Below are 280,220 nucleotides of genomic sequence, written 5' to 3'. Positions count from 1 at the left end.
TTCTATAAGACATTTTCCCCAGGACTTTGAGAGAAGGTGCCAATATGTCATCCAGTGCCATAGAATGTCACTCCTGAATTAGTTCTACTTTAAAAATTCTAAAACTTATGACTCAGAGAGGTGAAGGAACTTCTTGAGAATCAGATGTTTCACAGCTAACTCTCTGGCTCCTAACTTCTTTATGCTGCGGTTAGAGTAAATCTGTTTCATACATCTCTGTGCACAAAAATAAATATAGCCATTACCAACAAAGGACTAAGGATTTGTTTAAAATAAATTGAAGTCTTAACAGGATGTGAAAATTTTAACTTTCATGTTTTCCTCCCCCAAGTTAGTTGAACATTATGGTAAATGTACTTTTCTTAAGACATTTAGAATGGATTAGTTCAAAACATATTTTGTGTGAATAATAATTACCTTTAACATCTAGATATATTCAAAATATCTACCTGAATTTATGTTTTCCAGAATACTTTGCTTCACACACATACACAGATAAGAATAATCTTCAAGTGATTAGCTCATTAAAATCACCCCTTTAATATGATCTAAAACCAAAAATACTTTAAAGGGTTTCAGAAAGATCAATGAAAATTAATATATCTCTTTTCTATTAACACTGCTCCTTACTGCCAACACATCCTAGCATTAAATATTATTTTAAAAATGGACAGTTCTTTGCTAAAGGTCTGATAAGTGGCTGACCACTTAATTCCAGTGAAAATCTCATGAGTATATGTATTAGAATTAATGTTTCAGAGGTGAGAGCTAAATCTGGTTGCTATCCTTTTAAAATGCTTTATAAACAAATCATAGAGTTGTGTAGCTGTTATAAAAAAAGGTTATCATGGTCAGGAGGATTACTCATAGAATGTTGATTAGCAAAGGGCATATGGACACAGGACAAAATGTGAAATACTCCCAGGTAATCTGAGAGGGGAAATACGAGGAGGAATCTGTTTTTTGGTTTAGTTCTACTAGTTTATTCAATATTTACCTTGTCCCTGTTCAACAAACATTTAATTTGCATTTTACTAGAAATGCAAAATTAAATGTTTTCCTGTATCGAAAGAAACAAGAATAGGTGCTTATAAAATAATATAACTATAATTACTTATAAAATAAAATAATATAACCGCTGTGGTAGAACTACACATGCAGTATATGAACAATGAAGGTTTCCCACCTCACACTTTGGACTATGGGATTAGAAAAGGCTTCTTGGAGGAAGTTTGCTGAAGTGATTCTTAAAGGATGAGTAATTGTGAACCAGGTGTCGAACCTGCCAGGGCAGAGTGACTCAAAGCATAGACACTGTTGATGAAGAGTCAGGGGCTTTCGCTTTAGCTGTGAAAAAAGCTTTCTTTTCATCATGTTGACACAAACAGGGAATCAGAAGTAAAAACTTTTCTTTTGGTAAAAACATGTTGAATTTGAGACATTAGAACAAAATCCAATTAGAAAAGCCTAGCAAGTCATTTGAAATGAGAAAGGACAACTGCATTGGAAATAGATTTGGGCAGCAGAAATAGTCACCTTATTTTGTTCCCATCTCACTGGCTGTTCTTTCTCAATCCCTTTCTTGCCCTCTGCTACTTGTAAAATGTGTGTGTCTTCTGAGTTCCAAACTTTGCTTCTTTTCTTCTTACTTAGTAGCAGGTATGATTCTGTGGTCACTTTCATTGTGTAAACTTAGCTTTCTTTCTCAAGCTCAAATCATGGGACCTCACTATTTGGATATTTCATGGGAACCTCACACTTCCATAATAATTTTGTAGGGATATCAAACTCAGCATATTGACAAAAAAGCTTTCCCTCTGATATGGTTTGGCTGTGTCCCCCACCTAAATCTCATCTTGAATTTTAGCTCCCATAATTCCCACGTTTTGTGGGAGGGACCTGGTGGGAGATAATTGAATCATGGGGGCAGTGTCCCCCATACTGTTCTCATGGTAGTGAATAAGTCTCACGAGATCTGATGGTTTTATAATGGGTTTCCTCTTTTGCTTGGCTGTCATTCTCTCTTGTCTCCCTCCATGTAAGACATGCCTTTGCTTCTCTTTTGCCATGATTGTGAGGCCTCCCCAGCCATGTAGAACTGTGAGTCTACTAAATCTCTTTCCTTTATAAATTACCCAGTCTCAGGTTTGTCTTTATTAGCAGCATGAGAACAGATTAATATCTCCTCTCTTTACTTTCTCTCCAGTGCAAGCTTGCTGCTTTCTCATGTGCCCCACTCAGTCAATGGCAGCCTTGCGAACTTGGCCACTCACTTTAGGACCTGAGTGGCATCCTCTATTCCTTTTTCCATCCTCTCCATATCCAGTTACTTACCTCTCCTTCAGTACTCTGTGGCTCTATCCCAGATGACTCACACAACCTGCATAGCAGCAATCACATTATAGTTTATGGTTATTTCATCCATGTCTACTACTCCACCCATTTTTTTTCCTCAAAGCTGTTCCTTCTTTGGGAGCAGAGGCCATATGATATTCACAGTGAGCCCAACCCTCAGCATCCAGCACATATCAGATGATCAATTAAGACTTGTTGAAATAAGCCCACACACTGGAAGGGATTAATTCTAAGTGAAAAAGGAGTATTATAAGAAAAAGTGTTTGGAATATCCACTGTGGGTGAATTAGCAGAGGTTCTGGTAAGAAAATGTTGGTCTGTGGTATGTATGTGTACATGCATTTGCACACATACACTCACATGTCAGTTTGTGTACGTATGTTTTCCCTAACAACACTGCAGCCCAGAGCAGAATAAGGATGGCAGCTGGTAGGTGTAAGTCAGGGTTGTAGAGTGACCCAGATGACAGTTAAGAGGTGTAAGTATCCAGGAAAGATCAACTATTATTTTGATGTTTTTCTAGGTCCAGATTGATGACATCTTATGGAAATATCTATGTAAAACATCTATAAAGAGAACTGAACTAGGCACTGAGGACAATATCACACATACAAAGATGATAAACAAGATCTATAACAAAAGGCTGAAGGTGCTGGGAATATTTAACCTAGTAAAGAATAAAGTGGTCAGGTGCAGTGGCTCAAGCCTGTAATCCCAGCACTTCGGGAGGCCTAGGTGGTGAATCACCTGAGGTCAGGAGTTCAAGACCAGCCCAACCAACGTGGTGAAACCCCATCTCTACTAAATACAAAAAATCAGCTGAGCGTGACAGAGCATGTCTGTAATCCCAGCTACTTGGGAGGCTGAGGCAGGAGAATCGCTTGAACCTGGGAGGTGGAGGTTGCAGTGAGCCGAGGTGGTGCCAGTGCACGCCAGCCTGGGCAACAAGAGTGAAACTCCGTCTCAAAAAAAAGAATAAAGTGACAGTATCAGAAAAAGAATGTAAAAGTCCTAAAAATCGTTTCTGTAAGGAATATATTCCTATTGCTTCTTTAAGCAGAAACATGTTTAAGTTTCAGAGGAAAAGGTTTAGGTTAGAAACTGTAACTTTCCATTCCATAAAAAAAGCTTTATCAAAATAAAAGAAAAAAAAGAGGTGTAAGTATCCAGGATACTCCTGGAATTGAGTGTGGTCAGGAGGAAGACAGACAGGGTGAATGAAGCTGGAGGAGCTCAGGGCCCAGCTGAGAATAGACAGTTTGTTACATTGGCCATGGAGAAATGGGAGAGGATCGTCCTTCCCCTCAATCCTGGAGAAAGACCCATGGTCCTATTCCATGGAAGTCAAGGCATGGATGACAGCACCAACATTTGGAGTCAGGATCTTGAATTTCTTATGGACTCTCCAGTTAGATGGACCAAGAGACGCTTCCGCCTTAGGTGGTGAGAGAGGAGCGTTGGCCAACGTGGGGGTGGAGGAGGCCTCTAATAAGAGAGTGGGAAAAGTTATGTTGACTTTCCCAGTTAGAACTCACAGGATAATAAAGCCCAGCAGACTCCAAGCCCTGTTGTCTAGCACAGAGAAGCCAGCACGTCCTTAATGAACAGTCCCCTCATTCTGGGGGAGCAAAAATAGGCAGCCCTGAGATCACAGCCTCAGACGTCAACATCCCGAAAGAGTGAGAGTCCCAGTGCCGTGAGTCACAGTGTCTCACTGAGCTTTCCCCACATGTTCCTCCTTGTGAGTCAGTATACATGGACTGACTGCTTTGGATGCAAAGTCTCTGAGCCAAGCTGTTTTAAGGAAATTGTTAACATTGTTCATGAGGCAGAGGAGAATTAGGGAAAGACAATGACAGTTGCAAAATAGCATTTGGTGCAGTAGAGGAAACAAAATGGTCTATTCTTGGGAATCAGTAGGGTGTTGAACACATCTCATGCAATCTTTTTTGAACTAAGTCACAGTAGTTTAAAAATGTGATCAGAATATAATAATGCTGGATTGAGGCAATTATGAAACAGGCAACTGCCTGGGAAACCCCAGCAAGGCCTGGAGGCCCCAAAAGAAGGCCTCTCCCATTCACTGATTAATGTCGGCATTCCTTCAGCAGAAGGCTTCCTTGGAGTGCATATTACTGGGAGGGCAGAATGTTGATCCACTGTCAGTTATTTACATCTTAGTCTAGTGCCACAGGTTCACCAGGCATGCCCCACCTCGGAGCCTTGCACTTGCGGTTCCTTTTCCCTGGAAGTTTCTGCTCCAGAAATGTACAAGGTCTTTTCCGTCACTCTTCACTTTTCTCCCCTCAAATGTTACCTTCTCAGTAAGGACATTCCCTGACCAATGATTTTAAAATTGTAATTACCCTCCCCCCGCCCCCCGTGCCCAGAGCTCCCCATCCTCTTTTTCTCTTCTTTATTTTTCTTCTTGGTACATTGTAACCTAAAAGACTGTGTTTTAACTTATTTCTTATCTGTTGCCATTCCCTAGGATGTAAACTTTGTGAGGGCTGGGATTTTTCTCTGTGAACTGCCGTGTATCCTGCAAATAAAACAGTGCCTGGCCCAATGTAGGCTTTCGGTAAATCCCAGCTGAATGTGTAAATACATGAATAAGTGAAGAAATTTTCAAGGTTATTTTGGAATTGAGAGAGAGAGAGTGTAAAATGAGGGTAAAGGGGAAAAGGGGAAGAGAACATTGGATTCCTGGAAGGACATGAGGGACTGTCACCAAACTGGGGTGGGGGTGTGATGGGGGGCCTGGCTCACTGTGGATAAAATTGCTCTACCTCACAATTTCGTCAAGGGCGGGCATTGCTAAGACTGCCGGGACAGGGTGAAGTGGAGGAGTTCAGACGCCAGTGGAGAACACGGCTGTTCTTCCTCTGCTTTAAGGCTCCCTTCCTTGCAGGGGGAACCAGGGAAGAAAGCATCAACAACATGAAAAATCCTCCTTCTCTCTGGAAATGAACAAAATGTGCATTCACTACAGGAGTGCAACACTGGGGAAAGTTAATTTTATCTACTCATGACAAATCTATCATTTCGGTTTCACCCTAAGTTTTGTTTATGGAAGTTCTTGGAAAGATAAGGGAAATAGCAAAGAAAGAGAGCAGGGGAGTCCTCGGTTGCTAACAGCAGTCCTGGACTGGAATCCATCACCAGCATGACAGGGCTTGCAGGCTTTTAGGGCAGGCACAGCAGTACTTACCGAGTTTCAGAGGGAAACCATCACACTGACCCATTGTGACTAATGAGCTTAGGGAGATACACAGAAATAAATAAATTTTAAAAACCCCTCAGAAGACAGAAAAAACAAACAAAACTGGTTTTTGGCAATTATTCATTCGTAGATAGACAATGACAGTCTTATGTGCAATGAAAAAGTGAAATAGAAACAATGCAGTAGCTTTGGAGAGTGAACCTGGAAGTAAAATAGTGGGTTTAAAAATCTTTCCAAATGACCTAGAATGATAATTGTAAGCACTTTGGTTGAGAGATGCAGAATTTCAAAAGTACATGATTTTCATTCTAAAAAAACCCAAGAATTTAAAGTAATTAAATTATTTATTTTAATTTACTTTACAAAGTAGTCTTTTTGGTGGTGGCTTGAAAATTTCAGTCAACGTACTAATTTGTTAATAACATTCTGAAATTTGTGAAGGATTTCCTTTGTTAAAATGATTGGAGCGCATTTAAGGCTATTCAATAACGAACTTACCCACTTGTGTTCTGCTATTCTTCTCAGGTTGAGGAAAAACATGGGTTCCATCAGGGAAGGAGATGGGAGCCTTAGCCTTGATCACAGGGCTTCTCCGTCTGAGGGCGTGAGCTTGTGAATGTCATCTACTTTGGAGGACACACTTCATGAACTGTGCTGACTACAATTACAATATTGTTATTCTTGAATCCCAGGTTAGATACTGTGAATGGCAAATTACTTCTATCTAGTAACTTTACCTCCATAGCAAAAGTAATTGAAAACCCCATAACATGATAAATAATAATTTAATTAATTTTGGCATCTATATACACCCAGGGAACTGGAGAGTCAAAGCATTCTTTCAGATATTATAAGAGAAGAGAACCAAAATGTTGTCTCTGGTGTCTAGAATTTCAGGAATTTTTTTTTATTTTTTATTTTTTTTTTTTGAGACAGAGTCTCACCCTCTTGCCCAGGCTGGAGTGCAGTGGCATGATCTCGGCTCACTACAACCTCCGCCTCCTGGGTTCAAGCGATTCTCCTGCCTCAGCCTCCTGAGTATCTGGGATTACAGGCTCGTGACACCACACCTGGCTAATTTTTGTATTTTTAGTAGGTACGGGGTTTCACCATGTTGGTCAGGCTGGTCTCGAACTCCTGACCTCATGATCCACCCGCCTCGGCCTCCCAAAGTGCTGGGATTACAGGCGTGAGCCACCGCCCCTGGCTGAAAATGTTTGTTTTTAAACCCATTTTGTTCAAATTACATAGCTTTTTTTTTTCAGTAGACCTAGATTGAGTTACATCACCTCTTCTAATTCTCACTCCAAGTAGAGGTTTTATGAGACGGAGATGTGTTTAAAGATTAAGCAAACTGATTGAGCAAAAAAGTTTGATACAAAGAAGGCAATGGGAAAAAAATTGCTCTGGATAGTTTAGATATAATACTCACAATGACCCTTTTCAGCTTGTCTGAAGACAATTGTGGTTAAAATTAAAAAAAAAAGATTGTGTTCATTATGAACATTACTGTGTATCTTGAAAGCTGACCCCTTACTTAGCTAGGCAATTGTCTGCACATTTACTGTAACATCTTCCTCCTCCCAGTGGCTGAATCTTCAGCTGGAACAATATGTGAATGACATTATACCTTTGGAGAGAGTTACACCCATTTCATGCAGAATCAGCTACAATAAAGTTAAGTCAGTCCACAAAGACTGCTTGTGATTAATTCTCTTATGGGTATGAGAGAGGATGAAAGTGTATCATTGTACTTCTTTCTTAACTGTGGGATTACAACATGAATCTGAAGTAAATAGTTATGTTGATGACAACAGGTTAAGCAGAACAGTATTACAGAAAAGATTCAGAGTTGGATAATGTGAAATCCATGTAAAAGCTCATGTGAAGAATTGCTCTATGGTTCATAAAATTGCCATGGCTAGTTTTCATTGTTTGACACTACAGGAGAATTAGTCTACTGTATACCCCAGAATTTTCAATCATTGAAATCTTGAGTCTACAGAGTATGCTCAATGGGTCAGAATGTGAGGCCTGAGTCCCAGGTGTGATCATGTGTACAGAAATGGTCTAAATGGACAGATGTGAAATGTGTGATTGGAGGGATGCTGGACAGTGTGTGTTCTCAAGTTGCTTTACCTCCTAACCTATTGCTCAATGATAATGAAAATTCACTTTGTTTATGCAGTCAACAAATATTCTAAACATTAAAGACACACACTTCAGGGAGGAGTAACAAAGTGCTTTTTGTGATTTATACCTTACTGTGAATTAATTTCTCAAACAATTAAAAAACTTATCAACTAGTTATAGCCAGTTTTTAGAAGAAGCAGGTAGCAGTGAATATGAAGACATTAGGCATGTCATGTGCTAGAAATAAAGAAAAAACATGCAAAGGTAAAGACAGATTTCACTTCCTTCCATTTTATGATGGGTCAGCTTGGCATTTGCAAATAAGCTGATTTTCACTTGCCCAGCAGTGATAATGATCCATAAATCATATAGAAACTGAACATAAAAGTGTGGTCTTTTTTCATGCATTTTGTCACTATTCTAGTAACATTAAAATATATATCCAATGGAAGTGGGGTCAATTAGTGTCATTCTTTTCATGCTAGTTTTCAAGTAACTGGGGTTTTTTTTCCCCCCAAAGCCACGTGGATGTCCCATCTGGCTGGTAGAAATGACATAGTGAGTATTCTTTGGGGGAAGAAAGAAGCCATCCATCCTGCCCATGACCCTATTGCAACATGATAGAAACAACCTACATGACCCTGTCACAGTTAATATCCACCTGAACACAGGAATTCAAGTCTTCATTTAAAAGCCTAAATTCACTTTTCCAAGGAAGCTGAATTGAAAAATGGCAATCATCTGGTGATTCTGATCGGCTTGGGTATACAAGATAACAATTTGTTATGAACTGGCATGTCTTCATTGGACTGTCCATTCATCGGAATTTCCAGTGCTGAGAAGACTAGGGCAATCCTTGTGGCTAAGGCAAAAAATTAATAAAAAAGACATATTATGGTGGCAGTCTAGAGTAGCAGAAAGAGAATCAGCCTAGCCAATTCTTAACTCTGAAATTGATCCACGAGTTGCTTCTCAGCCTCAGTTTAAGCATCTATGTAAAAGGAGGGCTTTGGATCATACAATAGGGATATTTCGAGATTCTGTGGTTTCAGTAGTTTGTACGTCAGAACTCTTTGAGATGATTGAGTTCATTTTGAAGATTTAAAATACAGTAAAAAAAGAAAACAAATCTTTATGAGCATTTACTATGTTCAAAGCGCATTCTCTTAACTTTACAGAAACTCTGTGAAGTAGAAGCTATTATTATCTTCATAATAATAGTCCAGAGAGGTTCATAGAGATTAAGAAACTTGCCCCAAACCATAAAGTTAGTAAGTTGGGAAACGGGGATTTGAACTCAAGTATGTAGTTTGTCTTCAAAGCCTGAACTCAACCATTAATTTAAATGCACAAAAAAGACAAAACAGAAACCTTTTCAAGTTTAACTTTTGTTTTTTGTTTTGTTTTGTTTTCGTTTTTTTTTTTTTGAGATGGAGTCTCACTCTGTCGCCCTGGCTGGAGTGCAGTGGCACGATCTCGGCTCACTGCAAGCTCTGCCTCCTGGGTTCACGCCATTCTCCTGCCTCAGCCTCCTGAGTGGCTGGGACTACAGGCGCCCGCCACAACGTCCGGCTAATTTTTTGTATTTTTAGTAGAGACAGGGTTTCACCGTGTTAGCCAGGATGGTCTCGATCTCCTGACCTCGTGATCCGCCTGCCTCGGCCTCCCAAAGTGCTGGGGAATTACAGGCGTGAGCCACCGCGCCCTGCCTTAACTTTTGTTAATCATTAAAATATAATATAGTTATTTTGATTGATTAACAGATGGAATGAGATTTTTAAAAATTCTCTTAGCTCCTTCAGTAGTGATTTTTTTTTTTTTTGCAAACTTTAATAGGTTTTCTTAGCTTGACAACTCATTCTCTATATTCACGAACATCTCCTGACTTGTTCCTTCAGTGGAGATACCCTTTTCTAGCCAGAGTTGGCAAAAGTAGCAATAGCATGCATTGGCTTGTTTGAGAGGCCCTGGGTGAGCCTTTGTTGCATAAAGTAGGAGGTCTGTTATTGTCTTGGTAGCATATGCCTTCATTATAAGTTTGCCTCTTTGAAAGAATATTCAAAGACCAACACAAAAGAGAACATTTCCAGATCCAAGAGAGTGTATGTAGAAACAGTGGCAAGTTAGAAAATCAATTTAGGTATAAGATAGCAGCCACAAAATATGTTCTGAGGAAAAATTCATAGCAATTTATAACAGCTGAGAAAAAGAGGGAGGATGCGGGAAGGTAGATTTTGTCAGAACTTACTAGATTAAGGATTTATTGCATTTTTTTACTAATTAAATGTTGGGGATGTCAGACCTGGTTGAAAATAATTAAAAGTCTGGTTAAATAAGGCTTTTCCACCATAGCTTACCTAAAGAAATTTAGGTGCAAAATCTAGGTGATTATTATTATTTTCTAAAATAATAATGCTAGATAGCAGAATTCTTAAATGCAGAAACTTTGTGTCTGCAGCGCCCACTAAGCATTAGTGTCTGGTCCATAGATTTGATAATGGAAAGACCCTGCTTTAGCTATGCCAAGCCATGAGGTTACCTGAGGCAAGAATGTGGGTGTGTGTGTGTTTCATCTGAGTTAGGACCATATAAATCTTATTATCAGTAGAAGTCAGTTGGACATGAGAAGACATGACTGAAGTTAATCTCATATTTTGTGTTTAAATACTCATTTTTCACTTAGTAACAATGTCTCCTTGCAGGATTGAAAATCATGTCATTATGCCATTTGAATAAATACAGGATTACCTGATTCTTTACAGCTTTATAATCAAGAAAGTTCCTTGCAATCCTTCTTTTGATTATGAAAGAACATAAATACTTCTTCTGCCTTCTGGGGAAATGAGGACATACACATTGTTTCAATATCAATGTTTTGCTTATATTATCATCATTTGATTCTCTGTGTTGTCACATAAAATTCACTGTTTGCTAACTTAGTAATGATGAATTCTGCACACAGAAAACATCAGAGATGTTCTGAGGCATAAAATTGAAAATATAGTCATACCATGTTCCTCAGGAAAATCAAAGTAGAAATGAAACTGATTTCAAGGAGTAAAAAATTTGTAGTTGTTAAAATATGTTCTTTTCCACAAATCATGGAAACACTGAGCTGGAAGGACATGTTTAAGGTAATCATTTCATATCTGGATACATTTCATACAACCTTTTCTAAATAGTGTTTTATCAAAGTAATTCTTAGGGACTTGACTGAGAAAGAGATTCCAGTTAGTTTTTTTCAGTACTTACAACATCAGTTATAATTGTATAAAATTGCATTTTAATTTTATATTAAAATACAAAAATTGTAATTTAAATTTAGCTAAATACTTGTTTCTGCAATTTAGGCTTTTGGCTCATTCTTATTAGTTATTGGTTGTGGAAGAGACCTGGTCACTGGCCCCTGAAAGAAAAACCTCCACATGTACTTCAAAATAGCAGCATCATGTATTAGCATTCTCTCTCTCTCTTTCTCTCTCCCTCTGTCACTCTCTCTCTCTCCGTCACTCTCTCTCTCTCCCTCCCACACACACATATGCCTACATTATACTACTTATTTAATCTTTAAAATTACATCTAGATTTGTAATCCTTTTTATAATTTTCATTTTCTTTGTATTCTTTCTAATTTTTAATGTTCTACTCAAGTCTTAGACTGGAAGTGAACAGATTATTCTGAGAGTAATAGTTATTATTTCCAGACAACTATTGATAAACTTTCACATCTGTGTCACTTATTGTGCAAACTTGAGAAAGTTATTTTGCTTCTCTGAGTCTCTGTTTCCATGCCTGTAATCTAAGGATTACTCTAGAATTGAATTAGAGTATGTAGCTCTCTTGACTACTTGGTAACCCTCACCAATGTCTCTTTTCTTCTTGCTCTGATAACCACATCCATTTGTACTTGTTCTTCAGACATTACCCTCTTGAGTTTTAACTATATCTCTATTGTGTCTAAATTTTTTTGTTTTTTATTTGTAAAAATGAATCAAACTGTGGAAGAAAAAGAAAGTAAAGACACCAACCAGAGAACAGCCTGATGTCTTTGGCCAGGGAGGGAATCTTAGCATACTCTGGACAGCAAAGCAAGAGGAGTCTCAGCGATCATCGTGGAAAAGGTGTGGTTTCTGGCTTCTGGAATTTAAATGATTGTTTATCTTCTTGTCTTATCAATTATCCCCTTTACGTAAAACCATCTCAGACTATGTTACTGAACGCTGTGAAACCATATAATCTCTAATTCAGTATTCCTCTTTGTAGACCCAGAAGAAGATACGAGACAATGTGGAAATGCAAGAACAAGAAGGATTCTTAACTTTTACTTGTTTCTAAATTGTTAGTTGTATTGAAACTAGTCAGTTGAATGTGTCCCATTCACACTCTTACCTCACGTATGAAGGTCCTCAGGTTAAACTAAACCGATTTTGTCACTTTCGTTCCTTGAACTTTCTATGAATAGAAGAAGCTGGTAATATTTTTGGATTTTATCTACATGACTTTCATTTTCCTGGAATTGATTTGAAACATTTGAGTTAAGCCAACTACCATTCTTTACTCGATATTTGCTTTAATCCAGTTTCTTTTTCTCCCCATACTCCATGTCCAAGCCTCATTGTCCAGATTTAAGAAGGAGGAAGGTCAGCCAGAAGAAAGTTCTGAAGTGTTGGAGGGACTTATTCTGTGGCATCTTTTAAAAGGAGACATAAGGACTTTAGCATTTACAGAAAAACAGTTCCACTTCTGGGGCTGATGGCTTTCACCAGTGACATGGTACGCATTTTTCATCAGGCTAGATTGTAAACATTACCTTCTCTTTACTCCAACTTTTCTCCCCAAGTCATCTTAGAATGTCACAACTTTTGAATGTCACAACAGTGATCTCTCAGTTACCTGAGAGACAATTGCAACTTGCAAAATAAACAGTAAATGACTTAAAGCATCCAGTTAGTAAAGTCCCTCTGCCCTGGCCTCATCCAGCACTTTCTCCTGCACTATGTCCACCTGAAGTCATCCCGAATCTTGAGATACTTCCTTCCTGCCTGGAAGATGCAGAAAAGGAATCAGCTAGAAAAAATAGCTAAAATACTGATAAAAATACATATGTGAGTCATTTTATATCAGCGGTCCCCAACCCTGCCCCCACCCCCAAGAGTACCTGTCTGTGGCCTATTAGGAACCAGGCCGTAGCAGGAGGTGAGCTGCGGGCAAGTGAGCAATCCAGCTTGAGCTCCGCCTCCTGTCTGATCAGCAGTGGCATTAGTTTCTCACAGGAGCGTGAACCCTATTGCGAACTGCACATATGTGGGATCTAGGTTGCCTGCTCCTTATGATAATCTAATGCCTGATGATCTGAGGTAGAACGGTTTCATCCTGAAACCATCCCTGCCGCCGTCTGTGGAAAAATTGTCTTCCACAAAAGTGATTCCTGGTGCCAGAAGGGTTGGGGACTGCTGTTTTATAATCATATTTCTTAATAACTATTAATATAGAGAGTAGTTCAGCTTTTATTTATAAATGTATTGCCTGTTTTATTATAACAACATTATACTGTTTATGGTTTAATACATATGGTTCAAAATGTATAATACATCAAGTAGTACAGTTTTAAAATTTTATGCTTAAAACAAGTTTTGTGTAAAAAATGCAGGTACATTTTACATGGCAAATCAATTTTTAAGTCATCCTAAAGATTGATTTTTTTTTTTTGAAATTTAAAAACACATTTAATTTCAATTTCTCTCTTATATAACCTTTATTACTATAGCATGGTTTCCACTACAGTTTAACAATGCAGCAAAATTCCCATTTCATGGTAAATTGGGTTTTAAGCGGCAAGGTTAAAATGCTTTGAGGATCCTGAATACACCTTTGAACTTCAAATGAAGGTTATGGTTGTTAATTTAACCCTCATGCATAAGCGGAGGCACAAGTTAGCTGCATGTGCTCTAGACCGTAGAGCGAGCCACCGTTGAGAAGCAAAGGACAGCAGCAGGAAGAGCAATGGAACCTCCTCAGGACTTACCAGGCTGCTGCACAGGATCTAGCTTCTCCCACCTAAGATGGGCACATTGAAAGCCTTGTTGCAGCAGCACCCCCATCTGTGGAAGCACAGGCTGCCTGCACTTCTCCAGCTGCTCTAGCACCTGCCTTCCTGGTAGTCAGGGTACCAGGGAGAGGGAGGAGCACCAGGGTGGGGATATTTAGGGGACCTCTTTCCTTCAGGACCACACCCTTCTAGGTGAAAGCACAAACACTTGATTACTTTGCATTCCATCTGCAAAAACAAATTTAGGTTTTGAATATGGTGAAAAACGAAGAAAGGAAAATATAAAACTCTGTATTTTATATACAGTAAGGAATAATGGAGGCTGATAATGATCTCGTGATCAGCTAAGACAATGTCAGCAAGCAGGTGAGGTAGGGTGCTTTCTATGGGCAAAAGGGCGAATATCTTGAATGACCAGAAATGACTCGAAGAGCTGCATTACTATCATGGTAGAATGCATGAAGTAATACATCTAAACCTTTGCTAACCTAACATTATTACTCTCAAGCTTTATTATCCTCAAGGCTTAAATGGCTGTAGCTGTTTAATTTAAAAGCAAGGCTTAAAAAAATAGAGGTTACTCATAATTCCCTTTCCATATCCCTTTTTGACTTGAAAATTATTTCACCAACTACTTTTCTGAAATGCTGCTTATAATACATATTCACAGATTGCCCTATGTGTTATTCTAGTCATTGGCCCGTTTTGCTTATAAAAAAGGCCATGTTTTGTATTCCTACAAAATCTGCAGACATTGTTAACATAATACACGTCATTATACATCATATGTATGCTACATCTACTCACTGACATTTAAAAAATGAGCTATTTTCAAAGACTAACACAGGATATGTTACTGAGACATGTGTAGGAAGGAGCTCAGTGTAAAATATTTTCTTTGGATAGATCCCTTCAAAGGGATTAAAACACACAAAATATTATTTATACTAAACTTTCTTAAATGTTCTATGATATTTCTATTTCAAAATTCTCTTATTGTGAGAATATGTGAAATATAGATGTAGCAAATTCAACACATAAGCTTATACCCCTTAGCTTGAGTAAAAGACACATATATGGCCTCCCAGCACCAAGAAGATGGAAGAAACTCTACTGCAACTACTTCCCTTTTTCCAAGCAGCTCAAAATGCTTTAGCAAATACCTTGTGATTCTTACATCATTATCAATGATATAAGAAAAGACAACGGAGACAAGAACCAGCGCCCCTGCTTAATCCACTAAATCACATTGCATTTTAAAATGATAAACACCTTCTTTTGGCAGGGGAAAAATAGAAGCTTAAGAATGTTTAGGAAAATTTCCTGGCGAATATGATCTTAGGGTTTTGAAAAACTTTAAGATTTACTACAATTTGAATAGTACTTGAGAATTAGGAGTGACAACATATTGCTTTTGGGGTATGAACCCAAACATTTAATTTATAATCGTGATCAGTTTATGAGAGAAGCTAATAAGTGCCAAATTATTAGCCCAATACAGTGAGCTTTGCTATGCTATTTTGAATACTTTAGTTCAAAGATCCAGATTTGGTCAGTGTGGTATTCTAGCTCATTCTGGTCATATTAGACGGGAGCAAGGATCCTCTGTACAGAGCATAGTATGTGACCCTCGTAGCTGCGTTGGGCCAGCTAGGTTGCCAGGAACACTGGAAATGGGACAGATCACCCTTTCTGTCACTATCACATTTTGTGTGAGAAGTGGATCAAAGCCTGCAGTGGAAGGTTGCACGAGGGAACCAGAAGCCGAGTAAGTCTCCGTTACCAAATAGTTACCATGCTGCAGAGGGTCAGGGATGGAAACAGCTGGCTGGACAGACCCAGAGGCGGACAAAGCAGAAGCTCCTTGACTTCCTGACAAAGTCTGGCACTTAACAAATCCTGTCTGCTGGGCTTCTATGGGATGGCCACAGGATTCAATCCCATAACCGCTGTCTTTAGAGGGTGGCTGAACTTGTTTGCCTTCACCATCAACACCAAGGCTTATCTCTGCAAGTTTTTTAAATTTGGGTCCAAGTGAGTCCAAGAAGCTGTCATCCAGGTCATCAGCAATAAAACTGCAACAACCCACGGAGCCCACAGGAGAACCAGTGGCATCTGCGCCTTCATTATCATAGATCAACAAGCAGTCATTTGCTTCCTGGCCATCGTCTTCCTCCGCACAGGCAAATGCTTTCTAAGACAGAGAAAAAGTGGGAAAAAATGAATTTTAAGAAAGAGTCAGTTGAACAATATAATACTGTTTGTAGAACTCATTTGGATTATGAATGCCCAAACTAGGTAATCCATAGAAGTAAAGGACACTGTCTATTAACAATCTTGTTCAAAAAATTATCTGGTGTTTAGACAACAGTATGGTTGACATTACCTCAAAATTGAGCTAGAACCTTTGTCTAGATTCTACAAATCTTGTGGGAGCCTGACATGTGACTGTAACACACATCCCACCTAGAAATATCCCAAGAGTCCTCATCTCAAACAACCCCTCCCTTTCTCCCCTGCCCTGCAGTCTTTCTTCAAACACAATATCACTCTTTGTCTGCTTGGATACTAGGTCAGACCTTGGCACTTACCAGTATCGATACCAAAACTCAATGTGAGATCCATTCTAACCATGCCTCTCTGCCCACTAATCTTTGGTTATCAAATGAGAGGCAAGCATCCTACTTTTCAAAGTCTTCTTTGTTTTCATATCTATGTTCCTTTTCTGTTCTATGCTTCCTGACATGTCATTCCTCCCATCACTGATCTTCCATCCTATTCTTTTTGCCTCCCCTTTTTTGGGGGTCATTAATTCAGTGGTTCTTCAACTTTTTTAGACAGATAATGTGAATACTCTACCCCTCTCTCAGGAAAATATACACACAGGTATTTGGATATCCTTTATGATACAGGAAATACAAAATGAACTGCTTTGTATTCTTAAAGAAGATGCTAGAAATTCTCACATAAAAGAGATTTGCCCTCAATTGTTTGTTCAGTTGGAGGAATGAGATGCTACTTGCTATATGCTCTCATGTTGTGGTTATCTACTCATTCTTCTTTTATTATTAATTTGTTTATTTTAGAGACGAGGTCTCACTCTGTCACCCAGGCTGGAGTGCAGTGGTGCCATCATAGCTCACTGCAGCTTCTACCTCCTTGGTGCAAGCAATCCTCCCACCTCAGCCTCCCAAGTAGCTGGGACTCCAGGCATGTACCACTGTGCCTGGCTCCCATTCTTCTTTTGATCAGTGACCCGATTTTGACAGCTACCTTAGGTTATCTGTATTATTTTGGCAAAAAACAAACAAACCATTTTTTTCTTGCATTTTAACAAGCTGTAAATAAAAACTGCAAAACTGAAGTATATAATCAAATAAAAAGATCTCTAATGTAAATAAGATAATCAAGCCACAAAGTTTTTCACCAAATTACCTGAGAAAAGTAGGAGTCCAGAAAATTCATGCTTATTGCCCCATCAGCGTAGTCCTTATTGGTTCCTCCAGTGGAATGCCTTGTTCTCATGGTTCCAGACTGCCCTGAGGAACAGATGCCAACTCCAGTGGCTGCTCCGAATCCTGAAGCAGCTCCTGACACTGTCCCTGTTGCAAAGCCTGCAGCACCTCCAGATTCAGTGGCTGCTCCAAGCTTAGTGGTCATTTCCATTCCTGAAGTGCCTTCCACCGCTGTCCCTCTGGCATACGTATTTGTACAAACTTCTAAAAACAAGGGAGAACATTCTGTAATATCTTATGCTGTTATTTGTTGCATTTTTATAAAATGGGTCTTGGGTGTCTATAAGCAGTCACCATGTAAACAAGTAAGTGGGAGAAAATACAATTATATGACTAGAGGTGATAACATCCCACAATGTGTTATGTGAGAGTCACAAAGGAGGGCATATAAACGGGTGAAAAAGCTCTAAAAATATACTAATTTTAAAAGTGTACAAAGAAATAAGATTTTCAGTGACAACAGCCAGAAATAGAAGAGATAGGATATTTAGTACACAGCTATGGGAAGCTTCTAATGCAATGCTTGTTTGTTTTCACGAAAAAACATTATAGTTAAGCAGTCATATGAGCTCAGTATGGAAACCAAAGAGGAAACATACATAATGTAATCATGCAAATTAGCATGTCTTTGTACCTAAAGAGAATTTAACAAATCACGACTATTCAGCCTGTTACCTTTACATTATGCTTTCATGGAAAGCTACTTTTTTCTAGATAATTCTTTACATAGCTCTTGCTATGTAATTCTAATGGGAAAAGCAGGTGAGGATTGGAGCATCTGATAAAGGAAGACAGCTACATATTTGGGGAAATCTCATGCGGATTTTGCAGGATGGACACTTGAAAACAACCTATGGAATTAAGCAAAACTTTAATATTAGGCATTAAGTATTATTGTTCTTTTAGTTCACTGAGTAGTTGTGGCACTCAGATAATATTAATGCAATAGCCACTTGGTAAAACCAAAGAAATAAACAAATTCACCTGTATGACCTGTATGGCAACATAAGTGATCATGTCCTAGTATGACTGAATGCAGGAATTAGTAATTGAACTGAAATCAGGATACTGTTAGTTCTGGGGAAGAAAGAAGGGGAACAGGATCGAGGATGTGCACATGAGACTTTAACTGAAAATATGACTAATGTTTGGAAAAGACAAAGTTGGGTGGTGGATACATAGATGTTCGTTATATTTTCCCTTACATTTTTCTATATGTGTGAAGTCTTTCCTAATTAAAAAATTAGTAATTGATTGCCTGAGAACTACACGTCACTAAAGTTTGGAAAAAGTATAACAAATCTTTAGATATTGACAATGGTGGCATCAATGGATAAATTAACTTATTGAAGCCAGACATGTCAGGGAATTGACTAATACAAAAATATTAAAACAGCTTTTCTCCATTTCAGTGGTAACAGCTCCTGACATGTGCACACAGATGCAAATTATTAAGAAGATAATTTGAACACTTCTTATTTTTTAATATTTACCACTTAACTCACCATTGCTTTCAAACATTTTATGTCCACTTACCAGAACTTTCCATGAAATCGGCTCCATTGGCTGTTACAGGAGGCACACAAATATTTGTGATTTCCTGCAAACCATGTGAAAAATAAATTCATTTAAAAGTGAACCAGATTTCAGAGCAATATAGTGACATGTGGCCCTTTGCAAATTTGTAAATGATAACATTACAAGAAGTGCAAATTCTTGCAGCGATAACCATTTCTATGATTTGACATCTGAAGAGCTAAAATCCTAAAAGCCTCCATCTATTCAGCACTGACTCTGAAACTAAAGGTCAAGAAATCTCTTATTTTCATGTTCCTTTGCCTCTTTTCCTATCTCAATGTAAATCACACATTTTCTCTATGTAATTGAAATACATAATTTATGAACTGGATGCTTACCTTGTCTTCAGGATGGGCTCCTTCAATTCCCCACTGATGAATTGTTCCTTCTGAGCCATCAGGAACTGGGATAAAACCACCTGTCACTCCCCCAGTAGAACCTGCCCCACAGTCACAGGTCAACAGCAGAAGGGGGGCCACTAGTGAAAAACAAAACAAAACATCAGAACACTTGACTAATTTAGGAACTATTTAACGTGATAATTTTTCAGGAATGTTACAAAGAAAATACAGTATCTTAAATATTAGTAGAAAATTCCTAATGAAAACCAAAATTAGTTTCTACAAATGAAACTTGGTACAGTAAGCACACTAGAATTTCATGTGATTATGAAACTGAAGGAGACAGATCAGATCATTTCTTGTTGTTTTTTTTTGGTATATTGTCTTAAAATAGGCACTGATGTATGAATGAAAGTGGCTGTTTGGCTCCTCAATCCTTTTCCTTAATATATTTTTATGATTATTGCATTTATTTGCACATGTTGGGGCTATGTATATTGTGTCAGGTGAATACACAGATAAATATATGACCAGAATGGTCCAGATTTCAGGTGGGCACGATGGTGTTTTGGTAATCCAGTCTCTAATTATCTCTCAGTAAACAGTAATTAACCAGAAAACTCCCTCAGTAACTAGGGTGATAGCCTAATAAATGGCTATCAATGCATTCTTAATTGTAATTTAAGAATTTCTTAGTTGTGGCTTGAGCTTGGAGGGCTCTTCTGGCAGTGTAAATATCTTTCTGTGCACATCCTTGGCAATAAAGATTAATGTCATTCTCATGTGAACTGACCAAGAGTGACATACTTATTCTTGAAAGCAGGTGTTTCCCACACTTTGTTGTCAGTGGCCCCACTGCCACCTCTGCCCTGCCAAGGCCACCTGAATCCTAATGTTTCAACTCTCTTCACTTAGAGGCAGCTTAGTGAGGGGTTTAAGCATGCAGCCTCTGAAGTCAGATTCTAGGGTTTAAATTTCGGCTGTACCACTTAACAGCTATGTAATGTTGGGCATGTAATATCATCCTTCTTTGCTCAGTTAACTCATCCATAAAATGGGGGAATAAATAGTATCTACATCATAGGTTGTTGTGAGGATTGAATTAATATAGGTAAAGGCCCAACTCCTTAATACTATTTTTTTAGGGTTTAAGTTTCAACATATGAATTTCTTTGGGGGGACACACACATTCAGACCATAACAATTAATCTCCCAATCCTCTCCAGGGGCCACTGTAATGCACTGCACACTTGTCCTTTCTTTTCCAGTCTCATGTCACAGCTCTAAATCTGACCTTCATCATCTCTCTTGAACTTTTACAATGACCTTTTAAGTGTTCTTTCCTTTCTAATTTACACTGTTATACTGTACACACTGTTGCCAGGGTTGTCTTTCTAAAATACAAATATGATCATGTTAGTCTTTTATTCAAATGCTTTTAGCAGCTCCTCTTTCTCATAGGATAAAGTACAAACACCACAGCATGTGTATGTAGCCCTTTCAAATGAGTCCCAATGCATTCTCTGTTGCTCCTTCACTTTCCACAATTTCCCCACGCTTTAGCCTTCGAAGGCTGTGTGATTCCTAAAACAGAAAATACTAAGTGTTTTCTGGCCTTGGCTGATGCTGTCAATTTTTGGAAACGCCTTTTCCATTTTTTATACTGATTATATCCTAATCATTCTTCAAGGCTCAATTGAATGATTCCTCTATTCCGTGAAATGTTCTGTAATTACCCCTTTGTAGTAATTTCTATTACAGCTTTATCATGGTATTTTTCCCCTATAGTTAGACATGCATGAAAACCAAAATCAAGTTTCCTTTTCAGCTAGAAGCTAGCATAGTGATTCACATAGAGGTACTTAAAAATTTTTGGTTCTTGAACTTGATTAATACTATATTGAAAAACCAAACCTCTGAGTGTCAATTTCAGCTCTTAAACTAAATGGTGTATAATAACTTTAGAACAGTAAATGCTTTTGGAGAATAAGGAAGGGAAAAATATAGCATGTGTGGCAATTAGCTGTATCTATAGCAATTTATTTCTTTTTAAAAAAAGGGACCTGAAAAAATATTGGAAAACATTCATATCTGTTCAGTTGAAGTGATGGTTGTATGTGTAGTTGTCTACACATTTTCTCTACTTTTTGTGGTTTTAAAATTAATAATCACATAATTAATTTTAACTCTAAAACTGTGATTTTTATAATAAATTAAGAAAGTGTGAATTTAGCAAGGATTTCTCTTGTTTATACAAGAATTAGTCAGGAAGTTCTTTTAAATAGAGACCTCTTACAATCAAAATACTATTTGATTTATAAGATTTTGATTCAAATACAACTTTTCAGAAACCTATCTATTGAATAAATTTTACCTTTATTGGAAAAGGATACTTACGCATAGTTTTCTAAATGTGTTTAATAAACTTAGTTATATTAAATGTGAAGGTATTAAAGGGGATGCATATTCAGATGGCAATCTATTTTGAGGAAATGCTAGATGAAGCAATAACTTCTCAGAACCTATGCTATCTTAATAGCATATGATATTAATATTAATATCATATGCTATTGATTAATATTAGTGGGGGTTAATTAATTAATATTAATAGCATGTGGTGATATCTTAATAGCCTATGATACCCTATTTGTATTTCCCTAAGTTTATTTGACTAGTGTTCTCTTTTTATCTTAGAATCTCATGAGATGTAATGAATATAGAGAAAACATCTTAGAAAGTGCCACACTCTTGGATAAAGCCATAATTTTGACCATGAACATTACTAACAGTGTGTAGAAAGTCTTCATGATTTGCTTTTCTCTTGATTATCTTGTGCTGTCTTCTAAATGTCTGACATATATAACTTGTGTTGCTATATGAATATAGACTGTTAGCAAGCGACATGTTACACATTTCAGATTCTTTCTGAAAATGCCATTTCCCCCTATCTTTACCTATAAAACATCAGAGAATATTCTTTCCCCATTGCACAGACGAGCAGGGCAGCATGGAGGCCTTTGCAAATGAGGACACCTGGTCCAACAGAGAATGAAACATTGGCTACTCACACAGCAGCAGCAGGAGACCAAGGAGCAGCAGGCCGATGGCGGCAGGCCCCAGCCTCCCTGAGTGCGGCCTGCCATACCTGGTCCCAGGGCTTGTGGTTGGGTAAGAAGTTCCACAGATGCCCCTGTTGTCACACTGACAGACTTCCAGTGTCAAGCTGCCTGGCATCTCACACCGATTGTTCTGACTGTCTGTAAGTACCAGGGAGATGTGGTATACTCCAGGAGCTATCTGTTCCTGGGCTCTGAGGAGGGCCGAGGTAGCTGTAGAGAAAGAATCATGCAAATCAACAGTAGGACGAAGTGTCTTTTCAGTCTATTTTGTGTTGCTATAACAGAATATCACAGACTGGATAATTCATAAAGAAAACACATTTATTTCTCACAGTTTTGAAGGTTGGGAAGCTCAATATCAAGGTGTCAGAATCTGACAAAGGCCTTTGGACTTCATCATCCCACGGTGGAAGGTGGAAGGACAAGAGAGCATGAGAGCAGGTGGGGGCTGAACTCACCCTTATAACAACTCACTCTTACTGTAATGAACCCACTCCCATGGTAACACCATTAATCCATGCATGAGGACAGAGCCCTCATGACCTCATTTCCTCTTACAGGTCTCACCTCTCAACACTGTTGCAGTGGGGATTAAGTTTTCAACACATGAGCTTTGGAAGACCTATTCCAACCGTAGCAGTGTCTTACACTCTTACTACTTATTTTCATTAGCAGAGTTAGTTGCCACAAACAATAGGGTTGATAATAGAGTGAGGTTTGAGCAGTGACGAGGGCTATAATGGGTTCAAGTGGGTAAATCTGTCTACACCTGCCTCCTTGTCCTCTCTGTTGCAGGTAGGCCAATTATTCTCTCCCATGAAACTCAGTTCTACTCTGCTTTTCCCACTAAAGAAGATGGGCGACATCATTTAGAGTCAGGCACTCCTCTTCTGGGGCTTAACCACTCTCTTGTATGTCTGCACCAATCCTTGGACTTGTGTGGCCATTTGAGTGTTTGTGTTCCTGACTTTGTGTTCTTGTGTTTTACTTATCAAGACTTTCAACTTTGGCTGCTACTACCTCAAGTGCTCTTCCTGGTTCTTATCCCGTGAGCTGCAGGTCTATGATATGGGATTTCCTTGTGGTGATGGCCTATTGCCTATCTGAGTCCTGAGCATAGACTGTTTTCTATCTCCCATTGCTATGTTGCCTTTTTAAAGTGGATCCCACAACAGTTCTTGTAAGGTTCAGCATTGCATTTGTTGAATCTTTTTGATCCCACCATATCCTTTGACATTGTGCCTTGCCCACCTAGTCCAATCACTGTTGCCTTGCCCAGCCACACCTGGGCAGGTATGTCTTGTGACACATCCCGGCCCTCTCTAATCTTTCTTTGGCAGCCTCTTCATTGGCCACGTATCCAGTAAACTCATTTGGAGCAAAATGCTACATGCACAGTTTGGAGATAGATCTTTATGTCAGAAGTGTGAGGGCCCAAGGAAAGATGACCATGAAGATCAAGATCCCTTTGGTAACTCTGGCAGTGGCTGCTACTTAGGACTGAAGGACATGCTTTAACAGCATGTACATTCATGAAAGGAAGCAAGGCTGGTTCAGAAAGGAGCTAGGGAAAAATGAGTTTACTAAGGACTTGAAGTGGTCTCATCGTCACTATAAAATCCAGAAAGGATGGAGACTTTTAGGGAGTCTAATGTCTATTTCTATGACACTTCTGGAAAGCACAGACAATGTACAATGAGTATGATAAAGGTTGGGAAGGAGAAAGGATGAATTAGCTCCTCCCTGTTGGATAATGGGTTTGCAAATTTCAGTCCGCTATGCTCTCAAGGTTCCTGACTAGTGACAGTGTAAGCGGCACTCCCTGTGAGCCTTGAGCAGACTGACTTCTTCATGCTACATGTCTGCTCATAGACTGCTCCATCAGAACAAGTTTATGTATTTAGTATTTAGAAATCTAAACAGCTCTGTGATAAATAGATACCTGACTTTTTTTTTTTTAGATGGAGTTTTCACTCTTGTTGCCCAGGCTGGAGTGCAGTGGCAGGATCTTGGCTCACCACAACCTCCGCCTCCTGGGTTCAAGTGATTCTCCTGCCTCAGTCTCCTGAATAGCTGGGATTACAGGCATGCGCCAGCACACCTAGCTAATTTTTGTATTTTTAGTAGAAATGGGGTTTCACCATGTTGGCCAGGCTGGTGTCAAACTCCTGAACTCAGATGATCCTCCCACCCTGGCCTCCCAAAGTACTGGGATTACAGGCGTGAGCCACCGTGCCCCACCTAGATGCCTGACTCTAATCTTTTTTGGGTGCACTATGGAAGTAGAAATAAACAGATTTAAAATGTTAAAATATCAAATGTACCCTAAAAAGGATTCAAAATAAAATATGAAATGGTGCTAACAGTGTATCATTCCTTTTCTCTTCTGAAAAGAGAAGTAATTCACAAGGCTACAGCCACATCTTCATTGCAAAGAATTTTTCCAGTTACTTTTGGAAGGACCTGCTCTTAAATGATCTTCCTTATTCTTCTGGAAATACAAAGGAGCAGTTTGCATTTATAGAAGCAACTTTACTGTTACTCACCATTGAGGGTTGTGATACTCCATACGGCAGGCAACTTTACAGGTTGATCTTCCAGTGCAAATGTATAGGGGCCAGTGTATCTATTATTCAGTGTTCTAGCGGAGACAACCACGGAAGGTGAAGAACTGCAAACTGCATCTTTTTCGAGGACAGCTGTTGGACAATTGTCATTGAAATCGGGTACTCTAACATATACCGTGCCTGTAGAAGTTTTACCCGTGTATTCTGTAAGAACAATGTTTTAGAGTTAAAGAAATGTATAGAACAAAGTTGTACAAAAAAGGAGAATCTTTTACATTTCTCTTTTCTGTAGCCAACTTAGTGTGTCTTCTCGTGAAATACTATATTATCCTCAGAAGTAAAAATAGTCATCCTATTTCTGCATCTTGTAAAAAGCAAATTGAAATTTACCAAATAGGCTGATGTCTCTAACTATAATTAATTGAAAATTAATTTAATATGCTCGAACCCAAGACCGGTAAGATGATGAATTCACCAATTTCAAATAAAATCCGCACAAAAATAATAACTTTCTTAAATGTGTTGATTTCACTTGTAATCAATGTGTGAAAGGTTTTTGCTTCTAAAGCACACATTTTTTATTTGGAATAAAAAATTGTATATTTTTATTACTCAAAATGTTAAAGTTTATTAGAGAAAAATTTTAAATGCTGAAAATAAAAAATAATGAAATAAAAATCTGTCTGTGGGGGCATTATGTGTCATTTCTGTTGTTACCCTTACTACTTTTTTTCTTGTTTTCCCAAATGGCCATCTTTTTGATACTTATTTTTTTTGGGGGGGTTATCTTTTTTATTACCTTCAACATAAATTAATTTTATACTTGAGGAAACACATACACTCAATGAATATTATTTTAAAACATTCCAGAAGAGGAAATTGCACTGTTCAATGATAAAAGTACATGAGGTCTCTATAGGTACCTCACAAAAGCACCTGACGTACAAGTTGAGCTTCCCTGATGCGCTTTGTCTATGAATCCTTATCCATTCCCTCAAACCCAGGGATTTCTGTCGGTCAAAAAATTTCTGCTTCAACCACAGCAAACCATAGGGACCTAACACAGAATTCGCTGGTTCAAACTCCACTGAGAAGTTGAAACTCTTAGTTTTCTCTCCTGGATTCAGCTGCCTCAAACTTGAGGCCCAACACTCCTAAGATAATTCTCTCTCTCCAGTGGTAAAGATAATATGTTGAATAATCATAATCCTCTATGCATAAAGAAGCATCAATTACAATAACATTCCTCTGAAATGATTCAAATATTTTTCTTACCGTCTATGGCCAGAACCTCAGCTGTGATTGTTTTGTTAACTATGAAAGTAGAATCTCGGTTCATATTTTTGACAAATTTGATTTCAGCAGTTTTTGAATCAATCATTAGGTATCCACCATCGTTACGTCCCATGACATATCTGTTTCATAATATTAAAAAAAATAGTTTTCTTTCAAATGTGGAATGTTACATATTTAATGAAAATGACTCATTTTATATTTAGTATATTCATATTTAATATATGTTGACATTGAAATATGCTTTTATAAAAAGCAACAGAAAATTAACATAGCATAGATGAGCCATATTTCATAATTCTTTTTTTTTTTTTGAGACGGAATTTCGCTCTTGTTGCCCGGGCTGGAGAGCAATGGTGCCATCTCGGCTCACCACAACCTCTGCCTCCTGGGTTCAAATGATTCTCCTGCCTCAGCCTCCCGAGTAGCTGGGATTACAGGTGTGCACCACCACGGCTAATTTTGTATTTTTAGTAGAGATGGGGTTTCTTCATGTTGGTTAGGCTGGTCTCGAACTCCCAACCTCAAGTGATCCATCTGCCTCAGCCTCCCAAAATGCTGGGGTTACAGGTGTGAGCCACTGTGCCAGGCCCATATTTCATAATTCTTAAGCATATATTAGCAGAGTTTTCCAATTCTGCTGTGCACAATAAAATAAAATACCTGTGTTCTTGCTCTGTATAATATAGCAATTATTTTGCATGGTGCTGTTATATTTTAGGCATATATGTCTTTGTATGTGCTGTTTTATATGATAAAAACATGTTCTCATGGTGCACTTCTACTCCTTTGTAAGACTCAACTGTAAGTTTCCATGAGACATGTTCCCAATTTCTGTTGATAGGCTAAGGCATTCTTTCCTTGGTTTCCACTGTAACTTGTGCTTATGTTATCTTTGCTTCTAGTACAGTTAGATGATCACCTAATGATTTAGCTAAATGTTACTTTTTGAGTTACCCAGTTTCTTGTTTTTATCAATGTCATATCTCTATTCTTGGCACATAATAGTTTATGTGTTGTTGTGATAGCTTATAGATTAAAACCTCATCAAGAAATAGGATATAAATAAAAATAGTCTTACTTGACATTTGAGGCAGCTTTGTTAGTGTCCTCATCGATGGCTTGATATGTTCCCAGGATATAATCCACCAATTTTTTGCTACTTATGCCTTTTTGCACAGTAAATGTCTTGGAAGCAGGACGGAATGCAATTCCTTCTCTTACGTTTATTACCTGAATTGTGACTGGGGTTGACTGAACTCGGTATCGAGAGATTACTGATTGGTGAAATTCAGCTTTGTTTTTGACAGCAATACTAAGTTTCACGCTTTGTAGTTGTTCATAATCTAGAGCCTGGAGAAAAAATAAAATTAGAAGGCAGTTTCACAAAAATACACTCCCGCAAACCCAGTAGATGATGACAGCACACTATGCAAGATGCTGTGAATGAATTCTCTTGTTTTTAAATAGCAAAACAGCTTCAGAAATTATTATAATGTTGAGATAGAGAAAGCTTTAGGATTCTTAACTCATGAGACCTCAGTTTGGTACTAATAAGGGTACCTCTTTCAGACTAGAAAGACATCATCATAGTCTCTTTAGGCTATGAGGTGCAGTGGAAAGAACCCCAAGTTTGCTATGGTAACATGATTTGAATCCTGGTTCTGCTGCTTAATAGCTGTGTGACTCAGGGAACGATGTTTGTTTTCTCTGATCCTCAACTCTCCACTTCTGAAAAAAAAGCCTTACCTCATCAGGGTGTAGTGAGGACTGAACAAATCAAGCCCCCTAATACGTTCTTATAACTGGCAGTTATGGTCATTTGCAGAATCTTCACTGGATTTATGTACAATGGTATCTTTCCTGACTTTAAAAATTCTTAGGTGGGAAAGGCAAACTACTTCATAATCTTGGTTGGCAAATAGGCCCCTGCAAAGCAGTGAGTGGGTGGCCCAGCAACTCTTTGTAGACTCATTTTCAGAAGGTCTTGCATGATAGCCATTTGTTTGATCCCCTTATTGAGGTGGCCCAAATCAAGGCCTGAGGAATCCCAGGATAACTTTTCTTCATTCACTAGTAAATTTTTTTGAGAGTGATGAGATAAGAACATGCTCATATTGGTTACAACTTTATATCACTAAAAATGATTCAAGTAAGAGATCTGGATTTAAGTTTTAACTTTGCAATGACTGGCTTTGTGTGCTCAAGCATTTTCCAGTGAAGTGGAAGAGAAAGATATCTAAACACGGAAGTATAATACAAGGGGTAAGAGGCAAAAGAGATGATAGCGTCTATGTGTGAAAGCAAAGGAATAATTCTACTTAGGAGAGCTATGAAGGGTTTCTGAGAGGTATTCATCTAAGCTGAGTGTTGAAGGATGCCGGGAAATTATCCAGGCATAGGTGAAAGCAGTTGCAGGCTGAATACAGATGACAAATTGCGTTGTGAATTTCATCTTAAAGGGCTAGGAGCTAGCAACCCTGGCTGACTGTAGAGTCACCTGAGGAGTCTTAAGGACCCACTGCTGCCTGGGCTTCTCCAATAGTTCCTACACCCTTACTGTCAAGGGAAAGTTGCAGGTAACTTGAGTTGATAATTAGGGTTGAAGGCCAACTTCATAGCCAGTGTAGAGCCAGGGATGGTTTTAAAGAGAAGAGTAAGGGATCCAAATTGTTTTTAAGAAAAATGTGGTGGTGCACTGGTAAGAATGAGGAGAACAAAGTCAATGGAGACAAGAGGTAGGGATATCTATTAGGAGGGACTGCAATCGTCTAAGAGAAGAGAGGAAAAGCCAGGCCAGGGCACAGGCAGTAAGGAGGTAGAAGAGGGTCAGACTTCAAAGACAATTTCTAAGGCTGTATGCTGTGAGGAAATGTCACAATTCAGGGTAAGGCCCACGTTTCTAGTTTGGGAGACTGAATGACACCAATACACAAGATAGAGAATAGCTCACTCCCAGGCATTGGTGGGAGTTTATAACAAAACCCTTACAAGTGGGGATGGCTGTGGCACTTGTCCCAAAGAGTACAGTAACAAAGGACTGCATGTACAGCTTTCAGCAGCCCCCTTGTTAAAGGATTATATGGTCTGTCACTCAACTGGATTTAAGGTTTAAATAAGGACGCTCTCATGGAATCCAAAATGCTGTACCAAGGGCCAGATGCGATGGCTCATGCCTGTAATCCCAGTACTTTGGGAGGCCAAGGCGGGTGGATCACTTGAGATCAGGAGTTCGAGACCAGCCTGGTCAATATGGTGAAACCTTATTTCTACTAAAACTATAAAAATTAGCTGGGCATGATGTCACATGATGTGGACCCGGCTACTCAGGAGGCTGAGGTGGGATGATCATTGGGGCCTGGGAGGTGAAGGCTGCAGTGAGCCAAAATCACACCACTGCACTCTTGCCTAGATGACAGAGTGAGACCTTGTCTCAAAAAAAAAAAAAAAACCAAAAACACCACAACCACAACCACAACAACAAAAAACAAAAACCAACCAAACAAACAAAAAACCAAAGTGCTGTACCAAGGAAGGGGCCCAGATCACACTCTCAGATAAGGAGTCTGTCATAGCCAAGCATATTAAAAGCTTTACCCAATTATTTATCTTTCAGTTTGCAGATTTTGTTCATAAATTCCCATTTTGTAGGAAGAGTTGCCATTTATTCTCTATTGACTGTAGCTAATCCATTTAAAACCGATTGACGAATGGGCAAGACGTGATTCCATCCATTCTTATCTTGTCCTAACTTCAATCTGATTGTTGCAAATGAGATTAAGTCAAGAAATGTGTTTTGCTTCCTTGTGCTTAAAGTATGGACACCCATAATATATTACCATGTGCTTAAAGTATACATCATCACTCCCATAGCATGTTAGTGTGTTTGTGTTTACTATAGAAAGTTCAATAGCTTGGAATGAGTTCAAGATGTTAAGAGAGGTTGCCCTCAGGTAAAGCAGCTCTATGGGGATTACAAAAAGTTCAATCTACTTTTATGTGTTTTCTGTAATAAAGTGATATTAACAAATAAATACATTTTATCTGTAGAAATGATCATTTTGGTTAATACAGAATTTTTTTTACCAATGAAGGGAAGTCAGACCTTACCTTCACCACTTTCAGGATGCCTTCATTAGTTCTAGGATCAGTTTGTATTTCAAACCAATTTCCTTCGTTCCCAGAGGTAAAGAAATATACTGCAAGCCAATTATCTGTGTACTCTTCATCCAAATCTGTTACTTGAAATCGAAGTAATTCAGAACTTAAAATATTTTCTTCAATACTTGCTGAATACTGAAAAGGCGAGAAGCAGAATTAAAGACCTTATGACAGGTTTTACACGGAGGGATTATGTTTCTTCTAAATGGTAATCCTTATTTCTCAAATTATGTATTTCCTTCTTCTGATTACTGAATTCTTATATTTTTTAAAAAGCATATTTCTTTAAAGATAAGTGCAGAGAACTTAAATAAAAGCCAACAAACAGGCAAGTCCTGAATTAGGATTTCAAAGTATTAAATATATATCTAAATGATTCTTTAAGGAGCAATGGATGTACCTGAGAGTCTCTAAACATTGGGAAGTTATCGTTGACATCTTTCACTTTAATATTACATTCACATTGAGTTGATAGTCCTTCTCCATCTTTGTCTGCACCACTCACAACCAGACGATAGCTGCTAGCTTGCTAATTTTGGATAAAAAATAAAGAAAAATAATTAATCTCTAAGAATTATAAATGGAAACTACTTGATTCCTATGGGTAAGGAGGTAGAAATATTCAATTTTATGTAGAAGACATTTGTGGGACTCTGGATGGTTGGGTGGAGGTCTTTAAGGGGCTAGGGCAGGTTTTCTGTTTTGTGAGCTTCTTATGGCAGGACTGTACTCTACTGTAACCTTAGAGCAAAAATGGGCAATGAGTAGGGTGGGAGTAATAAGCTCACTTATGGAGCTTCTCTGTTAGTCTATTGGGAAAGCCATTTGTACAAAAATAATATGGAGTCTGACCGGGTAGCCTGTAGTAATGGAGATAGAAGGTGGTGGTGGTAGGTAATGAGGGGGATTGGAGAAGGAGATTCTTTAGTGCTCTGGAAGCAGGGATAAAATTAAGAGAAGTCAGGAGAAAAAGTGTGATATAAAAGAAGGCTTTATTCCAGACAGAAATTTCTCCCTTCATCTAAGACACTTGCTTCTCCTCCGTCACATGAGGAATTAGCTGCAGTTCAATCTTTGTCCATGTATGTCTATGTCAATGCCTTCTTTCATTGCCCCTATTTAACTTCCACTGGTATGTTCAGGGTACAACTGATTCTGCAGGTGCCCGGTACACATCTCACCTCACCAGAATCACACTTAAAAATGCAAACAATTTCCCTAGATTAGCCAAGTTAAGTACTGAGAACCTCTTTTCTTTTTTAATTTTCAGGTAAAATGGAGTCACCTCTCTTGGTTTTCTTATAATCAAACCCTTTAATCTTGAATGTTCCCCCAAGTGCTTTGCTGTACCTCTCGGTCAAGAGAATTGGTCAAAGTACGGACTTCCCCAGTGTTTCTGCTTAGGAGGAACATGGGTGTGCCTGCTGGTTCCTGAGAGACAATTTTGAAGGCAATTTTAGAATTCAAGTGGTTTGGTTCATCTGCATCTGTGGCATTTAGTATCATCACCAGTGAGTCTAGGAACACAGGAAAACGTTTATTAAAGAATATGTAACAATTAACATTATGTTTACTTTAAATATTCCAAACAAGTTCACATTGATGCTAATTTTTCAATATCCTAAAATCATCTGTATGTTCAAAAAATTGTATATCACTTGTGATACCTCTTTCTGTCTCTCCCAACCAGGTAGAACTGTGCTTCCTTCCATACAAACTCTTCGGTTCTCTCTAAGCCTTACGTTTGCTGAGATTGAGGCTATATTCTATCTCAATTTTCTCCCTTGATAGATTGTCATAATTCTCCCCTTTCCACAAATTATCCAAGTAATGTGAGTGTGTCTCTGTCCTTTATAACCTGAAAGAGCCCAGCTGATGCATCCAGGCTACCCAAGGCTGCCTGTTTAGCTTTGTGACTGCCAAATGCTCATATAAATTGTATATATAGAATAAGATACTATTGACCTGATAACCAGACTATAACTAGAAATACAGTGATAGTAAATAATTAGCTCAAATACACATTTTAGAAAGGAAGACCCAGATTTATCTTAATGAATTTTATTTTTCAAAACTACTGATTAAACTAAGAGCATAAATTAGTTTGTAAGAATGACATATTGTAGTGGGACTCATATTTGAAAGTAGATAAACTGAAAGTGGTAAGTACTGTAAAAGACTTACTTGAGGCACTATTTTCTTCAATTTCACCCATGAAAATTTGTTGTGAAAATACTGGAGGATTATCATTAATATCCAAAATTTTAACCGTTAGTATAAGTGGTTTCTCTACATCTAGTCCTTGGGCGTTTAGAGCCCGACATGTGATCTAGGAACAGAGGGAAAATGTGGAGTATTACTCTGCAATCAGTTTTCATACTATTAAAACTTGTAGAAATAAGGCCTCTGTTGGCATGGACATCACTTTTGTGCAAAGCAGAAATATTTCCCCAAAGGGTAGACAAAGCGGAAAAAGGTGCCTGCTCTGGGCAGACCAACTGGGCAAGTTCCTCCTTCCACCAGGCTAATGCTGTGTCATGGCAAACTGAAGCACTTGGCATGCTAGATTTCAGCCCTCACTCACGCACCCTCTGCTGTGTTCCCTCAGGCGAGGCTCTGTGGAGGGACTAATATTGTTATTTGCTGGTGGACTGATGCATGTACTGAACTCTCCTCTAAATTTACCAGTAGAAAAGTGTCACTTTCTAAAGCGATGGCATACAAGGAGAAGGGTAGCCCAATGTTGAGGACCCAAACTTACCAGGAAGCTTGGAGTTTCCTCCCGGTCAACTATAGCTGTTATGTTAATATCTCCAGTGTTTTTGTCAACAACAAAGATTCCAAAAGGCGGCTGATCGATTCCCACTCCAGAGATTCTGTAGGTGATTTTCTGGGTTGCTTGGTAATCTGAAGTAATCTACAGCCCCAAATACCAAAAACGTTGAGGTGACCATCACTCAAGCCTTTCCCTCTCCACCCCCACTTCCATAGTCTAAAGTCATCCGTTCATTCGATTCACTCTTTTTGACATTGTGCCATTTACTTTTTGCCTTGATAGATACTAGGAATATGAAATAAAATCAAACCGTTGTTTTTGACAACCAGCCTGAACCAATGATGTGCGCTAATCATTTTAGTGTTAGAATATTTGCTTAGACTGTGGCCACATGATAGTGTTAAAATGTTAAAAGAAAGTCAAAGACATTTAATATTGACAAGGCTACTCCTGAAGGCTCCCTCTTTACCTGACAACATTAAAAAACAAAAGATATTTATTTAGTTTAAATTGGGGGAAGTGGAGAGACAAAAAGGGAAAGAGATCGTATGGTAGGGTTAAAATATGTATTAAAATAATTTACTTTTTATTGTTGTAATTTTAAAGCTTTTTAACATGAAAAATGTGAAATATATATAAAGTTAGAACAGTATAACAGGCTGGGCGTGGTGGCTCACGCCTGTAATCCAAGCACTTTGGGAGGCCGAGGCGGGCAGATCATGAGGTCAGAAGTTCGAGATCAGCCTGGCCAATATGGTGAAACCCCGTCTCTACTAAAAATACAAAAACAATTAGCCAGGCATGGTGGCGCACGCCTGTAATCCCAGCTACTCAGGAGGCTGAGGCAGGAGAATTGCTTGAACCTGGGAGGAGGAGGTTGCAGTGAGCCGAGATCGTGCCACTGCACTCCAGCCTGGGAGGCAGAGTGACTCCATCTCAGAAAAAGAAAGAAAGAAAGAAAGAAAGAAAGAAAGAAAGAAAGAAAGAAAGAAAGAAAAAGAATAGTATAATAAACCTGATACATCCTATCACTGAGCTTCAACAGTTATCAATACATGACCAATCCAAATTTTGCTCCCAACCATTTCTCTGTCTTATACATGCATTATTTTTCCTATTTGTTTGCTAGACTCTGTATCCAAGTAAGCCTTCTATATTAAAATTGGTCAATATGTCTCAATTCTTTGTCTCAATTCTTTTTCATAACCCTAGAAGCTACCTTCCTTTCTCTCATTGTTATTATTATTGTACTATTTTGTTGAGAATACCAGTTCACTTGTTCTGTGGACTCCCCAGTCTTCATTTTGTTATTTGGAATTGCCGTATTATTTTAATTTACACCTTATACATTTATTCTAAAAACTCATACACTCCTGTCGATATAACTTACCTTGGCAATTGGGTTTCTTTTTGAGTTATCTTCTCCTTCTCTGCAGGGTTTGGCAAATTTCACCCATTCACGTTTTTGCCTTCTTTTAGCTTGTTGCATAGTCATCTCTTCTTCATCATATTGACCTTTAGTCTTATGTAAAAAGGGATTCCATTTGTTATGGAAATTAATGGCAATTTTTGCTTAGAATATTGATTACAGACACCTAGTTGAGGAACCCCCTATGTTTCAAGATCACTAAGACTGTTAGGTATCTAATTAGCTCTACCTGATACTTTGTCAAGCAAGTAATAAATGTTAAATAACTAAAATAATTACAAAGCTATGTGATTTTTAATATTAGCATTTAGTCGTATTTTATATTTTCTTTTTATACTCCACAGTATCTTACTGGGCCCATAGGGTTTGACCAGCTGATTTGTTTAAGATAAGAAGAAAAGAATGCATGAAATAAATGATAATAATGACATTTATGGATGACTAGTTTTAAAATATTGTTATCAGTTATTAGAATTTTAATTTTATATATTTTCACAATTAAATTATTGAATAATTTTAGAAATTAAATATTCATTTCTACTAAACACAATTTAATTTTTTAAACTAAACTATTATTTTAAGTACAAAAACCTTTTTCATACTTTACCTCTATTCGCAATTCTCCATGAACCAATATGACCACCTGCAGACATTTAAATAAAGTCGAATTAAATGTGAATTCTTCAAATAAGGAATTATATACAATGAATAATCCTGATTATTATATTCCATTGTTCATATTGTGATTTGTTTCTATTTCAAAAGAAGTAAGTTTCAAGAAGCAATAATCAAAGGGTAAGTTCCTACCAGGAAAAGGAATATTACTGTCAATATAAACACATTCCACCAGTTTTTTAATTGACTACAGAATTTTGATGATATAAAGAAGAACCTATTGGACTTTGCAAAAACTATGCCTAATAGTCAGTTGCAGCAACCACACAATTCTTACCTGGCTGCTTTATACACAGTTCCTGGAAGCTATGAAAGTCATTGCTTTGGGAAACATTGGTAAGCACCATTGTGAAATCCTTCAGAAAGGGGCCACAGGGGATTATTAAAAACCATCAGCCACCCAACTGATTTGTAGGAAGGCGATCCTGTATTAGTCCTCTACAATTACAGAACATTTTCTTTAATTGTACAAGTGAAAAGAATGGAATGGAACCAGTCTGGTTTAGAGAACAAAACGTAAAAGATGAGGATATGCTATTCCAATCACAAACCCTGTTTGCAGTGAGACATGGATCTGTTCATCTCTGCTCTATTACTTCAATTTAAATATTGAACTTAATTTTCAGAGTGGCCCCCCAAAATTAAATGATAGTAAAATGAAGCCATGTAGGCTAGGGTCTTCACCTTCTCAAGAGCATATGAGACGTTCATCTGTGTCATTTGTCATCTTCTGTTCTGCCTGGCATGCATTACCTCTTTCTACTCCACCCACTTAAATATTGCTCATCCTTTCAGATCCATCAAGTTCCAACAACCTCCATGAAATTGTCTTTACTGATGTCTCTTTTTCTGAGTTTGTACAACACATATTCTGTACCATGAAATTTAGCCCATGATGGTTTACCACAGTTTATTATTTCTTGTTTTATGTGCATGAAAGAATTTCTGTGCTAAGCCAGGAGTATTGTAAACTTTCCAGTTCAGTGCTATTAGGTTTTTTTTTTTTTTCTTGTAACCCTCACAGGTGCTTAACAAGTATTTGCTAATCCACTGATTATCTGATGAATCTGGTAGGAAAATAATGGTGGAAAATAAGTCAGAAGAAAAAAAAACTACAAGAGTAATAACAGTAGCTAATGTTTATTGTGTAGTTTTGGTATCAGCGGCTACTCCTAGAGCTTTATACTTACTGTCTTATGTAATACTTACAGCAGGCACCTGAAGGAGATTCTAGTATTATAATCCCTAGTATACAGATGAAGAATTGGAGACGCGAGGGAATGAATACTTTGCCCTAGCTAATGGCCATAATAGGATAGCGACCGCAGTAGCCTAACTCCAGAGCATGTACCTCACTACTACTAAATTCTTTTTTTTTTTTTTTTTTTTGAGACGGAGTTTCGCTCTTTTTGCCCTGGCTGGAGTGCAATTTTTGCCCTGGCTGGAGTGCAATAGTGCGATCTTGACTCAATGTAAGCTTCGTCTCCCGGGTTCAAGGGATTCTCTTGCCTTAGCCTCCCGAGTAACAGGGATTACAGGCATGGGCACACCACCACACCCGGCTAATTTTGTATCTTTAGCAGAGACGGAGTTTCACCACGTTGGCTAGGCTGGTCTCGAACTCCTGACCTCAGGTGATCCACCCGCCTTGGCCTCCCAAAGTGCTGGGATTACAGGTGTGAGCCAACTACTGCTAAATTCTAACCAAAGTTGTCATAAAGAGAAAAAAAAAAAAACTAACGGTACAAAGAAAATTATATGATAGTCAATTTAGATTTCTATTTGGCAAAAGACTATGGTTGCTCATGAAACAATGTAGATTTATTACATTGTTTATTTTCTAGGGTTATAATGAATAGACTAGTCCAAGTCTGAACCAAATGAGTAATTATGTCAGACATAAGATGTCAGGACTCTTCCCTTCTAGACATTCCAGCTGAAACCTTGATTCCAAAGAGTGTGTGTTCAAATTTGTCATGGAAAAGAACCATTACTTGTGGTTATAACATGTCTCAAAATTATTTTCCAACATTGTTGCTCTTTTTAAAGCAATACCTTGAGTTACTTGGTAGAAAAGACCAGAGCAATGTAGTAACTGCACAATTCCTTTCTCAGAGCATAAGAATGACTCAGCTACACGTGAGAGGAGGGATGGGCCAGGCAGGCTCCCCTTTACAGGAAAACTGGAGAGTCATCCCGAAAATATGAATCATGCTTGGACTAGCCCTACAGAGAATGATCCTTCTAATACACAATAAGGTAGAATTTCTGTCTTCCCGGGAAGTAGGTGATGGGAAACATTTCTGAATATTGCAATGATCTTCAGATTTTTAGAGGACAGCACAGCCTTACATTATTTAGAATAGTATTTTTTAAAAAAAAATTATTTTAGTTAATATTTATATGATGGCTACTTGTTTTAGTTAATTTGCTAATATAATAATTTTGGATATTTTAAAAACAATTTATGTGTTTTTATTTGTAAATCTATTTTTTCATTGACAAAATTGTATATATTTATCATGTACATGCTGCTTTGAGATATGTATAAACTGTGGAATGACTAAATCAAGCTAATAAATATTTACATAGTTTTCTGACGATTTGAATGAACTAAGTTGTCTCTTTTGGTGGCCTGGATTGGAAATACCAATGTGGAGAAAACCTCCCTTATCTTGAGAATTACTGTACTTTTCTTTCTTTTTGTTTTCTGGTTATTTTGTAAATTTTAATTATATGATTTTTAAAGCATTGATATAGCCTTAGTGCCTTGGTATAGATATGAATTACAAATATTATCAAAAGCAAATCTAATTATTAAATTTAAAAAATATATGAAATAAAGCAATTTGATACCCATATGCTCTATTAGTTAATAAAAATGTATATGGTTGTATCATTAAGGTTCCTATTGAATATGGTATGTACACAATAAATATAATCTGAGGATATGGGTAGCTAGATTAAACAAAAAGCAAGTATAATAGCACCTGCTCTTTACTTTAGTTTGGCCGAGATCTTGTTTGGGGTTACCTCATGCTTTAGTGTGGCAGGGGACAGAACATAAGACTATGGATTAGATGCAGGTAGCTCATCCCAGCCAGGCCTAGGGCCTGACTACACTTCTGATTTCTAGAATGGGGATTCTTGGGGAAATTTGTAGAATGAATTAGATAATTCAAATAAATCAGTCCAAATTTTAAACATGATTTTGTATTTATTAAATTTTTTTGGGAAAAATGTCATGAAATATACACAGGTAAGTAATATCATTCATATTAACATCTTTCATAATATCTCATAGCTTTCTATATATATTGAAATTTAAAATTTAAAAACTCTGAAACATTGTGATAAACTTTGTATTTATCAAAGCAAATTCCTTAATTGAACAAAGTTGATATATGTCTAATTACTTGGAAATTATTTAATTGTGAAGAATTCAATTTCCAATAACTGATTTTTAGAGTAAACTCAATTAATTTAGAAAGTTAAGCCTTGTATCATGACAGAATGCTAAGAAAAATAAATATCCCTGGATATTCTTAAATGCTCATTTGAAATGCTGTGTAGGCTGCAGTCAAGTATGATAATATAAAATTGGATACTGGATTCTGAATCACTGAATTTAAATCCAACTCCCAACCATGTACTAGCATATAACTTGGGAGCATTCCTTAATCTTTCAGTTTCTTCATCTGTACAATAGGAATAATAATTAATTTTACTTACCTTATAGGTTTGTTGTGAGGATTAAATTAATAGGTGTAAAGCACATAGGTGAGCCCAGCCCAAAGTAAGTTAGTTTTATTAAATTGCCATTTAATAAAATGTTAACCAATTCTGTCACCAAACTTCAAAAGAGGTATAAAAGAGCTTTTTTTTTTTTTTTTTTTTGAGACGGAGTCTCGCTCTGTCACAAGGCTGAAGTGCAGTAGTGCCATCTCGGCTCACTGCAACCTCTGCCTCCCGGATTCAAGCGATTCTCCTTCCTCAGCCTCCCGAGTAGCTGGAACTACAGGTGCGCACCACCAAGCCCAGCTAATTTTTGTATTTTTAGTAGAGATGAGGCTTCACCATGTTGGCCAGGATGGTCTCAATCTCTTGACCTCGTGATCTGCCTGCCTTGGCCTCCCAAAGTGCTGGGATTACAGGCATGAGCCACAACACCCAGCCTAAAAGAGCCATTTTTATATGAAGTGACCTGTAATTATTCACTGTCAAGGTGCATAAGATTGTTCTCTTTCTTGACCATGAGAAAGAGAAAAGAAACAGTACTCCACTGTACAATTGTGTAGGTTGCTCCTTGAATAATGCCAGGGCACTGCTCACGCTGTAGTTTATGTGACTGCACCTCCTGGAGTTGTGCAGTGTACAACCTAGCCAGCTGCACAGCAGCTCTCCAAGAAAAAGGTGTATATTAGACAGATTCAATTATTCATCTTGTGATTATGAGTAGTAACCAAATCGTCTATGTAATTTTCTTATGGTGAACTACCCAAAGCAAGGCCTCACCTTAGGCTACCAGCTTGACTCTTAACTGGACAGAAAGAGCCAAAGGCTAAAAGGTTTGTGAGAAACCTCATGAGCACTGAGTGTTCTAGTTCCAGATGAAAACCGGTTTCAGGTATGAAGCAAGAGGGAGCGCTAATTGGTAGAAGTAATTACATCTTTCCTGACTTCTGCCCAAGTAGGCAGGGCTGGAAGAACCACTTCGCAAGGTTATTCTGATTTTAGAATATTAACTTTTTGGGAGGTTCAGTAGGACATTTATTTTTATATATATTAGCAGTGCTGGAAACTGGGTCAATCAGGAGAAGAAGAGATAGCTTAGAGATTTTTCATTTTGTTAAACATTTGGGCCATTTAGCCTAGAATTCTTTTTCTAAAGATTTTCTTTTTAGATGTTTTATAGAAAACAAAGTGGTTGAAGATAGTTGTGCTGTATTTAGAACACTTGCTAACTCAAACTTGGTATTTAAACTACTTCTCTCTTTTTTTTCCTACCACCAACTTCTTTAAAAAAATTGTACTCTAAAAATCTTTAGATTTCAAACCTCTCTATTAATTTTTAGTGAGGAAAGCTTTACCTAATATAGTAACATAAAGTTATATAGCAAATTGTCCAAATGCTCATAGCAGTGTTGGATGACAAACTGTTTCGGATTTGGTGGACTACAAAACACAATGGTTTCCTCTGAAGATAAATTTTTTTTTCAAAAGATTAAATCTCTGAAGATAAGCATTTTCAACCATGAGTCCTTTCCTCAAAAACGTTTATTTTACATTGCATAAAATGGATCAAACAAGCACAAGAAACTGATAAATACTACATTTTTTTTCAAGAGTAGACAGTTATTCCCCATGCCTTCTCCTCCCAAATATAGCTTTTATTTTTTCCTGTCAATTTAAAAATTGATACGACAACTGTTTTTGATATACTTTTTAGCTCAAGACAAATGCAGGCCCTTTCTTGACTTACTAACACTGGTATCCATGGTTATTTAAGATAGTAAGACACAATATGAAGAAGTTATCAAGAATTACCCCATTACTAAAAATAGTACAAGTGATAAAAATTAGAGGGTTTACAAATCACTTCATCTTTCTCACAGCACTTTTTAATTGTTTTGCATGCATTGCTGCTTTATTCTCACTATGACCATTTTCATTAGGCAGGGGGTGGGGTGTGATTCTTATTTGACAGTTGAGGAAACAAAGCCTGTAGTGAGTCAGTGGCATAGCCAGAGATTTAAGTCTATGACTTTGCTATTATTTCTCACTGTTCTGGGCAACCCATGTATGGTCACTGGATGGTGGATTATTACAAAACCTTCAAACACATCTGCCAACTTTCAGAACCCACCCTGCAACAACAAAAGATGAGCATTCCCATTTGAGAATGCTTTAGAAAACATTGCTTTTCCCCCCCATGACCACATTATTTCAAAACTCTGGGTGGCTCCCCACTTGTAAAAGGTTTCCATGAGCCTTCACAAAATGCACTTTTCAATCTGACCCTCAGCTGCCTTTCCAATTCACGTCCAGATTCTCCAAAGCAAACTGTCATGCTAGTCAAATTGGTGTGTCCATTTCCTCTAGGCAAATCCTAACTGTGCCTGCCTTTGATTATACTCTTCTGACAACCCAAGAGATCTCCTTTTGGCCCGCCCATCTATACTTATCCCAAATCAGCTCAAATTTCACTGAATCCATAAAGATTTGATTGCCTCTCTCCTGACTGACACTGCCTTCTATCAATAGCATTAATAGTAGACCAGTACTGTCCAATAGAAAGATAAAAACCACAAATGCGAACCACATATAATTAAAAAATTTAGTCACATTTAAAACGTTTTTAAAAGGTGAAATGCATTTTAACAATACGTTTAACTTAATCTAATACATCCAAAATACTATCATTTCAACATGTAATCAACATAAAAAATTATTAATGACATATTTTACATTCTTTTGTTCATTCAAAGTCTTCTTCAAATTATGATGTATATTTTATATTAAATAGCACACCTCAACTCAGACCAACCACATTTCAAGTGGCTTAAAACCACATGTGGCTAGTGGCTACCATATTGGACAGAGTAGGTCTAGACCACTCAGTTGAACAATTATGTATGAAGTTATATTGTTGTTTAAACAGCATGTGTATGTAAAATTTTCTTGAGTGGAACCAAATACATGTCATTTCATAGTTTCCTTTATGACTAGAATTATAGCGACATTGTGCAGGGGTTTTTTAGTTTAGAGAAGGCTCATTAAATCATTCATTTATTCATTCTTCAAACAATTGCATGTCCACTCTAAGACAGATATAATAAGCATTGGGAATATAAAAATAAAAATTAGCCTCAATATAAGGATGTCACAGTCCCTCCAGAATCAGAGGGGTAATTGAGAGTGGCCTATATGTCAAAGCAGAAAAAAAAGAGCCCCCCTTAGCTTATGGTGGCCCAATCCTATGTCCTCATGGCAATACTATCCCGACAGCCCATGCTGCATGGCCCCTAACTTCCTGAGCTTTGCCATTGGCTTGGACATAGGGGTTATCAGACCACCTGGAGTTCAGCCCAGACATTTCCCATCTGGAAAGGTGGGAAAGTCATACAACTGTCACATTTCTCTTTAACAACATCCTCCTTTCAAATAAAATCAGGTACTGAACACAGTTACATTGTCGTAATAGAAATAGAATCTTAGAGGCTGGGTGCAGTGGCTCACATCTGCAATCCCAGCATTATGGGAGGCCGAGGTGGATGGATCCATTGAGGCTAGGAGTTTGAGACTAGACTGGTCAACATGGCAAAACCCCATCTCTACTAACAATACAAAAAAATTAGCTAGCTGTGGTGGTGCATGCCTGTAATCTCAGCTACTCAGGAGGCTGAGGCACGAGAATCACTTGAACCCCAGAGGCAGAAGTTGGAGATCGCACCACTGCACTCCAGCCTGGGCAACAGAGCCAGACCTTGTCTCAAAAACAAAAACAGAAACAAAAACAAAAATCTTAGGGAGAGCTAAGAAAGTCCTTTCTTGAGATCTATCTCCCTGTGACTTCTTGAAGTCCATTTATCTCAATTTTTTAGATGAAGAAATGAGGTAAATTGATGCCTAGGCCAACCCAGCTTATCATGGAAACCATACAAATTAGCATTAGGAATTGTTTTGACATTCATTTTTAAGGTATATTTAACTATTTTGATATCTGCGTGTAACAGATAATATTGTGACTTTTCTTTTTTTTTTTTTTTTGCTATAAGAACACAGTTAAGGAGTAAGTTAGTCTGTAACATCCAGGTTTTAAACAGTCTGTGACATTCCGTTTCTCTTTTAGATAATACTATGTACGACTTTCTCAATCAACAGAAGTATTACTCTTCTGAAAAAAATGGCTTTAAAATGTTGTATGTCTTTCCCCCCATCCCCAAAGGCTGACGTTTTCTTTTGGCACATAATAGCTAAACATAAATACTTACTTAATAATCCTCCCAACTTCTCTAGAGTCAAACACTGCTTTGATTTTAATTCTGCGATTTTTTACTTTTAAAAGCGTGTCAGGTATCAAGCCCAGGCGTGTAGAGTTCTTAGCTATATGCTAAGAGACATGTAGTCTTGGAAAATAGAAGTGGCTCCTGTGTTCTTGTTTGTGGGTTAGAAAAACTAGTAAAAGCATAACTTTAAAGAAAGTGAAAATGTTGTGGAAAATATAACCTGTGATTAAGATTACTTAATTCACTAACTAAAAAAAATTCTAAATGGTTTTTAAAACTCATTTCTTTCTGGTTTATTTTTCTATGTAAAATACAACATAAACAAAAAACAACAAAAGAAGGAAATTGGTAATCTTCACGATTTCATTTCAAAGTGTTGATTTCCACTGCACTCCTTTTAGAATTTATAATAAAGATTGTGCAATCAAATATAATATTCTTTAACAAGGGAGGAAGCAGGGAAGTTTGTGATTATTAGGAAAATCCAGGACTTACCATGAAGATGGCCAGAGCCCCTGTAGTTCTGGGGAAGAGCCCCATCATTGTCTGTGATTTCCCTGGTGAAAAAGTCCAAGTGAGCCGCTGCTTCTATCCTGCCAGCCGTCTGCAGATGATGTCTAAGAAAAGCCCTCTGCAGCGTCTCTGCTGCTTTCCAAAGGAGTCTACAGATGGTCTGTTATGCGGTCCCTCCCCACCCTAAACCAAGGGTAGGTCTCACCAGAAACGCTTGCATCACCTTTGCTCCCAGGTAAAAACTTAGCCACACCTCGATTCCTAAAGCAATGAAATCCTTTGTTGGAAGCTGAAAGAAAAGTTCACAGGCTAAAGACAAAGTTTAATAGGAAGGTACCAGATGAATAATAAATTAATCATGATGTGGAAGTGCAAAAGCTAGTCCGGACTACAGTTTGTCAGTGTTGATGTCTTATGGCTGAATCTAGTTGACTATGGTTACAATGAAAACCGAAAAGCAAAGCAAAACATACAAAATCCCCCAAAATCTAACTTGTAAAAGAGCATTTATTTTCAGCCTGAGTATGTGTGGGTAGATCTAAAGTTAAGCAAAATGTAGATGTTAAGCAATGATATATTTTATTGAAAGGCACTAAAAATATGAAGAAGAAAAACATCCCATTAAGCAACTATGAATGTAGGCTTTGAATAAAAAAAAAATAGAAATAAAATTGAACAGTTATATGGTGCCTTGAATATTTGAAATATATAAATAATGCGTTGCAAAATTACTCTGATAATACCCAAATGACATCTTTTATACTGTATTTCTTTTCATTTATAACTTTCAAAAAAGCCTAGATTGCCTAATAAGGTAGATTATCTTGGTGCTCTTTTCATTACTCAAGACATTTTCCCCAGTGTGGTGAACCTGCTTGCTGTTACATACTCGGAAGTGCTTAAATATTTCGACTCTAACCCAAGATAAAGCAGAGGGGAAAAATTACCAGCCCCATTTTAGCTACTTTGCTTATAACATTAGAATTTAAAGTACTTTTTACAGTTTCAGAAATATTGAAAGAAAGGTTTGGTAGAAGAGCAATTTTATCTTTGCAAGTATTACACATTAGGTTTTAGAAACCACTTAATCACAGTTTTTTTTTTGAATCGGGGTCTCGCTCTGTCGCTCAGACTGGAGAGCAGCGGCGCGATCTCGGCTCACTGCAACCTCTGCCTCCCGGGTTCAAGCAATTCTCCTGAATTGAGGAGGCTCTCTCCTGCCTCAGCCTCCCGAGTAGTACAGAAAATGAAATATTATTCTTATTTATTTATTTATTTATTTATTTATTTATTTACTTACTTACTTACTTACTTGAGACTGCGTCTCTTTGTGTTGCCCAGGCCGGAGTGCAATGGCGCGATCTCGGCTCACTGCAAGCTCCGCCTTCCGGGTTCAAGTGATTCTCCTGCCTCAGCTTCCCGAGTAGCTGAGATTACAGGCTCCCGCCAACTCGCCCGGCTAATTTTTGTAGTTTTAGTAGAGATGGGGTTTCACGTGTTAGTCAGGATGGTCTCGATCTCCTGACTTCGTGATCCTCCCGCCTCAGCTCCCAAAGTGCTGGGATTACAGGCATGAGCCACCGCGCCAGGCCAATCACAGAGTATTTTAAGCAGAAAGGACTGTCTAGTCTAGGAGTTAGAAAAAACATCTTGTGAACAAAATTTTGTTTTTGTTTCTTTTTAAATTGTGGTAAAATATACATAACATAAAATCTATCATTTTAACTATTTTTAAGTGTACAAATCAGTGGCATTAAATATATTCACATTGTTGTGCAACCATGACCATTACCACTCTTCATTTCCAGAAAAGTCTTGTTTTTGAAATAAAGACTTTGTAAATAAAGTTTTATTGGATCACAGCCATGCCCATTTGTTCATGCATTGTGAATGGCTGCTTTTGTGTTGTAACAACTGAGTTGATATGGATAGAGACTGTATGGCCACAAAGTCAAAAATATTTTCTTGTTCTTTACAGAAAAAAAGAAAAATTGCTCATCCCTGAGTTTTACCATATATCTTAAATGGATTTGTGACAAATCTGATGAGTGTTGATGCTAATAGAGAAATAATTAGAGAACCCTTAAAATCTGCTTCCACTAGGAAAGAAAATTTCAAAAGATCAAATTTGGTGTTCTCTGTAGAGTTCCCACTAAATTCTATATATCATATTTTATGCACTTTTTGACTAAAATCAAAAAGTGAACTACTACTGAATCCTTTCCAACATGGGAAAACTGAGACACAGGACAAGGTCTTTTCTGAGTTAGGAAGTAATTTCTCTGTGACTAGACTAGTTAACAAATAAATGTGATGAAATCTGAGCTGAGTACTATTGAATTTGTTAGTGATTTATATAATGTGGAATTCAGTGACCAAAATGTTGGTTACCTTTCTGAATTTAGTGTTTGAATTTGTTTAACAGTGGTGAGAGTTTGGGTTCATGTGGATGTATATGGATGCTTTTTTCTTATAATATAATGTGAGGAAATACATAAGCATGGACAAACCCCATAATATACTAGAACTTATTTTTTCAATGAGGGGATTATAGATGTATTTTTATTTTTTCTTCATTACATCTTTATATATTACATTTTCTGATTTTGTTTTTTAATGAGGATACATTGTTTTTATAATTAAAAAAGAAAGTTATTTGAAAAATAATGTGAAGAAAGCTAGACTTTATGAATAATAGCATTCTAAACTTGGAGGCAGGGAAGAAGAGACAAACAATACACTTTTAGTTTTTTCTTTCCCATCATTTAATATATTGCAACTCTTCAGGGTGTTATTGTGATGAAGGCAAAGGAGATTTTTAAAAATGATAGCCAATGAATTATATTTGTAAGCATACCTATTAAATTGCATTGTGGACTAAATTCTAGATATGATTCACTTTGTTATGATCTGCATTTTCTAAAACTCCAGTTTGTTAACAATTTTAATTAATTAGTGCTTAAAAAGGTAATGATCATTCCACTGTTAGCTTACCTGAACACAGGTTAAGGATTTCACTGGTAATTCAGTTTTGTATTTTGAAATACCATCTAGGGATTCCTGGTTAGGTAGTATATTAAGAGCAAATGCAGCCTTGATAGGAGCGTCATATGGCACATTGGTCTGATGCAGGCTGGTTCCATTTCTTGTCCCTGTACAGGATGATCGTAGAAAGCAATGACAAATCTCATCGTGCTGTCCGTAGGCATTTGGGGATCTCTCATCTTTCCAAGTGCCCTTGACAGCACTCTGTTAAGCCAACACTTCCTTTCCTTTGGAAGACTGGGGACCTCAGTACGGTAATAAAGCACCCTTGCATTGGGGCCACGTTTACACGGTGTTAGGAAGGTAATCTGCAGGTTAGTCCTGCTGGGACGTGCATTTGTGTAGAGCCTCTGGACTTAGAAGTTCTTTCTCTTTTCTTCTCATTTATGTTTGGAAAAGGAAAGAATAAAGAATTTTCCCGTGTTTTCCAGTGAGTGGTTATGTTATTATTCTCTAGAAAATGTCTTTGGAAACCGAAGCCCAACCTGAAACTGGATCTTACTCAAGAGGTTGAAATAAAGATAAGAATTATAACACTATCATAATCACTGAAAGGGATCTTCATTGTGTGTGTAGATTGTGCTTCAATTAATGTGCCATATTGAAAATACATGAGTTGGAAAGTGGGTACAACACATCACAGGTTGAAAAAGCTAAAGAAACCATTTCTGTCTTTGGTGGAAATTGTACCATATTATATTGTCATATAAGGAGTGAAGCAGTAAGAATGAATATTTATTCCAATGGGCAGTATCTTCAGAGGTTTCCATGATGTTTCTAGAACTCATTATCTACAGAACTTTTATTGCCTATTAAGTAGAGAATGTTAATTAACTTTGCTTTCACTGGCAAGCCTTCACTGGCTTTAGTTTGTTTTGACGGGAAGCATGTAATATATCTTATATCTGAGACGTTACTACTTTTTGGTATTTAATTATTCTTGAATATCCAGAAATTCATGAATTGAGATCATAGTTCCACATATCATGCGTTAACAAAATTATATATACATCTTGGGCCAGGCATGGTGGCTCACGCCTATAATCCCAGCACTTTGGGAGTCTGAGGCAGGTGGATCACCTGAGGTCAGGAGTTTGAGACCAGCCTGGCCAACATGGTGAAACCCCGTCTCTACTAAAAATACAAAAAAATTAGCCGGGCGTGGTGGCTCGAGCCTGTAATCCCAGGAGGGTAATCTTGGAAGGCTGAGGCAGGAGAATCTCTTGAACCCTGGAAGCGGAGGTTTCGGTGAGCCAAGAAAGCGCCACTGCACTCCAGCCTGGGTGACAGAGCGAGACTCCGCTTCAAGAAACAAAACAAAACAAAAAAACCCAAAGTTATACATATATCTTGAGATGGCTTGCAAAAATAATGATCTATCACTTTTTGTTACTCAAAGTAATGGAAATCGTACACCTCTTCCCTTAGGATCATCATATGAAAATATCCAGAAATGTAACAAAATGCAATAATTGTGCATCTGTAGAGAACAGTCTGCACTTGAATAATTGGTAAAAGGAGCTGTTAACCCAATTTCCTTTTAGATGGTATGTAATGTGGTTCACCATGCTTCTGTGATCCCTGGAATGATTTCTTTAAAAAGATTTGCAAAATTTTTATCATATGCTGATTTAAACCCAGACTTCAGAAGGGTAAATGTAGATGAACATAACTTTCTAAAAGTTTTACTTATGCTGTGGACCACAGTCAACCTCTTTTTGCTCTGAATTAGTCTGGTCAGGTAATTGCTTATTTGTGGTAGTATATTTGTAAGGTCATAAAAAGTGTGACGAAGGAGTTTTCCAAATGAACCTAATGCTCACTTTAACAAAATGTTTCTTTTAGGAAAATCTCTTCCTCAGTTTTTATTTGTCAGAGGTACAACTGACAAGGTTTGATTTACTTGCAAAATGTATTTCGAATCCACTTTAGTTCTCTTCTCTGAGCTTCCTCATTAGCTAAATTTTTAACATCTCTCATGTAGCCTGGGCAGTGGGCTTATAACTGAGCTTTTGCTTTTTTCTCACCTCTTGTCCAGTTTGTCCCTCACTTAGCACACTGAGTGCTATTTCTAAAAAGATCACGGCTTCCACTGTGCTTGGAACAGAATAGAAACTGCCTGTCATGTCGTATAGGGAACTGCCTGACCTATTCTCCATTATCCTCTCCCGGCATATTGCACACTCCTTTTCTCTCACAGGCACATTTTTAATTCTTCCAAAGCCCTAAGCTCTTTCTGCCTCAAGTCTTCACTCAGAACCTCCCCACCATTAAGTGGTAGCTAATGAGACCTTCTCAGAGATGTCTTTATTCCCAACACTTGGGCACCCTCATCCTCATTTTAAAAAATCATTTATCCCAATTTGTTTCCTGTATACTGCTTAGTATACATGGCATAATTTATTTCTTAGTTGGATTGCTTGTATTGCCTTTCTCCACTACATACAGTCCAAATTTTTCATAGATTGTCATCCATAAGACTATACCAATTTATGTTCCCACCGATAATGTAAGAGAATGCCTGTCCCTCCTCCTTGTCTGTCTCCCTCCCATAAAGTTTGTTATTGGTAAATCTTTTCTGCTACTTCTATGAGAAAAATAGCACTCATAAGAACACATACTTTAGCTCTATTTAGAAATTTAAATGTTATTTAAATATTCTAATAATTTATTAGAACATAAGAAATTAAAATAAGGTAAAGTATGACAATAGTATATCAATCTAAGACACTAGACTTAGAACTTAGAAAGTTCTGGATCTTGGTTAGACCCAGGGAACCTGGCATCCCTCCTGGACCTAACATTGTCCTAACTCTTCCATCATCTCAGGTGATAGGATGATATGATATGAAAAGATGAGAACCAGCTATGCAAAGTCAAATATTAATTTACTACACTCTGTGGTTCTGCTATGTCCCCTTCATTTGTATATTTTACATCTTCCTTTTGATGATAAACAGCACAATTCTCAGAAGTCCTCAAGTATTTTTAAGTAACATGGGAGAGTTGGCTTCTGTTTTTCTAGTAATCAAATTGTATTGGTCTTATTGTTGGTAATTTCTGAGGAGGGAGATTTTCTTTTTTATGAGTGTTTTAATTTAGATCTCCACCCATGGGAAGAAATAACATGTAGACAGCTCCACCGGCTTCTGAAACCACATGCCTGGAGCCCTGCCTGCTAATGGAAATGTATGAAGCAGCATCTGTGTTTCTTGCCATGCCGCAGACGCCAGTCTGTAGAAGAATGGAGTCTGAAAACAGCATGGAACATTAAGGAAAAATGACCTCCAAGGATTTTAGGAATGACTGCAGTTGAGAACTACTAGTTCTACGATGATGAGGAATGGAAATGCTTCTAAAAGAGGAGGCTGTCATTCTTTATTCTTCAGAGTCAGTGCATTTTTCTACCAAAGACTCATGTATTACTGGCTTTTTACCTAATGAGGCATCATAGACTGATACTTTTATAATTAGTAAGTTACAAGTTCGTTTGTCAAACCTGTAAAACTTGCACAACTTATTGTACTCTGTGTTTTAGTATTGGTGTTTTAAGAAGGAACTACAAAATCTCCTGAAAGATTAATTTTAGAGCGAACAGACATTTCAAGTGTCTTATTTTCTTTTTTTCTTGCATTTTTCGGGTGACAGAATAACGCTTTCATCTCAGGTGGATCTGTAGTGCTTAGGAAAGCACCAAACTTTTAGTTTACACACACGAATATTTTCTCTGCAGTTTTGGACGTGTTTAACCAGCCTTCCTTTGAATAAACACAATATTGTATTCACTGACATTAAGAAGATGATTAGAATCATTACTTACCTGCATTGTTAATAAATCTGTCTCATACATTAAAATGAGATGGCAGTCACGCCCTACTCTCCCCTTTGAGCTACGTATTCATCTCCCGAAACTGCTTGCTATTGCCACAGGCAGCTGTAAATTAACTTAATAATGCCGCACTGGACACCATAACCTGTAACCTATAGTAAGGGTGTCTAATCTTTTGGCTTCCCTGGGTCACATTGGAAGAAGTATTGTCTTGGGCTACATGTAAAATACACTAATACTAATAATAGCAGATGAGCTAAAAAGAAAATCTCATAATGTTTTAAGACAGTTTATGAATTTGTGTTGGGGCGCATTCAAAGCTGTCTTGGCCCACATGTGGCCCACGGGCTGCAAGTTGGACAAACTTATCCTATAGCTTAACAATGTATAGCCAATCATGAAGCAATATTATTTCTTTAAACCAGTGAGAATTTCTGACAAACAACTTTGTATCAGCCCATTTCTGGTCCCCATTTTTTGCCTTTACAAATCCACTTGTTGCTAACTGGAGTATATACTCAGGGCAACTTGAATCTATGCTCCTGGGTTGCAATCCTCCAGCTTAACTCAAATAAACTATCTACTTAAATTAAAAAAAAATCTGCCTTATAGAAAAATGCATTATTAGCCTATAGTTTTTTTCTTTATTGTTTCATATTAACATTTAACATTATTTCAACTCCTTTATTGAAACTTCTTAAGATTCCTATGGATTCATTCAGTCTGAATTCTAGCGTGTTTCTCAAAGCACAATCTTTGCAGCATAAATTGATGTTTTTGATCTGAGGCTGGCACAGCTGCAACATACCTGGCCTTTCTTCTGGAAGGTACGCCTGAAAGAGATTAAAGGTAGAGAAAACTCCACCTCTACTCTTCTTCATTAGCACAGCATGTCCATGAGTCAGTTTAGGCTTCCTTTTTGATGCATTAGACACTAGGCCAATTTTATGGATGTTTGTGCATGTTGCACAACTTGTGCAACATGGTGGCTTAATGTCAGTCTTCGATGTGAAGTCAGGATGGACAGATTCTCAAAACACCTCTTTATTTCTTTAAACTCGGAAGTGATGCAATTTCTGCTAAATTGGGTTGGTCAGCTTTCATTTGAAGGAAGTGCTTTGAGCTTATGAAATTTTATCTCCAGTTACTAAGTTTTGCTATACTGAAGCTCCTCAATATTCGTTATTTATTACTGTTTTTTGAGACAAGGTCTCACTCCTGTTGCCTAGGCTGGAGTGTAGTGGCATGATCATGGCTCACTGTGGCCTAGACTTTCTGGGCTCAGGTGATTAACCCACCTTAGCCTCCCAAGTAGCTGAAAATACAAGTGCACGCCACCACACCTGGCTAATTTTTTGTATTTTTATTTATTTATTTATTTATTTTTAGTAAAGATGCCATTTTGGCATGTTGCCCAGGCTGGTCTTGAACTCCTGGGCTCAGGCTATCCACCTATCTTGACCTCACAAAGTCCTGGGATTACAGGTATGAGCTACTGTGCTAGGCTGCTCCTCAATATTCAATTGATCTATTAAGGTTTTCCTTTTTGGGGCCTACATTTTGATAATTTACATTTTGCAGGAAATTATTTATATCTCAGTGTTTTCAAATTTATTATTACACATGTGCAGTTAGTACTTTTCTTAGAAATTTTAAAGTAAATTTTTATAGAATAAATATATAAATGAATAACTTTTCTTTATCCTAGTAATAAGGATCTAGAGAGTGAACTGAAAAAAAGAATCTATTCACAATCTCAGTTAAAGATTGTAAAATTCTTGAAAGTTACTTTCCTAAGAATCCACAAAAGAATATTAATGAAGGACATAAAATAGGATCAAAGAAAATAGAAAGACATTATTAGATTTCTGGATGAAAAGAATTACTATTACAAAATATCAATTACTAAAAAAATGCTTAATGCAATTCTCAGACTTTACCCATATTATAAGTGGGGAATAGAGGTGGGAGAGAATGAAAAAAATCTGGAAGTCTATATGAAAGAAAATATGTACCTAAAAGCTAATAAAAGAATAATTATGAAGAATATTGAAGGGTTTTGTCTTATCAGATATCAAAATTTACTATAAGGATACTATTATTCAAAAAGCAACTGTTAGATATAATTATAGTTTCTGAACTCACATTTCTATGTGGGAGGCTTCAGCTACAGGAAAGCTGACCTTGCTCCCCATCCCTCCTTCACTCCTGTTTTTGGATGCAGGAAGAAATCATCTGATTGGTGAGCTTGGGAGAAGAAACTAAACCTGTTTGGTTCAGCCCATTGTCCCCTTGCCCCCATGAACCCTCATCTAGGGTTTTCTCTCTTTTGAAGCCAGCCTGTTGACAAGACACATCTTGTGCTTATGCTAGCTATAAGCTCAAAGAGGCACCCTCCATCTTTCCGCCATGGTCGTGGGGGTTGTCTGTGACTGGGTGAGTAAATTCAATTCTGAGATGAGTATTAGGATGCTCATTGTGACTGCCTGTCTCAACCACATCACCCACATCTACTATGTTACAAATTATAACGCTTATATATATTTTTTGTCCCTTTTCTGTACCTTATTTCTCATTTGCATCAAATATGTTGGTTCCCTAACATTTAACAGATATGTCATTATGCTAGGAATAGATACATAGAATACATGAAGTATAATATTTTGCAGGTAATAAAAATAATTAATTAGAGATATACCAGGTGACTTAGAGGTATATGTACTGGGTATTGTTGAGTGAGAAGAGCATGATGTAGAATAGTGTACGTAGTATTGTGTGTGTGTGTGTACTATATATGACTGTAAATGATTATTTGAACATAGAAAAAACTGTGAAGGATCAAGACAGGCTATTAGAGTGGGTTTTTAATGCAAGAAAACACTACTATGATGTGTTTAGCTGAGGGGAGAGGTAACTAATCTATAAAGGAAATGGAAAAAGATTTCACTGAGAACTCTAGAATACGTATCCTAACACCACATTTATTCATCTATATCAAATTAAATACAGATTTAAAACATTAAAATTAAAAATAATGTTATCATTGATATGTTTATTTCCTTTCAAAGTATTAACTATTAAGATGAAAGAACATTTACTATTTGATGTTTAAACTATCTTGAAAAAGATGAACTTTACTATTTGATGTTTAAAACTATTTAGAAAAAGTGTTATATATATACATATGTAATTATTATTTTAGGGTTTTGTCTAGTAACAAAAATAGCATAAAAATACTGAGCTATTGGATTTCTCTGAGTCATGTGTTTTGCGCTAAATAAGAACAATGTGGTCTGAAAACACATGCATCAGCTCTGCTTGTGCTGCTGAAGGTATTGACAGAGTGATCACTTGTGTTCATTTATTTGTCATATGACTGATAGAGATGTGCGCTTGAATTAAAAGAGACAGGGGCAAAAATAGGGAAGAGCCTTATTTTTACTAGCAGTTTGAAATGAAATCCCCAAAGAGCATCATTCACTACTTTGGAAATAACATTCTTATTGCTGAAGATAGAGGGAGAGAATTGCTGTCCTGACAATGGGTGTCAATAAAAAAGTGACATTACTAGAGGCACTGTGATTCAATAGCAATTTCTAGGAGCGCAAAAAGTTTTAAAAAGTGATCCCAGCTGTACCACTGGAAACCCTGGCCCATAGCAGATGGGTAGCTCCTAGCAGGTGAGCGTGGAGGCTAGTTGTCTTCATCACCAAGCCCAAGCCAATGATCTGGGAGAGTCTTGTCAGCTGTGAGCCAGCATCTCTCTCTCCAATGGGTCTAATTCAAAAGGCTAACCAGGACAGGAAGTGGGGTCTCTAGGCAGTGACTTCAGGTGTGTGGCTGGATCATAAATCAAAGCAATCCTGAATTCACGCAAGCAATGCAGGAAAAAGCATGCAGCCCAAAATAGGAGGTCTCCTTTGGAAGGACTAGACTGCAAGCTCTCAGACAGCAGGGGTCAGGTCTCTCATTTGCCACTTCTCACCTGGTCCACTACTTGGCTCTCAACAGCTACTTGTTGAGTAAATAAGTGGAAGGATGAATCACTGGATGTGGGAGTACAGATGAAGGGAACTGAATTGTGATCCTTAGCTGGGCTCCAGATGGAGCCAGTCAGATAAAAGCTAGAAGCCAGGGGTCCCCATAATCCCCGTGAGGCTATAGTCTAAAGATCATTGAGCACCCAAACACATTTTTATTTCAAGTGAGCTAGGGAGATGATGTTTACTGAATACGCTTTATATACTTAATTGTGGTGCTAAGTATTTTTAAGAATATTATTTATTTAATTATTTAATTTCCCAAATACCCTGTAAGGAATAGATTATTAACTCATTTTACAGACAAGGCAACAAACATTCAGAAATGGTGAACCCAGTAATTTATTCAAAATCACCATACTGGTAAGTGGTGTAGGTGAATATTTGAACCAGATCTGTTTGACTTCAAAGTTTATACTTTTCCTGCAACGTCAGTGACTCTGAAAGGACATAACTATATAAGAGAACATTTCATAATTTGGCAGAGAGTGGCAGAGGATTTTAGTTTTTAGTTTTAGTTTTTAGTCTTTAGGTTTTAGTTTTAGTTTTTAGTCTTCATGTCTCCTTATTTGCAGACTGAAAACAAAGTAGTCTTATCTTCCACGACTTTGGTTTTTAAAAATTATGGTATTTATTGGAATTTCATATAACTACAGATTTGTATGTTTATCAAAAAGGGGTGTGGGTTTATAAAAGTTAAAAAATACTGTACTTGTGTATTTTGTGTTCATTCTCTTCTTAAACTATTTTAATCATTATTTTTGAAGTTGTATTTAAAAAATCAAGGAATTACAATATCTTAATATTTAACCATGAGTTACTTGTTTTTTTTTCAAAAAAAATTAAAGACAAATTTTTAAGAGAAGTTTTTAGATTCACAGTGAAAATGAGAGGAAGGCACAGAAGATTTCCCCTATACTCCCAACCCCCCACACATATATAGCCTCCCTGATGATCGACATCCCCCACCAGATTGGTGTATTTGTTACAGTAATGAATCTACACAGACACATCATAATCACCATAGTCCGTTGTTTCCATTAGGGAACACTTGGTATTACACATTTGGTGGATTTGGACAAATGTGTAATGACACATATACACCATTATAGTATCATACAGAGTATTTTCACTGCCATAAAAATGCTCTGTGCTCTGCCAATTTATTCCTCTATCTCTCTGTAACCCCTAGCAGCCACTGATCTTTACTGTCTCCATAGTTTTGTCTTTTCCATAATACCACATAGTTGGAATCATACAGAATGTAGCCTTTTCAGATTGGCTTCTTTCACTTAGTAGTATGCGTTTATAGTGCTTAGATGTCTTTTTATGGCTTGATAGTGCATTTCTTTTTAGTGATAAATAATATTCCATTGTCTGTATGTACCAGTTAACTTATCATTCACCTGCTGAAGAATATTTTGATTGCTTCTCAGTTGTTTTGCAATTATGAATTAAGCTGCCATAAACATCTATGTGCTGGTTTTCGTGTGGACATAAGTTTTCAACTTCTTTGAGTAGATACTAAGGAGTGTGATTGTTGGATCATATGATAAGAGTATGTTTAGTTTTTTAAGAAACTGCCAATTGTCTTCCAAAGAAATTGTACCATTTTACATTCGCATCGGAAATGAATAAGAGTTTCTGTTGTTCCACATCTTTGACAGCACTTGGTGTTGTCAGCATTTTGACTATTTTAATTGATACATAGTATTATCTCATTGTTGTTTTAATTTGCATCTCCCTGATGACATATCATGTGAAGCATACCTATTTGCTATTTTTGTATCTTCTTTGGTGAGCTGATTTTTAAATCAGGTTTTTTGTTTTCTTATTGCTAAATTTTAAGAGTTCTTTCTATATTTTAGATAACAGTCTTTTATCGAGATTTGTCTTTTACAAATATTTTCTTCCAGTCTGTGGTTTGTCTTCTCATTCTCTTGACATTGTCTTCGCAGAGCAGACATTTTTAATTTTAATGAAATCTAGCTTACCAATTATTTCCTTTATGGGTCATGCCTTTTGTGATCTAAAACATCATTGCCATATTCAAGGTTTTCTCCTTGCCATCTAGGTTTTCTCCTATGCTATCTTCTAGAAGTTTCATAGTTTGGCATTTTACATTTTAGATCTATGATCCATTTTAGTTAATTTGTGAAAGGTATAACATTTGGGTCTAGCAATAGCAAAGACTTGGAACCAATCCAAATGTCCATCAACGATAGACTGGATTAAGAAAATGTGGCACATATACACCATGGAATACTATGCAGCCATAAAAAAGGATGAGTTGATGTCCTTTGTAGGGACATGGATGATGCTAGAAACCATCATTCTGAGCAAACTATTGCAAGGACAGAAAACCAAACACCGCGTGTTCTCACTCATAGGTGGGAATTGAATAATGAGAACACTTGGAGACAGGGTGGGGAACATGACACACCGGGGCCTGTTGTGGGGTGGGGAGAGGGGGGAGGGATAGCATTAGGAGATATACCTAACGTAAATGACGAGTTAATGAGTGCAGCACACCAACATGGCACATGTATACATATGTAACAAACCTGCACGTTGTGCACATGTATCCTAGAACTTAAAGTATATAAAAAAAAAGGTTTGTGTCTAGATTCACCTCTCTGCATGTGGATGTCCAGTTCCAGCACTAGTTGATGAAAAGACTATCATTTCTCCATTGCATTGTTGTTGCTCTTTTCTCAAAGATCAGTTGACTATATTTATGTGGGTCTATTTCTGAGCTCTCTATTCTGTTCCACTGATTTAATTGGCTAGTCTTTAGCCAATATCACACTGTCTTGATTACTGAAGGTTCATAGCAAGTCCTGAAGTCAGGTAGTGCCAGTCCTCCAACTTTTTCCTTCTCTAATATTGTACTGGCTATTCTGGATCTTTTGCCTTTCTGCATAAACTTTATTTTGTTTGTTTGTATTTTTTTTTTGGAGATGTAGTCTCACTCTGTTGCCCAGGCTGGAGTGCAATGGCACAATCTTGGCTCACTGTAACCTCTGCCTCCTGGGTTCTAGCGATTCTCCTGCCTTAGCTTCCCAAGTAGTTGGAATTAGAGGCATGCACAACCACACCCAGCTAATTTTTTTTTTTTTTTTTTTTTGAGTAGAGATGGAGTTTCGCCATGTTGGCCAGGCTGGTCTTGAACTCCTGGCGTCAAGTGATCTGCCCACCTCAGCCTCCCAAAGTGCTGGGATTACATGTGTGAGCCACCGTGCCCGGGCCTTTCTACACAAACTTTCAAATCAGCTTGTTGATATCAACAAAATAACTTTCTGGGATTTTGATTGGGATTGCATTAAGTCTATAGGACATGTTGGGAAGAACTGACATCTTGACAATATTGAGCCTTCCTATCCATGGACTTGGAATAACTTTCCATTTTATTTAGTTCTTATTTGATTTCTTTCAAAGTTTTGTAGTATTCCTCACATATATCTTAAACATATTTTGTTAAATTTATACCTAAGTTCTGAATTTTGGAGGATGATAATATAAATGATATTGTGTTTTAAACCCCAAATTGTACTTGCTCATTGCTGGTATATGGGAAAGCAATTGAGTTTTTTATTTTAACTTGTATCCTGCAACCTTCCTGTAATTGCTTATTAGTTCCAGAAATTTTTTGGTTGATTCTTTCAGATTCTTTACATAGACAAAACAGTTTTTTTTTCTTCTCAATCTATATTCCTTTTATGTCATTGTCTTGTCTTATTGCATTAACTAGTGCAGTATGATGTTAAAAAGGAGTGGCAAGAGGAAACATTCTTGCCTTTTTTTCTGATCTTACTGAGAAAATCTTAGAGTTTCTTATTGAGTACGATGTTAGCTGTAGGTTTTTTGTAGACATTCTTTATCAAGTTGAGACAGTTTCCCTCTATTTTTAGTTTACTGAGATTTTTTAAAAAATCATGAATGTGTGTTGGATTCTTTTTTTTAGCCTGTTGATGTGATGGATTACATTAATTGACTTCTAAAGGTTGAACCAGTTTTGCATACTGGGATAAATCCCATTTGGTTTTGGTGTATATTTTAAAAAATACGTTGATGGATTTTATTTGCTAATTTTTTTTGAGGATTTTTGTATCTATGTTCATGAGAGAGATACTGGTCTGTAGTTTTCTTTTTTTTTGGTAATATTTTTGTCCAGTTTTGGTATAGGATAATGCTCGCCTCATAGAATGAGTTAGGAAGTATTCCTTCAGCTTCTGTCTTCTGATAGAGACTTTAGAGAATTGGTATAATTTATTCCTTAAATATTGATAGAATTCACCAGTGAATGCATCTGAGCCTGTTGCTTTCTGTTTGGAAAGGTTATCAATTATTTATTCAATTTCTTTAACAGATATAGGCCTATTCAGACAGTCTATTTCTTCTTGTGTTAGTTTTGGCAGATCGTGCCTTTCAAAGAGTAGGTTTATTTCATCTTGACTATCTAATTTGTGGGTATAGAGTCATTCATATTTTCTTGACTATGCATTTAATGTCCATGGGATCTGTAGTGATGCCCCTTTTTCATTTCTGATATTAGTAATTTGTGTCATCTCTCTTTTTTTCTTACTCAGACTAGCTAGAATTTTATTGATTTTTTGATCTTTTCAAAGCACCACCTTTTGGTTTCATTGATTTTTCTCTATTGTTTTCCTTGGTTTCAGTTTCATTGATTTCTGCTCTAAGTTTTGTTATTTCTTTTCTTCTGCTTACTTTGAATTTAATTTGCCTTTTTTTTGGTACTTTCCAATGGTGGAACTTAAATGGTTGATTTTAGATTTTTATTTTTTCTAGTGTATACATTTAATGCTATAAATTTTCCTCTAACCACTACTTTCTCTGCATCCCACAAATTTGATAAGTTGTGTTTTCATTTTCTTTTAGTTTAAAACATTTTAAAATTATCTTGAGATTTCTTCTTTGACCCATGTATTATTTAGAAGTGTCTTCATAATTTAAAAAAACCCTTTTTAGTGTTACAAAAGTAGTAAATATGCATTGCAGAAAGTTAGAACACCCAGTCCAAAAAGAAATTAAAGTCACCAAATTCTGACCACCAGAGAGTATTTTTAATAAAATCTTAAAGTACATGTCTTGTTTGTAAAATGGGATAAATTGCATCTTCTTTGCAAGAAGTATTTGGGAGAATTAAATAATTAAACAAGTGATGTTAAAAAAAATACTTAGCATAACATTTAAGTACATACAGCGTGCTCAATAAATATTAGTTCCCTTTCCTGATTGAAATTCTTCCAGTTACTTTTCTATTCACATTTATTTGTCTTTTTATACCAAGATAAGATTCTACTGTAAGTGCTATTTTGTTACTTGCTTTTTGCGTGAATGAGCTCTACCTTTTAGAGCTCATTAAATATTCATCTTCTTAATGTCTGTAAATATTCACCTTCTCTAATACTCAGTCCATATTCAAATTTCCTTAAATAAACAAAACATGATTTTTATAGTTCATTTGTCTAAATCAAGATCTGACTCAGAAACACAATTTTTTCCTCAAATTTCTTTTACTTTAGCAGTGTCCTTTTATTTAATTATTGTTTTTAATATCAACTTGTTGAAAAAAACTGAAGCAGTTATCCAACAAAATGTTCCACTTTTGTATTGGTCTTGAGATGTTGTTTAACTTGTTCCTCTATCCTCGGATTTCTAATCCCTTGTGTTTTACTTTTATATTTAAAGATTTGTCAAATTCTAATTAAATATTTTTGTCCAGAATGCATCCTAAATACTTCATATTGCATGTTATCAGAAGGCATCATAACATATGATTAACCCACTTGTTCCTTTTTTTTTTTTAAATAAGGTTGGATGGGGTCTTGCTATGTTGCCCAGGCTAATCTCAAACTCCTTGGCTCAAGCTTTCCTCCTGCCTTGGCCTCTTAAAGTGCTGGGATTTCAGGCATGAGCTACCATACCTGGCTTTTTTTTTTTTTTTTTTTGTCTGAATGCTGCTAATTAATTCAGGTTAAAATGGGAGTGAAGACCCCAAGGGAGATTCTAGTGATCTGAAGTGATGGTCTATTTAACCTGTGAAACAAGTTCCAAAATATTTCAACAGTTGCAAAAATACACCAAATATTAAAGATATTAAACTAGCTCATTGGTAATACCCTTCAAGGTCCAAAGACAAAGCAGCTTATCTGTGCAGCTGCCTTCAGTGGTACCCAATAGGTCCAGACTGTTACAGGTCTAGACGGGCTGAGAAATAAAGAACTGAAAGCTGGAGCAGCCCAATTTCCTCCTTTCATCTAAACTTACTCTCCACAAATAATGAGAGTAAGTTTAAGTAAGGGAAATTTAAGTAAGGGAAACATATGTTCAGGTTTGCATTTCAGATGTGTCTTTTCAGTGCCAGCACCAAACAGGCACTAAAAATACACACCTGGAATACAAACCTGAGCATGTATTTCCCTTACCTAAGTTTTTTCAATGTCTTCCCAAATACTGTAAGATAAACTTCCAGCTATTTTGAGTGACACGTGGTTTTCCAATGCTTGGTCAATGACATTTTCAGTCTAATTTCCTGTCCTTCCCTGGCATGACTTTATGTTCTTTATGTGTGTGACATACCAGACTGCTGGTGGTTGTCCCCCCACCACCGCTGGAACAGGACTCTCCCACCCCTTTCCTAGCTGCTTCCCTAGCGCTAAGCTCAGGATCTGTCTTCTCCGGGTACCCAGCTCTGAGCTCGCATACTAGCCTGTGCTCTGTGTCTGCATGCCCACAGCACCTGGGTAGTTTTCTTGAAGGTTATACGGAAAAGTTTGCTTAAAAGTTGATCTCTCTTGTTAGCCTATGATTCCCCCAAGGGTGGGATTCTCTTTGTACCCCCAGTGCCTAGTCTGTTCATAGCAGATAATGCATAAATATTTGTTGAGTTGAAGTGAACTCAGTGGATTAAAAGCCCGAGCAAAATATGAGCTAGAAATCGATCCTCTGAGGGTTACATAGAAGAATAGAGTTGGGGGGTCCTGGGAGGAAATCTAAGATCAGGGGCAGTGACATCAATTCAGACAGTAGTATATGGGCAAGTTTCAGTGTCTGAAACTTAAGGAATCAGAAGAGGCAGCTATTTAGTGCATCCAGCTCCAAACCAGGAAATGACTGTATTCTAGAAGGCGGACTCTCCCTCTGCTCTGCCTTGGGCTGGGTGGGAGGGGCTGGCTTCTAATCACCTTTCAGGGTGTGCCCTTCTTCCTGTCTTTCTGGACCCAGCCTACTCTTTCCCGGCTTTCTACTGTCTCTTGTTCCCTCATTTTTCCTTCCTGCTGTTTCATTTTTTTCCCTCTCTGCCTATCTATTCTTCTCTTTCTGTGTTTTTTCTATTACTTTCCTCCTTTGCCTGTTCACTCTTTCTCATTACCTCTGGGCAGAATGAGGATCTGAAGCTTATATCAATCTTTTTATCAGAGGAAAATTTTGTGTTTTGTATTTTCTCTTAAAAATATAAATGTCTCCAAATAACTTTTTCTCACTCTTAAAAAATCAGCTAATTAAATTGCTTGATGTTCATTTAGATTTAATTCAAATCCTCTGTGCACGAGCTTGAAGAAGAGCAAACTACTGTGTGTTGGGGGGAAACGTGACCCCCGCCTGATCCATCTATCATCCCCCTGATCCATCTATCATCTATCATCATCCATCGATCAGGGGGATGGATGTCCTGACTAAGATGTGAGCATCCCCTTCTCTTTCAGCTCATCAAGAAGGGCAGCACAGGGAAAGAGGTGAGGTTAACACAAAATCCCAAAGAATTCTGGAGTTCCTTTTAGAAAAGTTGTCCCTCAGGGAACAATTGTTCATTGCTGTCCAAGGGGCTTTGTCCAGTTTTCTCAGTTGACTACAAAACATTCTGGGTATTGCATACCTGTGGCTTTACTCACAAAGAGGATCCTTTAGGACTGATTTCTTCTTGAACAAAATGCCTGGAATCCTCAGGTCCCTCTCATTTAGGAAAGATATTTTATCCAACAGGGATTATCTTGCTAAATAGGAATAGGTGACAACTGGGCAATTTAACACCCAGAGATTATGTTGCCCAAGAAACTCACTTTTTGAAGGTGATGACCATGAAGTCCAGAGGGGTAGGGGACTGGTCTACCCTTGCATGGCCTGCCAGTGTTGAGGACAAAGTGCTAGTAGATAAGGGGCACATGTATCAACATCTACAAGATGCGGTCTAGTTTTATATTTCAAAAGTTGAAGATCAAAGCAAAGACAGTCAAAAGTGGGGTTTTCTAGGCTTCATTTAAATGAATGAAGAAATATAATGCACCTACAACCACAGCCTTCTTTCTATGTAGATAAACTGCCTCTCCTTAGTAAGGATTACAATGGGCCTAGAGTAGGTGAGGATCATTGAGTACTCATTTTTACAAATTCTTCTCCTGCAATCTAGGGATTTTATGACTTTCTTATTTTCCCAGTGCTTTTCTGGAAGAGGTGTTCTGTAGAAACGACCTACCCAGTGCTTATCTTCCTGTGACGTGAATAATATGGAGTGTACTGATGGTATCTCTCACATGCACAGCATTTTTTCTGCTCCAGGGGATACTGCCTTGTGTCTATTGCTCTAGTTTCCCTCTTCCTAGCACTAAAACCCTTCCTATATCTCTCTCAACTTACTCATAGAATTCAAGCATTTGAGAGCCTGAGGAAACTTAAAATAAACTAGTCTAGTGGCTTTCAAATTTCTTTTAACCACAACTCGTGGTCAAAAACATAGCTATGCCACCAACCAGTACACACACACATACACAGACACATGTACAGAAACGAAACAAATTTTTTAAGGCAATACTTACTCTTACTTTGTGTGATGTATTCTGATTTTTAAATATTTTATTTAATTTCATTAAAAATGTCTAGATAGGCATACTAAATTGACTTTATGACCCATCATTGGAGGTGTGACTAACAGTTTGAAAAACACAGATTTGGTCAAATTCTTTAATTTTATAAATAAGAAAAGAAATGAGGACAGATTTTATGTGTCTTATCCAAGAATTGGACCCAAATATGAATAGAATTCTCAATCCAGTCATGCAAAGCTGCAAGCATTGTTTGCAAGAAGCTGAAGCATCTAATATTTTACCCCTGAAAGGTTAAAAACATATCTCTTTATAATTTCTTTTTTTAAAAAGATAGATTTTTTCCCATAATCTACAGCTAATAGAAGAGATGATTTTGGTAAAAGTGTTAAGAAGTGACTGAAGAAGGATAACTCAACAAATATTCATTTTATAGGCATGTATTAGTGCCTAACATGTACTGAGCACAGTCTGACCTAGAGACATAAAGATAAATGAGATAATGGTATAATTTTGGATCAGGGTGTGCCAGCAGGCATAGAAAGAAAGGAACTAATTCGATTCATGCTGTGAAGGATTATACATGACTGATTGGTTATGCAAAATTGACAAATATTTAATGAATGCCCATTACGGTGATTGTATTTTCTAAAACTCTATTTAATGTAACAAGAATGTATACATAAGAGGACAACAGGTAGATGATTTTAAGTTAAGCCTGAGAGGGGTGGTGATAATAATTATGAACCTGCCCTGAAAATTCGGGAGGTATGGTTGCTATTAATCACGCACCCAACCCTTAGAGTCACCAATTGTTTCAAATTTCAGGACTCACGAGAAAGCATTTCCTTATTTTGACCAGATTTTCTTGTTGGCAAATTGATGGATGTTTTCTCTTTCAAGTAGTCACTGCTAATCTGTCTGCCTGTCATGGAGCTTAGTGGTTTCAACTTCAGATTTCATTTCTCAGCCTTTTTTCTTGTTAAGCTACATGCTTTTCTGTCTTAGCTAAGGATGCTTGACAAGTACTTTGCCAAAACATGCAGTGAAATGAACACACCCTCATCTTCAGAGAAAGAACACGCCTTTTTATTCCATGGAAACCATAATTCCCAAGCCAGTGAGATTATCTGTGGTCTTTTCTCTTTATCCCCTCCTTTTGCCCTTTAGGGGAGAGAAGAGTGTGGAGGGAGGAATCGGGGAAGCCCAGTGCCCTACTGATGCTCTGGACTTTGTTTTTGGAGGTAGCCTGTGATGCAGGGCAGAAAAGAGCTGATGCCTTGGAGAGAGACTGGGAGAGGCTGGAGTTAATAGAGGGTAGGTGTACTGTTCTGTCTTATTCTGCTAGCGAATTGCTCACTTTTTCAGATTCTCTGGCTTGCTTTCTCCTTGTAGAGAGCCTCTCGAGCCTTTTGAGCCTCCCCTCAGAAAATCTGAAAATTGAGGAAGGAAGACACTAACTTCCTAAATTAAAATAGATCAGTTACCTAGTTGATACCAAGTTACCTATGTGATAAATAATTTTTCTTTACTTTTTGTTTCTTTAGATAATTGTTTTTTTTTTACTGATACATTTTATGAAATTGGGGTGCGTGAAAAAGTGGTAAGGTTCTAGTTAACTTTTTTTTAGCGCTTGCTCTGTGGCTTGGTCCTCAAGTACTACTAGATTTCAGTAGTTGGTGGAGGCATTCTGAGTCTTTGGTAAAGGATTCTAATCATGCTGTGAAGATTATGCTGCTGTATGAATAGATAACAGCCATCAGAAAAAGTTAGTGACTCTTATTAGCTTGCGACATTTGTTTGGGGGAGTTTGCATCCAGCTTGTAACTGTTATGAAAGTGATTACTATATAAACGGAATGTTCCCTCACATGTCCAGGTCTTCCATCCTGTCCAAGGGATAAAACAAGACATTTTATCTGAGTTAAAATGTCAGTTGTCACAGTACCTTCTTTCTTGCCAACATCACAGTGCAGGTGAGGCAGAGCATATACATTCCCTAAATTAAGAGAGGCAAAGAGAGGGGTGGAAATAGAAACTATGGAAATAGAAAATAACAAGGAGCAGGCTAGTACATGAAATCCACAAATTGTGAAAGATTAGTCATAGTGTAATGTATTCTGGACAGTGTAAAAATCTTCAGTTGTTTGAAATTAGGAATGAAGATAAGTAATAAGTGCCATCTCAGGATAAGATCCACCATTATCATGTCAGATCATTTCCCCTTTGCTGGGAATATATATATTTTTCTTTTTTTCTTGTTCTCATTTGCACTGAAGGACTAAGCTGGGAATATTTTTTTCCTCTAAAATGTGTATTTAAATCTAAGGATACTTATTGATAGCTGTCTTCTGAGTTCTATCAATCAGCCCACAGGAAATACCTGGGAGATTCTGTTGTGGCATTGTGGTTCAGGTCTTCTCATGCCTATTTTCTTGGAGGAGAGAGTTCTTCAGGGTTCAAATTGTTAGATGTAATATGATTCTTTCTTAGAAAATTATGTCCTATAACTTTGGTTCTAGGACTATACTATATATAGATAGGGGCTGGACACATTGTAGATAGCAAAGCCTATATTGTCTTCAGTCCAAAAACCAAGTAAGTTTTATGGCCATCAAAAACAACTGGCACAACCTAACCCTTGATAGCAGAGGTTATCTATTTAAATATGCCTTTATAATGCTGGCATCCTTATAAACAAATGTAAGTTTCATAATGATATCTATTGGACTCACAGACTCAGAACTGGGAGGAAAACTAGAACTCCAGAGATATAAAAAAATTTATAGCTATGATTATTGTACTTTGGTGTATAAGGTGTCTTCACTAACATCAAGGACTGTCTTGTTAACAATGTGTTGTAATATACAGATTTTAAAATATGTGCATAGTCATTGACCCCAAAACTTCAATTCTAATGGAAATAATGTAAAGTGCATGTTAAGCTCTATGCACAAAGATATTAATCACACAATCACTTACAATATTAAAGGAGTAGAGGAAACCTCAGTGTCCTTTCATGGGATGAAATATCTCTTTAATTATTTTACAAAGAATATTAAGCGTAAAATGCAGGTACAGGCTTTTATATAGGATAATCTCAACTAAAAAAATAATGTATACAATGAATATGGGTATTAGAGAAAGACTAAATTTCAGTCACAGATTTGGGTTTCTAGGCCTTACCTATCAGTTGAAGGGTAGAGCTGTGTTAGCATTAGTTGAGGAGAATTATCATGGTGTTAGTTGTTGTCTCTGGGTAATGGGAAATTATTTTCATTTTATTTTATATTTTTACATTTTCTAAATTTTCTACAATGAGCACATGTTAATTTTATACTGGGAAAATAATCATCCTGCACTAAGAGCAAAAAAAAAAAAAAAAACCTTGACATCTTAACACTGAGTTTTTCTTTTCATTTCATTTCTATTCCTTATAAATGTAGAAGGCATATTTTTCTTGAGGTGGAGGACTATGTCTGAGTCAGCTCCTTCAGCACATAGTCCTACAGAGAGACCCTTAGAGTTTGCAGGGCATTTCCTGGGCTCCGTGCTTTTAGGTTACAGCGCCACCTTTGGGATACAGCCGGCATCACTCGTTACCACCATTTGCTGATGATGTGAAATGCACAATTATACTACGATTTTGTGATGTGGGCAGCTAATTATTCAGTTATCCCAAGGGTTAAGATGTGTAGATGGAACGCATGTTATTTCTTCACTGCCTTGGTTCACTGAAACAACTCCTTGCTGGTCTTCTCATCAACAGCTTCATTCTCCTCCTATGCATGCCAAGGCAAACTTCACGAGCGATTTCAAATTCACTGTTCTCCTTTAGGCATATTCAATGGTTCTCTTTCAGATTTAACTTTCAGATTAAAATGGAAATTCCTTAGCATGTCATTGATTTCCAGGTTTCTGACTCCTTCCTGTCTTGTGATGATCTGCCTTTATTCTTCAGCCTTACCAGCTGCTTCCAGCTGTCAGAGGAGCCAGTCTTTCTCCATCTTCTCTGTTTCTCTCCTTGTCTCCAATTCCATCCTATTGGCCTGGAATGCTCTTCTCATTTCTTCATCTGGCTGTTTCCTGTGGTTCCTTCCAGGCTTGGCTCAAAGTTCATTTCTTATGAGAAGCCTTTCCCAGCTCATTAATGCTAGGCCCCTCTTCTCTTCTCCCTTAACACTCATTCATACCCCCTTGTATAACTGTATCTCATACTGTATTTCAACCCTTTACTTCTTCCTGAATCTGACTGAGGTCCTTGATGGTAAGGACCCTAATTCACGTTTCTATACCTAGCCCTTAGCTCATATGCAAATAATGAAAATGCTCAAAAAACATTTAATGAATAAATGAATGAGCACTGGAATTGGTTCACGGTGATTTCCTTATAGTTTTTCTTTTCAATTTTCTTCAACTATAAAAGAAAGATCATAAGATGCATTAAATAAGAAAAAATTTGAGAAACAATTAGCCTAGTGCTAGACACATACTAGTAAATACTTGTTTTTTACTTTTTTTTTAAAATAATTCCTATCTAGTTTCATGTTCTCTACATATGGTGGCTCATGCCACACTGATATCAAAGTCATCACCCAGTCAGTGCCTCCTTGTTAAATACATAATGTGTATTTAACAAGACTTCCTAGTCAATCAATATTTATTCTGATCACATGCATGCATGGTGACTTTTGTGCCAACACCTCACCATCACTCACCACACAAACTTGCTGTCTCCCTATCAAACACACATTCAGCCTCTCTCTTACCTTTAACTCGGTAATCTTATCAATCTCAGAAAACCTTAGCTCTGTGAATTTCTAACGAAAGTATGGTCCTTTTTTGTTTCCCTCTCTCTTTTTTTTTCATTTTTTAAAAGTTGTATTTTAGAATCAGGGAGTACATGTGCAGGTTTGTTACAAAGGTATATTACGTGATGCTGAGGTTTAGGATATGACTGTCACCCAGGTAGTGAGCACAGTACCAGACAGGTAGTTTTTCAGTCCTTGTCCCACACCCACCTCCACTCTAGTAGGCCCTATGTCTATTTTTCCCATCTTTATGTCCATGGGAACCCAATGTTTAGCTCCCACTTATAACTGAGAACATGTGGTACTTGGATTTCTGTTTTTGCATTAGTTCCCTTAGGGTAATCACTCCAGCTGCATCCACCTTGCTGCAAAGGACATGATTTTCTTCCTTTTTATGGCTGCATAGTATTCCATGGTGTATATGTACCACATTCCCTTTATCCAGTCCATCACTGATGGGCACATGGGTTGATTCCATGTTTTTGCTATTGTGAATAGTGCTATGATGAATATATGGGTGCATGTGTCCTTTTGGTAGAGCAATTTATTTTCCTTTGGGTATATACTCAGTAATGGGATTGCTGGGTGGAATGGTAGTTCAATTCTTAGTTCTTTGACAAATCTCCTAACTACTCTCCACAGTAGCTGGAGGAATTTACATTCCCACAAACAGTGTATCAGTGTCCACTTTTCTATGCAGCCTTCCCAACATCTGTTATTTTTTGACTTTTTAACAAAAGCCATTCTGACTGGAGTGAGATGCTGTCTTATTATGGTTTTAATTTATATTTTGTGGTCCGCTTTTTAAGAAAAGTTTTCTTGATGCTTAGGGTCAATCTTTTATGCCAACAACAGTAAATACAGGTAGTCTTCAATTTTCATTTGTTCCCCTTTCATTTAACTCACTTTATCTACTTTATATATTGGCACCCTGACACTACCTTTCTTATGCACAGTTCAGCTAGTGAACAAACACTTTGTGCTAGCACATGCTACCTGCATGCCAACACTTCAGTAACCAGACAATACACATTGTTATCTGTAAAATGGATTTATATAATTTTATTTATAAAAATTTATATATAAATATATAAATGGATGTATATAATTTATATAAAATAATGTATATAATTGTTTGAATAGTTTTATTGACTTTTACCTTATTATTTTCAAAAATGATAAGACATCTCACAATCTTTTTTATTTATTTGCTTTCTTAATCCATAAAAGCATTGGCAAAATTGCTGCCAGTAATTCCTTCTCATTATCAACTGGGTTTCTTCAGCCTACTGTTATTTCAAGTAAGCTAAAATAGAATTTAAAGAAATTGTCTTTGCAAATTAATTTTCATGATCTGTATTTGATATTTAGTCTATGTTTAAAATATTGCAGCAATCATTCACATATTTCAAAATTTATGATAAAAGTCGAAAATTATTTCATATTTACTGATATTAAGTTGGCTTTCTGGAAGTGGGATTTTTCCATGTGACATGTAAGTTTAAAGTTTAGGATTCATTTATTTGGCTTTTATGTTGCTTTGGAAAATATGATTAAAATAAATAACTTTCGTCTGGTTCTTAATATTGAGAGCTTTATTTTGCTGCCTGTCATATAATTTTTTTTGTTACTGAATTTATACATAAGAAATAACTTCAAAAGAAAAGAAAAACTATTAATCAACTAAAGCCTATAATGAAAGCAATCTTATTATCAACGGCCTCTGTCAATGATCAGCAAATTTCCAGAAGATTTAACATTCTTCTAAATCATTTATCCTGTGTAAATGTCATAATGGAACAGGCAAAGTTACAAATTAATGCTGGAGTTTTGAAGATATCAAAGTTATTAATGTATAATTCAATTTAATTTTAATTAATTCTAAACATATCCTTCAAAAATTTTTTAACTTGAATGTATTAGAAGTGCCAAGATAATAATAATAATAAAAAAAGAGCCAATGGGTGGGGATTGCACCTGTCAGATAGTAAACACACTGAAAACAGTATACTACAGCTGTAACAATGGTCAGAATTATCAGCATACCCAATAATATATCAATCTAATAGAAGAGAGACTAGAAATGTATTTAAGTATATATGGTAATTTATAATATTGATTGATTAATTTATTCTTTTATTGTCAACTAATATTTACTGAATGCCAAATTCTGTATAATGATGAGTAATATCAAATAATTATAATTTTTATTAGCTTATTAAACATTAAAAAGCTGATAACATCAATTATTATTAGGTCTATGGCTAAGCAAGCCCTGTCAAGAACAGCTGGCAGAAATGTAAATGGACATTCTTGTTGACAGAAAAATTTGGGAAAATGCAATAAAAATTATTTGTCCATATGCTTTGATACGGCATCCCTCTTTAAAGAGTCTATCCTATACAAATATTTCAACTTCCATGTGTTTGTTCTTATATGTACATCTATATCATGCCTATATTAGGTATGTAAATATTCATTGTAGCATTATTTGTAATAGCAAAAACTGAAATCAACCTAATTTTCTGGTAATAAGAGAATGGTTAAAAAGGTGTGGTGCAAATTTATGAATATTATGCAGATTTTCGAATGAATGAGGTTGATAAACATGTGCTGACACAGCATGATGTTCATGGTAATGTGAGAAAATCAAGCTACAGAAAAGTATACTAGAAAAAATTCAATGACAAACCCTTGACACTAAATTCACATTCAAATAGGTCTGTTTGGCTAACTGTAGGAAAAGCAAATCTGCTGTCACTGCTTTAAAAACTGGCTGTGTTGGGTATCTGTGCTGGGTTGACAGTTACCAATTGTCAATTTTGCTCTACCATCACACATTTTTAAGGCCTTTGTGGAACTACATTTCCCAGCTTCACTTTCTCTGTAGCATTTTTAGAATTTAGTTTATCCACCTATACCACAATTTCTTTCAAAAAGCACGCGAAGTTATTTTCCGTGACTTTATTTTAGTACTCTTTCTGCAAAAGATCGATTTCTCCGGAAATGTGATTGTCCTGTTAGTTAATATGCTTGCATCTTCTCCTTAAGGGTGACATTGACACAAGCTTTTTGGAGATCATTCAGAAGGCTGCTATCTAGAGGTGACACTGTTGAACTGTAGACACTTACTTTTAGGTGCTTGAGAGAACTTGACTATATTTTTCACTTCTAAAATTAAATGAATGCGTACTATATACTAGACATTCCAACACCACAGATACAGGAAAGAGAAATGCATTGTCTGTATTCTTAAGGGGCTCACAGGCTAGCAGGCACAGGGAAGTAGTGTGGTAATTTCTGAAGGGAATAAAGGAGAGCTAGCTATAACAATAGTCAGAATTATCAGCATACCTAATCATATATCAACCTGATAGAAGAGAGACTAGTAGCAGCACCCCAGCAGGCTGGGGTGGTGGAAGAGATAACAAGAAATGTTTCTGAGAAGTGGCAATGCTTGAGGTGAGTAAGTAAGGAAAAGCTAAACAGATGAGGGGAGTGGAGAGGGCTCCAGATTAAGAAACTAGGGTGGAGCAGCGTGACAGAGGTATGAGAAAGCAGGCCCTGTTCTAGGAACTACAGTTAGTCCAAACACCTCACTTAAAGTGATCAAAACGGGAAGGGCATTCAATGTGCAAATACTTTGACTAACAAGTAGGATGATTAATTGGAGTCGCTTTAGAAACATCACGGACCTGCTCACCTCAGTGGTGACCTAAAGGATTTCCTAGGCTTGGAATGGTGACTTATCAGAAGATCATGACTTCCACAGAGACAAACACTAGGCTCTCCACCTCAGTGAACGAGCCACCTGGTGTCTCAACAGAACACAGACAGACTATCATGAGGATTCCTGAGGGCCGTCCCAGTGCCACCTCATAAAATTGGGCCTGCCCATTGGCCGGCACAAAAAAATTTCACTGGTTCTCCATTTCCTACCAAGTTAAATCCAACCTCCTAATTGGATTCAAGATCCTTCTACAGGCTGCCTCTCACATATCCTTCCAGAATTAAATAAAAGAATTTGGTGAATAGCAGTAAGAGTTTTGGAGTGAGTCCTGGGTTTGAATTTTAATTTTGCTACCCACTTAAGCTCTAACAAAAATGATTTCTGGCCGTGTGTGGTGATTTACGCCTGTAATCCCAGCACTTTGAGAGGCCGAGGCTGGCGGATCACTTGAGATCTGGACTTTCAGACCAGCCTGGTTTAGTAGAAACCCTGTCTCTACCAAAAATACAAAAATTAGCCGTGTGTGGTGGCACGCACCTGTAATCCCAACTACTCGTGAGGCTGAGACAGAAGAATCGCTCGAACCCCGGAGGTGGAGGTTGCAGTGAGCCGAGATCGCGCCACTGCACTCCAGCCTGGGACACAGAGGGAGACTCCATCTCGAAAAATAAAAGAGGATTTCTCTTAGCTTAGCTTTTGTGTCTTCATCTATGACATGGGTATAAATCATACCTCATAGTGTTATTTTGATATTTCAATAGGATAGTATATTTTGAGTAATTAATGCAGTAACCATCATCTTAAAATGGCTGACTATAAGATAATTTTAAAATTCTTATTTTGTTTCAGACATTTTTAAGTATGTTTAATTTGGCTACTTAATAGTCTTTGGATATAGCCTGTGTTTTAGCTTTTATATCTTTGTAATTTCCGTCAGACAAAATTCTACATCATCTTCAAGGATCCTTCCTCAATTCCCCTGATTGAAAATAATTATTCTTTCCTCATTCTACATAAATTGGTACTTCTGGCACAGAAACAATAGTAATAATTTTGTTGAATAGAGAATTGGTGAAAAAAAATTGTACAGGAAAATTTTCTTACCCTTTTCACAAGTACTGTTTTCACCTTTCTAAAATTTTAATTTGCTAGTTAAATGCTTGGTACTACTTTATTTTAAATTCATATCTTAAATCTCATGCCCCAAGATTGAATCCAGTGGGAAGAGATAATTTTCTTTTAAACTTTTATTTTTAAGTGCAGGGGTACATGTATATGTTTGTTATATGGGTAAGCTTGTGTCATGGGGATTTGTTGTACAGATTATTTTGTCACCCAAGTATTAAGCCTAGTACCTGTTAGTTATTTTTCCTGATCCTCTCCCTTCTCTCACTCTGCACCCTCCAAGAGGTCCCATTGTCTGTTGTTCCCCCTATGTATCCATGTGCTGTCATCATTTAGCTTCCATTTATAAGTGAGAACAAGTGGTATTTGGTTTTCTGTTCCTGCATGAGTTTGCTAAGGATAATAGCTTTCATCTCCATCCGTGTTCCTGCAAAAGACATGATGTCATTCTTTTTTATGGCTGCATAGTATTCCATGGTGATACTTAATTTTTTAATTGCAGCGTCTACAATAATTTATGGAGTTTATTAAATTTGTTATTTTATATGAGCATTTACTAATAAAATAATAATTCTATTGATAAATTTTATCATTAAAAAACAAATGAATTATTCTAAATTTTAATTTACAAGTGAATTCATGCCCCTGTACTGTGCACATAATAATAAAGATGATTATCAATAAAATGGGAAAAGATTTTCTGAATTTGTCTGTTTACATATGAAATACTACATTCACCAAAGAGAAAATAAAACATTGTTTTATCATATATATATTTTAAATAAATACATAAAAAATTATTACATTTAGTAATTAATACACCATGATCAGAAATAACTAGTTCAAAAGAAGAATTTTTTTAGAAAATAATTTTTTTCTTGAACAAGTTTATTAACTCTATGTTCTTAATGTTTTCCTTTCCCTTCACCTGTAAGACTTTCCCAAGATAACCCATTTATTCATGTAATGATGCTACCCCCTCAAGTAATTTCACAGGGCAGGAGATATGATTGAGACTATATGTTATATTTATTTATAAAATATAATTTCTTGAGCTTTTGGGTTCATTTTCAAACCTTAACATAAACACGATATCATTTTTACTTCTTAGACAAATTAATGCCCTGAGTCTTAAGCAGTAAAGAGAATATTGGTTTATGCTATTTTGTTTGAGATGACATTTAAAAAGTATGTCAATTTTGGAAGCTTGAGTTGCATCTGAATGATACTGATCACCTTGGAATGGTGGAAGAGTTCCTCCTTACTAACAATGTTGAGAGAAAATTATATTGTTCAGCTCTTATTTCCACAGATAGTATGGAGGAGGGCATCTATTAGAGGTAAATCTTTTCTTTGGAAGCAGCTTTAAGTCTTTGTGTATTGATAAAGAGAAGAAAAAGCTCACAGGAACATTATCTTATCCTTTTCACAAGTGGTGTTTTAACCTCCTTTTAAAATTGTAAGCAGGGCCAGGCATGGTGGCTCACGCCTGTAATCCCAGCACTTTGGGAGGCCGAGGTGGGTGGATTGATTGAGGCCAGAAGTTTGAGACCAGCCTGGCCAACATGGCAAAAATCCGCCTCTACTAAAAATACAAAAAATTTAGCTGGGCTTGGTGGCGCACGCCTATTGTTCCAGCTACTTGGGAGGCTGAGGCACAAGAATCGCTTGAATCTGGGAGGTGGAGGTTGCAGTGAGTCAAAATCATGCCACTGCACTCCAGCCTGGGCAACAGAGCAAGACTGTCTCAAAAAAAAAAAAAAAAAAAAAAGAGTAATCTATTAGTTAAATGTTTGGTATTATTCTTCATTTCTTAAATCTCATAGTGTTTTGACTATTTTATAATTCTTAGAACGATTGGCCTAATAGAATGCAAACTCTATTTTTGCAGGTCGATTTCCACTTTTTTGGTCAGTTTAAAATATAAAAAAAGACCCAAATTTAAAATAATCACTATATTCTAGAAGAGAAAACTTACTGAGTTCATTTTTACAATTTTTTAACATGTTTTAAATGTTAAATGATAACAGTAATTTAAAATACACTCAAAAAATTTCTCTGACGACAACATGTATTTCTATATACCAAGAGTATGATCCTACTTATCCATTTGTAGTTAAAAAAATTCAAACAGTATGGAGATTTTGCAAAGAACTAAAAATAGAACTACCATTCAACCCAGAAATCTCACCACTGGGCATCTACCCAAAAGAATAGAAATCATTATATAAAAAAGACACCTGTTTTTAAAATTTTTTATTTTGTTATTTTTCTTTTTCAACTTTTATTTTAGAATCAAGGAATACATGGGTAGGTTTGTTACAAAGCTATATCATATGATGCTGAGGTTTGAGGTATGACTGAACTCGTCACTCAGGTAGTGAGCATAGTACCCAATAGACAGTTTTTCAGCCCTTGCCCTTCTCCTTCTCTCCTTCCTCTAATAGCCCCAGTGTCTATTATTTCCATCTTTATGTCCATGTGAACCCAATGTTTTGCTCCCGCTTATAAGTGAGAACATAAGGTATTTGGTTTTCTGTTCCTGCATTAATTTGCTCAGCATAATGGCATTCAGCTGCATCCATGTTGCTGCAAAGGACGTGATTTCATTCTTCATTCTTCATTCTTTTTTATGGCTGCATAGTAGTCCATGGTGTATATGTACCACATTTGCTTTGTCCAGTCCACTGTTGATGGGCACCTGGATTGATTCCATGTTTTTGCTGTTGTGAATAGCACTGCAGTGAACACATGGGCACACGTGTCCTGTTGGTAGAACAGTTTATTTTTCTTTGGGTTTATACCCAGTAATGGGATTGCTAGGTCAAATGGCTATTCAACTCCCAGTTCCTTGAGAATTCTCCAAACTATTTTCCACAGTAGCTAGACTAATTTGCAATCCCACCAACACCGTATTAGTGTCCCCTTTTCTCTGCAGTCTCACCAACATGTTAGTTTTTGACTTAACAAAAGCCATCCAATGCAAACTTTAAGCGAGAAATATCCATGTCAGGATTTGCCACGGAACGGAGTGTGTGCCAGATGCTATGTGGCTGGTTGTTGCTTGAGTGTTTAATCACCATGAGACCAATGCTCCTTAGCTACCCCATGGATTTCATCAATTATAGAGTAGTAAAATTTACTAAAGTGAGAAATGGATGTAGCAACTGGCAGTACACATAATTTGGAAAATATTAGGAAATATGTAAATAACTTTCTAGCATTACAATGTTTTAGCTGGTCTGCGCTTACACTTTAAAACTTAATTTTTTGAGAGAGAGTTTTTCTTCCAATTAGGGAACAGCAAAGAGTATGCAACAGGCAGGTTTGGATCCTCTTCATATCTGGCGAAGTTATAGTATAAAAAAGCATACTGGCTAGCGTATCTGAACAATGGGTTCAAGGCTTTGTACCACAACTAGCTGGTTGTGGTCATTTAACCTCTCTATTTCTAGATTCGTTGTCTAGAAAATGAGAGAACTAGGTAAGAGGTTATCTGAGATGACTTAAATTCTACAATAGTTTTATTCATAAAGGAGCAAAAGATAGGCAAGAAACACTACAATTATTTCCTTTCAAAAGGATTAAGCCTTGAAAATAAGTTTATTTCATTTACATTATCTCAGTCACATTATTGCTGCTACTGTATACATATTTTACAGAATTAGGTAAAATTACCTGGCTAGAGTTTCTTTTTCTCAAGTCAGCTTTATGCCTACTAAAAGTAAGCAATGTGTTTCCATTTTATTTATTCAACATAAACAGTAGTGTTGCAAAGAGAAACACAACTTGGTAATGGACTTAAATAGTTGGTTAATTATTGTTGTTAGGAACTTAAAGCCATATCCCAGAGTTTTATTTTAAGTCTAGAAATGAATAGAAGCTCTATGAAGGCAGAAACCATGTCTGTCTTCTTTACCTGTATATTCACAGAGCCAAGACTAGCACTCAACACCTAGTTGCTTCTAAGTAAATATTGTTGAATATATGAATAACTACAGAGTGCTTTTGGAGAATATCTGGTTGCCAATTGAAAGCTCTATGATTCAGGTCAATGAAATTGGTTAAGCCATATTTCATGTATTTTTCTGACATAATTGGCAATAGTAGGGAAAAAATTCCCTGTAAGTGGGGAAAACTCTAATATTTCCCCAATAACTCTTTCTACTTTAGGATTGTCATTTTTTTTTGCTATTCTAGATTAATTTACAGTTAATCATATAAATCAATAAAGTTTAATAAAAATATATATTTTTCTTTGATGAACCATTTCCAGCGATGCTTTCAGTTGGCAAACTCTTTTCTTATTATATTAAGCATCCCCTATTGCTTAATAGTGCATAATATTGAAAAATATTTTGAAGAGACAAATGACTTCAGATATCTAAAGATATTGACAGATACTCTACGTTCCTTTTCAATTTCCTTTCAGAATGTACATTTCATTCAACTTTTCAATTAAAAATTTTAATATAAATATTTCCCTAACGAAAAATATGGCTGGTGGATGTAGACAGGGCTTCTTTTGTAACTTCCAAGAACAAGGCATCTTGGTTTACAAGATTGGTTCTACAGGCCTCAAGACCCATAGGATTCACAATATGAGTTATGTGCTATTCATTAGACAGTATCAAGGGATGCAATACATTTTCTGCACATTTTTTGACACATTATTTAAAATCAGAAAGAATTTTAAAAAGGCTTATCTAAAGTGCCTAGCCATATTCACCCTCAAAATGGTATAATCAAATAATGGCATTGACTTTAGAATATCTGAGTATTTGTTGACTATTAATATATATGGTACATTATATATTTTTGGTGGATGTATTGGTGATTACAAGGTGCAAGGTCTCCACATAGAATACTGACCATAAAGCACTTACTGTTGGGTGTAATGTATGTTACTGTATCGTGTTACTCTGTGTCGAGATGTCATTGGGGATGTGGAGCCAACGGTTTGGCTTATGGGAAGGTCTGGACTCATCATTTGCATCACTTGAATTTCTGGCCCTACTAAAATATTGCCGCTCATCACAGGTCCCATACAACCATCAGTCGTGCTACTATTGCTCATGTCAGGCACACCAGGACTAGCCAGTACTCTCTCAGCATAGATTACATTGTTGTAATCTGCTAACTCAGCAGGTACACAAATATTCCCTTGAATATCATAGACAGGTGCCATTACTGCTTCGGTTACTACAACATTGGGTGCAAGCTGAGGATCAAAAATAATTGTAGTGGGTTGCACACATTGATCAGCATTACCGTAAGTCTCAGTTACAATAATATCCCCATGGACCACGGGTTCAGATGCTGCCATTTCTTCTTGGAATTCAACTTCTGAGGGAGTCAATCCTGAAGACTCATTAACAAAGTAATTAGGTCCGAGCAAAGGGAGGTCAGTACTGATTGGTATACAAGCCTGGTGTGAAGGAAATGGTTCAATTTCTGTGTTTAAGCAGATCTCAGCAAGAGTCCTAAATTTTGGATCTAAAGTTTCCATGCAGCTTTCATCTAAGTCATCCACAATCCAACTGCAACAACCAATAGAGCCTACGGGAGACCCGACTCCCTCGTGGTCATAAATGAGCAAGCAGTCATTGGCTGGTCGACCTTCATCTTCATCTGCATAAGCATACGCTTTCTAAAATTAAAAGGAAATACAGACTTAGAAATTTCTTTTTCCCTAAAATAAGGAAGAATAACAGCAATCCCTCAGAGAGACTTCTGAGTTAAGTTGTTACGGAATAAACTGAATAATGGTATCAATCACTCATTAAAATAATTGATACTATCCATGCACATTCTGTGATAGCATTTGTAACTACCAATTTTAAGATATAGTTTACAATTGCAACAACATCTTCAGCAATTTTTTGGTAAAGAATAATGGTGAAATTCACGTATGAACAGATGGGGAATAAAGCAGGCCAACTGAAATATGAGATAAAATTCTAGTTCTATTTTAGTTCTTTTAAAATGTGTAATAAATTATTGTTAACTATAGTAATCCTGTTGTGCTACCAAATACTAGATCTTCTTCATTCTAACAGTATTTTTGCACCTATTAACCATCCCACTGTTTCCCCTCCCTACTACCCTTGTCAGCCTCTAGTAACCATCATTCTACTCTCTATCTCCATGAGTTTGGTTTTTCCTTTTAGCTTCCACAAATGAGTGAGAACATGTCAAGTTAGTCTTTCTGTGCCTGGCATATTTCACTTAACACAGTGTCCTCCAGTTCCATCCATGTTGCTGCAAAGTGACAAAATTTCATTTTTTATGGCTGAATAATATTCCATTGGGTATATGAATCACATTTTAGAAGTCCAATCATCTGTTGATGGACACAGGTTGATTCCATGTATTGGCTACGTGACTAGTGCTGCAGTAAACATGGGGGTGCATATATTTCTTTGATATACTGATTTCCTTTCTTTTGGATATATACCCAGCAGTGCTATTGCTGGACCCCTTTTCTTAGTGAAGGTCAGTTGGTGGATAAGTCACTGGACTGAGAATAGGAGAGCTATCTTCTAGGTCTTAATCTAGCACGAGTTGTGGTGATGCTGCGTTCCTGAGTTTTAACTCCTTTCGTTCCCAATTCTTTTTATTTTCTCATTTCTGTTGGAGGCTCCGGGAGAACATGAAGGACATCAAAAACAGAGGTCATAAATGCACCTTTTTTCCCCCTTGATGAGCATTTTCCTGCTTTGCTACTGCTACGGGAAACAAGGTGAGGAATCAAGGAAACAGAAGATAGAAAAATGGAAAAGGGAAGTGGAGAATGATGAGGGGTGTGGCCTTGTTCACAGTTATATACTAAGATGCGCTATGGCAGTTGAATATGAAATCCTGTGGCAAATTAGCATTTTGGGTTTTAAGGAGAAATGAAATATTTTTTATTCAGGTTTGGGATAGGGTTGAGAATAACAGCATATTTCCGAAGAGGCCTACTACCATTGTGAGTATTTTACTATTATTATTATTCAATCTCAAGACGATTTTATGTGTGACTGTGAGGGCATTACCTCCGAGAAGTAGCTGTCCAAGAAAGCCATGTTGATGTCTGCGTCGGCGTAGTCCCGCAGGGTTCCCATGGTAGAGCTCCTCTTCCTTGCGGCCCCTGAGGCTCCTGCGGCCCCTGCGGCCATGAGGCCAACGGCTGTCCCCATACCTGTGTTGAGCTCCACTCCCGATACACCTCCTTCCACCGTGCCCCCGGCTGCATAGGTGTTGGTGTAGATTTCTGAAAAGGGAGGATGTTGGTTTAACAGCGCTGGAGTTGCCTGCAGCGCGCATCTGCCTAAAACGCTGCCGCCGCCATCTGCGCTGCCACCACCACCCGGCAAGGCGTAGGCGCTAAAAAGCTGACAAAGAGCGATACAAGTTACACCGATACATCTCCAGGCTTGTTGACCAAATAAAAGTAAATTAATTACACAGAGGGAGTCAGTGGTGGGACGTGGCCTTCCCACATTTGCACAGACTTCGCCCTAGACTTAAAGGTGTAGAACTTGCCAAGAGAACTACAAGCAGGCGCCCGTTCCCGCCGTGGCTGCTGCGGGCTTGATCCAGCCGGGAGCCTTCCAAAGCAAGGCCAGCGGCGTGATTGCAGAAACTGAGCTCATAGTCCTCCTGCACTCCGGAACAGGATGGAGCTGGGCTCACAGGGATGTTCAGTCACCGAGTTTCTTTGCATACAAAGGGCCAAGCTTGGGATACTAAGGAACCATCAGAGAAAGCTCACGTGCACTGCAGAATTAAGCACCCTCTCTATTTGGTGCAATCATTGCCATATAGCTACGTAGTGTGTTCAGTATTGTTAGATATGCGTGGGGCTGGTAAGATAGGAGAGTTTACGACACTCTTTTGAGGCAAAAGCTTGTCTGAAGTTAAGAAAAGTTATTCAGTGTATTATTAGAGTACATTTGCTGCCTTTTCTTTAGCTCTTTAAAAAAAAAACAGCTTGTATTATAAATAATTACTACAGTAGCATGTACTCTGTGCCAGGCACTACTCTAACGTATATTTTGTGATATATGTATATATACACACTTATATATGTGTGTGTGTATATATATAGACACACATACACATGTATGTTATATATAATAAAATAATCTATACAATATATGTATGTATTATATATTACATATATAATATGTATGATTTACTCCTCACAGCAACACTTTAAAGTAGGTACTATCATAAGCTCAATTTTAAATATAAGGAAACTGAGTCCCAGTGAGGTTAAATGTCTTGACTAAGGACATATTACTACGGGTTGAGCATCCCAAATCCAATAATCAAGAATCCAAAATGCTCCTAAGTCTGAAACTTTTTGATCATCATGGCACAAAAAGTTTGAGCCAAACTCAAACTCATGGTCCTATGCATTTCAGATAAAAGATATGCAACCCTTAAGCAAGTGGCAGAGCTGGGAATCAAACCCAAGCATTCTGCTTCCAGAGTTTGCTCTTTTAACTGCTGTGGCATACTTCACTGTCTGTAGTTTCAGATAGAAAAAAAAAGTGGCTACTTCAAACAGGTCACATTCCCTCTAATTATACTGTCACCCAAAGAGATTGACAGACTTTTCCATAAGGTACTTTTACATGAAGTTGGTCTGGTTGAATAATTTTGAAAAATTTAAAAGGAAAAACAGATTTTGGTGTCTACTGACCAGAGGAATCCATCCGATCCTGGGTATTTGAGGCTGTCATGGGTGCACATATATTTGACACATCCTGAAAAGAAAAATAAACTTTTTAAAAACAAACGCTTTATGTTAAACATTTAAAAACTGATATCTGTTCATTTTTGTGCAGCATGTAATTGTTAAGACCTGCTCAATTTCCACTGAAAATCCACACTTCTCTGGAGAGTGACAGTCCACTTACTCTGTCCTCGGGATGGGCCCCTTCAATTCTCCAAGACTGCATCACTCCTTCTCCGCCCTCAGGCACAGGAGCAAATCTTGTTCCCAGGCCTTCTGGCTGTCTCTGTTTGCAGCAACACAGGAGCAGCAAGAGTGGAGCCACTGCCCAAGAAAGTGACAATGTCGAGTTAACACAAATTGCTCGGTTTAGGAAGTCACTGGATGAATCATTTTGGGGAGCATTTGGTGGCAGTATATTTAGAACAAAAATACAAATATATGTAAGAAAATCTCATTGTTTTCCTTTAGGGGATTGAGTATACATATCCAAGTTTATAAATACAACACCACCAAATCACATAGAACTTTAGCGCTAGATGGCAAGGAGTTTGCGATCAGGTAATTGAATTTCTTTGCTGACAGATTAGGAAAGTAAGGTCGTCTTTAGTCTAAGACTCTTGAGCTGGTTGGGGCAGATGCACACATACATGTAAGTTAAACGCATCATGAATATATGTTATCAAGAGGATTGAATACAGGATTCAGCTATAGGACCTGGAGATAGGACCTATCTTCAATCCTTATTACAGTTACACTTAAAATAGAAGTCAAATAATACTCACTAAATTTAATGGAGATATTTACAATTATTTTAAGACTTTGTTTATAGACTATAATGAAAAATTGAAGCTATCAAAAATGTTTAGCTATCCAAGTGTTTCTTAAGAGGAAATTTCCTATTTGTTACCCTAATAATCACCTCAATTCTATATTTTAATCCACAAATATAGACACTGCTTAAGTTTTCTAAGATTCTAGAATACACTCTGTTTAGTTCTTTGGGCCCACTCTAGTTGCTTTTCATACTTTCCTAATTCTCTAGCATGGCATGCATTTTACTAAGTGGGTTAATTAAAGATAAAGAATAGAAGGATAAATGCTTGAGGGGATGGATGCCCCATTCTCCAGGATGTGATTATTTCACATTGCATGCCTGTATCAAAGCAGCTAATGTACCCCATAAATATGTACACCTATTATGTACCCACAAAAATTAAAAATTAAAAACAGATACAAAAGAAAAGACTATCAAAGTTGCAAAATCAGCTTTAGTCTTATTACAACAATTAATTTGGCAATTTTGCCCTCTGCACTATGAACAGTGAAAGGTCAAGTTATACATTTCCATAGCATTTTCTGGAAAAGGACTAAAACTAGAATTGGTAGCCCCTAGGCCATTGTTCCGCCTATTCTATATTTCTGTGAATTTAAATGTGAGCTGGATCATGTACCATTGCAGGCATGAACTCTAACAAAGGCACTATCTAATAAATGAAATGAAGTGTTTTTAGCACATACCCAATACAATTACTGTATGTGTAATCTCATTTGGAGCTAACATCAAAAGCACCAATTTGAGGCCCTTTGGGAACATAGGTTTGGGCTCAGATCCCTCCCACTACCATCACACTGCCCCCTCTCTCCTAAAATAGACCATGGGCTTCTCCATTGAAAACAAGTGTCCATAGGGGTATTCCTCTCCTATTCTACAATCCATCAGTTGAACAACTCTCATGCTTTCTTTGACTGGGTCAGGAAAAAGTCTTGAAATTCTTAGTGCTAACCTTCTGGAAATGCAGCTGGCACTGGGTTTTTAGCCCTGAACTGCACATTAGTCTCACCAAAGGGCTTGAACATGCTGATGCTTGGTCTCATCTTGAGTATGACTCTAGTATGAGTAATTTTGGAAGACCTTTAACTAATTCTTATGTACCACTAGGGTTGAGAACCACTAACTCAAAGCTTACCTGAAACCACTACTCAATTGCTGTAGAGTTATATTCTGGGAAAATGTGTCTAATATCATTGTGAGAATCACTTATGATCTTTGCATAGCTTTGAAACCTCACAGATTATTTCAAAAAAGAAATCCTCACCAAAAGTCAGCTGTTATTTTTTATGCCTTGAAATGATTACATTTTAATTAGTGCTCATCCCTGAAAACATAGCAACAATACAGTTTGACAAATTTACTTCTCTTTAATTTTAGAACCCAGCTTTTGATCCCCATGAAACCTAAATATTACAAGGGCAACCTAAAATGTATGAAGTATTCTTCCTCTGAGGATCTATATGTTTAAAAAAACTCTATGGGGAAAGGAAGGCCCTTTTTGGGAAATTTTTGTTTGGTGATCTTTGCACTTCTGTGAACAGTCTTAGTTTAGGCACTCACCCAGAGCCCAGAGGCTAATTCTCTGTTCTAGTCTCTTCTACTTGCTTCCTACCGCAGGGTCACCTGCGCTCATCAGCCCTCATCAACTCTTCTGTGCCATTGTACTGAAGCCCAGAATGCCTGGTGTGTCATGAACATGCCTCCATGCTGGCTCCCAGACTCCCTTTTAGCCTCTCTGCTTCCTAGGTGTGCTATGCTCTTCCATATCTTGCTCCCTTTTGTTTGTGTGTGTGGTTTTTTTTTTTTTTTTTTTGTCTTTGATTACCTTTCAAATTTCCTTAGACATCATCCTCCTTTAAAAGAAATCCTCAGCAGGGTGCAGTGGCTCATGCCTGTAATCCCAGCACTTTGGGAGGCCAAGGCGGGTGGATCATGAGGTCAGGAGTTCGAGACCATCCTGGCTATCACGGTGAAACCCCGTCTCTACTAAAAGTACAAAAATTAGCCAGTCGTGGTGGTGGGCACCTGTAGTCCCAGCTACTCGGGAGGCTGAGGCAGGAGAATCATTTGAACCCGGGAGGCAGAAGTTGCAGTGAGCCGAGGTTGCGCCACTGCACTCCAGCCTGGGCGATAGAGCAAGATTCCATCTCAAAAAAAAAAAAAAAAAAAAAAAAAAAAAAAAAAGAAAAAGAAAAAGGAAAAGAAAAAGGAAAAGAAAAAGAAAAAGAAAAAAAAATCCTCAGCTTTTTCAGGCTCACCTCAAAATCCACTTTTCCAAAAAGATTGTCCTAACTTTTCCACATTGACTTAATTGCTTCTGCCTCTCTACTCGTAAAGCATTTTAAGGAAATTTCCATGATGGGATTTGTTTTGTGCTTTTAGGTAGTATATGTAGTGATTTGCATGTGTTTCCCATTTTTAGGACTGTCACTCACCCTAGGCTTTCTTAGTTATCAATGTGGATTAAGCGCATATACTTGTCAGTCCCATTGTTTATTTCTAAGGCACTCAAAAATTGCTAGAGATACCAAAAAGAAATGGCTCCATGAACCTAACCATCCCAGTGAGCCTCGTAACAGCCCTATTTTGAAGAACTATTGAAAAGAAGGATTTAACTGAGTACTTACAAAGCAGTAGCAGGATGCCCAGAACCATCATGCCAATCCCTGCTGGTCCAAGACCAACATTTGAAACTCCAGCTTGGTCTTCAGTGACAGGCCCATACGTGTCACCAGTTATGTCCTCTGTGTAGATGCCCGCGGCACCAGAGTCCAGGCACATGTGGTTGTCATCGCAATCACAGGCATATAACTGCACCATTTGTGCCAATTCACATGCTCTGTTATAGCTGTCCTTCACCAGGATTGGGATTTCATAGAATCCTGGAGATAAAACCTGCTTAGCCGTAAGGATTGCTGAGGTAGCTGAAATGGAAGAGAGGAAACAGAAAATAAATGGAAATTCCTTGGTGGGCTAGGGGGGTGGTTAACTCTCCCTAATACCAAACATTGACTTAAAACACTAGATTTTTCATGCTTTCTTAGTCATAAAGCACCTTGTACTTTTTTTCAACATTTATTTAATTTATTATTATTATTATTCTTGTTATTTTTGAGACACAGTCTCATTCCTATTGCCCAGGCTGGAGTGCAGTGGCACGAACATGACTCACTGCAGCCCTGGATTCCTAGGTTTAAGTGATTCTCCCACCTCAGTCTCCTGAGAAGCTGGGACTACAGGCGTGTGGCACCATGCCTGGCTAATATCTATACATTTAGTAGAGATGGGGTTTTGCCATATTGCCCAGGGTGGTCTTGAACTCCTGGGCTCCAGCAATCCACCTGCCTTGGCCTCTTAAAGTGCTTGGATTACAAACATGAGCCATTCTGCCTGGCCTTTTTTTCTTTTCTTTCTTTCTTTTTTTTTTTAACATTTATAACTAATTTTTAAATAAGTATTGCTTACTGCTGGATTGCTACTTCTACAATGCAGGCAAGGACCTTGCTGCATCTTTCCAGAGCAACAGTAATTGGCATATAATATACATTCAATACATATTTGCCCAATGAATAAATAATATTGAGCTGAAAGAAAATATTAGAAGTCTTCTATTTAGGATTACAGTTTACACAATACCCTCCTTAAGACTGATTATACATATCTTACTCAAAATTGTTGCCCTTTCATTTAAAATTGTTCAAAGTCTCCTAATTCTTTGTGCTATCATTGCCTATGAATTTTTATAAAACATATAGTCTAAAATATTCATTGGAATTTATTTATTAATACAAGGAGTGTTAAGAGATGATTAAATTTACAGCTAAACCATGAATAGTAACTGATTGATCCATAGCACACAATATTTTTTATTATGATGGTTTATTATCCTCAGTTAGCTAGATGGCAAGCCAGCTATGTCCACCAAAATCTAACCTGTGCACAAGGTAAAAATGAGATAAGACAATGCCACAGCACATTAAGTGAAGTTCATTCTGTTCTAAAACACCAGCAAGCATTGAAACAGGTCTCTAGGAATATCATCTCCAGTGTGGTTATATTTTTTATTGGCAAACCTGTAATAGCTATAATATTATACCTCCATGCAGAACATTCTTTCTTACATGTGTAATCATAATATCTAGGATCCGAATGAGGAAAAAAGTGGTTAGCAATTATTATTGTTTATGAATGGGCTATTGAGCTTTATAGGAGATGGTGAATTCAGAGTTGACTTGATATTAATGGAATTGCTTTAACATGATTAACTTTAAAAAATATTAAAGTGGTTTTGTTGAAAAGAGCTAAAGGTTTGATGGTAAAAACAAATTGCCTAATTTCTTACTTTGACCAAGTCTTTATTGGTGGTATTTTCTCCACCTTATTTTAGGGTTTCTCCATCCTGTAAATAGAGGGGCTTGGTGACCTTAAAGAGGTGGGAAGTATTTCCTCTCACCCTGGGCTCTGTAGTCTGATGGCCACCGACTAGCCCATGAGATTTTCCCTGTAGCCCCAAATGAATGTGAGATTGGGGAGCTATCTTAGCCCAAATGAGATCCTCTCATAGCATTTTCTTTTTTATTATGCACTTAACGTTTTAGGAAAAAGAACCCAAGGTAGATAAAATGTTATGTTATCTGAAATTTATTCTTAATTTTTATCGATGTCAGCCGTTCAATTGTATGTAGTTATAGTCAAGATACATACATATACAACTTCGTGATCTGTTTTTCACTTTACTTTCTTTGGTTTATGCATTCTTTTGTATCTACATACTTAGCATAATTCTAATTTTAATGGCTGTATATTAGCACATCTTAATAATATGTACTATAGTTTGTTTAATCATTCCTCTAATACTGAGCAATTTGGATTTAAATTTTTACCCTTAAAAATAAGTCTGAACTCATAGTTACTGTTAAAAACAATTTAATTGATTTTATGTGCTCCTAAGTGAGTAGTAAATGTTTAAATGTATCTATGGGATATATGAGTTTCAGAGACATTTATGTGATTTGTCTGAATTTATTCAGAATAGGGAATTGTGACATTCTTAATTGATGAGTTTGTTAAGGGTTCTGTTTATTTTAAACTAAATAAATATTGGTTTAGTGTTTTACCTACTCAAAATGAAGGGTAAACTGGTATTTATCTACTACTATTTGTAAATTAAATATTAATGAAACATTTTGACTCATTTCATTTCAGTTCAAAATTTTATCAAATATCCTCTGTGTACATGAAATATTTTTTTCATTTAATGTTAATATGGCAAGAACTGTGGAAACAGAAGTAGAATGTTTTATTAAGTGACTTGCCACATTTTTTGGTAATTGTTTTGCTTTTGGACTTAAAGTCCAAAAAGCAAGCTTACGTTTCACTTACCATTTGTTGATCTGACATCCCACATGTCAGCTGTTCCTGGTGGCTCATCAACAACACAGAAAGTAAACGGAGACCCATAAGAATGTTCATTAACAGAGATAAGGACTGATGGAGAGTCAATGCAGATGGTTCTTCTTTCAGGAAAAATGTTTGGACAATAATCATTGATATCAGGAACCTCAATACATATGGTTCCTGTAGCTGTTTTTCCAGAGCCATCTGAAAGAGTAAGTGTCATCGGTGTTGAGGTAAATGGTGTTAGGGAGAAAACTCTTTCTCATATCCCCTGATGATGCCATGGAACTTGTAGGAAACATATATGTGACTTGGGAGGCTTGACAGATTCCTGCCCGCTTCAGTGACCCAAAGTCACTCTTCCCTTTGTGTGCTACCTTCCAGCCACACTGCTTCTTTTGAGTTCTTTAAACAAGTTTCTTTTTTTACTCTGGACTCTGGCACATTCTTTTCACCCTTCCTAAAATGTTTTCCACCCTCATTTCATTTTGCTAATTCTGACACATCCTAAGGTGCAAAATCAAATGTTCTTCCTCAGAGAAGGTTTACTGCTTTCTAATCTCACCCTGTTCCCATAAATTAGACCCCCAGGTCAGTTATGGACCTCCATTCAGGATGCTCACTGAGTCCTGTGTTTGTAGAAATAACCACAGCTGAAATAAATACTTGTTTGTGTTTTTCTTCTGTGCTCACTGTTTATTTTAATTGCATCTGTTACATGCTATTTCTTTCTGAAATGGCGTTTCTGAAAACAAATATAAGTCTATTAGATTTTTCCCTAATCCACTTGAAACAAGTTTTTGGATAGTATAATTAATCAGAAAGGGCCAAAGACTAAAGATTAGGAGTCCAGGAGCTTTTTAGTCCACTTTTCTACTCTATGTTCTGTTACAGCGAATAAGAATTTTTTTGCTTGTTTTTAACTTGAAAAGAATCTTAGCTTTCTCACCTTTAAACTAGAACGTTGTCATCTCTGGGGTACCTTACTAGGTCCTTTTCTGAGAAAGCAATAAATTCCTTTTACAGATGTTTTCTGTGTGCCTAAGTAGTAGTCATTGAGGTAACTGAATGAGAATAAACTGAGAGCCTACCTATAGTCTATATGATTTTCTATAATATGTTTATATACCCTATTCAGCATTGGACTTGTTTTTACTAGATGAAAGATGTCGATTTCACTTAGCTTCTCATTAGAGAGGCATCAGATTATTCCACAGATTGTTTTATTTGTCATTCTTTGATCTTTGGTAGCTCTTCTATTACCTTGTGATCGGCAACCGAAGCTCAAGCTATTGCTTATAGTGTTTGCTTCCCAATAAAGTTTGCTCTGCATAGAGGTCTGTCTCTTCACCTGATGATGGTGTGTGCTGAAGCAAACTTATTCCAACCATTCAGATAGCTCTGTGCCAGTGCAGACACTCTGCTTAGGTGAATAAACAATCAGCTTTGTTTCTGGATTTCTCTTGGTACATTTTGACAACACTTTCTCTCTCTTTATTTGCTTGGAATGACTAATTATTTATTCTAGCATTTGAAGATTTTTCACATATGACCAATATGCAAACATAGGGTGCAATCAACATGGTTAGAATCCATTTTCAAATTAGATCTTCCAGAATACTGATAATAAATAAGACAATGTTATTTATAAAACTGACCGAAGCGTTAAAATTTACCCGCCACAGGATGAAGCCCAGGTTGTACGGATGACAGTTGGTTTGGTTTTATCATGGTTTCTTTTTGAATTTTGTGCTGCTTCTTTATCTTTATTTTTGTTTTGATACTGGAAAGGTCAGCTATAAACTCAATGCAAACCTACAGTATCTGTCTTACATTAGGCATGTATCTTGGACGCCTGTCTTTCCCCTTCCTTCGTGGTTCCTGACCTTTGTCTCTTGTTTTGTTCTATAGCAGCTGGTTTCCTAGGCCCTGCTTCATAGAATCATTAACTATTGATAAATAAACAAATCCTGTTGCTGCTCACCAAGAGGACTGCTTAACTGATTTACCCATGTGAGAAGTGGCTCGCTTACAAGTTAAGTCAGTGCATCTGTATTTATGACTTTTAATATGGATCTTATATTTGGAATAATCTGTGCTTTCTTGGTCCATAGCATCTTACTTTGGAAATATGTCTAATCAAGCAACACTCACACAAGCTTCTCAGTGTAGTTCAGTTTTAATGGCTCTACAATAATTGTATTCTTGGAGACATTGCCTTCCCACAAGGTGATCCCCAAATGAACTTTGTAGAGCATGTAGCCCTTACTTTAAGTAAACATTCCCAACATACCCTACAAGTGAGATTAGCCATACTCAAGAGACAAAGTCATAATCAGAAGATGAATTATATTTTAACTTTTATGCTGTAAGCCATATACAACTCATTTTTGGAAGTGGATGAAATAAACTATGGCTTAAGTGTAAATTATGATTTTAACTGACTTCAATTCTTGATTTAAGGTGTTTAGGGCTTTCTATAAGTCTTGCATACACCATTAAAAATGTATGAGTCACTCAAATATCAGCATTAGAATAACATAATATTTAATATAATAGTACTAGTTTTCTTAAAATACTGAAAATAAATTTTCTTACCATCTATAGCCAGGATCTCTGCTGTGTATATCCCATTGATAATATATTTTGACTTCTTATCAAATTCTCTAGAAAATTGTATCTCACCAGTTCTTGAATCAATTTTTAACCAGCTGCCTGCATCATGCCCTATGATATATCTGTTTTTAAATAAAAAAGTTCGTTATCATGCTTTTATGAAAGTTAGTACTTTTAAATCATGTAAGAGCTACAATGTGGCAAACTTTAATATTGTGTTTTTATGTTTTATAGTGATGATTGCCTTGGTTTATAAAAAGTATATATATATCAATAAAAATTCAATGATATATACATTAATATACAGGTCTGTAAGTTTTAAAATTTCATCATTTTTACTCTTCTGGCTCCTAGGATAATTGTTAATAAAATGTATGAGTTTATTTCAGCTCTATTTATTAAATCATAGCAATGTAAAACATCCTTTATTCATTTTCAGAAACACATATTGCTTATTTATTTTCGTATGTGGTATACTTAGGATTTTTTTTGTGGCTTTTCAACTATGTTGATTTCAGAGCACCTCACTGATAGCCTGTTGGGGGCTTGTGGTATCCTCTGTTCAGTGTGTCTATCTGGACCTTGTTACAGATGATAGATTTAAAGTGCTTGACCTCACTGGAAGAAGATCTGGTCTCTACCAGGCACAATTTCAAGTCTTCAGTTCCTTTATCTGAACTGCTTTTACCTCCACCCATCCTGGCAGACTTCACAGGTTTTTTTGCGTCTGTCAATTTGTTAACTGATTTAATAACTAAAACTGTGAACATCAAAGTAACTTATAAGTCAGTAGACTTCGTTTAAGAATATTGGGAAGAAGAAAAGGAGATAGAGAAGGGCAGGATATAGAGAAGACCTGTGTACTTCACTGTGGTTATTTCCAGAATATTTTACACTGTTCTAATTCACATATAATCTAGGTACCTAGTGCCCCAATACTATCTTTTTATTTCTCCTCTTCTGACTCTCCCTATGCCTATCAATTTTCTAAAACACTGTTTTTAGCTTCTATGATTGTGTTTTTTCTCTTAGATTAAGCAGAGGATTTAAATTAGTCTCTAAGTCACAGTAACACAGGTTTAAGAAAACAAGCAGTGACTCAACTTTTATGGTGTCTTATTGCCCACAATATGGCTTAATCGGCCCCGGTCCAGGGTAGAACAAACTGGCCACAAAAGATCAAAAAGACTTATGGAGTAATTTAGGAGGCTCTTTGATCTTACAATTACTCACTGGACACAATTACTTTTATAACTAGTTGGAGCCCTTACATTATTGAAGCCTCTAAAACACTTAAAATTCTAAGATTTCAAATGCTCTAATAGTCTTTTAAATCAAAGGAATAATAAAAGCAAAAAAGCCCTCCAAAAGTATTACAACCAACATATATTAGCACATGCTACATGAATTAACACTGGATAGAACCATAGAACATGAAGAAAATATTTGCAGTACCTGACATCTATTGCAGGGTTTCCTGTGTCCAAATCTATGGCTGTATATGTGCCAAGCACATAATTCAATAAGGAACTTCCTTTTATTCCTTCCCGCACACTAAAAGCCATAGCACTTGGATGAAATGCAGGTCCTTCTCTCACATTAACAACTTGAATTCTCACAGGGGTTGGGTGCATTCGGAATTGAGAAGCAACGGAGTAGTGAAAATCAGCTTGGTTTTTAACTCCGATACTAAGCTGAATATTAGGTGCTTGTTCATAATCCAGCATCTGAAATGAAAGAAAATAAAAAACTCTGAAACAGCAAAGAACTCTCTTTCGATAAAGTAAGAAGCCATGGTAAAGCAAACCACACACTAGGATAAGGTCCAGGAGATACGCTGTTTAGATTTTGAATTGAAAAAAATTTTACTTATTATTGCATTAGGTATATTAGATATGTTTTTCTGTTTATCTTTTAGCATGATCAGCTATGTAGATTATTTAAGCCTGTGATTTTAAATTGGAATAAAATTTTGGAGTTTTGGACTTTTTATACAAAAACGCTGAAATGAAAAATGATTATTTTCCAAATGAGGTGTTTATGAAAAAAAGCTTTAGAATAAAATAAAAACTGTTCACACTATTGAATGAATAAATAAATAGTACCCAGATTTCCTTTATAGAACTCACATCTGAGAATCTTTTGAAAGTATAATCAGCAGAATAAAGGTGCTAATATATATGATGTCACTGAACACGTAATTTTTTTTTAATGATGTACACAACTTACAAAGAATTTATGATGATTATAGTCGCCGGGTCTGGTGGACAGGAAGACTCCTTTATGGGGCATATTCAAATAAGTAACTGCCATGCCCAGAGAAAAGTCACCTTTGAAATGGGTATTCTGGATAAAAAATAGAATCTTTTGATCCAGAATGATTGATGTGGTGACATGAAAAGTCACAATGAAAAAGTAGTTGCAAAGAAAGAATTGCTGAACAATGTCTGCTTAGAAGGGTTCTGGAAGCTAAGCATCACTTGCAATGCATTTCCAACAGCAGAAGTCGAGATATCAGCAAGGCTTGCCATCAGCAGAACTCTGAGGTAAATCTCCGCTTCTCAGGGAAACTCCCTGACATCGTGAATGTTTCCTTAGGTTTTAGAGTTACATCTTTTTAGAAGAGCTGATAAGAAAAACATTCACAGAAATTTACTTGGGTTCTTCTTCGGAGATGGCTCAGCATGCTGTGCTTGAATTTCAGCCAAAACCCTTGAGGTTTGAGATTTTGATTCCTTTTGCACATCTGTTTACAGATCCACATAATACCTAGTCCACTGGTCCACGTAATAGACCACCCCACATGATACTTAGCACAGAACTGAATATAAATTATGTACTCAAAAATCACTTTTCAATTGGAAGAGATCTTTCTTCTACAAATCATTTTTTTATTTAATAGAATTCCATGCTATCTTCAAATAAATGAAAAATCGAGAACCTCAATTTTTTTTTTTTTGAGACAGGGTCTCATTCTGTCGCTCAGGCTGGAGTGCAGTGGCACAATCTCAGCTCATTGCAACCTCTGCCTCCTGGGTTCAAGCAATTCTCCTGCCTCAGCCTCCCAAGTAGCTGGGACTATAAGCATGCGCCACCACACCGGGCTAATTTTTGCATTTTTAGTAGAGACGGGGGTTTTGCCTGTTGGCCAGGCTGGTCTTGAACTCCTGACCTCGGGTGATCCACCTGCCTTGGCCTCTCAAAGAGCTGGGATTACAGGCATGAGCCCCTGTGCCCGGCCTGATAACCTCTATTCTGATAGAGAAATCTCATGTGCTTTTCTTATGTATATACACAAATGCACTTTTGCTTGTAAGAATATTAATAGTTCTCTCCCCATTGAACAGAGTGTGATGAAAATATACCAACATGTGTCTAAAGTTGTATAATTAAAGATCTTCACATAATCTAGGAACAGGAAATTGTTCTGGGGTCAACCTTTCCTCTTGGAGGAAAGCCAAATAGAGGAAAGGCATAAAATTGTTTACTCATTCTTTGCAAGTGGGGCCCTTTAGTCAGGATTTTCTGATTGTGTCCAGAGGTCAAGGATTGTAAAGAGCAATGGAAACAATGGTTTACTCTGGAGTCTCTTCATAAAGTAAAGGGAGAGGCTGGGGAAACTCAGTCTCTGCAGTTTAAGGAACAAATGAGGAATAACCGCTTAACAAGGTACACAGGCGTGTGTTAGAGTGGCTGGGGGTTTGACCTGCAGTGACCTGGAGTGAGGCTCTGGAAGGGCTCAGGATGAAGATAACACATCCAGAAATGTATTTGGCTTCTGGCAGGCTTTTGGCTGCTGTAAATTGTAGTATAGAAGCTAAGCTTAGATTCTCACATCCAATTTTTTTGTTCTAATTTAATATGACACTGCTAATTCTAGTGGGGACACTGATTCATTTTAGAATTAAGTATGAAAAAGGGAGAAAGTTAGAAGTCTCCATCCAAAAGAGAATGTGATAGCAGTTTTTCAACAGCAGGGGACTGGGGAAATGGTCAAATATCTGCCTGAGTGTGTATGTTCTGTTTCCAGGAAGGCTCATTTTCTGGTACAAATGTGTCTGGAAGAGAGAAGCAGGGCACACACAGCTGGGAAGGAGTTTATAGTGGTACACAGACTTGGAAGAAAAGTCTTGGCATGCTAGTTCTTTCCTAAAATCGGTTTTACTGGCCCCCAATTACGCAGTGAGACACGAAGGTGGCAGTTAAATATGACTTTGGGACCAGAAAGTTCCAGTTGGTTCTTGTCTTTGCCATTCACCACCTGGGTAAATTGAGACTAGCTATTTGTCTTCTTCAATTTTGTTTCACTTTCTCTAAAAATGGAATTACTGGCTGGGTGCGGTGGCTCACACATGTAATCCCAGCACTGTGCGAAGCTGAGGTGGGCAGATCACTTGAGGTCAGGAGTTTGAGACCAGCCTGGCCAGCAATGGTGAAACCCCGTCTCTACTGAAAATACAAACATTAGCCGGGTGTGGTGGCGCATGCCTGTAATCCCAGCTACTCCGGAGGCTGATGCATGAAATTGCTTGAACTTGGGAGGAGGAGTTGCAATGATCACACCACTGCACTCCAGCCTGAGTGACAGAGTGAGACTCTGTCTCAAAAAAAAAAAAAAAAAAAAAAAAAAAAAGCAATGACCCTATTTTCTTCCAAGAGTTGTGAGGATTAAATGAGATAATATATGTGAACCCTCTGGATACACCTTATAACAGAATAGTTGGTGTTTAGTAATTGCTTAATAAATGTTAGAATTATTATAAAAATAGAGAATCAATTTTTTTGTTAGAATTCCAATTGGGTAGCATTTTGCTTTGCTTTTTTCTCAGTGTTGAAGTCAAATATGTATATATATATACACACACACTTTTTTTATTGCTTGTGTTTTCATATACACTTATCAATAAATACCAAGGAGAGGCTGTTATTGACAGAGAGACTTTCATTTTTCTGAGATCTTTCTCTTGTTAAACTGTAAATTCCTTGAGAACAGGGACCATATCTTATTTGCCTTCATGTCCTTAACACATAGCAATTCTCAATAAATCCTTATTTTTCTTCTGAATTCCCCGGTCCGCGTTCAAGTGATTTTCATGCCTCAGCCCTCCCAAGTAACTGGAATTACAGGTGACCGCCCCACACCCATCTTTCGGTAGAGACTTGGTTTCACCCCGTTGTCCAGGCTGGTCTCGAACTCCTGGACTCAAGTGACCCTCCCGCCTTGGCCTCCCAAAGTGCTGGGATTACAGGCACGAGCCACCTTAAATCCTTTGAATTGAGTCTTTGTAATTTCCTCAGACTAAGAGAAGGGTTATATAAAGCTTAGTCAAAAGTCCAGTTTCCTCAAGGTTAAGGGGTATCCTGAATGAAAATGGAGAAGGTGTAAGAGGACATTAGTAACCTCATTCCAAATGTATCTGGAATGAGAGGCTGACCACCAGCTGTTGAAAATGTCAAACATGGGAAAATTACGCGTATGTTCTCTAAAATAGTTCTTTTGGCTAGGTAGTAACACAAACATCAAGGTTTAAAATTTCATTTTAATTAGCCTTTCTCTATTACTTTGGTATTTTTAAGCACATTTTTTCTTACTCTTTTTAAGAGATTTGGAAAGTTATCATTCAGAAAAAAATAGATAGGGCTTTGTATATACAGCATCCAAATTACCTTGACAAATTTTTCATGAAATTGATATTTCAATAGCTTTTTTTTTTTAGCAATTAAGTATATCTTTAAAAAAGTTGTTATCACAGAAGGCACGTTACATAAGTCAGATAGTACATTGCCTGCATTGTTAATTGTTTTCATATTTATAATTGTATGCAGAAGTTACGAATGATGCAATCAAGTCCAGTGACTTCTGTTTGGATGATATCTATGCCATTAGTTTCAGGTAAATAGTATCATCAATACTGTTCTCAAATTTTGTGAGTCTCTACTATCTTTCGGACACTGGACCAGGTGCTGGGGGTAGAAAGATATTTAGATCAGGTTCTTTATGCACAAAATTCTTCTGTTATTTTAGTAGGTTGGGAGACAGAACAAAATCGAAGAACAGTTACATATTATGAGATAATATACAAAGTTAGTCACTAAGATGGTAAGAACATAGGTAAGAATTGCATGTTATGTCTAGCTCTTGATTTTTAACCAGGATGCAAGGTTTAACAAATTCTGATCCCTGGAAGAAAAACTTGACTAAATATTCAGAATTTGATATGGTGGGAGGTGACCTCTTGTTCCTCTATTCCTCTTTGTATTGTATTTGGCAATGTCTCCTATACCCATTCCTTTTTTTTTTTTTTTTCCATTTTTACTGCCATTGCCTTAGATCAGATGCTTAGTACCTCAGAACTTAATTAATATCATAATAATTTTTCTAACTGTGGTCTTTTCAGAGTTGAACTCATGTTGTTAAGTTTCACTCTTGTTGCCGAGGCTGGAGTGCAATGGCACAATCTCAGCTCACTGCAACCTCCGCCTCCCGGGTTCAAGCGATTCTCCTGCCTCAGCCTCCCGAGTAGCTGGGATTACAGGCATGTGTCACCACACCTGGCTAATTTTGTATTTTTAGTAGAGATGGGGTTTCTCCATGTTGGTCAGGCTGGTCTCAAACTCCCGACCTCAGGTGGTCTGCCCGCCTTGGCCTCCCAAAGTGCTGGGATTACAGACGTGAGCCACTTTGCCAGGCCGGTGTTATTGTTATTTTAGAAAATATCCCAAAGCTTTCCTTGGTCTATAAGTAGGAATTGAAAAACTTTTGGTTAAGGGCCAGATAGTAAATGTTCTAGGTTTTAGGGGTCATATCATACAGAGTTTCTATCTCAAGTATTCATATCAGCCACTTGAGTGTGGAAACAGCCGCAGAAAATACGTAAATGAATGTATGTGGTTGTATTCCAATAAAACTATTTATGAAACAGGGGACAGGTGAGGACCTCTGGATCATAGTTTGCTGACCTCTGGCCCAAAGCAATGTTTTCCAAACAGAAAGTCCATGATATACTCTTTGAGTCCTTGTGTTCACTTAAGAAATTATAAAATTGTGTGTATTCATTTGGATGACAATCTTATATATAAATATTTTTCATAATTTTGGTGGCCAGCTCTTAAGTTAATATACCATATGATTTCAGTGTGTATGGTTGTGCTTTGGTGGTAAAGTAGTAATACTAAAATTGCTCAGATACTTGAGAAAGAAAAGCGAAAGACCCAATGAATAAATGATATGTTTGCTTCCAGAAGGCTAAATGGCTTCCTAATATGCTATCTGAAAAAACTTCACAGTAACTTGATGATATGGTTTGGATGTCTGTCACCCACAAATCTCATCTTTAAATGTGATTCCCAAAGTTGGAGGTGGGGCCTGGTGAGGGGTGATCGGGCAGATCCCTCACGAATGGTTTAGCACCATAGCCTTGGTGATAAATGAGTTTTTGCGAGATCTGGTTGTTTACAGGAGTCTAGGACCTCCCCCTTCTCTCTTCTGCTACTGCCCTTGTCATGTGATGCACTGGCTCCCCCTTTGCCTTCCACAATGATTGTAAGATTCCTGAGGCCCTCACTGGAAGGACATGTTGGCACTTTGCTTCCTGTATGGCCTGCAAAATGGTGATTCAACTGAACCTCTTTTTTTTTTTTTTTTTTTTTTTTGAGACGGAGTCTCGCTCTGGCTGGAGTGCAGTGGCGCGATCTCGGCTCACTGCAAGCTCCGCCTCCCGGGTTCACGCCATTCTCCTGCCTCAGCCTCCCGAGTAGCTGGGACTACAGGCGCCCGCTACCACGCCCGGCTAATTTTTTGTATTTTTAGTAGAGACGGGGTTTCACCGTGTTAGCCAGGATGGTCTCGATCTCCTGACCTCGTGATCCGCCCGCCTCGGCCTCCCAAAGTGCTGGGATTACAGGCGTGAGCCACCGCGCCCAGCCTGAACCTCTTTTCTTTATAAATTACCCAGTCTCAGCTATTACTTTATGGTAACACAAAAACAGCCTTATGTGCTTGAATAGAGAAAAATAGTAACAGAACTGAATAATCACACTGTAAATTCCACAATCACACTGTGTAGTAAGCTAAAAATATGTGTGTACATATATGTCTTAATATATATTTTCCTGGCTATAAGTGTTGTTTATGTTGTTAGCAGCAATTTCCTTTGTTAAAAAATAACAATTTCCCTCATTACAGTAATGTTAATCTGAATCTTACTGGTTTGTGGTTTTATTCGTTTCTAATTATAAATTTTTCAGTTTTATCATTGCCTGTGAATTAAAAGCAAGTAATTAAAGAAAAATTAATCTATAGAAAAAAATCAAAGCCGGTATTTCAGTATGCAAGGTTCTCAGCAGATTGATTCCAGCTTCACTTCTCTGATCTGACTTCTGATTACTTCCCTACTTGATGCCCCACTACAGCCCCACGGGGTTGCTCACCATGCCCTGAACATGCTTCATGTTTTCTCACTCGGTGTTTGTTTATTTTATTACCCACATTAGCAATCTTAGCTATAACATCTTGCTTAAGCTTATTTCCTGCATGAAATCTTTTCAGACAAATCTAGCTCAGAAGGATCTCACCATTTCTTATCTCTTTCATTATTTCATATTCCACTCCCTTGGCAATTAATTATGTTTTATATCATGACATCTGTATTATTTATTGCACTGTGAACTCCCATATATCATCTAATTTGGGGATGCTTACCTTATCTTCACAACTAGATATTGGACACTGTCAGAACAAAACAGTCTTCATATTTTTCTTGGTAATAAGTTTTGTGTTGCTAGCTAGGAGACTCAGACTGACATAGCAGTTACTTAGGACCCTTGATATAAACAATATTCAAAGTTATGAAGTACTTTTTTTGAAGGCAGATTCTGTCTCTAAGGTCATTTAAAACTTCTTTGGAATAAAATATTTTGGAAGAAAATATTGCAGATCCTTATACTGTACCTTGACAACTTTCAAAATGCCTTCATTGGTTTGTGGGTCTGTTTGAATATCGAACCAATTCCCATCATTTCCAGAGAGAATTAAATATTGAGCCAACCAATTATCAGTGCCTTCTTCATCAAGATCAATTGCTTGTAATCGTATCAGTTCCGAACTTAAACAATTCTCTTCAATACTGGCTGAGTACTAAAATGCAAGGATCAATTTTGTAGTCAATGAATTTTCAAAAGAAGAAACGTACTTAAAACACATTATTATTATTTAAAATACTAACAACAAACTATGTCGATGATTTTTGCACCATTATTAAATGCCCATAGTCCAATCAGGAGAATGATAATAAAATGATTATAAGATAATAAAACTGACATTCATGTGCTGTATGTAAAATCAAGGTCAAATTAGCACTTTGTTCCTTTCTCTTCTATTTATTTATTTATTTTTGCTTATTGTTAATTTTCTTTATTCTTTTCTTTTAGATAGAAGACCAGATTTTTTTCTGTAAAGGGCTGAATAGTAAATATATTAGATATTGTGGGCCAGAGAATTGGTGTTGCAACCCCTCACCTCTGCTGTTGCAGCACAAAGCCCCCATAGACAATATGTAAAGGCGTGAGGACAGCTATGCTCTCCAACAACACGTTTTTTGTTTTGTTTTTTTGTTTTTTTTTTAAACCGAAACAGACAGCAAGCCAGATTTGGCCCTGCTAGTTTGGATTTTATGCTTCTTTATGCTTAGAGATGAAAATGGAAGTTGAGACTGTCTGGGACTCTAGTAGAATTCATTCAGCAAATCATGAGGCATATACAAAAACATTAATGTTGCTATGTTATTCCCAGAGTTAGATCAACAGATTTCTGTGTTTCTGTGAATAGAGTATACAGAATAGATAGTTCGTTGCTTTCACAGAGAAGGCTTGTTTGGAGTAGTGAGTCAAAGACAAACATACAATTTGAAGGTATATTAGTATACATAAGAAATTCCAAAGTTTCTATAACAAAGTTGAGTATGTCCACACATAGGACAGAACCAGGCTCATGAGCCAGCATGAAAGCAAATTGATTATTGACACTTATGGAAAAAGGAAGATAAGAATACAAACTTACTGAAGTTTTCTCTAAGGTGGGGAAATTATCGTTGACGTCTAAAACCTTGATTCTACAGTCACATTCAGAAGACAGTCCATCTGCAGCTCCATCCCGATCTGAGCCTCTCACAACCAGGTTGTACATACTGTGTTGCTTAATCAAGATGAAAAAGAACGTAAGACTTAGGTTTTGTCTTGAATAGAATCCAATGCATTCAATGCCATTATTTCTCTACTCTTTTATTTACATATCCAATGAAATTTATATAATTGAGCTTTTAATTTTTATTAAAAATGGATTATTTTCCTTCCCTCCTTTATATTGGAGTAAGGGTACACATGGATCATTTTATCTTTGTCTTTTCAAAATTGCATTTTTTATTTCTTGTTCATTCACAGAAGGCTTTACCTCTCTGTCCAAGAAACTGGACATGGTGCAGACTTCTCCAGTGTACCTATTCAGAATGAACATGGGTGCACCTGATGGCTCCTGAGAGACGATCTTGTAGGCAATTTTAGAATTCAGATGATTTTCTTCATCTGCATCGGTGGCACATAACTTTACTACCAATGTATCTAGAAATAGAAATGGAGGTGGAGAATGGTTGGGACTCTTAGAATAAATTCAGCAAATCACTAGGCATAAGAAAACAGAGTGGTTGGCCTTCTCCTGAATTCTCTCTGTTTGAGTTTTCCATGGGAATATAGTACCATAACTTTCAGCTCTACCAGTGATTAAAAAAAATGTGGTTTGCTTTATAAAACCCTTTACTGTTTTAAAAGTACTTGCACTCCTTAAATGATTAAATGCTAAATTAGTGGCTAAACATAGTTCTCTTTAAAGTACGAAAAACAAGTTCAATAGATTCTTTATCATATAGCTGAATAAACAGATTTTTATCTGTTTTATTTTTTGCCATGGTCTTGTGAAATCATTTAAAAATGCTTAATTAAGGAAGATTATAGTTTAATTAAATGCAACATTATAATTATGTATTGAACACCTATATTCTTAATTGCCACTTTTCCAGAAAGCAGATAATTACTCTTGGTTGCATTGGAAGATAGCATTTTACCAAACAGTCACAAATTTATAATTATTGAAAAGAAGACTTGTCCATAGCAATATAAGAAGTTCCTAATTACTCATAGGTAGAAAGAACAGGTATCTTAGGCAAATCCCCAAAGATGTCAATCTACAGGACAGATTTTTCAGAATTGTCAGGTCCCTGATGTTCTTTTGCTTCCTAGGCAGGGAGACTTGGTTGTGGGTTTCACCTTCTCTTCCTTCACCAGTGTTGTTTTGAGGTGTGTTGATGAGGAAGCAAAGATGGACTTCGGAGTCTCTCTTTGTGTTGGCTCTCCTAGGCAAAATCTCTTTGCCTCTCTATGGGAGGACTATCCTAGTTCAAAAAAAATTTTTGTGTTTATCTGCCTTTTTTCCTGAAATTTATTTTTCCTATTATTTCCCCCCAAATTTGTTTAGAGGTATATGGGCAGGCATAGATTTGAAAGGGAAAGGGACATCAGGGGTTTGGGGAACAAACTGATATTCATGTGCTGTATGTAAAATCAAGGTCAGAAAGCAAAGGGAGAGGAGAGATAGGAAAGTAGCCGTATAAGAAAAGCATAAGAGTAGGAAGGAAAGAAGTTCAGGAGAACTAATATAAAGGAAAGACAGAGGGTATTAGAACTGGAAATGGAATTAAGTGGAATGGAAAGAAATGAAAGAAAATGAGAGAATAGAATGTAGTTTGCTATGTAGTCTGTGAAGATCAATGATTACCCTTAGTGATTGATCTGATGGGTACAATTGCACGTGCTTCCACCATCACGCTCTACCTGGTGTGGGCCAGCCAAACATTTTGAGTAAGAGACCAGAACAGAGCCTTCTTAAACATTCCTGGTTTATTCCTCAGTTTGCTCGCTTGGGTTTAGTTCTTCATGAGCCCAGTAGCAATCTTTAAGCAAGGTGCTAAGCACCTGCTAAATCCCTGTAGGGACCTTCCGCAAGTAAGAAGATATTTTGTTTTATCATTTTAGACATGATTTCTTTTTCTAGCTGAGTTATAAATTAAAATATGTGGGGTTTATTCAAAATTCAAGTGTGGCTTTTTCTGTCCTTTACATTTCCTGTATGTCAGTCTTCTAAAGCTTTTGACCAAGAGAAGTAGATATGCTGTGACGTAGAGAAGGAATGTCATTCTACTTACTGGCATCACTATTTTCTTCAATACTGGCTGTGTATACACTTTGCGAAAAGACTGGAGCGTTATCATTTATGTCCATAACTTTGACTCTAAGCTCAAGAGGCCTTTCTAAATCTTCACCCCGTGAATTCAAAGCCCGGCAATAGATCTGTGGAAAATTGGAAAAAAGCCATCTTTTTCCACCAAAGGAATTTTAGTAACATGCTTGAAAATATATCAGAAAATAGGCAAAGAAACAATTTTTTCCAGTGAATTCAGACTGTAGTACAGTCAAATAATTTAAATATGATCAGGACACTTGACTACATGTACATGCAACATACCAGAGAATCCTGAACTATAAACTTTTATTTTCACACTCTTTCCGTTCCTTCAAGTCTTCTATTTGGGTTCAGTCTACCATGTTTTATCAAAAGTAATCCATTATCTTAAGATAATATTTTTTGAAAAAGGGAAGAAAACTAATATGAACAAATCAAAACATATAGCTATGACTTACCAAGAAAAGTGGAGTTATTTCTCTGTCTACCACTGAAGTGATGTTAATTTCCCCAGTGCGAGGATTAATGGTGAATACTCCATATGGTGGTCGATCAATCCCTACCCCAGAAATTCGGTATGTAATCTTCTGGTTCGATTCGCAGTCTGATCGAATCTATAAGAAAAATAGCTAGGATTGTGATCCAGTTTAGAGCAGATAATGCTTAAGAGTGTAGTGGAATAAGAAGGGAGTGGGTTTCTTAACCAAATGGGCTTTGGATTGAAACCTGGCACCATGACTTAGTCCTGTGTGACCTTGGAAAATTTACTTAACTTTGCCCAGATCAGCTTACAGTGGGGATAATATCACACAGATTTGTTGTGGGAATTACATGAGGTAATGTGTATAACATACACACTTGGTGCTAGGTTTGTTGTTAATAACACATTGTTCAATTCTCTGATTTTTTAGCATACGCAGAAATAGCTTCACAAAAGAAATTACAACCTTTACTATTTTTTAAAAATAACTTGTGTCATATTAATAAGTATCCTACCTAAGCTGGAGTCTGAGATTTAGTCAAAATGGTAGATAAATTGAGAATATCAGAAAACTATAATGGTTAGAGATATTTGTAATAATTTTACAAATGTAAACATACTGCATCACTTTTCTGCCAAATAGATTTTATGGCAAATATTCTGCCACATAGATTTTGCTTTAGTAGCTTTATTACCTATTGCTGATAAATTTAAACTGAAACAATTTTGAAATCTCACCTGTATACTAACGATAAGAGCATTCAGTAAAATAGTAAGATTTTTTACCCACACATTCACAGTCAAATAAAGACTGCTGGAAATAGAACTTTGGTTAGCTTAACTGTAATCCAAAGGCCCTTTTTACATAGAAGAAAACTCAAGAACCTCCCAAAATGCAGAGAAAAAGAAAAGAATATGCAATATAAGTGGAATAACATAAAGCAATTACTGAGTTGAATGGAAATAATAATTTAAAAGCGTCCCTCCAATTTGAAAACATCTGAGAGAGAATACATCTGTTTTCTTGAGCTGAGGTTGTATCTGTAACACCACTGCTGATGCTTACTATGTTTTTAATATAAAGCTAGAAGGAGGGAATTCTGCAGATCACTTTACTGTTCAGGATCAAGATGTCCAGAAAGAGTGAATGAAGCTATTAATGTGGATCCCATCCTTCTTGGATCAATTTATTACGCATTCTTTAACTCTCCTTCCTTTTCAGTAGGCATTATTTGTGAAAGTCTTATAAGACTCTCTTATTTTCTGGATGTAGAGATCTGGTGGGAACTTTTGATACTATCCTTACTTTCTTGGAGTTAATTCATCTAGTGCAGTAAACTTGGCTTGACTTTCTGGAGGGCCAGGCTTCAGACTGTCACTATGTGAATACGTTTCCTATGACATTGACAGGCAATAATGAGCAGTACACAAATGGATAAACAAAGCCCAGTTGTGCTGGAGATCCAGCCCTTTCTTCTAGAATCACTTGCCATTGACTGCCTGCCCCACGTCAGCCTCCCTGCACATGATATTCAAATCAGTGGCTCAGCAACTGGAGCAAATGACCACATTCTGTCTTCTTAAATAACTGTAGAGCAGTGAAGCCTGCAAATCTTGGAGATATTTGAAAGCTTCCCTGCTCTGCAAAAGCATTTGTCATCAGATTGCTTCATCACTTACTTTGGCAATGGGGTTCCTCTTCGAGTTGTCCTCTCCTTCTCGACAGGCTGCGGCAAACTTGATCCACTCCCGCTTTTGTCTTCTGACTGTTTGCCATTTTGTAGTGCCATTTTCAATGTCAAATTCCTTCACCTTAAGCAAAAATGGTTCAGATGTCTTACAGTGTGAGAACAATTTTACTTAGAAAGGACATTTATTTAATATTGTAAGGTGCATTTAGAAGAAACAGTGATGTTGAATTTGAAGAACAGAGAATGTTTTCACGAATTCACAACTCTGGATACATAGAGCTTGGTTACCCCTGGCTGCCACTTCTTTTGGAATCATCTTGGTTCCAATTATTTGATTCTAGTGAAATAAATTTAATTAGCTACTTGAGGAGCTCATGATGTGCCATACTGTATAAGTTGTGCAGTTTTCCTTTTCTCAATCTATCTTCACCATATAGGAGCCTTGCCTATCTCACCCTTCATTGAGCTTTCACCAGAATTTACAGTCTGCAGAGTTTAAAGATTATCATTGTTCCGTGTATACACATCCCATATAACATAAAAGTTGTGCTGGTGAGTCGTGCTCACCTAAAAGATAGAAGAGAATTTTTCTCTTCTGTTGATAAGGACACCACTGTGGCTAAGCACCCAAGTATATTTTTGCAGAATTAGAAACATATTATTAATATTGGAGGAATTGATGATTCCTCCAATAATCCCATGGACACCTATAAGGCTTTGCAATGCTGTCATTTGTATCTGTGCTTGCTATATGGTTTTTCTTTCGTAGCCTTAAGTTGCTGCTATTGATGTATACTTAAGGATTTCATACTATTAATGAGATTAGAAATGTCACTACATGTGCAAGCATATTTGTATACATGCATAAACTATATATATGCACGTATTTATTTTTGTAAGTCCTAATGTACCCCCTGAAACACAGGTGATTATAAGTTTACTTAGGCTAAGCTTCATTTAATTACCACTTTGGGGGAAGGAGGTGTTCCACTGAATGAAGCATATATTACAACCAGAGTATTTACATTATTTCTCCATTTTGATACAACTTACTGAAATGTACCACCTATTCCCTATTTCACCAAAAAGATGAGAAAACTTTATTTTTTCCAATGATTTGAGGGGATCATAAGGAAAATTTAACTATTATAATAAAATAAAGCTCTGCCAGAGATAGAGGACAGCAGCTCTATTTCCTGAGTTCTACTCTAAATGGCACTAGATTATATGTTTTCTATTTAGTTGGGATTATACAATTTGAATGTTTGTCCTTTTTCTCATTGATGAACCATTAATTGTCTTTCTGTCTAATGTGTCTAAACAATCTCTTCCCACTCTAAAGTGTCACTTTGCTGCTTTTGCTTTGCTGTGGATTGGAAAACATAAATAAACTACTCATATAGTTTGATAAACAGGAGTTACTAAGACACTAAGCTGTTGCAAACACATGCCCTAAATGCATAGAGATTTGGGAGCATGGATTTTACCATCGCTATTTCAGTTCACTAGTTCTTTCTCTTAACTTTTACCTGGATAATTACAATTTCAAATATTCTGATTTTTATATACAACACATTACAAAATTCAGTTTTTGTTTTAATTTTAAATTGAGAAAATAATTTTATTTTACATTACCTCAACAATAAATTCACTGTTTACTTCCATCACCACCTGTTTTGATAGAAGATACCACATTAGCATAAATTTGCATAATTTAGAGGAAGCCATGTCATAAAAACATTGACAATATTCTTTTATTAATTCATTTTTAAATATACATTTTGTCGATGATGTGAAATAAACATGGCTAACACAAATGAATAATAGACTTTTTGCCCTCCAAAGTATTTACATTTTAGGGAAGACAAACACATAAATCTACAGCAGGTTAGGATACCTCAGTGGGCTCGATGGAGGATAGAGAAGGAAACTCAAGTTATCCAAGTGAATTTCAAGAGGACTTCCTAGGAGAGCAGGGATTTGAAAGGGCTCTGCAGAATGAAGCTAGTTTGATAAGAGGAATTGATGAGGAAGAGCATTTCACCCAGGGTGAAACAAGAACACAGTTGTAAAGGCTCTAAGTCAGCGGATGTTCCAGAAATGGTCAATAATATTTTTGCTGGAAGGTAAGGGAACGTATGAGGAGCTGTGGGAGATGCAAGAATCTACATGCTGTTGCCCTGATGCTCAGTTTCATCCATTAGAAAAATAGATGAATAAGTTCTTTGTCAGTTGGAATTTATTTTACTCCTATTACTCCTTGAACTCTTATACCACATTTCTATTGATGAATTATCCCTTCCATAGGTTCATCCTACTGGAATATATTTTCAAGCTTCACACATATTTTAATGTATTTTAAGGTTTTTATTGAGCAGCCTAGCATACTTGTCTGTAATGAAAATATACATATGAATAGAAATTTTATTTTATTGGAATTTCTATCATTGTGAGGCTCTAAGTGTAAACAAACATTTTTTCTCTGAATTAGATTAGTTTTACAATTATACTTAGCATCACAATTGAGCAAACAAAATGCAAATATTGAAATTTCAATGCAATATAATTAAATATGAAAAGTAAAAATTTATTGGAAATGCATTGCAAACACAGGGATGAAATTTTAAAAAAATTAGTTCTTAAATAAATATTACTTATTATTAGAATTAAACAAGCTTCAGAACCAATTCTGTTTTGTCTGGTTTTGTCTTTCAGTTGTAAGTACTGGGAAAACTTGTTCATATTAATAGATGACATTGGAATTTTTTTTCTGGTAGCAGAGTCATTAAATTCTTAAAACTTATTCTGAATTACATGACCTAAATCTATAAGGCAATTTATCATCAAAATGATTTTTAATGATGTATAAGTTGACAACTCCTTTAGGTCCTCTTTTAATTTTGTTGAAAACAAATAATTGAAAAGCAGGACTTGCAAAAGGATTTGTTAAGTGCCTTGAAATTAACTCTCTTTCTCAATACTGACGTCAATATTTTCCATTATTCCTTAGTTTAGTGCCCCAGATAATTTCACAATCTATTAGACTGCAACAGAATGTTTGCCATGGCTGAAAGGTGTGACTTTTTAAGGGGGATTTGGGAGAGAAGAACCAGCTTGATACCTCAAGTTCAGGTGCACGCTGAGGTAGATTGACTTGAGGAAAGACTAGAAGCTGGGGATCTGGAAAATGATTCCTTTAAAACTCTAGTTTTAAAACTCTAGTATTTTAAACTTGAGTTTTAAAGGAATATGCTAGAATAAAACTAGAGTTTTAAAACTAGATAAAAAACTCTAGTTTTAAACTAGAGTTTTAAAGGAATATACTAGAATAAAGCTAGAGTTTTAAAACTAGAGTTTTAAAGGAATATGTATTCAGCAAAATACGTGTCCCAATTTGAAGACTCTTATAGGAAAAATTAAGCCGATATCAAGTGTACATTTGGAAGTCATTGATTTACAGTCCATAGTGGATATGTAGCCTTAAATTATAATTTGGCTTTATAAAAACAATGTGATTTATTACAAATTTCTTGAGACAGGCAGGCACAAGAACTGAGTAGTGTGGCTTTGGACAAATCCCCTGGCTTCTCCCTGTTTCAGACTCTGATCCAAATAGAATGACCAAGGTGGAAGTGATAGGCACAGCAAATGCTCAGTACATTTGTAAAGACGAAGGAAGAAAGAAAGAAGCGTTTTCTTCTGTGCTTTCAAGGGCGCATTCATAGTGCCCCGTGACATCTAAAAGTACTAGCCAATCATTTTTAAGGACTTGAAAGTAGCCACATCAAGCAGACTTGTCTGTAGTTTAAACGGATGAGGAGTTTTGAGTTCATTTTACCTTGGTCTTATCCTTTCTACAGAGCCCAGCTCAACTGAAGTAACTCTGAGAATGTTTGAGTATAAGCCCCTTTTCATCCTTTTGCTGTCCCTGAATTTTTTATTTTTCATTATTTTCAGGCCAGGGAAGTGGAATACTAGGACCCAGGGTTTTCATCTAGCAGAACCTATGCTGTGCTGATGGAGGCTTCCATAGTACATTTGTGGTATTCCTGCTCCCTACTCAGCTGGCTCTAAGGATGAGGGTAACAGAAGCCAAACCCTCCAAATCCTGTCACTTTATGTACAGGTCTCCCGGAAGGAACTTGCCAGGTATTACTCCCAGGCCCTATGAAATCATAAGCCCCATCAGGAGCCCTCACTTTCTAGGAAACACCTGTTAATGAGTGTTTTGGAAGAAGCATGGAATGACATCAGCCTCCTAAAGTGCACAACATAACTGTATGAACCTCAGTTAGACCGTGAAAAGTAGTCATGGACTCCTAGGTAATGGTGGAAATTCCTTGCCTACAAAAGCCTTTTTAAAAATTTTTCTTTTTTAAGACTAGTCAAGTGCAGTAGTGAGACAGGGGGGAAAGAATAGAACAAGGAGCTTGACCTGCAAGTGGCTGTGAGCAATCAGTTGAGATAACTCACTACCTTTGGACCAGCCCAAAAGTCACATTTTCAGAGCAATATGTGGGCCAAGCATCATCCATTGATGTGGCTTGACCTGAGGCCCTGAGTAAAAGACACACACACCGAATAGAAATGGCTGAGCCAGTTATCACGATGGTAGAGTACTAGAAAAGGGAGTTGGAGGCATGTGCTGTTGAGGGAGCAAACATAACCTGGAGAGATGTGTGGTATCCTAAATGTATTACAGTCTCTGTGGGCCTGGTTGATGACGGTTTCCTGTCTGCCTTTATTTTTGGATGTCCTTTTGATAGGTTGCATTAATGGCAAAAACTTGAACAGGACTTTTACTGGAAATATAAAAATGCTTAAGATACTAATATTTGGCTGGGCGTGGTGGCTTATGCCTGTAATCCCAGCACTTTGGGAGGCTGATATGGGCAGATCACGAGGTTAGGAGTTTGAGACCAGCCTAGCTAACATAGTGAAACCCCATCTCTACTAAAAATACAAAAAAAAAAAAAAAAAAAATTAGCTGGGTGTGGTGGCGGGTGCCTGTAATCCCAAGCTACCAGGGAGGCTGAGGCAGGAGAATTGCTTGAACCTTGGAGGGGGACGTTGCAGTGAGCTGAGATCACACCATTGCACTCCAGCCTGGGCAACATTGCAAGACTCCAACTCAAAAAAGAAAAAAAAGGAAACTAAAATTTATGTCTCTGCTAATTTCTGAGAAAGAAATGAAGAGTAAGACACAGGCCTAGAAAGAGTGACATGTTAAAACAGGAGGGAAGCAGGAAAATAAAAAAAGATACTGGGATGAATTAGGCAATGTAAAGGAAGAATGTATAGGGTTGGTCATTGGTCCAAAGGGAGAAGGGAGTCAATGCTGGCAGAGTTGAAGAGTTTTGGGCTCACATCCTGACTGTCCCAGTTGTGAGCTGTCTGACTAATTTATCCCATGAACATTTTTTTTTTTAATTTGCAAAATTTACCTTTCGAGACTTTTGTGATCTCTTCAAATGGTTTTGTTAACTGTGAAATGTTTTGTTAGTGTCAGGTGTTGGAATGGCAATGTAGTGGCTGGCAGCTTCAGAGAACCAATACCTCGTCTCAATATGAAACACTCCAGCTCTTTTTAAAGCTCACTGACCATGTTAAAGTTGCTCATCAACATGTGGGTGGGAAATATATGATTAAGTGACTTGGTAAGAAAGATAAGTTAGAAACTAAATCCATTCATTCATTGAAACATTTTCATTGACAAAGCATGTGACAGACACTGTTCTCTATGTGCAAGACAAGTTTTGACCTGTAATAATGTATATATTCCAGAGAGGAATAACAGGATACACCACACTCTATTGTCATCTAACTTTTAGAAAACTGTAGAAATTTTTCTGGGTCTTGTTTTCTCTTTTAATCCTTACTTCTAGAGAGAACATGATGATTTTATATAAGATATGTAGACTCTAAGCATATAATATATGCTTCTTGCAATACTGGAATAGATATTATTCTCTTACATTCTGAGTGTATTTAAAGTAGTAGCTACAGAACAAGGCTACTGTTTCATCTCTATGACTTACCCTTTTGAAGTAAGTAGTCAGTTTTGAAGTCATCCACATATGTAGGACCAACTTATTAATAAGCAGTTCTTTCCTGAATAATGCTTATAATAATAATTGAGTAAAGCAGTTACCATCCTACCAGGTCTATGGTAGAGTTGCCAAGTTCAAGCCTAATTATACCACTTTTGCTTATAATGGAAGGTGTATCAATAATGGCATCTTAGTTTGTAAGCCATGTAATTTTCTGCGTAGAAAAGAAGGGCAAACATTTCTCATGCAAGTTATGTCTGAAGGTTTCCCTCCAGGCACTGTTGTCACACACCCTGTAGTCAGAGCTGCTTTCCATGAGTGAGGAATTCCAACTGTGCTCCCACTTGGGGAAGGGAAGGAAACATTACTGCAGCTTAAACAACGGTTTCATTGCTCTATACGGAACTCCTTCCTGGATAATTAGGAACTAGAAAAGAGTCAGACTACGTACTCAGGATCCAGAAGCTCTGTCCCCAACAAAAAAAGTATCTTTCAAAAAGGAAAAGGGTCATAGAATCCCAAGGGCCATGAAATCTTTTTAGGGCAGGATTTTTATCCTACAAGTCAATAGGTAGATATTCTTGAGAAAACTATACTAAGTTATAGGTCATGGTAATACTAGATATCTCTTGGGATATAAAGCTTTTTTTATATGAGGTTCTCCCCATGGACTCTGCAGGAATTTGAAGGCAAAAAATATAAACTTATTCACTGATTTAGAATACATTTAGTAATTCCTTAGCCACTTATATCAACAAAACAATCGTAGAGGTGAGATTTGCTTCGATGTAACCTTTGCGGTGATGAGTACATTCTTTCTGTAATAAGCAGTACTGAAACCAATCATTTAAAGCAATCTAGGGTATTCTGTTTAGTACAAATATCAAGCCAAATAGGATAAGGTGTTTTTCTCTGTCATATTTCTGGAAATTTGCCTGACAAGTAAATAGAAACAAATTTCTGTTCCACGTTTCAGAATAACATATTTGAGTGCACGTGAGAACTAAATTGATAAGTGGCTAAGTTAATTTTAAATATGTTTTCAAATTTTGATGCCTGCTCTCAACTTGCAATGAGATAACAGCTATATTTAGCCACCTACCTTTTTAACTTCCAAGAATTAGACTATTTAATGGAAGTGCTTACATCTTATATGTAGCATGAATGGTCATCACACATAGAGAAAAATTCTTATCTGATAAATGGTTGTCTTTTATGACCTTATCCACTTGATATAATATAGGCCTCTTCCAGCTAATAACTGTCCTGCCGTAAGTGATTCCTTCCTTATAAAATTTATACAATCCATAGAATTACCGAAATCCTCAGATTCTCCAGCCAAATTTATGAAAACTATTTATGAGCCAGAAATGAACTTCTACTATGTAAGTATTCAGTGGAGATAATTTTAGAATTGCAGTTTCTACAGTGGAAGCAACTTAATAACATCATGTCTAACCATACATTCTCACATGAGGTCAAAGGAAGCCCTGAGAAGTTGGGTGCTTTTGCCAAAGTTACACAGCCACTTTGAAGAGGAGCTGTAATTCAAACCCGGGACTTCTGAATCTCGGTTCACTGTTGAATGTCCCTCACCACCCCTGTCTGTTTTGTAGAAGAACATGATAAGCATCCTTAGGAAGAAAATGCCACATGACTCGTGATAAAATCAGTGTCCTATTGTAATCTAGAGTTTTGAGTACCTTTTGCTGGTTAGCCAGTCAGAACTTTGTTTAAAGTACTCTTTGCGGTTGAGATGTAGCTGACACAAAGTACCTGTGAGTCTCTGAGAGGCTGCCACACCCTCATTAGTGTAAGCTGCAATGATGCCCCAGAGAGTCTTTGATTTAGTTAATGAAGAAGGGGCAGAGTTCAAGTTCAGGAAATTAAAGAGAAGTAGGCATGTCTACTTTCCTATAATATCTATAACATCACATTGATTCTCCTTAAACAATTCTTGTATTTGTTTCAATTTTGAAATATGCTAGAAGTCTCTACCTCCCAATTCCAGACATTATTAATTGATATGGTAAGGGATCTATTAGACATGCATAAAGAAAAAAATACTTAAAGAACTTTTTCACAATTACCATGAAATGTCAAACACAAAGACTTCAATATCAATGAGGAGTAGGAGGAATTAAGTATTAAAAACGCTAGTATTACCAAGGAAAATAAATAAATACTACCAAAAAAAGATCCTGAGAGTCTGAAATATAATACTCTTTCAAGATCAAGGAGAAGAATCAACTCTTCAATTAAATAATATTATCATAAAACATGCCTGTGCAGAAGGCAATGGGAGGCAAGATTTAGTGCTCAGAAGTGGCCTCTAAAATCTTGACACATACAATTTTCCTTACAGAAAACCAAAAGTTTATCTGAGTCAAAGCATGAATATACTCGGTGGAAGAGTAACAAGAGGTGTATCCTAATAACTTACTATTTCAATTGAAGACCAAGTCCGATTCTTGCCTCTTCTTTTAGTAACATTTATTTTATTTAGTAAATAAATAATGATCATTGTAACAGAATATTGCCCTTCGTCTTATGTTTTTAAGTTTAAAAATATTTTTCAAAAATGGTATTGTTTAACAATCTGTCTCCTAAACTCAGAGGATGCAATATTCTACCACTGTTCTCACGTTCCCTTTTGAGCTTGGGGTTGTGTGCCCTTTGGCAGTGTTCGGCTCCCGCACTGCTCTTGAAGTTTAGAAATGTGAATTCCAGAAGAGTAGCTCTCACTGTGCCTCCTGGACAATGACGTGCTCCCATCTCTCCCAGCCCTAGCTACTCTCTGTCTCTTACAACTGATGTTCAGAGGAGTCTGGTATAATTGCCACTTGCCTAAGAATAGGATGGGAATCACTTTCTAAGCTTAGGTTGTAGCGCTAACGTGGATACTCCTGGGAGATTGAAGTGTGGCCAACTATAATGCATTTGTCTCAATTTACTTTGAAAAATTTGTACAATTCCTAATAATCCTGTCCTCTTATCTTCCCAGAATTGGCAATAGTTTGTTGATTGGCCAACTGGAACTGTGTTCTTCTTTGAAGTTGGAATTATCTCCTTCTAGGGTAGGATATTTGCTATGCATGCTGCCTGTCTGGAAATCATGTCACACCTTGGGCACCCAAAGGTTAGAGGAAAGAAATATAATATCCAAGATGCCATGTTTACTGTAAAGAAATAAGTCATTTAAATATTTCTTTGCTGGTCTGTAGGAACGCATTCATAATTCCAGAAAAGTTTTGTCTTGATGGCTGGGCTTCATTTTTCTTTAGCAATATCTGACTGGAAAAAATTCTCATGACTTTAATATTTCATCATTAGTTGCAATGTAATTTCAACATGGCTATCATTCCTCCACTTTGAAAGAAACTCATAGGGAAATAACTATTGAAAAGAAATGGGTTTGATTAACTTCCCTTCAAATTTAGAACCCATTTGCACGGGCAGTTTTCACAGCAATCTATCTGATTTATTTATATGATCATAGAATATGAATTTTATTTCCAATTTAAAATTTTAGAATAGTCCTAACACTCAAAGTGAAGTAGATTATGTCTCTGAGGGCATATAAATTTAATTCAGCCAGATTCTCACCCCGCTTCTCTATGGCATTTTGTTCCTCAAGGCGGAGAGAGTTGTTTGAAATTAACAGAGGCTGGACTTCTAGAACTCTCTTTGCAGGAAGGAGATTAAAAATGGAATAAATCCCATGTAGAAAGCCCGACAGTTGACAGAGACAAGACCTTGAGGCTGCATTTCCTTCCCACCTCTTTAAATTCTACTTACCATTAGAATGATCAAAAGGCAAATGTTTCTGAAGAAGAGCCAATCCATTCCTTTGGGTTTCTCTTGCACGCAAATCCTGTGAGATACAATTTGAGCCCTCGTCTTCTCAGTTCCGAATTCTGCTCTACAGCAAGATATGCTTCGAGACACCCTTTTAGGAGGGCATGGGTGATAACTGTGGTGATCTCTGGGAAGAGAGATGAAGATATTCTATAATGACTGTTTCCCCACCCCAAACTCCCAGGCTGGTCTGGAAGACTGGCATTGTTTGGGCTCTGGGTAAGAATTTAGACACACCTTGATTCTTATTGCAATGAAACCCTTTGTTGGACACCAAAGAAAAACCTTACAGAGCGAGGACAAGATTTACAGGGAAGATAGCCAGTGAATAATAAATTACTCACAACATAAAAAATAATTAAAATGCTAGGGCCTATCATCATGCTGAATAAAATTAGAAGGCTTCTTCTTACTGCCAACATTGTAAAAGCAAAATTACATATACTGACAACACATACACACACATGTCCACTGCAGAACCCACTTCAAGGAATGATACTTTTAGCAGAGGCCATTGTTGAAAGTCATCAGGACTCAAGTATGGTATAGGAAGAAAGATAGAATAATGACGCTCATTTCAATTCAGTTGAGTCCTGCTTCTCTCTTTAAAATGTCTTGTGGTTGAACTGCACTCTCAATTTTAAAGATTTTCTGAAATAACAAAGTTAAGATGAAGGAACTCTGATTTAACTAGTACCAGTATGTTTGTTTCCATACTTTGGCATTTTCTTTCTTGATTATTCAGTCAAACCTCTACAATATGATATTTACAAAATCATTTTAAAGTAACTACAATACAACATTCTCACTTCTCATAGTATTACCACTGATAAAAAGTACATAATGTGGGTGAGGAACACATTTTACACCACCACAAATATTTATTAAGGAGAAACTGAAGTTGGAAACGTGAGAATTTAATGAAAAAAAGCCCAGAGTGGGATCTGGATATTTTTGAATATTATTTCCCTTTTTCATGTCTCCCTTTTCCTTTGTTAGTATGGGTTTGAAACAGGGTATAGAGTGTCCTGATGCAAACATTGCAGGCTGGCAGCAACATCAATAAACTTGAAAGAAAATGCAGTTAACTGTTCTCTGATTGATAGATAATACATGTTGGTTGGAGAATTTCAAAGGGAGACTGCCTCCTGTCTTCACTATCCCATCACTGTAATTCAGAAACAAGGTTGACCCTGGTAATAGAATGTATTCTAAGTATCGCTTAGTTTCTTGAGAAAAGTAGTTTTAGTATTTTTGGAAGCCAGATAAAGTAATTTACTTTTGCATTATTTCATGTCATGTTGAATTAGATAATTTAATTTGCCTAAGAGAATTAATGAAACAACTCCAGGTCTTTATGTGACATTGCTTTTTACAAGGGAAAAACAACATTCTTCTCTATTGTTGTGTTTGAAGGAGATATTTCACAAAGGTTTCTATCTTTTGTTTACACTATAGATGATTTCTTCTACATATAAGATTTTTCTTATATTTTCTTCTAATAAGATTTTCTATCTACTTGAATGCTATTTATAGGATGAGTTTTAAAGAAAAGAAACAGGAAGCAATAGAAATAGGTACTAGATCATTTATGTGGGTACCTCTAGCTTTCTCCATTTGAAACTCCTGATTTCAATGGTATCCAGAATTTGAATCCAGATTATAATTATGAACATATTTAAAAGATTCTTCAGTAACTAAGGAGGAACTACCTGAAGCCCCATCATTTCATTTCTGTTTACTCCTTGGAGATTTGTGGGAATGATTTTTGCTTTAAATTTTTTTTTGGAGACAGAGTCTTGCTCTGTTTCTCAGGCTGGAGTGCAGTAGTGGTCTGAGTGCAGCTCACGGCAACCTCTGCCTCCTGAGTTCAAGTGATCCTCCCACCTCAGCCTCTCAAGTACTTGGGTTTACAGGTGCATGTCACCACACTTGGTTAATTTTAAAAATATTTTGTAGAGACAAGGTCCTGCTATATTGTCCAGGCTGGTCTCAAACTCGTGGGCTTAAGTGATCCTCCTGCCTTGGTCTCCTAAAGTACTGAGATTACAGGTGTGAGCTACTGTTTCCAACAGGGGATGATTTTACAGTGGAATTCCCAAAGACAAAACTTGGTTATGGTTCTGAGCTTGTGTAGATAAAGAGTAGCTACTTCTGTTTCTCTTGAAGAGTATCAGTCATTGTAGAAACAGAGCATAAAACATGAATGCTTAAAGATACCACAGAGATCATATAATCCAATCTCTCCTATCTTGCCTCTCTCCTACCCATGTGATAGTGATAGTCTAGGGAGGCTGTATGGTTTATTAGGGTCAAAGATAGGCAAGAGTTCCATCTCCTCATTCATAGTCAGTTTATATAAATACCAAGCCACTTTTCATTATTAGCTACGTATGTGAAGGCAAAATAGTGGATGGTTAAACACTATTAGCTTTAAAAGACTTTCCCATACTTTAGAGTTTACTGAACTGTTGGTTCTATGAGCAGAATTTTTAGCAAGTTTTTTATAGTATTTATTTTTGATGTCAAACCAGTGACATTTCATTTGCTCAGATGAAACCATACATTGGCTTTTAGGGATGCTACTGATATTTAATTATTGTACTTATGCTTCTATAATATTGTATAAAGTAGCAAGACACCTTTATTCTCCACATCACATCTGTGTAGAACACAGTGAGAGCTTTAACACCTGTACTTTTCAAATCAATGCTACAAAAGGCAAGGAATTCAATACATGCCAATACAAGTCCTCTTTGAAAAACAGAAATGTAATTTATACAGACAAAGATATTGTGGAAATGACATTAGGGCAAACTTTTCCATCAAATTTTTCTAGTCTAGGGTTACTACTGGATATTATGCAAGTATCCAAGGACAATTCTATTTCTTGAAAGCAAGAGTTAGGGGGAAGGAAATTTAAAAAATATTTATGGTCCTAAAGTATGTTGGTCAAATGCAGCACAAGTTGTTTCTAGAGCTGACGCAAGCAAAAGGTTTTCATCTGCCTGGGCCTGGGGAGGCGGGGACAAAAGGTAAACAAGGCTTGTCAGGATTTTGACCTAGAGTCATTGCTGTGAACACATGTCTGTTCACCTACCACACTGAAGATAAACATCCTGTCCCCTCATTAAAGGCAACTTATGTATGGCAACAAGGGGCCGGCCAACCAGGTTATTTAGTGGGTGTTAGAAATCATAGAGATTAAACATCAGTTTCGTAAAGAGTTATGTTATTTCCGTAAAGATGATGTTAGTTTACACCCTAAAATCATGCTTACATCCTGACAGAGATGCCTTGTTGATTATCTCTGTGAATTCACAGGTATAGAATGTATTCCAAATAAGTGGAGACAGAAGAGCGTGGCTTCTAGCTGTATATTAAATAAAGCGTATTACTTACATACTTATTGCATACTTGCTACATACTTATCTAGGAAATATCATCTTAGTTTGCCTCCTGCCTCCCGATGACTACAGTGGCAACCATTCTACAGTGTGATAATTATTTAGATGTCACTCTGGTTTCTTCAGTGACACTGGCAGTGTCCCTCTTATGACAAAGTTGTATCATGTACTCTTATGACAAAGTTGTATCATGTACATGGTTAACTTTGATGCTGCTAGTTATATATCTGGCAACCTCGACTATGGAATCTGGTCAGCTCAGGATGTCTGAGGAAGAAATCCAGCAATAGGAAGGTCAAAAGGTAGGCAGTATTTTTTGAAATATATTTCTTAGGCCATTATGTAGAAAATGCAGATTTCCTGGCCCCAAATTTAGTGAATCAGAAGCTTTGGGGATGAGATCTAGAATTATTCATTCTTAACATGCTCTTTAGGTAATTCTGGGGAGGCAGGCTGAAGTTGAAGAATTATTGAATCAGGGTAATCACGTGGCCCTATGGGTGGCCCAGGGAGAAATGGCACCAGGTAAAAAAGAACATTTTTCTTTTTTCTTTTTTTGAGACAGAGTCTCCCTCTGTCACTCAGGCTAGAGTGCAGTGGCACAATCTCAGCTCACTGCAACCTCCACCTCCTGGGTTCAAGCGATTCTGCCTCAGCCTCTTGAGTAGCTGGGATTACAGGTGCCCGCCACCACATCTGGCTAATTTTTTGTATTTTTAGTAAAGACGTGGTTTCACCATGTTGGTCAGGCTGGTCTTGAACTCCTGACTTCAAGTGATCTGCCTGCCTCTGCCTCCCAAAGTGCTGGGATTACAGGCGTGAGCCATGGCACCCAGTCAAAAACATTTTTCTAGTGTGAATAAGATTAGCATCTCTTCATGGGATGGGCCAGGGGCCGGGGAGAGATACTGGCCATTTATATTTCTTTTTATTTGCAATATTTATTTCCTTTTTCCTGGTTTTCCACTGGGCTGCTGATGTCTTTAATACTAGTTCTTTCATGTACTTTTGTATATGAGAGAAACCAGCCTCTGTCATACGTGTCACAATTCACTTAATTTGCATATTTTTGAATTTGTTTTGATTTTTTTTGCAATTGATACTGATTATGTTTTTGCATAGGATAGGTTTTTATAAACAATTCTGCTTTCTGTATTAGTTTGTTGTTGTAATAAGTTGTCACAAACTTAGTGACTTAAAACAACACAAATTTATTATCTTACTGTTCTGGAGGTCTGAAGTCCACAATGAATCTTGGGCAAGGTTAGTTCCTGCTAGAGGTTCTTAGGAATAGATGTATTTCCCTGCTATTTCCTGCTTGTGGAGGCTGCTTTCATTCTTTGGCTTATGTCCTCCTTCCAGCAATCACATCATCTCTGCTTCCTTCCTCATGTCTCCTTTATGTCAGCAAATGTACATGAATTCCCTAGGTTGTATTAAGGTGTGGAATTTCTGGGTCATAAGTTAACATTTTTTAACCTGCTAGAGAATACCAACTGAGCTCCCATCAGCAGTTTAAGGAGAGTTTTCTTTACTCACCAACACCAATATCAAAAGCATTATTAGACTTTTAAATTTTAGCCAATTTGTAGGATGAGTATTATATCTCGTTTGCATTTCTCTGATTATTGCTGTGTTGGGCATCTTTGCATATGTCTATTGGCCATTTGCATTTTTCTTTGTTATTAGTATTAATTGTTAATAGTAATATTAAATTATTTAGTTAATGTTATTAATATTAAATATTAATATAAACATTTAATATTTGCATATTAAAGCGTTTCCCCCTTTTTAAACTGCATTGTTCTCTTTGCTAAAAATAATTTTTAGTGCTCTAAGTTATGCATATCTATGTATTATTTGTTGGTTACATGCATTACAAATATTTTGAACTCATTCTGTGGTTCATCTTTTAAATTTTTTAATGAGTTCTTATCGTGACTAGAAACCCTTATTTTCAGTCCTCATTTATAAATTCTTTCTTTTATAGTTAATGCTCTTATGTCTTGTTTAAGAAAGCTTTTTATGTACCTATAATATATTGCCTTACACGTTTACATCTCTAAATTACCTGGAGATGATTTTTGTAAATGGTATAGGGTCAATTTCATCTTTGTTTTTGTATGGATACCTTAATGTTCTAGCACATTCATTGAAAACCGTGTGTTTTTTTGCACTGCTTACAATACCGGCTATAATAAGTCAAAATCTGTGCATAAAATAAGTAATATACGAATAACAATAATAAAATATTAAAAATTTAAATAAAAATAAGTGTTCATAAAAGTGTGTATCTTTTTAAACTGCATACTCTTTTTTCCTTTTACTTACTTGTCTATTCTTATGTCATTGCTAATTTCATTTTAATTGCATAGTTTTGTAGTAAATCTTAATATCTGATGGAGAAAGTTCTCCCACTTTGCTCCATTCGAGTGTTTTGGCTATTCTTGGACAATTGTATTTCCTGTACATTTTAAAATCAGCTATCTATTTCACAGGTGAACTAGGATTTTGATTAGGATTGCAAAATATGTTTAAGTAAATTGGAAAGAATCAAATTTCAATTTTGGCTCAAGTATTAGAATACATAAACAGAGAACATATCTCTTTTTTAAAGTTTATTTAATACAGTTTAATTATGTTTCACTGTCAAGGTCTTACAGAGGCATTTAAAATACTTATTGTTTGGTACTTGAGATTCCTTTGATGCTAGTATAAATGTTATATTTCTTTAATTACATTTTCTTGCAGATAGAAATACAATTGATTTCAGCCTTTTGATTTTTGTGTTCAGTAATTTTGTTAAATACATATTTAAAATTGGAATGATATATCCAAAGATTCTTTTGGAGTTTTGACTACACGATCTTTTAATCTGACAATAATGATAGTTTTCTTTTTCTTCCAGTCCCTATAACCTTTCCCTCCTACTTTTTGAACCATCAATGCCATGTTCAATGAAGCCGTGATAGTGAACATCATTGTTATTTCTTTATTTCAAAGAGAAAACTTTTAATATTCCACTATCAGGTATAATATTTGTTTCATTGATTTTATAGAAATTGTGTATAAGGTTAAGAAAATCTCCTGCTCATAATTTGCTAGGAATGTTTAATCATAAGAACATGCTGGATTTTAGCAAACATGTCATATATATTGGGAAGATTATATGTTTTCTTCTCAATCTATTACTGTGTATATTACATGGATTGATTTTCTAATGTTAACCTAATCGTCCATTGTTGGTAACAAATTCAGATTTGGTCACTAGTACTTTTGGTATATTCCTGGATTCAGTCTGTGACTATTTTGTTTAGGAATTTTCCATCCATGTTCATCACAACCAAGATAATGGACATATCCATTATCCCTAAAAGTTTCCCCATGCAACTTTATAATTCTTCCTTCCCACCCTACCCAGCTACCATATTCCCAGGCAACACTAATATGTTTTCTATCACTAGAGATTAATTTACTTTTTATGGAATTATATGTTATGTTATATATTTATTAAAGTATAGTTTATTTTTTATATATGGGGCTACACAGTGTGTTCATTTTTTGTTTGACATTTGTCACTCAGCACAATTATTTTGCGATTCATACTCAGAGTTTTGTGCATCAATAGTTCATTCTTTTTTTAAATTGCTGAGTAGTATTTAACTGTATAAGTATAGTACAATTGTTTAAACTTTGTTCATCTGTTGATGAACATTTGCATTGTTATCATTTGGGGCTATCTGAAATAGAGTTGCTATAAAAATTTGTGTACACATCTTTGTACAGATTTATAGACATTCATTTCTCTTGGGTAAATATCTGGGAGTAGAATGTCTGGGTCATGGTGTAGATGCATGTTTAACATTTTAAGAAACTGCCAAACTGCTTTCCAAACTTGAGGTATCATTTTGCTTTCCCACCAGCACTTGGTATGGCAGACTTTTTAATTTTAGCCATTCTAATAAGCACATAGTGGTACCTCATTGTAATTTTTAAATTTGTATTTTCTTTTTTAAAAATAATTTCAACTTTAATTTTAGACTTAGAGGGTACATGTTGTTACATGGGTACATTGTGTGATGCTAAGGTTTGGGGTGTGATTGATTCCATCACCCAGGTCTGAGCATAGTACTCAATAGTTAGTTGTTTTTTTTTTTTTTTTGGAGACGGAGTCTCGCTGTATTGCCTAGGCTGGAGTGCAGTGGCTCAATTTCGGCTCACTGCAATCTCTGCCTCCCAGGTTCAAGCGATTCTCCTGCCTCAACCTCCAGAGTAGCTGGTATTACAGATGCCCGCCACCATGCCCAGCTAATTTTTGTATTTTTGGTAGAGACGGGGTTTCACTATGTTGGCCAGGCCGGTCTTGAACTCCTGACCTTGTGATCTGCCTGCCTTGGCTCCTCAAAGTGCTGGGATTACAGGTGAGCCACCGTGCCAGGCCCAATAGTTAGTTTTTCAACCCTTGCCCTTTTCCTCCCTCCCTACTCTAGTAGTCTCAGTGTCTATGGTTGCTATCTTTATGTCTATTAGTACCAATGCTTAGCTCTCACTTGTAAGTGAGAACATGTAGTATTTGGTTTTCTGTTCCTGAATTAATTCACTTAGCATAATCGCCTCCAGCTGCATCCATATTGCGGCAAAGGACACAATTTCATTCCTTTTTAGGGCTGTGTAGTATTTCATGGTGTATGTGTACCTCATTTTGTTTATCCAGTCCACCATTAATGGGCACCTAGGTTGATTCTATGTTTTGCTATTGTGAGTAGTGCTGTGATGATTAAAGTGCTGTGATAAATTAAAGACATTTAAGTCTTTAATTCATCTTGAGTTGATTTTTGTATATGATGAAAGGTAGGGGTCCAGTTTCATTCATCTGCATATGGCTAGCCAGCTATCCCAGCATCATTTATTGAATAGAAAACCCTTTCCGCATTTGATTATTTTTATCAATTTTGTTGAAGAGCAGATGGCTGTAGGTGTGTGGCTTTATTTCTGAGTTCTCTATTCTGTTCCATTGGTCTATGTATCTATTTCTGTACCAGTACCATGCTGTTTTGGTTGCTGTAGCCTTATAGTATAGTTTAAAATCAGGTAATGTGATGCAGCAAGCTTACTCTATATGGGCATTAATAACATTCATGAGGGCTCCACCTTCATGAGCTAATCACCTCTCAAAGGTCCCACCTCTAATACCATCACCTTGGGGATTAGGAACCCAACATATTAATTTTGAGAGGACACGAACATTTAGGCAATAGCAACTCTGAAAGAGATCTGAAGGAAAATTAACTAGTCCTAAATGTTACTAATTTGAATATAAATTTTACTGTATTTAGTAGACATTCTTTGTGTTATGTGTTTGGGGCAGAAGGGTTAATTGCCATTTTTAGGTTCTTTTTGAAGATGGGTTATTTTCTCTTCTTATTTATTATTTATTGGTTTCATAGAGCTGAGTGGAGTAAGAATGTCTTAACTCTGATATCATTTACTGCACATTCTGATGTCTTCATTTTTATCATCTTTGTCAGTTTTTATTTTGTAGAAGTTGAAATGTACATATTTTTAGCTTATTTATTCTTAATTATGGTTCTAGTTTGTCAATAGTTATATAATTATATCCCTATTTATAGTTTAGGTAAATGTACTATGTCACTGAGGCATATTGAGACACGTACAGATTTAGATCTGCTTCAAATTCCAAAACTTCTGTTAACTTGGTTTGTTTCTGTAAGCGAGTTAATTTAGCGCTCTAAATTACAATTTCATTACCTATTTCCCTCCCTAGTGAATTTTGGGAGATTCAATTAGATAGTTTTACGTAAACAAAATAGCATGTAATTTATCCTCTTTGAGTGTGTTCTGCCTTTCAGAATTTCTAGCGTTTATATCTTTAACTTGTTCATTAAAACCTATAGTATGAGGTATAGCTCTGACTTGATTTTTTCTATATATTAAGATCTAATTTTTAGTGATAGTTATTAAATAAAATTTTTCTTTTTTGTTTGTTACTCTGCTTTATAACACATAATTTGTGATAATTGTCTACCTGCATTTAAAATTTTATATTATATTAATGTTTAATTTTTATTTTGGTTTTAATGACTATTAAATATATTATTCATCTTAAAAATAGAATTCATTATCCTCACTTCACAAACCATAATGTTGTAAAAGGAAGGCTTTTAGGCTTTTGATAAAGGTGTTGGTTAAAGAAGACCAGCCAGAAGGCTTCCAGGATTTTTCTAAGGAGGACTGAGCTCCATTACTAATGAAGCCTATTAATTATGTCACTTGTCTTGAGTTTCCCCACTGCAAGGCTTATATTCCAGTTTTCCAGTCTCATGTTTATTTTTGTCTTTATACTGAAATCAGATTAGTTTTCTTGGTGATGAATTCTCAGTAGCCAAGTTTATATAAGATGATGTATAAGGCAAAATATTAATTTATCAATTTGCAGTGAGTAATTGCTCTTTTCATGGGCAGTAACTTTGAAGTTCATATGCTCTCTGCAAAGAATGCCCTCTGCTTGCCATAGCAATCAAGGTAGCAGTCCAAAAATTATTCAGTGGTCATGAACAGAGAGCAAAGATGAGTAGATATTTTGACATACCCTTCACCTAAGCTGTAGGAATATTTGATAAAATATTCTTTCTCCATGAGATAGAAAAATCACATTTATTCTCCCAGAGAACAAAACTTGTTCTTGAGTTTAGCAGGTTCAGAATCTTTCCGTATGTTTGATTTCATCTATCAGGTGATCTTTTATATGTTGTTTTATTTATCAGTCTCACAGAGTTCTAGGAGTACATTTCTACTACCACTATGATTATTTTTATGTGAAGAAAGACATATTCTTGTTCCAATTTTAGAATCCCTTTTTTTTGGACTTTATTTTTCAAATATTTGAAAAATGTTTGGTAAAAAGCAAACTATTTTTTCTTTACCCTACAGCTCTAACTAAAAACTACTGAAGTCTAAACTTTTACATAACTAATCTTTTCCCAAAATGCATGTAAGACAATTGGCCAAGACACATGTTACAATCTCACAAAACATAGCCATATTGTCATTCAGTTTAAAGAGGTGCCATCACAACAATGAGCAATTTGGAAAAAGTAGTTCTGTTTGGAGTGGTGAGAATTTGATAAGCAATATGAAGTAATTGAGGGTCTCAGTTCTTTTATAGACTGTCAATGCAAGGACGGGTTTTAGAACCATGTGAGTATAAATGGACTACATTGATTCATGTGCTCAACAAGTTTCTGTTTGTTGCTGTGCTGACCTCTGTGCATCACACATTAATTCAACATTTGTTATTTAATTATTTGCATACCCAACTAATGGCAGTATAATGTTTTTGTTGTGCATTTTTTTTTTTTTTTTTTTTTTTTTAGACGGAGTTTTGCCCTTATCGCCTAGGCTGGAGTGCAATGGCGTGATCTCAGATCACTGCAACCTCTGCTTCCTGGGTTCAAGTGATTCTCCTGCCTCAGCCTCCCAAGTAGCTGGGACTACAGGCGCCTGCCACCACACCCGGCTAATTTTTGTGTTTTTAGTAGCGACGGGGTTTCACCACGTTAGCCAGGCTGGTCTCGAACTCCTAACCTCAAGTGATCTGCCTGCCTCAGCCTCCCAAAGTGCTGGGATTACAGGTGTGAGCCACTGCACCTGGCCTGTTACACCTTTTAAAATAAGCTAGGTGCAAGAACATCTCTCAGAGACTGGGTAGATTGGTATGATGTTATTAGTAACAACTTATTAAAATGTTGGGGTTATGTTTACAAAAAAATGATAACTTTAATGAACTCACAGCCTTTCCTTCTGGCAGTAAATAGATATTAAAACCAATTATTTGGCAGGGCGTGGTGGCTCATGCCTGTAATCCTGGCACTTTGGGAGGCCGAGGCTGGTGGAGCACGAGGTCAGGAGATTGAGACCATACTGGCTAACACGGTGAAACCCAGTCTCTACTAAAAAATACAAAAAAAAAAAAAAAAAAAAAAAAAATTAGCTGGGCGTAGTGGTGGGTGCCTGTAGTCCCAGCTACTCGGGAGGCTGAGGCAGGAGAATGGCATGAACCGAGGAGGCGGAGCTTGCAGTGAGCAGAGATCGCACCACTGCACTCCAGCCTGGGCCACAGAGCAAGACTTCATCTCAAAAAAAAAAAAAAAACAAAAACAAAAAAACAAAACCACCAATTATTCAGGCCATACCTAACTTTGTAATGGTAAAGCCAAGTCATGTATTATAGAAAAATGGTTATATATGTAACCATCTATGGGGGGCAAGCATCTAATTAACATAAATGATACAAAACCATGAAGGCAGAAGTTAATGACATGGGGGACCTGAAGACTTTTCTATTTCACACCACTGGGTTTTGTTACCTAATCTATCAATATGGTAGCATCTGACCCATTCTTATTTACAGGGAAATGTTCAAGAAAGGCCTGTCATGTCAGCAAATTCTGAGGTTTCTCATGGCATCTATTACCAGAGTGCTGCAATATCCCAATAGCTGTAACAGACCTTGACAAAGCTTTCTCCGTATTTTTCTCCTATCATTTCAGTGCCCACGCACCCAAAGGGCCAGCTCCTGCATTTTTTCACTTCACCGATGCCAAAGCCACTTTGCCCACCTTTGCAGCAGATGCAGGGAATTAACTGTCTCAAGAAGTGGCCCTTAGTTATTAACTGATGGCAGCTGGTATGTATAAATACACTATCTCCCTTATTTCTCCGATGGCTTAACTGCAGGGCATGTACTACACTGGCTCCCAGTGTTTTCCCCAGGAGGACTAAGCTTCTATTGCCCATGGTTCTAATTGGCTTGATAGGTACAATTTATTGGTAGATTTCCCTTGCATGTTGCATCTCCCTGTTACCTACCAGTGGTTCCTCTACCTCCTTCCAAAATTGCTCTCTAATCCTGTCTCAGAGTTTGCATTTGGATGAGCCCAATATAAGGCAGTGGTCAAAACAAGCTGAGAATCACGTCTATAATTTATTAAGCTGAAACTGGCATATACTTTGAGACAGACAGTTAATAAACTGAATGGATCAAAACATTTTTCTTTGAAAAAATGTGACAAATTATATTCTGGGTCCAACCAGATACAAACTTTGGTATGAATCAGAGCCTGATATTCTGAGTAGTTTTGAGAAAGTTCTGGAGGCAGAAATTCTTCCTCCTAGGTTTTATATAAGAGCTGAAGAAAGAAGAGATATGACTGAGAAACAGGCACAGACTGGGATATACCAAGTTGCTCAGCTTTCTTTATAAAACTAGGAAAAGCAAGTCTCTCAGGGTCAGCCGGAATTTGTCTTATATGAACTCAATAGACAAGTAGATGACTAGAAACTGGCATCATTTCTAAACTTTTTGACCAACCTAACATTCTCCATTTGTACTTACTATGTTTGAGTTTTTTCAAGGCAATTCATGGTGAGATTTAAATTTAATCTGTTGCTCAGTGAACATTTTTCCTTTTTTTTTTTTTTTCCTGTATGGTACTTTATTGATCTGTCCAGGGCTTTTGTTTTGTTTTTCTCACTTGTTTTGCTACCTGCTATGGTTGTATCACTCACTCACTTGGATTATTGCAGTAGCTCTTTAACATATCTTCTTGATTCTGTGACTTCCTTCCTAAAGTGTCACCACTGTAGGTAGAATGTTCTTTTAAAAATACAAATCTAGGCTGGGCACAGTGACTCATGCCTATAATCTCAGCAATTTGGGAGGGCAAAGCAGGAGGATTGCTTGATCCCAGGAGTTCGAAACTAGCCTGGGCAACATTACAAAACTGTGTCTCTACCAAAAATACAAAAATTAGGAGGAGATGGTGGCTCATGCCTGTAGTCCCAGTTACTCTGGAGGCTGAGGTGGAAGGATCTCTTGAGCTCAGGATGTTGCGCTGCAGTGAGTCATGATCATGCTACTGCACTCCAGCCTGGATGACAGATCAAGAGCCCATCTCAAAACAAACAAACAATCCCAAAACTCAACAAAGCACTCCTCAGCCCCAACTCTCCAGTAGCTCTCCATTACATTCAGAATAAGTCTGTTAGAATGGCCTGCAAGGCCAAACTCAATCTCAACCCTTTCCTCTGGGATCCTACCTCCTGCTGCTTTCCTTCTTTTAATCTCTCCACACACAGAGATCTTGCTCTTCCATGAATATCCCTCTGTCTGAAATGTCCTGTATCCAGATAGCCACATGGCTTGCTCCTTAATGTTCTTCAAATCTCTGTTCAAATATTACTTTCTAATAGAACCCTGCCTCATTTACCCTATATAAAAGTGCATCCCTCATGCCCTGCAATCCCTTTCCTGAATTATCCTGCTTTATTTTTCCCTTGATCATTTACTGTCATCTAACATATCATATATTTACTTGTTTGTTCTTTATTGTCAGACTTCCCCCATGTCCATTCTATCTTGATCATAAACTCCACAAGGAGAAGGACTTTATCTTTCACTGTCATGTCACCACTGCTTGGTATAACTATTTGGAATTCAATAAATATCCATAGAGTAAATGAATGAATACGTGAAAACATTGACAAAGGAAAGAATATATGAGGAAATAGTATTTAAATTGCTACTGAAGGAGGAGAGGATGCTGCCATATAAAAGTGAGGAGGGCTCATGCAGAGTGAATACCATTTGCAAAAGCCAAAACATTTCCTTAATTCATTTCTTTTCAACTTTTCCATTACAACAATCATAGTGCAAATTACTGTCATCCATTGTGGACCAGTGCTACATCAGGCAGCTCCCTGCAGGCTTTTCTGGGACATTCACTGGAAATCCATTGAAATTTTTAAAATAGGGGGTTGACTCAACCTAATTAATATTTTAAAAGGTCACCTAGGTTCATCTATAGAAAATTATTTGAAGAAGGCTGATGTGGAAGCAGAGAGACTACCTAGGAGGCAGTTGCCCGTAGGATGGTGACAGATAAGGATTAAAACTATGAAATGGTTTGGCTCTGTGTCCCCACCCAAATCTCATCTTGGATTATAATCCCCATGTGTCAAGGGAGGGAAGTGATTCGATCATGGGGGTGGTTTCCCCCATGCTGTTCTCATGATAGTGAGTGAGTTCTCATGACATCTGATGGTTTTATTAGCATCTGGCATTTCCCTTGCTTATGCTTCTCTCTCCTGCTGGCATGTGAAGAAGGTTCTTGCTTTCCCTTCGCCTTCCAGCATGATTGTAAGTTTCCTGAGGCCTCCCCAGCCATGCAGAAGTGTGAGTCAATTAAACCTCTTTCCTTTCAAAATTACCCAGTCTCAGGTAGTATCTTTATAGCAGTGTGATAATGGACTAATACAAACTATTAAATGGCTTACTATATACTTTGGTTATAAAATAAACAGAACTTCCGAATGGATAAAATTTGGGTAGTGAGAGAAAGAATGAGATGAAGGAGTACTTAGTTTCTGGTTTGAGTAATGGGTAGACAGGGTAATAATGATTGGAATGGGGAAACTCTGGAGGTAAAATTATAAGTTTAATTTTGAACATTTAAAGAGGGGTATTGATGAGGTCTCACAGAGTCAGTGTAAAATGTTAAGAGAAGAGGGCTTGGGATCAAACTTCGGATTGGATAAATGAGGAACAAGGGAAATAGAATGAGCGAGACTGGCTGATGAAATACAAGGGATATCAGGAGAGAATGGTGTTACACAAGCCAAGGCACAAGGGTGTTTCAAGGAAGAGAGAAGGGTTACTTTCTAGATATTTTTCCCAGAGGTTAAGAAAGAGGGAAAAGAGAAAAGTAGGCCTTGTTCTTGCAATGCATAGATCTTAGACAAGCTTGGTAAGGACCATTATGATAATCTGATGGGAGGACTTTGAAGTCTGATGGGACATGGAAAAGAAAAGACAGCATGTGTACGTGAACCTCAAGAAGCTTGATGAAACAAGCAAAGAAATGAGGCATTAGCTACAAGGAGGGGTGCAGATGAAAATTTTCTAGGGAGAGGAAGGAAAGGGAAGGAAGAGAGGAGAGAGAGATAGTAGAGGAGACAGGAAGAGAATGAGAGAGAGGAGATAAAATGAGAGAGTGGAGAGAGAAAAAAGACAGGAGAAAGAGAGAGGAAAGAGAGAGAGAAGATAAAAAGAGAGAAGAGAGAGAGAAGGAGAGGAAACAGAAAGAGAGAGAGAGAGGAAAAAGAATAGGAAAGAGACTGTTAGGGAAGGAGCAAAGTCCTTGATTTGAGCAGAACTGGAGGACTGTGTTTTTGTATGAGTAGGCCACAAATGCATGGAATAAGCCCATGGGAGGGAGGAGAAGATGGGTGCAAGTACAGGTGGATATGGAGGTTTCGCAGAGGAAGTTGAATGCATTTGAAATGGATGACTTTTGATTTCTCAATGAACAACAGGATTAGATCATCAACAAAGAATGAGAAGGGAAGAGGGGGTGTGGGAGGTTTGAGGACAGAGAAGATGCAGAGTAGCAATCTAGTATGATGAGATGGGACATCTATAAGAGAAGCAGATAGAATTTCAGGGAAGTATCTGATGTTATGCTGAGATTTGAGACTGAGTGATTAATATTTAAAAAGTCAGCTCACTTGGATAATTTGTTTGGCTGTTTGTGTGCAGACAGAGATGGAGGGCAAAAGGTCTGGGGTGAGAGAGAGAGAGCAGGGCAAGTAGGTTGAAGGCATTCACAAAGAGGTGACTCTAGTTGGACTCATGAAGCTAGATTAGACAGAGAGTTGAAGCTGACAGTGAGAAAGTGGTGGGAGTCAACACATTGAAGCTTTGATGAAATGGAGGAATGACAACAACGTGAGCCCATGAGCTGGAAGGATGAGAAGGAAATGGTCAGAGGCTGTAGAGACAGAAACTGAGGCATTCCAGGTACCAATATGCCAGGTTATGACAAGAAATGACAGCTGAGTGGAGGGGGGAAATGGAGGTCTAGAAATGAGAATCTGGGCCTTGGGTGATTCATCCACGGGGATGTTTAAGTTACTATGAACTCTCTCAGAAGTTAAGAAAGTCACAAAAGACTTCAGGCCAGGATATTGGAGGCTTCATTAAAAGTAGAGACATTATGAAGAAGAGAAGAGAGGGAAAGGATCATACAAGTCTGAAAGAGGTAAGATTTTGTGCAAGATGAAGTTGATAATAGTCTGGAAGTGGCATTGGAGAACAAAAGGAGATGCATCCCAGTAAAGATGAAAGGGTATGATTTAAAGGGCAAAAAAGAAGAAAAGTCATTTTAAAAGAAATAAAATGCTGGTGTAGGCAAAAATAAAAATGCAGAGTATGAAAGAAAGAAAGGTAAAAGTATAAAGATGCTACAAGTATTAAATAAGAACTAAAAATGCAGCTTTTTATCATCTGTTCATTTGTGGGGCTAACCACCTGGTCAAGGCTGGGCTCTAACATCTATAATTAGTGGTCCAGAGAGTAGGTTCCTCAGTACACATTAAAAAAAGATAGCTAGGAAATGGAGAATGAAAACATATTTTAACATTGTGAAAATAAAAGAATTGTATCTCCTCCAATACAGCATGATAATAACTAGATTTGATAACTTTGGTTTTACAGTCTAAAACCTCCCCCTTGCTTACAATTCAGAAAAGATAAGGGAGGCATATTAATAATTTTATTGCTGTATGCATAACTCTTTGGAAATTACAAATCAACTTAAAAAAACCAACAGACAACCAAGCAAGAAACTAGCACCCAAATAATCCAAAAACTTTTATATTGAAACTTGAATAAGACAACCTTGTGTTAAACACCACCAGAGATGAATATTAGAATTTTAAAATGCTTGTAAAATGACAGCAAAAGAAAAATAAGTTAGACTAGGTACAGTTTGACGATAAAGCATTTAGTAATTCAAATACAGCTAAACTGGGGAGAGAATGTAGACAAACAAGATTACACACTGTTTTAAAATTATCTGATGGATAATAGGTTGATCTAGTCAAGATTTGTCCTAACATAAATTGAATAATCTGGAAGTGGAAGACAGATTTGATTTCAAGGAGAGTAGCACTCTACTGTGGACTGCTGTATCCTAGTGCAATGTGAAATGGGTGTTAAAAATCCAGAAATTGTAAAAAAAAGTTGGAATTTATGAAATAGGCATGGGAAAATGTGGCAAATGCTTTTAAAAGTTTGCTTTGGGTCTTAAATGTCTTTCCAAAATAGTCATGGCCATTTATGCTAAAGATTATAACGCCTTTCAACTCCAGCAAAAGTCAAAGGGTGTCATATATTTTGTACCATGACAATCAAACATTGGTATAAATTCAGAAATAAATTGCCAGATAACTAAAAACATCTACTTACTAGAGTAAAAAATGTAATTTTTGAAGACATATAATTAAAATTTTGTCAGAACATTTTCTTGAATAAAAATTATGATGCTAAAAACTTTATACACAAATGTAGAACAGATGTCTAGATGAAGATATATAAATAACCCTAAATATGTACTTTTTCTTTTAATTTTTCAGTGCAAATGCAATTACATCAGGCAATGTGCTTAGAAGTAAATAATATGTAGCAGATATATCTGTAATTCAGTGTCAAAATTAGCTTGAGATGGTATTTTGGTTGATATTAAATGGTAAAGTATTTATAATACACTGATTTTTGCCCCTAAAGATTACCTCTTTAGACAGTCAGATAGATATTTTATAAACATTATGGTTTGTTTTCAAACCATACATACATAGTATTAAATTACTATTTCTTTTTCCTTTTGTTAAGAGCAAGTTGATCTGAAACTCAGCTTGAATCCTAATTATAGTATTCACTTATAAAATCATTTCCATATCTCTTCTTGGTCTGTGACATGATGTGTATGATCTAGAGTAAACATCTAAGAAGAAGAATGAAGTTCTGCCCAAAACTTCTTCATTGAAAAATGACATGCCTTTAAATAACGACTAAAATCGTTGATGTCTTGAAAAGGGAATTTTAAAATTTAGGACTAAATGGAAAATCAATGTGCAATCCTGGAAGAAAAAATTAGTTGGAAAGTATCTTCCCAGAAAGATAGGTGACTAATACTTCAGTTTTTCTTGTTTTTCCCATCAATGTGCAATCCTGGAAGAAAAGTTTGGTTAGAAAGTATCTTCCTAGAAAGACAGATGACTCGATGACTCATATGGCCATGTTTTTTCTTGTTTTTCCCATCGTTTAACAGTGTTTAGGAGTTCAGATGTAACTAAATTGGGGGGATCTTAACAACCAATGGATTTTGACAGCAACAGTTATTAAAGACAGTGATTTTGTTGTTTGCAAGACAACCTAAAAAATATCTCTGGAAGATATCAGATGTCTTAAGAAAAGCTTGTGATGATATTTCATATCAAAACAGTAAGCAAGTTTCCTGTGGTCAGCTACCATTCCCTTTAATAAATTACTTAATTAATTCATTAATACTTATTTCTATTCCTTAAAACTCCTGGACCCAGGCATACTCAAGTATGTTTTAATAAATACCTTTTGACTTTATTCCTGGAAAGATTACCCATCCTTAATGTGGCCCCCTAAGTGGCAGAAAAAGAAAAGACTCCCTTCGAATGACTTTATTTATACTTCTGCATTTAGCATACTACAGACTACCAAATTTTACATATTCTACAGAGTTAAAAGAAGATGTATACTGTGGCTTTTAAAATATTAGCCTTATCTGTTGTTACAGAGCAAAATAGCTCTAGGTTAAATAATTCACTCCTATCCCCTTTTGACCAGTGGAGGAAGTCGAATATTCTTTGGCTTTGTAATTTCCTGGGAAATTTGAGTAATTGGGGTAAATTCTTTAAAAGTTGTATATAATTCACAACTCCAGGGCAAATTTTTTTCTAATTTTATTTTGTCATATAGAGTTTCATTTTAGTGAGCTTATAGTAACATTGTATTTAAGAAAGAAAAAAAATTTCTGTACCATGCAATAGTAAATTTACCTTTTTCTTAGAATGCTTTAATTCTTTTTAGAGATTTTTAATTGGGTAATACTACATAGCAAACACACAGAAATGGTATATCATAAATAGGACATTACTAAATTTTGAAGCTAGAAAAATATGTTATACTATATAATTTGGACACTACCTATAAATCAGCATATATAAGCCAAGATCTTATTGACAAATCAAATCAGGAATTTAAAATTTATGCTAGTGAGAAAAATTAGGGGGTGAGATAAACTAGCAGAATAGGTTTCTATTATTATTTCATTCTTATCAACACCATATTGTCAATTCTGCTAAAGGTTCCTGGTTGATTCCTGCAAAATGGCAGCAGAGGTTTGCTAAAGCAACCACTACTTTACTTACTAAAAGCGAATAATTAGCATGGTATTACTTTACAGAAGAATTCTTTTCCAACTTTCACCATTAAACATTTTACATGTTCTAAAAACATTTTTTTAGATCCCCTTACAAAAAAATTCCCCAAAGCTTAAGCATACTACAAGCTGCTGCTGCTTTTTTTTTTTGTCCGCAGCTCGGCCTATGTAAATCATTTTAACTTCAGAGCTATGTAATAAAGAGCTGGATATGAATGAATATCACGTACTAAAAACAAAACCTGAAAACACAATTCAGTTCCCATCTGCTTACTTGGAAGGTCATTTGCCACTAGTGATGACAACCATGTCAGGCCTCACTTGCTTCAATTCAAGAAGTAAACTTAGCGAGTTTTGCTTTCTTAAGTCAAAACCACAGTGGTAAAGGGAAAGACGAGTGTGATATTCCTCAACCTCACCAGTAAGCAATATTCGTCAAGACTACATCTATCACTAAACACAAACTAGAATCAGAAGAATCCTTGACTCCACAGGAGATTTAACTGAGGCCCCAAATTAAGGTTCAGGCTCAGGCATTGCTAGTTTACCCTGAAGAAACCTCATCCTATTGCCACTCTCTAATGGAATTTTCCTCCTAGGAAACACTTCCTAATTTGGAATTTATTTTCTCTAGTGCAATAATTAAGGTAGGAGTGCTTGATGGCTTGTGGACTTGACTATGTAGTCAAACTTAAAAAAAATGGTTAACCCTTGTGTAAATCTGTGGTTGAATTTTTATTTATGTTATCTGTGAAACCGACAGGGCATCTGGCACACATTTTAGATTTTTCCCATAGACATGAACATATATTGCATATTTAGTTCTTTTTGAATTTTGCTCGAGCTATATGGAAAAGCAAAACAGAGCAAGGAGAATTATGCCAATTGCCGTCGTAAGGCCAGTTACATGCTGGAGATAGACTACAGGCCACTCAGGCACAAAGAAGACTCTGCCTCAAGTTTTAGTTCCTTAGTCCGAATATAAGAGAAAAGTTTATGAACGCTAAGGAGAGCTCTCCCCTAGCAGCGGTGTTTCCATTTATTTTTCTCATTGTGATTTCTCACCTTGCTCCTAGATGACCTGAGCACGAAGTTGTGCGTTATAAATCACATTGTTAGTTTTTTAGTGGTGGGAATTGGATCTAAACCACAATGACTATGAAAAAGTGAGCTGGGGTCCTGACTACTTGCTATATTGCACGGTACTATACTTTGTGATTCGACTTCGAGCTGTGCTAGGGGAGGCGGACCCAATGGTTTGGTTAAAGTGATGGTCAGAGGAACTCCTCATGTGGCCAATGCTGGCTGTCTCTCCCAAGCTGCTCAGGCCAATGCCACCACCACTTATGCCAGCTCCACTCAGGGCACTGCCCCCAGCACCCATGCTGGTGCCAACCAGGCCACTGCTGCCTATGCCACCGCTGATCCCAGTGGTGCCACTAATTCCAGTTACGCCAGCACCAGAAACAACCCTCTCTGTCACAATGACATTATGGGCATTGGCTAACTCGGGGTGCATACTCAGACTACCTATCATGCCGGAAGTTGGTTGGATTACTCTTTCTGTCACTACCACATTTGAAGACTCTCTAGGATGATGGATAGTCAGAGAGGTGGGTAGACTAGAGCTTGGTGCTATTACCCTTTCTGTCACTATAACATTCGACCCATCTCGCAAGTCAGGCATCTCTAACATTCCATGCAAATCAGCGCCAGAGATTGGGCCGACCACTCTCTCTGTCACCACCACGTTTGATGCTGGTCGGTTATCGTGAATGTGCACAGAGGGCTTCAGAGTGTCAGAAGTGGTGTAAGACTCGGTCACAGTGACATTACCATAGCCCAGAGGATCGAGAATAGGCTTAGGATGCTGTACACCAGGTCCCGAGGGATAGGTGCTCTCAGAAATTACTGTGGTAGTGCCGAAATGTGGGGAGATTGGTGGATGTCCACTAACAATGGGCTCTGTTTCCTGAGGAAGGCAAACTGGTTCAGTGCTTTGCGGTGGCCAAGAAGGATCAAGGTCTGGATATGATTCTTTTCCTAGGCTGATGTCTGCCAACTTCTTAAATTTAGGTCCCAGGGTATCCAAGAAGCTGTCATCCAGGTCTTCTCCAATGAAGCTACAACAACCCACAGAGCCAGCAGGGGAACCTACACCTTCGATGTCATATATGAGCAAACAGTCATTAGATGGGCGTCCTTCATCTTCATCTGCATAAGCATATGCTTTCTGAATTTATAGGAGAAAGAGAAAGTGAAATTATGAATGCATATTTAACAATAATAGAACAGCCTTTATCATTAGTTTTTCTTCCAGAGCATTTCCAAAGAGGAATGAAATAAAACAAGATTCTAACATACTAGAGATGCTCTAAAAATCATTTTATAATTATTTGAAATAATTTGGTTAGAAATCATTTTAAGTATAATTCCAATAATATGATTTTAAAAATTTACTTAGATGGACTTATTTATAATTGTGTACTTTGGACATAAAACCATACACAAAAAAATCACATGAATTATTTATAACAAAGTTAGAGGGAGGTATATAAAAATACTGAACTTGAAGGGCATAAAAATGTGTTGTTTTTTTTTTGGTCTGGAAAAGGTAGTTCATAGTTGAGTTGGGTTCACTCAGGATTTTGTTTTCTTTCCTTCAGATGGAGTGAATATGATGATTCTGTGAAGGTTTATTGCAACATGACTTTTTCAGCACAGCAACAGGAAAATTTGACTCTGGGTCTGTTCTACAAAATTAAAGGTGATCAAAGACACTTTTAAAAAATATAATCTCTCTAAATTCAAAGTAAAAGCCCAAAGACATATACACTTTCGTTTCATCTTTGTTGTTCATAATAGTAGATTGTAAACTTTCAGGTTAACAGAAATACCTTATAGGAAACCAACTCATTGTGCCATTCATATAAAAAAATGATTGAGCCTTTGCAATTTGCCAGATCCTCTGTGTTTGGAACTTAGCTATGCATAATGAACAATACCAGATACAGCTGTTCTCTCACAGAGCTTACATTTTGGTTGAGTGAGACAGACAACACAGAAGCATATGGTCAGGAGGTGGCAGATGCAGGGTAAAGAAAAAGAAAGTGATGGGTGTTGTTCTTTTAGATAGGGTAATCAAGGAAGGGGTCTCTGATAAAGTGATATTTGATCAGAGATTGGAAGGAAGATATTTCTATGTTATTAAAATATAACAAAATATTTTGTGGTATATATGAATAAGTATTCCTATGGTTTTCAACAAGCCTCATTACTATCTATTGCTATTTGAATGCTTTTACCAATATTTTGTTTAAAAATATCAGCCACTCTTTAAACCAACCACTAGGTTAGTTAATGAAACCACTTTAGGCCAGAATGTAGAAGGACAGAAATGTTTTTCTAGTCGATATCAGGGGCAGGAACTTCCTGAAGATTGGGTATCACATGGTGTGTAACCATGGACAATTGCATCTCTTCCTGGGAATGGCAAAGTTAAATTCTCCTGCAGCTGCTTCTCCAGGCTTCATGCTCTTCCCACCACCTACAGCTCGTTCTTACAATGTTTTGGAAGTAGACTATGGCTCTTGACCCCACTCTCATTAACTATTTCCTCTATGTCTAGAACTGAGCTACGTACTGGCAATATAATGTAGAGAATATATGGATGAGACACTAAAAGTGGTGGTAGACATATAAACTGACAGATTTTAGCAATGATAGGTTCTATAAATGTGTAAACAAAGTACTGCAGAAATACAGATGAGAAAACATTAATCCTATTTTGGATGAGAGGGTAAACTGTAAAAACTTCGGAGGGAGAGTGATATTTGGACTGGGTCTTGAAGGATGGGTAGGAGTTTGTGAGAGACATAGTGGGATGCAAGCATTCCAGGAGGGGCACAGGATAAGCAAACACATGGAGGTGAAAGGTGTGTGGCAAAGGTGCTCAGCAAGTGGAGTTGATGGCAAGGAGTAATTGGAGATGAGAAGGAGGGTTCATTTTGTGAACAATCTTAGTTAACATGTTAAGGACTTTGGATTGCATGCCATGAACAAAAGAGAGCTGGGAGCCATTGGCTGTTCTTACGTGGGGGAGTAAGGTGCTCAGGTCAGAGCTTTAGATATATAATTCATTAACAGCATGGATTGTTGGGCACAAAAACTAAAGGCTGAGAATCTAGTTAGGAGACTCCTGCCAAAGCCCCTTTAGGAATTAGTGGAAGTTTGGTGAAGAGCAGCAGGCGCATGGATGGCGAGAAAGGCATGTGGCTAGGAAACTTACCTGACAGAAGTAGCTTTCCATGAAATTCATATTCAGACCTCCTTCTCTACATTCCCTCATAGAATTTCTTCTTAATGTTCCAGAGTATTCTTGACATATCTCAGGCATTCCTGAAGTTTTAACTCCCTCTGTTAGTTCAAATCCTGTCATTCTCTCTCCTCCTCCCAGATCTTGCATTTCTCTGCCACCATACTCATTTGTATAAACTCCTAAAAGTGTTGATCAAATTAAATTTATTTTCTTTAGTCTATCATAAACTAAAAAGTAACAACTTGCCTTATAATATATGATTTTTTCATTTAAGTATGCATTTGTGAACAAAGAAATAAAAAGATAATACATAAAGAAAGGAGATATAAATACAATATTGAACTCAAAATAATATTATTAATTTGTTAATTTGATAATTATCTGTTGAGAGATTACTATATTCTCTGCTGGAAGTGAAGGCTGCAGAGGACTTAAAAAAAATCTATGTCCTAAAGCATTTGATTTCAACCTGTAGGAAATTGGAGAAAAAATACTCAAATTCTGAAAGTTAAAAAAACAGTGTAAGAATGCCCCAATGTATAACTAGAAGCACAGGACATCCAGAAAAAGACATGAGAACCACTGGCTTTCAGAGAGGAGGCCATGGCTATGTGAGGAGAAAGGTTTTCATGAAGAATCTTGGGTTTGCACTTGGATGTGAGGAGTAAGTGGAAGCCTGTTACTGTATTTGAGGTAGGTACTCGCTTCAGTAGCACATATACTAAAATTAGAACTATATAGAGAACATTAGGATTGCCCCTGCACAGGATGATACGCAAATTGGTCAAGTGTTTCATCTTTTTTAAATTAAAAAAAAAAGAAATATTTGAGGTAGGTGAGATAAAATGATGGCCGGGACCGTGGAACTGCTGTGGAATGAAGAAAGTTGTCAGTGGGATATGTATCCACTGGCTTTAGTATGTGAAGGATCTTGAGTTTGGGAACAGTCTGTTTTTCATGCTTCAGTTTTCCTTGGTGCCTCTTATGGTGCTTTGTTCAAAATTTGTGCAAAAGTTTGTAGATTTAATGGGAACAAATGTGTAAATAAATACTGATGGATTTGAGGATTTGATAAAAGTCTTGAGAACTGATTTGGTGTCAGTGAATACGACGAGTCAACAATGAGATTCTGCTTTTGAGGTGAGAAGACATTGGGGTTATTAATGAAAATGGACAAATCAGGTGGAGAAATAGATTTAAAGACTACTGTGTCCAGTTCTTTGAATAAGGTCCAGTTCTACAAGTTATACACATTTCTATGCCTGTTAGTTTAAAGTAGAAAACAATGGTTACTGTTTAAAAAGACTATGAGAAAAATAAGCTAACCAATAGTATTTATTTACCTTGAGAAAAGTAATGTGATACAACTATTTTCACAGATATGAGATGTTATTTTAATTGTTCTTTTATTATAATGGTAGTTATCCACTTACTGTGAAATTCTAATTGTTCCCTGGGTTCTGCCTGTGAACTGGTCTAGATTCCTGTTTTAAGGCAAGTTGTATTTATACAGTCTTACCCACGTGCTGGAAGAAACTCCACCATGTGCACACAATCTCAGTTGAGAGCTTAGAAAGATTTTGATAGTGTTTCATCCACTTGCTTTCAATTAAAGAAATTGGACAAATATTTTTTAGGTAATATTTGTGATGATACTGAAAATGGATGCAGTTTTTTTCTTTGTTATAATAAGCAGCTAAAGTCAAAGCAATTTTGAATCCTTAAATTAATTGTGTATAAAGATTTTAGCCTCAATAAATGAGCACGGGTCTATTTTAGTTGGGTTGTACTTTAATTTTAATTAGTGTATATATGTGTATGAAATATGTGTGTGTATGTATGTTAATGAAATTTGCTCTATTAAATTAAAAATCTTGACTAAAACTTACTCATGGTTACAATTCAGTACTTCTGCATATGTAGAGATTCTAATTTGGACATCTTCTAAGTACTCTTTGATGGTTGAGGAAAATTTTTAAAATGCAGCATAAAACAATAATAATTACCATAGGTTTTTCCTTGCCATTTAATTTACAAATTAGTCATTTAAAAAAGAATGATATAAACACTTTTGAAGAAAAATAAGATAATTAAAAAACAATAATCAAAGAGAGAAAATAGACTTCCTACTTAAGCATTTGAGTTGTTAAACAAATTCTTTTTTCTTACCTGAGTTGTCAATGCATTCAATTATATTTGCGTTATCAGGTGGTATTTGTGGTATGACAGTGGTTATATCCTAAAAGACAGGAAACAACATTTCCATTTGTAGTGACCAATGACTATAATCTTTCTGCAGTCATACATTTGGTTTATTCTTAAATTACCTCAGATTTCCTTAAAAAAAAATACTATTTAGGAAATTCTGAAATCCATTTAAAATTTGAACTTCACTTAGAAAATCTTCCCTGGTTACTTCCATCTAATTTTGTTGTGTTTCTGATTCCTCTTCATTTTCTCCATTAGCTTTCTCAGCACAAAAAACAGCATAGACTGTGAGTGATGGCGGCCATCTTGGTTCATGTGTGAAGACTGAATTTCAGTGACTACCAACGGCTATTTCTTAGAATGTGGCACTTACCCTGGGTTCAGGCTGTGGTCCTTCTACTGCCCATGAATGAATTGCTCCATCTGAACATTCGGGAACAGGCTCAAAGCCAGCTGCACTACGAGGAGCACCTCCACAGTCACAACAGATCATCAAAAATGGGACCACTGGTGGTGGAGGGATAGTAATACTAGAGTTAGCACTGGGTGCAAATAAAAAACAAAACAACCTGATTTTTTATGGTTAAATTTGAATTCGTAATATAATTCTGGTAGGTTCTAAAATTATGAAAGTTTCAGAATACAAGCTGAATGATGGTCAGACCCCAAAGTAAATGGGAGCTTCTGTATATTAGACTGCAGTCAATTTTAGTTTATTTTATAGTATTAAAAATTACAAATAGTGGGCCTGGCATGGTGGCTCACACCTGTAATTCCAGCACTTTGGGAGGCGGAAGTGGGTGGATCACTAGAGCCCAGGAGCTTGAGACAAGCCTGAGCAACATGGTGAAACCCCATCTCTACCAAAAAATAAAAAAATTAGGCGTGTATGGGGGCTTTTGTCTGCAGTCTTAGCTACTCTGGAGGCTGAGGTGGGAGGATGGCTTGAGCCAGGGAGGTTGAGGCTGCTCAACCAGGGAGGTGGGCGGTGGTTGTGCCACTGCACTCCAGCCTGAGTGACAGAGTGAGACCCTCTCTCAAAAAAAAAAAAAATTACAGATAGTATTACATTATTAAAACTGATTAATCTTTCCATGTCATTATTTAGGAAAATATTAAAGGAGAGAACAAGGAAAGATGAAAAGGTCAGGCAATATATTTGATCCTTTGTGTTCTCGCCTCCATGTCTTTATTGTCTTCCTTTAACATATGCTTGCCTTTATTTCAACAGTAAAATCTTATTCATGCTTCCAACAATTCTCTGTGAGGCTATTTCCCCCATGCAAGTGTCTTTTCTTTCAATAACTCTTATACAAATAGAAAACATCACACTGCTTAGCACTGTCTTTTGCTGTTAAGTGGAGTTTTCTTATTTATCTGTTTATTATCAGACTCTTATATAATCTAATCTTGGTAAATGGTTTTGAATAAATGGATGAAAGAAAGAATGTGTAAATTAAAATTGTGAAGAAGGAGGAAAGGAAAAAAGAAGGAAGTAAATTAGGGAAGAAGGAAGGTAGTAAGGATAGACATAAGGGAGAGAGGGAGAGAAGAAAAAAGAAAAAAAGAGGAAAAGAAGCCCATGTATTGGTTTTCTGAAAATCTACTAGAGGAAACTTTGGGTCTACAGGTAGTGATGACTAAGGCCCATATATAATTTATAAATCTTTTATTTACTACAGTACCCAGAGGTAGTCCGCAATATAAAAAAACAACTCAGGACGGGCGCGGTGGCTCACGCCTGTAATTCCAGCACTTTGAGAGGCCAAAGCGGGTGGATCACGAGGTCAGGAGATCGAGATCATCCTGGCCAATATGGTGAAACCCCATCTTTACTAAAAATACAAAAATTAGCCGGGTGTGGTGGTGCACATGGGTAGTCCCAGCTACTCAGGAGGCTGAGGCAGGAGAATCGCTTGAACCTGGGAGGCAAAGGTTACAGTGAGACGAGATTGCACCACTGTACTCCAGCCTGGGTGACAGAGTGAGACTCCATCTCAAAAAAAACAAAAAAACAAAACAAAAAAAAGAACAAAAAAAACCCAGAAAACAAACAAACAAACAAAACTCAACATGAAAGTTAGGTATTATTTACAGTAGTGATAATGAGCACTTGGGTAATTAAGTTACTCTTATGAAGTATTAAATTTAAACATTTTAAATTTAAATTAAACATTAATACTTAATGTTTAATACTTTATTAAACATTAATACTTAATGTTTAAATTAAATTTAAACATTAAAAATGTTAGTTGGTAATAAATATGAATAACAGAGAGAATGAACTCTTTTCATATGTATTTTATGTTATATTCTGCAACTTCACTAGCATTTTTGCCTTTTTCTTGTCTTGGTTCATTTTGATGAGAATGCTTTTTTCTTTCTCTCTTTCCCTTTTCTCTGTTTCATAGAACTTTTCCTGGTTATTACTTCAATTAATTATGAGCCAGTAAGAATAAACTCTTATTTGTTAATGTAAACATTTCATTTTTTGGAAGTATGTTTTAAATTTTGGAAAAAGAACTCCAGCTCTAAGCTGTGTTATCACCATGGCCAGACTCGTTGTTCAGATGAGCCCAATGTTGATGAAAACTTCAAAAACATGAGTTATTTAAAATCAGAGAAAACCCAGTTCACAAATAAATATAGCAAAACATATCTGTCACTGTTCACGTGCCAAGAAAAATGAAAGTAGAAAAAATATTTTATACGCAAGTGCTCTGACTTCACATTTTGTGTGAGCATTTGATTTAAATATCTGAGGTACCTTCTGACATTAAGATTTTATGATTCCACATTTGAAAATGACAATGTTTGCATTAACTTAATTGTAATGTGCAGACTACAACCTACTTACTTTAGAGCTCCTGTTCTCATTTCTCAAAGACTGTGCCATGAGGTTTATCTTGCTCTAATTTCTATCATCATTCGAGGTAATGTTAACAGCCACCTGGAGAATCCACTGGATTCTACCTTTATAGCTAGACCCCTGACTAGTGCTACCCTAGTGGCCATAGAACATGCTAAATGCTTCATGTGTGGTACTTCTTTTTCATCATCAAAGCATTGTTTTAAGGTAAGTATTATTTCATACATGAAAAAAGCAAGGCTCAGAAAGGGTAGGTGACCTTAGGAAGACTCAGACAATTAGGCTTAGAAACCAGAGTTTAACCCTTGGTCTATTTGACTCTCCTTTAATTAATATGATGAAGTGTTAGTATAAATAAAATCTCTTTGAGACCTGGCCCCTGCCTATCTTTTAGTCTAAACTTTCACCATGCTGTCACGCACGTCTTTTATTTTTTGCACATTGGAGTTCTTCATTGCAGTACCTTGCACTCTCATTCTTTTGGGTTTTTGCACATAGATTTTTTTCCCCTTGTATTGTGTTCCCTTTCTCTTGTCCATCAGACTAATTCTCATTCATCTTTTAAAATGCAACTCAGAGTTTACTCTTTCTCTGTAGCCTTTTTTTTCTTTCTTTTTTTTTTTTTTGAGACTGAACCCCCGCCTCCTGGGTTCAAGCAATTCTCCTGCCTCAGCCTCTTTAGTAGCTGGGATTAGAGGCACCTACCACCATGCCCAGATCATTTTTGTATTTTTAGTAGAGATGTGGGTTTCACCATATTGGCCAGGCTGGTCTTGAACTTCTGACCTCAAGTGATCTGCCAGACTTGGCCTCTCAAAGTTCTGGCATTACAGGCATGAGCCACCACACCCGGCCCTCTGTAGCCTTTTCTGATTGTCTTCTTCACTGAAATAGCAATTTGAGCTTGCTTGTTATGGCACTTTCCCATTACATTGAGACTTATTGCAAATAAATTTTTATCCTCCACAGTCTTATAAGGGGTCAAAAAGTTTAATTTTTTCATCTTATAAACCCAGTGCCAAACATAGAAGTTTCTTTATAATTGCACAAAATGAGAATTTGTAAAATACGTTTTATCAAAGAATCAGAAAACTTAACTCCTCCCCCAGCATTTTTTGGGGGACACATATACATAGGATTGCTTAAGTACTTACATCCTAAGACCAAGAATCCCATGATAAGGAGTCCAATGCCAGCAGGACCAAAATGTACATTGTCTGATAATTCACGGACTCCGTTTCCGGGTGCAGGAGTAAATACTTGGCTAGAGACAGTAGAAATTGTGCTGGTATCATAGTTAGTGGAAGAAGTACTTTCTTGTCTGCCAGTATTGGTAGTAATTTCAGTGTTCGACTCTGTATTAGTCCTGTCATCTTTATCAAAACTTTGAATGTTAATATTAATTGTACCAGTGCAAGTTCTTTGAAGATTATCTGTAATAATGTTCAAAACGGAAGAAATATTTTAGACATTTAGTGTAGTAATGGTTGGACAATACAGAATTATTTTTTACATTAACATTTATTTCAGTGTCTTTATTCCCATAATTTCTCCTAACTTGCAAATCATCCCTTGTTTTTGACTCGGTTTTAAAAATCAATTAAATTATTATATTATTATTATAACTAATTATTAGTCATAGTAATACTATTTATTGGATTATTTCTTTACATCACCAATAGTTGGATATTATATATAATTTGAAAAGTATAGAATTACAGAAAGAAGCAAAACAAAACCAGAAACCAAATTCATGGTAGCAGCACCCAAGGATGACGCCTGCTGATATTTTTAAAAATGATCTTTTGTCCTTAATTATAATGCTGAATGGTTGCTTATTATTTATGTTACATTGATGTGATCATATGGTTCATGCCATTTTTTTACTTTAAACTATAAGTATTCTTTTGTATTTTAATAAACTTTGTATTAACATAGTTCCTGATGGTTATATAATTTTATATCAAATGGACCATGGTTTACTTACCCATTTGCCTATTATTGATGTGGTTTTCAATATTTAATTATTAGTGCTGTAATTAACATCTTGTGCATTCATCTTGTTATATTTAAACTTTTCCTAAGATTATTGAAAGTGGAATTATTCAGCAAAAATATGGGAATAATTTGTTTGAGGTTATTTTTGTAATCTTTATTACATAGATGTGAGCTCAGTTGTCTGACTATTAATTGATGTAACCCCAGAATCTAGCACAATGGCTGACATTTACTTAGGACTCAATTATACACTTTCTAAATAAATGAATAAAAACATTCTGGAAGTATATAACAGAAATATGTTTAAATCCAGTCTATATGATATCAAAGCCCATGTCCTTTCAGCTCAACTATGCTAGTCCTGTTGTTTTGTTTTTGTTGCTATTTTTATCATTATCATCACATCCTTCTAAACATATATTGTTATTGTTCCATTTTAAAAAAGAGACAACAGCTATAGATGGATTAAATAACTTCTCTAAGATTCTATAGCTAGTAAGTGATGGTAGAAGACACAAATCTAGTCTCATTTCAGGACTCATGGTCTTAGCTACTAAATTATACTGCCTCAAGTTGTTAAAGATATGAGTCTATAATGCCCAGTGTGACAACTTTTGTTGGAAAGGGGTTACTTCAAAATGTGATAATTAAAATGTTAATATCTTAAGGTATATACAGCTTTCTCTAGAAAAGATAAAAATGTAAATTGATTTCTTACCATCTATAGAGAGAATCGTTCCTTGGTATTTTCCTCCCAGCATATTGTACTGTTCCCTGGTAACTTTATTTTTCAAAGTGAGTTTGCCTGTTCTTGAATCAACAGCTAGCAGGTCAGCTGGATTATTTCCCATTACATACCTGTATTTGAAAGAAAATGATACAAATTAATGTCAGCTATCTAAAAAAAGAAATTTTAATTTAAAATGTATTTTTTTCAGTGAGTAATTATAATCCCTAGATACAGTTTTCAATTACTAGAGACTTTATTTTTTTTCAAGGCAGTCTTAGCAATATGGAGCCACTCAGGGATATATCAAGATTTACATTTAAGGAAAAAAAATTACTGAGCACCCATTTCTGATGGAATGTCTTTTTATGCCCACTTGGATGTCAGAATAATCCTTTGATGCTTGCAGTCTCATTTTCATTTGATTTAGGTAGCAGCAGAACTATTACAGAAGACCCAGATCCTAGGATTTCCAGGGCTGCTCCTAATTCTAAACCATTCTTTTACAAAGAAGTTACTTCATCAGCTTGGCCTGAACTTCCCCCGTTTCTGCTCCTCCTCCCCGCATGCCCTAGAACTTGACAAGACCTCTTTTGAATTCCAAACTATGGCCTTGCCTTGAGCCTCTATTCTATTCTTTTCTCATCTGTGACTTCAGTGTTTTTCTTCTCATCTACTATTTGTGAAACAAACACTGGTTAGGTAATTCTCTCTCTCTCTGTCTCTATCTGGCATTCTGCTAAGCTCTGGGTTGCGTCTACCTTCAGTGAACTCACTCCTGTGGGGTACAAGAGCGCTCATCAGCAACATGGTACAGTGTGACAGGACTTCTAACAGAACTACTCACACTATGTGAGGAGAACACCAAGAAAGAACTTTTAAAACACATGGGTGGGCTGAGTGCAGTGGCTTAAGCCTGTAATCCCAGCACTTTGGGAGGCTGAGGAGGGTGGATCACCTGAGCTCTGGAGTTCGAGACTGACCTGGCCAACATGGTGAAACCCCTTCTCTACTAAAACAAAAATAGCTGGGCGTGGTAGCAGGTGCCTGTAATCCCAGCTACTTGGGAGGCTGAGGGAGGAGAATCGCGTGAACCCGGGAGGCAGAGGTGGCAGTGAACCGGGATCGTGCCACTGCACTCCAGCCTGGGTGACAGAGTGAAACTCTGTCTCAAAAAACAAACAAACAACAAACAAACAAACAAACAAAAAACCCCCAAACAACAAAAAATGCATGGGTAAAGTGCTTCTCCCATTCTTCTTGTCACAGTCACATGTGCAAATACAGGTACATGTGCACGCACAGATTTTTTTGTGACTTGGTAGAAATATCTGCATATATAGAGTTTTAAAAAATTACATGGCGTAGTTTTCCTTAATATAACCAAATTTTCACACCAGCGTTATTGACCAATATTAAATGCTGAATAAAGTGAAGAATATAATTGAAATGAGCTAATAAAATCGAATTGATTTCAAGCTGAGCAGATTTGCAATCGGAAAATCATTCCTTAAACTCTTCTGAGAGACTAATCACAGCCAGTGGTAATCAGCTAATTGATCAATAAGACATAGAAATACAGGAGTGTCGATACTTTTGAGACATATTATTTTCACATATCACATCTTTACAGTTTAACATCTTACATCTTGCATGAATTTTTATGTTTTCTTAAGTTAAACATTTTAAATGCAGTTTATAGTACTTTTTACAATTAAATGATAGTTTCAAAAATAATGAAAAGTATTTTAACTCAGATACTTATAATCTATAAAAAGAACATATGTACTTAAGTTCAATATGTAAGGAAAATTAGTTGAAAATCTCATTCTTACCTAACAGTCGTTGAAGGTCTACCTGTGTCCAGGTCAGTAGCTACAAAGTCTCCCACTTTATCATTTGATCCCATATTACCAGTTACAACATATGTCTTTGAACCTGGACGAAACACTGGGCCTTCAATTACATTTAACACGGTCACAGAAATTGCAGATGCTTTCAGTTTATATTGAGACATAATTGAATGATGAAATTCAGCTTTATTTCTGACACCAATACTGAGTTGCAGATTCTGCATAGCTTCATAATCTAAGGGCTAGAAAATAAAGAGTAAAATAGTTTTATTATAAGAAAATAAAACGTTCCAGGTGAAAGAGAAATCCTTTGATAATAGCAAAAAAAATCTCATTATCTTTCTTTTATGAAACACAAATGCACACAAATACACAATCTATTCTTAAATTTTTAATCTTTAATTGATGTAAATTCGTGCAAATAAAGGAAGAAACAATTCAATTCCCCTAGATTCATTGTTAAAAAGTTGAAAACATATGACATGAGCTCTAATTGTTCACCAAACAAATTAAAAACTTAAAATAATACAGATAGTCAAATTTATGTATTTTTTAGTGCAAAGACAATTTATCCTACCTTCAATCATTTTATGTTTTTCAGAAAGTAGCTATTTATTACACAGTATGGGTCAAATATATTAGAGTTTCAATCATTTGAGTGGTTTTATCCATAAGAACTATTTAGAAGAAATTTCACATCTGTAAGTGTGACTCTGAATAAATCAGATAATATAATGTAATATATATATAATATAAATAAATCTATTTTCTTCAACATGTTCTAGGAAATATTTATTTCATAAAATAATAAAGTAGTGATTTTCTTTATGAAAAATGATATTAATATCCACAACACATAAAATCCACAAACAATTATGCCATTAGGCCCATACATACCAAATATATTTTTCTAAAATTTCACAAGAGTAATTTAGATAAAAATAGAATTTCACACATTGAACTCCCCTATTTAGCTAAAATTTTGAATCTTTGTTCTAATATTGGTTTTATTTGCAATTCAAAGAATGGATGTAAAATCAAAAGTATATATACATTACACACACATAAAATATATATATGTATATAGCTATAACAAAGGATTTAATATATGATATGTCTGGGCAAACAATTATCATTCCCATTTTACAGATAGAGATATTGAGGACAGATAGGTTGAATAATTTTCTAAAGTAATATAATAGTTTGGGGCAAAATAGATTAGACTCCAATTTCCCCAGTATTGAATCCTAAATAGTGTCATGGAAAGAATGTGAACTTCATATCTGGAGAAAACTAGGTTTAAATGTTGGCTGCACTACTTACTAGCTATGAGAACTTATGCAGGTTCTGTGCTCTCTTGGAGCCTCAATGTCTTTATCTGCAATATGGAAATAATATAACCTAATTTGCAGGGATGCTGTGAGGGATAAACTAAAGCACCTGCATACTGTCTCAAGTTAAATACAAGCTGTAGGCATGGTGACACTTTAAGAAGACACAGGAGGCAAAAAGCCACACATTCTTATGGGGACAGAGTTGTTTGAGAGTCTGTTTTCCAGACCTATTCTGAAAAAAGAAATAGTTAAATAGGGATTATATTTTACCATGAAACTATATATTGCATGCAACATATACAATCCATAAACAGCTGTTGTAGATTTAAAAAATTGACTGTGTAAGTTGTGTAGCACAGGGCGAAACTTTGACTGTCAGCTCCCTAGGAGGCAAATTTTTTTTCTCACTTCTCAGATGAAATTTTACTGCAGGTAAATGTGGACCATTAATATGGGGAGGACATAAGAGAACGGCATCCAGTTGTTCTGGACCAGTTGACTTGGACCAAATTTCCAGTATATCTGTGTTCCTAATAAGCCTTGATCAGCAGCCACAGTGAGATGGGAGTGTGATAATTCTACATTTATAGTAATTTAACTTAAATTTTATGAAAACACGCGGGAGGAATAAATACATTTTTATTTACATGATGAATATTCTACATGTGTAATAATTGACTTACAATGTTGACATGGACACAGTTTTAAAGCCCTATTAAATATGCTTTAAAAAGTTCTTAAGACATTAACCTTAAGGATTAATTATACTTTGTTGTAAGCATAAAATATATTTTTAAGTGTTTTCAATTTATATGATCTATTTGGGAGTACTGTATTGACAAACTGTTTCCAGTTAAAATTCAATACCTGTTTTTCTAAAATGATTATAAGCAGAAAGACTATCTTAAAAAGCTCTATGTTATATATAAATTTAAAACACAGTAATTTTTATTCTTTCACTAAGCCAAGTTTGTGAAATGTTAGCATCATTTTATTTTAAGCTTAAGATTTTGAAAAAAGATTAAGAAAACAAAATATTTAGGATAATTATACCATACCTTAACAACCTTTAAAATTCCCACATTTGTTCTTTCATTCATTTCTATCTCAAACCAATTTCCTTCATTTCCAGAGATAAAGAAAATTACTGCCATCCAGTTAGCTGAGAACTCTTCATCCAAATCAATTACTCTAATCTCGAGCAAATTTGAATTTAGAGTATTTTCTTGAATTTCTATGGTATACTGAAACAAGAAGTGAAAACTCTTAGCACAAACTGTGTGAAAGAGAGAACTACAGTAGGCTTATACTGGAATGTTGATAACTTCATTATTTAGAAAAGATATCTGTGGTTTTCATCTCATTTTTCATTGCTTAACTCCATTTATTCTTGCATAAACACAAGAAAAAGGTATGTGTCTACATTTGGGTTGTATGTCAATAAACATAACATGTGCCTCTGTAAGCAGAATTGTTCATATATGTTTTAGAATATAGCGAATTTAGATTTATTAATTCCAAGAACAAATACTTACTGAAGACTGTTCCATGTAAGGGATATTATCATTGACATCGAGGATTTTAATGTTGCACTCACATTCCGCTGACATGCCATCTGCCCCGCCATCTCGGTCAGAGCCTCTTACAGCAAGAGCATACTGGCCGTATTGCTAAAAATACATATTACAGGCAATATCACACTTGACGTAGACAGCCTTTACTTTGTCTTATGTAAAGTTCTTTGAAAAGTTGGCTCAACGTTTACATAAATCTATGATAGAGGTAGGGTTAACACAGAATATGGGAAATCCACAAGTTTCACATGATTATTCCCAATAATACTTATCATGCATTATTTAAAAGATGCAACACGTTTTAAAAGGCTTCATTTCTTATTAATAATAATATGTCCAGAGGTTGAAAAAGTTTATAAAGGGTAAAACAAACCAGAATGATCTCAAGGAGAGAGATTAAGTTTACCAAAAATTTATGGCATGAATATTCCATGACCTAAATAATCAGCCCCCGAGTGTGCAAGAAGCATATAAACAGATAACAAAGCTTTGTGTTTTGAGAGGTAGTGGGTTATGGCAGTGGAATTATTGGTGATGTATCTATTCTTGACTCTATTCAATGGTGCTTATATTTCTAGAAGCTGGTAAAATCTATGGAGGCTTTCCTTGACTCATGCAAAAATGCACACTCATTCAAAATGGTGGATATAATTTAGTGGGTTTTATAGAGACATCTTGAGGTCTCTCCATTGACCCCAGGTTGAGAATATCTGCCCTGGTGGCTTCCCAATGGCTGCAGAGTCCCTTTCCTTCTGACAGCCCTTTCTTACAGTGCTTTACCACGAAAGCTCTTTTGACATGAAAGAAACCTCATTGGGCTGTTTAAGACAGTTTGAGAGAGAAAAGTGTAAACATTCAATTTCTTCTAATGTTGATTTTCAAACATGTATAAAAGGAGACTTAGGTAACATAGAAACTTGTAACATTTAGATAATTAAAGAGTATTAAAATAATATGATTTATCCTAAACCTAAAAGTCATCAGCAAGAAGATTGTCATTTTTAATAATTAAAACAAAATTAATTGAATACCATCAGAAAATAAAGCTTCCTCGCTTATGCTCCTAATGTACATTTAGGTCACAACATTCTATTAAAAGACAATTTTTTTTAAATAATGAAAAAGCACTTATTTTAAAACTAAATCATAAAATCACAAGGCATGCTAGAAACCTCATAATGCTGATTTTACTCTGTTAACATCACTAGTTATTTTCTTATTTGTAAATAAAAAGATTGGTCAGTCTGTCATTTAATTCCTATCTATCATTCTTGTCCTGTGGTTCATTTCCCAAAGTAAATGAATGGGTGAGCTATCAATAGATGTTACATAGGAAAAACAAGAATTCTGTTGTCAATGGAGCTTAGATACGCTAGGTTAAAGAAAGAGAACTTAGTGTATCAATATTCCTGGAGCCTCCAGCATACTCACATGCATTGTAACTCACCAAAACATGGACATATAGCAAGTCATTCCTAAATTCATTTTATTATAGAACACACTTTTTAGAGAAATGGAGCTTTTGATTCTACCTTAGATTCTACCTTAGGCATATTTTCATGTACTTTCACAATATAGTTTTCTTAAATTGAAGCAAATTTTAATTAATTAATTATATGAAAAATAGTACAAAATGTAATTGAAAAATCCTCCCTTTTCATTTAAAAAATATTTCTTACATGAAAGAATTATGTGAAAAAGTTATACAAGTAAAAATTTAAACCATCATTTTCTTCATCTCTTTGTCTCTTCAGTATCCTTGCTTTTAGAATCAGTTCCTTTGAGACCAAAAACCCACTTAAAGAAAAAGAATTACCTCTCTGTCTAGAAAATTATTCATCGTTCGAATTTCTCCAGTATTTCTGTTGATAATAAACATTGGTGAATCTGAAGGTTCTTGTCTTATAATCTTGAAGGCTATTTTTGAGTTCAAATTGTTTGGTTCATCTGCATCAGTAGCATTGAGTATCATCACCAGTGTATCTAGAAATTAAGGAAAATTGATTGCAAATGGGTGATTTACATTTTTGTTACAGTAGAGTATATCACCTTTCCAAAAAAGTGTTAGAGTTAGTTGATCCTTATGATGTGGACTTCACTGTCTTCCCTTTCTACTCCTTCAACATATGGATATCTTAGCTCTTTTCTATATCTTTGCCTAACAAGAAGATCACATTTTACTAGGAATCTAGACATTGATGATAACTGGGAAACAAAGGAAATGTGTTATTCTGGCTTTCTATTTCTTCTTCTAGCATATTTTCTTCTTTTTTAAAGGATGCTGTGGTGAAACAAAATGATAATAAGACCAGACCAACATTTTCCCAACTTTCTCAACACTTTCTAGCTATATGATCTTGGCCTCAATTTTTATATCTATAAATGGGGATGATATTACTGCCATCCTTACTGAATTCATGTGAGAATTAAATCATTAATAAGAGAAAACTATATAAAGTTCCTAATGAATAATGCACATTTGATAAATATACATTACTACTGTTTTGTTTTGGGTGATCCTTCGTCAAGTGCAAGGTAATTAGTAGATCTAAAGAAATGCTTGCTTAACTACACATATTGTCCTGTCTCTTATCTTTTTCATTAATTTTATAAGTAGTTTTGATGAAGATTATTAGATTATTGGAGAATGTGGAAAACTGCCAGTGCTCATTCATAACTTTGGAATTGTTCTCTACTCTCCAACTCCATTTTAAATACAATTTTCCTACAAATGCTTCACGGCATCTGTCATCCCCCACCTGTATTTATTGTAGCATAACCTTTAAATGCTTTCACTAGATAATTAACATTTATATACACTTATGTAATTTATATAATTAAATTCCATGCAACTATTGAAAGCAGTGAAACAATCTATGTGTCCTGATATGGAAATATGTTCAAAATATATTTATATAAAAATTCATGTTGTGGATTAGCATGTAACAGATGATACCATTTATGTTAAAAAAACATGTGATTTATGTTTACATAATTATGGAGCGCATGTACACAGTGCATACCTCTGAAGAATGGTACTAGGAAATGCAGACAGCAGATTTTTGTTCCCTTTTACTTTCCATATTACATAAATTTAATGAGCATTTTATAATAACACTTTTAAAAGTTGAAAGTATAGGTACAGTATTTTAATGAATAAAAGTAAAGTGTAGGGATTTTTGGAATTCACAAGAAATTTTATCACTTAAAGGTTAAATCACAAAAAGAAGTTTTGTGTGGAAGTGATTTCTATAAGTGATTTTAAAGTAGCTAACTTTAAAAAAGGGGGAAAAACGCAGTAAGAGCAGAAAAGGGTGGGATTGTCCTTCTACACAGTTAGACTGGGAGGCTAAATTCACATCCCGATGCCTCTGCCACCATTGTGCAAAATGCCTTTAAAATTTCTTGTTAGGACTCTTCTACAGGGCTGGCCTGAGAGTTATGTGAGAAAAATCCTCCTCATTGCTTTGGAATCACGCCTTGTGTCCCTCAGTTTGGAGCTGCTTCTGTAGTTGAAAGGAAAGACTTGCTATTCTGCATCTTTTCTATAGTTTATCTCTTACATTCATGATGTGTACTTTGACATAGTTTAGTCTCCAGTTAGGTGCCTGGCTGTTAGGAGTGATTTGGAAGCCACTACATTACTTACTTGCATTAGAATTTTCTTCTATTTGTCCTGCAAATGTAGCCATTGAAAACACTGGAGGGTTGTCATTTATATCCAAAACCCTGACTCTGAGCTCTAGAGGCCTCTCTAAATCTTGGCCCATTGAGTTCAGAGCTCGGCAGTAGATCTGGGAGAGAAAAGATAAATAATTATACAGTGAAACACAGATTTATTAAGTTCTTACTTTGAGCATTATGCTAGCACTGTGGCGAATTAAAAGAATTATTATGTCTACTTAGAACATAGGCACAAGCCCTACTTACAGTCACTAAGGGAAAGCAAATGTGGCATTCTTAAGCTAGGTAGTAGCTACATGGGGGTTTATATTATTATCATGATTATTATTATTACTACTATTATTTGTATTTGAAGCGTCCCAAAGTGTAATGTGTACTATTTTACAAAATGGCATATTTCATATATAAAGGCATTGTGATACTAGCCTGGGCAATATAATGAGACCCTGTCTCTAAAAAAATAATAAAGACGTAAAAAAATGCATTATGCCCCAAGAAAAGCTAACAGGGTAGCATGCCTTTTTAAAGTTTGTGGGGGATCATTGTGGGACAGAAGGGAGAAATAGAGATTTGGAATCGAAGGCTAAAGAATTAAAGTTGTGTGAGGAATACAGGCAGGCGGTGTGAGTGAAAACTGCAAATATCGATTATTATTTGAAGGTATTTTGGGATACGGATTGGTGGGATTTTAATAGAAGAGGTAACAGGAGCAAAATAGGGTTTCTTTATTTCTATTTTTAATATTAAGAAGTGTTGGCCATGATGATAGAGAGAAATGGGAGTAGCCAAGGAGCCAGCAGAAGGGAGACAGAAAACAGAGGTGATGGAATGATTCTCCAAGTAAGTGGCAATTATAGGACCATGGAAATGTCTTGGAATATGCTGTGAGAAAAAGCAAACAATTGATCCTGCTTTTGATTTAATGAAGAACATTTCTGAGCTGGGCGAGTGAGAAATAATTATGGGAGTTTGTGATGGATGGCCTCAGCCTTTTTCATAAAGTTGGTCACAAGGTCAACTGCTTAAAGTGGAAATGAGGTTGAGGGTTTGAAGAGATAGGATACTTAAGTTATGTGACAGCTCCTGTAAAGAATGGAGTGAGATTCACTTAAGAATGGATGCATTTTCAAGGTGCATTTGGAGCTCAGGTGAGCTTGAGGAATATGAATTTATAGTAAAGTATATTTGCTCAGAAAACAGTCCTGCAGTAGCTCTAGAATCATTACTTGACATTAGACTTAAAATAAGGTCACATTCTTTACTGAATTTTTTAAAAAAGGAAAAATTAAAAAGTTAGGTAATTGTCCTTCCAAACAAATACTCTAGTTTGCCAATGAGGACAGTATAGAGGTTAGCATTTTTGCTGACACTTAAGTGAAACATTTCCTTCTCTCTTAATCTTTGCATTTCTTTTCAGTCATGGGATGCTCGTGAATTAAGAACCAACCAAAAATGCCAAATATTGAGACTCTTCAAATCAAATTAAGTATGATCTGAGATTAAGAACTTCTGAGAAGAATTTAAGCATGAACATATATATTGACATGAGGTCCACTTACAATGAAGAAAGGAGTGACCTCTCGATCAACTATGGATGTTATATTAATTTCACCAGTTTTCTGATTAATGACAAAGATCCCATATGGTGGCTGATCGATTCCTACTCCAGAGATGCGGTATGTAACTTGCTGGTTTGCAGCACAATCTGAGTGAATCTGCAGAAGGAACACAAGTAAAAATATTAGAGGGAGCAAATAGAGTTCTATATTTGATATATGACAGCTTTCTTGAGAGTTGTTGCATGTGATGACCTTGTTATTTAGGAAATGTTGTCAATGGAGATTATTTTCCTAGATAAGAGTAACAATTACAGCTCTAATATTTTCAATGGTAACTGACAATGTAATCAAAGAAATTCGGTTTCTGCTTCTATCAAACATGAAAAAATGCAAAATATCACCCTACCATATCTAAGTCTATGCAATCATCATGCATGACTTCATTCATTCAACAGTTAAAATTTGATCTTGTATTATTTGCAGGTCCTGTGCTTGCACTGGAGCTACAGAAGGAAACTCCTTGCCCTCTTAAGGAGTTTATCAATGTTGTCATCATGCAACTTTAATCTTCAATATGTTTTAAATGTGAAGTTTTCGAAGAAAGTAGATTTATTTAGGTGAGAAGAGTTATCTGGGTTTGAGTGGAAGCTCTGAATTCTGAAAATGGGAAGGGTGTATTAGCAGAAAAGGAAGAAGACCATGCGAATAAATGGTTATAGAAACCAGAACTCTTTCTTTGAAATAAAATATTGTTTGGCTGTAAACAAATCTTAGTGGGGAGTATTTGTGAGTGTCTGTGTGGATGTATGTGTATATTCGTGTGTGTATCTGTGGACATGTACATCTGTGTGTTCATGAATTTGTGGGGGGTGTTTCTGAGTGTGTGTGTGTATGTAGAAAGGAAGATATGGAAAAATGAATAGAAAAGGGGTATGAGAGAGGGCACTATATGAATGTTAATAAACAGAAAAGTAGGAATTCAATTCTAATAAATTGTGAGGCAAAAAGAGCACACATTGAAGTAATTCCTTTGAATGTGTTGAAAGCCAAATTCTTTATTAAAATAATGATCTTTTTTCATCTGGAGTTTGGGATAACACATGATCATGTGTATGCATTTCACCAATGAGGTGAGTCAACGTTTACCTGTTTCTCTGAGCACCTGCATTTCTTAATTTCTCCTTATGAGTTTCAGTTTTCATCATCTAGATGACTATAGTTCTGTTCTGTATCGTAGCTTCTCGGTGAGACATGTTCATGAAATATTTAGCAGACAGTTTCTTTTGAAACTTTATCCATTCTGATTTTCAATGTTATGCTTTGGAGTTGATACCTACTTTGGCGATTGGGTTCCTCTTTGAGTTGTCTTCACCTTCACGACAGGCTGCTGCGAACTTGATCCATTCACGTTTTTGCCTTCGAATTGAATGCCATTTGATGGTGCCATTTTTAGTGTTATAATCTCTTACCTTAAATGACAGCAATAAATAAATGGTATATATTAATTTGAATTCGTAATTCAAATTCCACTGAGATTTTTGGAAGAGGTTATAATCTCAGAAATAGAGGATGTTTAATTGGGAAAATTGGTAATTTTGGTAATCTATTAATTTTAGCATTATATGAACTTGACTTATGAGAATACATTTTCTTCAGAAAATATATTGTTATTCTCAAATTATTTTCTTGTTTAAAAATTTGGAAAAATGGATTTGTTATATATTACCTGGATTCGGAATTCACTGTTAACTTCTACCACCACCTGTAAAAAATAAGATAATCACACTAGTTATTTTTTAATTAAATGCTTTAAAATTTATATTATCCAGTTACTTTAAAAACAACATGAAACCATAGGCTTGTGAGTCATTAAAATTATTTTATCAGCCAAATAGCAGGTGGATTTGGTTTAGGTCTTGGGTCTGATGATGATGCTAAGAATTTTTGTTTTTACCTTTCAATTTACTCTTCTTTTTATTACTATTATTTTGTACTTGTATTTCTCCCTAAATAAGAAATTTTTAACTTTTAATTGAATTTATTCAGAATTGCAAAGTATGAAAACTTTATTTGTATAACTGATATAAGAAAATTATAGTTTACATTTAAAAATACTAACAGTAGTAATTTAAAAATATAAAAAGGTTCTTTTTATAGTTAATTTTAATTGTAGCATTAAAGAAAATATGAACTTAATGTCTCTATCTACTTTAAAAAAATTGCCACAATAGATAATTCAGAAAATAAGTATTTATGATCAATATGAGAAGTATAAAAAGATAATGTTTTTGTTATGAGAATTACATATCCATTGTGTATCTAATATTAATAATTATGATTGTTATTACTCTTATAATTTATTAAATAATAGCTAGGTATTAGGTTATGTATTTATGTAAATCTATGCACTTAATCTTTACAACAAATACATGTGGTCACCACTAATACTATCTCCATTTTACAGATGAGGAAATTGAGTCTTGGATATTAACCTATGGCTAAATATAATTCAATACAATTTAGCATAAATTTTCACTTGAGCTGTGGGTTTTACAATAAAATATGAGATAGCCTATTCCCTCAAGTAAATTACTACTAAGAAAAGCATGCTACAAAGAATTTATATTGCAACTTCAAGAACTCAAAAAATTCTGATTTTAAACTAACCTATTATCCTTGTGATTGGTGATATTTACATACGACAATAGGAATACAGCATGAAGAAAAAAAAAGAAAAGTAAATGGCCCAAATTTTAAAACATGTAACTGAAATGTTATCTGTAGAGCCCATCTTGGGTGCAGAACTGAAATGATGAAATGGTGTTCATGTAAATGCATGCTCCTTGCTACCTGTGAATTTATGAACACTTTTCCCTCTCTCTTGTTTGTGAGTGTGGGATGGGAGATGGGCATACCTTATTTGTGTGTTTGAAAGCCATTTCTTCATAGCTACAGAATTGTGCATGCGTCTGTTATCTGTTATTGCACTTCCCTTACTGCATTGGAGCGCCAGTGCTTGCTGTTTGTTTTGGAAAGCTATGCAGATGACTAAGAAATCTTTCCAGCTTTATGAAGCTGGGTCATTCTTTTTCCCATGAGAGACAACTTGGGCAGAAGACCAAGTAGCTTTCACCATACAGTCAGACTCTCAATTGGATTTGTAATCTAAAAACCGCCAAGTCTGCTTAAAAATGTGGTGGGTTGGTGTAAGCTTATTTTCTGTTGCTCAGAGTCTAGAATAAACTCTGATACAAAGTCACTCTTGGACTTTGAAAGGCAAAATAGTGAAATCTGACTCTTGATAGAGTTGGAAAATCTTCAACGTATTTCCCCAATTCTCTGAACTTTAGTTTTCTCACTTGTAAAATGACAAGAGTAGACTAAATTTTATACAGGTAACTTTCCAGCTGTAATATTAAATGCCTGTGTGCAGTAGGAAAATATTGAAGTATTTAGATGTGGGAAGGGCATGATAAATTGTGGTTTTAAAGCTTACTCTGACAACAGTTGGTAGGACTAGTGGGAAGAGGCAGTGATTACAGACGGTGAGCAGTTGAGGGTCTCTGTATCAAAGCAGACTGGAGGTGAGAAGGAGGTACGCTGGAGCAGAGGCAGAGGGAATGGATGGGGAAAGATCAAGGGATACTGCAGCATAGCATTGGCAGGGCTTGAGAACAAATGGGATGGGGGTGTTCGAGAGAGGAAGGAAGCTCAGGGGATGGCAGTTTTAAACTGTGGGATCGGGAACAAGACAGTAATAGAATTTAGCAGATTAGAACACATTGAGTTTGAGATGCCAGATAATGCCTGGGTGAAGATGATCAGCATTTGGAAACATGGATCAAAACTTGAGCAAAAGTTCAAGCTGGATATGTAGATTTGAGGTAGATCTGCTCAGGCAGGATAGTTGAAATCGTGAGAATTTGAAATTTCTAAAGTAGAGGATACAATCAAGAATCAGCCTGCAATTGAGGATAAAACTAGAAGAATTCCTACATTTATAGAACTAGGAACAACGACAACAAACAAACAAAAAAAAAAAGGAAGGAGAGGGCCGGGCGCTGTGGCTCACGCCTGTAATCCCAGCACTTTGGGAGGCCGAGGCGGGTGGATCACGAGGTCAGGAGACTGAGACCATCCTGGCCAACATGGTGAAACCCCGGCTCCACTAAAAATACAAAAATTAGCTGGGCGTCGTGGTGCGTGCCTGTAGTCCCAGCTACTTGGGAGGCTGAGGCAGTAGAATCAATTGAACCCGGGAGGCGGAGGTTGCAGTGAGCCGAGATTGCACCACTGCACTCCTGGGGACAGAGCAAGACTTTGTCTCAAAAAAAGAAAAAAAAAAAAAAAAAAAAAAAAGGAAGGAGAGAAGGAGTGGCGAAAGAGAGAAGGAATGGCGAAAGAAACAATAGGAAAATATAATGCATTATAATGGAGGTCAGAGGAAAAGGAAAACGGAAAGACAGATGGGATTGAAAGAGATGAGGTAAAAAAGTTGAGCAGAGTGAATTCTGAGGAAATCCCGAGGTTCTGAGGGACCTTCAAGAGAATATTTTTAGCTGGATGGAACATGCACTTGCTTGACAGCAAGGAATTAGGAAATGAGAGGAGGAGAGGAGGACATAAAGATGGTCACTTTTTCAAGACATTGGTGATAAAAGGGAACAGAGGGACAAGATAGTAGCATTTTTTTTTGAGAGAGGGTAACCTAAGGATTTTTGAAAGTTAAGATAGAAGCTAGGAGGAGATTTTGATTTAAAAGAAGAGATGTTCAGCAGGAAGATTCTCATAGAAGTGTTGTGATAGGGAGAGCAGGAGAGAATGGGCAGAAAAAGAAAGGACCTCAAAGACAAAGGCAAGGAAAGACAGAGATTAAAATCGATCAATTAGGAAAGGGAAATTGGAAGACATTGTACTAAATGACCTAGACTTTGTCCCTGGAGTAAGGGTGAGGTGGATGGAGATTAAAATCAATAAACTGGGGAAGGGAAATTGGAGGACACTCTCCTAAATGACCTAGACCTTGTCCCTGGAGTAAGGGTGAGGTTATTTTCTGACAATTAGGGGAGAAGTTTGGATTCCCAAATGAGTTTGGAGTCTGTGCTATGGAGGCTGTGATGGAGATTTACCTAGAGATGAACACAGAGGTTATCAGGCTGACTGAGTATATCTCAGCTGTTTTGCCCAGTGGATAGGGACGTTGGGGTAAGTCATTAAATCAATCTGTGCTCAGTTTCCTCAGCTGTATATGAGACTAAAAGTCCCCTCTAGTCCTAAAATTCTATGAAAACAGTAAATAATTCACCTGAAATACATCCTCAGTGAGTTTTCCCTTCATTTGTGTTTTAGGAACCAATCCATTTATGTACTTTATAAAAGCTACAGGAGACAAAATCACAGGCTAATTTTAATAAATCCCAATTACAGTAATTTTTAATGTTTTCCTTTTTAATATTGAAGTTCATGCTTCCTTGCACATAATAAAAATGGGTTTGAGAGTAACAAGCTATTTTTATTTAAAAAATCTCTTGCATTTAATAATTGTGAGATGGTCTTCCAAGTCACTTTTTGCTAAGCGTTGAATTCTAACATAATTGTTACATTTTTGTTAAGCATTCAATTCTAATGTAATTGTTAACTTTTATATACATCGCAAGGATGCACTTGAAACAAAGCTAAAATATCACAATTTGCTTTATTTAAAAACCTCCTCTTATCTTTCCTTTGTACTGCTCTGACAAAGGATATCAGTCTGAGGTTGACAGCACCTTAATGGGTTGAATTCTCTAATTTATTCTTTTCGTTTGTGTATTTTACAAGTACATACTGAATGTGTATTATGTGGATCCAACACTAGATTAAGACTTTTAAAGGCCTGAAAATATTACAGTAAGTCTCAGGTGAAATGTAAAATGAATTTAATACTACACCATTAACATGTTGGGGAAATCCAGTATTATTATTTCTACGTTTAATAGCGTGATAATTTTTTGGAGTGTGTGGGGGAAGAGCTGTATAAACTATCCAAAAACTTCCTTGTGGTACCTCTGCTGTGTGTGATTAGACATCTTTTGAGCAATCTTGCACTGGTGCAAGGCACTATAAGGGATACAAAGGCAAATCAGACACAGAACCTGCCTTCAAATAACTTACAGTCTTGCAGTTTTGAGAGCAACAGGCAACCATTAATTTGTAGAGATATGATTTCTCATTAGACAAGTATGAAAAACTGTGGCCTATTCTCATAGACCAATTAAGAGCATGGATCAGCAGCCAATGGCATTTAAAAAAATTTGATCTGTCTAAGTCTATTGAAGGAATTTGCATATCAAGCATAATCAGCAAGGGTGGCATGACCCAGCACTGGGCAAGGGTGTTCCCTGAGTTGAGGGAGCATTATAAATCTAATTGCGGTGCCTGGCACAGCAGGCTTCCTACTGATATGTTAGGCAATGTCTATTAGGACACAGGGATACTCAGCAACCAGGTCTTTGATGAATGTGTTGTGGAGAAAGAGTTACCAGAAATTAAGTGCTCTGGGTATAGATAAGATAATTTTCTAGATTGATGAGATTTGTTAAATAAGTGAATCTTATTCTAGGGTCAGCCTTTCAGATTTAAGACAGCATTCTTCAGTGCTTTAGTTTCTACTCTTTTCCTAAAACAGGGATGACAAAATGTTTTTACTTTGTGGCAACTCAAACCAATTGAGCGATGATAAATTTGTACTCCTTGTTTCTGTAAAGGTGATAGAAGATGCTAATCCTAAATCTGCAGCGAAACAATAAAGCTTTTATGAACACCATATAACTGTTAATGATGACACTTGAATGCAATTTGTAAGTTTCACTGAATACGTGAACAGAAATATTCCTTCCATTTTCTACAAAATATTTTACTGAAACACTGATCTCTATACTACATATCACTATAATACACGCTCAAGAAAGCACAAAGAGCTCTCTCTTTTGCTTGTCTTCTGTTTGGTCTGTACTAGTTTGTTAGTTCTTCTCTTGCTTTAGGCATCTGTGAACACAATTTTGGGGACTTAAGATGTCTTCAAGTAAGTTTAGGAATTATGTAATGAAATGTGTATTATTTTCTGTGTATTTTAGCCTGAGTGATGAAAGTACTCTTAAAAACTCCTGCTCATATTTTACAGAATTTCAGTTCAGTTCAAACTGTGGAGTTAGTTTATCAGGTGGTCAGAGGGTTGGGTTTTTTTGTTTGTTTGTTTCGAAATGAAATATTAACCCATAGAAAGAGGGGGAAAATGGTTACTATAATGAACCAAAATAATCAGATCATTCATGGTCATAGATAAAAGTCATTTTCTCTGTTCTTTGAGCTTGAGCTGCAGAAATTTACCTTTTTAGAAAAAGACATCTTCAGATTTGTATTGACTTAAATGGACTAATTGGACCTGGCAAAGTTGCAAGTAATTTTCAGAAATCATTAAAACCATAGAGATCCCTCTGGCTCTGTTTTGCTTTCCCACAGTGACCATGCTGTACTTTTTACCATTGTCATATACATGCACACAGATTTCTTTTATTTGGTGCATAAGAAGCATTGTTCTCAGGCCTAGAGAAAATACATTCTAACTCCTTTCTCTACTCCATACACTGATTATATGGAAACAAAAAGAAGAATGAAAAATAGATGCAGAATTAACAAAATGTGTTTGACTTGCAGTGTTATAGCAGGTGTAATCTCTTGTCTGTCCAGGAGACTTGTCAGAACAATAGAATAGCCACAGAACGATCTTGATTGCTGTAAGAGCAGCTCCTCCAGCTTTGTTCTCCCTGATTCAACCCACTCATTTGAACAAGGTTCACAACCTTCAGATGCATTGAGATGAATACACAGTATGCTTGCAAACAAATAGTTACCCAGTTCTCAGGTAGATTTGCTTAAAAGACACTACCAATTTAAATATCTTAAAGGCCTTAACAATTGTACAAATACACTTCCTAATGCAGGTTCCCGCTTATTGACTTTGAGTAGAGACGAATATAAAGACTTTACATAAATTTTTTTTCATTTTTTGGTAAAAGCATGCATTTATAATGAGACTAGGAGAAAGATAACTGAAAGAATTTGCTATAGTGGTGGTTGTTTTATGAAGAAAAAAAGTATTTTAAAGAAAAATACAGATTAGGAAACTCCAAAGCACAATTACCAAAATTATCCCATGTGGTAAAATCTGTACTTAAAATAAATTTTGATCTTCCAAACCTTAGAAAGTGAAATGTTTTCCAAAAAAACCTATGATGTCAACATGAAAATGAAACATTGTAATTCATTATAGTGTAAGTTCTTTGAGAAAAAATTTTCATAAGGCATGTGGGAGACTTGTGATTAATTTCAATATAAAATAAGGTAACCTCCTCTTCCCCCATTCCCCAAAAAACCCCCATAAACCAACAAAAAAACAATCTAGGCACAGCTAGAGAAAGTTCGATAAAGATATATGATTTTGATGATGATACATTTTATTGAAGAATGACTAAATAGGAAGTGGCTGTTTAAAGAAATTTGATATGCTATAATTAATTTGAAATAAATAAATCAACAAATAAGGCACATCTTAGAGATTCTGTGAAAGTTAGTGTACACCTATCTGAACAAGCTGATCAACTAAAACTATAATAGCTCTTAATGGATCAAATTTATTTGAAATTTTAAGTAAAAGTGCTTGATTACTGACAATATGAAACTCTCATATTTCAAATGACATACTGTATAATGATCAGTGATCCCTACCAAATCCTAAGTAATGAAATCAACTGATCCTAAATATCCACTGAAAAGAGCATGGGATAGGACTAATGTTTGAAGGAAAGCTTGGAACCAAAGCCACCAGCTTACTGATGCTCATTTATAACTAAATCCACTGATTATGTCCCGCCTTAGTTAATAAAACTGAATTCAAACTAACCAGCATACTTTGAATCAAAGATCTAACTTATTATACCAACCAACCCAACATTCCAGTTCAAAAATTAAGCAAGTAGAAACAAATGTGAACCACAGCACTATACATCCTGCCAAGCTGGAGGGCAATTTACTTGGCACCTGCCTTTTTGAATTACATTAACCTTACTGTGAGAGAGATTACAATTTTCAAATTTTCACTGAAAGTGAAATTGACATAATACATTAGTGGTGCACTTAGTATTATCTCTACAGCAAGAAAACTAATTACATGTAAGGGGGCAATGATAAAGTATTTCATTACATTCGTCAGACTATCAAGTGCACAACTTTTATATCGCAGTCATCACTGACATTCCAGTAGTAAGATCGAGTGTAATAATAATTATACTTACTCTTTAATTATAGCCACTTCTTCACTTAATATATCATTTATAAACCTCCTGTACTGCCGTTTTTTGAAATTAAAAATGTTTTAAATAAAATCATAGTTAAATAGTGCGAGGCTTTTTATAGTAGTGATACAGATTCTAACCAAATATGCAACTGATGACTTTATTTGGATAGCGAGACCAGCCACAAACTGCTACGATTTTAAATTATGTGGTGCTATTTTTATGTTTTAAAAATTAGAGTAATTCCACCATCAAACATACAAAAAAATAAAAAAAAAAACAGGTTAAAAATCCAGACACACTTCTGATATTTAGTTTAAAAGCCCTCTTGCAGAAGAGATTTTGAACCACAAAGTGCTACTAACTAGCGATAGGAATTTCCTAAATTCAGTCTTTTCCCAGCATGACTTAGCAATGACTTCAGTGTCAGAGATGTAATACAATGAGTTGACACTGAGGCATTAACATGATCTTGAGTCTTCAATTAAAGAGAGAAATGCTATTGAAAAATCTAGTTCATAAAATCATCTTGTCATTAATATACATTTTCAATGGGTTTAGGTTAGAAATAATGCCCACTAACATTTTCTAAAAAGTTTTCACTTGTTTACAATGGGCACGATTATGAAGGACTTTTACCAGAATCCACTCACCAGAAAAATGAACAGCACTGCAACTACTCTGAAGAAACTCCAGTCCATCTCTGCTGGATTCTCTTACATCCAAGACCAAGGGAGTTTTGTTTGTTCTTCTCTGTTCTTTTTCTTTCTCCCACTCAGCTGGTGTCTGATTAAAATAATTTCTCAGTAGATGTTCTTACATGCAGGCTTTGAGGTGTTTCTGCCTTCCTCTGGGAGAAGGACTGAAGGTACGTATAACCAGTCTGGATCCCCACCCTAAAAACTTGGGCTGGTCTCACTGAAATGCTTGACAAGATCATCATTGCTCCCAGGTAAAAACTTGGGGACACACCCTTCCTCCAGCTGAAAAGCGACTCTTGATGGGGCAAGGAAGATTCACTCCTTTACTGAATGTTTTCAGTGGCAGGCTCTTAAAGTGAACAGAAATACCGAGGGTTATACAGGTGATGGGGGCTTCTCACCCCATGCTTTCTTTACAGGTGGTTTAGTTTCTCCCCATATTAAACAGGCAGGTATAACTTGAATGCTCATCTTATTCATTCCATTATCTGTTTGTAGCCAAACCCTCAGGTCATAGTAGAAAATGACAAACTTTCCATTATAGTAGATGTTGGGAAAGTTTCAGTTATTTTCGGTTGTTAAGAGACAGAAAACATGCTAATGCAAGACTGAGATTTTTTAAAGTTATTAATTCAAACAAGTAAAACCATGATACTCACAATTATTAGATCCTCTGCATAAGTCACAATTCCCATTAACTGACCAGCCTTCAGTCTAAGGAATCCTCCATTATCCCTCTAAAGAAATTATTTTCTCTCCCTAATTATTTTTCTTTCTTTATGATTCTTTTTTTAATGCAACAAAATAAAAATTTAAATATTACTAAACTTAAGGGTGAATAGTGAGAACCACCAATTAAAATCCTGATAATAACTTTAAAAATGAGATTCGGTGCCTGAAATACTAATGGAAACACAGAAAGCTGCTCAGCAGGTGAGGTGGGTTAAAAGTCAATGACAATTCCTAAGCACAGAGCCAAGAATCTGTACAGTGAGCCAACTAGAACATAGGGAATACACTGAAGAAATGGCTGCCTACACAGGTAGATGGGAAACTGAATGCAGCCCTGAGGTTTGTGAAAATAAATAGCAACCTTCACAGGGCAGCATTTGGACATATTTTTGGACTCTCTTCTCTTCCCCTGGCAACGTCTAGTATAAATATTGTGAGTGGCAGGAAGCTCATAGACACTGGATGCCCTCAGAGTTTGAAACGGCTACTTGGAACAAGAGACCTACCTGATAAGATGTTGATTATGGTCAAAAAGATACTCAAAATGTCTCCAAAAGGAAGAAAATCTCTGAGGGTCAGAGGGTCTATAGAAGGCTGTCATTTCACTACAGATTTGTGGCAAAGAAGATGTGTGGTTTGAATTTCCATATTATCCATCATACAGTGTGGAGGGGAGGAGATAGGCTGCCCATGTTTATTTGCAGTGAATAAGAATGTTTATGATTGTAAATAGCAGATGTAAATAAATAAAATTTAGAAAGATGAGCTGGCCAATTTTCTCTAATGAGAAATGTCAAATAAAATAGACTGTATTAACCTATGACTTAGTCTGAGCAATATCTTAGTATCATGTTTTCTGACCATGAATAACAGAAGACTCACTGGGCACCAGAGACAACTGCACCTACTCTTGCAGCTTTCCAGTGGCGAGTCAATGTTTTATGCATCTTGGATTCTGGGCATGATGCTAGGGCATGCATGGGGGCCTCCTTCATCCATTAAATTACCTTTCCTTAAACCTAACCCTGGCTCCACCCCTAACTCAATGCCTTGCTCCAACAATCCTATATGACTAGGGGATTCATAAGGCAGCAATCTCTCAAACATCTTTCTGGAGAGGAGGTGTGATAGAACTCCAATACTGCAGAGCAGCGTCTGTCTTGGCAGTTACATGAGAGCCAACACGATGTTAAGCACAGTGGGAGAGGGAATTTGTTAATCACTTTCTCTCCTTTGCCTCCTTCCCTGCCTTTTTCTCTTTCTTACTCATTTTAATGTCCTCAGAACAGTGCTATCCAGTAGAACTTTCTGCAATACGAACATGTTCTCTATCTATGCTGTCAGATATGGTAGCCACTTATAATATGTGACTATTGAGGATTTAAAATATGGTTATTATGACTAAGGAAGAGAATATTTAACTTTGCTTAATTTAAATTTAAATAACCACATGTGGCTAGTGGCTACCATATTGGACAGTGCAGACATCATTGCTTTTGTTGTCTATCTTCTCTCTTACTCCAAGCCTTAACTTTTGGTTTTTACAAACTCAGCTCTCTCAATCTACCCTATGCCTTTTCTTAATTGAGAACTCCACCATTGTTCCAGTTTTCAATGAGCACATTTAATTAGTTTTCCTTCATGTACTCTTATCTCAGTTGGTCCTGTCCCTTTTCCTGACTTACTGGTCCTCCTTCCTAATGCCAATGAGTTAAGATACTTTAAAACATAGGCAACACAAACCATTTCATTTCCGTATTCACATTGTTTTCAATTCTTTCTTCCAGCAACCTCATCTGTAACCTCACATCACACTGTTGCTTCTTCTCTCCCATCTCAGTGAACTCCTTTTCTTTACTCTGAACATTGTTTAGTATGTGTACCTGCACGTACATAGCAACAGTTCTCATTTCATAAAAATTTTGTGAAATTTGGGGTGATTTTTCTGTCTGGAATTTCCCTGGTGAGCTGACAAAGGTTTCCATAGGGACTAAAATTCTCTAGAGAAGAGGATTTTCCTCTTTTTCACAAGGCATTGAAAACTCCAGAATGTAACTTAAGTGTTTGCATTTCTACATTTGTTGTTAGCTTGAAATATTGCAATACCCTTTAAGAAAACAAAATAATCAGCCTCTAAAAAAATAATTTTGAAAAACAAAATAATCCGCATATTTAACTAAAGGTAACACATTTTATTGATCTAGAAGTTCTCAAGCCTAATAATAGTAACCGTTTTATCCACCTTCATTTACATAGCATCCATAGCATGGACTCATATTTCAGAGAAATTCTTTGGAATGTGCTTTTTTTCCTTTTAGCAATAAAATATTTTTAAATTGATATATAATAGCTGTACATATTTTTGGGGTGCATGTGATGTTTGCATACCTGTGCAATGTTATAATGATTAAATCAGGGCAACTGTGACATCCGTTACCTTAAACGTTTATTTTTTGTGTTGGGAAATTCTTCTCTTGTAGCTATATTGAAATATACAACAAATTATTGTTAACTATGTTTTAATGTTATATGTGAACCTCTAGTTTTATATGTGTCTAAATTATCCTAATGAACTCTACAAATTGTTTAAAAAATAGGTGAAAGATGAAAAACTTAAAACTGGAGGAGAAATTGAAGTAAATATGTTAGGCATTATATAAATAAAAATTTTCTGTTTGCCTCTATACTGTATTAATATTACCATGAGATATATTGATTGTAGACCTTGTTCACGTTGTTTAAAATTAAACTATTCCTCAAAGAGTCAATGTCACACCCACATACATCTGGGAGATGGGGCCTGCATTTTAGATTAAAAGATACTTTTCTTTTTAATATATAGCAGTCACAGCAACGTCTGATTGGTAAGTGGATTTTTGGTTTGGACAAAAGAGCTATGGAAGTAATTTTGGGATATCCAATATCTGGGAAAATTTAAATAGGAACTGTAGAAAATTATGATATATTTTATCAGGTTATATTATATTATGTCTTTTTTTTTTTTTTTTGAGATGCATCTAGCTCTCTTGCCCAGGCTGGAGCGCAGTAGCGTGATCTCAGCTCACTGCAAACTCTGTCTCCCAGAACAAGCAATTCTCATGCCTCAGCCTCCTGAGTAGCTGGGTCTACAGGTGTGAGCCACCACACCCAGCTAATTTTTTGTAGTTTTAGTAGAGATGGGGTTTCATCATGTTGCCAGGCTGATCTTGAACTTCTGACCTCAAGCGTTCTACCCGCCTTGGCCTCCCAAAATGCTTGGATTACAGGTGTGAGCCACCATGCCCAGCCATATTATGTCTATTTTTAAAGATATGTGAATTACATTAGGAGTGAAATGTCATGATGATGGAAATTTTCTTCATAATAATTCAGCAATGAAACAGATAAAATAAATATGTCAAAATATTAACAACTGTTAAATCTAAATGATAGTATATGGTTTTCTTTGTTTTGTGTATATTTGAAAATTTTCCTAATAAAAGTAAAAATAATGAACTTAAGTAGACGTCAGCAAATTATTGCCATGGGTCAAATAGGGTCCACTGTGTGGTTTTTGTTCTTTTTTTAGTTGAATGCAGCCATAGTCATTTGCATATAAATTGTGGCTCCTTTCATTCTACAAGAGCAGGGCTAAGAAGTTATGACAGAGACCATGTTGGCGTAGAAAGCCTAAAATAATTACTTCCCTTGCCCTTTACAGAAAATGTTTGACAATCCCTTGACTAGATGAATAGATTATAGCTTGCAGTATGAAATATGACTCATGAGTAGATTAGTTGATTTTAGGAGAAGTCACAAAATTGATCTCAAGGATGTGAACAGAAATCATGATGACTGAAAGTAGCCATTAAAATTTTAAAAACTAGGCTGGGCGTGGTGGCTCATGGCTGTAATCCCAGCACTTTGGGAGGCTGAGGGGGGCGGATAACTTGAGGTCAGAAGTTCGAGAGCAGCCTGGCCAATGTGGTGAAACCCCATCTCTACTAAAAAATACAAAAATTAGTTGGGTGTGGTGGCAGACGCCTGTAATACCAGCTACTCGGGAGGCTGAAGCAGGAGAATTGCTTGAACTCGGGAGGGGGAGGTTGCAGTGAGCTGGGATGGTGCCACTGCACTACAGCTTGGGCAACAGAGCGAGACTTCATCTCAAATTTAAAAATAATAATAATAAATAAATAAAAAAACTAATCACTGAGAAAAAGATATTTATAATAAAATTGTATTTTTAGTTTTATATGCTTAGAGAGATTTTGTTTATAATTGACCAAAATAATCTACAGCCTAACTCTTCTTCCTTTTTTTTCACAGATCTAAGGGAAATCTTAATTATTTTTCTCTAGTAAATTCTAGAATGGGAATTCAACAGCAACACATCTTTATATGCTTTTCTCTATATAGAAACAAAGTTTATGAACAAAGGGAAAATCTCAAATGATTTTGAGAACTGTGAACTCTGTCTAATATGTACGTAGTTTATGATGAAATAAGAATAGTGAAAAAGACTAAGCTATTATTGCTTGTGCTTTAAAGAAGTTAAAAATATATGATAATTCTGAGTTTTGCTACATGTTCATCACTGTAGTAGGCACTGTGTTCAAAACAATTTTGAACTCTGCTCTTAAGGAGCTTAAGCTTACCTTATAGCTGCAAACACACTGACACAGAAGTAATACTACTTCCTTCTGGAAGACTGTTCTACTCATACACCTACGTGGGTTAGCCACAGTCCCACTGTAGTGTTTGGATTTCATGTGCAACTTCAGGCTACTTTTTTTTTTTTACTTGTAATACATTATCCCCAGGCCAGTTCTATGGCATTTATTTCTTTGACCTACTATGTTCCTTGCACTATACTAAGGCACTGAGATTACAAAGATGGATAGAATATGGTTCTTGCCCTCATGTGGCTCCAGGCTGTGGAATGGGGAAAACAACATATTTTTTTTCCACTTGCTGAACAGAAGCATGCTTAAGATGCTTTGGGAATCCATAGCCCAGTTTTACTGGAGGTGACATGAGAGAAATCTTATAATGTTAATGGCTACACATTTGTGGCATAATAGAACTGATTACTAAAATACTTAATTTCTTTCTTTCTTTGTAGCTTACCTAAATCTCTCATCTTATACTTTAAATTTTATAGTGTTTAATTGAATACAGCCACAGTTAATTGCTTCTATTGTCTGCACTTTGCCTTTCGGTCTTCATTTCTGCTCTCATGGTTTCTCTCCAGGCGCCCTTCACCTGGCATTGCTGTGCATACTTCTAATTATACATTTTGTATCAAAACTCTTCATTTTAATCCATGTTATATTTCTTTTCCAGAATAGTGTTTCTAAAACATTGCTTTCTTTATGTCATGCCTCTTCTCAAGAAAGTGCTGTAGGCTGGGCGCAGTAGCTACTGCCTGTAATCCCAGCACTTTGGGAAGCTGAGGCAGGAGGATGGCTTGAGCCTGGGAGCTCAAGACAAGCCTGGGCAACATGGAGAAACCCTGTCTCTACAAACGAATGCAAAAATTAGCTGGGTGTGGTGGTGCACGCCTGTAGTCCCAGCTACTCAGGAGGCTCAGGCGGGAGGATTGCTTGAGGTCGGGAGGCAGAGGATGTACTGAGCCAAGATCATGCCACCACACTGCAGCTTGGGTCACATTGAGACCCTGTCAAAAAAAAAAAGTAAAGAAAAGAAAATGCAGTAACTCCATATTTCCTCTCAGATGAAAATGACTTCATATTGTAAAAACATTATGGCAAATTTATGTCTCCAGGTTATTTATTGTTTATGATGGAAACAAAGTGCCATCACTCTCATGGTCTTAAGATTTTCCCACCATTGCCTTTCATTTTTGAAGATCCGGCTTTTGATAGTGATGATACCAATATGAAAGGTAACAGTCGTGATTGATGTTTGTCCAGGATATTTTCCATTTAGGTGTATGTGTATAGCCCATGGGCATTTAAGCAGCTTACTCTATCATTTTCAGAAACTGTTTATTGACTGCAGTTTTAAAAATTCAATTGCACCAATGTTTCTTGACCCTGGTAGGGACTGTGCTAGTTGCCAGGATAATTAATTAATTTTTAAATTTTACTTTAAGTTCTGGGATACCTGTGCAGAACGTGCAGGTTCTGCATTACATAGTTAGAATGGCGATCATTAAAAAGTCAGGAAACAACAGATGCTGGAGAGGATGTGGAGAAATAGGAACGCTTTTACCCTGTTGGTGGGAGTGTAAATTAGTTCAACCATTGTGGAAGACAGTGTGGCAATTCCTCAAAGATCTAGAATGAGAAATACCATTTGACCCAGCAATCCCATTACTGGGTATATACCCAAAGGATTATAAATCATTCTACTATAAAGACACAGGCACAGGTATGTTTATTGCAGCACTGTTCACAATAGCAAAGACTTTGAACCAACCCAAATGCCCATCAATGATAGACTGGATAAAGAAAATGTGGCACATATACACCATAGAATACTATGCAGCCATAAAAAGGGATGAGTTCATGTCCTTTGCAGGCACATGGATAAAGCTGGAAACCATCATTCTCAGCAAGCCAGGAGAAATTTTTAAAAAATAGATACTAGAAATTCCAAAGTTTAAGAAGGCTATCATCTTGACTGGATCTCAAAGGTGTGATGAGGCAGGCTTGTTCCTTTTACCAAGCACACTGACATATGTGGTATAGGAAAGATCTATAGTGTTTTATGAGCCCCTGCAAAAGGGAAATAATTTTCCCATTAAAGGAATTTGAGAGCACTTCATGGAAGAGGTAGATTTTGAAATTTTCAGGATGACTACATTCACAACAAATAAAGATGCGGATGGGAAAGAAGGCAGAAAGAAATACATATTTTTATGGCCCAAAAGGAGTCATGTTGGACTAAGTGTCTCACTTGTGAGAGTTAGCAGGGCTGATAATAGAATAGAATGAAAGCAGAATGTGACTGACTTTGAATGTTCTGCTGAGAAATTTGGACTACATTCAGTGGTAGAGAGAGAACCAGCATGGGCTTTTGAGCAAGGTATTGACCTTAAAGTTGTGTTTTTGGAGTTTGTCCTGGAAGCTCTGTAATGCGTAGGTAGGCAAGAGACACTACAGGGAGAAAGATGAATTTGGAGGCTACCATAATAGTTTAGGTAAAGAACCTGAAATAGTGTGGTTTCAATGGGAAGGGGAAGAGATGGGAGAATGATGAAGTTACAATAGATAGTACTAGATGGCAGTTTCAAAGGGGGTGGAGGAATAGGGTGATGGAGGCTCAGGGGAAACACTTTCCTTCATTTGAAATTAGGTGCAAAGAGAAGATACTTATCCTTTTAATAACAAAAAAAGAATCTATTAGAGGTTTTTGCAGAAGAACCAATCAGTTTTTAACATTTAGTTTGTTTGTGTTTTGTTTTTCCCTATTTTTGCTTAAAAATTCAAACCTTCATCCAGATTTACAATATGTTAACATTTTGCCCTATTAGCTCTTTCTATGTATAAACACATCTTTTGCTGAATAATTTAAAAGTGAGTTGTAGATATTGTGCCACTTAATTATCACAGCATATACCTTATAATAATAAAGACTTTTGCTACATAATCATAGTTTTAGTGTCTTTGTTGCAAAAAGTACTAAAAATTGATGCTAATGAGCTATTTGGCATGCTGAATGAAAAAGAATACATGAGTCCATAGTGTTCCTCAAAAGGGTGGTGGTGGTGATGAAGAGTAAACTTTTCTTTAGGGAAGATTGCTAGTAAATAGAGAAGAAAATGATAGAACTAGAAAATTGAGATATTGCACCCAGCAACATAAATAATGGATTCAGACGAAGACCATCAATGGGTATTTATACTATTGAGTAAAAGTGTTAGAAAACTAGGAGTTTACATGATCTCCAAGTATCTCACCATCTTACTGATGGATAAAACCTAGTATTGTTAATAATGAGACAAACTGACAATAGGTACCTCCTTCCATGATGTAAGGAAACTATACAATGTCACACACAGTATTCTTGCCCAAAATATTTAACCTGAATTTGCGAAAGAGGAAACAATCCAAAAAACATCAATTTTAGAATTTCTAATAAAAATAAGCTGGATCTTTCAAAAATGTCATTGTTTATGACATACAAAATATAGTAGGGGATTGTACTAGACGAAAAGAGACAAAAGAGACAACTAAAGCATGTGGGGCTTAAAACCTAGATAATGGGTTGATAGGTACAGCAAACCACCATGGCACATGTAACACTACAAATCTGCATGTTCTGCACATGTATCCCAGAACTTAAAAAAATAAAACAAAACGAAACAAAACTAAACTAAACTAAATACGATGTTCAATCCCTAATTGGATCATAGAACATCCACCAACAATAAAGAATAGCAATAAATGACATTTTATGGGACAAGGGACAATTTAAAATTTTGATTTTAGGCATTTTAGACTCTAGAAAAAAAATCACGTTTTTTAATGTTCATTTCTCTTAATATTTTTAATGTCATTGGTCTATGTGTCTGTTTTTATACTGGTACCATGCCATTTTTGTTTTTGAACCAGTACCATGCCATTTTGGTTACTGTAGCCTTATGGTATAGTTTGAAGTTGGGCAATGTGATGTCTCCAACCTTGTTCTTTTTGCTTAGGATTGCTTTGGCTATTTGGGCTCTTTTTTGGTTTCATATGAATTTTAGAATAGTCTTTTTTCTAGTTCTGTGAAAAATGACATTGGTAGCTCCGTAGGAATAGTATTGAATCTGTGGATTGCTTTGGGCAGTATGGCCATTTTAGCAATATTGATTCTTTGAATCCATGAACATGAAATGGTTTTTCATTTATGTCATCTGTAACTTCTTACAGTAATGTTTTGTAGTTCTCCTTGTAGATATCTTTCACCTCCTTGGTTAGATGTATTCCTAGGTATTTTATTTTCTTGTGTGGCTATTATGAATCAGATTGCATTCTTGACTTGGCTCTCAGCTTGAATGTTATTGGTGTATAAAAAATGCTGCTGACTTTTGTACATTGGTTTTGTATCCTGAAACTTTACTAAAATCATTTATCAGTTCTAGGAGACTTCTGGGATGGAGTCTTTAGGGTTTTCTAAATATACAGTTATATTCTCAGTGAAGAGAGAGAGTTTGACTTCTTCTTTTCCTGTTTGGATGAGGGAAATTAAAAAAAAATGAGACAACTAAATATGTAGATTGCAATACATGGTGAAGAGGTAATTGTTATAAATATTTTTGCATCAGGTGAAATAGCATAACATGCTAAAAAAAAAAACCCACAGGCAAACTAGATAGGACAAAGAGGTTTTAATTTATATCTTTAGTCATTGACAGATTATAAAAAATGATTCTGCAAACAAATTAGACAAAGACAAGAAACACAAAATGCAACACAACAACAAGCCAAATAGAACAATCATATTCACTAATATAATTGCTAATGTTTGAAATAATACACTGATGTATAAATTTGGGGAGCACAGTAAAAGAATGTCATGAACAATTGAATTTTTTTCTAAAAATGCAAGGCGGTTTAATGTTTAAAAAGATCTATTACAGTAATTAATCATTATAATAACTCAAATTAAAAAATAACTTCTATGCATGTTTTGAAAAGCTTGATATAATTCATCATTTGTTTTTAAATGAAAAAACAAATATAAAGAAATAGGATGGTTTCTCACTTAATAAAAATGATGTATTATACAAAAATCTGTTATTCCTAGTGTCCAAATGGTAAACACAGTCTTACTAAAATCAGGGGAAAAATAATCTCATTATTACATTCTTAATGTTTTCTAGATGTAATAGCCAAAGGAAAATATTGGAGAGGAGTAAATATTATTATTATTAATAGACCATAAATTTGTCTACATAGGAATTCCAAGAGAATCAATTATAACTTGTAAGACACATGAAAATTTAATTAAGAATGTTGAGTATATAATTAATAAAATTCAATAATCTAATTATCTGTTACACAATATAATGAAATAAATATGTCCCATTTCAAGTGGCAACTGTAAGTATAAACTATCTTATAACGAAGCTGAGAAGAAATGTGTAGCACCTGCCTGACAAAAACCTCAAACTTTTGCAAGAGACATGAAGAAGTCATGAATCAATATGTGCTCTTGTTTTTGTACAGAAAGAGGCAATATCATAAAAAGACCTCCAAGTCTTTTGTGTGTGTGAAATTTGTCAAAATGATTTCATATTTCATATGGAACAACAAATAATCAAGAATAGAAATGAACATTCTGGAAAAGAATAGTAATTAGTAAAGTCAAGTCTGACAAGTTACTAAACATTGTAATATTATAGTTATTCATGTAATTTGGAACTGGGAAATGAATAAAATATTAAGGAAATTAGAGATCCAGAAATAAACTTAATAGAGGAGTTAACAAATGATCTCTAGTCTGAAATAAAGATGGCTTTTCAAATCACTGAGCAAAATGTACATAACTCAAAAGATGGTGTTGAGCATGTGGCTAGCCACTTAGAACAAAATCAACCTACTTCTTATGCCAGAAAAAATTCCAGATGGAAAAAAGATTGAAATGTAAAAGAAACTAATAGTAGGGAAAAAATAACTGAGTAAAAATGGAAGTACTGGCCGGGCGCGGTGGCTCACGCCTGTAATCCCAGCACTTTGGGAGGCCGAGGCGGGTGGATCACGAGGTCAAGAGATCGACACCATCCTGGCTAACACAGTGAAACCTCATCTCTACTAAAAATACAAAAAAATTAGCAGGGCGTGGCGGCACCTGTAGTCCCAGCTACTCGGGAGGCTGAGACAGGAGAATGGCGTGAACCCGGGAGGCGGAGCTTGCAGTGAGCCGAGATCGCGCCACTGCACTCCAGCCTGGGCGACAGAGAGAGACTCTGTCTCAAAAAAAAAAAAAAAAAAAAATGGAAGTACCTTGAAGTGGGGAATGCCTATCTAAATCCAGGATCAATAAAGGATTGACACATTTAGCAACATAAAAATTAAAATGTCTATATGATAAGTAAGCATAAGCAAAACAAAAAAAGTGGCAAGGTAGAAAAAAAGCTTTTTTACATATATAACAAACAAAGGTCTAGTTTCCAAAATATATACTTAACTCTTGTAAAACTATAAGAAAAAATCGATGACTCAAAAGAAAAATAGGCAAAAGAAATAAAGAGGTCTTTCACTTACATGAACACAAATAGTTGCTGCATTTAGAAAAATATAAAAATGGTTAATATGCAGAAGTAAAGATGCTCACCTTCAGTCAAAATCAGATATATAAATAGCAAAAACAACAACAACAACAACCAAAGAAGTGAAAAAAATTTCACCCATCAGATTGGCACTTTATAATAAAAGTACTAGATTTTTGTTGTAAATGCTAGGTATCTATTGCTGAGGCAGAAGTAGAAAATCATTTACTTGACTGAAGTGAAAGTGTAAGTTGATATAATGTTTTGGGACAGCAATTTGACAACAGCTAACAAAGTTAAAAAATACATACACTTTCATGCAACAATTTCTATTCCCTGAATTTAGCTCAAGATGCACTGGCACAACTGATTAAAAATTACCTACAAGGATGTTCATTTCATTATTGTTGTAATAATGAAAAATTCTTGCAACCACAATGTCTATTAGAATAGAATTTAGTCAGAAAATTTGGGTACATTTGTACGGCATAATAAAAAAAATGACAGATCTTTATATATTGATAATGAATGATGTCCAACTTACAGTAAGTGTAAAATCAAGTATGTAGAATAATGGGCCCAATGTGAACACTTGTGCATAAAAATAAAAATATGTTGTGTGGATGTATTTTATATATGCATAGAAGTTTTTTGGAATTATTCACTAAAATCTGTTAACTGAAGAAATAATTGTATGCTTAATTTTCTATTCTTCTGATACATTTCTACAGTTTACTGTTAATAGGCCTTTGTTTTATAACAAAAAGTAAAAATATTTTAAGCTTCATAATTGACTTTCTGGAGTAGTGTACATATATAGTATTGGTGCAGCAACTCGATGAGATGATGTTTTGTCCATCTGAAGATAGAGATGAGGATTAAAAATGCATATATAAAAGTTGTCAGTTTAAAGGTATTAAAGAAATCGCATAAGTGGAGGAAATCATTTAGGGAGAGCTGAAGAGAAAGACATGAAAATATCTGAAGAGCAAACTGGCTTGTCCACATTTGCTTAGAAAGAAGAAGAGTCAGCAAAGGAGACAGAAAGGTGCTTCAAAGAAGTCATAGAACTAGCTCAGTCCAATGTAATTTAAATCAAAGGCAATGCTTCAAGGTAAAAAGTTTCCATATGACTCCTGAAGATAGGAGAATAGGAAGAGCACTGAAATTCCCCTGACATTCTTTCCAACTTTCTGACTGTTACTTTTCTGTTTCGTTGCCAGTACATTCTTCTCTAACCACCCATTCAATGTATCGTCACATGAAGCTTGGGTCTGTGTCCCTCTTTCCTGTTTGTTGTCCCTCCCAAAAGTGATCTCATGCAAATAACAACTTATAGATAGATCTATCCGGTCCAGGTCTTTTCTCCTGAACTCCAAACCTATACATCCAATTGCCTACTTGACATTTATCTTGGAAGTTTCAAATACAATTCAAACTCAATGTGTTGGAAATTCATTCTCACCTTCACCAGTGATCACTTCCCAGAAAATAATACCCCCATCTATCTAGTTGTGCAAGAGAGAAGCCCAAGAGATATTATCAACATTCTTTTTTTCCTACCCTTCTATTTTAACCCATCACCAAGATCTATTGATTTTTTACATCCAAAATATCTGTCAAGTTCATTCACTTTTTTCTATGTTGACTATCACTGTGTTAGCCAGGTGATTATTGTCCTTCACCAGGATTGTTGTAACTTTCTGACAGGTCTGCATCTATGCTGGCCAGCTGCCAATCTGTTTACTACACTAAAGGTGGAAAAATAATTTCAAAGAGCAAACCTAAGCATATCAATCCGTTTAAAAAAAAAAAAGACACCTCTTGGTAACTTTTAGAATAAAGGGGAAAAAGAGTCCTTCGTCTGGGCTGCAAGGTCCTACATTGTCTAACACTTGCCCACTCTCCAGTCTCACCTTTTACCACAGTCAGTCCAGAAGGAGTTCTTGGGACCCTTGTCCATCTCCTCTTTCACATCTGTCATAGTTGCCAAGTTTACAGGTATTTGTGTGATTATTACTCTCTGTCCTCACTACTAGATTGTTATATCCACGAGAACAAGAAAAACGTTTTAATCAAAACTGTGTTCTTGGAACCTAGCATATAATATTGCTCAATAAATATTTTTGAATTAATGGATAAATGAATGAAAGCAAAGTGGAGTTTCAAGAAGAAAGGGTATGTTTCAATTTTCGTTCAGAGATCTAAGAAGATGGAAGTAAATCCTAAAGAAGCCAAGAAATTTGGAAATAGATGATTGTTGGAGAATTCCAGAAACACTTAGAATTATGTGGAGGTGAGCATTGGCAAGAATATCAAAACAGACTATGGGATATGTTCTGGAAAGGGAAGGAAGCAAAGAATAGATCCCTTATGTGATTAATTCTGAAGAAATGCAGAGTATGAGTTTGGAGTCTGTGAGGTCAAAAGACATATGTATTTTTAATACAAGCAAAGGAATGAGATTTTGAGAAGGATAGTAGATTGTGGTCCTAAAACTTTCATATTTGAGTTTAGATGTATAGAAGTAAAATGATTTCCTAAGGCTTAGGGTGTGGCCATGAGAACTGGTGTTGATGATGGTAGGAACTGTACTTTAGAGCCTGTGTATATGCTCCCTGAGAAGTAAAAAGGGCCTTAAAGTGGGGGAGCATGTGTCCCTCCGTCTGCTTCCTAACCATTGCCTGGGATCCAGTGTAAACATAATAAATATTTTGAATTAAATTGAATCAAAGCACTGTTTTTTCAGAAACTCTGCCACTTTAGTTCTTAGAGCATCTCTCTAGACTGTATCTCACAGTTACTGCCATATAAAATGTACTTCATTACAACTTCTTGAATGAATAATTAGTATTTTTAAAGCCATCTATTTCCTCATCCCTTCATCCCAAGCAGTTATATATATATATATATCTCATTTTTTCTACTGCTAGGGACTTCAAGAATTACATTGCAGTTGCAGCCAGTAAGCAGCAAATCATTTTTGGCAATTATGGCAAGAGTTACAACAAGAAACAGGTTTTAAAAACATGCTCTGGTTCTTGGGAGGGTTTTTCAACTAGAGCAACTGCAAACATCATCAAAATTCCATGATATAATCAGCTAGGTGGTAGGAAATGCTGATGACTAACCTCTGGAAATGCACATGCAAGCAGTCAAACTTGTATATTGTGAGTCACAGAACTTTGGACTCAGAGTTAGTGAGAAGAACACCCAGGTAAATCTGCATACATTCAGATATATTGATTGAGAGGTAACACCTAATTCTATCAGGAATCTTGTGTCAATGTTATATCAACTCTAACCCATATTAATCATATTAAGCAGAAACTATGGAATCTTAACAAAATATTTTACCATTGAAAATATTTGCTTCCATCCAGAAGTATTAAATTTGATGGCAATAAATATCTTACCTAATAGAGTATAGAAAATTATTTCCAAAATACACTTAAGATGTTTTGCATAATAGAGTATACAGAAAACTGTTTCCCAAAGTGTACTTAAACTGTGAATTCTTAGGCCTTATTTTATGTTTGATTAAATCCACATTTCTAGAGAGTGAGGCCCAGAAAACTATAGTTTTAGTAAGCACCCAAAGTGGACTGGATCTACTTTAAAATCTGAGAACCTTTTATATAGATACTTGGTTAATAAAATTTTATTTCTAAGGATGTTCTCATGCATTTATCACAACCGTTATAAATAAGTACAGACTACAGTGATTCTGAGAGTATTCCATTATTTAAACTCTTATTGCCAGTTAATGACATCTCAGCAATGGGAAACAATTTGAATGTTGCTGTTAATGAGAGGAATTGCTTGGCATAGCAGGACAGAAAGCAAGCCTTGGAGTCAGACAAAGCTGAGATCAAATCCTGGCCACTTGATTTGATCTCAAGTGACCTTGGCCAAATCAATTAATGTTCATAAGTCTTATGTATTCCCATTTGAAAAATGGAGATACTATGTTGAAAAGGCAAGCAAGAGTTTATAGAAACTAAATAAGGGGAAGGAGAAATCTTGGTGAGTTTGTATAACTTCAGATAGTGCAGCTGAGATGAAATGACGTGTATGAAGGGAAGTGGTGAGAGATAAAACCAGATATATGGTTATGAATGGTCTTATAGCCACTGGAAGCCACTTGAGCCTGATGATATTAATTTTCCAAATCCCAGATTGTTGCCTGATGGTCTTTATTTTATTAGAGGTATCTATGGATATCTCTAATATCCTTAGATACCTTTTCTGCTCTCTCCTTAAATAATCTCAGCCTCTCACTGTCTAAAGATCCTGAAGCAGATGACAGGGACATTGCTTTGGGAACATGGAAGTCGAAAAACGCAGTGCTAATCCCTCTGCTGCAAAAAGGGTTGCCAGAGACAATTTGGGCACTTTCAGTGGAAGTTGCCAAGTAGTCAGAAACACACACAAAAACATGGAAGCAGAATGCATTGTTCATTGAGCGCTCACCATGCTAGGATCTGAGAATATGAATACAAGTGAGGCATGTGGGTTGACAAACAAAGTCTACTGGAAGAATACATGTAAATTAAGATGTTAGGTGACAATTTCTGTAATAGAGATTTGTACAAAATTCTGTAGGAGAAAACACTTATTTGTTCTAAAGAGTGAGAGGAGTCTTTGGAGAGGAACTAACATTTGAAATGGGTCTTAATGAAATGTGGAGGATGTTGCAGATGAGGAATGTGGAGAATGCATAATCCTAGAGGAAACAGAGTTTTCCAAATCCTCAGCAAGCCAAAGCCTGGAGAGCTGAAAGAGACAGGACTTGGCAGCTGACTGTTCTTGGGGTTAGCTTTGTTGTAATTAGCCCAGCCTTATTTTATTCCAGTGGGAGACGCAGGAGAACTTCCTTCTCCAGCTGTGGAGTAGGCTGCAAAGGCCCTCACAGGAATGGTATGTCATGTGGGTTATCATTCTCTTCCCTCCAGCATTTCCTCACCAGGACACACCCTAGCAGGTGGCTTTGCAATCATCACTGGCCTGCTCACATCAGCCCACAAAAGAATTGTTTTCTGAAGGCCGAGTGCTGCTTTCCCAGTGCTCCTTCAACAGTTGGTTTACGTTACTCACCTGCAAGGCATCTTTGGATGCTCTGTGATAAGCTTTTCCTCCTCAGCACAAGTTGAGAATGAGGGCCCTGATGGGAAAGTTTCCTAGCCATCTATGTATACAACCAGAATCTAAAATAATGTTCTTAAATGCTAGGTATTCCTCTCTAAATATTTGCTTAACAACCTATTATTGTTGCTTATCTATTATGTATCTTCTTCTCAGAGGATGTTCTTGGCCTGTGTGTGTGTGTTGCCTTGTATGTGTGTGTTGGTGCATATGTGCTTGTTGTTTTGTGTGTGTTGCTGCAAACTCCTCACAGCATACCAAAGATTCTCCTTTTCTGATTGCCCTTTTTATTGACAAGATTTTTGGATCTGGAAATGTTCCATGGGACTAGATATCCCATTGTGAAATCTCCATGTCTTTCTGCCTAATTCTAAACACAGGGGCTTTTTGACATTGAATGGGGCCTTATCCAATAAGGTTCTGCTTAAGTCAGGGTTCCCTCATGCCAGGATCCTTGGTAAGATGCAGTTTAGACTTCAAGAGTTACTTCCTCTTTAAAGAGGGCATTTCCCAGAGACCTTCTTTGTTGTGAGGGAGGTGGTACAAATAAGGTCACACCCCTGCACTACAGTATGGTCTGAGTGCCAGCAGGAATTCCACCTGCTCCTCGGAACACCCTTGCCTCCACCCACACTCATAGCCAACATACACTCACTTGGTGAAAGAATACCCATCAATTCCTATAACAGAGAAAAGATCCTGGTAGTAAAATAACTTGAGAAAGTGATGGATAATAAATTTACAGAGGCCTGCCAACTAGTAAAATTCAATAATTTCTTTATTCATGCAGTAAACATGGATTGAGTTCTTATTATGTTTCAGATGCTATGCTGGGTGTTGAGGAGTGAAGATACTCATAAGGAGGTCACAGTCCAGAGAGCATGATGCCCTCATGGAGAAAATGCAAGCACTGTTTTGTGTTTATAGGTATATTATTTATTTTCCTCAGGTCAGAGGAGCCCAGCCTGTAAGCTAGGAGCTTAGAGAGCTGAAATAATTGCAAGGAACCTCTGAAATCTTACATTTACTCATTGAATTTTATAGACTTATTAATTGATAGATACAAATTTATATATTTTCTATTCATTATTTAAAGTAAATGAATAGTAAATATGTCCAAGTAGCTATTCAAATTTTCAAATATTTATAAAAATCATCTCATTTATAAAATCCAATAAAATTAATAAAATGTAAATTAAATTAGTTGTAGCTTTAGTCATTTTTTGATAGATATTAACAGTAATATTACAATATAGTAAAAAGGTTTTTATCTAAACACAAGCTAAATCAATATTTAAAAGGAGACTCTCATATGCTAAAAATACAAACCCTTGGAGAACCACTGACCATTTAAACTGATAACATAAGTGAGCCAAGACATAGTTTTTAAAACAAATAATGAGTAATTTATTACTATTGTTTTTTCACCCACAAAGAATTTTTAGTTTGTAATATTTAATGTTATAGTCTTTGATTTATTCCACTGATGTTTACTGAGTGCCTACAACAAGTATATGTTGCATCTGGCACAGAATATTGTATAAAAACTTGACATGTATTTTTGAGATCAGCTATTTAAAAACAAGATATATGAATAAGTTAATTTTTCTGTAATGACTCTATTTTTCTCATTAATTTGTACATAAGATGTTAATGTTTCAGATAAAATGTAATTGACCTTGCTAAATAATACTGTCTTCACGTAAAAATGCAGGCAAAAAATGAATGCAGCACAAAGTCTTTTTTATTACAAAAACTGGAAAAAACTTAGATATACTCTAATCTGCTCCATGACCTGATATTTATTTATTTATTTGTTTTTTCACAAATACAACCTTTATTGTTAGCAGGGTCCCTACTAAGGGAATAGCAGAGATTACAAATATGAAAAAATAACCCTGCCCATAAAGAAAAATGGGTGTAAAATGACCAGATACACAGAGTCTGGAACTTTCCCTTTGTGTCTGTTTCTGCCTAGACTCCTTATTATGAGTTTATTTGTTTATTTTTTATATTTTTATTTATTTATTTATTTTTGGAGACAGAGTCTTGCTCTGTCACTAGGCGCAATCTCTGCTCACTGCAACCTCCACCTCCTGGGTTTAAGCGATTCTCCTGACTCAGCCTCCCGAGTAGCTAGGACTACAGGTGCATGCCGCCTGTATTTTTAGTAGAGACCCGGTTTACCATGTTGGCCTGGAAGATCTCTATCTCTTGACCTCGTGATCTGCCCACCTCGGCCTCCCAAAGTGCTGGGATTACAGGCGTGGGCCACTGTGCCCTGTCCTATTTTTTTATTTTTTATTCTATTTTAAATTCTGGGACACAAGTGCAGAATACGTAGGTTTGTTACATAGGTATACATGTGCAATGGTGGTTTGCTGCACCTATCAACCCGTCATTTAGGTTATAAGCCCTGCATAAATAAGCCATTTGTCCTAATGCTCTCCCTCCCCTTGCCCCCAACCCCACGACTGGCCCCAGTGTGTGTTGTTCCCCTCCCTGTGTCCATGGGTTCTCATTGCTCAACTCCCACTTCTGAGTGAGAACATCCAGTGTTTGGTTTTCTGTTCCTGTGTTAGTTTGTTGAGGATGATGGCTTCCAGCTTCATCCATGTCCCTGCAAGGGGATATGATCTCATTCTTTTTTATGGCTGCATAGTATTCCATGGTATATATGTGCTATATTTTCTTTATCCAGTCTATCATTGATGAACATTTGGGTTGGTTCCATGTCTTTGTTATTGTAAATAGTGCTGCAGTTAACATACATGTACATGTGTCTTTACAGTAGAATGATTTATATTCCTTTGGGTATATACCCAGTAATGGGGTTGCTGGGTCAAATGGTATTTCTAGTTCTAGATCCTTGAGGAATTGCCACACTGTCTTCCACAATGATCGAACTTACTTACATTCCCACCAACAGTGTAAAATCATTTCTCTTTCTGTACAGCCTCACCAGCATCTATTGTTTCTTGACTTTTTAATAGTCACCATTCTGACTAGCATGAGATGGTATCTCACTGTGGCTTTGATTTGCATTTCTCTAATGACCAGTGATGTTGAGCTTCTTTTCATGTGTTTGTTGGCCACATAAATGCCATGATCTCATATTTAAATTACCCCCTTATATCACATGTTTGATGGGAAATTGTGAAGAATTTGTTAAACTTTTCAAAGCTCATAAATGAATAAATGTATTGCAGTAAACCTAAATAGTGTTGTTTATATTTAAATAAGTAAAGGGATATAAGCACTGAAAGTGAAAATGTAATAAAAAATCAGAAATTCTGTTAGTGTGATTATCTACCATATGCATTTTACTGCAGTAGAGATAGCAGACAAAAAGATTTTCAAATTTAATGAAGTAGTTGAACACCTCCTTAACTCCTAACTTTAAAGTATATTTTACATGAAATGTTCACTTCTTTTGCATTCTTAGGAAATGAGTCAATCACCATCTTTTGAAACATCCTTATTTTTAAGGACGGAGTATACAGTTTATTTAATTGTCTTTGAATTTCAGAAAGTTGTGGCATTTAAAACTGAAGATTATCTAAATTTGCTAAAACGTAAGTGGATGCTCTAGTATTTTGGGTCATGTGTAGGACTAGCCAATACTTGATAGCATTGAGCAAATGAGTAGATTGTGACAGTCTTATCCATCTTCTCAATCTAACTGCTTATATACCTAAGGGCCTGTTGCTTACTAGGGGCTATTACACATCAGGATGGTATTTGCAGAATCTAGCCAGGTGATGGCTTTCTTGAACATTGGACAGCTGATGAATTTGTGAGAGTGATGCATACAAAAGTTTACTAGACCCCTACCTGAAAGCAGTATCAGGTCAAAGTGATGACTTATTTGTATTTATATGTATAGTATTCACCAAATTCTCTAACTTGGGGGTAAATATTTGATTTAAACAGTAAGCCCTTAATTTCAAAATGATTTTGGAAACTCTTGCATGCATCACTTTCACAAATTCATCGACGGCCCAATGTTCAGGAAAATCATTACCTGGCTAGATTCTGCAAAATGATTTTGAAATTTGAGACATTACTAAAAGCTAAATGGTCTTTCTTTTACTGCCTAACTAAATATTTGTTCCTTTAGAGATACCTCCCAGATAATGCCATAACCATAAATGCTACCTCACACTCAGCTTATGAGGCATGTCTAAGTTGAATTAGAATAAAACTTGTGAAACTCAGGAAGCATTTGACCATTGTCCTATGTCCACTGCTATCTTATTATCCTGTGAACTGGTATAGTTGCTTTATGTCAATATTACTATTATTTTGGTAAATTAATAGGTCTGCTAAATGTATATTCTCAGTGAGAACTTGTTAAACTTGTTTGTTTCTGAGTAGGTGTGTCCAATTAGCATAAATTCATACTCAGACTTGTTATTTCTTTGGACCAACTTAAGTTATTCACATAGAACTTAGCTTTGAAGACAATGCATTCTTAATATTTCAAACACAGAAGCTTTAAGAAAAGAACTAATTTTTAAAAGTTTCACATCATTTGTGACATTATAAATGAGGTTTTCTTGGTAGTATTCCAGAAAGTTATGGTTAATTTTTATAACATCTTTTGTTCATTTTTAATTAAATTGTTTCTTGAGAAGAATTGCCATGTCTTTTGGTCTCAGGGTTCTTTTTCACAAAGGAAAAATGGTAGGTTGGTTGAAGTGTGGCTGCTTTTAGTTCTAACAGGTTGTGATTCTAGGAAGTAAATATTTTTGTAATAAGTACATTTTCTTATGAGAAAGGAAATTTTAAAATTGCATTAAGAAAAGCTGCTGCATAGTTTGTTGTGTGTGTGTGTGTTTTTTTTTTTTTTTTTGAGACAGAGTCTCACTCTGTCGCACAGGCTGGAGTGCAGTGGCACAATCTCAGCTCACTGCAACCTCCACCTCCCAGGCTCAAGAGATCCTCCTGCCTCAGCCTCCTGAGTAGCTGGGATTACAGCTGCTGTAATCCTACTGTAATAGTAGCTGGGACAGGCACCCACCATCATGCCTGGCTAATTTTTTGTATTTTTACGTGAGACGGGGTTTCACTATATTGGCCAGGTTTGTCTCGTCCTCTTGACCTCAAGTGATCCACTTGCCTCAGCCTCCCAAAGTTCTGAGATTACAGGTGTGAGCCCCCGCACCCTGCCACAGTTGGTTCTTACTGTAATGTATAATTCCAGTGTTTTATATTTAATTAGAAAGAATATGCTAATTATTAACATCAATTTATTGCACTAAGAGAGCCCATGCCATCTTCAAAATTTAAAAAAGTCTGTCGAATATGAATGTTTCCTGTGAATTTCATCTTGCAGAGAGTAAGATTATAAGGTAATGGATGAAACCAGAATATCACTCTGATCATAAAAACCTAGAAAAACCTCTAAATTACCGACAAACAGCAATATACTTTGTGAACATAAACTTACGTAGTGGTATAAAGTTCACATGTCTGATGGAGGAGGTAGGGTAGTAGTCGTGGAGTGTGTCAGCCTGGGTTTAAACCCTGGTCCAATCACTTCCTATCTATGTGACCCCGGGAAAGTTATTTAACCTTTCTGTGCCTCAGCTTCCTTATTGATAAAATAGGACTAATACCAGCACCTACCACATAGTGTTAGGAGAATTACGTGATTTAATATATGTGCCAGGCACAGAGCAAGTGCTGAATAAGTGTTGGCTATTATAATTACAACACTGAAATATACATAATATATTAAAGTACATGCATCCTATCTAAATTTCCATTGTTTTTCAAATGTGTGGTTGAATTCACAGGAATTAATTTTGCACATGATACAGTTGGTGTATTTGGTTCCTTCCTCTGGTGTGTTATATTAATTTATATTTTCTTCAGTGTATAGGTATATACACTTGGTAAGAGTGTAAAAGATGTTTCTTGTGATGGGTTATGGTAAAAAAACAAAAGGGATTAAACATGACTGTCCCATAGCATCCAAATTCCTTCCTAGTTAAGTGCCTTCTGAAAATTAAAGCCTTTTTTTTTTTTTTTTTGCTTTCTCTAGTGAACAATGAGCAGTAAAACTGGCTCCAGGGATGGAGAGTGAAGATAATGGTATAACTAGCTTGGGAGAGCAGGCGATCGCCTCAGGGTGTCCACTGGGCGAGGAGCAGAGGCGGCAGGTGGGGAGGTAGAAATGGGTGGAGAAGTCCCAGAGCAAGCAGTAACCTGTGCTCAGACTCTGGGCTGGGCTGGACTGATGGGTGGGGAGGCTTCTCTGCGATTAGGCATGTTTGGTCTTTGAACAGATTGAGTGCAGGTTGAGAGAAAGGAGAGAAAGTGTGAAAGTGTTTTAGGGCATGTAATGCAGTTCTAAGGAGGGTAGCACTGTTGAAACTTGGGAAGGAAAAGAGAGGAATAGTTAGGGCAGGGGCAAATGGTGAGGGGTGTTGGGGGGAAGTGATAAAAATGAAAGTTGGAATCAATTGAATAAGATTTGGGCCAGGTGTAGTGGCTCTTGCCTGTAATCCCAGTACTTTGGGAGGCCACGGCAGGAGGATCACTTGAGGCCAGGAGTTTGAGACCAGCCCGGGTGATGTAGTAAGACCCTGTCTCTACAGAAAAAAAAAAAAATCAGTCAGGCAAAGTGACATACATCTGTTAATTCCAGCTCCTTAGGAGGCTGAAGTGGGAGGATTCCTTGAGCCCAGGAGTTGGAAGCTGCAATGAGCTATGATTTTTCCATTGCACTCCAGACTGTGCAGAATGAGACCCTATCTCAAAAACATAAAAAAAGGGAAAAGAATCTGTGCACACTAGACTCCTTATGACTGAAATGATGTGCTAGTGCTCCTTAAGCTAAATTGAACCTAATAATTAGGTCAATAAGACCTAAATTGAACAATGGCAAATCAATGCAATGGTGTGGTTCACAGGTTGTACTGTTTGCAGTGTTTACAAACAAAAAGTTGTTGCTGCATTAGTAAAGTCCGAAGTTTCATTTCTGGAGCTAATGATGAGCCTTTATCTAATTGTAGTCTTCATAAGGAATTGAAAAAGCACAAAGGGTATTGATGTGATTTTCAGTGTGATATGTTTGGAGACTTTTCTAAGGAGATATTGAACCATCCAGGAAACTAGCCAAAGGTTGTAGTTATCCATTAAATCTGATAAACAAATTGTAGAGAAGCACCAAAAGGCAGTCTGTGAGAAAAAGGGATGGGTAAGTAGTTCTGGTCCTTTTAATTGTAACGGATCTTTTAACAGATACAGGTCCCATCTGCTAAAACTCACCCCTGGATCACTAAAAAGACCATCCTTTCAACCGCCAAGCATTTCTGTGATTTCTTGTGGAATTCATTCAAGTGTTTATGAGCAGATCTGGTCAGATGCTTAAGCACCACTGCTCTTCCCCAGACAACACCCACTGTCCCACTGGGGAGAGCTAGATCTTGGGATGCAGCCATACGGGGTGAAGAAAATAAAATGTTGCCCTCTTTTTTATGGGGGAATATCAAATTAATGATGCATTATAATATCTTTCAAAGCTAAAGAGTTTTGTACCACTGTCTCCCTGAATCTCAGACATGGGTGGGCCAGGAAGAGCTCGGAGTGGCACACTATATGGTTTTCCGAGACCAAGGCTTTGTTTCTGGGTTGAGCTTTGCCTGCTTGTCTCTTTCCTTAGGATGAAGTATCTGCCTTTCTTTGCAACCACATATCAATTATCAATGTAACCTTTTAAAAATGACTTCATGGCCAGGCATGGTGGCTCATGCCTATAATCCCAGCACTTTGGGAGACCGAGGCAGGTGGATCACCTGAGGTCAGGAGTTTGAGACCAGCCTGGTCATCATGGTGAAACCGTGTCTCTACTAAAAATACAAAAATTATCTGGGTGTGGTGGGGGCGGGGTGCCTGTAATCCCAGCTACTCAGGAGGCTGAGGCAGGAGAATCACATGAACCCAGGAAGTGGAGGTTACAGTGAGCCAATATCATGCCACTGCACTCCAGCCTAGGTAACAGAGCAAGACTCCATCTCAAAAAAAAAAAAAAAAAAAGACTTCATGTGATTGCAAAAATAAAATATTTCAAAGGTTACTAGAGGGAAATAAATAAAATGATATCAATTCTTTCACTTTAGAGCTTCTAAAGCATTTCTTTTTCATGGAAATCTCTTTTAGCATTTAGTAATTTCAATGAATAAATATGTAACTACATAAATTGTATTCTTTCCTTTTGTAGCTTCTCTTAAAATGCAAGATCTAGTAACTTGCAAGAAGTATGAATCTAAATGTAGTGAAGTCTCCCTTTCTTTGACCCAGATTTATGTCTCCAGGTTCAGTAGGTATGGGATGAGCCACCAGCAATTCAGGTATGCATGAGAGAATGATGAGCTACCCAGAAGACAATCTTATATATCTCATAGGGGAAAAGAGTCAGGTAGACAAGTTTGGTCCAGGAAACAAAAGATTGGTTGCCCTAGAGGAAAAAACAACCATGAATATACCATGTTGTCCATAATACACATTTATCTCTTGACCTCAATGTATGCTGAGGTGCTGAACGTAAGACTGAAATGACATAAGATCCTTTCCAGACAAGCAAATACTGAGGGAATTTGTCACTACCAGACCTGCTTTTTAAGAGCTCCTGAAGGAAGCATTAAATTTGGAAAGGAAAAACCATTACTGGCCACTACAAAAACACACTGAAATACACAGACCAGTGACACTATGAAGCAACTGCATAAAAAAGTCTACAAAATAACCAACTAGCATTATTTGATCCAACAGGATGAAATTCACAAGTAACAATACTAATCTTAAATGTCCATGGGCTATATGCCTCAATTAAAAGACGCAGAATGACAAGCTGGATAAAGAGCCAAGACACATCAGTATGCTGTCTTCAAGAGACCAATTTCACATGTGAAGACACACATAGGCCTAAAATAAAGAAATGGAGGAAAATTTGCCAAGCAAATTGAAAACAGAAAAAGTAGGGGTCAGAATCCCACTTTCTGACAAAATAGACTTTAAACCAACAAAGATCAAAAAAGACAAAGAACGGTGTTACATAATGGCAAAAGGTTCAATTCAACAAGATCTAACTATCCTGAATATATACGCACCAAATACAGGAGCAACCAGATTTATAAAACAGTTCTTAGAGACCTTCAAAGAGACTTAGATTCTCACATAATAATAGTGGGAGACTTTAACACCCCACTGACAATATTTGACAGACCACTGAGACAGAAAATTAGTAAAGATATTCAGGACCTGATCTCAGCTCTAGACCAAGTGGACCTGATAGATATCTACAAAACTCTCCACCCCAAAACAACAGAATATACATTATTCCATCACATAAATATAAATATAAATATAAATGCCATCACATGGCATTTACTCTAAAATTGGTTATATAATTGGAAGTGAAACACTTCTCAGGAAATGCAAAATAACCAAAATCATAACAAACAGTCTCTCAGACCACAGCACCATCAAATTAGAACTCAAGATTAAGAAATTCAGTCAAAACCACACAACTACATGGAAGTTAAACAACCTGCTCCTGAATGACTCCTGGATAAATAATGAAACTCAGGCAGAAATCAAGAAGTTCTTTGAAACTAATGAAAACAAAGAGACAATGTACCAAAGATCTCTGGGATGCAGCTAAAGCAGTGTTAAGAGGGAAATCTATAGCACTAAATGCCCACATCAAAAAGCTAGAAAGATCTCAAGTTAACAACCTAACATCACAACTAAAAGAACTAGATAACCAAGAGCAAACAATCCCAAAGCTAACAGAAGACAAGAAATAACCAAGATCAGGGCTAAACTGAAGGAGATAAAGACAAAAAAAACACCCTTCAAAATGTCAACAAATCCAGATTTTTTTTTTGAAAAAATTGATAAAATAGACCACTAGCTAAACTAATAAAGAAGAAAAGAAAGAATCAAATAAATACAATCAGACTTGATAAGGGGGAAATCACCACTGACCCCATAGAAACACAAGTAACCATTAGGAAATACTATAAACACCCTATGCACATAAACTAGAAAATCTAGAAGAAATGGATAAATTCCTGGACACATACACCCTCCAAAGATTGAAGCAGGAAGAAATTGAATCCTCAAATATACCCATAATGAATTTTGAAATTAAGGCAGTAATAAATACCCAACTAACCAAAAAAATAAAAAAATAAAAAAAATAACCAGGACCAGACAGATTCACAGCTGAATTCTACCAGAAGTACAAAAAAGAGCTGGTATCATTTCTACTGAAACTATTCAAAAACATTGAAATGGAGGGACTCCTTCTCAACTCATTCTCTGAGGCCAGCATCATCTGATACCAAAACCTGGTGGAGATACAACAAAAAAAGAAAGCTTCAGGCCAATAACCCTGATGAACATAAGTGTAGAAATTCTCAGTAAAATATTGACAAACTGAATCCGGCAGAACATCAGAAAGCTTATCCACCATGATCAAGTTGGCTTCACCCCTAGGATGTAAGGTTGGCTCAACATATGCAAATGAACAAATGTGATTCATCACATAAGCTGCACTAAAGACAAACACCATATAATAATCTCAATTGCTGGAGAAAGGTCTTTGATAAGATTCAACATCCCTTCATGTTAAAAACTCTCAATAAACTAGGTATTGAAGGAACACACTTCAAAATAATAAGAGCCATATATGGCAAACCCACAGCCAATATCAAACTGAATGGGCAAAAGCTGGAAGCATTCCCCTTGAAAACTGGCACAAGACAAGAATGCCCTCTCTTACCAATCCTATTCAACATAGTATTGGAGTTTCTGGCAGGGTAATTGTCAGGCCTCTGAGCCCAAGCTAAGCCATCATATCCCCTGTGACCTGCACATATACATCCAGATGGCCTGAAGTAACTGAAGAATCGCAAAAGAAGTGAAAATGGCCTGTTCCTGCCTTAACTGATGACATTACCTTGTGAAATTCCTTCTCCTGGCTCATCCTGGCTCAAAAGGTCCCCCACTGAGCACCTTGTGACCCCCACCCCTGCCAGCCAGAGAACAACCCCCTTTGACTGTAATTTTCCACTACCTACCCAAATCCTGTAAAACGGCCCCACCCCTATCTCCCTTTGCTGACTCTCTTTTCGGACTCAGCCCACCTGCACCCCAGTGAAATAAACAGCCTAGTTGCTCACACAAATCCTGCTTGGTGGTCTCTTTACACAGACACGAGTGAAAAATATCATTTCAGACACAGACACAGACAAATATTTCATGACAAAAACATCAAAACCAATTGCAACTAGAGCAAAAATTGACAAATGGGATCTAGTTAAACTAAAGAGCTTCTGTACAGCAAAAGAAACTATCAGATTGACAGACAACCTACAGAATATGAGAATATTTTTTGCAATCTATTTATCTGACAAAGGTCTAATATCTAGAATGTACAAGGAACTTAAACAAATTTACAAGAAAAAAACAAATGACCCCATTATAAATTGGGCAAAAGACATGAACAGACACTTCTCAAAAGAAGACATACATGTGGCCAAGAAACATATGAACAAAAGCTCAACATCACTGATCATAAGAGAAATGCAAATCAAATCAACAATGAAATACCATCTCACGCCAGTCAGAATGGCTATTATTAAAAAGTAAAAAATCAACAGATGCTGGTGAGGTTGTGGATAAAAAGGAATGCTTTTACATTGCTGGTGGGAGTGTAAATTAATTCCACCATTGTAGAAGACAGTGTAGGTAGCAATTCCTCAAAGACCTAGGGGCAGAATTACCATTTGACCCAGCAATCCCATTGCTGTGTATATACCCAGAGGAATATAAATCATTCTCTTATAAAGATACATGCACACATATGTTCATTGCAGCACTATTCACAATAGCAAAGACATGGAATCAACTTAAACGCCCATCAATGATAGACTAGATAAAGAAAATGTGGTACATGTGCACCATGGGATGCTATGCAGCCATAAAAAGGAAAAAGATCATGTCATTTGCAGGGATGTGGATAAAGTTGGAAGCCATTATCCTCACCAAAATAAGGCAGGAACAGAAAAGCAAAACTACTTGTTCTCACTTGTAAGTGGGAGCTGAATGATGAGAACACGTGGACATGTGTTGGGGAACAACACACACTAGGGCCTGTTGGAGAGGGGAAGTTGGGGGAGGGAGAGCATCAGGAAGAATAGCTAATGGATGCTGGGCTTAATACCTAGGTGATGGTATGATTGGTGCAGCAAACCACCATGGCACATAATTACCTATGTAACAACCTGCACATCCTGGACATGTACCCCGGAACTGAAAATAAAAGTTGAAGAAAAAAATAAAAATAAAAGTGTTAAACTTTAAAAATATATTCTAAATTTATATAATTATAAAATATATGAGTGAACATTGAATATGAATGAACATAGTGTAACAAATATAGAATATCCTTTGATGCTTAAAAGGGCAAGTTTTGGATAATAAAAGGAAGTAGAATCACAAAAGCTTGCAACTGCAAAGGAGCTTTGATGTCATTAGATCAAGTTCTACTTTTTTATTCTCCGTATGACGCAGACCTAGAGAGGTAAAAAGATGGACTCATCTTTTCACAAAAGCTTGAGGTAGCATAAGCCTTACTCTCTTTCTAGTGTTCTATCCATTACCCAATAGAACAGTTCAGAAAAAAATTACTCCCAAGAAATGCTGTGTGGCTAGACAACTAAATTGTTTTAAAAAATGCTTAAATCGATTCATTAATAACAAATTAACACTGTGAACACTAAATTGGAAATGCTTTGTGTAACCATGGTTAGGCATTGCTATGGTAGAGATAGGGATGCTGAAACTGAAATTCACCCCAGAAACTGAAATACTGTCTAGGCACTTGACGTAAGTTTTATCTCAGTACCTTAGCTAAGTTATCTCAAACTCTCAATTACACTATCAGGTTTAACCAAAGAGATTTTTAAGTGCAGGATTTAAGCTTCATGAAAACAGGAAACTCGTGTTTCTTGTGAACTACTTTATCTCCAGCATTCAAACCAGAACTGGCATAAAATAGATATCAATAAATATTTATTGAATGAAGTAGTGCAAATTGTATTCAAATCACAATGTGAGTGATTATAAAGCCCTTGTTGATTCCGAGATGCCCTATTTTCTCTCAGGCTCTGATGTGAACAGAGCTGACTACAAGGCAGAAGAAATTATGCCTTAGTTGCTCTCTCTGAGAACAACTCTTGTAAAATCTCAACAAGGAAAACTAGTATGTACCTTTAACCAGACAAAATTATCATCAAGTTCTGCTGCCAAAACATCATGCTTTATGAAAATGCATGAAAAACTAAAAACAAACACCCCTCAAACTGTGCCTTTCTGCCACCCTACCGACCCCTCCACCCACCTGCCCATCAAGTAAAAAAGCATGTTTTTAAAAACTTTGAGAGATAATTGTGTCAATGAGGCACCAAGGTAAAAATCATGCTAGACTCAAGATTAAATTTTGTTAGCTCTAAAATTTGGTCACATTTAGTTTCTTTGACAACTGCATAATAATTATTTTCAAATAACAAAATAAGATTCTCATAAATATTCCAGAGTAATTTAACTGTTGCTGGCTATAAGAGGAGGTAAAAGGAGAAACCCACTTATCTTTTTTGGAACCACAGATTCTAAGCATGTGGAATGGTACATGAAACCAGTAGATAGTAATTGAAGGTTTTATAATGTTAAAATGTATGGCTTCCTAGTGTAAGGCATCTACAGGGGGTCAGGAAATTGTTATGCTAGTGAACAAGTAATCTGCCCATTCAAACCATATGGTTATCAAAGGTCAGGCATATTTACCATTGAAGAAGGAATTCAAGTTTACTGTTGCTTCCTCTAGGAGAAGTTTGTTTTTAGTTTCTGGAATGATGTCAGAAATCAAGTAGCAGTTGCATGATAAATATGGATCAATAGAGAATTTCAGTGTCAATATTCTTCTACTCTCAGACTATACAAGCTTTATTGAAATTCTGAATTCAATTTTGAATTCATAACATGTAATAAATACTAAGAATGTGGAGACAAGCCAGAGGAGAATCATAAAAAAAAGTATTCATGTTGGAAGTTAGACTTAAAAGTTAATGAACTCTGTTTATTCAGTCTAGGAAGTTAAAGCCTGAGGGAGGATAGTTATTTTCCTATCTATTCATTTAGCAAATATTTATTAGTTCTCACCATGTGCTAGTAAGTATTCTAAGTATTTAGGATACAGAAGTAAATAAAATAGTTCAAATCCCTGAGTTATTGAGGCTTTCAGTCTAGTGGAAGGAGACAGACAAGAACAATAAAATAATAAGTAAATTACATAGCATGTAGGAAAGTATTGAGTGTCATGGGAAGGTTAGAGCAGAGGAAGGGGAATTTAAAAGAGCGGGGACCAGCCACTGTTAAATAGGATGATCAGGATGAGTTGTACTGTACCCATGATTTTTGAGCACATAACTTCGAACAGTCAAAGGAATTTTCCATGCGTATATCTGAAGGATGAACCTCTCAGGTAGAGGAAACATCCAAAGCAAATCTCTTAAAGCAGAAATACCTAAAACAAAATAGAGGAGAAGGAGAGTAGGTCAGAAAACTGAAGGGAAGAGCGGAACAGATGATATGGGGCCTTTGTAAAGACATCATTAGGAATTTGACTTTTGCTCTGGATATGGTAAAGTGTTGCTGGATTTTGAACAGAGACATGATGTGATTTGACTTCTATTTTCAGAGGATGCCTCTCACTGCAATGTGGAAAACAGAAAAGAGATGTGGAAGTGTGGCAGTCATGTAGCTAAGAGGTTTTCACAGTAATCCAGGTGAGTAATCTTGGTTGCTAACATTAACATCGTAGTAATTGAGGTGGGAGGAGGTGGTCCTGAATAAAGTCTGGAAGCTGGCTTCACAGACAGGTTGGATATGGGGTATGAAAGAAAGAGGGGAGGCAAAGACGTTATTAAGATTTTTGGTCTGAATGATGGAAAGGATGGAGTTACAATTTATTGTGATGGGGAAAACAATGAAGGTCATGATTTGGGGACAGAATGAGGGTGCTGAAGATGAATTCAGTTGGGACATGTTAAGTTTGAGATGTCTGTCAGACATCTAAGAGCAGATATTGAGTAAGCTGTTGGATAAATACAGACGGAGTTCAGGAAAGAGGTCTGGGCTGGAGATGTAAGTTTGATAGTCATTGGTGTCCACATGGTTTTTCAGGCCTTGAGACCAGAGGATACAATCAATGGAGTGTGGCAAGAAAGGAGAACCAAGGGCTAAATCTTGTGGAATTTTAAATGTGAGTACTCAGGAAAAAGAAGCAGACACAGGAAATGAATCAACAAAGTGGTGAAGAGTAAGAAGAGAGAAACCTGTGGAACAAATGAAGAAACCATTTTAAAGAAAGATGATCAATTCGATTGAATAATGCAGATAGGTCACACCATAGGACTGATAGGAAAATGACCATTAGTTGCATCCAGTTTCTGAGAAATAGTGGGGATGAAAGCCTGATTGGAATGGGTTTAAGGGAGAATGAGAGGAGAGGAAATGTGAAAGTGGGTATGTGCAAATCTTGCTGAGAGTTTTGCTCTAAAGGGTAAGAAAAATGGAGACGTAGCAGGGAAGAAAAGTGAGAGTAACAGATTTTGGTATTTTTAAACAAATTTTTAAGATGGGAAAAAACAGAAGTACATTTGTACATTGATGGGGAGGATCCAGTAGAGACGGAAGGCTTTTTCTAAAATTGAAGACAGAATTGAATTTTGAATTGAAGACAGAAGAGTTTTTTGGTGGTCCAGTGATTATTGAACCAGAGAGGATGTATTTTGACAATAGTAAGGAAGATTAAAGATAAATATTATAAACAGCTTCCTGATCATACAGCAGTGAGACCAGAAGATGTTATCACAGGAAGTTATTAAAAGTTATCATCTGACTTTTAAAAGTCTTAACATAAATAATAATGTAACAGATGGTCATGGAGTATTTCCAGCCCTAGAGCTAGTGGGCATACAAGGGTGAGTGAAACCCAGTCTTAGTTTTCAGGAGTTCATCATAGGAGAGTTCACCATAGGAGTATGGACCCTAAAGCCAGCCTGGCTGGGTTGAATCCTGGCTTTCTTATTTGTTAGCTGTGTGGTCTTGGGTAGGTTAGTTCAATTTTCTCTGCCCCAGTTTGCATATTTGTAAAATAAGGTAATAGTATGATCCTCATAGATCAGTTATGAATATTAAATGAGCTAGCATAGTTAAAGAAATAACTTATACATAGCACATAGTATCTACAGCTACTTACTAGCTATTCTGAATCCAATGTTATAAGTGCTCATTTAATGGAAGAAGATTAAAGTACAGTATCATGGCAGCATACAGGAGACAGTTATTCATTTTGATTTAGGGCATATAAGGGGTCCCAGAGTGCTTTACACAGAAGGTACATTTAAATGGACCCTGCAGAATGAGTCAGACTTCACCAAGTAGCATAAAGCTCAGCTGAGCCTAGATAAGCAAAGGCTCAGAGTTTGAGCTTGCAGGGTGTGCTTGAGAGCAGGGAGATCAGGAGTGTGAAGGTCAGGCTGGAAAGTTGTCACTGGAGATAGGATAGCAGGGCCTTGAATGCCTTCTATGGAATTTGCACTTGGTCCTCTTATAGTCATCTCTGACAGTATTCAAATAGGGAGTCCAGGGAGTAAAACAAGAGTAAACAGGGGTGGCCCCAGGCAGCACAAACTCAGCCTGCTTTCCTCTAACTTGCCATCTTTCACCCAGTTGAGTGGCATCAGCAGTCACTCCCACTGCATTTTTTTGCTGTTTTTTGGTTGGCCCTTTCTGTCCTCCTCAGTTTCCCACCACTTTTCGTATTCCCTCTTGCCTTTATATACTTCCACATTCTGTGCCCTGTGCTTGACCACTTCTTAATCTTCAAAGGCTCAGCTTGGACTAAGCTCTGGAGTTCTTCCTGACTTCTCCGGACAGGAAGTAAAGATTCTTCCTCCAGGCTCCCTGGGTGCTCTGGGCTTCTCCTGGCAGAGGATTTATCTCATTTTATTTTATTTTTTTAGTTTCAGCCTAAAAACCAAAATAAAAGGAAAAAATGACAAACCAAAAATACTCTTTGAGCTCCTTGAGTTCTCACAATGCTTGGACTGCAATATGCTATCATAAATGCTGAGTAAATGAACACATTGGTGAAATAACAAATGACTTTTAATCCTTTAAGAAAAAAAGTGATCAGAGAATCAGGAGAAAGTGACGTTGTAAGTCCACAAAAGAAGTTCAAGGAACTCTCTTTCACGTCCCCCTCAGCCTCCCAGAAAAGAATCCTAGGAAATCATCTTACGTTTTCTGAATTTATTGTTGAGTATTTTTAGCTTTAAGGTTTTTTGTTTAAAAAACTGAAGATCTAAAAGCACATGAAATTTAAGGCTCAAACCAGGTTCAAAACATTATCTCCCTAAGGTCTAAACTCAATGGGACACTTTTGACTACAAAGAAAATAGTGTTTGAATGAGACGCTACATTCTGACAGAGATGAAAGAAAACCCACTCATTCAGGACGATGTGTATATTACAATGTATTAACTTGACCATCCTGTGTGGTCATCAAGGTTGTATTAGCTCCTTCTTGCATTGCTATAAAGAAATACCTGAGACTGGGTAATTTATATATGAAAATAAAGAGGTTTAATTGGCTCATGGTTCCACAGGCTGTACAGTAAGCATAATGCTGGCATGTGCTCAGCTTCTGGGGAGGCCTCAGGAAACTTACAACCATGACAGAAGGCAAAGGGGGAGCACACCCATCACATGGAAGGAGTACAAGCAAGAGAGAGAGGGAGGAGGTGCCACACACTTTTAAACAATTAGATCTCATGAGAACTCACTATCTCGATGGCAGCACCAAAAGGGGATGGTGTTAAACCATGAGAAACCAGCCCCATGATCCAGTTACCTCCCACCAGGCCCTACCTTCAACATTGAGGATTACAATTGAACATGAGATTCGGCAAGGGCAAACATCCAAGCCATATCAGAGGCCATCTCATGGACACATTCGATGTCCTAGAGATAAAGGCAAATAGGCATGCACTAAATCACCTACGCAGGCAGCTCAGCTCCCTCACGCAAGGCACTTGCCCATCACTCCCCTGCCTCAGGAGAGAATGCCTCCTCCTCCTCATTCTCTGCCCGTCTTCTTCCTCTCAAGTTGCCTGCTTCACAGACCTTGTGGGTATGTGTCTTACAATCAGAAGAGACACATCTAAAATACTGTGATCACTTTCCTCATTCTGACTTGAAGTGCAGTTGATTGTTTACACATATATCCCTCATGTACTCACCCTGCTCTTTTATACACAAGTGCACGCACGCACACGTTAGCTTCCAGGAGAAAGGGGTTAGAACCTTCTCATCTTTCACAGAGCCCTTCACAGTGTAACTTAAGTTTTCCAATAAGGAAGAAATTAATACTAGAGACTAAATAGGTGGAATGTGCTTAGTAAATGCTTGTGGATTGTTTCTCGAATAGTGAAAAGCAATATAAAAAATAAATACGGCAATATAAAAAATAAATATAAAAACATAAAAAACAAATACAGAGCAACGTGGGAGCACAGTTTACTAAGTATTGTGAAGTGCAGTCAGGTAGCATCATTTATATAGATTGGATTGGAGGTGTTAGAACAGAATGTTTATGTTTCTCTTTTTAATCAAGAAAGTACAAAAAAGGGATATGAAATAAGACAAGAATAAAGAATGTGGATAAGGAAAATCAAAAGGTCTGCTCTGTTGTTTTTGAAATGTTCCCTGAGATTCATTCACAAACAGGGCGTGGTTTATGAGACTTGGCAATATTTAAATTTGTGCTGTGAAAAATAAAGCAGAAACTTACCTAGTTTGATTTGGCTTTTGGTGTCCCCTAAAGGAGTTAAAGAGACCTAGTTTTCTTAACGGGAGAACATTATAAAATGGGGAGAATTTTTAGAAAATAAGAGACAGATAAGTTTTTATTTTTCCAAATGAGAGGTTACTTGGTAAATACCACCAGAACATTTATGTTGCAGGATCAGACACCTCCTCCACACTCTGAAAGCATACACATGACATACTTATTTGATGTTTATATATTTTATCTTAGGTCAGCATTAACATACCATGAAAGGAAGTCAGTCATTCACTTTCTGGGTCAAAAGTAAATTCTTATGATTCTTATGACCTTGTGGAAGACAAAGATGTTTTCAAATTTCTGTTTGTGTTCTTACATCTACACATATTTTTTATCTCATTGAGCTCTTATCAGTGGCATTTATTTAAAACTCTACGACTAAAATCCTTCTCCCATAAGCCTTATGGCAAAAGACCACCGAGCCTGTCATCACTACCATTTTCAAAAAGTGTTTATGAACCCTCAAGCTAAGTGCTTTGCCAGCCACCACTGCAGAAACCGCTCCTGAGAGGAGTGGATTGTCTGATTCATCACCTTGGAAAGTGGTGGTGATACTTCCTGGATGTAGATTTGGAGAGGAACCAGAGGCTCTAAAACCTCACTAGCACTTCCTCATTTCTCTATGAAAGCCTCTCCATTTTTCTCTAGAATATCAATTCAGCTCATGGGCATATTTCTCTTTTTTTTTTTTTATAAGCACCCAATCTGCATTATTCTTCAAAAATTAAGAGATCCCTGATATGGGAAGCTTGGACCAGGCTTCTCTGGTGGGCTCAGACACAGTTCCCAGATCCAACCATGTAATAACTAATTCTGGACTTTCATATGCAGAAGGGCAAGAAACTATGTAAAAAGTTCTGTGCCATAATAGTGTCAGCACCTTTTATTTTTTATACTGGAGCACCAATGTTTGCCTTCTGAAAAGAAAGAGCTAACTCAGGAATGTGCTTTTAAAATTTAAAAGATGATACTATCAGAAATTATGTTATTTTGGAAGGGTAGAGGTGAAAAACAAAAAGAAAACGATTGAGAAAATAATTACAATTTGCTTTCTAAGAAAACTTTCATACAGGAAAAAGCAACATGTCATTTAGGATTTTAAAAACTTGATGCTAAAGATTGCAAATTTCAGAATGTTATTGCTAGGAAAAAAAGCAACAATAGGAATTGGTATTCTTCTATGTGGAAACTGCTTTGTTGACAATCTACAAACAGATCTCCTTTTAAAAACACACACACACACGCACCAAGCTAAAACTGCTTATTCAGTGACGCTTTCACCAAAGGAATCATTCCTTGACTCTGTTTTTAGTTGGGTGTGGTGAGACAATTTTCTCCCTTGGCTGGAGGCTTGGAGAGGGGCCAAAGCAAACACCCATGTGAACACAAAACAATTAGGAAAGATTCATTCTGAATTAGTTAATTCCCATGAATAGGCTGGGATTTATTAATCTGTCCTGATTGAAATTGCTTAAAATATGAACTTGGGAGTTTGTAAGCAAGCAGGCAGGAGAGAAGGCTAAATCAGGGACAGCTAAATGTCTGAGAACATAAGGAGAGCAATAAGAAACATAATTGGCTAATACCTTGATTACTTTTCCCATTTTAAAAGAATAAGAGAAATATTAGTGTTGTGTCTATCTCACAAACTTGGCTCTGTGAAAGCACAGATAGATATAGTTCTAAAACATTAGGTCTATTCAGTATTATTAGATCTATTCAAAGAATTGATAATTCTTTTTTTCTAAGTAAAAAGACTTGTTTCAGTTTTCAATTTAGACTGTGCAAAGTCAAATAAATAATCAGGAAGCATTTTCTTTGAAAAATTAAAAATAACTTATTTGAAGACATAACTTTTCTTTCCAACTTTTAAAGAGTTAAAGATTTCTGTAGAAACATTATACTACGTAATACCTTTCTTTTATAGAATACTTACGTAAAAGCTGGGACCAACATAAATTGTTCTAAAGAAATAATTGTCTGAAATGTGCACGGGCCATTTGTTTTCAAACTTGTGAGCCAGAGGTCAAATCGTACCTATCAACTTGTTGGTACAACTGCAAACAGCTTTGGAGCGGGAAAGGGCACAATCCAAGCATTGTTATTTACTTCACAAGTGCAATTAGGTACAAGTGTTTGTAGCTAAACTTAAAGTAGTATTCCACCTAATAACAGCAGGGGTCAATGCTGAAAAGTCTATCTGATTATAGTATAATTCTGAGAGTTATTTTTCTTGCAATACTATTAACTTGCTTTGATGATGAAAACTGTGTATGCAGATATTAAAAACAAAACCTCACAGAATTTTGCCTTCTGGAAGAAATTTTACTGGCTCAAAATGTTTTCAAAATTTTATATCTGTGAACTTTGTACAAAGAAGTGTCATAGTTAGACATCCAGAATGACTTTATAGTGCTATAATATAATACCTGGTGAAAAAAACCACACTGTGTTCCATATTCAAAGTCTGGCAGATAAAGAAAAGGTTGCTTTGAAAGTTTCTGATTAGATGCTGCTGAACCCATTGGAAATCATTGTTAAGTTGAGTTAAAGAGCCTCTCCTGTTGTATCAAACAAGTGACACGTCATTTAAATAATCTCGGCTTCATTTTTCTTGCATGAAAAATATTGAGATAGCCACCAAACAATACCCACTTATTTGAAAGAAATACTGTGTTTATAATTTAGAGCAATTTTGAATTTCTTGGAATATATGGTGTAAATGTAATACTAATTTGCCGTAACATTCCACAACTTAACATAGCAGAGTTTTCAATTTTATTTAGGTATAATCTCTATAATTTTATAATTCAAAGAGATTTTTCTTCAACTTTCCAAGAACCATCAAATAAATAAAGTTTACCATTTACTGGAAAAAAAACATAACATTAAATGCCATTTTATTATCTTTTTATTTACTATGGTTTTGCAATTATAAAAGTATTGTCATATTCTACCCTGTCTTATCTGAATGCTTTAAACTATCTTATTTAGTCAATATATTTTAGGTTTCGGGAGTTTTGTATCCCTTTATTATGTTTTGTTATTGCAGACATCTTCATGAATCCGCCTTTTGCTGTTTAAATAAAACAGTTTCCTAAGGATAATTTATTCTTGGTTTTCTTTTTTTCCCATGCATATTATACCTTATTAAAGCTACTACTCAACTAAAAGTATTTTATGATTTGTTTCAAGCCTTCAATTAGTATATTAGCTTTTTGAAGGAAGGTGATACATATCGCTGATATTTATGTTCTAGGCCACCAGCATAGGTGCTCAATAAAAATCTGTTAAGTAAATAAATGAGCAAATTTCCAAAAACGATATAACTATGATATGAATTTTTTCATGATTGTTGAAACATATTGTTTCCAAAAGGATCCTATAATTTATAAAGTTACTAACAATGTTTTGTTTGGCCAATTTGATCACAACATAGCCAGCATTATCATTGAAAATATTTCTGTCACTCTTACAGGTGTAACATATTATCTCAAGGTTGTTATAATCTACATTTTACATTTTAAAAATTATAGGCAAAGATAAATGTTTTTCAACTACTATTAGGTTCCTAATTTTAAAATATCTTTACTTAGCCATTGTTGGTTTATTTATTCATCTTATTTTATATCTGCTCAATACTTGTTATTTGAAGCATATTTTATATTCATTTTTCCTCTTTAACACTGAAGTAATATTTGGGGTCAATAATTTCCTTAAGGTACTTAAGATATAAAAGCTATTATATGAAAATAACATTATTGAGAACAGTATAAAATTTGGCCTAGTTTATATGCAAATAAATTTAATGCTTCTTTGGAAAAACCACTCATAGAATTTTGGAAGAAATCATTTCAATCAGAGATTCCAACATGACAGTATAAAGTAAATTGTACAGAATGAGAAATTTTACACCTTATGCTAAGCTCCTATTCTTTGGTTATGTTGACCCACAAGTACTGCTTTCCCAAATATGCTCTGAACATCAATCTTCACCCACTCACATGTTCATGCATGTTCTTTCAGCGACATTAAACTGTAGCATATGGCCACAGGATGCCTATGATGCTTGACACGCCCCAAATCTCTATGTTCATTCAACATCAGCTCACTCACAGACCTTTTTCTAGTTGATCAGTTTACAGTAACAAAAAGCACACTTCCTTCCCCCGAGGAGCGTAGAATCTGTGTTATTACTACTATGTGAATTCCATTTCTCTTCATTTTTTCTTTGAAAGTACTACCTAATTTTAAAGACCTGGCCATTTCCATAAAGTTCCCAACTCTCACAGTCTGAACTCAGCTCTCCCACTTATATCTTCTCAATAACTTTGTTTTTAGCCCTATTTTAAAGAACATATTCTAGTGTACCTTTTGTTATAGTCATAAGGTGGCGTAATGGTTTAAAGTGTACTCTGAAATCAGACTTTCCAGATTTGAATCACATTTCAACATCATTGCTAGCTTGGGTAAGTTTCTTTACATCTCTGTGCCTCAGTTTCCTCATCTATAATAGGGGACAATAGTAGAATCTACTAGTATATTTGTTGTAAGTATTAAATGAGACAATACATGTAAAATGTACACAGTAAACACTTAAAGAATGTTAGCTATTATTATCTTCTCCTTAGTTTGTAAATCACTGAAAAATGGACTCTATTTTATTCATCTTCGGATCCCTGATAATTATCACGATTAATAGCATATAGTAATAACTTAATGAACAACATTTTAATGTATAACAAGTTTTCTAATGATTCCTTTTATGGCTTTGAGAAAAACTAAAGCATTTTGGATAAACCTATAAAAAAGTAGATAACTAGACTGGTTAAAAGTAAAACTATTTGGAAGAAAAATGAAATTACTAGAAAAAATATAATCCTTGAAACTGGAGGTTTGTTGGATGTAATGAATTGAAGAATTGGCCCCACAACTGCTTTTCACAGTTTTTGTTGATGAGTAAAGTTGTTTGCTAGGTAGATTTTTTTAGAAATCAATTTATTTTCAATCACCAAAATCACATACCTGAGTAAGATGTGAGACCCAAATACATCATTTACAACTGGAATTTTCAGGATTTGGTCTGAGACTCCTGAACTATTCCTAGAGTACAGCTCTAAAGCCATATGGTCACCCATTAGAAAACTAAAATAAAAAGATGGAAAATGTCAAGAGTTATTAAAAATGTAGAGCAGTTGGAGCTCTCATACATTACAATTAAAATGTAAATTGATAGAAATACTTTGGAAAATTATTTGGCCCTATCTAGTAAAACATAGGAACATATACATAACCTATGGCTTAGCAATTCCACCTATCCCTTTCAGAAATGAATAATACACGCACTGAAAGACACATATAAGCAAATCCATAGCAGGACTATTAATAATGTCCCAAAACTAGAAACTATTCAAACGTCCATCGTTAAAGCAAACTAAATATGTCCTGAGAAAGGCTCCATACTTCTATATTTGAGTCATCGTGGATGAGCAGTAATCTAACTTAATAGGTAGACAAGATTGAAAACCTAACTTAGGAGTATGGGCCTGTAACAATCGCTGAGTCTTGGCCAATCCCAGCAGCCATACTTCAACCACTCATACGCTGCCAAGTGTTCAAACTGTGTTCAAATAAGGCAAAGGCCAACCTGTAACCAATTCAGCTGTTTCTGTACCTCACTTTGGATTTCTGTACATCACTTCCCTTTTTTTGTCTATGAATTTGTTCTGACCTTGAGGCATCCCTGGAGTCTCCCTGAATTTGCAGTGATTCTGAGGGCTGCTTGATTCACAAATTGTTCATTGTTCAATAAAACTCCTTTAAATTTAATTTGGCCGAAGTTTTTCTTTTAACATCATCAATAATAGGTTGAATAATACATTACGGCACATTCATATAATGGAGTACTATACAGCAATGAGAATAACCAACTCAAAACAATCCCAAAATATGTGGATGAATCAGACTAACATACTATTGAGTGGAAGAAACTATATGTCACAAAGGAGAACATATAGCATTATTTCATTTATTTAATGTAAACAAACAAAAACCAAAAAACAAAAACAGGCAAAACTTTGTTATCAGTATTCATGCCAGTGGTGACATTTGGAGAGTTAGTGATGGCCTGCCTTCTAGTAATGTTCTAGATCATGATCAAGGAGCTGGTTACATGGGTCTAGTTACCTGGTAAAAATTTATTGAGGCATATGCCTATAACAGGTGCACTTTCCCACATTTTATGTTAATTTTAGAAGTAATTAAACTTACTCTATGAGTTTGGACAGAGCTTCTTCTAAATTTGCTTTCATAAAGAGCTTTTTGAATCCCTTTAGAACTGACTAAAAGAAGGCGGCCAGAAAAATACACTGCAATGTCCTTGTCTTAAGTTCAAGACACTGCTGTGTCCAGAGGCATCACATTCTCTCTTCTCTGTCTGGAAGGGCAATTAATTCTAAGCCTGCCTCCCTGGGGTTTGAAGAAAAAAAAATAGTCCTTTCCCTAAGGTTTAGTGTTCTAACAGTATTAGGAGAACCCGGCCATAAACTCCAATGTTTCCCTGGCTTATCTCTTGCTGAGCTGGGGGACCTTTATGTCAATGAATTCCTCCGACACCATAGGTAGATTCAAGGAGGTTAAGCACCCTGGGCTGCTTAAAGAAAAAATAACACCAGCTTTTATCTACCAATTGTAGAAACTAAGAGTTTACTTTGCATCCATGTATTCTTATTTCCTTGTACTGGATGTTTACAGAGGAGAGTCAATATTCTAATGGGGAGTTTTTCACTTTCGGTGTGACAAGCCTATTCTACCCATGGGCAAAGGAGGTTAGCTTGGGGTAGTTCTGCTTTGCCTCTCCGTTCTCTGTTCGTTTTGGCAAAAAACTGCACATGGACCTTTATTTTGAAGAAGGAATCAGGAAACATGTAAATGTATCTCAATTGCAAAGTATCTAAAATTTTCCAGGAAGATGATACTGAATAACTCACAAATTCTTGACTGCTAATGTTTTTACTGTGTTACTTTAGTGAAGCACCAGAAATGAGCTTGATGCTGTCCATGATTCACTTATTATCACATCCCATGAGATCAGGAAGAGTTTAAAACACAGTTGGTGTCATTTTTGCTTTCAATGATAATTAAATTATGTGTTTGTTGCCCTTTCCTATGAAAGTCAGCTTGCTGGCAAGAACTAGTGTTTTCACTTTACTTGGTTTATGGCAAAGCTCCAACTCCTCGCTCAATAGTCACTGATATTTCCTTTGTCTCAGGTGTCCACATCTCCTCCACTTGGCAGATGATCTCAGACCAGCTCTCCTTTTATTCATGAAAACATTTTACTGCTTCTTCCTCCATGTTACTTTCCAAATTTATTTCCGCCTTACTACTTCAGTCAACAAGATTTTTTTCCCCAGGTCTCTTGATCATCTCTCTCTCTTTCCTTTGCTCTCTCTCTCTCATTCCATAAACATTATCTTTTATAATCAGATAATCTCCTGATTATCCTTTTTCCCCATTGGCCATATCCCTTAATTTTATTCTGATGCAATTATTGATCACTTATATGAACCCTTCCATTGCTTTTTGCATTTCTACTTTTATTTCTTTCTTATTTCTTTCACATTCCCACACTAGTCAGTCATGCTTGTTTTCTCCTTTTTTTACTTTTCTCTCTTCTATTCTATCACTTACGCTGAAGTTAACCTATATCCAGTTTAAAACAGGTTCCTCATTATTTTTCTTAAATCTTCTCTTCCATAAGCTCTATTTGGCAAAATATATAATAAAGCAGACCAGTTCTTCTCTCTCCACACCCGCATCTGAATCTATGATAACGCTTGTGCAGTCGTACTACTTTGTCTATATTAGCTGAGGAATTTAAGACAAATCTTTTATACAATTTTAATTTACTTATCCCAAATATATATAAAAAATTTATTGGATGAACATGTTGAGAATTTTGGGTTTTCAATTTCAGTAAAGTGCATAGAACTTTTCCGGTCTTCACTTTCTATTTTTCCTGTACTCAGTAACATCTGGCTAAATCATGACTTTAGCCATTTCCCATCCTCCCAGAGTCTGTGTTGTGGCTGCTTCTGTGACTTCACAGTCCTGGTGCTTTTCTTCAACCTCTGGGAAATACCCCAGGAAAGTCCCTTAATATTCACTAGGTTCACAGCATCAGAAACTGCAGAGAGAAGGACAGAGGTGAAAAAAAGAAAGAAAAAAAAAAAAGGAAGAAAATAATCATATGCAGAAGAGTATGGGAAAGAGAAAGAAAGAAATGGAAAGAAGGAAAACATGAAAATGCAACAGGAATAGAGACAAAAATTCTAGTTGGGAAAACTCTGAAGAAAAAATAATGCTGAGATTACATCTGTTGCCTTCCAGGGACTTTATCTTTGCTTAACTGTGGGTTAGCTGGCTTGCAAGTTACCATTTACAAAGAAGCAACATGTCTCTGAACCTATGAAATAAAGGATTTCATCATTTTTCTGAGAAACATTTGATTATACGGCAATCTAATTTAGTATATGCATAATGATGAATGGGCACTAAAATCTAAATAGGGAGGTTACTGACCAAACACTGTAGAATTTAGATGTTTATCTTCATTTTTAGAGATGGAATAACAAAGAAGTGATGGAATCAAAATTATTATGACGGGGGAAAGCACATCTCATTTTGAAGGAAAATACCTAGGTTCAAAATAACTCTGTTGACCAATGATACAACTATTTCTTGCTATTAGAGTCCCTGATCACAAAGTACAGATCTGGAAACTTGGCTTTTAAAAATAATGATAAGAGCCACAACCACCTGTGTAGTGCATTACAATTTCAAAAGTAAATCATCAAACTATATCTTATTGTCAGATAAAAGTTTATGGGGTTTTATTTCAAAGTAACTGTGAAGTGAATTGAGTAAGTACTTTAAAACCCAATGTTAAAATTAAGATTTATTTCCCAATTTATGGGCCCACTCTTAGTTTCAAAAATCATAGTCATAGCATTTGTTATCATTATTTTCCTCACATTTCAAGAAATATGTAGAAGGAATTGGCATTATTATTATTATTATTATTTTTGAGACGGAGTCTCGCTCGTCGCCCAGGCTGGAGTGCAGTGGCACGATCTCAGCTCACTGCAAGCTCTGCCTCCCGGGTTCACACCATTCTCCTGCCTCAGCCTCCCGAGTAGCTGGGACTACAGGTGCCCACCACCACGTCCGGCTAACTTTTTGTATTTTTAGTAGAGACGGGGTTTCACCGTGTTAGCCAGGATGGTCTCAATCTCCGGACCTCATGATCCGCCCGCCTCGGCCTCCCAAAATGCAGGGATTACAGGCGTGAGCCACCGCACTCGGCCTATTATTTTTGTCTGAAGTATGACTCAAAGTGAAAGTTAGAACGTTAAAATGTATGTCTGTCACTTTCTCACTTAGATAACGTTTCAGCAAGAAAAAAATTAGTGTAATCAGAGAATCAACAGAAATCTTCACAGATTTCAGAAAAACCTTGAAAAAATATTTATATTGAGTTCAACTTATGTATTCCTCAGTATAGACTATACTGTATAAATCTTCAAGAAATCATGTCATGATGAGTACTATTACATTGTTTTCATAATTATTAATGAGTGGTATTGTTGTTAATCCCTTTTATTGGGAAATGTAATATTACTCCATACATAAAAACTGCCTGCTGCAAAGGTTGGAGACAGATTTGCTTAGGATGCTGCCACCTTCAGGAAATTTTACCTTATGATAATTTGTATTTATGATATTAAGGAAGATATTTCTGTTTAAGGGGCATTGAAAATTCTCTGTGCTCAAATTATAATTTTTTTTTTACCTAATAAGAGAGAATTGAAAAGTACTGTTAATATTTAAAAATTCTATTTTGGAACACATTTGAAATGTGCTTTCTTATTCCATTGAGAAAAAAACATTTTTCATTAAAAAAGACATGATGCAAATTTTATATACTTTTAAGTATCATCCCTGAATTTGCAAAATATATTAACCACTACAAGTGATCAATAATTAAATAATATTCCTGCTTAAAAGGGATTCAATGATAAAGTAATTTACTTACAATTAATTTGCTCTCAATTATGTAGCAATTAATATAGTTATGCTTAATTAATTCCATAAGATGTGATCAAGTAAATCATGCTTTTATTTCAAAAATAATTTTCACTTAATACTGCATTGAAATAGTACTGTTCAAAGTCATAGCTCATCACAAATGTAAATTTGCCCAAAACTAAGGATTTAAAAAGAGTTTTGGAATTGACAATAAACTCCTCAGTTTCCTCAATTCTCATCATGACCTGAAGACTAATATTATAGAAAAATAATAATTAAAAAGTGTTTCTTTACATATCTTACTATGTATAGTCACATTTTTATGTTTCCATTGAATTAACATTCTTCCAAAACACATATACCTATACAAAAAACATTAGCTTATTAGAGTCCTTTTTTCTTTCACAAAAGGAACATGTTTTATTTTAACCACTGCAGTTTCATAATAATTACACAAAGTTAATTATTTCTTTGTACTCCACCTCTAAATCCCCCTCACACTTCTTTTAAACATCTTTTTGTGCAGTGACTTTCTCTGAACATCCTTTCATCAATGGAAAAGTTTGAACTCTTTACATTTGTCAGTTTGATGGTTAAAGCTTTGTATGATTTGTGGTTGAAATGTTAATTTCTCCTATTTTAATGACGTTGAGGCTTTAAAAATATTTTATTGACCATTTGCATTTTCCTTTCAGTGAGTGCCTCAATTTGTGGGAGCTCTGTGACTGTCCAGTTATAAACAGTGGTTGTGATTTTGAGTAAAAATCATTTCCCTCTCTGAGCCCAAGTGTGCACCTTTGTGAAATTGTGGAATTACTTTTCTATGTTGTTGCTATGATGTTTACATGAAAATCACACATGAAAGTGACTGTTATAGGAGGTCAATGCTTGCTAAACAAACATATAACAGTTTTTTACATCAGTTTTTATGACCTCATTTATTAGAATCTAGTCTCTCCATCACATTGCTCTTACACGGTTTGAGGATCTATTTCATTGCAGTTGAGACACTTAAGAATATTTTCTTATAAATAACAATTTACCCCTGCACTTAGAGGATGATCAAAAAGGAAATGGAGAATACTCACTTATATTTAGGAAGGCAGCAAAGAAGATGATGTCCAGGCCTGGAAGTGAGCTCTTTTTTTGTTTTTTTCAGACGAAGTCTCGCTCTTGTCCCCCAGGCTGGAGTGCAATGGCGCGATCTCTGCTCACTGCAACCTCCGCTTCCTGGGTTCAAGCGATTCTCCTGCCTCATCCTCCCAAGTAGCTGGGATTACAGGTGCGTACCACCACGCCCCACTACTTTTTTTTATTTAAGTAGAGATGGGGTTTCACTATGTTGGCCAGGCTGGTCTTAAACTCCTGACCTCAGGTGATCCACCCACCTCGGCCTCCCAAAGTGCTGGGATTACAGGCGTGAGCCACCGCACCCAGCCAGAAGTGAGCTCTTGATTTGAATCTTGGTTTCTTTAACTTGCTTATTGTGTAATCTTGGGGAAGTAACCCCTCAACTCTCAAAACCTTGGTTTCTTGTATATAAAATAAGGAAATAATACCTGCTTTAGTTTTTATTGAGGCTAAATGAGATGAGGAATGTGAAATCTTTAGCATACTGTCTAGCACATAGAAAACTCAAAAGAAAGGTGTTTATGGCCACCTATATTCATTTATCTAGTTATAGAAAATAAGTTGTCTGGTAACCTTGCTTTTTACGAAGTCTTCGGCCAGCCCTACATTTTACTTCACTTGATTACATCTATTTAAGACTTCCCCCTGTTTCATTTGGCCATTTATTTTTCTGAGTGTTAATACTTTCTAAAAAAAGAACATGTGCACATGCACATCCACACAGATGCACCCTGAGTGTATAGAGGTAGTTCAGTTTTTAAGATAATCTAAATGTTTTCCATTTTATTCCTTACTCATAAGATGATCTTTTTTTAAAAGCAGAGAATAGAAACACAAAGTCCCATTTCCAGTGGTTCATACTCTATGAAATACTTTGTGATAAAGAGATATATACATATATCCTTATTTCTATGTGAATGTAATTTTAAAATATTATATATAATATAGCATTTTAAATTATATTATAATAAATATATAGTATATCATATATTACATATATGATACACTATATATTATATGATATATATAATATGACATATATTATATATAATATTTAAAAAGTTCCTCAAAGGAAGGACAAAATGATAAATATAAGAGCTAATATTTTCTTATGTGCATTGCCTAGTACTTTATTTAAAAAAAAAAAATCTTGGCTGGGCGCGGGGGCTCATTCCTGTAATCCTCAAACTGCAGGAGGCCCAGGTGGGTGGATTGCTTGATTCCAGGAGTTCCAGAACAGCCTGGGCAACATGGTGAAATGGTCTCTACTACAAATACAAAAATAAGCAAGGCGTGGTGGTGCGTGCCTGTCGTCTCTGCTACTTGAGGGGCTGAGGCATGAGAATTGCTTGAACCCAGGAGGCAGAGGTTGCAGTGAGCCCAGATTGCACCACTGCACTTCAGCCTGGGCGACAGAGCGAGACTTCGTCTCAAAAACAAGAAAAACAAACCTTAATTGTCTACTAGGTATTAGGGATATGTTAGGTCTTTTTTCACCTCATTAATCATGTTTGTTTTAGAGTTATGTTTCTATGTGTCACTGGGTGTATATTTAAGAACACATTCATTTCAGCAAATAATTTATTATTGGATCAACCATAAAGTTATTCAAAACATATAGTGAGATATAATTGATTACTGTATAGTGACGTTGTATCCCTTGACCTTGCTAAATATCTCACTATTTATAGGCATTTTATTCCAAATGCTTTTGGACTTTTAAATACATAATCAAGGTGTCTTAGAAGCAAAGTCATTTTACTTTGTTTTTTCCATACTTAGGTCTTATATTTATCTCAAAAATGTTATATTAATTTCAAAAGAAAACAGGCACAGAAGAGTATAGACTATAATTTCACTTGTATTAACTTCGTTTGAAAATCATGCAAAACTAACTCATGGTGATAGATATCAGAAAAGAACTTATATCTGGGACAGGGGAGGGCCACTAAGAGGCCTGGAGGAGTTCTCTTGGGTGATCAATGTGTTCTTGATCTGGATATTTGTCACCTGGGGATATACATATGTCAAATTTGGGGATATACATATGGGGATATACATATGTCAAAATTCATTGAGCTGTACAACTAAGATTTGTGCATTCTCCTCTAGGTAATTTATATCATTTTTTTCTTGCTTATTCATTATTTTGATATGGGGAGGTAATGGAATAGTAAACATGGCGTCAGAGTCCTCCACATGGTTCTAGTTGGTTCAGGGCTCTATCCTTAACTGATAGCAACTAGGGATAGCAGCCGAAAATCCAAACCACAAAGCTCCCTGAAGGCTGCTATAGTCAAAGATTTACAACGAGGTTTTAGGTTATTAAAAATCCAGTCACTAGCCAAAGAATGGGAAATGATCATCTCTACTGGAATAATTGGGTTTGGATTCTTTTGATTTGAAATCTTGCCCAATATCAGGGTGTTGTGAATAAAAGATACGATTAATGCTTTCAAAATTTAAGACTTTTTGTATTGATATAAAACAGCTTTTTAAAAGTAATTTATATTAATAGGAAGCTCTTCCAACGCATCCTTACTTTACAACTGTAATACAACTTGCAGACAGTTGCTATATCTGTTTGTAATTAAGTTAAATAGGCTGAAACATTATAAAATGATGTACGTTTATAAATATAAAATATCTATATACAGTTGAATAAAATGTGTACTCAAAACAGCTCAATGTGTAAATTATTTTCTCAGAGGAGGCAAAGCATGCCAAATAAGTAAAACAAGCATGAGTTACTTTAGTTAAACATTAGGTTGATTAGGAGGAACCAGACCCTGATAAGGGAAGAATGTGGATCTGTAGTTGAGGGAGAAATGTCAAGGGGGTGTGGTTTGCTTTGTAAATAGCAACCATCATGAGACACAGAAAAACAGAGATGCGTGCTGTAAGACACAATGCCAGACACCATTTGCTTCCATCTTCCCTTTTTGTTTTATTTATATTCAAATTTCCAAAAACACCAGTTTTAAAAATAATTAAATGGACACACATATTCAGTCTTTTAAAGTGTGATAGATAAGATTTTAAAAGTTATTGTGAAAACATTTGTTGGGTACATGGATATATATTTGAGTTAAGAACGAATCACCTTTTTCTTTACCCCAGTAGACACTCCATGCCATAAGGGAGCGTGCCCTCCCATCCTGTCCTCCTGGCTCTGGGCACGTGGAACCATCCCTTCTATTGGTCATTCAGAATTGTCTCAAGGACTCATGTTGAAACCTGAACCTGCAGGGTCTCTGAAAGTTTAGGAAATCCTCAGATGCCTTGGAAATTCCCCACCTTGTCAGAGAAATCTCTTAAAAGTGATGGGCCACTTTGAGCCTTACTGTTTCTGAATCTGCTGAATCCATTTAACAGGGGGCTGCAGAGGGCAGGAGTCTGGCTGAGCACAAATCTTTACAATCCGTGGTTTGGGAACAGGATATGGTTATGCTACACTTTGTCAAGAATTTGGGGCTTCTGGGTTCAGAAAATATGCTCAAAACATGCCTGAAGGTGTTTTGGAGCAAATATTTGGAGATTCCTTATTTTGTTCTAGAAACTGCTCTGGAATTTGGGGAATACAGTTCAAGGGACCCAGTAAACCTGCTTGGACTCCTGAATAACCAGACTGGACTTAAATCGGGATCTGCCAACTGCTGGTCCACAATTATAAAAAATATGTTTTAAAATGTCGAAATGACAAGTGTATGAGAAAAAGTAGCAGTCTTATGTCCAATCCCTACATATCCCTGATTCCTACCCACCAGAGGCAACCTCTTTCAATTCTGATCTTCCGGGATTTCTTTCCCATTGTTAAATGTACTTATGTTGACTTCTCTTCGGTTCAAAATTTGAGATATAATCTATTAAATTCCTTCTACAGAAAATGAGACCATCATTTAGCTCTCTTTAAAACCAACAAGTGGAAAAATTCGTTTCACACAGATATTTATCTTTCAACTCATCCTCCTAATTTGGTTATTCCATAATTTTTACTAAGATGAAAATTCAGTGCTTATATTATTGTGACTTCATATGCATTATTTACAGCTGAACCAGGTAATATCCTTTTTGAGTAATTTTTCATTTCTCTTGGAATTACTTAACAATTGATGCTTACATTTCAATGTATTTTTCATTAAGTCATCCTCAACATTTGCAGAACTCTGAAAGCTTAGGTAATCATTCACTCAGTTTTAAAAATTTGTTTAATTGTTAGTTTGCTTGATTTGTTTTTTAAGTTTCCCTCCTGGAGTATTCTACCTGGGCTGCAGTTTGGGCTGCTTGCTCTCCTTATCAGATTCGTCTTAGGACTTCCCTTCATTCTCATCCTTAGAGTTTTTTTTTGAGACAGAGTCTCACTCTGTCATCCAGGCTGGAGTGCAGTGGTGCGATCTCGGCTCACTGCAGCCTCCGCCTCCCAGGTTCAAGCGATTTTCCTGCCTCAACTACACGCCACCAACTCTGCTAATTGTTTTTTTGGTGTTTTAATGGAGATGAGGTTTCACCATGTTGGCTAGGCTGTTTCGAACTCCTAACCTCAAATGATCCACTTGCCTCAGCCTCCCAATGTGCTGGGATTACAAGCCTGAGCCACCATGCCCAGCTTTCATATGTAGACTTTTCTGCTGCTCTCCCCTTTGTTGGATCTCTTGCTTGTCAGGTCCCATGATTTCTGTTTTCTTGACTTATTTCCTTGTGAGAGAGTAGCTTCCGAGAAGAGGTGCATTGCAAGTAATCATTTTGAGACTTGACATACATTAAAATGATTTTATTTACTCTCACACTTCATTGATTGTATGATAGATATCAAAGTCTAAGCTAGAAATTAATTCCCCTCAGAATTTTAAATATATGGCCCCATTATCTTTTAACTTCTAAGACTGTGTTATTTACCATTATTCTAACTGAAGTAACTCAGGAATGGAAAATCAAATATTGTGTGTTCTCACTTATCAGTGGGAGCTAAGCTGTGAGGATGCAAAGGCACAGGAATGATATAATGGACTTTGGGGGTTTCTGGGGAAAGGGCGGGTGGGGGTGAAGGATAAAAGACCATACTTTGGGAACAGTGTACACTGCTGAGGTGATTGTGGGTGCATCACAATCACAGAACTCACCACTAAAGAACATATTCACGCAACCAAACACCACCTGTTCCACCAAAACTATTGAAATAAAAGTTAAAAAAAATAAAGATTTCCTTCTTCAGTCTTAAAAATATTAAATAAATATATTAAAAAAGAAAATTGTGTCATTTAGTGGCATTTTGTCAAGAAGAATAAATACTTGTGTTCAAACTCCAATATTTAACCTTTTTAGTTATACTACATTGATTTCTTGTTCCCTTGAGTACTTTGTACCTGCTCAAGTATGCTTGATTGCTTGTTAAGGCCAAGACATAACACACTGATTTGTGCTTCAGTGGGCATGAAGCACATTATTATTAACATGAATAATAATTTTGTTATTTAAAAACAATTTTTTTTTGAGATGGAGTCTCACTTTGTTGCCCAGGTTGGAGTACAGTGGTGCAATATCAGCTCATTGCAACCTCCATCTCTTGGGTTCAAGCGATTCCCCTGCCTCAGCCTCCCAAATAGCTGGGATTACAGGCGTGTGCCACCATGCCGAACTAATTTTTGAATTTTTAGTAGAGATGGGGTTTCGCTGTCTTGCCAGGCTAGTCTTGAACTTCTGACCTCAGGTGATCCACCTGCCTCGGCCTCCCAAAGTGCTGGGATTACAGGCGTGGGCCACCGTGCCTGGCCTAAAAACAAATTTTGATATTGGAGCATTATTGCACAATTGAAAAAGAAAGTTAATGAGTCAAGAGAGTTCCAGAAAATATACAGAGAACTCTGAGTTACCAAAATACTTTATGCTGTTCTATTTGAGCAGTTACTTAGTTTTTACGCTTCTTAATTTCAAGATGATGGCCTAAAATTATATGAGAAGTTCTTTAGTTCTGAACATACGTTATTGAAACTTTCTGAAACTAAAATTTCGGAAAGACTAGTGATAAACTTATTCGTTGTAGAAAAAGTTCTATTGTAAAATCCTTAATTATACTCCACGTATGAAACATAACTTTCAATAATACATTTTCAGCATTTAAAACACATCCTTTAAGCTCATTCGTGTACCTTATAATTGTTCACGTATGCAACTGATTTAAATCTCCTAAGCATCAGAATGAACCTAAAGATACACAGCTTTTGGCAAGCCTAGTAATTTCTATCTGTATCTCAAATATAGTACATATATGAAACTAAGCTTCTTTCAGTTAGCTTTAAACAATGATGAAATTACTTGAGATGAGACAGAAAAAATTACATTTATAGGAATTCTTTGTGAAAAGGAATTTGACTGTGGGAGGAAAACAACAGAGATACCACAGGTTGAATATACCTGAAATCAAACCTAAATGATGGTAATGAGATTAAAACAACTGTTAGTGTACAAGGGTAAAGATAGAGAGAAAGCAGACAATTGTAATGACGTTTTGGAAGTTAGAAATCAAATGGACAAGTGGAAGTTGAATCAGTAGATGACTGAGAGTTGAAACCAAAGTAGATGCATTCACATCTGAAAACCTAAAGGCCTCATGGATTGGAGACAGATACAGAGGGAGAAGAGAATAAGGTTGAGAGTTAATTATTGCAATAATTAGTACCCTAACTTCCAAATTCTGCACAGCTGATGGATGTCCATGCTTTACCCAAGAACATTAGAATGTTACTCTCTGGAGAGTAACTGAGTAAATCTCAGAAAGACTCTGAGCTTGCAATTACCTCCATGGTGAAATGGGTTAAATAAATATAGGTATTTTGAATGCTAAGATCCTGACTACTTTGCTTCATTAGCTCAAAGATGTTGACTGCCAGCATTATTTCTCCAAGGCAGAGAAATGAAAGATTCTTTTGTAGAAAAGAATCTGGGGTACTCAAATGTAATATCCTAGCTAGATTGCCCAGGAACAAAGTCCACAAATTGACACTCCCTGTTCATGCACAGTGCACTTCTATTCAGCTTTTTCATTGCTTCATTCTTAAATATGAATGGCATCAAACTTCTTAGCAACTCTGAACAATAGAAACAAAAGATAAATGTCTTTGAAATACTTAGAGAAAATGACTACCAACTCGAAATACTATTCCTAGACAAACTATCAGTTTAGTATAGATGATAAAGGATAGAATACAGACATCTTCAGATATTCCGTGTCCTCAATTTTTTCTCTCATGTGTCCTTTTGTAGGAAGCTAGCAGAAGATGTCATGCATCAAAATGAGAAATAATCTTTAAAAAGAGGATGACATGGGATCAAAAATCAGGAGTTCCAACACAAGAGAAGAAAATAATCAAGATGCTGCTTAAAGGAAGATCAAGGATGACAACCAGCTTAGAGAACAACCATTCAGATCAGTGGACAGAGGACTATAGGAAATTTGTCCCCAAGAAAAAATAATAGGCTACGGAGATATTTGAATAATGTACATTTCTTCTGGAAATTTCAGGGGTGATAGTATATACAAATCTAAGAAAACAAATAAATAAGCGAGCAGAGAAAATCATGCAGTGTCAAGCTGCACAAACTTCAAACTCAGCATACGTTAAAAGCATGTGTTAGAGTTGGTTGTGTATAATATATCTAATGGCAAATTGGTTTAAAATTGAATATTGCAAAATTGGGAATTATTCATATGAGCTTAAAAGTGTGGTCAAGATTTTAGGGAAGCAATCCACTGTCCTCCTTCATTCAAGGACTTGTTTTGTGCTCTCTCTGCCTGAAATGCTCTTCCTCAAGATGTTTGGTTTACTTACTGTCTTAATCATTCAGGTCTTTGCTCAAGCATCACTTCTTTGCTTAATTTATTAAAAATAGCACCGGCTATCACTTTTAAAATTTTTTCTCTGTTTCATTTTCTTCATAGGACATGTTAGTTTTTAAAATGACACTTAAAAACTTGTTTATGTCTTGTCTGGCTCTTTTCTGTGTCCCAGCCCTTGAAACATCTGGCATATGGTAAGTGCTTAGTAAAGACTGTGGATTAAATGAACCCAATGGGCGGTGAGCTTCATGAGAGCAGAGACTGTCTTGTTCACTATTGTATCTTCAACCTCTCTTCAAGTGTCTATAGTTATAGGTAGCAGGTATAGGTATTCCAAAAACACGCATTGGTTGAATGAATAAATGAATGAAATCAAAGATGAGATTTCTCTTAAAATTTTTAATGAAAATGTTTTGCGACACTTGGGGATTTCATACAATTAAAGAAAAGTCATTTTTTTTTTCCAATGGAGTTCAGGGTGAGTGATAAAATAAATTCTTCTCTCCTCCATGGTGGACCTCAGATTCTGAGCTGCAAGCTCTGAAGGTGTGTAGTGTGTAGTGTGTTCTCTCACACCTCAGTGAGCAAATCCAAATAAACATGATCACTAACGTGGTTAAAAGGTGATGAGTATACCTCAGGGCCAATACCAATTCATAAGCCTCATGGAGTTCTTTTCATGATGCATACCCTACTTCTTCTCTTTCTTCTCTATATTTGGAGATATTCATTGTTTACAAAATTTGGGGAAAAAGGCAAATAATTTTTGAATATGAATATGAATAATGCTAGGATTTGACTGATTTTTCTTAAAACAATATGAAAATAAGTGAATGCTCAAAGAAATGGGTCATCCCCTGAAAGTGTAATTAGCAAGTGTTGACAAGCTCTGGAGAAGATATCTGTGAAATAGTGACTATGAAGGGGAGGTGGGCATGGCGGTGTTGGTGTTGCCATTGTCACTCCTCTGTCTATCACTGTTCCATAGTAAGTTAGTTATATATTTCTATTGGGTAAACATTTCCACTGGGCTTTTGGCTAAAAAACATTTAAGTAACAATCATAAAGAGCAAAAAAGAAACCAAAATCAAAATTTAAGACAGCACAGACTGATACTGATGAAATAATACTCCATTGCTCATTCTAATGTTTTTAAGAGCCAAGGGTGTGTTCTGCAAGTTCCACTTTCAATCAGCAGTACTGGCAAAACAAGGGATGTCATTGCCCTTAGGCTGAAGGCAAGATCTAACCTGCCGTCTCTGTGAGCCTTAACTATATAGCCCAACTCTCTGATTCAAATAAACTATGATGAGTGAGGCTGTGCTCTGAAATACAACAAATTCTCAGTCTGGATGAATGTATATATTCTCAAGAATTGAGAGAGACAGAGAGAGACAGAGAGAGAGAGAGAAGAGAGAGACAGAGAGAAGCAAAGATTATTGAAAAATTCCAAACTATTTACACACATATGTCCTCATTTACATACAAATATTTACTATTCTGGATTGCTAATACTAGTGAAAAGCCTTTGGACAGATTAATAAGGGTGATTTATACATCTTAAATGGTGTTTCTGTTTTGTTATTTTGATGCCACTCCTGGGGAGCATGGGGGAAAGCTAATGACTTACTCCTTGGTGGGAGAGTAAGGGTGGCTGTGCTGGAGCAGCTCAAGTGTATTCAGCTGGAGGATACATGTGTGTTTCCTGTGGGCATGTGTGGACCATACAGAGAGGGAGCTGGAATGGAGTCCTGGAAGAGGGAAGGGACTCTGACTGTGTGTTCCTGGGCAGAGACAACCACAGTGAAGCTGGGCCTTTGCATGTACCCTGAGCATTGTTGTGAAATGGGCCTGTGGGAGCTCCTGTACATCCCTCAAAAACCCTTAGAGAAGTATGGCCAGGACAAGAACGTGTAAAGCCACCCAATCAAGTACAAGTTCTCACCTCACCTTCCTTCCCCTGCTTTTATCCCTAATAGGGGTGCAAACATCTCTTAGAAATGAGGAACATCAGAGCAGAAGCCAGACCCATGCATATACACACCCAGCTAATGTTTGACAAGGTCACTAAGAACATACAATGGAGAGAGGATATCCTCTTCAATAAGTGGTGTTGGGAAAACTGGATATCCGCATGCAAAAGAGTGAAATTGGACCCTTATCTTGCAACACACGCAAAAAGCAACTAAAAATGGATTAAAGACAAATATAAGATATGACCTGAAACTGTAAGACTAGAAGGAAATACAGGGGAAAAACTCCTTGGCATTGATCTTGGCAATGATTTTTTGGATATGACACCAAAAGTACAGGCAATAAAAGCAAAAATAAACAAGTGGAGTTACATCAAACTAAAAAGCTCCTCATGCCAAATAAACTATCAAGAAAATGAAAACACAGCCTAAAGATTGGGAGAAAATATTTGCAAACCATATATCTGATAAGAGGATAATATCAAAAAAAATAAGGAATTTTTCCAACTCAATAGTGGTAAGTTGCCTGATTTAAAAAAAATGTATAAAGGATTTGAATAGACATTTTTTTCAAAGAAGACAAACAGATGGCCAATAGGGGCATGAAAAGGTGATCAACATCGTTAATCATCAGGAAAATGCAAATCAAAACCATAATAAGAGATCACTTCATGTCTGTTAAGATGGTTATGATTTAAAAAACAAAAGATAAAGTGATGAGGATGTGGAAAAGCGGGAGCTTTCATACATTGTTGGTGAGAATATAAATTGGCATAGCCGCTTTAAAAACAATATGGAGGTTCCTCAAAAACTTAAACCTAGAACTACCATATATTTCAGAAGTCCCACAGTGGATATATATCCAAAGGAAATAAAATCAATATCTCAATGACACTGTGCTCCTAATACCCATTGCTGCATTATTCACAATAGCAAAATTATAGAAATAAGCTAAATGTCTGTCAACGGATGCATGGCTGAAGAAATGTATATACACAACTACATACAATAAGATATCATTCAACCTTAAAAAAGGAGGAAATTCTGCCATTTACAACATGGGTGAAACTAAAATACATTATGCTAAGCGAAATGAGCCTGGCACAGAAAGAAAAATACTGTCTGACCTCACATATATGTGGAATCTAAAATAGTCATAGCAGCACAGAGTGAGAACAGTAGTTGCCAGGGTTAAGGGTGGGTGGGAAAAATGGGAAGATGTCAGTCAAAGGCTACAAAGTTTCAGTTATATAAAATGAATAAATTCTAGAGATCTAATGCACAGCATAGTGACTATAGTTAGTAATACTGTGTTGTATACTTGAAATTTACTGAGAGTATATCTTAAGTAGTTTCACCACAAAAAGGTAACTATGTTAAAAAAATGTAAATTACCTTGATTTACAAGGATATGTAAATTACCTTGACTGTAGTAATCAGTTCACTAGGTTTATGTAGTATATGTATGTCAAAACATCACATTGTACACCTTAAATATATATAATTTGTATTAAAAAATGTAAAATATCGAAACAAAGTGAAAAGAGAAAGGAAGCCAATAGCACTCTTATTCTCAGAGGCAAAACTGGAATTATAGAGTCATTAATTGGAAAAGGGGAGAAAACTTTGCATTGAATAAATATTGAAGAGTTGATTCTCCTATTTGCACCCTCTCTCTCTCTCTCAATACATTTACACATTTATTATATTATTTCTTGACATTTTGATTTCTAAATTTGAATTGCATTTTCTGATTTTATGCCTTAAAGTTCTATTCATCTAAGAATAAGCCAAAAGCCCAATTTTATCTAGAGGCAGGGTGAGATTACAGCCAGTGAATGCATTTTAAAAGGATGGTGGGAAGCCAAAAATTAAAATTGTGTTCTACTGATCTCCTTGCTTCTACTATTTAACCCCCATGATCTATTTCTTCAAAATCGTTTCCTAAAAACAAGTTGGGAATCAATAATAAATATGTGGATTTATTTTCATTTATTCCATCAGCACCAGTGATCTGAGGATTTACATCTTTTTTCAGTTCTGAAAGATTCTCAGCTCTTTCTTCACTGGGAGCCCCACTGAATGGTGGTGCCTCTCAGGCTCCCCTCCTTAATTCCTAACTGTTCCATCATGTATCTTTAAAATCCTTTTATCTTTCTGTGTTGCATTTGGGTGGAAGTGTACAATACTATCTTTTAATTTATTAAACTCTCTCCTTCTGTCTAGTCTAGAGAATATCTCATCTGTTGATTTTTTAAAAATTTCATCAATGAGTACATTTTGATTTTTAAGATTTCTAATGTGTTCTTTTTCAAATGCTCTTGTTTTTGTATCATTTCTGTCTTGTCTGGTTTCATAATTTCTTTCTCTATCAGAAATTTCCTTCTTTATTTCTTTGAGTATCCTAATCATGTTTATTTTCAAATCATTTTCAGATGGCTCTTACATGCTCATTTTATCTGGAACAATTTACTTTCTGATTGTTGATTTTGTTGGTTTTCTTTCTTCCTGCCATCTTTTTGGAATTTTAATTTATAAGCCTTATATTCATGGTTTACAGCATCTCTGCTGTTATCGTCAACATGCTGACCCAGTTACTAAGCTAGGTGTAGAGTCAGTTCCTGACTGCAAAGTGTGTCTGCTCTCTCTAGCTTCCCTAGTGACTTTGCATAAGCCTTCACCATAAGCAAGAATTAATTTGAGCTTTTTAAACCTCATTTCAAAGGTGGTGGGTGTTTCCACTTCAGCGTCCCTAATTGCAGCTTTAAGCAATTAGCTAGGCTGTAGTACTCTACCTCATGGGGGACACTTCTAGAAGCAAGAGTTACTTATCTATTATTTTAGTGTTTATCTTTGAATTTTAATGTGTATGTGTATATATATCTTTTTTGTAAGGAAGTCTAGAGTTATCTTGTATTTTTCTGTCTTTCTCCAAAATAAAGCAATGACTTTATTATACCTTAGCTATCCATAAACAATGTTCCCATTTCTGGCCACAACTGTATTTATTTACTTTAAAAAGCATATTAATAATGTATTTTATATTCCTTTTTAAAAACTATACTTTATCTATATATGTTAGGAACATGGCAGTGACAGATGACAGTGTTAAAACCTATACTTATATTACTTGTATCACAATTCTAATGGTTCTCTAATCTCTATAATTGTAAAGCTGTTGCAGAGTTAAAGACTATAAAGAGGTTGTCACATTTCTACTGGTCTGGCTTATAGATTGTCATAAGATTTTAATATCTCAAGTCAAATGGAATGGGCTGTAAAAGAAAAGGATTTATTTTAAAAACTGTTAATACCATAGCATTACTAAAAGAAATATTCAAAAGAAAAATATTTACATTATGGCAACATTGTTGCCATATCTCAAAATATTTCAAGACTTTCCTGGAATTACTTTCAAAGCCTTCCTTCATCAGAGTTTCTGGGGAAAAATCTCTGTCCTCTAAGATGGATTTGACTTTTAACAACGACAAAAAGTCACTCAGAAACAAGTTGCTGGATTCATCTATTATTTAAGCTCGGTAATGCATTATAGATCATAAGCAAATATTTCAGAATAAAAATTATAGAGCAGTGAGTTTCTTTTTGTGGCTTTTAAATTGGGTCTACAAATAGTTCCAAAAGAAGTACTTTAAAATGTTCTATTATTCCAGCTTTCTGAAGCAGTTACAATGATGCGAATGCTCATATCGATCGTAGATCCTGGTATATTTGTGGGAAAAAAATCCATAAAATTACCTAATGGTTGTATCTTAGGAAATGGAAAGAGAACTACAAGTCAGGATGCTTGGGCTCTAATCTCTAGATCTCCCATGAAACAACTCTGGTTCTTGAACAAACAGCTTCACCTGCCTGGCCTCAGTGTCTTCTGCTCTCAAATGGTGGTTGGTGGTAGACAGTCAGGATATGAGTTGGGAAAAGAAATCTAAAGTTTACTCTAGTGATATAATTGTGATATTTATATCCTTTTGTCTATTTCAAGACAGTTTCTGTCATTCTTTAACCTTTACTCTTCTACACTGAAAAACTAGGATTTTATAGCTACTATAACATTTCATAGTTTTATATTCAATTTCATTTTCCCAAAGAAAAAGAATATTTTTCTTTTGAAATTATTTGTAGTTATCTGTGCTCCTTATAATTTCTTCCATTCATTTTAAAGTACAACAAATCAAACTGGATGCTAAGAACCTAACTGACAATGTAGCAGAGATTTACCTCCAGGTTTTTGTTTGGCATCTAAAAATATTTCCCAGAGTCTTGACTTGCTCACATTATTTTGCTGAATCATTCGGCATGTGGAAAACTGGGACACCCTTTCTTCTCTCTTCCTCTATCAATTCCCAGGCTTTTAAAGCTGACATTTAGAGCCACATCATTACAGGTCTCCTGAAATGTAGTATAGTTTCTTTGATTTATATTCTAGAAACTGTTTTTTTCTAAAATAAACAGTAAAATACTATATATCGCAACAGGAAGAAAAACCAAAATAATGTAACTGTAAATATTTCTTGTTTTTTTTTTTGCTTTTTTCCGACCATTCCAATAATAAGAGTAACAATACCTTTAAAGATAGATTCAATGTCGGAATTAATAGGATGCAGTGAATGTCTGCATCTAGTGAGCATAATAGAATATGGAATAAATAATTATAAATCAGTGTAGGAAACAAGTTAGTGAAAAGTCAATAATAAGGATGATTAAATTTTAGATTTTAGGAAAGTTGATGAAAGTGTCGTCTTAGAATTCTAATGAAAAAAGTATTTTCTTTGATTAATGTATGTGGGATTTTATTTAGTGTCTAGGGAATGGTATTAATGATTACTACAAACATGTTTATTTTGTGATTTTTTGATGGTTCAATTTTTACGGTATTTTAAAAATCCCTTGGGAGAAAAATAAGGCAAAATGAGGGTCTAGGACTTGAGTGACCTTAGTTTTACCTTATTGATGTGGCCCCGTTCATTCCTGAGATGATAGCTCCTCAAGTTTCCTGCTGCTGGCTGCTGCAACAGGCCACCAAAGCCAACAGAAGCTATCCTGGGACTTCATGTGAATCTGTAACTTATGTAACAAACAGGAATAGAGAAGATTATGATTTTTCTGTATTTTTGAAGGAATTAAAGTCAAACTTCTTAGATTTCCTTCTAGCTGGTAAAAACAAGGGAACCATTTTTTGTTAAGATTTATAAACTGAAGAATTTCCTATCAATGCAGAATTCTAATTTTGACCAGTTGACACCTAAGCTTTTGAAAAATTTTTCACACATTGACTGGATTCCATCATTTTAAAATATCCTGATCTTATATCTGGAACCCTATCTGTACATTTTTTCTGTTTCAATTATAACTAATTCTGGCCTTATTTGGGAGAAATTGAAGAAATGGCTTTTAAGTAACTTTTGCTGTTTATTTGGTGTTTGTCTTGTGCTCAGGCAGAAAAAAACGGATGCCTGCTTTGCTCCCATGAGAAAACAACCTGATTATTTTATTATTATTATTATTTTTGCTTTCTTTCTTCCTGGAACCATTCCCTCAGTCCCACTCCACACATTTCACTCCAAACCTCACTGCCATCATGGTACCTATTATGTAAAGAACACTCGTGATTAAAATTTCCCAGCATCATCTGAATTCTTTTTTGCATTAAATGACAGGTATAGCTCACCAAACACCACCTATAATACAATCAGTGGAAGAGGAAAGAATTTTTACTCCATCAATAGATTATTCAATATGATGAATGATGATCTTCTATTTGATCCGTATCTTAACATATTTCTGGGCTCATTACTGATGAAAAGGAATCATCCTAACAGTATTGATACTAGTGTTGGTATAATGATTAATTTTGTGTCCACCTCACTGGGCTATGGAACACCCAGATATGTGGTGAAACATCATTCTCGGTGTTTCTGTGAGGGTGTTTTCAAATGGGATTGACATTTGAATTGGTTGACTGAGTAAAGCAGATTGCTCACCCTAATGTGAGTGGGCTTTATTCAAGCAGTCAAAGGCCTGAAAAAGGCAGACTGTCTATGAGTAAGAGGGAACTCCTTTTGTCTGACTGCCTTTGAATTTGGTCATCAGGTTTTTTTCTGCCTTGGACTCAAACAGAAACATTGGCTCTTCCTTGGTCTCAAGTCTGCTGGCGCTAAGACTGGAATTATATCATCTGCTGTTTGGGTCTCCAGCTCATCAACTCACCCTGCAGAGAGCTTGGGACTTGCCCACAATTATGGAGGGGGGCTAATTCCTTATATTAAATCTCTTTTTGGTTTTGTTTCTCTGGAGACTTCTTGACTAATTTAAGTGACTTAGTTTCAGATATACATTTCTGGCAAACAAGAATGACTTTTATTTCTAACACCATAGCCTTCCCCTGCAGGCTCATGCATGTTCATATACAAACCTCAAGTATGTGTATAAGTTTGATGCTTAGAGTCAAGAATGAATAACTCTGTGGTCCATTAGTTTTGCTTAAAAAACTTTTATGAGGCCAAGTGCAGTGGCTCACGCCTGTAATACCAGCATTTTGGGAGGCCGAGGCAGACGAATCACCTGAGGTCTGGAGTTCAAGACCAGTCTAGCCAATACGGTGAAACCCTGTCTCTATTAAAAATACAAAAAATAAAAAATAAAAATAAATAAAATTAACCAGGCGTGGTGGCAGGTGCCTGTAATCCCAGCTACTCAGGAGGCTGAGGCAGGAGAATCGCTTGAACCTGGGAGACAGAGGTTCCAGTGAGCCAAGATCGTGTCACTGCACTCCACCCTGGGCAACAGAGCAAGACTCTGACTCAAAAAACAAAAACAAAAACAAAAACAAACAAACAAACAAAAAACTTTGGTGAGTTATCACCCATATTGGTAATGTGAATAATCTACACTACTACTCGATAACATCCAAGAGAAAGCTGAAATGGGATAATGTGCAAAAGATGCTTTGGTATTGTTTATTCTCATCAATATTACCTATAGTGCTTATATCTTAGGTGGCATGACTTGAAATGGAAGCAAAGATACTGTTGGAGGTTTCCATCAATATTTTTAAAATGTAGCTGCTCATTTGTAATGCATTGGTCATGTTGATAGAGAATATTTAGAGTATGTCAAAGCGCTAACCAGTTTATTTGCCATTCTGGTTATGTATGTTTTCTTCAACAGGGGTGAGGGACAAATATCTCTGACTAAAAACAGGGAAAACAATAATTATAGTTGACACCTGCACGGTTCCCCTTATCCCATACCATTAGGAGAATATATGAGTGTTTAACTGAGGTAAAACAGAAGTGGAAATACGTTTAGAAACGTGCATCACCACTATTACACAATAGCTCTAATTGCTCATAGAGTTTGATGTGTTTCTTATTGCAAAAGGTCTGAGGGCATCGTTTGTTTTGTCTGTTCTTTATGGGTCAGGAAATAGTGAGAAAGGAATTGAAAAAGTTTGGCTTCTCAGAGCTCACCCTGATGAGACTATCTCTAGAATGTGAGGTCATTTCTTATCTGAAGGGTTGGTTTATTTCCACATCCATGAAATGTCATTTTCTCTGCAGACACTGCCAATTTAAATTTATTTTGTGTGTGATGTAGACAGATGTCTGCTAGGAGCTGGGCTGAGGCCATTAACACTTCACGAGGGAGGTGGTTCTAGTACCTAAGTGGTAGTTAGCAGCTCTGACTTGTGGTGCTAGTTTTACCAGTGACTGGGCCTTTCAGAATTTGACTAGTATTTAATACAGAGGCTTATTTCTTAGAAACTTTTTCTATCATGAGCAAGAAAGAAAAACTAAGAAGTGTTCTTCAGTTGACTTGTCTTAAAGGTAGCTAAATTAATTATTAGAGAATAAAGCTACCTCTCTCCCAAGAGAGGGACAATAAACTATATTGTCCATTATTAAAGCATTTTCTCTATTCTGTAGTCCATAAATTTTTTTATGGAATTAGTCTTGTGGAGTATTTCTAAGTGGCTTAATTCTCATTTTTCACCACTGCTTAAGGCATACAAATATTTAAAATCTTAATGAACTGCACATTTTATATATTGTTACAACTGTAAAGATTTATCATTTCTGTGGAATTTAATTGAAAAAGCTTGTTTCTTTTTTTCTTTCTTTTTTCTTTTTTAAGACAGGGTCTCACTCTGTTGCCAAGGCTGGAGTGCAGTGGCACGATCACAGCTCACTGCAACCTCTGCCTCCTGGGCTAAAGTGATCCTCCCACCTCAGCCTCCCGAGTAGCTGGGACTGCAGGTGCATGCCACCATACCCGGCTAATTTTTGTATTTATTGTAGAGTTGAGGTTTCATCATGTTGTCCAGTCTGGTCTCAAACTCCTGAGCTCAAATGATCCTCCCACCTCGGCCTCCCAAAGTGCTGGGATTAAGGTATGAGCCACCACGCCTGGCCAAAAAAGCCTATTTCTTTCACACAAGAATTCTGGCTCTTTCCTTCTTTCCAGGGCTTTCAGGCAAGGCTCATTCCTGCAAGCAGTCTTCCAGCTTTTCTGCATATGTGAGTCTTAGAGGAAAATCTGCTCAGCTAAGCTCCTAGGCTAATAAGCACCTCTTTTCTTCTAATTCTTGAGAACTTTTGCCTATGGCTGTTGTCAGGACTGCTTTACTTCCTGTTTTCTGGAAACATACGCCAAACTGTGGCAGCTGAATGACCAAAGCTATCAGCCAGACTCACTCTATCTGAGCCATCTTTTTCTGGGGTTGTCGGGGAGGGTGGGAGGGCATCTGGTCTCCACTTCCTGTTTTCTGTGTCCTATCTAGACCCATTTCTAATAGATCCTCCAACTTCCATTCTGTTCATTCTGTCTTCTAAGCATCATTCCTCTGAACATTTAACCTGGTACCCATATATCACTATCCAAGTTTAATTTAAGACAATGGTGGCTAACAAATCAATAGCACCTACTTGTCCTGAGATAATTACTGAGCAGTACCAGTGGACTGGTTTCTAAGATATTCCACAATATAAATACAAGGCACAAGGTTTGCTGGTGAGATGTCAGATTTCATTTTGGAATAAGAGTTTCGGATTCCAAGCATGGTATAAAATAGAATATTTTATGTTAGGACATTAATCCAAAGTACCAACTAAATTCAAACTTCTAAAAGTATTAACAAGTAGGAACTAATAAGGTTGACATGGATAGGCTCTTGAGACTAAAGAAGTTACGGGATTATTTTAAATTAAAAAATGGAAATAAAAACACTTTGAAATAAAAGCCAGGGTTTATACCATCAGTGCAAAAACTAGGTAGCCATATAAATAAAACAAATCCAAGCTAAATGTTCAGCAAGACCAAAAGAAGCTTCCATTCCCCGCCCACTTAAATAAAAACACTAACCGCACCCACACAGGCTATTTAGGTATGACTCCTCTGAGAAAGAGCTTCTTGCGTTTTCTCAAGGAGGAGTCAAGCCCCCAAACCTCATATTTTGTTTTCGTATGTCCTCTCCTACTATTTGAATAAGCTTTCAAAAATAACACATTGTCATTTCATTCATATAAGTCATATAAAACCTGAGATGTTAGCTTACTGAGGACAGAAAATTTGTGTATTTAATATTTTTAAGCTGTAAGTCCTATATGCTAGATTAATGTTTACTTTTAATCATTTAAAAAATATTTTTAACTCGGGCCAAATATATTAGGTTGATGAAAAAGTAATTGTGTTTTTTGCCATTAAAAGTAAAGACAAAGACCGCAATTACTTTTACACCAATGCAATACATTTGTCAGACTGCTAAGGGAAGGACAGCTTGCATTACAGACTTCTTTTTATATCATAAAAACAAAATATAAGCAGTGCTTCACATCTGAATGTGGGAAGTTAAAGATTATTTTATTTCATCATTTTGTTTTTGCTTTTCTGTATTTTCAAAATTTCTTCCATAGCGTATATATATTTTCTATCAGACATAAAATAAAATAGTGTTTACTTTTCAAATGTGGTAATTTCATCAATAAAGATAAAACACTGAAGCCAGTGTTTTGACTCCATTAACATAGACATCTTTTTAAAAATGTGCAGTAGGTGAGCTCTTATTTTGACATTCATTCAAGCCCTTCCCGATTAGCCCATAGTTCATTTCACTTCAAACATTTCTTCTTTGTGTTTGCAGTTGAAATATTCTCTTAACAGCTCAGAAGGCTGCAGAAAATGCTATGCTTCATCAGGCAAAACGGATTAAAACGGGAGTGTGCTCAACGCTGGCAGTGAAGGATGTCATTGTCTGACAAACTACACAGCGATTTGAGATTCAGCAGTTTCCTTTCCATTTAAGAAAGCTGCATTGTAAACAAGAAGCTAAATCATGAAGAGATGCGAGATTTGTCTAGGAAATTAAATGTATGTTAGAGACACTGACCAAGACTCGTTTTTGTTGGTGTAAAGGACTCTACTGTGAGATGGGCTGTTATTCAAAAGGTTCCACTTTCGAGTTGTTTTTCTCTGGGTACTACTGCCTCCCCAGCCTCTACAGACTCTAACCCTGCCAGGCAGATTGTTTATGGTGTTGGTCTTCAGGAGTGTGGTGCCTGGGCCTGTTTGTCAGTACCGATTCTTATTGCTCTCTATTTTTCTTCAGGTCTGACAGAATACTTCAGCAGCAGACTAGCCAAGAGCTGGTGCAGGACCACAAAGCTCAGGACACTAACTCCTTTCTCCATTGGGACGGCCTTCTCAGGAGGTTATTCTGATCACCCCTAGTTCCAGTTCTTTTCTATCATTGGGTCAGTTTCTGATGTGTTCAGATTCTGATAAATGTCCCAAGTGCAGCACACACAAAAAGACCAGGGGCTGCCAAGCATTCTAAATGTGCAGGTCTTTGAACCTTGGGGAGCATTTTCATATCCAAATTATTTCTTATTTGATCTTCACAAAACTTTCCCTATGAGATGAATATGATCCCCAGGTTACAGAGACAGCCAGATAAAGCACTGAACCCACATCTTCAGACTCCATTTTAGTGAAAACGGAGTTCTTTTTTTGTTTTGTTTTGTTTCTTTGTTTTCCAGGGTGTCCTTAGTAAGTCACATTCCTCAAAGGCCAAAACAAACAAACAAAAAGCAAACCTACACAGAAAACAAATGCAGGAAGGAAAAGAGGAAAAAGGCCCTTTCTGATAAATGGCAAATTTAAAGTGCTGATAATATGAAGATACATTTAAATTGAAAATACATTTGCCATAGCTTCTAGAAGCAATCTTGGAAAGCTTTCCTGTACCCTGAAAACACCTACTTTGCATGACCGATCTCCTCCATGTGGGGAGAGTACGCAGAAGTCATTTGCCAAGGAAGCTGCTGCACCTCACCACTGTGGAGGAAGCATGACCTTTACTATTTCTGCCGTATGATTGGGTGACTACAGTACTGCTCCTAGCATGAAAGCTGGCTCTGTTTTATGGGATTCCCACTGTCCTGCCCTACTTGGGCCGGCGTACAGTGTTAAAGATAACAAATGACCCCATCTGCTGTTTCTGACCATGCTGTATGTGTCAAGTTTAAGTAAGGAAGCCTGTCTGGGCAAGCACAATGACCCGTCTGTAGTACGCGTACCTCCCTGAGATCAAAGACCAAGTCCAGTTTCCAATTTGCTAGACTCCATTGGAAGGTTATTTATCTCAATCCATGAGTTTTAACACTTCGGGCTTTTCAAATGAATTCAAGTTAGAAGGTATTTTAGAAGTCAAATCAGTATAAGAGCTTATCGGCTAAGGACAGTATGAAAATCAGGAAACCTTTGAGTGGTTTTCAAAATGAATTTCTTACAGTCTCACACTTAGAGACAACTAAAATATAAATTATTTATATGTAAATTGTTCATTCCCCTAGCAGTACCAGTGTTTTCAAGGGAACTGTTGTGAAGACACTAGAGCTTTCAGGGTTCTGGTTTACATCCTTGTAAAATCTGTAGAGCACTGAAAACCTGTATTTGTAAAACACTCCACAGTTGATTCTGATAATCAAGTCCTCTTTTCAAGAAAGTCTGTTGATTTCTATTTAGAGAAAAAGGAGAAATTAAAAATAAAGCCAACAAACAGCCAGGACCGTCTTAGGGGATTTAACTCTTTATCTCTTTCCCCTGTTGTATGGTCTGCATAGCAGTTAATACTTTCTGAAATCACCTTGCTTTTTACTTGTTTCTTCCCACCCCCTCACCCATTGCATACACTCCATGAAAGCAGAAACATTGTCTCTTTTACTTTGCGCTAAAGTTTGTTGAATGAAAAAAAAAAAAGACTTCAGAAAGCACCTCTATCCAGCATAGCTTTCATACCTTAAAAGACATTAAAACCCTGTACATTTAAGTGATTTACAAATTTTCCAAAACCACAATAAATGAATGAATCAGGATAAGAACCTGGGTCTCTGTGCAGCTCAAGTGTTTGTTATTGTGTGCTAGTTAGTTTCAGGTGGTCACCTGCTCAAGTCCATTTGTCTAGATAGTATTAATTGATTGCCAATAAGTCAGGCACCTCATTAGGTGTTGTGATAAATACAAAAAGTACAATAACATTCTTCTTGCCTCAAAGAATTTATTATCTAGTAAGTACAATAAAACCTGTCCACTGAAACTACTCCCCCAAATCATTCCTCCTCCTACGTGAATAAAATCACTGAATCTTTGGCACGTTCACCAAAGACACAGCAATTAGGCACTCATATTTTGGCAAAGAGTCAAGTGTATTGTACAGTCTATAAAAATCCACTACCAAATTAATTCACCTGTGTGCCCTTTACCCAAGATATTGGTACATGTCACTATGGGAACATGGTTAGAGAGCTCTTTTGATGGAATGGCTGGATGTGACTTCTTCTAGGTATCTACACTTGACCATCTTTTGTCACAGAATTTGCTAATCCCCAAATAGCCACCTTGAGGAGGGGAAAAGAGGGGAACTAGTGCAAACAATAAATTAAGTTTTCATTTCTAAGTGCTTACCCAAGGCCTGAATCTTTCTAATGACTTCAGGAATATACTTGTTAATACAGGGCAGGCAAAAATTTCATGTTGTCAGCAAAACTTTGATGGTATCAAAATAAATATGAGTCATGTAATTTCAGCTTTTGAAGGTGGGGTCTGAGAAACTAGAAAAGATTTCCTGACTGGCAGGTAGTGAGACAGCAACAGCCCCCTGGGAATGGAGAATCCCGCATCTCCACCTCCATCCAGTGCAATTGCAGAGACCACCGCCAGGGTGCCTAAGGCTGGTGCATTGAAACAAAGGAGAATTTCTTTTTCCCTGTCAATATTCTGAAGCTGCATGAAACAAACACCTCTTTTGTGACTCCTGCAGTCTCAGACAGATCAAAGCTTTCAAGAGGAGGTGTTGCTGGACAGTTTCATTGCTCAAGGCTAATGATTCACCTAAGAATCCACCCAGGAAAGTTGCTAAGCTGGTTTGCTGGCTGTTTGGTGAAGACTTTTAAAGAGATATTGCCACATTTGAAGACAGAATTTTACTTTACATAAAAATTATACATACAGAGGATGGTGAAAAGACAATTTATATTCTGACAAAGTAAATGGGATTTCTTTTAATTTTCATCCTTAAAAACTATATTTAAAAATGAACTGAAGAACATGATATAACTTTTCCTTAAACATCCCATTCAAAAGGTAGATTTAAAGTTTCTCTGTATGTGGTGCTATTAAACTCTGAATAAATGCAGATAAGTTGGAAATATGCCATTTGTTACTGTGGGAAAATCATGATAAAATATTACTCAATAAAGCCCTGTTTGGAGACTGTACACACAGGTGTGGGCACATGCACACCATCAACAACCTTCCTTATACTGTACAAACCAAAGCATATGCATGCTTGATTTCTTAAGTATTATTCTTACTTGAATACAATTTGCTTAGACAAAAAAAGAGCTAAGAAATAAATCCTTTTACAACCATCATTTCACATGGTTTTCTGGGAACTTTCATTTGGCAGGAATTCTGTGCCTTCATGTATCTTTTACCTAAATCTTAAAAGGAGAGGTGTAATTGAAAAAATACACCCAGCTATTTGGGAGGCTGAGGTGGGAAGATCACTTGAGCTCGAGGATTTGAGGCTGCAGTGAGCTAGGATCATGCCACTGCACTCCAGCCTGAGCAACATAGTAAGACCCTGTCTTTTACAAATAAAAATAAGTAAAGAAAACAGAAAACAAGTAAATTAAAATTTCGACATGATTTTTAAAGACTCTTGGCTTAGCCCCTCTCCAACAGGATTGGATTGGATGCTTCCTTTACTTGTTTCCACAGCTTGTGGTGTCTTTATCTGTAACAAGGGCCACAGCATGGTTCCTGAAGCAGGAAGTGATCCAGCCAATGGTTTGTTGCATGGATTGCTAACTACTTCTAAAGCTATTTTCTTTATAGCATGTGTTTTATGAATATCCATACTACCAAATAATAGCTGTAAAGCCTATGGTAGAGTGAAGTAGAATAATCTGGGTGATCCAATAATGACGTCAACACTTGACACTAAAACACTACCATTTGAGCCAAGTGTCATGGCTCTTGTCTGTAATTCCAGCACTTTGGGAGGCTGAGGTGAGCGGATCGCTTGAGTTCAGTTTAAGACCAACCTGGGCAATGGTGAGACCCTGTCCCTACAAAAAATAAAAAAATTAGCCAAGCATGGTGGGGCACACCTATTGTCCTAGCTACTCAGGAGGCTGAGGCAGGAGGATGACTTGAGCCCAGGAGGTCTAGGCTGCAGTGAGCCATGATGGCACCACTGCATTACAGCTGGGGCGATGGAGTGAGATCCTGTCTCAAAACAACAACAACAACAACAAAAACAAACACAAAACCCCTAAACACTACCAATTTGAGATTGAGGTGTGCAAGCAAATTCCTTCTTTAGTATGTTTAAATATTGTCGTAGACTCAAGTTAAAAGATAAATGGCATGTATTTGTAATCCAGAGTGTCCAGGCACTATACTTTGCATAAATATGGTCATATTTAATTGTTGCAACAAACCTACGAGGTGTTATTCCTACCATTCTACAGAGATGAAGAAACTGAGACTTAGAGAAACCTCCCAGTTAGTAAATGGGAGAAAAGACGGGGTTCAAAGTTGAGTCTGTCTGACTTTAAAGGCAGTGCACTTTACATATAGCTAGTAGCATTTTTAGTTATTCATATCTTAGTGTGAATTATTTCATTCACACCTTAGTGTGAATTATTTTATTGAGACCTATTTTCTGCTGGATACAGATGCTCCTCAATTTGCAGTGGGGTTATGTCCCAATAAACCCATCCTAAGTTGAAAATGCATTGACTATACCTGGCCTGCTGAACATCATATCTTAACCTAATCTATCTTAAACATGCTCAGAACACTTAATTGGCCTACAGTTGGGCAAAACTCACCTAACACAAAGCCTATTTTATAATAGAGTGTTGAAAATCTTATGTGATTAATGAATATTGTACTGAAAGTGAAAAACAAAATTTTTGTATGGATACTTGAAGTACAGTTTCTACAGAATGCATATTGCTTTCTGTCATCTTAACACTGAAAAAACCTAAGTCAAAACATTCTAAGTCAGAGACTGTATGATGTATCAATCTCCCTGAGAAAAGGGAGTTTTGAAGAAAAGAAAAAAGAGTGGACAATTTTAAAGAAGAAGGTAAGAGTAGAAATCTGGGCCGCCATAATGATGCTTTGCAAACACAGCATGAGGTTTCAAGGTGCTGAATGCATTTATGTTATGTTGAAGTTAAGCGGGGCATCTTGTGAGAAAGAAAGAAAACACGAGGGAAAAAAGGATGGTAAAGGCTTTTTCTTAGAATTTGGATATATTTGGTTTTAGTAATCACTGGTCATTAGAGAAATGCAAATCAAAACCACGATGAGATACCATCTCATGCCAGTCAGAATGGCGATTATTAAAAAGTCAGGAAAAAAACAGATGCTGGCAAGGCTGTGGAGAAATAGGAATGCTTCTACACTGTTGGTGGGAGTGTAAATTAGTTCAACCATTGTGGAAGACAGTGTGGCGATTCATCAAGCATCTAGAACTAGAAATACCATTTGACCCAGTAATCCCATTACTGGATATGTACCCAAAGGATTGTGAATCATTCTACTATAAAGACACATGTACACATGTGTTTACTGCGGCACTATTTACAATAGCAAAGACTTGGAACCAGCCCAAATGCCCATCAATGACAGACTGGATAAAGAAACTGTGGCACATATACACCATGGAATGCTATGTAGCCATAAAAAAGAATGAGTTCATGTCCTTTGCAGGGTCATGGATGAAGCTGGAAACCATCATTCTCAGCAAACTAACACAGGAACAGAAAACCAAACACCACATGTTGTCACTCGTAAGTGGGAGCTGAACAATGAGAACACATGGACATAGGGAGGGGAACATCGCACACTGGGGCCTACTGGGGGGGCTGTTGGATTGGGGGTCGAGGGGCGGGAGAGCATTAGGACAAATACTTAATGCATGCGGGACTTAAAACCTAGATGACGGGTTAATAGGTGCAGCAAACCACCATGGCACATGTGTACCTATGTAACAAACCTGCATGTTCTGCACATGTATCCCAGAACTTAAAGTAAAATAAAAATAAAAATAATGTAAAATGGAGCAGTACATCTTTAAGTTATGAAGTGATACTGAATGCATCCTTATTTGGGAAATTATTTCCAGTTTATGTTGGTTAACTTAAGCAACTATATCTTTGCTTATTTAAAATTCATTTTATCTGATTTTTCATGTTTCCATGAGAATATAAATGATGATTAAGAAGAGTATGAATGGAAAAAATGTCAAGCTTGGGACAGAGGACTAGAATTTTCTCTACAAAGACAAATACAGCCCCACTTCTTCAACACCAGTAACTTGGGTTCTGGGAATGAGAAAGGCAGGCTCACCTACTCTTTCAGCAGGCTCATGGGGTAAAACATAATGCTTTGGTTCCTTTCATGCTCATCTCTTTATGAAAAAGCAGTTGTAAATGCCTACCATTACCCAGTAAGTGCTTTGCTTCTGAAGAACAATTCATAATATAGTAACTAAATATAGATGCCTAATGTTAACAAATTCCACTCCTTTCCTATGACTATTAGTCTGTCTTTCGCTAAGGATTCCAAAGTGTTGCATAGGTCTCAATAATGGACGTCCTTGAAGGCAGCCTATCAATGGTTAAGAACACCAACTCTGGAAAGAGAGCCTGCCTGGGTTCAAATAAGCCTCTACCACTTACTGGTTGTATGACTTCAAGAAAGTTACTCAGTGTAGCCAAGTCTCAAGTACCTCATCTGAAATGTGAAGTAATAATTTTATCTAACGCATAAGATTGTTGTGAAGACCAAAGTCCTCTTTGGTCCTCCTTGAGCCTGGCTGGGCATGATGGCTCACACCTATAATCCCAGCACTTTGCAAGGCTGAGGCAGGAGGATCACTTGAGCCCAGGAGTTTGTGACCAGCCTGGGCGACATAGCGAGACCTCATCTCTAAAAAAATTTTTTTTTTTTTGAGATGGAGTCTCACCCTGTCGCCCAGGCTGGAGTGCAGTGGCACGATCTTGGCTCACTGCAACTTCCACCTCCCGGGTTCAAGCTATTCTCCTGTCTCAGCCTCCCGAGTAGCTGGGATTACAGGTGTGCACCTCCACACCCAGCTAATTTTTGTATGTTTAGTAGAGACGGGGTTTCACCATGTTGGCTAGGCTGGTCTCGAACTCCTGACCTCATGATCCACCCGCCTCGGCCTCCCAAAGTGCTGGGATTACAGGCGTAAGCCACTGCGCCCAGCCCCCAAAAATTCTTTTTTAAAATGAGCCGAGTGTGATGGCTTGCACCTATAGTCCCAGCTTCTTGGGAGGCTGAAGTGGGAAGATCACTTGAACCCAAGAGGTTGAGGCTGCAGCAAGTGGTGATGGGGCTACTGCACTCCAGTCTGAGCAACAGAGTGAGACCCTGTCTCAATAAAATAAAATAAAATAAAATAAAATAAAATAAAAAAATTAAAATAAAATAAATAAAATAAAATAAAATAATAAAATAAAATAAAATAAAATAGAAGATGATCCATATAGTATGCTTAGTGTAGTGCCCAGCATGTAGCAAGTGCTCAGTTAAATTTTTTTTCCCAAGAAATGAATTTTGAGGTTCCAACTAATCTTTATTTCACAGTCTGTTTAATTCTTCTAGGTTAGTCTTTCTATATTCCTACTTCTCCTAAAATCCAGAGTTTAACGTGAAACATATACAAACTCCTAACACAAATATGGTGGCAAACATGAAGAGTTAATTTTGGAAGTAATTAGGAAGTTGATGAAATTGGAATCACTTTTCAACCTTCTTCTGTGGAAGGCTTCTTCCACACATAGTAACTGGTAATTTACTTGGTTGCTCTACGGTTCTTCAGAAACAGAGAGAAAATAGAACAAACTTTGTCTAAACAGTCAAGCTTAAATATACCCATCCCAAGTGGATGCTGATTGGTAAATTCTTGTTTTTCTTTTTTTTTTTTTTTCCGCTCCAGCCACTGAGGCTGGAGTGCAGTGGCATGATCTGGGCTCACTGCAACCTCTGCCTTCCAGTTCAAGCGATTCTCCTACTTCAGCCTCCCTAGTAACTGAGATTACAGGCGCCCAACAACCACACCTGGCTAATTTTTGTATTTTTATTAGAGCCAGGGTTTCACCATGTTGGCCAGGCTGGTCTCAAACTCCTGACTTCAGGTGATCTGCTGCCTCGGCTTCTCAAAGAGCTGGGATTACAGGTGTGAGCTACCGCTCCCAGTCTAATTGGGAAATTCTAATGAAAGGTAAATTACACTCCAGGGAATTAGTGCCCAGAGATAATTGCAGTTGACCTTAATATAGGCTCCCAATAGTAAAACAAATATGAATTTTTGAACACATAGAAAATACAAAAATATCTCTCACATATTTCTTCATCTAAGTATGCCAGACAGGTCCCTGGCCTGGAGTGAAAAGACTCAAAAAGAAGAGGGAGCCATGGGAACATCGTGGCGCTCAGCTGAAGATTTTGTAATCTCCATTCAACTCTGTTAGGCATGCTTCCCAATCCTTGGAAACACTAAATGGGCTGGATGCTCTACCTACCTATCCCATTTAAATGTGATATTTATAGGTCTTGAACAACAGTTAAAATGTATTTCAGTAGAATAATTTTGTCATACCATGCCAGGTATATTGTTTCAAGTGCCGCTGCTAGTTTAATTTAATGCTTCATCTATTTTTGCTGTCTCTCTAATTGTCAAGTATGCTATTCATGCTGTTTCATTGCTTAGGCACCCAAGTAATGATGATCTTCCTGCCATGTACGCCAACACATCACTATTTCCACTACGGGAAGTAAGAAGGTGGTGAACACAAAAGTTATTACTAGATGACATCGGTGCACAACATTATGGCAGATTTTACATCCTAAATCAAGTTTATTTACGCCAGTACTATATTCGTTTATATTCTCTCACCACAGATTGGTAAACAAAAATGAAAAAATGTAGACTGGTATTTTCAAGGGAGTAGGGTAGAGTGTGTATGTGTAATGTATGTGTGTCTGAATAGATATTTCATGCTCCTTAAAAATAATGTGACTATTCTGAGTTAAATCATTATCAAATATTATCACATTCTATTTTTCTTACAAAGATATATTAGATGCCAAAGTAGTTTTTATCATTCATCAACTATTGAATACTCTTTTCAGAAAAAAACATACATAATTTTGTCTATTCATTAACTCCCTCCCCAAGAGTTCTCTTGCCAAAGATGGTTGAAGTGCTATAACTACAAAACGACTTCAGGATATAGAATAATATGGAGGAACAAAAAGACTGATCATTCAAAATGATTTTTTAAAACCTTGAGGAACACACAAACCAACAAATAATGAACTTCATAGACACTGAAAAAGATGTGATCAAAATGAGGTTTTCTGAGGTAAGCACAATGGGAAACACTGGAGGTGGAACAAATTATTAGGTCATTAAACTTCTTTCAGAGAAGGGCTATTCCTTTTTTTATTTTGATGACAGCGAGATGAAGCACATATTTTTGCAGTAGTTTCAGAAGTTTGATAGACACAAGTGTTTGAGTGCAGTTCTCAAATGTATTCACTATCAATAACACATGATGCTGAAATTAATAAAGGACAGATAGAAGTGCCCAATGTAAATTCTAAGGTATGTTAATTAGTATAAGAAAATATTTTTAAAAAGGAACAGATACTTGTACTTTGTCCTGTCATGTAGATATTTTCATAGTTTGACCAATCTACTTAAATCATCTGGATTTACCTAATGAGTTTGCTCACACTTATGTTCCTAACAATGTAGGCTCCCTGAAGCAGGGATTAAAGTGTCTGGTACACATCTTAGGCCCTTAATAATGTTGAATGTGCTAGTAAATGGATGAGTTACCAATTGCACAAGTAAAAACAGTTATGCTTGTGGAAGCAATGAACAAATAAAGAGCAAACCAGAATTACGAATGCTGCATATTATATTTTCATTGTGTTATTGACCACAATTTAGTTCATCTAGAAACAATTTTAAAATCAAGCAGAGATTTTAGCTTTCATTCATATTCTTCTTGTGTTGCTATTGAGAATATTTATTTTCTCCCTAATAATCATTCCTATTTTTTTTAACAAAATACCTTCTTTAAAGTATATTGAGATAGAAGTGTTCATTCTGGATATTTTAAAACAAGAGGTGCTTAGTAAAGACCAAGAAAATGACAAAAATTCTTTTGCAAATATTTATGTGAACTAGAAGATACTCATACTTAGGGAATTTAATGCCTAAACTTTTGTCCAAAGCTTTCTTTTAAATTGTTTTAATGACTGTTGAATATTTGGTAATAAGATGAAAATACTGAAAACCAAAAAAGTGTTAGTTCTAACCCAATTTACCTTTCTATCTATAATAAGCCCATATTTACAAATTGTACTGTATGACTTTGGTCAAAAGCAACTCATCCTTCCTTTAAAAAATCCATATGGAACTGGAGAGCAATTTAAAACAAAGCCAAATGAGATTTGTCATGTTGATAGTCAGTCCCACTGGCTCAGTCCCTGCTCTCTTGTTCACCTTTTCCTTCACTTCTGGGACTGTCATTCAAGCTTGTGGTGTCAACTTTCACTTCTGTGCCAAAGATTCACAAAAACATTTTCTATCATGCCCTCTTATCTTGCTACTATTCTTGTGTTTGCACCTTTCTGTTGGTGGTGATATTGTCACCCCAGCACACTCTGTCCCAATACAAGGTCAACCACACTCAGAAGAGAAAACTGCACTCGCACCTCCTAACTCCTCTGGTCACAGACAGCACCTAGCACGTTCAGGTGGGCTGGCCGCAGACAGCCATCTCAGTGACTTCACAGCTCTTCCAGCTGTGCATGCATGAAACTTGAAATCATCTTGATCTCTTCTTTCTTCTCTGCTGTGTTTCCAAGCCTTGCCAAGTGCTCCCCTTATGTGAAGCTTTTCCTCTTTATTCCCATGCCAAATTCCAACCTCCAATCTCCATGACTTCCCTCTGTTATTTCACAGGTCACTTATTACCACAGTCCTTGTCCAATCTGGCCCATGCTGGAAAATGTTGTTGGACTTGCCCTGAAAAAAATCTGCTCATTATGTCACTTTTTTTTGCCATATTCAAAATAAGCAGTAAGTATAACCTACATGGGGCACAAAGTAGCCCTGCAAAATATAGTAGTGTTTTCTAGTAATTGCAGTCTCAAGTTTATATTCTCTCTGAAAGTAGATAGAATATTATTAAGGGGAAGATTATTAAGGAGAAAAAAGATTTTCTCATAGCAGTACATGAAGAATATGAATAAGTGCTGAAATCTCTGCTTGATTTTAAAATTGTTTCCAGATGAACTCAATCATGGCCAATAACAAAATGAAAATAAAACATGCAACATTTGTAATTCTAGTTTGCTGTTTACTTGTGCATTGCTTTCACAAATTTAACTGCTTTTATTGGTGTAATCCATAACTCATTAATTTACTTGGTGTGTGTGTGTGTGTGTGTGTGTGTGTGTGTGTGTGACAGAGTCTCACTCTGTTACCCATGATGGAGTGCAGTGGCGTAATCACAGCTCACTGCAACCTTGAACTCTCAGGCTCAGATGATCTTCGCATTCAGCTGGGACTACAGGCATGCACCACCACACCTGGCTAATTTTTTTTTGGTATTTTTTGTAGACATGAGGTTTTGCCATGTTGCCCAGGCTGGTTTGGAACTCCTGGGCTCAAATGATCCACCTGTCTCAGCTTCCCAAAGTGCTGGGATTATAGGCGTGAGCCCCTGGGTGCAGGGTCTGTACACACTGACTTCCATTAAGACAACTCTTCCTGTCAGAGACCCAGGCCTGACCGCTCTCTACAAGGACAGTGACAGAGCATCTACACAGGAAGGGCTAGAATAGCAATCTGATAGGGAAACAGACCTAGGGGATGTGGATTACAGCAAGGATATTACTTCCACTTAAAAGCATATGTATTTTGAGGTGGCTTGAAACTACTTTACATGATAAGCAGATGTTTTATTCATCTTGAATTTTTATTAACCTATCTGCTATAAATTCTACCTCTCTCTATGAAAAAAAAAAAACCTATAAGGCTGCTATCCTCCATCTGGTAGCTAATTTTTATTTGTTTCCCTGGATGTTGCAAATTTTAAGAGTTTTCTTACTGAAGCATTCAGAGTAAGCACAGGGGTGATATAAAAAATATTTAGCAACCCATTTGACACAGGCACTGAGCAATAAGATGGCCATCAGCTGGAGAAGACTGGGTTGGCTGGCTCGTGCATCCTGGCTACACATCATCTGAGGCATATGTGATCCTCGTGCACTGTACACAGGCTCAGGAGACCTCTGCTACCCAACCGTCCAGTGCCATGGTGTGTGGGGAGCATCTCTGCTTAGGATACAGATTTCTCAGGTCTGAGACCCAGAAACTCTCGAGTTGTGGCTCAGTGGTGTATTTTAATAAATTCTCCAGATGATTTTGATGCAAGCCAAAGACAGAGACCTAATCTATGTGGATTGTTCCCACTACCCACTTCCTTGCCCTCATAACCTGGCATAAAAGATAGGGGCTAGAAAGCAGGCAGTTTGCAGACAGCCTTTGTTCTCTCTTTTAATCTCCAATGTGTTTTCTTTTTTTCTAGTAGGAATAAAGATTAAATTGGCTAACAGAATATTGTGGAAATAACAGTGAAATAGAAAGACTATGATTCGTGTTAATAATACGGCCTTAACACCCATTGTTAAACACCCAATTATACATTTTTATTCCATATGGTAATAGTTTAATTATACAAGCTTAGGTTCACAGGCTAATATTCTAGGTTGCAGTTTTTAAATTTATTGCATGAATATAATGGAAAAGAATTTTTTTTTAGTTACATTTTTTGACAATTTGATTATTTGCAAGAGAGAATTTTAACATACAGGGATACGGTATATGAAAAGAACAGGTTTCAGTCAGGCTCAATTTTCAGATAGAAATCAAAAATTAAAATACAAAATATTAGAAGAAAATCTTGAAAAGGTATATTGCATTCTCTTAATGTAATTTCTCCTTTTGTTAATAATTCAGGATCAACATTATGAATAGTCATTGTTTTATTTATATGCAGTGTGCTTAACTCTCTTTCCTATTTGGCTGTTTCTAATCATCACTGGATTTGAAAGTGATTTAACAAAACACTTAAAAGTGTGAAAACTGAAAGTAAACAGTTTCTGAAGGAAGATATAAAATTCGAAGCATGAATTGCATGAGCTTTAAGTTCATTGATCTCATGACATTGACTTAACAGGTCAGATACCTTTTACTTCATTATTGATCTTTTTGCCAACTCTTGTTAAGTGAAGTTTTTTTGTTTGCTTCGTTTTGTTTCGTATTGAGACAGAGTCTTGCTCTGTCACCCAGGCTGGAGTGCAGTGGCATGATTTCAGTTCACTGCAACCTCCACCTCCCAGGTTCAAGTGGTGCCTCAGCCTCCCGAGTAGCTGGGACTACAGGCGCATACTACCATGTCCGGTTAATTTTTTTGTGTTTTTAGTAGAGATCGGGTTTCGCCATGTTGGCCAGGCTGGTCTCGAACTCCTGACCTCAGGTGATTCGCCCGCCTCTGCCTCCCCAAGTGCTGGGATTATATGCATGAGCCACCATGCCTGGCTGAGATTCTGATATACGAAAGTTTTAAAAAATCGAATCTCTTAAGAGATCAGTAGGCTCAATTCTTTTTAAAAATGTGTTACTTCCCTTGAGTTTTAAAACAACCCTACTCGTAATCTGACATTTCATAAGAACTATAAACTTGTGAATCTCTCTGAATTTGACATTCTATCAAGTTGAACTCAACAGAATTAAGGCCACACATGTAATCAGAAAATAAACTATTAAACGTATTTTGAAGAAATTTATATTCATTTGGCAATTGAATGTCTCACTTAATCAAAAACTTATTTAACCAACATAGGTTGCGTTTTTCCTTCTCAGAGAGGTAAGACAGAGCCTGTATTATTTCTATGTAGTCACTGCATCATTCTGGCATGTCTTTGGTTGGGTATGACTCCCTGAACAGAAAAGACTGTCTTTCACTACTGAAAATGAGACTTGTTTAAACAAAGCATTGTTAATTCTACTTGGTTGAAACAGGAGGCTACCTGGATGATTATCCTGCTATTTTTTCTTTTTTACTACGGACTCATGACTGAGTCATACTTGAGAATTACAGCATGGGGTCATTGTATAACCAAAAATCTAAAAGAAATTAAAAATAAAGCAAAATTGATAACTTCACAATGATCAAAAATGTACATAATATTTCATATTTCATACAATGAATTGTTATTTATTGTGGACTCCATTGTAAGAGTGTCTTAATTCTCACAAGCTTAAAAGCAGTATGGTGTCTTGTAATGTTGGGGAAGTGAATTCACACTTGGAGGTAGCTTTATCTCACAGTCAAACTGTGGATTTCAGTTAAGGAACTTGAGTTAGAATTCTTTTCCACGCCTCTTTGTTATTATCATTTTTTATACATTTCCAAGTTTCATTTTCTCTTTGGCCTATAGAGATACCATAATATTTTTTATCTTATTCCAGGAAATTCTTAAAAGGAGGATTCTTTATGAGCATAAAAGTTCTCATATGTTACTGTCCAAACAGGCAAATAGTTAGACTCTATTGTAAAGAAAACAAAAAAACCTGTAAGACACAACTAAGTCAAAAGGAAACTAGCCATTCACTCTTGACCTGTAAAAGATAATTGACATGTGATACCTTTATTAGTATACCTCAAATGCAACATAATCTACCTTGTGGTATTGTTGTAATCACTTATCACAAATAAAATGTTATCCCAGTCCGCTTACATGCTAGGAATAATGTTTTGCACACACGAAGTTAGAGACTGCCTGGTTATGGCCATGTGACGAAGTTCTCACCAGTAGAGTATGAGCAGCAGTGATATGTGAAATTTCTGCCACAATTTAAAGGAAAATTGCTGGCCTTGATTTTCCTATTCTTCAAGCTGAACACAAATATGTTCACTAGCCAACTTTGACCATAAAGTTAAGAAGAAAGTCTGAGATGCTGAAAAGAAAAAAAAAAGGAAGAGATCTGGATTCCTGGATGGCTATGTGGAGCAGAGTCACCTTGGAACCCTGAACTGCTCATTTGGGGACTATTAGGTTATATATGAAACAAATAAATGTTTATTTTGAGAAGCGACTATATTTTGGGATCTCTTTATTACTGTAGCTTAGCTTTTTGACATAATGTTGAAGAAACTGGTATTGAAAGTGGGACGCAGATAGACATCATAAAAACAGAAAAGATGTGATTTTGGCTTGAAAATCAAGTAACATACAGAAAGGACAAAATATAGTAAATGGGAACTACGGTTACCCTCAGTCATGTGTTGAAAACATTTGGTAAAAATATGATATGTGATGATTTGCAAGACAAGCACATTTCCCACTGAGCTTGTTCCTCTAGGTGAAGTGGTTAGAAATTTCCAGAAAGATAGTGTGAGAAGATGGCGATACAGTTTGGATGTTGTTCCCTCTAAGTCTCATATTGAAATGTAATCCCCAATGTTGAAGGTGGGGTCTGGTAGGGGGTGTTTGGGTCATGGAGGTGGATCCCTCATGGCCATGGCTTGGTACTGTCTTCGTGATAGTGAATGAGTTCTCGTGAGGTCTAGTTGTTTAAAATTGTGTGGCACTGCCCCCCCACCAACTCTCACTGCTGCTTCCAATTTGCTTTTCACCATGAGTAAAAGATCCCTGAGACCTCAGATGCCCAGCACCACACTTTCTATATAGCCTGCAGAACCATAAGCAAATTAAATCTCTTTTCTTTATAAATTACTCAGTTTCAGGTATTTCTTTTTCTCCTTCCTTCCTTCTTTTTTTTTTTTTTGACAGAGTCTCATTCTGTCACCCAGGCTGGAGTGCAGTGGCGTGATCTTGGCTCACGCAACCTCCACCTCCCGGGTTCAAGTGATTCTCCTGCCTCAGCCTCCAAGTAGCTGGCACTGCAGGCATGCACCACCACACCTGGCTAATTATTGTATTTTTGTAGAGACAGGGTTTCACAATGTTGGCCAGGCTGGTCTTGAATTTCTGACCTAAGTGATCCACCCACCTTGGCCTCCCAAAGTGTTGGGATTACAGGTGTGAGCCACTGCGCCCGGCCAGGCATTTCTTTATAGCAACACAAGAACAGCCTAACACAGATAGTTACAGTATAAAAGTCAGAAAGCAGATACACTTAAAACTAAATTTTAAAAAAATGAGGTATGGTTATTGAAACATGCAATCAATTATAAGAAAAAAACCCCTGCAGTTACTATGTTTTCAATGGATTGCGTTACCAAATTAGCCATCAGCATAATTTGGAAAAGCAAAATTGTGAGGCATGAAGTAGTCTTCTGATATTCATGTAAAAGACACAAAATAAGTGCCCAGAAGGCAAGGTCAGAGGCCACAATGACCACAGGCAAAGGAGTTCCTCTCAGAGAGTAGAACCAGGGACAGCCAGACGGGTCAACCAAGAACCCACTCACCTCCCAGAGCAGACAGATGAATGACTCCCACCCAGCACAGTGATAACTTCTCTAGATCAGTCTCTGTAGTGTGCGTCTCATGCTTTCCTTTTCCAAATTGTGGCTTATATTGCATTTATCCTATTCCTGCTCTGCTACTGTTTATTTGTGGGGTGGGGATTGGAGGGAGGTAACATATTGATCTGGTGGAGAGGACTGTGTTTCAACTAGTGATCCTGAACTTTGAGCTGGATGAAATAACTGAATTAGACTTTAGCTTACCTACTTTGGAAAGGGAACAAGTATGTTCCATTTGTGGAAGGAAATTTACATCTAAACAGTGGGGTGGCTAGAGCCAAATATTGTCTCAGAAACTGCTAACTGTCCACCAAATTCCATTATCTCCTGTGTTGTAGTAATAGAATTTAAGTTGATCATATGACTTCCTTGGCAGAGATTACATTTCTCTGAGTCCTTTGCAGATGATAATGTGATGTGATGGCATTCTTGCCAATGCACTGTGAGTCAAATGGCTGGTTACCATTTCTGCCTCACTTGTTTTAAAGATAAGTAAAAGCCAAAGAGCCTGAGGTTGGGATGCAAAAGAAACAGGATGACTGGAGTGAAATAAGCCAGAGAGCACAGGCCAGACCAGTACATAGTGCAAAGCTTGAATCTTACTCTGCAAGAAACAATTGAGCCAAGTAATAATAAGATTTCATTTACATTTTCAAAAAGAGACTTGACTATGTTGGAGCAGAAAGAAGACTTCAGAGGCGATTGCAAGAGCCCAGGTGAGTGATGAAGGTGGCTTAGTCTAGAATGGTGGCAGTGAGGGAAATGATCAGCTCATATTCTGGATACATTTTGAATTATGAGCCCCTTAGGACATGCTCATGAATTGGCTGTAGAGTGAAAGGGAGCAGAGTCAACTCAGGTGAAGTCTAGGTATTTGGCCAGAAAAATTGGATGAATGGGAAGATTGAGAGAGGAGCAAATCTGGGGTGTGGTCTTAAACCACGAGTTTTGTTTTAGATATTTTAAATTTTGTCTATTGGAGATCCAAGCAGAGGTGTCAAGGAAGTGGTTGCATAACTGGGCCTCAGTTTAAAGATGGTGTTTAAACCTGAGAGATGAGACGTGACCACCAAATATGTCCGTGTGTAGAAAATAAATAGAAGAGAGTCCAGTACTTACTGGCAGTGTGCACAGAATTCAGAGGCCAGGAGGAGAGAAAGAATAGTGAAGTCACAGAAGAGGAAGTTAAGTAAAGAAAGTGTTTCTGGATGGAGGTAATGAAGGACTTGAAGAAATGCTGCTCTGCATCTGAGCTGTTGTATGTGTTGTTGTTCTTTCATTATTTATAAATAAAAAGGAAAAAATATGTCTCATATAGCCACGTCTACTTGGCTTTTCTATACCAGAAATGCTTATAGGGCTATTGTTATTAGAAAAGAAAAAAATGATACTATTTTTAAATTCTAATTGCCATTTTTTTTTTTTGAGACAGGATTTTGCTCTGTCACCTAGGCTGGAGTGAAGTGGTGTGAACATAGCTTTCACTGTAGCCTCGACCTTCCGGGCTCTCTCTCTCTCTCTGTCTCTCTGTCTCTCTCTCTCTCTCTCACACACACACACACACACACACACACACACACACACACACACACACACACACACACACATATATTAGAAACAGGGTTTTGCCATGTTGCCAGGCTGGTCTCAAACTTCTGAGCTCAAGAGATTCACCCGCCTTAGCCTCCCAAAGTACTGGGATTACAGGTGTGAGCCATGGTGCCCAGTCCCCAACTACCTTTTATAAAAATTGGATCCTGTTAAATAAAGTGCCCTCTATTCACCCTTTATTCTGCTGAGTACCCTGAAGGGTTTGAATATATATATGCATCTAAGTGTTGTGAAAGGTGGAATTCATTGATATAAAAAAGGGAAAATAGGCAGGACTGCCAGCTATATAGGACTGAAGAGATTCACAAATCATCTCAAAAAAACAACTATGAAACTGACAAAAATAGTTAAAAAAAAAAAAAGCAAGCTCTGGAAATCTGCAAAAGGCAAACAACAACATAAGAGACATATATTCACAAAAAACTACTGAATTTTAGGGAAAACAGTGGAAGTCTGTGGCATTCTTGCCTGAAGTTGTCCACTGGCCCTGCCTCAGCTCAGATGATGCAGTAGTTCTACCAGGGCCAAATGGCCATGAAAACCAGCACCTTCACTGCTGGAGGCCGCTGATTTTATTTGGAGTGGAGGATGGAAAAATCTCACCCAGCAGTGAACACGAAAAGCCTGCAGCATGAAGTTATGGTCCTGGTTGGGGCAAGTAACAGAATGTAAGACCAGCAAGATATTCAGCAGGGAGATAGCAATTGAGGCACTTGATAAACATTCCACACATGCCTGGCTGCCTGGGAGCCTGTGTGCATGAATGGTGGAGACGTGAGGGCCAACAATAACAACAAAAGGCCACGCAGACTTGAAAACTGCCCAAACTAAACACAGATCCACAAGCAGAGGGTGAAAGCCTTATAGCCCACCGTTTTTGAACACAACGTTTGTTCAATCATTGACAGAGCATTTAATTATGCAAAACCAGGGGTCACTTCTAAGAGACCATGTTAAAAAATAAAAACAATAAAAAAGTTAAGCAGAGGCATCAACAGCTGCACATCATGGGGCTTCTAAACTCCTCAGATTTAATTCAGATATGTTACTTAAAAACAACAGGTAGGCAAACAACAACAAAATCCACACACACACCTCCTACAAAAAACCCTCAGAGAAAAAGAAAGTGATAATCCAGAGTTGCTACAATATATTATCCGAATTGTCTAGTTTTCTACAAAAGTTTATAAAACACGCAAGAACACAAATAGGAAAATGTAAATTATACTTAGTATAAAAACAGCCAGTGAAAACTGTCTCTGAGTGGGTCTAAATGTTGCATTTAGCAGACAAAAATTTCTAATTAGATATGATAAATATCTTTGAAGAACTTAAGAGGTCAGTATACACATGTTCAAAGAACTAAAGGAAATGTGGTGGCAATTGCTAAAAAGTGGGAACTATTAAAAAAGAAAAAGAATCTACTAGAAAAAACAAAGTGGAAATTCTAGAGTTGAAAAATATGTAAATATTGGCTGGGTGCGGTGGCTCACATCTGTTATCCCAGCACTGTGGGAGGCTAGGGCAGGCGGATTGCTTGGGTCCAGGAGTTTGAGACCAGCCCTGGGCAACATGACAAACTCTGTCTCTACAAAACATACTAAAATTGGCCCAGTGTGGTGGCATGCACCTGTAGTCCCAGCTACTCAGCTACTAGGGATGCTGAGTTGGGGGAATTGCTTGAGCCTGGAGACCGAGGTTGCATTGAGCCGAGATCAAACCACTGCACTCCAACCTGAGCAACAGAGCAATACCTTGTCTCAAAAAGAAAAAAAAAAAAAAGAAAAATATGAAAATGTCTCTAAATGCATTTTTTGTAATATTCAAAAAACTGGAAGCAATTTAATTATCCATCAACTAGTGAGTGACTAAGCAAAATATGCTGTATACACACACATACACACATATTCAATTATATACAAGTTTATTCCTTTTTGATGCTCAGTAGTATTCAATTGTATTCAATCATATATAAGTGAATACTACTGAGCATTAAAAAGGAATAAACTTGTATACATAAATACTCTATAGGAATAAGCAAATGTAAGCAAAGAGGTTTTTTGTTTTTGTTTTAGTTTTTTGAGACTGAGTCTCTCTCTATCACCCAGGCTGGAGTGCAGTGGCACTATCTTGGCTCACCGCAACCTTTGCCTTCCAGGTTCAAGCACTTCTCATGCCTCAGCCTCCCGAGTAGCTGCGATTACAGGCGCCCACCACCACTCCCAACTAATTTTTGTATTTTGATAGAGACAGAGTTTCACCATATTGGCCAGGCTGGTCTCGAACTCCTGATCTCAAGTGATCCACCTACCTCGGCCGCCCAAAGTGCTGAGATTACAGGCGTGAGCCACCACGCCCGGCTGGCAAACAGGTTTAAATAATGTGTTTGTAATATCTTTTAGAGAATGTGTACACATCAGAATGGGTGGCATTATGCTGTGGTAAGAAACAACCTGGATGATTTATGATTTAAATCAGGGGTCCGCAAACTTTTTGGCACCAGGGAGCAGTTTTGTGGAAGATGGTTTTTCCATGGATGGGGTGGTGGGTGGTGGGGATGGTTTGGCGATGGTTCAAGTGCATTACATTTATTGTGCACTTTATTTCTTTAATTATTACATTGTAATATTAATATATAATGAAAGAATTATACAACTTACCATAATGTAGAATCAGTAGGAGCCCTGAGCTTGTTTTCCTGCAACTAGACGGTCCCATCTGGGGGTGACGGGAGACAGTGACAGATCATCAGGCAGTAGACTCTCATAAGGAGTGCACAACCTAGATTCCTCACATGTACAGTTCACAGTAGGGTTCGAGCTGCTATGAGAATCCAGTGTTGCTGCTGATCTGACAGGAGGCCAAGTTCAGGTGGTAATGTGAGTGACAGGAAAGGCTGTAAATACAAATGAAGCTTCACTTGTTTGCCCGCTGCTTATCTCCTGCTGTGTGGTCGAGTTCCTAACAGGCCACAGACCAGTACCGGTCTGTGGCCTAGGCACTGGGACTTGTATACAATTGTACACTGCTGCTTCTACCAGCAGTGTAAAAGTGTTTCCTTTTCACCACATCCATGCTAAAATCTTTTTTTTTTTTTATTTTTAAATGATGGCCATTCTTGCAGGAGTAAGGTGGTATAGCATTGTGGTTTTAATTTGCATTTCTCTGGTAATTAGTGATGCCGAACATTTTTCATATGTTCGTTGGCCATTTGTATATCTTCTTTGGAGAACCCTCTATTCATGTCCTTAGTCCACTCTTTGATAGAATTGTTCCTTTTTTTCTTGCTGATTTGTTTGAGTTCCTTGTAGATTCTGGATATTAGTCCTTTGTTAGATGCATAGTTTGCAAATATTTTCTCCCACTCTGTGGATTGTCTGTTTACTCTGCTGATTATTTCTTTTGCTGTGTAGAAGCTTTTTAGTTTAATTAGTCCCATCTATTTATTTTTGCTTTTTCTGCATTTGCTTTTGGGTTCTTGACCATGAACTCTTTACCTAAGCCAATGTCTAGAAGAGTTTTTCTGATGTTATCTTCTAGAATTTTTATGGTTTCGGGTCTTAGATTTAAGTATTTAATCCATCTTGAGTTGATTTTTGTGTAAGGTGAGAGATGAGAATCCAGTTTCATTCTTCTACATGTGGCTTGCCAGTTATTCCAGCACCATTTGTTGAATAGGGTGTCCTTTTCCCACTTTATGTTTTTATTTACTTTGTCAAAGATCAGTTGGCTTTAAGTATTTGGCTTTATTTCCGGGTTCTCTATTATCTTCCATTGGTCTACATGCCTATTTTTATACCAGTACCATGCTGTTTTGGTAACTATAGCCTTGTACTATATTTGAATTTGGGGAATTGATGCCTCCAGATTTGTTCTTTTTTGTTTAGTCTTGCTTTGGCTATGTGGGTTCTTGTTTGGTTCTATATAAATTTTAGGATTGTTTTTTCTATCCTTGTGAAGAATGGTGATAGTATTTTGATGGAAATTGCATTGAATTTATAGATTGCTTTTGGCAGTATGGTCATTTTCACAATATTGATTCTAGCCATCCATGAGCATGGGATATGTTTCCATTTGTTTGTGTCATCTGATTTCTTTCAGCAGTGTCTTTTAGTTTTCCTTGTGGAGATCTTTCCCTTCCTTGGTAAGGCATATTCCTAAGTATTTTTTATTCTTTGCAGCTATTGTAAAAGGGGTTGAGTTCTTGATTTGACTCTCAGCTTGGTCAATATTGGTGTATAGCAGTGCTACTGATTTGTGTACATAGATTTTGTATCTTGAAACTTTACTGCATATTTAGCAGATCTAGGAGCTTCTTGGAGGAGTCTTTGGGGTTTTTATGTTTGTTTTTTGTTGTTTAGTTTTTTGGGTTTTTTTTTTGGAGATGGAGTTTCTCTCTTATTGCCCAAGCTGGAGTGCAATGGCACTATCTTGGCTCACTGCAACCTCTGTCTTCTGGGTTCAAGTGATTCTCCTGCCTCAGCCTCCCTAGCAGCTGGGATTACAGGCATGTGCCACCATGCCCAGTTAATTTTGTATTTTTGGTAGAAACGAGGTTTCACCATGTCAGCCAGGCTGGTCTCAAGCTCCTGACCTCAGGTGATCCACCCGCCTTGGCCTCCTAAAGTGCTGGAATTACAGGCGTGAGCCACCATGCCTGGCCGTCTTTGGGATTTTCTAAGTATACCATCATATTGTTGGTGAACAACGACAGTTTGACGTCATCTTTACTCATTTGGATGCACTTTATTTCTTTCTCTTGTCTGATTGCTCTGGCTAGGACTTCCAGTACTGTGTTGAATAGAAGTGGTGAAACTGGGTATCCTTGTCTTGTTCCATTTCTCAGGGGGAATGTTTTCAATTTTTCTCCATTCAGTATAATGTTGGCTGTAGGTTTGTCATAGATGGCTTTTATTACCCTGAGGTATGTGCCCTCTATGCTGATTTTGTTGAGGGTTTTAATCACAAAGGGATGCTGGATTTTCTCAAATGCTTTTACTGTGTCTCTTGGGATAATCATAAGAATTTTGTATTTAATTCAGTTTATGTGATGTCTCACATTTATTGACTTTGTGTGTGTTAAAGTATCCCTGCATCCCTGGTATGAAACCCACTTGATCATGATGTATTATCTTTTTGATATGCTGTTGGATTTGGCTAGCTAGTATTTTGTTGAAGATTATTGCATCTTGGTTCATCAGAGATATTGGTCTGTAGTTTTTTTTGTTGGTGGTATGTCCTTTCCTGGTTTTGGTATCAAGATGATACTGGCTTCATAGAATTATTTAGGGAAGATTCCCTCTTTCTCTATCTTTTGGAATAGTTTCTGTAGGATTGGTACCAATTCTTTGAATGTCTGATAGAATTCAGCTGTGAATCTATCTGGTTCTGGACATTTTTATGTTGGCAATTTTTTAATTACTGTTTCAATCTTGTCACTTGTTATTGGTCAGTTCAGAGTTTCTATTTCTTCCTGGTTTAATCTAGGAGGGTTGTATATTTCCAGGAATTTATCCATCTCCTGTAGGTTTTCTAGTTTGTGTGCATAAAGGTGTTTGTAATAGCCTTGAATGATCTTTTGTATTTCTTTTATATCAGTTGTAATATCTCCCATTTTGTTTCTAATTGAGTTTATTTGGATCTTCTCTTCTTTTTTTGGTTAATCTTGCTAATGGTCTATCAATTTTTTAAAATCTTTTCAAACAAACAGTTTTTGTTTCATTTATCTTTTGTATTTTTTTGCTTCAGTTTCATTTAGTTCTGCACTGATCTTTGTTATTATTATTATTTTTCTTCTTCTGGATTTGGGTTTGGTTTGTTCTTGTTTCTCTAGTTCCTTGGGGTCTAATTGTGAACATAGATAGTCTAATTGTGCTCTTGCAGATTTTTGTTTGTTTTGATACAGAGTCTCACTTTGTCACCAAGTGGGAGTGTAGTGGCATGATCTTGGTTCATTGCAACCTTTGCCTCCCGGGTTCGAGTACTTCTCATGCCTCAGCCTCTTAAGTAGCTGGGATTTCAGGCATGCACCACCATGCCTGGATAATTTTTGTATTTTTAGTAGAGACGGGGTTTCACCATGTTGGCCAGGCTAGTCTCAAACTCCTGGCCTCAAGTGATCTACCCATCTCAGCCTTCTAATGTGCTGCGTTTACAGGCATGAGCCACTGAGTCCGGCCTCTTTCAGACTTTTTGATGTAGGCATTTAATGCTACGTACTTTCCTCTTAGCACCACTTTTGCCATATCCCAGAGGTTTTGATAGGTCGTGTCACTATTATCTTTCAGTTCAAAGAATTTTTACATTTTCATCTTGATTTTATTGTTGACCCAAAGATAATTCAGGAGCAGATTATTTAATTTCCATGTATTCATATAGTTTTGAGGGTTCCTTTTGGAGTTAATTTCCGATTTTATTTTACTGTGGTCTGACAGATACTTGATATGATTTCAATCTTCTTAAATTTATTGAGACTTGTTTTGTGGTCTATCACATGGTCTGTCTTGAAGAATGTTCCATGTGCTTATGAAAAGAATGTATATTCTGCAGTTGTTCGGTAGAATGTTCTGTAAATATCTGTTAAGTCCGTTTGTTGTAGGGTATAGTTTAAGTCCACTGTTTCTTTGTTGACCTTCTGTCTTGATGACCTGTTTAGTGCTGTCAGTGGAGTACTGAAGTCCCTTACTATTACTATGTTGTCATCTATCTCATTTTTCAGGTCTAGTAGTAATTGTTCCATAAATTTGGGAGCTCCTGTGTTAGGTGCACCTATATTTAGGATTGTAATGTTTTCCTGTTGGCCTAATCCTTTTATCATTTTGTAATGCTCCTCTTTGTCTTTTTTAAACTGTTGTTGCTTTAAAGTCTGTTTTGTCTGATGTAAGAATAGCTACTCCTGCTGACTTTTGGTTTCCATTTTCATAGAATGTCTTTTTTTACCCCTTCACTTTAAGTTCTTGTGAGTCCTTATGTGCTAAGTGAGTCTCTTGAAGACAGAAGGTACTTGGTTGGTGGATTTTTTATCCATTCTGTCATTCTGTATGTTTTAAGTGGGGCATTTAGGTCATTTACATTCACTATTAATATTGAGATGTGACATACTATTCTATTCATCCCTCTAGTTATTGCCTAAATATCTTATGTTTTTTTCATTGTGTTATTTTTTAATAGGGTCTGTGAGACTTACACTTTAAATAGGTTCTATTTTGATGTATTTCAAGTTTTTGTTTTAAGATTTACAGCTCCTTTTAGCTGTTCTCGTAGTGCTGGCTTAGTGGTGGCAAATTCTCTCAGCATCTGTTTGTCTGAAAAAAAGACTGTATCTATCCTTCCTTTATGAAGCTTAGTTTTGCTGAATACAGAATTTTTGGCTGATAGTTATTTTGTCTGAGGAGGCTAAAAATAGGACTCCAATCCCTTCAGGCTTGTAAGGTTTCTGCTGAGAAATCTGTCATTAATCTGATAGGTTTTTCATTATAGGTTACCTGATACATTTGCCTCACAGCTCTTAAGATTGTTTCCTTCATCTTGAATTTAGATAACCTTATGACTATGAGCCTAGTTGATAATCTTTTTGCGATGAATTTTCCAGGTGTTCTTTGAGCTTCCTCTTCCTCCTCCCCTCCTCCTCCTCTTCCTCCTCCTCCTCTTTCCTCCTCTTCCTCCTCCTCCTCTTTCCTCCTCTTCCTCCTCCTTCTCCTCTTCTTCTTTTCTTTTTTAAGTGAAAGCAAGTTTATTAAGAGAGTAAAAGAATACAGAATGGCTACTCCATAGGCAGAGTAGCCTAAGTTTCTTGTATTTGGATGTCTAGAACTCTAGCAGGGCTGGAGAAGTTTTCCTCAATTATTCCTTCAAATACGTTTTCCAAACTTTTAGATTTATCTTCTTCCTCATGAACACCAATTATTCTAGGTTTGGTCATTTAACATAATCCCAAATTTCTTGGAGGCTTTGTTTTTTTTTTAATTCTTTTTTCTTTGTCTTTGTCAGATTGGGTTAATTTGAAAGCCCTGTCTTCATGCTCTGAAGTTTTTTCTTCCACTTGTTCTATTGTTGAAACTTTGCAGTGTATTTTGTATTTCTCTAAGTGTGTCTTCCATTTCTAAAAGTTGTGATTTTTTTTTCTTTATGATATCAATTTCTCTGGAAAATTTTTCATCCATACCCTGCATTTTTTTTTAAAATTTCTTTAAGTTGGGTTTAACTTTTCTCTGGTACCTCCTGGAGTAGCTTAATAATCAACCTTTTGAATTATTTATTTGGCAATTCAGAGATTTCTTCTTGGTTTGGATCCATTGCTGGGGAGCAGCTAGTGAGATCTTTTTGGGGTGTTATAGGACCTTGTTTTGTCATATTACTAGAATTACTTTTTTTTTTGTTTCTTCTTATTTGGGTAGACTATTTCAGTAGAAAGATCTGGAATTCAAGGGCTTCTGTTCAGATCCTTTTGTCTCATAGGGTGATCCCTTGATGTGGTGCTCTCCTCCTTCCCCTAGGGGTGGGGGCTTCTGGAGAGCTGGACTGCTGTGATTGCTATAGCTCTTCTGGGTCTAGCCACCCAGTGGGGTACCAGGCTCTGGGCTGGTACTGCAGAATATCTGCAAAGAGTCCTGTGATGTGGTCTGTCTTCAGGTCTCCCAGCCATGGATACCAGCATCTGCTCTGGTGGAGGTGGCAGGAGAGTGAAGTAGACTGTGAAAGTCCTTGGTTGTAGTTTCGTTTAGTGTGCTGGTTTTCTTGAATGCTGATTATGCTAGAAGTGAAGTTGTCACGTGGACAGACTCAGGACCTCTGGTTAGCCAGAATGTTGCAGGCAGAGGAATTCGCTGCTATTTTCTACTTCCTTGGAGCAGGGTTATTTTGTCACAAGTTGCTGCAATGGCTTGATTTGTTTGGTTTCCAGCCAGGAGGTGGTGCTTTCAAGAGAGCACCAGCTGCATTATTAGAGGGGGGATATAAGCTTGCTTTAAGTTGGCCAGAATAAGTATTTGGATTTCTCAGGCAATGGGAGGGGCCATAAAGCTCCCAAGAGTTTATGTCTTTTGTGTCTGGCTACCAGGGTGGGTAGAGAAAAACCATCAGGTGAGGGCAGGGTTAGGTGGGTCTGAGCTCAGAATCTCCTTGGATGGGGCTTGCTGCAGCCACGATGGGGGATGGGGAGGTGGTTCTCAGGCCAATGGAGTTATGTTCCTAGGGGGATTACGGCTGCCTCTGCTGCATCATATAGGTCATCAGGGAAGTGGCGGAAAGCTGGCAGTGACAGGCCTCACCCAGCTTCCACACAGCCAGTGAGGCTAGTCTTCTTCCTGCTGTGCCTCACCAACAGTGTTTATATCCAGCATCCTGCATGCAGGACTCAGACCTCGCCCCAGGCTAAAAACCTCCCCACTGAGAAAGTAAGCACGGCTTTCAGGCCTTGCCCCTTCCCACCTGCCCACACTATCAGCCATGTCTCCTGTGCTGGTACCTGCAGCAATTCCTGTTCACCCCTATATGCTGCTCACAAAAATTCATGCTTGGTTGAAATTACAAAGTTCAGTTGGAAGCTTCTTTCACCCTGCGACCCACTCCCTAGTTTGGCTGGCTGTTTTGCCCAAGGACCCTCTCTGTGAGATAAAGTAAGGGATGGCCTCCCTGGGCTCAAACTGGGGACTGGGAGTGCCTACAGGACTCTTCCCACTGCTTCTTCTATAGGTTCCCCAGTGGGGATGTGTGTTCAAAGGCAAGTTTCCCCCTCTCACACTTTGAAAACTCAGAGTTTTTCTGCTGTCTCACAGAGTTTGCATAGTGAGCTGCTTTTTCCAAAGGATCAGTGAACCCTTTCAGTCTTCCTGGCACGTTTGTGCTGTGGTTCCTGGAGAAGTTCATGGTGTGAGTTTTCACACGTTGTTCTGCATGTCCAAGTGGAAGCTGCACATTAGTCCTGTCTCCTATCCACCATTTTCTCTCCTCATCCTGTCATTGTACTTTTGACTTGCATTTCCCTGATGATTAATGACGTTAATCACTTTTTAATGTACATATTGGCTACTTACATGTATTATTTGTCTATTCAAGTCCTTTGCCCATTTTAAAATCAGATTTTTTTTTTTTGCCTTTGAGTTGTAGGTGTTCCTTATATGTTCTGGATATTGACAACTTATCAGATATATGGTTTGCAAATATTTTCTTCCAGTCTGTAGGTTGCCTTTTTATTTTGTTGTTTCCTTTGCTGTGAAGAAGATTTGTAGTTTGATGTCATTCTATTCATCTATATTTACTTTTGTTGCCTGTGCTTTTGGGGTCATATATAAGAAATCATTGCCAATATCTACGTAATGAAGCGTCCCCCTGTTTTTTAGTAGGAGTTTTTAAGTTTCCAGTCTTATGTTTAAGTCTTTCATACACTTTGAGTCAATTTTTGTGTATGGTATGAATGTCCATTTTTATTCTTTTGCATGTGGTGACTCAGTTTTCTCAATGCCATTTGTTGAGGTGACTATCCTTTCCCCATTGTGACTCTTTGCACTCTTGTCAGAGATTATTTAACCATACTTGAGTGGGTTTATTGCTAGCCTCACTATTTTGTTCCATTGATCTATATTGTCTGTGTATTTATGCCAGCACAATACTGCTTTCATTTATATAAGTTTGTAATATATTTTGAACTCAGGAAGAGTGGCGCCTCCAGCTCTGCTCTTCTTTCTCAAGATTCTTTTTGTTGGCCAGGTGCAGTGGCTCACACCTGTAATCCCAGCACTTTGGGAGGTTGAGGTGGGCAGATCACAAGGTCAGGAGATTGAAGCCATCCTGGCCAACATGGTGAAACCCTGTTTCTACTAAAAATATAAAAATTATCCAGGCTTGGTGGCATGCACCTGTAGTCCCAGCTACTTGGGAGGCTGAGGCAGAAGATTTGCTTGAACCTGGGAGGCGGAGGTTGCAGTGAGCAGAGATCATGCCACTGCACTCCAGCTTGGGCGACAGAGCGAGACACCATCTCCAGAAAAAAAAAAAAAAGATTGTTTTTGCTATTTGAATCCTTTGTGGTTCTATATAAATTTTAGATTTCTTAATATTTATTTAACAAATGTCATTGAAGTTTTGACAGAGTTTGCATTGACTCTGTAGATCACTTTCAGTAGTATGAACATTTTTAACATATTAAGTCTTCCAACTAAGGGACATGTAATATCTTTCCATTTGTGTCTTCTTTAATTCTGGTCATCAATGTTTTATAGTTTTCAGTGTACAAGATTTTTGCCTCGTTGGTTATGTTTATTCCTAAGCATTTTATTCTCTTTGGTGCTATCATAAATGGAGTTGTGTTCTTAAATTTTTTGGATGGTTCATTGTTAGTATATAGAAATACCACTAATTTTTATATGCCAATATAGTTTTACCAGCTCTTTCTTTTTTGAGTCCTGAGAGTTTTTTTATATATAAGATCATAACATTTGTAAACAGATAATTTTACTCCTTCTTTACTAATTTAGATGCTTTTTATTTCTTTTTCTTGCCTAATTTCTTTGGCTCGGACTTCCAGTGTTATGTTGAATAGCTGTATTTACCCAAATGTGTATCCCCATTGTGTCTAGGAAGTAACTAGCTTGCTTTTGATTTTACAGGCTCATAGGTGGAAGGGACTTGCCTTGTCTCAGATGAGACTTTGAATTGTGGACTTTTGGGTTAATGCTGAAATGAGTTAAGACTTTGGGGGACTGTTGGGAAGGCATGGTTGGCTTTGAAATGTGGGGACATGAGATTTGGAGGAGCCAGGGATGAAATGATATGGTTTGGTTGTGTCCTCACCCAAATCTCATCTTGAATTGTGCTCCCATAATTCCCATGTGTTGTGGGAGGGATCCAATGGGAGATAATTTGATTCATGGGGGTGGTTTCCTCCATACTGTTCTCATGGTAGTGAATAAGTCTCATGAGATCTGACGGTTTTATCAGGAGTTTCTCCTTTTGCATCTTCTTCATTTTTCTCTTGCTGCCACCATGTAAAAAGTACCTTTTGCCTCCCACCATGATTCTGAGGCCTCCCCAGCCATTGGAAATATAAGTCCAATTAAACCTCTTTTTCTTCATGGTCTTGGGTATGTCTTTATCAGCAGCGTGAAAATGGATTAATACATTTGTCTATTGGCAGAACATGCCAATCGAAGCAAAGTTTCTTAACTGGGATAAGTGATAAATTACAGATAGGTTGATAAATGATTAGTGTAGCACTCAGGGCCTCCAGGATAGGCTTGAGAAGGCTGGAGATTCTGGGATGATTATATCTTTTACTCAGCAATTTCAATTTCATTCACTTGTCCTATTTCTCTGTTGAAATACAATCACTTTAGATATATGCCATGATATGAAAAAGAGTAGGAAACACAGATCCAAAAGATTATAATAATCATATTTTAATAAAGTAATTTTGAGCAGAGAAGAATAGAGCCAAAGGAAGATAGAGGAGCATATTAAGGAAGCACAGTGTTTCCATATATGTTTTCTATTAGAGAATGAGTTAGTAGCCATTAAGCACCTGCTACCAGACTTATCATTTCAGTTAATATATAATCATTATTTAATTTTTATTGCTTGTGATAAAATTATTGCTATTAATATTTTTCAGTTGAGGAACCTGGAGCTCATAGAGTTAAAAACAACTTGGCCAGAATCATGAGTTTGCAAATGTGGAGACTGGGAATTGAATCAAGTTGTTGGACTGGAAAGCTCAGTCATGGGATCCAGGAGCAGTTGATAGTATGGAGAGCATACAGGCAAATTGACTGCCAATGTCAATGCAATCTGCATCTAGGAAGCTAGAGCCCATCACTGGGCTGGATTTAGTATGAATTTTTGAGGTTTTAGTAGGCAAGGGTAGAAACTGGCATGAATGAAACCATGTCATCAATTCTAGTGAGGCTGGGACCTTAATGGAAAGGGCAGGAGCTATTATCAGAACCTCAGTTTAGGATCAAAATCAGAATTGCTACTGAAGGAAGTGTTATTAATCCCGCAGTGTTAGGTTAAAAGTTGCCTGGGGAACTGGAAGAAGCCTAGGAGTTAGGAGTCTTATGAGTTCTTAACGGTGAGGGAGGATAAAAGAGCCTGGAAATAATTCCTCATCTAACACAGGGGATCTGCGACTACATTAAGATTCATTCTATAGTTTTATCCACACTTCATCATCCTGATCTTTGGGAGGGCATTTGCTGGCTTCTGAGAACTTTGTATTCCTATGAGGCTCAACTTTGTAATGGTTAACTATGGGCATTTTCAAAACTACATTTCAATTAGTTAAAATATTGTTATGACCTGCACTCATAATCTAGCAGTAGTTTTTAAACCTGAAAACACACGATAGTAACCTAGGGAGTATGTTAAATTCATAATTTTGGGGCATAGCTGATCAAATAAATAAGAATGTCTGGTATGATAGGAACCCAAAATCTATATTTTTAATGGATTCCTCTAAAGAGACAATGCTATCACAAAAATGAGAGTAGCTATTCCAATGTTATTAAAAGTTATAAATTCATCAGTATTATTTTGCTCTGTGACCATATACTTTCTAGTTTTTAAGTTGGCTAAAATTTATCAATGTCACTCCTTTTTCCTTTTCTCAATTCTTTCTATTATTCTCTTTACAATCAGACTAAAGCACACTTCATCAAGCAGAAATAAATGTTCTATTCAGAAAAGGTTATAAAAACTGAGATATAAAAAGGAGGAAAATACGAACTGTCTTTTAGGACTTGTGGCCATTTTCTTTAGCCAGCAACTTTAAATTACTGATCCAAGAATACCAGGTTCAATACACTTTTTCTTGGTAAGGACAGTCCCTTTCCAAAACTCTAGTATCATGGTGTTGTCTTGTTTTTTTTTTGTTGTTTGTTTGTTTTTTTTTTTTTAACATTAGGTGAATTCTTAAAACTTCCCAGATATTAAGCTCCCAGATGTTAAACTGGGCATTGTACAAATGCCAGTCAACCTTCTACTGCTATCTTCAATTAGAGAGCAGTCGTGTGCTTGTCCTTGGTTTGATTATCAGCCAATGTTTTCAAACAATTTTATGTCTATTGAGCTTTTATAGACTATACTAGATAATTTACATTTTTATTTAAAAAACTATTATATATTATTTTATCATTTGAAGTTTAAATATAGGGGCTGAGACCTAGAAAAGTAATTTGCCCAAGATACACAGAGCGCCAAAGTGCTGAACTAAGAATTTGAACTTAGGCAGTTTCCCTCCTAAGCTTGCTGGCTCAACCATTGTACTATAGACTCAATACTCTGGGGAAACTCCAAAGTAACAACTAAAAATCATGTGACACAATTGCATTCTTAACAACAACAAAAAAGTAAAAATAAGACTATCTAAAAATTATTACACCAGAAAGAATTATATAGGCAATATACACTGACTTCTTAATTTAAAGATGAGAAAGCTGAAATCAAAAGACAGTATAACAAATTGCAAAGTCATACTGTTAGTAAGAGATTAGATAAACCAACTCTCCTGATTTCCAATTTAGTGTATGGCTGTTTTAACCAGGAAACCTAGATATGTACAAGGGTATTTGAGATTCCACGGGGATAAACTGGATGTGGTAGGGAGGAATTTTTGGACATACAAGTGAAGTTTTATCTACATTTTAATAAAGAAAACAAGTGTTTAAGGCCGATCTGTTGTTTAAAGCTAATATATTGAAAAACAAAGCCTGTATTGGCTCCAAAAAGGTAGGAAGCCTTTCAGTTTTCTTTTGGGTTGCTAACAGCCGGAAAGAACATCACTCTCACCCTTACAGCAGTGACACAGAGCCAGACAAACTACAAATTAATGACTTCTTGAACCCATCAGAAAGGTGAGGTCACATGGCAACTAACCAATCTGAAATGTAAGAAGAAAAAAATATCTGCAGAGAGAGAGGGATGTGAGCATTTGTTTACCTGGGGGAAATGCAATCAGGTACCAATAAGAATTTAGATAAGGAATTCAGTTAAGGAGTTGGCAGAAGCCAAGTGTGAGCTGATGAGAGTGTGGAGTCTCTAGGGTCATAGATATAAAGGGAGTAACATTCTCTTTCAGGTTCTTTTCCAGGGACATTACAGGCTTACACACACACACACACACACACACAAAAACATGATTAGTGAGAATCCAAGAAAGCATACTTAATAGGGCAGGCCTAAGGGAAAGTAATAGTAAGCCCTGCAGGCAAGGCATGAAGGCCTGCATGGGCTTATCTCCCCTGTGTAACAAAAGTCTTAAACGCAGGCAGAGGGACAACAAGCACTGCTGCACTTATCACACTGGGAAAAACCATTCTACCTGTCTGTGGGGAACAGAAGAAAACTCTCTAGCATTCGAGGAAGGGCAGGAACATGTGTGGAGCTCATAACCATAGCTGGTGGGTGGGTCAGGAGCACTAAGAAGGCCACTCCTAAAGATCCAGGGATATAGAACCTACACAAGACCAAGGCTTCACCAGAATAACAGAGGCTGCCTCCCTCTCAGCAGGCTTACAAGCATTGAGTAACTTCTAACAGTGCAATAATGTTGGGAGAGTTGCAAGAGTTCAGAGACAAAGAAAGAGAGACCCTCTCTGAGGCACAACAGGAAGGGAAGACCTCAAGCTAAAGATTAAGCACATAGTGAGAAAAACTGCAAATCTGTCTCCACCCTAAACACAAGTTATCTCTGGAAGAATCTGAATGCTATGGTATACACTGATTGCCAGCACAGCAACAAGAACCGAACCCAACTCGACACTTTCCTAGATTGGTTCACCTCCCCAAAATAAAGATCTAATGGAAGGACAGGTATGCCCATGTGCAAATGCAGAAACTGTTTGCCTCAGTTTCTATTCCTACATAGGTATACAACTTTCAACAAAAAATTATAAGGCATACAAAGAAGCAAGAAAAAGCAACAAACTACCAAGAGAAAAGCAATCAATAGAGCCAAATTCAGATATGACAGAGAAGACAGAACCATCAGAAAGATAATTTAAAACAACTATAACTAATATGTTGATGGTACTAAAGAAAAAACTGACAACATACAAAAAACAGACAGCTAAGGCAATTTTAGCAGAGAGAGGAACGCTATAACATGGAATAGCATGAAAATGTTAGAAATAAAAAGCACAGTAACAGAGATGAAGAAGAACATTCAAAGGCTCATTAGAAGACTTCACAAACTGAAGAAAGGGTTAGTCAACTTGAACATAGGTCAATAGACATTACCCCAACTGTAGCACAAAGATATCCGAACTATGTGTCTTATTTATTGTTAATGAGAAGGCAAAATGCTACAATCATTTTGGGAAACAGTTTGGTTCTTTTTTATAGGATTAAGTATATACTTACTATATGATCCAGATGCCACTCTGAGTAATTACTCAAGAGAAATAAAAATGTATGCTCACAAAAAAACCTGTAGGTAAATATCTCTAACAGCTTTGTGCATAATTGTTAAAAACTGGAAAAAAAAACTTGAATAGTAAATAAATAAACTATGGTACATCTAGACAATGAAATACTATTCAGCCATAAAAAGGAACAGACTTGATACGTATAAGCGACATTGTTAAATCTCAAAAGCATTTGTTAAGTGAAAGAAGCTAAATCCCCAAATTACATATTATAGAATTTCATTTATATGACATTCTAAAAAAGCAAAACTATAGAGCTGTAGAACTCATGAGTGGGTGACAGGGGTTAGGAATGGAAGGAGAAGATTACTAGAAAGGAGGAGCATAAGCAAATTTTGAGGGATGATGGAACTGTTCTCGATGACAATTTTGATGATGGATATATGACTTGATGTGTTTGTCACAATGCTTAGAACTCAACACCACAAAAAGTAAATTTTACCCTGCATATTTTTAAAAATACATTTAAGTAAAGATGTGTTGTTGTACACAGAGTTTGGAATTGGAGAGTTTTTAGAGCTGGGCACATTTAGCAAACCTATTTTAAATTCAATTCAGTTCAAATTTGTTTTTACTCCTTCAAATGTCTGAATGATTCCAGGGTGAAATCACACACTGTACTTTCTCAGATGGTCCTCTCTTACGGAGAACACTAAATTAGAACTTGAATGAGCTCCTCTGCTGTTCTGTGTCCCAGCCTGATTCAAAATAACATGCACTATAATATTTACTAATTTAAGAGTTAATTGTTTGTTTCTTAACTACTTAACATTTTGGTTAACTTAATCCTTTTCTTCTTCCTCCCAAATACCCTTTGTCACTCTCTCCCCATGATCTTATCAGGCATCAGATTGCTCATCCACTAAAGAATGCTGGTGGGTGTGCTAAAGAACGGCAAGGTGTGCTGGAGGCATGCGGTCCTTACCTAAGTAGATTCGGAGTGACTACCCCCTTCCACTAAATAATTTCATAATTACATGCCTTAGCTATTCAATTTACATTGCTCTGGTATCCAAAAGAATAATGATGGCAATTTACAATTACAATCAGCTTTATTTGCATTTCTAAAACTTTGATATACTTCCTCAATTATTTAAATAATGTACATACACAAAAAGAACGAATAAACTATGGGAATTGTAAGCACTGTTGAAGCTACTTTTTTTTTTTTTAACAAGTATTCATTTTAGGATTCATTACTTATAAATAGAATTACCCTGCTGTCATTGATTAATAACCTTAAAATACTCTTAGTCACTAACTTAAGTTCAACAATGTAGACATATTAATGTATAATTTCAATTTAAGGTGTGTAGAAGGTAAACAGCAAGAACTTGAGGTGAGGTCATCCCTTTTATTCCCCCAATGTATAATATATTAATATTAACAGTAAACTTGAGAGGGTCTCTCTATTTAAAGTCAAAGGAAATCATAGAAGTAAACTACAAAAAGGGATTCTAAATATACCAATGAATTTCTTACTGTTTGAAGCATAATACAGTTTTCTTTTTAATACAGAATCTGGGATTTAATCTTTAGAATCAACATGCATTTTTAAAAAATGAGACAATTTTTAGATGATTAAGGTAAAATTTATATTTGCTAAATTCGTCTTCATAGTGTATCAGGTCATCTCAGCACCAAAGCTTGTATTCTCAAGACTAAGGACTCACTCTTTGTATGAAGCCCCACCTTAGTTTCCTGCCCAGTGTCTCCTCTTCTGATGTCAGAGTTCTTCTAAATCTTTTAGGCCTGAGCCTAAATCTGTTTCTGTGACTGATCTCTGTTTCCCAGTCTCTCCTGCAATATTCTATGGCCATTTAAAGTAAAGTAAATATGGCAACAGAAAAACTGATCTCATTTTACAAAGAATTTTTAAAAAAAATTTAATGCTAGAATGAGAAGTTTCCCTGAGTTAATTGGCAGTGGAAACATATTACTTTTTTTTTTTTAAGTAGGAGAAAATATGAAGCCCTGTGAAGACTGGATTTAGAGGGAGAAACAAGACAGTATGACTGGTCAGATGGTTGCTGGATGGTTTAGGAGGAAGGTAATGAAGACCTTAACCAGGGTGGTTGCAGTGGGAAGGGAAGAAAATAGACAGAAAAAGTGTTATGTAAACAGAATCTATAGAATTCTAGCAAAGAATTCTTTAAGGAGAGTGATGAATAAGGAGAAACCATGAATGGAAGTGTCAGTAACAATGGAGGGAAGAGTGGATGTGGTTGGAGCCGTCAGGAAGCATGGACAGGCTTTGTGTTTAGAGAGACTGAGTTTGAAATCTGTCTCTGGTACTTAATTCCATGTAACAAAAAAGCGTCTGAATTTCTTTTTGCCTTAATTTGTACATCTGTTTACTCTAAAAATGCCTACCTTCAAAGGGTTCTTGTGGGATTGAGTAAGCTACTGCATGAAAAGCACCTGCCACACAGTGATTTCTAGACCAATAAATGGAAGTTATTATTATTATTGTGATTATTATGACTACCATAAAGAAATGAGTGCCATGCTAATTATTAACCAGTAATTGGCAATTGTCCGCACTCGAATGGACATCATGCAGCATTTACATGAGGCATTGCCGCAAGACCTAAGGAGCTGACCTAACCGAGTGTCTAGCTGTCCCTTCGAGGAAGATTGTCATCAGAGTGCTCTGTCTATGAGGACAGTCTTTCAAGAGGTTTACTCAATTAATCTGACATGCTTGTGATTTGAGGTAATTTGGAAAGAATTTATAAAATGAAAAAGGAGATGAAAGAAGACAGGCTGAGGAATCTAAGTGGGAGGTGTCTGTAGAGGAGTCAAGGAAGGCACGTTAATGAGAGGCTTCATGCAGATAGAAGGAGGGGATTGAGGGTTAGGCAGAGAGATCCCAGGGAGCCTGAGCCAGTGCAGGAGTCAGGGTGTGGTGTGTGAGCTGTTAGCTGCAGAGTTGCAGTCACCATAAAAAGAGGGAGGTGCCTGGGAAGGGCCCGCAGCAGGAGGGTGGAGATGTGGGAGGGGCAGGATTGGGACGCAACAAATGGGAAATTGCTGGGCCTAGTCGGGCAGGGCTCACCCAATAAATCATTCACAGTAGCTGGAACTGGCTTGAGTGTTTTCTTTATATTGTGGCTCTATTAAAAGGGCACTGCTTCCTTTTTGTGTGGGCTTTAGTCACTGCATTACTCACCGAGACCGCTGGACGGCTTCAGGCCACTTGAGGAGTGAGTGACACCGGAGCAGTTGACTGTGTTTCGCTTGAGCAAGCACAAGCAAGGTTGCTCATCTCTGGAACACAGAAGATGGTATCGGAAATGGGACATACATAATATCAGGGTGGGACAGAATTATTACTTGAATTAATTATATTGCGAATATGTGTTGCTCATGTAATCATGTGCATGATACATATATAAGTATGTAGCTTTTTCTGATAAAAGTATGTTTTTATTAGGCATTTTAAATTAAAACCTATTGCAGTCTGTAGTTGGTGTGCCAAAAAGAGAAAGGAAGGGGGAAAAGGCATTAGAGCAAAAAGCTTGCATGGCGTTGGTCTGAGCTAGAACTGGGTTCAAATCTTGGCTAAGTGGCAAAGCTGTGGGGCTTCAGGGAAGTTACTTAACCTATTTAGGCCTTATTTTCCTCACCTGTAGGAAGTGAAAAGTAATACCTATCAAAGGGGGCATTATAAGGATTAAACGAAATAAGTAACGTAGCCAGCACACAGTAGATGCTTCCTACAGGACAGCTGTTATTGCTTTTTAGGTTTTACGTGAAGTGCTTTCTCTTATGCAGTTACCTCCCATATCTTTTCAAAGTCATAGAGGCGGAAGTATAATTCCAGTTTCACAGACAGAGGAAATGAGGCAACAGTGGTTATGTTATTTGCTGGGATCATACAGTTTATAGCTAGCAGAACTAACATTAAAGTCTTTTGACTTCCAAGCCCAGCCTTTCCACTTGTGCAAAGGCACAATGAGGTAGTAATCAAGGCCACCATTCAGCATTTCTTCAGTCTAGTGCTTTATTTTATAAAGCAATGTGTAAAAAGCACCACGTATTCTACCTTTATGAAATGGTGTGATGGAGGCTGGATTGAAGGCTTTCCTTTTGGCTTGAGAAACTTTTTTTGAATATTAGAGTAATTTTTTAAAATGTATTTTAATATTTATTTATTTGTTTGTTTTTAGATAGGGTGTCACTATGTTGCCTAGGCTGGTCTTGAACTCCTGGGCTCGAGCCATTCTCCAGCCTCAGACTTCTGAGCAGCTGTGATTACAGGCACGTGCCATTGTCCCTGGTGAGACATGTTTTATAGTTCCTCTCAACCCTATAGCACTGACCTTCCAGGACAATTCCCCTGCTTCCCTTGCAGAGAGGAGAGTGTCTCCGGAGACAGGTAGATAATAGATGTGGCCAAAGATGTGCAATAGTGGGAGAAGACACAGGTGGGCAGAAGGTGATGAAACCTCTTTTGCTGAAGTCAATATTTGTTTGGAAAAAGAGACGTCGACAAAGGTGCTTTTCATTTTAACCTGTTACATGGATGCAGTGACCTTGTCCATGTATTCTAACAAAGAGTTCCAGCAGAGAAGAATGCCAGACAGTGTTAGGAAGCCTCTGCATATTCTAGTGGATGTCAGTGGTTTCTAAATGAACCTCCCTAACCTGTTATGTTACTATTCTTGTTGGAACTCATTGTCCTTAGATAAAAGCCCAATTTTTAAGTACTACTAGCAAAACTCTGTACAAGCTGGATCTTCTTTAGTTCTTTATTCTTATCTCTTGGTACTCTCCACCTTGAACTCCATGCTGGCTTCATGCCAAATGAACCTTCTCTCAGTTTCTTGAATATACCATTGTCTCTCTCCTGTATACCTTCATGGATGCTGTTTCCTCTTTTGGAAACACTATCCTTTCCGCCACTCCAATCTCCCCCTTTACTTGGTAATCCTTATCCTTCAGAGAGTAGCTTAAAGGTCATTCCCACCAGCGAACCTTCCCTACCTGCAACCATGAAGTGTGGGTCTGGGGTTCCTGGTGTGTGCTCCCAGGGCACATTCCCCTCTCCCTGCCCTGGCGCTCCTCACACACGGCAGTGTGTTTACTTATCTGTCTGCACCACAAGTGCCCTGTTCCTGAGGGCAGAGGTCACAACTCTCCTATTCGTTATTGTATCCCCTCTCCTGTTCATCATTGTATCAGGCCTAACACAGTGCCTGGCACACAGCAGGGCAGGCTTTCTACAAATATTTGTTGAATGAGAAAATATATGCAAAAAAGTATTATTTTCCAATTTGTGACACCAGCTTCTCAGAAAGAAAACGGAGTTTATGAGCAGAGCTTTCCAGTAAATTTGTATTTAGTCATAATACTACAAACAAGCATATCATTATTTCTTTATTTCTTGATTTTGAATGGTAATTATTTTTGCAAGTTCTGAGTATTTGCACCAATTTATGAAATACAAGCAGTAATGAAATACAAGCAATTTATGAAACACAAGCAATATTAAACATGACAGTAGATGGCTCCTGTTTATAAGTGATGCCGGTAACATTCTAGAAATAAATGGCTTGATTGGAAACTTCTGTTTAAAAAAAATGTGGGAAGTGAAGGGAATGAGTTGGCCTTTAACAAAGAGAAAGAGAATACAATCATTTTCTAAATATAATAAATAGAATATCATATTTAATCTATGTATGCTTACATGTAGAAATAATTTTTACGACATCATGAAACTGGTAAAATATGAGGCAGATAAACTAAGGGGAAGTGATTTTTCTGGTTATGAAATACACTTTTTCCCAAGGTACTCATAATTTTAGTTATTTGTAAATAATTTTACTTCATAAAAGCATATTTCTAAGTGAATGTTTCTGAAATATTAAGTTCTTGCAATATCTGAGGTTTGTTAAGCAGGTATTTAGTTAAGCAGGTATTTAGTTAAGTTAAGCAGGTATTTAGTCTCATTTCTATCTTACAACTCAGCAACCAGAGGTGTTCAGTGCATCAGAAAGGAGGAATATAAGCATGTTTGATAGAGTGATTCTGTCCAAGGTGTTTGCATACTCATTTTATCCTTTCAGTAACCCCGCACAGGGTGCTCTGCTTATTTTCCGCGTTATAGAAAAAAACACCAAAATGCAGAGCAGGTAAGCAGCTTGCTGAAGACCACAGAGTGAGTTTGAGGCCATCCTTATGAAAGAAGAGAAAGGAAGAAAAAAAAAACAGTTAAGGCAAGTCCTCAGCAGAGGATTTAAACAGAGAAACAGCCTGGAAAATCAAGCTGCAGCTGCACAGATAAGGGAGCAAAGCTCAACATAGAAACACCTTTATTCTTTGTGTAATCAGCGGGCGCCTAGGAAAAAGCTTCTTTTCCTTTCGTGGACATGTACATGGTGGGCTCCGTGGGAACTTACATGGGGCAGGGGGCTTGCCTAAAACATGCCTACAGTTGCTCAGACAAGAGAAGTTACTCCGTGTGCTTGCGTAAGACACGCCCGCAGCTGCACAGAAAAGGGCAGTTACACAAGCAGCTATATAGACAAGGGAAGTTACACAGCTATACAGATAAAGAAAGTTTCTTATACAAACTTTTGCATTCAACTGTAAAAATGGAAACCCTCTTGGGACCCCTCTCTGCTGTGGAGAGCTTTCTTCTGTTGCTTATTAAACTTTTGCTCCAACCTCATCCTTGGTGTCCTTGCTTTTTAATTTCCTTGGTTGTGAGACCAAGAGCTCATAACACCTCAGACAATAAGACTGCTTCATTGACCCTAGACCATTTCACCAATGGCCTAAGCACTCATGCTCTTTGTAACACACTGAGGATATGGTACAGAAATTGCCTTCGTATCAACTGAGCCCAGGCTCTTGAGCCTCAGCTGACGATTCCACACAACAGACTATGTCTGCCCCATTCAAATAACTTTTAGCAATATAAGCAACATTAATCAGAACAGAGTATTTCTGGGAGCAAAATATATGAGTTTGAATTCTAGCTCCATGTTCTACTAACTGTGTAAATTGAGCCAGCTTCTTTTTTTTTTTTTTTTTGAGATAGAGTTGTTTTGCTCTTGTTGCCCAGGCTGGAGTGCAATGGCGTGATCTCATGAGCCAGTTTCTTCACCAACCTTTTTATTTCATGGTCCTCATTATATTAAATAGGTATTAACTAGCTCATTGGATTCTTCTGAGGATGAAATATCATAATGTATGTAAATTTCTTAACTGAGTATTGAGCACATAGTAAATGCACCCCCCAAATCAGACATTTTTAATATAAAGCTTGATCAAGATTTTATCTATCCATTATTAATGATTTAATATAATTGCATTAAAACAATATTTTATTGAAGAAATAAAGAAATAATGTACATTTACATGTGCAATAAACTAAACTACATGACATGTAACTCTAAAACATCTGAGCCCATGATTCAGAATCATTAGCTGGTTATCAGCACTTTAGAATCTGTAAAATATACGTAAACATGTTTGCTATCTTTATAGTTTCTATGCACATTTTCACTTGGAGTAGAAAGGTTAATACAATGTGTACAACTGTAGTATTTTGTATTATCTTTTTGTTTTCTTTCACTTTTGATTACTTTTTGAAAAACTAAAATCAAGCAAAAATAAATTTTATCTAACCTTACTTAAACTATCTGGCCTTTCTTTTAATTGTTCATGCTCTGACAATCTTAATTCTATGACTAAGATGTATAGCTATTAATTCAAGATTACATGGCTATCAAGAATCTTTTGCTATGTTTTGATGCTCTTTAGGGAATTTAAAGGTAAAAGTACGCCTATCTTTCCATCCCTCTCAACTGAACTTTATATATAATCTCATTTGAGTTTAGTTAGATCTATTGAAAGAAATTTTATTTTATGTTTGAACACATAATTAAGGCACACAAGCACAAAGACGACACTTCCCCTCTGTCCTGTGTCATTAACAAAACTCAGTTTATTCTGGAATGTGCAAAGTTGAAAATTATAAATAAGTGTAGTCTAATTCCATTTTTAAGGAAGGTAATATTTTGTAGTTCAATGTTTAGTGTTGCCATGAATAAGGTGAAAAGACTGGGCAAGTTTGCTATTCATTTTCAAACTAAATTATGCCACGCCTTTCTAAACCATATTTTCAGATTCCAAAATGGTTTGCATCTTATGCTAGTAAAAGAATGAGTGACACTTAGACCAATGGAACAAGACAGAAATACCAGAAAGAAATCCATGCATTTACTCTCAATTGACTTCCAACAAATATGCCAAGAACACACAATGAGAAAGAACAGCCTCTTCAGTTAACTGTGCCGGGGAAACTGAATATTCGTATGCAGAAGAATGAAATTAGACCCTCATCTCGCACCATATACAAATATCAACTTAAAATGAATTAAAGACTTAAATGTAAAACCAGAAACTGTAGAACTACTAGGAAAAAATGTAGGGGAAGAGCTCCACGACGTTGATTTAGAAAAATATTTTATTGGATATGACCCTAAAAGCATAGGCAACAAAAGCAAAAATAAACAAATGGGATTACATCAAACAAAAGCTTCTACACAGCCTGGGAAACAATCAACAAAATGAAGGAAAGCCTGGGAATTGGAGAATGTATTTGAAAACTATACATCTGATAAGGGATTAATAGCCAAACTCAAAAAATTCAATGTTAAAAAAATAAATAATCCAATTAAAAGTGAGCAAAATAGACATTCCTCAAAAGAAGATGTACAAATGGCTAACAGGTATGTGAAGAAAATGTTCAACATCACCAATCATTAGGGAAATGCAAATTAAAACTACAATGAGATATCACCTCATACATGTTAGAATAGATATTATAAAAAAGACAAAAGGTAAGTGTTGGTGAAGATGTAGAGAAAAGAAAAACCTTGCAGACTGTTGATGGAATGATAAATTAGTACAGCCATTATGGAAAACAGTATGAAGTTTCTTCAAACGATTAAAAATAGAACTACCGTTTGATCAAGCAATCTTACTATTGGGTATATATCCAAAGGAAATGAAATGCATATGTTGAAGAGCATCTGTACTCCCATGTTCAATAGCCTAGATATGGAATTAGCCTAAATATCCATGAGTGGATGAATGAATAAAGAAAATGTGCTATATATACACAATGAATACTATTCAGCCTTAAAAAGGGAAAAAAGTCTTGTTTTTTATGACAATGTGGATGAACCTGGCAGGCATTAAGTTAAGTGAAATAAGCCATGCATAGAAAGACAAATACTGATCTCACTAATATGTGGAGTGTAAAAAAGTTGAACTCATTGAAGTAGAGAATAGAATGGTGGTTACAGGAGATGCAGAGATTGGACAGATTTTAGTCAAGGATACAAAATTTCAGTTAGAAGGAACAAGTTCAAGAGACCTGTTATGCATCATGACGATTACAGTTAATAACAATATATTGTATATACTTGAAAATTGTGGCCGAGTGCAGTGGCTCACACCTGTAATCCCAGCACTTTGAGAGGCTGAGGCGGGCGGATTGCCTGAGGTCAGGAGTTCAAGGCCAGCCTGGTTAACATGGTGAAACCCCGTCTCTACTAAAAATACAAAAATTAGCCCAGCATGGTGGCAGATGCCTGTAATTTCAGTTACTTGGGAGGCTGAGGCAGGAGAATCGCTTAAACCTGGGAGGCGGGGGTTGTGGTGAGCCGAGATTGCACCACTGCACTCCAGCCTGGGTGACAGAATGAGAATTCATCTCAAAAAAAAAAAAAAAAAAAAGAAAAAAGAAAAAGAAAAAAAGAAAAGAAAATTGCTAAGAGAATAGATTTTAATTCTCTCATCACAAAAATAAGTATGTGAAGTTAAATAGCTTGATTTAGTCATTCCACTATGTATTTCTATATCAAAACCTCATGTTGTACACTATATGATTTTTATTCATCAATTAAAAATAAATAAGTAAATTTCCTCAATTGTCTTCAAAAAGAAAAAAAAAAAAAACAAGAGAATGTGTATTGACTCCTGGTTCCATTGACTTTGCCTTTCCACCCGGGAGAAGCTGAGCCATTGCTTTCTGTTTCCCCTGTCCCAGGGCTGCAAATCTTTCTTCAAAATATGTTATAGTAACTACCTGAATGAAGACAGCTCAGGTAAAGTAAAATTAATTACCATGATATTTATAAGCTAGAGTGACTCTGCAAATTTAAAATAAAAAACAACAACAAAACTCACTGAAGTTGAAGTGATACAAAGACTTCATTTTCTTTTAAATTTTCATCTTCAGCTTAAAAAAAAAGAAGGGATCTATTGTGTACTCCTTTAACAGGATGCTTACTTCTAACACACAGAGCACACATGGCATGAAGGCCAGAAATTTCTTCAAGGAGTGAGTCACAAATGGAGACAGCTTTCACAGTAGCTTCTCTTTTGTGTACTTTGCATTTTAATAATGTCAAGCATTCTCCTATGAGGTTTGTTTCCTCCAAACTTTTCACTATTAAACTATAGGTCAGGGCTAAAGTAAACAGACCTGTCAAACTTACATGATAAGAGATTTCCTTAAGTTGGCAGGGTTTAAACTTTCAAGACAAAGCTAGTAGCACCAAGGTAAACATGAAGGTTTTTGATTTGGATACCAATCTCTAGGAAGGCATTATGGACTTCCTCAATTATAATGTTGAAACCACCTCCACCGCCCAGCTGAGAAGTTGCTAAATAGAATCAACTTATTCCTGATTATCTCAGCCAGCAATCAAGACTTTCGCCTGGGTTTGTTCTAGCCTCAGAAGACTAATGGGACAAGTCTTAACAAGGAGGAGCTATGGGCTTGGGTACGAGGGTGGAGAATTTTACAGACAGGTGCACAGAAACCATCACCAGCAGGACACTTGGGAGAGACCTGGAGGCTGTGGTGACACCCTGCTT

General features: G+C 36.7%; 3 protein-coding genes, 1 long non-coding RNA gene and 1 other non-coding gene across 7 annotated transcripts; 2 read left to right on the top strand and 3 right to left on the bottom strand.

The window, feature by feature from the left end:
• Positions 1-15,259: 15,259 nt before the first annotated feature.
• Positions 15,260-45,117, bottom strand: DSG3 (desmoglein 3). Its single transcript, XM_523900.8, has 17 exons — positions 45,048-45,117; positions 43,718-44,024; positions 35,146-35,181; positions 34,500-34,631; positions 33,095-33,250; positions 32,518-32,662; positions 31,684-31,850; positions 30,734-30,862; positions 30,283-30,468; positions 27,254-27,525; positions 26,155-26,294; positions 24,859-25,083; positions 22,262-22,522; positions 19,191-19,330; positions 18,811-18,874; positions 17,195-17,478; positions 15,260-15,953 (listed from the first exon to the last, which is right to left on the bottom strand). The coding sequence occupies exons 2-17, from the start codon at positions 43,763-43,765 to the stop codon at positions 15,339-15,341; spliced, it is 3,000 nt and encodes a 999-aa protein (XP_523900.7). The 5' UTR covers positions 43,766-44,024; positions 45,048-45,117; the 3' UTR covers positions 15,260-15,338.
• A 30,331-nt stretch (positions 45,118-75,448) lies between these two features.
• On the bottom strand, positions 75,449-115,222 carry DSG4 (desmoglein 4). 2 transcript variants are annotated; one of them, XM_016933486.4, is made up of 16 exons: positions 115,040-115,222; positions 106,827-106,862; positions 105,181-105,312; positions 103,478-103,633; positions 102,982-103,126; positions 101,178-101,344; positions 100,788-100,922; positions 99,681-99,866; positions 92,186-92,457; positions 90,713-90,852; positions 88,100-88,318; positions 85,345-85,641; positions 82,067-82,206; positions 81,850-81,913; positions 80,195-80,412; positions 76,726-78,807 (listed from the first exon to the last, which is right to left on the bottom strand). In XM_016933486.4, the coding sequence occupies exons 1-16, from the start codon at positions 115,085-115,087 to the stop codon at positions 78,040-78,042; spliced, it is 3,123 nt and encodes a 1,040-aa protein (XP_016788975.4). In that variant the 5' UTR covers positions 115,088-115,222; the 3' UTR covers positions 76,726-78,039. The 2 variants fall into 2 exon arrangements, with proteins under 2 accessions (XP_009432109.5, XP_016788975.4); XM_009433834.5 differs by lacking the exon at positions 81,850-81,913 and having other exon boundaries at positions 75,449-78,807; positions 80,195-80,533.
• LOC107969464 (uncharacterized) lies at positions 90,046-141,939 on the top strand. 2 transcript variants are annotated; one of them, XR_010151882.1, is made up of 5 exons: positions 90,046-90,154; positions 121,415-121,536; positions 127,077-127,213; positions 137,507-137,607; positions 141,625-141,939. It is a non-coding gene; the product is annotated as an uncharacterized LOC107969464 (long non-coding RNA). The 2 variants fall into 2 exon arrangements; XR_001711293.4 differs by lacking the exon at positions 121,415-121,536 and having other exon boundaries at positions 90,054-90,154.
• Positions 132,124-251,317, bottom strand: DSG1 (desmoglein 1). Its single transcript, XM_016933487.4, has 16 exons — positions 251,233-251,317; positions 166,950-167,346; positions 158,691-158,726; positions 158,302-158,433; positions 156,965-157,120; positions 155,371-155,515; positions 153,538-153,704; positions 151,683-151,817; positions 151,206-151,391; positions 148,796-149,055; positions 146,952-147,091; positions 145,390-145,668; positions 141,740-141,873; positions 141,328-141,397; positions 139,129-139,337; positions 132,124-137,073 (listed from the first exon to the last, which is right to left on the bottom strand). The coding sequence occupies exons 2-16, from the start codon at positions 166,995-166,997 to the stop codon at positions 136,024-136,026; spliced, it is 3,147 nt and encodes a 1,048-aa protein (XP_016788976.4). The 5' UTR covers positions 166,998-167,346; positions 251,233-251,317; the 3' UTR covers positions 132,124-136,023.
• Positions 139,856-139,961, top strand: LOC112206353 (U6 spliceosomal RNA). Its single transcript, XR_002940575.1, has one exon. It is a non-coding gene; the product is annotated as a U6 spliceosomal RNA (small nuclear RNA).
• Positions 251,318-280,220: the final 28,903 nt, after the last annotated feature.

Source organism: Pan troglodytes, chromosome 17, assembly GCF_028858775.2.
Source record: "Pan troglodytes isolate AG18354 chromosome 17, NHGRI_mPanTro3-v2.0_pri, whole genome shotgun sequence".
Lineage (NCBI taxonomy): Eukaryota > Metazoa > Chordata > Mammalia > Primates > Hominidae > Pan > Pan troglodytes.
Note: the sequence above shows the minus strand (reverse complement) of the source record. Positions and strands in the feature narration are given on the sequence as shown.

Bases quoted from the DNA above. Each gene is read 5' to 3' on its own strand.
- DSG1 (XM_016933487.4), bottom strand. From the start codon at position 166,997: ATGGACTGGAGTTTCTTCAGAGTAGTTGCAGTGCTGTTCATTTTTCTG. The intron at 141,874-145,389 runs GTAAGTACTTAA...CTCCACCACCAG, and splicing joins GGGATTCTTGGTCTTAGGAT to TGGTCCCATTTTTGATGATC. The intron at 141,398-141,739 runs GTAAGTGCCACA...CCTGTCTTTTAG, and splicing joins GACCACAGCCTGAACCCAGG to GATATAACCACTGTCATACC.
- DSG3 (XM_523900.8), bottom strand. From the start codon at position 43,765: ATGATGGGGCTCTTCCCCAGAACTACAGGGGCTCTGGCCATCTTCATG. The intron at 34,632-35,145 runs GTAAAGTATGAA...TTTTTACATAAG, and splicing joins ATGGAGAATTGCGAATAGAG to ACTAAAGGTCAATATGATGA. The intron at 32,663-33,094 runs GTAAGTTTGGGT...CTCTGTTCCTAG, and splicing joins AGGAAACTCCAAGCTTCCTG to ATCACATGTCGGGCTCTAAA.
- DSG4 (XM_009433834.5), bottom strand. From the start codon at position 115,087: ATGGATTGGCTCTTCTTCAGAAACATTTGCCTTTTGATCATTCTAATG. The intron at 105,313-106,826 runs GTAATGTAAAAT...TTTTTGCTTAAG, and splicing joins ACAGTGAATTTATTGTTGAG to GTGAAGGAATTTGACATTGA. The intron at 92,458-99,680 runs GTACAGTATAAG...CTTTCATTTCAG, and splicing joins GCATTTTGAAAGTTGTCAAG to ATGCTGGATTATGAACAAGC.